Genomic DNA, 288,358 nt, shown 5'->3' on the forward strand with positions numbered 1-288,358 from the left:
CTTGCCACGTCACCTGTCACCAGATGTGGATTGCCACTTGCCACGTCGCCTGTCACCAGATGCAGATTGTGACTTGCCAAGTCACCTGCCACACGTTGCGGATTGTCACTTGCCACGTCACCTGCCACATGTTGTGAATTGTCACTTGCCACGTCATGGATTGTCACTTGCCACGTCACCTGCCACACGTTGTGGATTGTCACTTGCCACGTCATGGATTGTCACTTGCCACGTCACCTGCCACACATTGAGGATTGTCACTTTCCATGTCACCTGTCACCAGATGCAGATCATCACTTGCCACGTCACCTGCCAGCGGTTACAGATTGTCACTTGCTACGTCACGGATTGTCACTTGCCACGTCGCCTAACACATGTTGCGGATTGTCACTTGCTGGGTCACTTTCCTGTGTCCCAGAGTCAGGCAGCAGATTATAAGTCAGGCAGCAGAGAAATGATGACATCTCTCTGCTTCCCGCAGCTGCCTGCACAGAGAGGGCGGAACTGTACTGCAGGGATTCAGGGCGGGCGCCAGGCAGTGAGAGATGTCATCTCTCTGCTCCCCCGCCCACGGCTTCCCTCATTGGCCAGCCGTCTGTTCACCCACAAGCCGCCCAGCTGTTCGCCTGCTCTCCCTCCTACGGAACCGCCTGACAGCCTGTGGAGCCGCCCGCTCTCTAACCTGCACAGCCGCCCGGGAAGCCGCCCACTCTCTCACCTGCATTCTCGGGGGGGCTATTGCCACGTTGCCCCCCTGGATCCGCCCCTGTTCTTAAGGGTAATTTTGTTTAATTCCCTGTAGTCCACACATGGTCTCAGTGTCTTATCTTTCTTCTCGACGGCACCGGCAGGGGAAGAGGAAGGACGGATAAATCCCTTTTTAAGGTTTTCGTCAATATATTGTCTCAGGGTCTCAAGCTCAGTCTCGGAAAGGGGGAATATACGGCCAAAGGGAATAGTAGCTCCTGGCAGTAACTTGATGGGACAATCGTAAGGACGATGTGGTGGTAAGGTATCTGCTTTCTTCTTATCAAAGACGTCAAGAAATTCCAGGTAGACTGCAGGTATATTAGGATCCGGACTGGGTGTGGATTGTACAGTCAAGCAACTGGAAACGTCCTGGGATTCGGGGGCCAAACAATGTTGTTGGCAATAGGAAGATGTAAGAAATACCTCCTTCTTAGACCAATTAATCTGAGGATTGTGTGCTTGTAGCCATGGGATCCCTAGGATGACCGGGAACATAGGGGAACTTAAGACATCTAAGAAACTCCCGATGACCTGAATTGGTAACAGGAAGGATAGGTACGGTTTCCTGGGTGACATAACCCGAGCTCGGCATGGAGCCGTCAGCCAAATAGACTGTCAGTCTCTGTTTCTTATGGTTCAGCGGAATAGCAAGATTTTTAGCTAAGGTCAAGTCTAAAAAACAACTACACGCCCCAGAATCCAGTATTGATTGCAGGTGAACTTCTCTGCCTGCCACTAGCATTGTAACAGGGAGTGAGATATGAGAAGAGGAAGACTTGGCTACTTTAAGCTGAACCGGAGTGCAAAGGGTTAGTTTTCCTGGTCTTGTGGGGCAGTTGTGTGAAATGTCCTGATTCCCCGCAGTAGAAACAAAGTTTGGGGATGAAGTTTTACTTCAGAGGTTAATGCTGGACGGAACATGCTGATTTGTATGGGGGCCGGTGCAGACTGGTCTTGGGGCTGTGTCCGGGTAGAGCAAGAGGCCTGATCGTGTTCAACCTGACGTTCCCGTAAACGTCTGTCAAGTTGAACTGTTAACTGGATGAGATCTTCTAGTGTGGATGGAATCTGTAGCCTGGCTAGTTCATCTTTGAGGGCCTCAGACAACCCCATTCGATACTGGTACTTTAATGCTGCCTCATTCCAACCAGAATCTGTAGACCATGTGCGAAACTCTACCGTATAGTCTTCCGCAGGGCGCTGACCCTGAAGAAGGGAGTGTAGAGTTGCTTCGGCAGTAGCTACCCATAGAGGATCATCATATAGCCAGGCCATGACTTCAAAGAACTGGTCCACAGTGTTGATGATGGGGCTGCTTCATTCCAACAGGTCTATGGCTCACCACGTAGTAAGGAGATAGTGAAACCCACTTTGATTGTTTCACTGAAAAATGTCTGTGGTTGCAAGGCAAAGTATAAGTAACAGGAGTACTTAAAGGTCCTTTGATCACCACGGAAACATTTTGGTGCTGGGATCCATGGTTATGGAGGGGCCTTAAACCCGATAGTTGCCACTGGAGGTGGGCTTTGAACTGAGAGAGAGGGTGGCTCAGGTAGGTGCTGCAGACGTTCCTTCAACCGGAAGTATTCCTCCTGAAGCTGCTGGATGACTGGGATAAGAGCCGTGATCTGCTGGAGAACAGCCTTCATTGGGGAGTCACCTCAGTCGGCCTCTGACATGGCTGGATTATACTGTCAGGGTCTTGGTAGGAGGCCGAGATGCTGAGAGGGCTCCCCTTGTGGCCGAGTGCAGCACAACCCTGAAGATGACACAGGGATGCGGTGCTCACAGAAGCACGGGTTACCTGGAAGTAGAAGCTGGTGTTGGGAACTTGGTAGAACAAGGTCACTGGATGCAATGTGCTTAAGGTCCAGAAAGGGGCACCAATGGAAGTCCAACAGGAAATCAGAAGCCAAGCCAGGGGGTCAAACACCGCAAGACAGTCCAAGAACTGAATCAACAAATCCAGGTACAGGAGACAGAGGAATGCGGAGTCCGTTAATCAAGCCGGGGTCAGATGCAGGGAGCAGGCAGGAGGAGTCCAAAGCAAGCCGGTACGTACAGTCAGGAGGTTCAGAGGAGTAGATAAACAAGCCGGGTCGGTACACAGGAGGTCGGGAGAACAGAAAACTCAATCACAGGAAAACAGGAAGAGCTGATAAATATCCAGCGATGTGGCATTGTCAGTGGAACGTTTAAATAAACAAGGCGCCTTTATCACGTCGTGCGCGAACCATTACGTTCGTGCGTACGCACGATTGTGGCATTGTCACACACGCGCATTCGCCCGGCGCCAGGCGTTCGTCTAGAAACGGTATTGTACCTTCGTGTGCGCTGATGCACGTTAGCGTGACCTTGCCTGTGCTGGTTAGCTGACCTTGTGGAACTGTGCATGGGCATGCGCCTGTTTTCCTGACAGATATACATAAAGATAACAACATAGCACAATGCAGTATATGGTGTAAGCAAATTGTCCACCATGCCATATGATTGATTAAAATTGCAGAATTGTATGGTATGATCTAAACAAAAATATTGAACCGTCTATAAAAGACATGACTGGATCCAAAAAAGCTTTAACGCGTTTCGTGGATTCGCTCCATTTCCTCAGAAGCAGATGCATCAAATATCTGCGAAAAAGACCTAAATATACCAAGATGGTCTAATGTTGTACCTAAACATTGGGGCGGGATTAAGAGTGGGAGGAGGAGAGAGACTATTCATCCCTAAAATACTTACATATTGGCTAGAGTAGAAAGCATACAATACTGCAAACTGAGGGCTAATTGAAATATCTGTCCCGGGAGCTGTAGTTATAGAGGCCTGTGGAAAAATCGGCACACACATCTAGATACCCAAAAGGAAAAGAGTATCCATGTGATGGTCTGCATGAGCTCTAAATTCTATGAAATAAAAAAAAATGGGTATAATTATGGGTATATAATGATAATGCTATCAAAAGTGAGTAGAGCCCATGATGAATGTGGCATTGGAGAAACAATAAAGAAGTGTAAAATAAAGAATATGTCCAATGGAACATAACCTCAATGTGAAAAAAGGGGAAAAAAACATAGAACAAGTGTGTAAAGTATTGTATGGAACCCACCATACATATCACCAAAGTGGAAAAAAGAAATACAAAGAAGACTTGGTGCTGAAAGAACCTGAGAATAAAGAAACTCCCAAAGTGGTTCCCTTGTGTTTTTGCAAAGAGCCATGATCCAAAATCGAACGCGCAGTGTGCCGGAATGTGCTACCAAGAGGACTAGCTAACGCCAAATGGGGGTGTTATATGCACCCAGCGTGACCATGGGTCTTTCACAGTGTTACGCTGGTGTGATAGAGGAGGAGAGGCGTACTCGCTGGAGAGGCAGCCGCCACCCACAATGGTGCCAAGCACAACTCCTCACATGTCAGCCAAGATGACAAAACAAATGCGCCGGCGCCAAGATGCCCAAAGTGCAAGTCACGTACATAAGGCAAGGCATGGCACTGATGCACATAGGGAGACGTCCACCCGATTCTCCGCGTCCATCAGAGGGGAGGAGCGGGGGAGGGTGCCCAGTGCGCATCACAACTCCCGGACAATAGACAGCCGACAGATGCAGATCACATAGAGTTGAACAGGCTTCACCAAATATAGAGCAAGGTGCTAAACAAAATGTAAATATAAACTAAATATGTTCCATGAATCCTCTATGTAGGAATAGACCAAAGTAGGGTCTACCACAGGATACATAAGGACAATCAAATAATGGTCACAAAAGACTACATAGCAGCCACTCACATACCTCCATCCATAACAACATGTGAACTACAGGGGGGACTTTAAATGAAGTGTATAGCAACATACGCCTCCATCCCTATATCTATATGCAAGGAGAGGGGCTTGGGACTTTAGATGACGCACGTGGGGCACACCTAAATGTTAGTCAATGTAAAAAATGCATTACAGTTTGTACATACATGAGTATATGAATATACCAATAAAGTGTTGTGATTCATACATACATAAAGATAACAACATAGCACACTGCAGTATACGGTGTATGTTGATTGTCTTCTGTGTCATATGATCGATTAAAATTGCAGAATTGTATGGTATGATCTGAATAAAAAATATTGAACCGTCTATAAAAGACATGATTGCATCCAAAAAAGCTTGACGTGTTTTGTGGATTCGCTCCACTTCCTCAGGAACAGATGCATCAAATATCTGCAAAACGACCTAAATATACCAATAAATCTATTCTTCCAGTACAATAAAACAGATTTGTCACCTTTTTTTTTATATATGTAATTTTATTCAGGTTTTTCATAGTACAGCAATGCTGATGAAAAATAATAAATCATAACGAAATAAAATACAGACTGTGCTCAAAGATTATAGAAACAGAAATTGTAAATGTGTGTTGCAAAATAATAGGCAACATTCATGCGGCAATACGATAACATTGACTACGTAAAGGACTAGCATCTGATCCAATGTTTCGCCTACCATTGGATGTTACATAGTAGGTGAGGTTGAAAAAAGACACAAGTCCATCAAGTCCAATCTATGTGTGTGATTATGTGTCAGTATTACATTGTATATCCCTGTATGTTGCGGTCATTCAGGTGATTATCTAATAGTTTCTTGAAGCTATCAATGCTCCCCGCTGAGACCACCGCCTGTGGAAGGGAATTCCACATCCTTGCCGCTCTTACAGTAAAGAACCCTCTACGTAGTTTAAGGTTAAACCTCTTTTCTTCTAATTGTAATGAGTGGCCACGAGTCTTATTAAACTCTCTTCTGCGAAAAAGTTTTATCCCTATTGTGGGGTCACCAGTACAGTATTTGTAAATTGAAATCATATCCCCTCTCAAGCGTCTCTTCTCCAGAGAGAATAAGTTCAGTGCTTGCAACCTTTCCTCATAACTAAGATCCTCCAGACCCTTTATTAGCTTTGTTGCCCGCTCCATTTCCAGTACATCCTTCCTGAGGACTGGTGCCCAGAACTGGACAACATACTCCAGGTGCGGCCGGACCAGAGCCTTGTAGAGTGGGAGAATTATCGTTTTATCTCTTGCGTTGATCCCCCTTTTAATGCATGCCAATATTCTGTTTGTTTTATTAGCAGCAGCTTGGCATTGCATGCCATTGCTGAGCCTATCATCTACTAGGACCCCCAGGTCCTTTTCCATCCTAGATTCCCCCAGAGGTTCTCCCCCCAGTGTATAGATTGCATTCATATTTTTGCCACCCAAATGCATTATTTTACATTTTTCTACATTGAACCTCATTTGCCATGTAGTCGCCCACCCCATTAATTTGTTCAGGTCTTTTTTCAAGGTTTCCACATCCTGCGGAGAAGTTATTGCCCTGCTTAGCTTAGTATCGTCTGCAAATACAGAGATTGAACTGTTTATCCCATCCTCCAGGTCGTTTATAAACAAATTAAATAGGATTGGTCCCAGCACAGAACCCTGGGGAACCCCACTACCCACCCCTGACCATTCTGAGTACTCCCCATTTATCACCACCCTCTGAACTCGCCCTTGTAGCCAGTTTTCAATCCATGTACTCACCCTATGGTCCATGCCAACGGACCTTATTTTGTACAGTAAACGTTTATGGGGAACTGTGTCAAATGCTTTTGCAAAATCCAGATACACCATGTCTACGGGCCTTCCTTTATCTAGATGGCAACTCACCTTCTCATAGAAGGTTAATAGATTGGTTTGGCAAGAACGATTCTTCATGAATCCATGCTGATTACTGCTAATGATATCGCTCTTATTACTAAAATCTTGTATATAGTCCCTTATCATCCCCTCCAAGAGTTTACATACTATTGATGTTAGGCTAACTGGTCTGTAATTCCCAGGGATGTATTTTGGGCCCTTTTTAAATATTGGTGCTACATTGGATTTTCTCCAATCAGCTGGTACCATTCCAGTCAATAGACTGTCTGTAAAAATTAGGAACAACGGTCTGGCAATCACTTGACTGAATTCCCTAAGTACCCTCAGATGCAAGCCATCTGGTCCTGGTGATTTATTAATGTTAAGTTTCTCAAGTCTAATTTTAATTCTGTCCTCTGTTAACCATGGAGGTGCTTCCTGTGTTGTGTCATGAGGATAAACACTGCAGTTTTGGTTACTGAAGCCCCCCGATTCACTCGTGAAGACTGAGGAGAAGAATAAATTCAATACCTTCGCCATCCCCCCATACTTTGTAACCAGATGTCCTTCCTCATTCTTTATGGGGCCAATATGGTCTGTCCTCCCTTTTTTACTGTTTACATACTTAAAGAATTTCTTGGGATTTTTTTTTGCTCTCCTCCGCTATGTGTCTTTCATGTTCTATCTTAGTCGTCCTAATTGCACCCTTACATTTCTTGTTGCATTCTTTATAAAGTCTGAATGCTGAGGATGATCCCTCAACCTTGTATTTTTTAAAGGCCTTCTCCTTTGCTTTTATATGCATTTTTACATTGGAGTTAAGCCATCCAGGATTTTTGTTCGCTCTTTTAAATTTATTACCCAATGGGATACATTGGCTAATGCCCTTATTTAACATGCTCTTAAAGCAAACCCATCTCTCCTCCGTATTCTTTGTTCCTAATATTTTATCCCAATTTATGCCTTTTAGCAAGGTTTGTAGTTTAGGGAAGTTGGCTCTTTTGAAATTCAGTGTCTTTGTGTTCCCTTTATGTTTCCTATTTGTGTGATTTATACTGAAACTAATTGACCTGTGATCACTGTTACCTAAATTGCCCCGTATTTCCACATCCGTGATCAGGTCTGTATTGTTGGTAATCAGTAGATCCAGTAATGTTTTATTTCTAGTTGGTGCGTCTACTATCTGACCCATAAAATTGTCCTGCAAGACATTAAGGAACTGGTGATCCTTAAATAAATGCGCGGTTCCCTCCGCCCAGTCTATGTCTGGATAATTAAAATCGCCCATTATGATAACACTTCCCATCCTTGCTGCTAATCCAATTTGTGATAGGAGATCCGTCTCCACTTCCTCCCTCAGGTTAGGGGGCCTATAGCATACTCCCAGTATTATTTTCCCCTTAGCTTCATCCCTTTGGAGCTCTACCCATAAGGATTCCACCTCCTCTCTAGCTCCCTCAGTGATGTCATCTCTCACATTCGCTTGTACATTATTCTTGATATATAGGCATACCCCTCCCCCTTTTTTACCCTCTCTATCCTTGCGGTATAGGGTATACCCTTGAATGTTTGCCAGCCAATCATGAGAGCTGTTGAACCAGGTCTCTGAAATTCCCACAAAATCCAAATCGTCCTTGTACAACAGTATCTCTAGTTCACCCATCTTGTCCGCCATGCTCCTGGCATTGGTGAACATGCCACATAGTTTAGACTATGTGAGTTAAACAATATGGAGGTAACTGGTAAGCGTGGATGAAAGGGGTAACCTTGTCAAAAAACGCGTGCGTGGGATTAATAAAGATATCAGTATCAACCTTATAAAGACTTATAACTAGTGAATATAATACAAAAGTTTCAGGGAAAAATTAAAGAATAATGACAAGCCCATTAGAGGATGGGTGCAGATAGCACTCTGCAGGGGTAAGGGGGTTTACTGCCCATATTGGGTTTAGAGTAAAGTAAAGAGAGTAAAGCAGTTTGAGTCTGCCCAAGGAATTGGTAAGTTTCGCCTAGGCATACCATGCGCTGTGTTGGAAGGTGTCCATGAGTTATTGGATTTCCGTCAATTAGAGTGTTCAATAAATTATTTCTAATGGGTGAAGAAGCGTTTAGTGGGCCCAAAGTTCTGTAGCATAGTATCCAGCTTTTCCAGATAAAGGAGTGTTTTCAGCTCTTTCCTAACTGTGGAGAATGATGGGCTGTGGGTAGAGGTCCAGGCCGAAGGAGGACTATCCTGGCTGTTAGAAGGCAGAGATGCATCCATGGGTTCAGGGGTAGTGGTTTCCCAATGTTCAGGGAATTAGAAGCGATAGGAGAAGTACAGTTAAACAGACAGATTAACAGATCTTTTGGCAGTCTTATAGATGTAATGCCAAAGATGTATTGAGCAACTTGGTCCCAATAGTCCTGAATTGGTGTACATACAAGTCCAGAAACGGTGTAGTAGTGTTGGTCTGCTAGCTCCGTACCAGAGACAGACTGCCAGGAGACAATTGGAAGAGTCCGTCAGGGCTGGTATAAATGCCTTATGTGTATTTTTGAATTGGGTCTCCCTCAATTGTTCATTGACTGTGATCTTGCATATCAATTTGTCACTTTTAATTGAGTCTGCAAAGCACAGTTAACAGAGCAGACGAATCAATCTTCCTTCACTGCTCTAAACTATGAGTTGCTGGGTCAGCATAATATTTGCTCCATGCGCTGCAGACCCAGTTGAAGATGAAAAACAAAAATAAAGAAAACTAAGGTTTACATGCAAAAAATATAACCTTAAAAGAATAATTCAAATTGCAAACAATACAATAAAAGTACAAAAACATCCGATTTGTGAAAATGCAGCTAAAGTAAAAAAAGACAAATCCAAAAAAGAATAAAAAATACTCTAAGTATAATTTTAGCAAAATCAGTATTGGGGCATATAGGCTCTCATAAAAAGGTAACACTAAAATGGTTGCTAGAAACCCACTGGGGAGCTTCCCCCAACTTTTTTTTATTTCTGTAAGACTTGGCAAGAAATGTAAGCAATGGTGTCACTGGTGTCACTGGGCCAGGAAGATAAGAAAAGAAAAAACAACAGAACTTTTAACTCTCCCCTACTTTACTACAAAAACAGTCTTTGTTGCAGTCTGTGTCCTCCATGGATATATTTCCCATTACTCTCTGTCCCTTTGATCCTGGTAAAGGAAGTGAGGGGAACTTTCCTCAGTGAGGACACAAAAACTTTACATAGGCTCTAACCAGTTTTCTACAGCTGGAAGATACTTCATTGTATTATACATCTCACCGAGACTTGCTGTAGATATAAATGTGTTCCTACAAAATAATAGTATGGCTTTAACATGAATATGAAGTACAGTTTTGCGTGCCTAGTCACAAAAATGAATTTAAAGGAAGGACTAGCAATGTGTAGCAGCCACAAAATAATAACTTAAAGCAGTTTTCCAGCCTGGGAAAAAAAATAAATAAAAGTCAGCAGCTACAAATACTGTAGCTGCTAACTTTTAATATATGGAAACTTACCCATCCAGGGAACCCTTAGAAAGTAGCACAATTCTAGTCACAAAAATGAATTTACAGAAGGACTAGCAATGTGTTGCAGCCACAAAATAATAACTTGAAGCGGTTTTCCAGCCTGGGAAAAAAAATAAAAGTCATCAGCTACAAATACTGTAGTTGCTGACTTTTAATATATGGAAACTTACCTGTCCAAGGAGCCCGCGATGTCGGCACCTGATTTTTGGATCTCTCGGGTGCTGCCGCTGTCATTTGTGGTAAGGGAAACCGTCAGTGAAGCCTTTCAGCTTCACTACAGGCTCCCTACTGCGCATGTGCGAAGCTCGCGGTGCTTTCTAACTGCCCTGGCGGCAGAGGAAGGAGGGGGGAGGCCGAACTTCCGAGGTACGGCACCATGGCACTGTCTCCCGGAAGTGGGGAAGGGTACCTGTCAAAAACAGTGACCCGTTCCCCACTCCCCCCTGAAAGGTGCCAAATGTGGCACCGGAGGGGGGGAGGAAGCAGATCAGCAGAGCATTTATTTTTGGGTGGAACTCCGCTTTACTCTGCTTTAATGAACTGTATTTTTATCTAAGCTTAAGATGTGATAATAAAGGAGGATATGTTCATTTAATAAATACATACATTTCCTATATAGAATATTCATTAGAAAGTAGCACAATTTTAGGTCACTAGAAAACACACCATGTTATGTCTTACACATGGGAGAAAATGTTTTAATCACTAGCTGCCAAGGGGTTCTTTACCCTAAAACCAGTAAATATGTGAAACAGTTTTCCGCAGGGCATGGTTTCAACACAAATTGTTGATAATATGATAAAGGTTTAGATAGTTAAAAGCACAGAATATAAAAGGTACCTATGACTACAAAAAAAAAACATAGTAGAATGATGATCCAGGGATGAATGTCATTGCCATTAAGGGGTCACTTTTTTTCACTGTTAAAGCACTTTAGATTATGTTAACATTATAATGGTTTTTGCTTTTCTCTGGATCAAAAAGGGTTTTTGAAAATGCAGTTTTTTGTTGCTTTATTTCAATGGGCATATGTCTTTTTTTCAACCCATGTATCTGTGTTATCTGTAACATGTACATTCAGAGACCTGCCTTCCTCGACTGAATAACAGCCTCTCAAGTTGCTCTTGACCTTCCTTCAACTGTGACGTGGCCATTTAAACCAGTCACTCGGCACCTCCATTTCTTCCAGGGAGATGTATTTTGTGACTTAAGCATACAAGATTACTGCAGCCTTTTCAGGCTACTGTGTAGCTGGTTTCCCATGTGATAGGCTCCCTTCAGGATAGTTATTCTTTCATGCTGCCCCAGCTCTCTCATTGATCAGTGGAAAAGTTCAAGGCAGCCACTCATCAACTACAGCTTCAATACTGGATGCCAGACAAGGTCTGCAATAAATAATACCAATAACAAAGCATCATATTTTCTCTCTTTTCAGAAAACCAATGCTGACAGCCCAACTGTTGCCCTTTTTTATTAAGAAAATATATTTTCCTACAGTAAACTTTTAAAGTACACAAATGCATGGTAAAAATAAATATGAAATGCAGGCCTAATGCTCCACTTTGAAATGCATTGAAATCAACTGTCGAATGCACAAGCATCTAAGCTTTTAATTTGTTAGTGCCTACTGCAACTGAAAAACCCTCTTCTGATATTCAGCAGGAGTACTTAGTATCTGTTATTTTAACCTAAATGTATTGCAGATTTTTTTTAGTAATTGTTTCAAATCGTCAATGTTAGCCAACATACCAAATAACCTATTGCTGTAAGTAGACAGAACAAAATCTCAAATAGCAGTGTGATAAAAAATATACACCCTACAAGGGCCCCTTACAGATTATTGCTATTGATTTCTTTCTGAGAGACGTGGAAATTTTACCAGATGGGGTGTTAGGCAGTAAGTGTGTGGGTGCAAACGCGCTTTATTGCTTGTTGTCTAGAAATCACTGTAGACCTTCACAGTTCTTTTTTTTTTCTCTCTGACAGAAGAAAAAGCACATTTTCCCAGACTAGCCCTTAAAGGAAAGCTTCACGTGGTTCTGCAACTATCCCCTGTCTAGCGGAGTGTGCCTTTTGTGAGAATTAATTCATTAGCAGGAGAACATGTTCATTTTAGTAAATGAACACAGGCAATTATTTGTATAAGACCCAGCTTTTTTTGTAGTGAACCTACACTAAGACAGGTTCTTGGTATTTAACTTTTCCCTGCTTTTGAGGATAACATCCATCTTTGGAAGGCATTGTCTGTTGATGCTCTTAGAAGAAGCATTATACAAATCTAAGGCATGAAGGTTAATAAACGTGTAATGTGGTCATGTGGAGCTTTCAAATAAGACAGGAACTGGAATATAATGCAAAGCAACTGTGCGTGACCCTCTTGAGGATACACCCTTCTTTTTTCCTAAAAGCTGACCTTCTGTCACTTTTCTACTCCTTGCGTTTAGTAATTAGTTCTCCAACCTTTAAAGGAGATCTGTAAACCCACTGACCCCTGGAAGAAAAGGAAGACTTAACAACTCCAACATCCAGGTCCAATGTACCTCATCATTGTGTTTTATTATACAACACATGTATTTAGAATAGTGACAGAACCGATCCTAGCAAAATGAACTATGTATGGAAAATATTTACATGTAGTTTTAGAATTTTCATTCTGTCAACCAATCACTTTACAATTATTTTCCTTAATTTTCTACTTATCGTCTGAAAGCCTGAGTAGATTACGTTAAAACATTCTTAATCACATTTATATTTAAAAACTAGAATTCAGTAGTACATATTTTGAAATCTGCTTGCAACTTTTGTCTTTAATGTTTTTTTCCTGAACACTGTGTATAGAAATTGTGAAAAAAACTTTTAAACAGCACAATGGAGGTGTATTTTGTAGTGTACCCTATTTGTAGGTTGATTTAAGGCAACCGATTTTCTGTACCTGAAGGCTCTTGAGATGTAAATCTGGCTCTGCTCACTGGCCAGATAGATATGTGCATAAGATAGGTTAGGAAGGCAAAATTTGAGAAGCTTTGTTTTCTATTTATTTAGAATTGTGTGGGAACGGCTGCCAAATTTTAATAGCACAGGAAGTAGGGCTGGGGAAAAAATCGATTTAAATCTTGAATCGAGTTGAGAGGTCAAATCGATTCAAAATTTAAGCAAATCGATTTTTTTAGATTTTTTTTTCACTGCGCCGGTCCTGAGGAGTTGCGGGCAGGAGTTTTTAGGTGAAGCCGCAGCTTTGGCCTAGTCCGCGAGGCCTGACACCGCGGACTAGGCCGAAGCCTTGGCCTCACCTAAAAACTCCTGCCCGCAGCTCCTCAGGACCGGCGCGGTGTCCAAAAAAAAAAAAACTCGATTCGAATCGTGAATCAAGTTTTTTTTTTTTAAAAATCGCAGATTTTTTTTTTTTTTTTTTAGAAAATCGCCCAGCTCTAACAGGAAGTTAGGTTTGTAAGAGTTGTTCAATATTGCTGTACAATTATACATATGATGTCATTAAAAAAAGTCATCTGCTTCTGACAATTTTATTTGTCTGCAGCTACTGTCTAGTAATGCTAAATAATTCTACCCATTAATATCATTATATACAGATTTTGCAGTCTGTTAAAACTTTTTGGACTGTGTGATTTCCTTGCAACTATCCAAAGATGTAATTATTAAAGGCTCATAAAATAATATTGTAATCCAAAGAAGTATTTACAGTGTACTGTATACTTGTATAGGACTCCAGTAATATGTGCTGCATATACATCAAAGGGTGGTGCCCCAATTTTTTTTTAAACTTGTAACAGATGCCCAATTTAGAAGACTTCGGATTTTGATGAACTGCTAAAATAGAATGTCATGCAGCAATTGCTGTATGTACAACAAAGATGTCACTTGGTGCCAGATTGCCTGTGTATACTTGTGACTGGGTACCAAGATCTGAGGGCAAGTGACCAGGAGGGCAGGATTATTGTTGTCAACCTTGGGCTAATAGTAACTAGTCCTGGACCGGAAATGGGATCTAGTTTACCATCTACACTACATGACCAAAAGTATTGGGACACCTGCCTTTAAACGCATATGAACTTTAATGGCATCCCAGTCTTAGTCCGTAGGGTTCAACATTGAATTGGCCCACCCTTTGCAGCTATAACAGCTTCAACTGCTTCTGGGAGGGCTGTCAACAAGGTTTAGGAGTGTGTCTATGGGAATGTTTGGCCATTATTCCAGAAGCACATTTGTGAGGTCAGGCACTGATGTGGATGAGAAGGCCTGGCTCGCCGTCTTCACTCTTATTCATCCCTTGCTTTGTGCACTGGTCCAAATCATTTGGTGGAGAGGGGATTGTGGTGTGGGTTGTTTTTCAAGGGTTGGGCTTGGCCCCTTAGTTCCAGTAAAGGTAACTCTTAAGGCGTCAGCATACCAAGACATTTTGGACAATTTCATGCTCCCAACTTTGTGGGAACAGTTTGGGGACAGCCCCTTCCTCTTCGAACATGACTGCGCACCAGTGCACAAAGCAAGGTCCATAAAGACATGGATGAGCGAGTTTGGGGTGGAGGAATTTCACTGGCCTGCACAGAGTCCCGATCTCAACCCAATAGAACATCTTTGGGATTAATTAGAGCGGAGACTGCAAGCCAGACCCTCTCGTCCACATCAGTGACTGACCTCAGGAATGTGCTTCTGGAAGAATGGTCAAACATTCCCATAGACACACTCCTAAACCTTGTGGACAGCCTTCCCAGAAGAGTTGAAGCTGTTATATCTGTAAAGGGTGGGCCAACTCAATATTGAACCCTACGGACTAAGACTGGGATGTCATTAGAGTTCATGTGCGTGTAAAGGCAGGTGCTCCAATACTTTTGGTTATATAGTGTATATTAGTGGCCCAAGGCAGCTTCTCTTTTGCCTATATCCTTAAGATTTCCTTATTGACAGACTTGATTTAATGTAAACTTACCTTTCTAAAAACATTGTAGCTACTATTGCTGGCCTCCTTCTGTTAATGCTTATATTTTGGCTTTAATGTTGAACCTGTTACTTAAGTCAATGACTTGAAACAAGTCTACAGATAAGGAGTGCTAATTTTTTCCCAAAGTTTCACTGCATGCATGTCCCAGGTTAGTGACTTACATGTAAACAAATCAGTGGGTCAACAAAACAGCATCTAACCAACATTTTAACCACTTTAAGCCGTGCCTATTTTTCAGACTTGTTGTTTACAAGTTAAAGTAAATTTTTTTGCTAGAAAATTACTTAGAACCCCCAAACATTATATATATATATTTTTTCTAACACCCTAGAGAATAAAATGGCGGTCGTTGCAATACTTTCTGTCACACCGTATTTGTGTAGCAGTCTTACCAGCACACTTTTTTTTTTATATTGTGAAAGACGATGTTACACTGAGAAAATTGATATCCAACATGTCATGCTTCAAATTTGCGCCTGCTCGTGGAATGGCGATAAACTTTTATCCTTAAAAATCTAGATATGCGATTTTTAAAAAATTCAACAGGTTGCATGTTTTGAGTTACAGAGGAGGTCTAGGGCTAGAATTATTGCTCTCGCTCTAATGATCATGGTGATACCGCACATGTGTGGTTTGAACACCGTTTTCATATGCGGGCGCTACTCACCTATGTGTTCGCTTCTGCACGTGAGCTCAGTGGGACGGGGTGCTTTAAAAAAATATATATTTTTCTTCTTATTTATTTTACGTTTTATTTTTTATTTTTACACTGTTCTTTAAAAAAAAATAAAAATTGTGTCACTTTTATTCCTATTACAAGGAATGTAAACATCCCTTGTAATAGAAAAAAAAGCATGACAGGACCTAGGGCTGGGGAAAAAATCGTTTTAAATCTTGAATCGAGTTGAGAGGTCAAATCGATTCAAAATTTAAGCAAATCGATTTTTAAAAATTTTTTTTTCACCGCGCCGGTCCCGAGGAGCTGCGGGCAGGAGTTTTTAGGTGAGGCCGCAGCTTTGGCCTAGTCCGCGAGGCCGGACGCTGTGAACTAGACTGAAGCCGCGGCCTCGCCTAAAAATTGCCTGCAGCTCCCCAGAACCGGCGCTGACACCATGCCGGTCCTGAGGAGCCGCGGGCAGAAGTTTTTAGGTGAGGCCGCGGCTTCGGCCTAGTCCGCGAGGCCGGACACCGCAGATTTTTTTTTTTAAATCGCAGATTTTTTTTTTTAGAAAATCGCCCAGCTCTAACAGGACCTCTTAAATATAAGATCTGGGGTCAAAAAGACCTCAGATCTCATATTTACCCAAAAATGCAATAAAAAAAAAAGTAATTTGGGAAAAAAAAATGTCCCTTTAAGAGCTATGGGAGCAAGTGACATTTTGACGTCGCTTCCTCCCTGCAATTGTATGGAACCGAGCTAGGGCCATCTTCCCCTCACTCAGCTCCATACCTAAAACGGAAGAGGACACGATCACCTCAGCCGCAGCCGGCGGCTCTGGTAAGCGGCGGAAGGTACCGGAGAGCGGTAGGAGGGGGGCCTCTCTCCTGCCACCGATAAAAGTTATCTCACGGCGAATTATCTCGTGACCGCAGAGACTGCTTTTATCTGAAAGCGGACCGCCCACTGAAGAAGTGGATACCGGGGTTATGGCAGGTAGCTGCTGCCATAACAACGATACTCTACTTTAAAGTACCGATGTATAATGGCGGCGGGCGGTCCGTAAGTGGTTAAGAAGCAGGTCAGCAATTGCAACCAACATATTTCTCTTATGACAGGTTTATTTTAAAGGTTCATGGCATTTTCTTAAGGTTTTCATCTCTCATTACTCTTTAGGTCAGGGGTCCCCAAATTTTTTAAGCAAAGGGCCAGTTCATTGTCTGTCATACTGTTTGTGGGCCAGGACGTGGTAAATACTAGTAAAGAAAAGTCACAGCAATGGAGGTCAGTTGGAGTGAAAATGCCTCTGTATTGGTGGTATGTAGGAGTACAGAATGTCCTGGTGTCAGTGGTCAGTGGCCCTACATTGACGGTCAGTGAAAGCAAAAATACTCCTATGTCATTGGTCAGCAGAGTAATAAATGCCACTGTATCAGTGGTCAGTAGAGGTATTCCATTTTCGGGTGTCAGTGAGAATAGTTAAGGGCCCTACATCAGTGGTCAGTGGGAAAAATTGTGCTCCTGAGTCAGTGAGAAGAATGGTGCCCCTCAGACTTGAGGTTCAGTTTCACCACTACCATGAGTTCTGCAAATTAATGCAGAAATTCATTAGACTGAACTCTTTGTAACCAAAATGCACTGTCTAGCCTTTGAGCGTAAATTAGCTTGCTTAGAAGGGAAAATAAGTGGGCTTTTGGATATCTATGATAGGTAAAGCACAGGGAGTACGACTAACAAACTGCATAGAGATTGGGGTACGGCTTGTAGGCACTGCTAGTCCATTCAAAAGGTGCTCCTTTTCACAGCATCTCACTGCATGCTTTAAAAAAAAAATGCAAAAACCCCTGTTTCCCTAAATACTGCATACTCTCACCCCAGATTAACTGCAAACCCCTGCTGTGTCCTTATATACCCAGTTTTTCACACATATCAGAGTTTAGTCATGGCTTGGTAATAAATGGTCACCAAAAGTACAGTAGGTAAACGTGAGCAGGTAAAATAATTTAGAATGTGGAAAAGCACAAACAAGACAGGAGTCTTGCTAGACTAAAAATGTCAAGTGTATGATCTCAGACAAACTTCCAAAAAACTGACCAGCAGTAGTACTGTTTTGTGAATGGATGGAAGAGGGATTGGACACGAGGCAGCTGTTTTGCTACACTGAAAAAAAAAATGCATTGCCCCAGGGTCAATTCAAAAAAACTGACCAGCGGCAAGGTGGTAGTTCAATATATGCAGGAACAGCTGAAATTGTGCAAACACAAACAAAGCAGGTTTGTACAATAAAAATTCAGATACACTTGTGAAGAACAGTACATGAGCAGTTGAAATAGACAAATTTGGCAAAGAAAATATTACAGACTATTAAAGGAAATATTTATAATCTGGCATTTACAAAAACATTCACTGCAGGTGAATTCTCTTTTTGCAGTAAGGCTGGCAACCAATGGCCATAGGATTGTATGCTTCATTTTTTTCTGCTGCCTGCCCTTCCCCACTTGTCAGTGGTAAAAGACTCATAAGAAAAGGCAAGGGGGGGGGGGGGGGGGCTGGATTTATTGAAATGAGTCCCTAACCAAATGTAGCAGCCCCACCAAAACCAGCTGGTCCCCCCTTGTAGCATCCTTCCCAGCTGCAAATATTTTTTAGCCAGTGTGCATTTCTGTCTCTGCCCATGTTTTCTTGACTTAGGCAGCAAAGGCTTTAAAATATATTATAAATGTGAATAAAAAGTATTAAAAAAAATGTAATTTTAAAACTTTTTTTTTCACATAGCTTTTTGCTATTGCAAATGGATCCAATAATCCCCTATGTGATAGCCTATAGCTTGTGACAAGTTCCTTTTAATGAGAAATCAGTGGCCTATTAGATGCTTTTACAGCTAGTGCTTCAGGGAAATGACAGCTCTGAACCAGGAAGTGATGGAACACACTTTGCATTCGAGTTCATTCATTTAAGGTAAGATCAGTGATCAGATGTTAGCTGAGCTCCCTTTGAGCTCCCTTTGACCTACCCCTCAGCACCTGCCATGCCTGTCTTGGGCCCAAATGTGGGACTGCGCAGCCCAGGATACATGGTGGGGGTTGTGTGGGAAGGTAGTATGTTACAGGGCTGTGGAAGTGTATTGTATTATTATCTTGGTGGTGAGATATAGTGGCATTTCAGTGTAATTACAAAATGTTATTGAAATTTTTGCTAATGGTATAATCCAATTTCCCTGAATATTGGGTCTAATTAGTTTAGTCCTTAGATAGGCCCCTTCCTTCTTCATGTTCTCCCAGTAGGCTGTCAGCCTTGATAGCAGGCATAAGGCTGTATCTTTATACTCCAAATGACTGTCAAACAACTCATGTACTGCATTTTAAGAAGTAAAATTTGGATTAAACTGTCGTGCCTTATTGGAGAGTTGAGCTGTCCGTGGGGGGTGCTTATTCAGCAGATAACCATACTGGGCTGAAGGGACCAAGGTCTTAAGGATATGTCAATGCATAAAGTGGTGCTTGAAACAGAACAGATGCCATCATTTTAAAAAATCCATCATCTCAGCATGGATTCTTTTTGTAGCAAGAAACTCAAGGGCTGCAAGTACTAGTACATTTTTTATAGAAAGAACACCAACTCACCCTTCCTAGCCCTTCTGAACTAATTTACAGTAAAGGGCATATTTATAAGTCAAACAATTTGACATTCCGCAAACAGTATGTGTGGGTGAATCTTCCAGGTCTATGCCTTTTAAATGACAGTGATTGATTCACCACCAGAGAATGTTGGGTGAAAGTGATACCAAAGTATCGTTATTTTTCATTCAAAAATAACAAACATGTTATACTTACCTGCTCTGAAGTGGTTTTGAACAGAGCAGCCCAGATCCTCCTATTCTCCGGTCCCTTGCTGGCGCTCCTGGCCCCTCCCTCCTACTGAGTGCCTCCACAGCAAGCAGCTTGCTATGGGGCACCCGAGCCAAGACGCTGCTCTGTGTGCCCATTCAGACATGAAGCCGTGGCTTGGATCTGCCCCTCTCTCCTCATTGGCTCACTGACTTTGATTGACAGCAGTGGGAGCCACTGGCACAGCCAATGAGAAGGAAGAGTCCTGGACAGCCGAGACTCTCGTGCATCATCACTGGATTGAGATGGGGCTCAGGTAAGTATTCGGGGGGCTGAGGGGGGTTGTTGCACACAGAAGGTTTTTTATCTTGATGACAAGAATGCATAAAGATAAAAAATCTTCTGACTTTAGAACCACTTTAATGTTGCATTCATGATTTTTAAAAATACCCCCAAAAATCCGCTACCCCAGCTGCTTGCTTACATCATTAAAGCAAGCATGGCCAACATCTTGTTTTCATTGTCTCCAGGCTTCTCCATTGGCTGTACCTGCATAGTTAGTTCTTCCTGACTTGTATAGGACCATTCTCCAAGCTTCTCCAGTCTTGGAATACAGCCCTGTTCAAGTCCTTAAAGGCTCAGAGTGCAGGCCCAGCCAGCGATGAAAAGCTTTTCGTTCAGAGGGAATAAAAACAAAGTAGCAGCTGTGGCTGTCCTCTAAGGTAAATAAGCAATTGGAGTGGGGTTGGTGTTTAGTATAAATTAGTTTACACGGTCTAGGGAGAGTGAAGCCTTCTAAAATACTGATATGTTGACTTCAAGAAATGCAGTTATTTTGGTCATGAATTGCAGTTTTTTTTTAACCCTAATCTGATGCATTAGTCTTAGGAAAGCATCCTTTATTACAAATTTGTGGCAGAAAAAGGAAAGCTAAGCTCACTGGATGGACATGGGGGGCCATATTGCATTTAAACTCAGCGACGGCTCGTGGTTTCTTGTTTGGGGGATAGGCTAACAACCACCCTCCCGTGGCACCTTAAAGCCCCCCCGCTCACTGTCTTCCCGAAGATTCACTTACCCAATCTAGGCGGTGGGCATCGGGCAGCGGTTGACATCAAGGAGTGGTGGAGATCGGGGCATTGGCAGACTTCAGGCTGCGGCGTAAATGGGGGCATCGGTGGACATCAGGCTGCGGTGGGCATCAGGTAGCAGCTCCTGTGTTTCTCCTCCTCCGTCCTCCTCGCTTCCACCATGCGTCTCCTCCCCTCCTTCTAGGCATTCAATAGGATCACCTGTCCTTTCAGCCAATCGGTGATGGGTATCAGACCTGCTTCCCGATTGGCCGAGAGGAGGATCAGTGTTGCAACAGCGAATATTCATGCACCTGGCGTCCTGAAAGGGGCTGGGTGCATGGATAGCGAGGGCGGTGGCATGGATGAGGGGTGGCGCCTGTGCGCCCACAATAGACAGGCCACCCCTGTTTAAACTATAGCTAGAAGTGCTAGATAAATCGTTAGCTATTGAATGCCTAGTTTAAAATCTATACTAAATAAATTGTAGCGCTAAAAAACACATATATCATATGAACAGAATGTCTCTGTGAACATAAAATAATGTCCCAATGATGATGCGTAATCAAAGGAAAAAGTGATAATCCACAGTGAATGGGTGTAAACAGTATAACAGTTCCTTCTGCTTCCCGAATCTCAACTCAGATGTCATCAAACTCATGAATAGATGGGGTACGCTTACCGGAACTGTTGGATTCTACTGCCAATAGCATAGAATCAATCGAGCTGTGTGCCACCAAGGGCAGGTGTATGAAGTGGTCGAGGGCAGATGGAGCCTCTGCAAGGCCTGGATGTCACCTCTGGATACACGGGAAAGAAGCCAAAACTGGTTCCAAGGTTGAAGCTGTTTCTCAAATCCCGGAAGTATATGGAAAAAAAGAGGGATGCCTCCACATAGTGTAAATCAGGGTAATTTATTACTAAAAAACCGCAATACATAAAAGTGATCACAAATGTAAAAAAGGCAGTGTACAGGGTATAAAAACCGCCCTACGCGTTTCGATCAAAAGACCTTCAACAGGGGCATGTTTTAGTTTAAAATCTATCTTCATGGTATAATCATTTTCTTATCACGAAAAGGTAACAACTTCTTTTCTTTCCCATGTATTTCTATACGTATATGGTTTCAAGAAAATATAATTATCCATAAATAGATGAAAATTACTGAAAAAAGGTGAAGCGATACATTAGCATACCCAAAGGGTAATGCAATTAATTTAAGTCCAGAAAACACAAAGTTTCATGCTTGTCAGGTGTGCAAAAGAATGAGCCACAGTATACAACACAACTGCATCCAAATACTTGATATTTTTCAGTATAGAACTCTGTGTAACAATTCTGCCACATGAATAAGAAGGGTTTATCTTTATATAACATAGTGGCTGTCACTGAAATGAGGAAGACATCTAGCGTTATCTGAAGTGGCTCTATGGCCTCACAGAAGCCCAGCTGAGAACAAACAAACCATAGGTAGGTAGGTAGATATAAGATGGGCTGTTACATACTACAAGAGATTAGAGGTTACAGTTGAATCAAGGCAAGTCTCACAAGTCTCTATGTGTTGCCAATGGCACACAGACTCTATAAAATTGAACAATGGATAAAAGATCTGCCTAGCTTCAAAGTGCAGTCCCAATTGCATTTTACTTTGTGTGCTGTTAACAGTTAACAGTAAGTCTTTCTATAAATAATGTTTTTGTCAATGCTGTAAATGCACATACACTCATTACAATTTGATGCTGGTATAGTACCTTATGTCAGTCTTCCAAAAGATGTACTTATTCAGGATAGAGATTCCTAGAAAATTCAATTTGTATTTTCTGTTTGGAAATAATTGATCCATGAAAAGATCCATTAAAAACGGATCATACACATTACAATTTTCTTGTACAATATCCAATAATAATAATAATAATAATGTAGTAAAAAAATCTGCCTGACTGGACATAAATGAAATGGATTGTTTAGGTAAACTTTTGCTTACATAATTTTGGCAAATCTACAGAAGAAAAATTGTGCAATCAGGTTGTATCATGGGTGGAAAGATTAACGTATACCAACACACAGACACTTGTGTCTTATAATGAATAGTAAAAAATTGGGTCATATTTAAAAATTATTTGATACATTTCTTGGGAAAGATAATTAGCTACTTATAAATCAGAATGAACCATGTCCTATTGTATCATATCTCTATACTGTATCTTTATATATATCATGAACCATATTCATAGAAATTTTATTTTTCTTCTGAATTGAAAAGGCTCAACAAATGCAAATATCTTACAGGTTGTGGAAGTTTTTTAACGCATGCTAATAGGAAGAGTAAGCAGGGTGACAGATAAGCTCATCATTATGCTGTTTCTCCTTTCACTCTCCAGTCACAAGCTGAGGTGGGTCCAGGACAACCTAGGATCAGAAGAAGTTAATTAAAGGATGCTAGGCATTAGAATGAGAACATCTAGTGGCAGAAAAAAAAGTACTGTGGGGGAAATGTGTAGATTTTGCTATTTTATCTTTTTGTTTGATCCATAAGAGTATTTATTGGTAATAAAGGGCATAGAGTAACAGCATCAATGTATACAAAGACATGCACGTATGCTGTAAATATTCAAAGTAATAAGTAGGATAAGGACTCTTCAACATAGCAACATAGCATATACAGTACATTAGAAATACTGTATGTCTTACAGACGATTGGTAAACTAACAAGTCATTAAAGACAGATGGAATAAGAGACCTTATTACCTTAATGACCTTAATAGTGTTATGGAGGTGGCATCCTCCCTAAACAAGAAATTGCAAAAAATACCCTCAAAGTGACCCTGCCATGAGTAGAGTTGGGCCGAACGCCCCCCCCCTGGTTTGCGCCAGAACTCTCAAACGTTGCAAAAGTTCGGACCCGAACTCTGAACTCTATTAAAATCTATGGGACCTAAACTTGAAAAATCAAAAGTGCCCATTTTGAAGGCTTATATTGAAGGGAGGGAGCCCCCCTGCTCCAAAGCACCCCCCATATTGAGGATATGTGGCCTAATATAGTTCAGGAGGGAGGGGATCTCACTCGGTTTAATAAAAAAAAAAATTTCTATTGCCGGAAATGTTTTTTATTTCATTCAGCTGTCAGCGGGGAAGCCCTGTTGACAGCTGATGACTTTGGGCTAAACTTTTGCTTGGCTCAAACTGTTCGCCCAACTCTAGTCATGAGATGAGTATAGGGGCTTCCAGTGGTGGCTCTCTTTTGCAAATGCTAGATGTCTGGTTCTAGCTTGCTTCAATACTTTTGGGTCACAGAGAGGAACAAACATGAGAAAAATTAACATTCTAAAAGAAGAGGACAGTAGTGGCAGTCCCTAAACTTTTTTCATGACAGAGTCACTTTACATAAAATTTAATTACTTCTGCCCCCTCCGTGAGGTTTTTAGATTTTTTATGTGCATAATTATGTCTGTAAAAGTTGACTCTATCCTGCTAAGCATTAAAAAAACAAAGGCAATGCTTTTGGGGGGGACTTGCCTTTGTTGCAACACAGTGTTATTGTTTTATATAGTCTTCCATTCATTAATGTCATTTTACAGCTTTGTATTCAGTTTCTGCCTGTCCAATCCATTTTAATGTGATACTAATCTATCCTCATTTTTTGTGATTAATAAGTCACATGTATAAGTGGATCAAATGTCCTTTCTCACCTGTACTATTTATTTGACTTAGATATTAGGCATGTCACTATACACATGAAACTGCATTTGATGATTGGCTACCTTAACATGAATAGATTATAAACATTTGTTCTAATTATCATTGTGATATTGTCATGGCTGACTTTCAAAGATGATGACCTGAAAGGCCATGATATTATGACAGTACAGTTTGTCAATAATGAAAAATTGCTCCATTTTTATGTAGGACAAGGTTTTATGATCTCATATGAGGTTTAGCCATCTACATGCTAAAAAAGGTAAATTGAAAGCAAACTCAAAATGAAAATGAAGAAATCAGTATTTAAGTTACAATGTATTACGTTTTTAGGCCGTTCATTAAAATATATATTATTCAATAGATGAAAAAAATAGAAGACAAACCAAACATAGGTTGGATAAAATGTAAAAGGCCATACAGTATATACAAGAACATGTCACTTTATGTTGCACTTCATGTTTTAACTCCATTGTTAACCCTACACACACACCCACACACAGAGCAACTGCCACCACGTGTTTTAATGGAGACAAGAACCATTCATGACATCTGCAGTTTTAATTCTGATCTTTTAAAAGAAACGTCTGTAGCACTCGCTGCCACTTCCAAACAGGAATGTAACAGAGTTTACAATATGGTGGCTGTCTTCAAAGAGGCTATGTAGTTTTCTCTTAGGAGGTGTAATGGGTCTCATCAACATTCTGCACCTTGTAATATAGACATGTTTGGTGTCCCACTGAATGTTATTTTCATATACATTAAACATGTAACCATGTTTTGGTAATGGAACACCATCATAGGAATTATGGATGATGGATTGTGTACAGAATTTGGCTTTGGTAGGTCTACAACCAGACTCACAGATGTGTGTTTGCTTCTAGACTGTTTTACACCTCATTTATGACAGCCATTTAGGACTGTCAATGTGTCTTAGGCTGGGCTGGTTTTCTCTTGTCAAATACATTATCACCATGAATGCCTTTGTCACATACCTGATAGAGGCTGAGCTGATGAGAGGGCTTCTCCTACACCTCCTGTCCAACAACCCTTGGAGTTGTTGACAGGATGTAGCAGGACAAGGAGTGGCAAGGGTGTCTGCAGTAGGTCCCAACATAGTGGGTTGTCAGATAACAGTCTGGATACTGCTGAGATGCTGTGAATGCTTATCCTGGAACTTGTGTAGAATACTGGCACACAGAAGGATAACAGGAACTTACACATGCAGAAATCTAAGCCATAGTCAAGATGAGCCAGAGTAAGCAACAGCCGGGTAGCAGAGGTACCAATTCAGAAGGTAGGAGGAGGGTCAGAAGTCAGGCTGGAGTCAATTTTAGACAGGCAGCTGAAGTACAAAAACAGCAGGCAAAGAACAAATTCAGAATACAAGTCAAGTTTAGCAACAGGAAATCAGGATACAGCGGAGTCAGGAGGCAAATCAGGTCAAACACAGGATAACAGGATGTAGGTCTTCTCTTGAGTCACAGAAGCTGATGACCACTCAGAAATTATTTTTAGTTCTGCTGTGAATTAAATAGGGGCTTGTCAGACCTCATTATCATCATACCTTACCTCCTTAGGAGGAAAGGATTACACGTTCCTTTCCAACACCACCAACTTCTGCTGGCTTTGCTTGCTGGGGACAGTCTCTCTAGCAACATGGTTTGTTCAAATGAAAGAACTGTGATTGGTGATCACTGTAAAGCTGCAGCCATATAGGTATTATTGCATATTTGGGAGTTAAGCCAAGGTACTGTAGTTGCACACACATTTATTATATTAGCCAGCTATCCCTAAGAATTATATAACCTGCTACTTGGTGAAAGGGTGGGCCAGGCCATTAAAGCGGTAGTAAAGTCCCCATAAAAATGCTAAAAAAAGGTCCTCCTGCAGATTTAAGCCATAATGTACTAGTATGCACTGCATTATGACAGACTTACCTGCAAACAGAGCCCTCTAGCGCTGCGCTTTCACTGCTCCCCTGACGCTTCCATCTTTTCTTTTCCTTTCCTGGGTTTTGCAAACTCCGTCACCTGAATGGCCTGGTTGCGGTGATGTCACTCCCACGCATATGCGCTGGAGTCACATCGCAGCGGCACACGGAGCGGGCCGTAAATGTGGTCTGAGCTGTGCATACACAAGCTTAGATCACATTACCGCTAGTATACCTAGGGTCTCTTCTGTTATATAAACCCTGCCTGTCAGCAGATTTTTAAATTTTGACTTCACTTCCACTTTAAGAACTCCACCTTCTCGGTCTTTGGTCTTAGGGTGCCTCCTAAGAGGTCTTAATGTGCCTCCTAACCCAAAAAACATCAGAAAGACATGAGAGACGTCTAGTACTTGTAGACAACTCCACAAACGTCCTCAGCACTTGTCTCAAGGTCCCACTGAAATGAGTCACCACATCGTGGTGGAGCACTAACGGTAGGATTTCTAAGAACTGTATAATTTGAAGACACAGTGGTTGAAGGCTCTAAAAAGGACTATGCACACCTTTTAAAATTCACTATTTGTACATCAATTGATTTTTATGAACTTATGTTTAGTATATACTGTACTTATGTGATTATTGCTGGACTTATTTTGGGAGGTTGAGGTTGTTTGGTAGCGCCTTATTTTTTTATAGAGGTGGTAATATCCTTTTATGGGAGTATTTCATTGCAGCAGGGACTGGAGCACTTGTCAAGATAGAAGGAAAAATGGATGGGGCAAAATAACATCACATTCTTGAGGGAAAATCTGCTGTACTCTGCCAGAAAGTTGTCAATGGGAAGAAGGTTTACCTACCAACATGACAATGACCCAAAGCACACAGAAAAAAATGACTACACAGTGGTTGAAGGAGAAAAAGGTGAATGTCCTTGCATGGCTTAATCAGAGCCCAGACTTAAACCCCATTGAAAATCTGTGGAATGACTTGAAGACTGCAGTTCAAAAACGGTCACCATCAAATTAACTGAACTTGAGCAGTTGTGCAAAGAAGAGTGGGCAAATATTGCAACGTCTAGATGTGCAAGATACATATCCCAACAGACTAAAGGCTGTATATAAAGCAAAATGTGGTCCAACAAAATACTGACATAAGGGGGTTGATCCTTTATCCAACTTTTGAATTTTTAAAAAAAAATTCTGAAATGTTGGTGTTATATCCTTCACTCGGACGTTATAAGTTGCACTAGTAAATATAGCTGGATAAAAGAAAAACTGTGTCTGTCTTCATCTCAGGCTGCAAAGCATCAAAATTTGATTTATTTTAAAGGGGGGGGGGGTGATTCTTTTCTATACCCACTATGTGTGTGTGTGTATATATATATATATATATATATATATATATATATATATATATATATATATATATATACACAGTATCTCACAAAGTGAGTACACTCCTCACATTTTTGTAAATATTTTATTATATCTTATATCTGAAAGTTCATATAGAAATCAGGATTCTAAAAAGTGACAATGTGCATTAATGAAGACTGAAAATCAGTGTCAGAAGTGTGACCTCCACCATAAGACACTCTTTGCCGCTCACCTCAATAATGATAGGACCCCTAAGTCAACAAGGGTCAAAAAGGCTTTCCCTTATGGTCAAAATCCTGGAGAGTAGCGATAAACCTATTCAGAGTGCAAAGCACATGCATCACCACATCAGCTCATATACAGGGGATCGCAGCATAAGATCGGCAAAGAGTGTTGGCTCAAACTTGTCTTGCATACACACGGTCACACAAAGTTGTCGGAAAATCCGGTCATTCTGAACGCGGTGACCTAAAACACATACGTCGGGACTATAAACGGGGAAGTAGCCAATAGCTTTCATCTCTTTATTTATTCTGAGCATGCGTGGCACTTTGTGCGTCGGATTTGTGTACACACGATCGGAATTTCCGACAACGGATTTTGTTGTCGGAAAAAATTTATAGCCTGCTCTCAAACTTTGTGTGTCGGAAAATCCGATGGAAAATGTGTGATGGAGCCCACACACGGTCGGAATTTCGACAACAAGGTCCTATCACACATTTTCCGACAGAAAATCCGACCGTGTGTACGGGGCATTATACAAGCTGTACACTCACTACTTTACATTGTAGCAAAGTGTACTTTCTTCAGTGTTGTCATATGAAAAGATATAATAAAATATTTACAAAAATGCGAGGGGTATACTCACTTTTGTCAGATACTGTATATATACAATGCTCACCATAAATGAGTACACCCCTTTTAAAAAGATTCTAATCAATATCTCAATGAACAAAAGAACAATTTCCTAAATTTTGACAAAACTGAATCTTATAAAACATTTGTTTACCTAAAAGTAAGGATAATAATATAACTTAGATTACAACATTTTCAGTTTTACTCAAATTGGTTGATGCAAAAATAAATTTACTCCACAACAAAAACTACTACATCTAGTATTTTGTATGACTGTATGATTTGTATGGACAGGACCAAGTCTTCTAGGCATGGAATGAACAAGTTGGCAACATATTGCAAAATTTATCTTTTTCCATTCTTCAAGAACAATCTCTTTTAGAGCCTGGATGCTGGATGGAGAGTGATGCTCAACTTGTCTCTTCAGAATTCCCCATAGGTGTTTGATTGGGATCAGATCAGGAGACATACTTGGCCACTGAATCACTTTCACCCTGTTCTTCCTCAGAAATGTTTTGGATGATTGTCATGTTGGAAAAGTGCATGACAACCAAGGGCACTGAGTGATGGTAGCATCTTCTCTTTCAATATAGAGCAGAACATCTGTGAAATTATGATACCATCAATGAAATGTAGCTCCCCGACACCAGCAGCACTCATGCAGCTCCACAGAAGGACACTACCACCACCATGTTTCACTGTAGACACCATGCATTTTTCTTTGTACTCCCCACCTTTGTGACACTATACAGTTTTGAAGCCATCAGTTCCAAAAACATTTATCTTGTCTCCAGGGGCGGATCCAGGGGGGGGCAACGGGGCAATTGCCACCCCCAAGAAATCTGTTGCAGGCTGGGCGGGTGAACTCCGTGGGCGGCTCCAAAAGTGGCGGCTCCGAGAGCGGGCGGCTCCACCGCGGGCAGATAGGAGAGCGGGCGGCTCTGCGGGAGTGCCGGGCAGCTCCGTGTAAGGGCGGGCAGGCAGGCGGGAGAGAGAGCGGATTGGCCGGGCTGCCGGGTGGCTCCGTGTGTGGATGAGCGGGTGAGACTGAGGCTAGGTGTGTGTGTGGGGGTGGCTGGCCAATCAGGGAGCCGACGGGCAGGGGAGCAGAGAGATGACATCATCTCTCACCGCCCCCACATCTCTGCATTAACTTCCGCCCTCACTGTGCAGGTAGCGTGGGCAGCAGGGAGATTACATTATCTCTCTGCTGCCTGTCTCTGGGACAAGGAAACAAGAGACAAGCAAAACATCACCTTACCTGGCATGTGACAATCCACATCTGGTGGCAAGTGACAATCCTCATCTAGTGGCAGATGACGTGGCAAGTGACAATCTGCATTTAGTTGCAGATGACGTGGCAAGTGACAATCCGCATCTAGTGGCAGATGACGTGGCAAGTGACAATCTGCATCTAGTGGCAGATGACGTGGCAAGTGACAATCCGCAATGTATGGCATATGACGTGGCAAGTGACAATCCGCATCTAGTGGCAATTGACGTGGCAAGTGACAATCCGCAATGTGTGGCATATGACGTGGCAAGTGACAATCCGCATCTAGTGGCAATTGACGTGGCAAGTGACAATCCGCAATGTGTGGCATATGACATGACAATCCGCATCTAGTGGCAATTGACGTGGAAAATGACAATCCACAATGTGTGGCATATGATGTGGCAAGTGACAATCCGCATCTAGTGGCAATTGACGTGGCAAGTGACAATCTGCAATGTGTGGCATATGACGTGGCAAGTGACAATCTGCATCCAGTGGCAGGTGACGTGGCAAGTCACAATCCACAAGGTGTGGCAAGTGACAATCCGCATCTAGTGGCAGCTGATGTAGCAAGTGACAATCCACAAAATGTGGCAGGCGACGGTGGCAAGTGACATGCTCGGGGTTCCCACGGATTCTGCATTATGGTGAGTTGAATGATTTCATTTTATATTACAATGTATTAATAGAAATAATGCGCTTCAATCATCCTAACACCATAACAACCATGGTGCCGGGATGATTAAAGCACCAACAACAGTCATTTCCCCGATAAATTGTCCGCAAAAAAAACGTATTTTCTGGCAGTGCCCCTCCCAAGACAAGGCTCTCGATCCGCCCCTGCTTGTCTCATCACTCCAGAGTACAGAGTCCCAGTAGTCTTCTTCTTTTTCAGCATGGACCCTAGCAAATTCTAGACTGGCTTTTTTGTGCATGGATTTTAGGAGAGGCACCCATGCATGCCATTCCTCTGCAGTGTACGCTGTATTGTGTCAATGGAAATAATCACCCCAGTTTGGCTTTGTACATCTTTAGCTAACTGCAGTGAACTTACATGGCGATTTTCTTCAATCCTTCTCAATATTATTATTTATTATTATTCAGGATTTATATCGCGCCAACAGTTTACGTAGCGCTTTACAATATAAAAGGGAGACAATACAGTTATAATACAATAAAATATAAGAGGATTAAGAGGGCCCTGCTCAGAAGAGCTTACAATCTAATAGGGTATCAGAAGACACTCCTGTCGAGGTGCTAACTTCTGTGGACCACCTGGACCTCTCTATGAAATGGTTGTAGTTCCATCTTTGTTACATTTTTGTATCACTTTTGCTACAGTATTCTGACTGATAAGTAAAGCTTTACTGATATTCTTGTAGTCTTCACCTTTCTTTCAGGCCTTGTGACATTTCTTTTCCATGTGGTGCCATTGCTGACAGCATGAAATGGGAGGGGTTTTCTTTGTTAAGTAACGCCCTTTTATAATCAACTGTCTGCTGGGCACCTGTTTAATAAATAATACTGTAGTTGAATTCTTGTTAATTTTGATTTTGTTGTCTAAAATTTAGCTTTGCTCCTAAGACTTTCATTGGGGTTTATTCATTTTGCAACATGTCTTGAATGAATTTGTTAGGAAAAATACCTTTTTTGTGCATGCAAATTAACACATCTTGGTTGCAATCAATCTTGGTTGGTTGCAATCTTGGTTGGCCCACATTCGTGGGAGTGTTTTGTAGTATAGTGTCCCATAGAAAATGTTGATTCTGAAAGGAAAGTTAGGCTTCATGTACACGGGACGTTGTGTAACTGAATGATTTAAATTGACAGCTAGAAACCGGCGTCTAAAAATGTCAGTTTAGGGGCTTTTACATGCTGCGTATAGCTGCGTTTGTGTCTAGAAGTGTTTGTAAAAGTGTTTTTTTTTTTGTTAAAATGAAAAACAACTGTTAACGAAACGCTGCTAAATGCAAGTTACCGCATTTAGCAGCGTTTACAAGCTGTGACAGGCATTTGGTGTTTCAAATGCCTCTGAACATCCGTCTGAACCCATTTTTTTGTGTTCCAAAAAAGGCTTCTAAATTCAACTGCCTAGAAACAACTATAAATGACCCTGTGTACATGTACTGATAAGATAACATAGAGGGGCAGCTGAAAAAAATGCCCAACTTCTCCAAAATGCCCGTTTACCAGCAGCAGTGTATATGAGGCCTAAAGGTTTTCTGACAAATCTGTTGGGGTGCACTCATTTATGCTGAGCACTGTATAGGTTCTTTTGAAAGCTAGGACTACTTATTCCCATTTCCATCCGGGTTATCATGTAGATATTACAAAACATTGTGTTGATTCTAAATGTATGTATTCTGAATGCCATAACAGACAGTACTGAAGTGCATAGTTGATGGTTTGTATTATAAGGGCCACATTACATTATTAAGCAATTGAAAAGAATCAACTGTATTTCTTTTAATAGTGATATGTCGTCAAAGAATGGTCAGTTATATTTTATGCTATATCTTAGTGGAACAGTTCCCAGCAACTTATTGTTTCTTTGCTCAACAATTTCGTTTTTGGAACGTTTCCTGCTTGCGACACCATCGCTGATAGTACTCTCTTTTTATACTTTTTTTGTGTAGCTGTAAATCACTAATGATAAACGATTTGTAACAGTGTCACAATGAGGATGCTGTGCTGGAACACATGACACTAGTGATTCTGCAGCTACCAACAAATCAGTATAAATTGCTACTCCTAGCGATTTGTAGCAGTCACAGACCTGCTACAAATCTATTGTGTGACATGGCTCTAAAACCTGTGCTAGACTTACATTTGTGGTCTGAAATGTACAATATTGAGTGTTCTCCTTGATTTCATTATTCCCTCCTTTCCATCTAATTTAGTCTGAATACATATTTTATGTCTTCATTATTTATTTCAGTTGCTTCATCGCTTCCAATCTTTTCAGACTAAGTACACTCCATATTCTGAGCCAAATACTATCAACATAACAAATCCCTTGTCATTTCTCTGTCTTGCTTTAACTATGTGTGACATTCTAGACAATATCATGTTTTTTGGGGTAGATTAATCAAGTCTGGAATTCCTCAACTCAATTCCCATTCCCCAACCTGGAAGACCAGTCTTTGACTTTAGGAATATGCGATCAAGGCTGTCTATAAACCTTTTCAATATTTTCTTGAATGTAAGTAAGCCTCAAGTATCTCCCTGTGCTTCTGATAGCTAAGCTGCTTTTGTTAGACGTGCCATGGGTCTACCAGCATTGTCAACTGTATATACAAACTCTTCTATCATCCATCTGTATTCTCACCCAGGACTGCCTTGGGATGTTACTCTTACATAAACATGTAGTACTACTAATCTTGCCGATGTATACAATATTTTGATGTTATGTAGGTGGGTGTTAGGCTACATGACACCAAGGTTTGTATGCAATGTCTTCCAATTAGTTTATTGCACAACAGTGCATAGGAAAATTATGCCCCTCGCAATAATTATTTTAAACTCCAATATTATCCTAAAACATCATAAAAATGGGCATATTTATCAGATGGCACATGATTGCTTACAAGAAAAGTTGTTATTTACATCAGCACATAGAATTAGATCCAGTCATAAGTGTAATCTTGGATCAAATCTTATTTTATATATATATATATATACATGCCTTAAAGTGCTTTTTTATATAACATAGTTTTAGTTTTCATGTATATTGTCTACATCTGATTTACATCTAGACTTCAACAAATGTACAGAAAGTACTATATAACCTCACTTATGCTGAGGACATGCCAAAGACCCATTCTCCTTGTTGGTCTATAGGTTAATCTACTGTATATTGCAGACATGAGCACTTGAAGTTTGAAGATGCTCTGGCTCAATGCATAATTATATTTGGAAATACCTTACCTTGTTTATTGCTGTAAACCATGTTGTTATCATGGTTGCACTAAAAGGTTCATGAAATTCTATTATCTTAAATAGATTGGGTGACATTATAGCAAAGATATAAGTGGTTGGGCTGCCTCCAACAACAGAACTGCATAATGTGGATAGATCAAACATCTCAATATGCTTCAAGGACATTTAGAGTTGAAAAGTCTGGTAAGTTTGGATCTTAATATACACTACTAACAACTTTCATATTAAGAGTTTGGGAATAGGGTAATGTGGATAAACATATACAGTACATTTTAATGAAAAATAGAAGAATATTTGAGGTCACAAGAGGGTTCTATGCAACCATTTTATGAAAATTCTAGGTGTAGACTCTACGTATGTGGACAGACAAGGGAAGATCTTGGATATTTTAAGTAGACAGATAAATAGATAAGGATGATTATGAGGACAGAAGTGTTCTTGTTAATGTTTTTCTCATATAGCGATGAGCAAACTGAGCAAAGTTTGGTTTGCTGGACATTGGAAAAATACTCGGAAAAATCTGCAAACCCCGAACATAGCAAATGAACCCCACTAAAGTACAAAATACGTTTTTTTCGGACCTTTTTCAAGGCCAGTTTGCAAGCATTTGGTAAATAACATATTGGGATATGCATTAAACCTGCGCATGAAGAAAGGAACCTGTAGGATGTACTCCAGCAAAAATGACATCTAAAAATTATTGCTGCTAAATGACAGTTTCTTGTCCAGTATCTTTTTTTTTTTGCAAACCTAGCAGCCATGGGATCCCAGTTAATGTCATTGACCAAATATGGTCATGAGTATATATGGTCAATGACAGCCAACATCCCTGGCCAGTTTGTTAACATTCAGCAGTTAGGCAGGGAACTGTCATTAGCGGCAGGAGTGTGACTGGAGATCATTGTCGTGGCATGGATTGTCATGTCCTCACAGGTTTTTAGAGTGTCGCTCATTGTGATGGATCATGGATCAACATCACTGGATGATGAAAATCCATACCAGACCCTTTTCCCAGATAGGGGGGTCTGTATAAATTTTTAAGGGGGACCCCACACAAAGAAATGGTGTTTCCCCCCATGCCATTAAATTAATTATTTATGGCCGCAGCAGACCAAGGTTCAGGTGAGCGGGGAACTGGCCAAATTTAGTTTGTCAGATTTAACTCATGGATGACCCAAAACCTCAAGTTCCTCTCTGTTCTCATAATTAAAGAACTTAGGAGTGTTACATATATAACATTCAAAATGGCATGATATATTGTGAGGGTTCTGCCTCAAACAGTAAGCATTTGAATTCAGTCTACATTTCCTATTTGACTTATAATCTCTCACATGGGCCACAGCATACCTCCTGCCAAATGCTACAGCTGATTTTCTCTTTTTAGAAGGATGGAGCCATCTTTGTTCAGGCAATCCAGTCAGCATCTACTGTACATCCTGAATGCCTAAACACTGAATTGTAGCAGACTGCATTTTGTCTTAAATTTATGAAGAAAGATTATTTGTTTGCAAAATTTTATAACAGAAACTAAGAAAAACATGTTTTATTTCAAAATTAAATGTTATGTTACATCACTTCGCCCTGTGGCCCCCCCGAGCTGATGGGAGTGCCCGGCAGTCAGGATCACCACCGGGCTCGCTGCTGACACACAGTTTCCAGTTCTCTGAGGGGAGAAGAGACAGATCGTCTGTTCATACAGAGTATGAACAGTGATCTGTCATCTCCCCTACACAGTCCCCTCCCCTCTTCAGTTAGAACACACACTAGGTAACGCAATTAACCCCTTGATCGCCCCCTAGTGTTAACCCCTTCGCTGCCAGTGACATTTTTACAGTAATCAATGCATTTTTCTAGCACTGATCGCTGTATAAATGCCAATGGTCCCAAACATGTGTCAAAATTGTCCAATGTGTCTGCCATAATGTCGCAGTTCCAATAAAAATCGCAGATTGCCGCCATTACTAGTCAAAAAAAATATTAATAATAAAAATGCCATAAAATTATCCCCTATTTTGTAGACGCTATAACTTTTACGCAAACCAATCAGTATACGCTTATTGCGATTTTTTTTTACCAAAAATATGTAGAAGAATACATATCGGCCTAAACTGAGGAAAAAAATTGTTTTTTTCTATATTTTTGGGGGGATATTTATTATAGCAAAAAGTAAAAAATATTGCGTTTTTTTTCAAAATTGTCGCTTTTTTGCTTATAGCGCAAAAAATAAAAAACGCAGAGGTGATCAAATACCACCAAATGAAAGCTCCATTAGTGGGGAAAAAGACGTCAATTTTGTATGGGAGCCACGTCGCACGACCGCGCGAATGTCAGTTAAAGCGACGCAGTGCCGAATCACAAAAAGTGCTCTGGTCAAGAAGGGGGTAAAATCTTCCGGGGCTGAAGCAGTTAAGTATACAGCTCTCCCTTATGCCTCATGGCATTTGGCTTCATAAAATTATTTTGTTTATCTGCTTGAAATGTCTTTTTTGAGACTAGCAACATGTAGTTCACCTGTAAAACACTATTAAAGCAAAAATACATTTTCTGAGATGGAGTAAAGTTGGCCATACATGGATTGAAATTTTGTCAGTTCAGCAGGAACTGGACAAATTTTGATCCATCTTTTTTTGTTCCTGTTCTTGAGAAGTCAATCAATCAAACCAGCCGAACTTTGATTCATCTATGGCTGTTCCACTTATAAAAAGTCAGCCTATCGATAGCTTGACTTCTCATAAACCAGCTTGTTGGAGAATTTTGCTTCAAGCAGCGCATACAGCCTATCGGCTGTAGCACTTATGAGTGTATTTAATAATAATAATAATATTCTGACAGCAGGAGATTCCCATTGTCAGAATACAATAACACAACAGGAAGAATTCTCCCATTCACCTCAAATGTGTAACAAGAACTCACCGCTCCAGTTGGACAAATTAGTGCCTGATAGGAATGTCCAACCAAGTGTTAGCCCCGTCCCACCTCCATGGGTAAGTAGATAAAGGAAGAAATGGCTGCACATCGATTGAAATCCAAATTGTTGTTTATTGATCACTAAGATGACATCAAAGGACACCAACACACAGGTCTTGTAGACGCTTTTCACACAGTACAGTTGTGCTTAATCATGATTAAGCACAACTGTACTGTGTGAAACGCTTCTACAAGACCTGTGTGTTGGTGTCCTTTGATGTCATCTTAGTGATCAATAAATGACATTTTGGATTTCAATCGATGTGCAGCCATTTCTTCCTTTATCTACCTTGAATGTGTGGATGGGGGAATTGGATCAGTTTTACCAAGCTTATGGCAACAAATTTCTTCAACACAGTTTAAACCATGTATATATCATTCAGATTTGTTGTGAAATACGGAATACAATTAAACTTTATGAATCCCTCTGTTTATAATATTAACTGTGCCCTGTAATTATAGCTACAAGATTTGTGGCATAATCAAAGATTCAATTCATTATTTACATACTGTTCCTGGGTTGATGTAAGATAAGCAATGCACACAGCCTGCCAGGAACTCTATAAACACTGAATTAGCCTCATATCATTATAATTAAGGGTTATTTTCTGTTATCGCTTATAAATTATGCATACTCAGTATTGCTACTTTTGCAGAAAGTACAGAAGATTGATACAGTCATTGACTTTATTGCAGATTTCAAGAAATGCTGGAAATGATTGGTCTATTTGTTACCCTAAAAGGCTTCCTAGATGAAATAACAGACATATATATATATATATATATATATATATATATATATATATATATATATATATACTGCATTTCTAAAGCAGGCATTTGCTATCACGGTTGTAATCTGGCTGTTTTACACTGTAGGGAGAACTCTGGAACTCTGAAGACTGCCTAATGCAGAGATACGTTTTTCGGATCCTTACAACTGCAGTCTTTGTGAAGAGGTCAGTCATGCTAACAAAATATCCTTGACTCCTTGCTGTTTTCTTTCCTCTCTCTTACAGATTGTACACCCAAATATACTTTTGTACAGGTACAATAGGACTTGTCTAATGGAAGGTTAATTTTTTTTTGTATATGACCAATACTGCTAATTTTTATAAGTGTAAACTTTACTAGGGAGAAAATAGTATGTGTTTTTGACATCAGCATTACACTAAAGCGGAAGTAAACCCATAGATTTAAGAGTTTCCAAAAACAATTACATTTCTGGCACATGCTGGGAATGTAAGGGATCATTTACACTTGCTTCGGCTTCAACACACATTAACAGTTAGTTTACACTTGCTTCAAAACAAGGCTTTGTACAGGCTTTGTTAAAGCTCTCTGAACGCTGGTCAAAGCTCCTGTCACTAAATAAAATGGTAAGCTTACAGTCCTGTTTACACCTTGCTTTTGCTTGGCTTCAAAAATTATTCCCCATGTAGCTTCAGTGGTGCTTCAAAGCATCTTCAAAGCCTCCATAGAGGTCTATGGCAAAGCTCGCTTGAAGCCCCACAAAGCCCCACCAAAGGCTCATGGAAGCTCTACCAAAGCCTCATCAAAGCCCCACCAAAGGCTCATCGAAGCCCCACCAAAGGCTCATCGAAGCCCCACCAAAGCCTCATCGAAGCCTCATCGAAGCACCAAGCAAAAGCAAGGTGTAAATAGGACCGTAAGCCAACCATTTTATTTAGTGACAGGGGCTTTGACTGGCATTCAGAGAGCTTTAACAAAGCCTGTCCAAAGCCATGTTTTGAAGCAAGTGTCAACTAGCCCTACCTGTTACATTGGATGTGCTCTCAAACAAACTATCAAACCATCCAATGGCTGGTGTCATAACTGATCACATGTGCAGCATCATGGCAGTTGAAGATTAAATAGAGGTCAAGATGGCAGCTTCCTTGGCTGAAAATGATAGGAGGGCTTCTTCCACTTTAAGGGCTTGTTCAAACCACCATATTTTTTATTGCACGTGCACTGGTGCGCACTGAATTTGGCGATCCCGGTGCATCACACTGTGTACTTTTTCTTTTTTTTGTTGGAACCTTATTAACCGCTTGCCGACCAGCCGCCGCAGTTTTACTGCGGCAACATGGCATGGCTGCGCGAATCAACATCATGTTACGTCGCTTCTTATTGTGGCCACTAGGGGCACGCACCCACTGCTCGCCCCCCGGAGCCGATGAGAGCTTCCACGATCGCTCGTGACACGGCGAGAACCTGGGATCTCTGTGTGTAAACACAGAGATCCCCGTTCTCTGAGGGGAGAAGAGACTGATGGTGTGTTCATACAAAGTATGTACACCGATCTATCTCTTCCCCTAGCTAGTCCCATCCCCCCTTCAGTTAGAACACTTAACAGGGAACACAATTAACCCCTTGATCGCCCCCTAGTGTTAACGCCTTCACTGCCAGTGACATTTTTACAGTAATCAGTGCATTTTTATAGCACTGATCACTGTATAAATGCCAATGGTCCCAAAAATGTGTCAAAATTGTCCGATGTGTCCGCCATAATGTCGCAGTCATGATAAAAATCGCAGATCGCCGCCATTACTAGTAAAAAAATAATAATAAAAATCTTATAAATCTATCCCCTATTTTGTAGACGCTATTTTTTTTGCGCAAACCAATTAATATACGCTTATTGCGATTTTTATTACCAAAAATATGTAGAAGAATACATATCGTCCGAAACTGAGAAATAAATTTGCTTTTAAAAAAAAAATGGGGATATTTATTATAGCAAAAAGTACAAAATATTGTGTTTTTTTCAACATTGACGCTCTTTTTTTGTTTATAGCTCAAAAAATAAAAAATGCAGAGATGATCAAATACCACCAAAAGAAAGCTCTATTTGTGGGAAAAAAAGAACGTCAATTTTGTTTGGGTACACCGTCACACGACCGCGCAATTGTCAGTTAAAGTGACGCAGTGCCGAATCGCAAAAAATGGCCTGGTCATTCAGCAGCCATATCTTCCGGGGCTGAAGTGGTTAAAGTATCACAAGTCACATTTCATTTAGCTCTATTCACAGGCTGTGCTGTGATATGGTAGCTTGTGCTGCAAATCCACTGCAGTAAAACAAATTACTGCATGTAGTACTTTTTTCAATGCACACCTGTGCAATGCAGTAATATGAACTGACACCATAGAAAACAAGGCTAATTGCTTTGGGGTTGATTTACTAAAACTGGAGAGTGCAAAATCTGGTGCAGAGCTGCATGGTAGCCAATCAGCTTCTAACTTCAGCTTGTTCAGTACGGCCTGGTTCACACCTATACATTTTTTAGTGCATTTGCAGTTTTGCAGAAACACACTACAGTCTATTTAACATGGTTTTCTATGGATGTAGTTCACATCTATGCATTTTATGGAAAGGGCCAGGGAATTTTTTCTGATTTTGGTTCCATAGACTTCAATGGATCAAAAATGTATACAGAAAAATGCAAAATGCACCTGGAATATGCAAACTGCAACCCGCATAGGTGTGAACCACGCCTTAAGCTTTTACATAAAAGCATGGAAGCTGATTGGTTACTATGCACAGCTATACCAGATTTTGCATGCTCCAGTTTTTCTAAATCAACTCCTTTGTCTTTGAGTTGGGACTGCACTGGGCATTCTTGGTATGAAGGAGCATTAAAACAGATATGTAGTCATTGCATAAAGTTATATTTATACTTCAGATGCTCATTTATTTTGTGAAATATATTTAGAACATGTGAATTCCAATGCTTCTTTTATGAAACAACTTGTAGTTTTGCTTACTGAGTGGTCACTGTGTAAAATACTTTTGAGTAGGGATGAGCCAATGGTTCGGTCAGAATCTAGATTTGGACTAAACTTTGGTGTTCAGGCTTTCTCCAGAATGGGGAGCTGTCATTCAGCGAGCAGTATCATTGGGAACGATCATGCATGCCAGGACCATCAGGGTTTTAATTTTATCTGCATGTTCGCCCCTCCCTTCCTTTCCTAGCCAGCCAGGCTTCAAGCTTAGATTAAGGGTCTGGTATGCATTCTTGGATGAGGATTTTCCTTAAAGACTTCCTGGGGGACCCCACACATTTCTTTTGTGTGGGGTACCCCCTTAAAATCCATACAAGAAATGATCTAAAGGTGGGTAAACTTATTTATCAGTGAGTAACTGATCATGTATAGATTCCAATATGTAATTTATCCAAGTACTAAAAACTGACTTTAAGTTGTGCACTGAATCCACAAATCAAACAGAGTATGCAAGCTGGTTAGCATACTTAAATTTTTTCAACAGCATTGATCCTCTCTGTTTTCAAAATTAAAAAGAAAAAAACCCAACCAAAATGCTCTCCATTTCCCTAGAAGGGAACCTGCCAACCTGCATGATTACAGGCTACTGGGGACATCAAATTGTACATCTTTATGTCATATAGATGCTAACATAAGGGTTGATTTACAAAAGGCAAATAAGCTGTTCCCCTTTCAAGGGAAGTTTTCCCTTGGCTTAGTGAGTATGGTGAAAAGTCACTTTGCAAAATATACCCAATCACAAGCAAAGAAAACTGAAAAAACAGTATTTTTGTTTCTACATGAATGGATAATGAAGGTCAGCAGAGCTTCCCCTCATTTATTAAGCTAAGGGAAAATTCCCTTGCAAAGTGAACTGCCTATTCAGCTTTGTTAATCAACCCTATAGTCTCTGCCAAACCATTTTCTGTGTCTTCTACGCATAATATGCTCAACAATAACAAAAGAGAATACAAATTACTCTCTGAGTATTAGATGCAGCAGATATTTAGCACTTTAAACATACCCAGTTGTCAATCTGATATTTGCACGTTCCTGAATAAAAGGACAATATTTACAACTATCACATTTCCTATAGCCTCTGCATTTTTTTAATGCTTATATTTATTATATCTTCTCTATTGATTTTTTTTTGACCAAAGGGTCCTTTAGAGAAGGTACATGTCTATAAATGCTTGTTGTAAATTTCCCTATTAATTTTTTGTTTTATTTACTTAAAATGAATAAAAACAAAAGTTCTATGCTTACATATATTTCACACATTTATCATTAATGCTAGTCATGGTATTAGTATTACATTGTCGTTATATTTTCAAAACACATACTACAGTGTCAGTTATAAAAGCTAATAAAGCAGCATCCATTTAAAAAAAAAACAACCCCCCCATAATTTTAAGGATATGTTAAACATTAACTGTTTGCTGCATAATGGAAGCCTGTGTTGTATTATATGCCATAGCCAAAATATTGTGTTGTTCTAGTGTGGATCTGCCTTTAACTATTAGACGGCAGAAAACATATAGTTAATCACTAAAGAATGGAGTCCTTGTAATCAATAGAGTCCTCAAGCTCTATTGATTGAAATTGCCTGCTTATTTTGCAAAGATTTTTTAGTCTATTCAAAACAAAGACACCCTTGGGGACTATTAGGTAAATAGATGTTAAAGCCTTTTTTGCAGGCGAAAGTATTTAATTTTTGTTTGCATTCATAAACACTTTGCATTAAAGAAATATCTAAAAATGTGCAGCATGGGAATCATAGTGATTGAGTTGGGAAAAAACCTCAGTATGGCTTTTCTGTACTAGATTTTTATGGGAATATTGAATACTACTGCTAACAACACAGGCTATCTATCTGTCTATCTGTCTGTCTGTCTGTCTGTCTATCTATCTATCTATCTATCCACCCAATTATTCCCACCCAATTAGAGGACTCCAAACACCAGTTAACACAGTTAAAAAAGAGGAGGCCAAATGCTAAGTGTTTTAAACCAGTCACTGAACGTATTAGGTCAGTGTTTGCCTAACCCATAACTGTGCTTTTAAGCCATATGAATTTAAACATGCCTCAATAAACTATTAGTTCATGTAATAGCTTGTAGGAAACTACATTAACGTAGAGCATATTGACTTGATATTCATGATATTAATAAGTAAATAAAGATCAGCTCTTAATAAGAAAATAAAGATTAGCTACAAAAAATAAACTCATATATAATTAGCACTACTACTCACTTTAGTTAAGTACTAAAACATGTATTGGAGCAATAGTACGAAGAGAAAAAAAAAAGAGAATAAAAGACGAAAACAAGAAGATAATGAGAAGGGAAGGAAAAGTGAGAAGAAGGGCTAAAAGGGCAGAAAGACAAGAAAAAGTGTTGTAAATGAGTAGATCATTTACAACATAGAGGACTTAAAATCTGCAAATTTCTTTCATTCTGGATATTCAATAATAATAACATTTTCAGATTTCTCAGGACCCCCACACATATTGTAAAATAGCTTTGCTGTCTTCTTGGATTTGTTGAGAATTTAACAATGCCACATTTTATGAACTCTATTTTATTTATATAACCAATTATATATTTGGAGGTATTCCTATTCTGAGATTTTAAAATGCAAATTAGTATATATTTTAATCTTAGAAAAATGCTAATATACTTGTCTGGAATATATGTTGTGAGCAGTTATTTTTCGTGTATAAACTGTATGTTAAAAGTATATAAGTATTTATAAAGAAAAAAAAATCAAACTTCACAATGCAAAAATCAAATTTGGTGGTCTTTGCAAAAAATTCTAATAAGCATATTTATTTAGATTAAGATTATTTTTTTTTTTTTACTCTGGCCATGGAAGAACATTTTTTCGTACTTCATATGCTATGACATGCTTCTTTGTTGCAGAATAGTGTCAAGAAATTCCTACATGAGTTCCTTTCTTCAGCCTATTCTTTGATGGTCAAACATTCAAAATCTTCTTATAGATATACATTTTTTATAGGTCTCATTCTTCTTTAAAAGATTATTTTGGAGGGTATATTAGTTCTAGAAAGATTGCAATTTATTCTTATACATTTGGGATTTATCGATGCATAAAGAACAGAAGTGATCTTTGATGCTGCTCAACCTAAATGATAGATATTATATCACTGCTGAATGTGCCTGTGTATTTGCCTTGGATCTATGGTTTTGTCAGTATTGTGAAAGAGGAAAAAAATCAATGCTGCACTGAACCTCAGGCAGTCTAAGCCAACATGGTCAGCACGATGTGAGCAAGGGAAATGGCAGAGGGAAGAAATTGACTGCTCAGCAATAGTGTAGCACAGTAGCAGTGTAGACAATGCTCTGGGCTAAAAAAAACCTTGCAATTACCCATGGAAATCCAAAGCTTGGAGGGCATTTAGAACAAGTGGGAGTAATACTTGTGTCCTGCAGTTGGAATCCATACTGATTATTTCTTAGTATACATTGGTCTTTTTTACAATGCTTGAATCAGGGTGTTTTCTGGAGCTGACCTGTGGCTTTTGAGCATTATTAATTCTCTGTGATATATGCAATGAAAATAAAGAAGAGTCATGGAAGATATATATATTCTATGATTCACAATATGACTTTACACTCTTCTGTAAGTGGCCAAGTATTTTTTTATTAATTAGAAATTATTATATTACTATGGGGTACAGGCATGACGGGTCACTTATAAACGATTAGATGAACTCCATTGATAGGATGTGAATAATATTGACAACAGTAAATGTAGTGAATAGTGATAGGAGATGTTAATACAATTACTTAGATGTGGCTTTCACATATTCAAGAAAATTAGTGAAAAGTCCACACTGAATGGGGTTAGCAGGGATATGCACAGTCCGAGTGCAGGTCGTACATTAAAGTGTATGAAACACAACAATACATAACATAACATAACATAACATAACATAACATAACATAACATAACATAACATAACAATACACATATCTCATTTGCTGCTTTTGGTCTGTTATGTATACCATTTGGAGTGTTTTGTTATAGCTGTTTAATTAGTGCAATATCATACCAATACCAATGCTCATTTCACCCCTGTGAACTACAGAACACCTCCTCCAGTTGTCCTATTACACTTCCCATTCTAAGGTGACAATGCTGCCCTTTCATAGATACAGTATGATGCGTTAGCATAACAATAAATGAAAAAAAAAAGCCTGAAAAAAAAGAAAATGATTGCAGTCACTACATCTAAGCGCAGGTGAGTTACAATATGTTACATTTTTGTTCTTGAGTTTGGACATACTTTAATTCCATGTATGAAAAACATGTAAAGATTGGAGCAAGTGTATACATAGCTGTAGCCCAGTGCCAACAATTAGATGTGTCTTTATTTCAGTGTGGGTTAAAAAATGAACCAAATCTAATGCCCCGTACACACGAGCGGAATTTCCGTCAAAAAAAGTGTGATGGGAGCTTTTGGTCGGATATTTCAGCCGTGTGTATGCTCCATCCAACTTTTTCTGTCTGAATTTCTGCCAGCAAAAGATTGAGAGCTGGTTCTCTATTTTTCCGACGGAAAAAGTTCTTGACGGAAATTCCATTCGTCTGTATGCAATTCCAACGCGCAAAAAACCACGCATGCTCTGAAAAAATTAGACGCATGCACGGAAGCATTGAACTTCGTTTTTTCGGCTCGTTGTAGTGTTGTACGTCACCGCGTTCTTGACGGTTGAAAGTTCAGAGAATTGTGTGACCGTGTGTATGCAAGCCAAGCTTGAGCGGAATTCCGTTGGAATAATGCCTTAAATGTGCTGTAACCCAAGACAAGCTGGTAACTAACTGAAGAAGCTCAGTTAAACATGACTGTGTCCTTTATTTCAGTGGTTCTCAAACTTAGGGTGCACTCACACTAGCCCTTTCAACCAGCCCAAGGGAGATGTGAAATGCGAGTGCTCGGAAACCGTGCCTGGGATTGGTTAGGTGTACAGCGCCAGGACCACTTCGAAGTGGTGGTCCCAGACATGATTCGCTTGTGGTCCAGTATGGTTTGCATCAGTGCGTGATGCAATGTACTGAAAGCACGGATTACTGGTACAGTTAGCAAAGGAGAGAGCCCAAGAACACTTGTAAGTGGAGGAGTGGGGAAGGGTGAAAATCTAACTTAAGTATGTTTAAGTTTAACCTGCCTCTGTGTTAGTGCACCCTTAGTGAGACCAGGGCCTGGTAAAATTCTTCCAGATCTGTACAAACAGTAAGAAAAAAAGTTTATACTCATACATTATGACCCATGTCACACTATGATCCTGTCACTGGTGGGAACTTGCCAGCAACAGGATTGCTAAATAGAACATACCCTCTACTACATGCCACTCCCTTGCTGTCCAAAATGCAGTTGAAACTCTGACATCAGTGGCCACTGAGGAAATTATGTCACAAGGATAGAAGCAGGTAAGCGGCTTCATTTGTCTCCTGGCCTATTGATCCTTTCACTGGTCAGTTGTTTCTAGTGACAGAATGGTGAGTCTTACATGGGTCTTAAATAACACCACAACTGCATTTTATATAAGATAAGAGCAAATTTTCTAATGCAGCAAAATATTTTACTAGTAAATTGAATTTTAAATTGTGTAATCACATATAAATTATCACCTAATAGATCCACCCCTTCAATACCAGCACTATGCTCCATGAATTGAATCCCTCAGCAACTAGTAAATCAAAGCAGATCTCTTCCAAACCCCATGTCTTATAGTTCTCCCCCCTGAGCAGCATCCTGCATTACTCATTATAACTTTCCTGTTGCTGTTTTAAGATTGCAGCAAGTCCAGGAATGCTACCATGCAAGCTGCCACTAAGACAAGGGCGACCTTTCATCTACCCAGGGTTGTAGTTCCTACTGCATCCTGATCTTTAGCAGCTAGGAATGCCTGTGAAGTAGGTGGAGTCTACCTACGGAATGAGATATAAACAATGAGCACTGGCTTTGCAAAGTCTAAGATAGTAGCTGTCAAGCTGCAGCCTGTCAAAACGGAAAACACTTCAATAGTACCTACCAGGTGGGTACATATAAACCAACTGTCAAGCTGTAGTCCAGCTGTAAGGAGGTGGCAGTCTGGTGGTTGGAAAACACTGTTCTAATTTATTAGTGAAGAAAATTGGGAAGTTCTTCTAGGGTAAATACTACAACTACTGTATATAGCCCAGGAGAATGGTAAGTCCTTCTGAGGCTTCTGAGACAGGTGTTTTACTTTACATCTGGTTTCTTTTTTAGGGTTGGTTTTATATAGGCAATCCAACTTTAAAGTGCAACAATGTCCTGATTTTTAGCAGAAATTTACAGAATATTTCTTTTAATGGGTCTGTCAGGCACAAAAGAGATAAAAGAAGAATTTGGTAATAGCTGTTACCAGTAATAAGCTTGAAAATAAACTTCCACTCAGTGCCAAAGGGAGATGCAAGGCTGTGATAATAATATAGCAGTGCGTACATATAGGACCACATCTAGAATATGGGTTCCAGCTTTTAACACCCCATTAGGAACAGGACATAGAAGTTTTCAATAGTTATAACTAAATAATAAAAGGAATGAATTTTTATTTTAGTAAAACTTTGAAAACTGGATATTCTCATTTTGGAAATAAAAGATGTTTTAGAGGTGACTTGATTAAATATATCCAAGGCCACTATAAAGATCTGGAAAATGCACATTGTTATCTAAAGTACTGTACATAGGACATCGGGGTCATATGGAAGAAAAAAGATTGCCCCATAAATTTAGGAAGGAGCTCTTTACAGAAAGTGTGGTTAAAGTGATTGTAAAGGCTGAAGGTTTTTTTTTTTTTTTTTACCCGCATGCATTCTATGCATACAGTTAAAAAACCTTCAACTTGCTGCTCCCCCCACAGTCCCCCCCTAATATTCACCTGAGCCCCCTATTGATCCAGCAATATGCACAGGAGCCTTGGCTGTCCAGAAGTGGGAGCCGTTGGCTCCCACTGCTCTCAATCACAGCCAGAGAGGAAAGAGCCATGGCTCTATATGTCTCTATGTCTTATGGACGCATAGCATGTGGCTCAGCAGCGATCATGGACCAGTGCACCAATAGCCACTGGTTTGCTATTGAGGGCACTGGTCAAGGGGGAGGAGCTAGGAGCTCCTGCGGGGGGCCCGAGATAAAGAGGATCGGGGCTGCTCTGTGCAAAACCATTGGTAGGTAAGTATGACTTGTTTCTTATTTTGAAAAAAAATTAACCTTTAATATCACTTTAAGCAATATTTTGATACAGGATATTGATCCAGCCACCAAATAGGGGTCAAGAAGGAATTGTTTTTCATTCCTGTGGGTTCACTCTGTGAGTTCATTTGGAAATATATCTCCTGTATTAAAAACTGGTAAGTAAATTAATTTCCCAAATAATACTTTTCTATTACATGCAGTGCTTAATACAGTATATACAGTTTATATATAGAAAATATTTTTTTGTGAATTTGTTGCAACATTTCTTACCTGAAAATGCTGCCAAAAACTTCACTTCCAGGCTGACAACACAAAGTTACTGCCTTTCAATTAGCATTAGTGTTGTCAATCTGCCAAGTGAACTCCTTTAGTTAGCTGTTGGGCTGCCTATATGATAGACTTGAAAGGCAGCCCAATTGCCAATGGAAGCAGGTGTCTCTACAGGCTGAAAAAACTGCTGCTAGTGGATGTGAGACGGGATCTCCAAGTAAGAAACTTTGCAATAGATTCACAAAAATATTTGATTAACCACTTCAAAACTGGGCCAGTTCTGACATTTCTCACATACATGTAAAAATCAAGATTTTTTTTTTTTTTGCTAGAAAATTACTTAGAACCCCCAAACAATATATTTTCTGAAAGCAAAGTCCCTGTAGTATAAAAGGGTGTGTTCTGAAATTTTTTATGTAAGCTATTTGAGCAGCACTTTATCAAACACAAATTTTCAAGAAAAAAAATACACTTTAATGAATTTTAGTGAACACAAGCACAATATAATCCCTTTTAAAATACGATAGCCATTTCCATATGCATTCGCAGGAGGGAGATGGGGACAGGGGTGCTTTAATTTGTATTATTTAATTAATTAATTAATTAATTTTTTTCCCAACTTGTAAACAAGCAGACTGAAACCATACGTGACAAAATCCTTGTCATTTCCGGTTTCTGGTGTTACAGACTGGGAGGAACATCGGAAGTTCCTCCCCTCTCACTCTGTGCAGTGCATCTGATGAAACTGGTCACATCTATACTGGGCTCCCCAGTTTATTTTACATCATATTGTTTTCTAGGGTACACATTTATGTGGTCCAGTTTCCCATGTGTGGTTTGGACTTTTTAGGTGAGTCTAGGGATGGGTTATACCCATGTCTACTCATTACTCTCCCCCCACAGCCTGGATCCTGCATCTCTTTGGAGAGTGTTGGATATATCCTCTTCCCCTTTTTTCTTTTCTCTGGTTTCCATTGGCTACTCCCTGTATGTCATGTCTTTTCATTGGATATGTATGATGTGTGGCTTTTTTTACTTATGTACAATTATGGTATACAAACATGTTGCATTGTAAAAAAAAAGTCTTTTTATATACTGTAATTATTTTTTGTAGATTGATGCTGGTTGTATATGAAAAGACGCGGGTCCTGAGGAAGCAGGATTACTGTGAAACGTGTCGATCCATCGCGACGAATTGAAGTATAATATACATGCATCAATCAAATATGTTCATTGAAGATAACTACTAATGGCTGTCCTACTTTTAATATTATTTTAAATGTATGATAAAGATGTTGACATTTTAGGTATTTTTTTTCTGTATATTTTGTAAGTTGCACACTCAAAGTCCCTAAAAGTTTCCTCTCTCCCCATATGTTTGTTAGGAGAAAGTGTAAAGAAATACTTACTACTTCCAGGTGCAGAGGTCATGTAACTCATTTTACTCTCTGGTATGATGCAGGACTGGGTGCATGAGGTAAGGGCAGAGCCATAGCTCTGTTTGGTTACACATTTTCTGTACTATACCCTATCCCAAATCTTATACTTACCTGTCCTTAAACCAACTAGATATTACCTATGAAGTTGCTGAGCTGCTTGTCAGGATCTTCCAAGTTGGACCCTCTTGTGAGCACCAACTCTCCGTTGACAGTATATTACCAATTCAGTAAACCTTCAGGGCAAAGCACAGGTTCAAGTTAGACTGACTTTGTTTTTAAAATAAATGTGCAAAAAAGATAGAAAATATACCTCATCTGCACCTCTGGAACACTCCTAGAAACGTTGGATTCCTGGTCTCTTGATGGGCTCTGTGGTTCCCCTCACCAGCCCCTACATCACCTCCAGACTAAGTAGTGACATAGGGGGTGGTGGATCAAACCACTGAGCACAGCGAGGGGCCAATAATCTGACACACCTGGAAATGTCAGATGGTTGTTTCTTTTCTTTTTTTTTTTACAGGAGAGTATAGCATCGTGGGCAATGGGAAAAGTTAGTAATATCTAATATCTTCTATGCAGGAGAGAACTGATTTTACATATACACTCACCGACCACTTTATTAGGTACACCTTGCTAGTAATGGGTTGTACCCCCTTTTGACTTAATTCTTCATGGCATAGATTACACAAGGTATTGGAAACATTCTTTAGAGATTTGGTCCATATTGACATGATAGCATCACGCAGTTGCTGCAGATTTATTGGCTGCACATCTATGATGCAAATCTCCCGTTCCACCACATCCCAAAGGTGCTCTATTGGATTGAGATATGGTGACTGTGGAGGCCACTGGAGTACAGTACAGTCATGTTCAAGAAACCAGTTTGTGATAATTTGTGCTTTGTGACATGGTGCATTATCCTGCTGGAAGGAGCCATCAGAAGATGGGTACACTGTAGTCATAAAGAGATGGACATGGTCAGCAACAATACTCAGCTAGGCCGTGGCATTTTAAAAATGATGCTCAATTGGTACTAAGGGGCCCAAAGTGTGCCAAGAAAATATTCCCAACACATTACACACCACCACCAGCCTAAACGGTTGACACAAGGCAGGATGGATCCATGCTTTCATGTTGTTTACGCCAAATTCAGACCCTTCTATCTGAATATCACTGCTTAAGTCGAGACTCATCAGACCAGGCAATGTTTTTCCAATCTTCTATTGTCCAATTCTGGGGATCCTGTGCAAATTGTAGCCTCAGTTCCCTGTTCTTAGCTGACAGGAGTGGCACCCTGTGTGATCTTCTGCTGCTGTAGCTCATCTGCTTAAAGATGTGCTGTGCATTCAGAGATCATATTCTGCATACCTTGGTTGTAATGAGTGGTTATTTGAGTTACTGTTGCCTTTCTATCATTTTGAACCAGTCTGCCCATTCTCCTCTGACTTCTGACATCAACAAGGCATTTTTGTCCACACAACTGCCACTCACTGGATATTTTCTGTTTTTCAGACAATTCTCTGTAAACCCGAGAGAAGGTTGTGCGTGAAAATCCCAGTAGATCAGTTAATGTATATTTTGGTGATAGAGTCACTTTAAGATAAAAACACCTTATTTCTGTGTGTCATTTAAAAAAAGATAATGTGCAAGGGGTAGCCATAATTGACCTTAATATAAATATACAGACTACGGTATGCCATTCTACCTAATGAGGCTTATTTACTAAAGGAGTTGTGAATCTCTGCTCAAAAAACTGTGCAAAATTCATGTCAACTATTTAATCCTGTTTAGATAAAATAAATAGGAATGTATATTTCATGACTGGATAATTAAAGTTAATCTTCATACAATTTATTGAGTAAAGCTTCTTACTTCCTTTAGCAAATCAGCTTCAATGACTCTGTTTTGAGTGTAAAGCCCCATACATACGATCGGACTTTCCGACAACAAAACTGTGGAATTTTGTCAGAAGGGTGTTGGCTCAAACTTGTCTTGCATACACACGGTCACACAAATGTTGGCCAACAAGTACGAATGTAGTGACATACGCCGTGGTCTTTCAGCTCTTTAGCGCCGCCCTTTGGGCTCCTCCTGCTAATTTTGTGTTAGTAGAAGTTTGGTGAGTGTTGATTCGCGCTTTTCTTTTTGCGTTTTTCATTTCGTGCTTTTCAGTTTGTTTCTGAACGGCCGTTCATCAATCAGCCATGTTGCGGAATCGGAGGAGATAACATGTTATTTATTATTGGCCTTGGAGTTATTGCTTTGACACTATTTTTTTGGTTGAATAATTTGATTTGATTTGGTATTTTTTCTATATTTTTGGATGCATAGAATGCACTTTTTGGTTACGTTCTATTGGCAGATAGCATGTCTAATTTTATTTATTTATTTTTTTAAATGCACAATAAAAAAAAATGTGTAGAATAATACTTGGCTATGTGTTTTACTTCAAATGACAGTTTGGGAGTAGGCAGTTATATTTTAAAAAATACAATGTAAAATTGACAAGGGACACCAACATAGGTGTATCTTTGATTTTATAAACTACAGGATAATGGTGTTGTGGTAACTTGCCCAAATAAAAAAAAAAATAAATAAATAATAATAATATTATTCTTGATATCACTAGAAAAAAAAAGCCTTTGAAAATTCGTTTGCAATAACTCCATCAGTATCACCAGCAAAGCAGCTTCATTATTATCCAATTAAAGAAGAAGAGAATTGTGCGCTGCATTTGGAGATTTCATTATTTGGCACGTCACGAATGTTAATTCTCCATTATGAACGCAAGTTTACAAGACCGACCGCTTCTGCTTTCATGCGTGTTTGTACTTTTGTCTGACGGACTTGTGTACACACGATCGGAAAATCCGACAACACACATTTGTTGGCGGAAAATTTGAAGACATGCTAGCCAACATTTGTTGGGGGAAAGTCCGACAACAATTGTCCGATGGAGCATACACACGGTCGGAATTTCCGCCAACAGCCTGACATCACACATTTCCCCTCAGAAAATCTGATCGTGTGTACGGGCTTTAGTCTATCAGTCAACAGAGCGACTGAAAACAATGGAATTGCTGTGTGGCTAAGGCTGGCCATACATGTTTAATTGTCTTGTACAATTTTCCTTTTGGTTTACCTTAAACTATGTAGTTGAAGGGCCTGCCTAATTGGATACAATTGAAAGCTGTTTAGTTTTCACCTCATATTAGATGGTTTTTGGTAAATCTAAAGGAAAATTGTACAAGCAAATTGAACATGTATGGCCAGCCTAACTGTTTTCATTGCAGCTGCTGTACAAGGATGCTAATTACACTACTTGATATGTGCTGAGAATCTACAAACTTAAATATAAATGCAATCAAAATGTATAAAAAAAAGCTAAATAAGAAAAATGCAAAAATGATATAAAAACAATTAGAGAAAATCCTAATAGTAGATGGCTTTTTTTCTATGTAGTTGCACTAGAGTGCCACCTGAATTGCCACATTTTTTGTCACATATTCCAAAGAGATTTTTGTCGCCATATAAGCCACTTAGCATAGTACTGTCTTGGCACCCTGACCTTGCTGTAAGCAGTAGGTTTTCCAATTAAATTATTTCGAATATCTCTCTATTATAGTGGTGCTTTAGCAGGAAGCCCTGGTGACTGTCTCACATGGGGAGTCAGAATAACATGTAATAACAGAGGCAAAGGATACTCTTTTAAAATGAGATGAAAGCTTGGTATTTTTTTATTTATTTTTTTTTATATTTTTAATGGAGGGGTGGGAGCATGCATTGACCAATTGCAATGTCACCTGCAGTGAGCCATTAGCGTGCACAGCATCAGCCTTCTCTTTCTAAATGCTGAATCAAATTAATCCAACAAAAACAGATGACCTGTAAGCACTCTGCCTGCCTTACAGCAAAGTCAAATAGAAGAGACGGCACACTCTCTAACACCATACAGAGGCCAGAGCTTGATTATTGTCCTACCCATGCATCTCAAACCTACCATTTTCCCTCTTCAGTCCTTTCCAACACAGATTCCAGTGTCTCTGTGAGCAGCTCCGTCATAGAAGTGTTAGCCAGAGAGGGCTCAGCAGCTCCGCTACGTCTCACATTATTCTTTAAGAATCAATCAACTTTTCATTAGAATAATCATGTGTGGGACGGATCAAGTATTTATATAGTGTCTTCCCCCAACTGCTTTGGCAGAGACTCATGCTACAGATTTGTTTCCCTGCAAGTCTATCTATCTATCTATCTATCTATCTATCTATCTATCTATCTATCTATCTATCTATCTATTTTATTTTAGGTGGGCCAGCCAGCACTCTCCCTCTTAATGACCAGGCCATTTTTTGCGATACGGCACTGCGTTGCTTTAACTGACAATTGCGCAGTCGTGCACGCTGTACCCAAACAAATCCTTTTTTTTCCCCACGAACAGAACTTTCTTTTGGTGGTATTTGATCACCTCTGTAGTTTTTCTACAAACGCAAATAAATAATAATTAAAAAAAACGCAATAAGCGTATATTGATTGGTTTGCGCAAAGGTTATAGCAGCTACAAAATAAGGGATAGATTTATGGCATTTTTTGTATATATTTTTTTTTTTGTTAAACTAGCAATGGCGGTGATCAGCGATTTTTAGCAGGACTGCGACATTGCGGCGGACAGATCGGACACTTTTTACTAAAAAAATGCACTGTTCACTGTATAAATGGCACTGGCAGGGAAGGGGTTAACACTAGTGGTGATCAAGGGGTTAAATGTGTGCCCTGGGAGGTGTTTCTAACTGTGGGGGGGGAGGTGTACTGACTGGGAGTAGAGAGAAATCGCTGTTCCTAATCACTAAGAACAGACGATCACTCTGTACTTCCCGGTCAGAACGGGGATCTGTTTGTTTACATGGACAGATGCCCATTCTGGCTCTCTGAGGAGTGATCGCGGGTGGCTGGCAGACATCGCGGCCACCGGCCACGCGCATCAGCTCCCCTGCTATAGCTGTAAAACGGATCGACGTACAGCTACAGCGATTCGCGGGAACGAGCCGACCTACCGCAGTATAATGACGGCAGCTATTCGGCAAGTGATTAAACATTTTTTTAAAATATAAAAGTGCAAAAAAGTACATAAAGTACTATGAGGTTCACCGTGCAAACCAGTGAGCTAGAAGTAAAATAAAATGTTTATATAATATTTGTTAAATAAAAATCCAGATAATCACAATATGATAATTCCAAATGAATGTATCCAAATCCTTTTTAATCAAGAGAAGTGTTTTCCTTTTGATGAATCTTTAGCATCCTCAGGTCTCATTAACACTTGTGCAGCTTGTCATGCGACTTTGGACCCAAAACTGCATGACAAGTCGCACACCCATGTTTCCCAACGAGTACCATTCATATCTGTGTATAAAGTGGCAGCAATTTTTAAGTAGTTTCTGCGCTACTTTGGTCTGACTTTCATGTGACTTGAAGGCCATAGACTTCAATGTAAACCCTCAAAAAGTCGCACTATATACATGCGACTTGTGTGCGAATGTAAACCAAAGAATGGCAGCAATAAAAAATAAAGGTGAAACAACAATGTGTGGCGCTCATAAAATGTGCTGAAAATCCACATTGAGTCACAATAGGTGATGGTGACGCATAAAGTGACCAGAAAGAGAAAATATAAGGTGTGTGACCACCGAGATATTGTGGTTGGTAGGGGAGAAAAGCCTGAAAGGCTAATGTATCCCTGGAGGAGCTGAGCTGGGCCTGGACGTCCTGTTGGACCCTATTCTCTATCCAGGTACCGACTACGATCGTCTGCTAGGTTCCACTCATCAGCAATCTTCAGCAATCCTCATGGTATGGCAAGGAAACAAGAAAAAAACCTCCACATAGTGTAAATCCATTGCAAAAATTGAAAATGTATTGGTATAAAAAGTGCAAAAGATTATATCCAACAAATGGTAAAATGAGCGGTAAAAATTAGGTTAAATTGAACTGGACAGCGCAGTAAATGGTGGCTATGGTAGCAAAACGAACCCGACGCGTTTTGTCCTCTAGGACTTCTGCTGGGGTGTAAGCCTACCTGCCACCAACAGCGCTTTATATAGAAATGAATAAGAATCATAAAAACACCTGGTCAGAATGGTGTACGGCCTAACTTCTGGGTTCAGCGTCATTAGCAGTCTGCTGGCATGTGATCAATGGAAAGGCCAATCATGTGTGAGCAAAGTTGGTAGAGAGCCAAGCCTCTCTATCGTCTTCCAATTAACACTCACAAGTGTTCGTCAATGGGGATGGTCACATGATCACCACGTGACCTGACGTGGACGCGATGACGTGTTAACCACTCGGAGATTGCGTATCATCAGAGGTAGGAAGAAGAGACTAACTACAACGTGATTTGGAATGCAAACACGCTCCAAAGGCTCATGTGATCAAAAATGACTATGTGATGGGTGTATCTAAACCCTTAGCTGAATGTCAATATATGTAACGGCAATATTATAAATAACTGGCTGTCAAGTCGCACACCAAACCGGGAAAATGAACACTGATAACATCACATGCTTGCAACACGTCTATGTAACAATCACATGCGTATCTGCACGTACATGCAACTCCCGTGCATGCACACGCACGTGTAAATATGTCACAGAATTAAAATTAAAATAAAACTTGAATATTTGTAAAAATCTAGAAGAAACACATAGATGTATAAATGAGATACAGCAACTATAGAGGAGCAACATGACATTAACTGATAGAACAGTATCTAAAACATAATAGGTCTCTACAGTGATGGTCGATGATTGTATGGGCATTGTTGCATATGTCAAATCACCATAGGAGCTGATGAATAGAAGAAACAAAACAAGAAATGATATTCTTGAATATAAACAGAGACTAAAAAGCTCTCTTAATGATAAAGATAGCAATCTAGCATCTAGTCCCAATATGATGTAAAAGGTGGGAAAGATGTGAGAGATACATAGAAGAGTGATCCTCTAGTGTATGTTATACGGCATTTAAAGAATGATATGGATCTGGTGAAACATGTATAGATCTAATGAGAACTTGGCAAAGAATACATAAAAATAAAAATGAATAAAATATAATAGAAATATAGGTATGTTGGTATCGTAAGCATTAGACACCCTTAGGTGGACGGTATCGGTGCTTAGGATTGATTAATGAAGGCATTGATATCCCAATCGATGTTGAGTCCATGTGGTGTATAACATTTAATTTGGTGTATCCAAAAAGTTTCTAACTTGGAGACTCCTCTTATACAGGACTCCCCTCTCCAGTGGGGCACAAACTTTTCGATAATTTGGAATCTCGTCCCTAATGGATTTTGGTTATGGCAAAGTAGGTAATGTTTAGGTACGCTATGATTCGTGCGTCCTTTCTTTATAGCGGTAATGTGTTCATTAACTCTTATGGCAAAATTGCGTATTGCCCGACCTATGTATTGTTTTCCACAGGGACAGGTGATGAGATACACATTGTACTTGGTCGAACATGTGGCGAATTGTTTCATCTCATATTCTCTTCCAGTAGTGGACGATGTAAAGGTTTGCATTTTTCGCGCTTTACATACGTTATATTTACACACTGTACACTTACAACATGGAAAGAAACCTTTCATATTATGAAAGAAGGATGGAATCCTTGGAGGATCTGTTACATTCGGTGCAATCTGACCCTTGACTGATAGTGCGCCCTTATAAATCACTCCAGCTTGTTCAGGAAGTAAAGGGTCAAGTATTGAATCATTCTTTAGCACGTTCCAGATAAAAAATAAAGGAAAAAAAAACAACATGCCCCCCCATATATACCAGGCCCTTCAGGTCTGGTATGGATTTGAAGGGAAACCTGACGCCAAAACTTTTTTTTTTAAATGGCGTGGGGTCCCCCAAAATCCATACCAGACCCTTATCTGAGCATGATCCACTAACCATGTGTATTTAAAAAATAGGGCAAAAAGGTCCTATTGTGTGCTGGTGGCCACCACAAACATTACACATACATCATAGATTCATGCACTCACACTCATCAAATTAATGTCACTGAAGACCCGGGTCTGTGCAATTTTCATGGAATTCCAGAGCAAAAAAATTGGCTTCATGAATGATAGACATTCGGTCCTTCTAGGATAAAGTGCAAGTGCTAATGAAAAACAAGGGTCCCTTCAGATGTGAGCCAATGGCTGGTTAAGCATATATGTGTGTCAACCGACATGGAGAAAAGCAAGAGCGTCCTGATTGATTGGTGAACGATTGCAACTCCAAGGGGGGGGGGGGGCAACCTCACATAAAACGCATTGAAGATGGACGGAAGATGGCCATTAATAAGGTGCCTCCTATATGTAAGGGTACATTTTAGCTCACCGTCTGACGTCTGACGTCTTCAATGAAGCTTCTGACCCATGTGCAGGTGGCACACAGACCCTCACACATCAACAAGGATATTCCCGAAATTGGATGTGAACATCTTGATTGTCCCGATCGGATTTTGGACATCAGACGGAGCCTTTGTGGTGAACATTGACTTTGAGCGTCTCCTCTGACTGCCTAATTTACTAGGTATGAAACGTCAATACGTTTGAACCCTGTGACTCACCTTACATCTCGCTGGAGGATACCCGGAAGCAACAGCTCATGTCCATAACAAACCTACACGTCGCATGAACGTGTCCTCTACCCACACGAGTGCGGTCATCAGCAACTATCTTGGGCTTCATCACCTCTTCATTGAAGACGTCAGACGGTGAGCTAAAATGTACCCTTACATATAGGAGGCACCTTATTAATGGCCATCTTCCGTCCATCTTCAATGCGTTTTATGTGAGGTTGCCCCCCCCCCCCCCCCTTGGAGTTGCAATCGTTCACCAATCAATCAGGACGCTCTTGCTTTTCTCCATGTCGGTTGACACACATATATGCTTAACCAGCCATTGGCTCACATCTGAAGGGACCCTTGTTTTTCATTAGCACTTGCACTTTATCCTAGAAGGACCGAATGTCTATCATTCATGAAGCCAATTTTTTTGCTCTGGAATTCCATGAAAATTGCACAGACCCGGGTCTTCAGTGACATTAATTTGATGAGTGTGAGTGCATGAATCTATGATGTATGTGTAATGTTTGTGGTGGCCACCAGCACACAATAGGACCTTTTTGCCCTATTTTTTAAATACACATGGTTAGTGGATTATGTTTCTATTTAGTAAATTGACACAATAAAGTTTTCTTAGGTTCACAACAGTTTGTTCTTGAGCGGACCATCTTTTTTAGGAGGCCTTCTCCCGCCCCCTTTCCTTTTCTTCTTATATATGCTCTTATGGTCCATTGAACAACTATCTGATAGCTAGTTAGCTACACACCATTGAGTTAATTAACCAATGATTTGGGTGACGTTAGGGGTATATTAATTTGATTAATTGCTTCAGTGGGTGAAAAATCCCCTTTCCCCTACCTGTTTTCCCCAGAACCTATTCCTGGATGAATTAAGGTGTCCTCTCCCCCCCTTTTTTCCTTATCTGAGCATGCAGCCCGGCATGTCAGGAAAGGGGGGGAGCAAGTGAGCACCCCTCCTGAACCATACCAGGCCATAACATGGGGGGGTGCTTTAGGGTAGGGGGCATGAACGCGCTTTACATATGTTATATTTACACACTGTACACTTACGACATGGAAAGAAACCTTTCATATTATGAAAGAAGGATGGAATCCTTGGAGGATCTGTTACATTCGGTGCAATCTGACCCTTGACTGATAGTGCGCCCTTATAAATCACTCCAGCTCATTCAGGGAGTAAAGGGCCAAGTATTGAATCATTCTTTAGCACTTTCCTAATAAAAAATAAAGGAAAAAAAACAACATGCCCCCCCCCCCTTATCTGTACCAGGCCCTTCAGGTCTGGTATGGATTTGAAGGGAAACCTCACGCCAAAACTTTTTTTTTTAAATGGCGTGGGGTCCCCCAAAATCCATACCAGACCCTTATCTGAGCATGCAGCCCGGCATGTCAGGAAAGGGGGGGGAGCAAGTGAGCACCCCTTCTGAACCATACCAGGCCACAACATGGGGGGGTGCTTTAGGGTAGGGGGGATGAACGGTCGATGACATTGGGTGTGAACCTCTATTTTCTTTTTCTTTCGGGTCGGTGGTGGCAGCATCCATCGTGATGGATGCTGGATTTACTTCAGGGTACATTGTTTTTGTCTTTTGTTTTTTTTTAATAAAGGAATTATCAAAAACTGTCTGTGTTTTTATTTATTTTTGACACTTTTCTTTGAAAATGAATAGGGATACAATGTACCCCATACTCATTCACATGGGGGGTGGGATCTGGGGGCTCCCTCGTTAAAGGGGGCTTCCAGATTCTGATAAGCCCCCCTGCAGACCCCCACAACCACCGGCCAGGATTGTGGGGAAGAGGACCTTGTCCCCATCAACATGGGGACAAGGTGCTTTGGGGGAGCCCCCCTACACCAAAGCATTGCCCATGTTGAGGGCATGTGGCCTGGTATGATTCAGGATGGGGGGGGCACTCGCTCGTCCCCCGTTTCCTTACCTGCCGGGCTGCATGCTCAGATAAGGGTCTGGTATGGGTTTTGGGGGGACCCCAAGCCGTTTAAAAAAAAATGTTGGCATGTTTTTCATTTTTTTTAATGCCGGCAGTCTTTTGTTTACATTTAGCTGTCAATTTGGAAACCCACTGACAGCTGATGAGTCCTGGCCAGCTCCTTAACAACCAGGTATTCTTCACACAGAATTTGGATTGGTTAATACATTTTCGACCAATATAAATTAGAATCTTTCTGAAAATGTGGAATTCTTTAGTAAATGAACGAAACAAAACGATTTATTCCGTTCTGCACATGTCTATTGACTTTGTAGAGCAAAAATAATCACATTGGTCAAAGCCAAAGTTGTAACAAAGTCACACTCATCCAAAGTCACATCAAAGACGCATCAAGTGGCACTTTAAAGTTGCAATAGAAATCGCACAATTGTGTGAATGTGTGAATGAACTCTGGCTTCCTGAGTTAAAACAAAAAGTCTAAAGATTCACCAAAAGGAATACACTTCTCTTGATAAAAAGGATTTGGATACTTTCATTTGAAATTATTATATATTGATTATCTGGATTTGTATAACTATTATTGTATGAACATTTTATTTTGTTTACAGCTCACTGGTTTGCATTGTGTACTGTCTATCGATCGCCTACAGTCTGATTTTTTTCCCTAGCCCAGTCGTTTTGAGCTATAAGAGCTTTCTATAAATATAGGCCTGGTTCCATCCAACTATCATCCCTCAATATAGATATTTTATAATAAGATCAGCTTGGTGGGAAATTATAGTTTTAATTGTGCATATGTATGTGAGTACAGCCATGTTAACTCATTACATACACACTGATATGTTGTTCTTTATTTGTGTACCGTCATTTTTTTATTTTTTCAGTTTTTTCACAGTTTCTTAAAAATAAAATAAATAATGCAATGAAAGAGAATCCTCAGGAGCCTTTTAAATTCTGCTATACCTTTAAAAACTGCAAAAAATATTTTTTTTTTTCCTTTTTGTCAAAATGGAAAACATGCAGAAATTTTCACCAAAATTTTGGGAAACAAAAACTTTCAATCATAGTTATTCGCTACTGTTGGCACAGTGACAGTTTACAAGTCTGGGGTTGTCAGGGATTCTGCTTATGTTTGGGCATTACTTTGGCACATTGTCCAGCAAGGAAGGGACCTTAGTGGGACAATATCATGGAGTCCATTTAAAAGGTCACTGAGGCGGTGGTTGTACATGGCGGCATACATGGCCTGTGATGTGGAAGATGGCCTTGGAAGACATTTCGGAAGTAGGAAGTGAGTGTACTCAAGTTACAGTGTAACAGGTCAGAAAATCTGGGAATTATAGCAACACCAGAGACCATAGGTCAAGCACACATGCGTATGTGTATATAGAGCAGTAGGGCAATGGACAGTGTTGGTAGAGCAGTGGACGGTGTCAGTAGGGCAGAGGTTGGTGTCAGTAGAGCAGTGGACGGTGTCAGTAGGGCAGAGGTTGGTGTCAGTAGAGCAGTGGATGGTGTCAGTAGGGCAGAGGTTGGTGTCAGTAGAGCAGTGGATGGTGTCAGTAGGGCAGAGGTTGGTGTCAGTAGAGCAGTGGATGGTGTCAGTAGGGCAGAGGTTGGTGTCAGTAGAGCAGTGGATGGTGTCAGTAGGACAGAGGTTGGTGTCAGTAGAGCAGTGGACGATGTCAGTAGGGCAGAGGTTGGTGTCAGTAGAGCAGTGGACGATGTCAGTAGGGCAGAGGTTGGTGTCAGTAGAGCAGTGGACGGTGTCAGAAGGGCAGAGATTTTTTTTACAATAATTTATCATTGTTTTTTTATACAATTCTTTTTTTAGGATCCCCATTGGGGGGCTTTGGTCAAATATCAAGGGTCTAAACAGACTCCTGATGTCTCACTTTTGAGAAAGAGAAAGAGGCTGAGGACAGAGCTTTCCCAGTCCTTTTCTCTGCAGCCAGGCAGCAGGGGGAATTTGAACCAGCACAGGGTGATTAGGGTGTGCCCAAGCACACCTGGCACCCCCTGGGCGCACGCCTATGCCAGAGACAGTAGAAACTGTTCCCTGCAGTAGTCTGCAGTTACTTTATTTTATAGTGTTATGCCGCGTACACACGAGCGGAATGTCCGACAGAAAAAGTCAGACGGAAGCTTTTCATCGTCTATTCCGATCGTGTGTGTGCCTCATCTGACTTTTTTTTTTTCGAAAATTCTGACAGACCTAGAAATGGAACATGTTCTAAATATTTCCAGTGGAACCAATTCCTGTTGGGAAAACCGCTCGTCTGTATGCTGTTCCGACGGACCAAAAACAACGCATGCTCTGAAGCAAGTACGAGACGGAAGCTATTGGCTACTGACTATTGCACTTCCTTTTTCTAGTCCCGTCGTACATGTCGTATGTCACCTCGTTCTGGACAGTCGGACTTAGGTGTGACCGTGTGTATGCAAGAAAGCTTGAGCGGAATTCCATCGGAAAAACCTTCAGAGTTTATTCCGACGGCAAAACCGGTCATGTGTACAGGGCATAACAAGCATCAAGACTAGGACAGTGAAGCATAGCCAGAATAGACAGTGCGCCGAGTCAAACGTATGTAAATGTATGTAAACGTACCTGTAAATATCAAATTGTTTTTATTTTTTTTTATCTGGAGGCAGTAACTGCAGTAAGAATTGTTGCTGTTATTGTCTATCTCTGCTATGAAATACTAAAATCTGCTATAAGGAAAACATAGATATATAGCACAGCATATACGCTCACCTGACACTTTATTAGGTACACCTTGCTAGTACCGGGTTGGACCCTCTTTTGCCTTCAAAACTGCCTTAATTATTCGTGGCATAGATTCAAGAAGGTGTTGGAAACATTCCTTGGAGATTTTGCGATAGTGACTTGATAGCATCACGCAGTTGCTGCAGATTTGTTGGCTGCAAATCCATGATTCGAATCTCCTGTTCCACCACATCCCAAAGGTGCTCTACTGGATTGAGATTTGTTGACTGTGAAGGCCATTGGAGTGCAGTGACCTCATTGTCATGTTCAAGAAACCAGTGGTGAGATGATCTGAGCTTTGTGACATGGTGCATTATCCTGCTGAAAGTAGCCATCAGAAGATGGGTACACTGTAGTCATGAAGGGATGGACATGGTCAGCAACAATACTCAGATAGGACGTGGCATTTCAACGATGCTCAATTGGTACTAAGGGGCCCAAAGTGTGCCAAGAAAATATCCCCCACACCATTACACCACCAGCCAGAACCTTTGATACATAGCAGGATGGATCCATGCTTTCATGTTGTTTACACCAAATTCTGACCCCATCATCTGAATGTCGCAGCTGAAATCGAGACTCATCAGACCAGGCAATGTTTTTCCAATCTTCTATTGTCCAATTTTGGTGATCTTGTGCAAATTGTAACCTCAGTTTCCTGTTGTTTGTTGACAGGAGTGGCACCCGGTGTGGTCTGCTGCTGCTGTAGCCCATCTGCTTCAAGGTTTGTTGTGTTGTGCATTCAGAGATGGTATTCTGCATACCTTGGTTGTAACGAATGGTTATTTGAGTTACTGTTGCCTTTCTATGATATCAAACTACCCATTCTCCTCTGAACTCTGACATCAAAAAGGCTTTTTCGTCCTCAACTGCTGCTCTCTTTTTTGGACCATTCTCTGTAAACCCGAGAGATGGTTGTGCATGAAAATCCCAGTAAATCAGCAGTTTTTTAGATACTCAGACCAGCCCAGTTTGGCACCAACTAATGATTGGCTGGTTAGCACACTGTGTTACCAAGCAATTGAACAGGTGTACCTAATAAAATGGCCCGTGAGTGTATGTAAAAACCCCAAAACCAAATAAAAAATACGCTTAACAACTCAAAACATGTACTCACTGAATTTATATAATAGTCTCCCTTTCATATTCCACCCAATTCTCACTCTTGCTGCACAGTATTTAAATATGCTATTCTATTTTATCGTACCGTTTCGTAAATTACTTTCTTTAACGGATGTATTTTATACATCCGTCCTGAAAGTCCCTAATTGTGCTTTTGTTTAATATATACATTGTAGCCTTGAGAAAAGTAAAAATCACACTGCCCAAGACACACGCAGGAAGACTAATAAATCCTACCCACCTAATTTTAAGCCCCTAGGCAAAAAAGATCACAAAACGGATTTGTGTACTCAGGCTGTTTTGACAAAAATGATAAATTTGCTTTCAAGAATGAAAGATGTTATCCAAAAACTAACACAGCCATTTCAGACATAATGCCTTCCAGTTGAAACAACCTCATATTTCTGAGGCTTGTGATTGAAAGCCCAATAAATAAAATATTCCTAGGTCTAAAGGCCCGTACACACGATCTGACTTTTTGACAACAAACATGCAAATTAGATGTTTTAAGGCAACATCCGACCCTGTGCACGCTCCATCGGACAAACTTTTTAAAGTTTTCATCGGACTTTTGTTGGCTGTGCGAACGGACAAACTTTCCGGCAACAAAAGTCTGATGGAGCAAAGTCCGATCGTGTGTACACAAAACCATCGGACTTTTGTACGAACTACAGTACCTGCCCGCGAGAATGTTTCCAGCGCGATCCCATTGCGCTGGTTCTCGGCGGCAGGGTACTGTACATCTCACGCTGGCTGCAATAGGAAAAACACATTTTCCTATTGCAGCGAGCGTGAGAGGGAATTCCCCTCCTGGGATTTTGGCCTGGAGTTCCCCCTCATGATTCATACCAAACACCTGTCGGCAATGCTTGTCGCTCATCACGAAAGGAAATAACACATTCTTCCTTTCCCGATGAGCGAGCTGGCTCCCGCAACGGGGCTCGCAGTTGTCAAATCTCGCCGATATCAGCGGCGAGATTGACACAATATCGCGGTCACCTACTGTACAAACACGCATGCTCAGAACCAATGCAAAAGATCAGACAATACAGAAGTTGACCAAAGGGTGGCGGCAAAGAGCTGAAAAACCACGTGATTTGGTGAAAGTTGGATGAAAAAGTCCTGCCGTGTGTATGCTTAATTAGTTCACGGCCAATGCCCTTTGTACAAAAATCCACAGGAAAGTTTGTACAAAGTCCTATCGTGTGTATGAGGCTTAAGTAGTGATTTACTTTGCTGTGTACTTTAGCACTAGTTGGGTTAATAGATCCACGAATGCTTACAACATTTGAGGGATAAGTACACTTGTGCAGTCACTTTTTTGCCCCAAGTAAAGCTCCCTTGTCTTCACCTTCTCCTCATATGCATACTTACCTTGCACATACCCAAAGCCTTTGGGAGGCCTGTCTGCAGTGCAGTGGCCATATCTGTTCAAGGGCGTCCTACAGAATTCTATAGGGCAGGGGTCTCAAACTGGTTGCCCTCCAGCTGTTGCAAAACTACAAGCCCCATGCCTCTGCCTGTGGGAGCCATACTTGTAACTGTCAGCCTTGCAATGCCTTATGAGACTTGTAGTTTCGCAACACCTGGAGGGCCACCAGTTTGAGACCCCTGCTATAGGGCCTTCTCCTGAGACCCTATAGAGAATTTCATGAGAAGGCTTCATAAAACTCTCCAGAAAGCTACTGCACAGACATGGCCGGTGCACTGAAGATTGTCAGAAACATTTAAAGCGCTAGTAAACTAAATTTTTTCACTTGCACCTACGCATGCGCTTTGAAGGTCCAGCATACCATGCTGGACCTTCAGAACTCGCGCCGTAAATGAGGGCTCCCGTATGCATGCACCGCCGTCATCGCAGACCCGGTAACTCATATAGCTGGAGACCACGAACCAGGAAGGAAGACGGCGTGAAGATGGAAGCCATGTCAGCAGTGACAGCCCGCCACTGGAGGGCTTCGTTTTAGGGTAAGTCTTGCATTATGTGCTAGTATGCAATGCATTTTTGATTTTTTTTAGGATGCAGTTTACTACTGCTTTAAAGTTTACAGTGATTGTGATCATTTTTTTTAAATAACAAACTGTCGTAGGATGCATTGAAGTGAAAAAACACGAGGGTTTACAACCCCTTTAAATACACACGTACAGCCAACTTACTTTCACTTATGATTAATACCATTCGTCATGAAGATTTGACGAAGCAGCTAGTCAAACAACATTAGAATTCTACTATAGCTTGTGGGCGGAGCATTCGACCGGAAATGTACGATCGCGGTGTCGTACAGCTTAGCTTGCGTCGTTGAATCTTCTTAAAACATCTGACAGACACCATAAGCCTTCAATTGACAGATTCGAACTTAATTAATTCGGATTTTCATACAAATGCATTTTTTAATGAAACAAAATAAATAAAAACAAATTTCGAGAGTAACTAAATCAATTTATTTTTTGGACGAATCCGAAATTCTGAAACAAAATATTTCAGTGTCTATTACAGATCATTCCTGGAGCTCAGCTTTAAACCAACAGTAGAGGCTGCGTAAACAATTGTAATTATGCAGCTGGGGAGGTTATCTCAGCAGAAAGACAAACATAAATAAATAGACGTTTATTTAAAACGTCCACTTATCTTTTAAAGTGGTTCCAAGGGTCCTTTCACACGGGTGTTCTGTTTTCTTCATCAGTTCCGTCACATTTTTTTTGTTACAAAATCAGATGAAAAAATGGATGCAGACTTTATACATCCATTGTGTACATGGGTATTCTAACGAATTTCTAATTTTTGGAATGATAAGAATTCAAATCGGTCAAAAATTGATCGACTGATACGAATTCTACATAAAGAATAGCTAGTTGCTATGGAGCAAGCCGGCAAGCCGGCCATCGCTTCTTAACAACCGATGAGCCATCAGCTGTCAGTGGGGTTCACCGCTGACAGCTGAATTAAAAAAAAACAATTCTGGCAATAAAAAAATTGTGAAAGAAACAGCGTGGGAGTCCCACCCGATCCATACCAGGCCTTCCAAATCTGGTATAGGTTTTAGGGGAACCCCACGCCAAAATAGAAAAAAAAACTGACTGGTGCCTCCCCCAAAAATCTATACCAGACCCTTATCCAAGCATGCAGCCCGGCAGGCCAGGAAAGGGGGGGGGGGAATGAGTGAGTGCCCCCATTCCTAAACCATACCAGGCCACATGCCCTCAACATAGGTGAGTGCTTTGGGGCAGGGGGCTCTGCCCCTTACCCCAAAGCACCTTGTCACATGTTGATGGGGACAAGGGTCTCTTCCCCCCAACCCTGGGCGGTGGTTGTGGGAATCTGCGGGTGGGGGCTTATCCGAATCTGGAATCCCCCTTTAACAAGGGGGCCCCCAGATCTCACTCCCCCATGTGCATGAGTGTGAGGTACATAGTACCCCTACCGATTCACCAAAAAAGTGTAATAAGTGAATAAACACAGTACACAAGTTTTTGACAATTCATTTATTAAAAAATTAAAAATAAAAAACAATGTCCCCCGATCCATCATTAATCACACCACTCGCGGCCACCACCGGACCTGGAAAAAAGAAGGAACAAAAACCCCTCCAGGGTTTACACTATTTACATTCACAAGATTGATAATAAAACACATCTATATCATACATGTTTTATTCAAAGCATTCTTTATTTAGGGAGAGGATCCTAGGATTGCCATATGTGTCCTTAGCAGAAAATTTCATGGGGCTTTAAATAAGGTAGACTTTTTGCATACCTTTGGGTGATCTCTGGGTAGGCTTGGTAATTTTCTATTTAGCAAAATTAAAGTGGTTCTCAAGGCTGAAGGTTTTTTACCTTCATGTATTCTTTGCATGAAGGTAAAAAACCTTTTGTGTGCAGTAACCCCCCCCCCAGCTCCCCCAATCTTTACCAGAGCCCCCTCCAATCCAGTGATGTTCACAAAAGCCACGGCTTTCCTGGGACTCTTCCTCCTCATTGGCTGAGACGGCAGGGGGAGCTCATTGGCTCCCACTGCTGTCAATCACAACCACTGAGCCAATGAGGAGAGAGCGGGGAGGAGCATGGCCACGGCTCTATGTGTCTAATGGAAGCATAGAGCAGCGGCTTGGGAGTGAGCAGGCAGCGATGTCCCCAGGGCAAGCGGATTTCTCTGGGGGCACTGTTCAAAGGTGAGTAGCCAGGAATGCTGGCGGGCGAAAAACACTGCACAGTGCAGGTAAGTATAACATGTTTGTTTTTTTTTAAACAAAGCTTTAATACCACTTTAACAAGAGTATGCACATAAATTCTGGAAATGCTTCTGTAAATTTTGCATTAAAATTGCTACAGGATTCACATTTTGCGAACCACTCTTATTTTCATCATGGCATCCATCTTGTACAACTGACTACTTCAACAGATAGCTAAATCCTTATAGTTACCAATACTGTCATCATCTACATGGCCTGAATATGAGCCTGTTAAAATGTCTTACTTTGTAGGAACAAAGACAACTACATTTTCATAGGGTGAATTCCAGCTAAATTTTTATTTTTATTTTTTTTTAAAGAATAAAGCTTATTGAGTATTGCAACTTAAATCCACTTACAAGAAAAAAGAAAGTGAAAGGAATATATAGAGGTAAAAGGCATAACTCATCCCTACAGGGGTAGGGTTGCACTGATACCGATACTACTATCGGTATTGGCACAGATACCAAGCATTTGCAGGAGTATCAGTACTCGTGCAAATGCTCTGATGTTTGATCCGATACCCATTGTATCCTTAGCGTAGCGGGGGGGCGGGCAGTCTTACAGGTGATCGGTGTGGCGGTGCGGGCAGTTACAGGCACCGATTCCCCTGTATAGCCTTTCAATAGCTCACAGCCGCTTCTCCTTCTCTTCCTCCCGTGGCTGTCAGCTGCTTTATTGAAAGGCTATACAGGGGGGTCGGTGCCTATAACTGCCCGCACCGATCACTCCTGGCTGTCCCCTGTGTCCATCCCGACTCCCTGGTTCTTCCTCTGGCTTCTGGTGTCCTCCCTCACTCTGGGTCCTCCTTCGGCTCCCAGGCTCCTCGTGTCCTCCTTGTGATCTCCTCCCCGTCCCAGATCTGTCAGGATGGAGAGCGGAGGAAGGAGATGGTATTTACTGTATGTCATTTACCGGCTCCTTCCTTTTCTGAATGCATGGAGTCAATGATCACTGACTCTATCCATTTTTAACTGAGCATCGTAACCTGTATTTACGATGTTTCCGTTTATGAATGGTTCTGTCCATTCATCTTCATTGCACCATGAGGCTGCTGAGAAAGGGACTGGGGAATCTGTGTCCTTAGTCCCTTTCCCTGTCTCAAAGCCCCCCCAACAGGGCTGATAAATAAAAAAAAGAGAGAATAATAAATAATTAAAGGTTACATTGTAAAAATAATAAAATTATTTAAAAAAATAAATGGTAAAAAATGAATTAAAAAAAAAAAAAACCTACTTAAAAAAAGTATTGGTAATTGGTATGGGCGAGTACTTGGAAAAAAAGTATCGGTACTTGTTCTTGGTCTTAAAAAAGTGGTATCGGTGCAACCCTAGTTATAACAAATATCCTTCAAAGGCAAATACAGTACAAAGTACAATTATTAAGATATACGGATCAGTGGGGAATTAAATAGTACATAGAGAAAAACAGAAAGGAAAGTGGAAAACAGAAGGGGAGGGTGTCCATTCGTGGGTTGGCTTAGTAACACCAGTGTTATTGAAATAAGGACCATATGCAAGTCATAAGAAAGATTGAAGTTGTGAGGAGGTGGAAAAATCAATCAATGTGCACTACGTATCCAGGAAGTCCAGCTAAATGTGGTTTAGCTGAATCACCTGCCAGCCAAGAGCATCTAGGCCTGCCCCCTTATCGCAGCCACTCTCTCCTGTTCAGTTTTAGATTGAATTAGGTTGTTACTCGTTCCTTCCTATGTTCTCCATGGGAATTAAAGGATCATGAAGAAACTGACAGCCTTCTTTGGTTAAACCAAGTAACCTAAGTTGGACATTGCTGCAAGCAGATCTTACCACTGGCATTCCAGAGGCATTTTATCACTGCTCCGCTTACTGTCTTTAATTACCTTGGTTTAAATGGTGGAAGTACTATTATCTTTTTTGAGAGGAAATAGCTGTCACTTACAACTACACATTACTTAGTATGTGAACCTAAAGCGGAATTTCACTCTCTCAGTCAACTTTTTTTAATCCTTATGCTGCTACCCTTAGAAAATAGATAGGAAACTATATCATAATTACTCGTAAAGTTTTTTTTTTTACATTTCTTCAGTTACTTCCTGGTTTCCAGGCCTGGGCAAATGATGTCATACATCCCAGGAGTCTTCAGGAGGGGAGGAGGTGGTTTTCTCAGCTAAGCACACCATCCTGCCTGCATGCCTGAGCCAAGGGCATATGGATTCCAGGAAATAAATGCTGCTTAAATCACCTGCTCTTACTCAAGATGGCCATGGTAAGAAATGCTAGGGGGTGTTTTTTGAACCGATTTCTCAGTAAAATAAAGCATGGAGGCATGGATGTATATGTTAGTTTGCTTTGAATATTAAAAATGTACTAAATAGTGTTTTTCGTTTTGTGGTGTTTAAATGCAGTGTAGTGGCACTATAGACTACAATGAAGGCTTCTATAGGACACTTTAAAGGAGAAGTACAGACAAAGCTCCTTTGGCTGTACTTCTCCTACGGATTCGTTCTGCACTCCTATGACCCATTTTCAGCAGACAGCCAGCTTCAGTCGGTTGATTTCACAGAGGTGGTCCAGGCTTGGAAACATCGTGACCATATGCTCAGGATCGGCCCAAATGCCTGGACCGACACCCGGCTGAGCCTCTCAGCGAGTCACTGAGAGCCTGAGCCAGGCGCTTTTCCACAGCCCAGCACTCCAGCGAGCATGGGGTGGGGGGGAGCAGAGAGCCAGTGACTGACAGTCACCGGCTCTCTGCTCAGGGAGCTCTGAGAACCAAGCGATCGGCGGTGTTTGATCGCTCTGTTCTCAGTCTTAAAGTGTCGGAACGATGCTGCATCCACCTATGTAAGTTTGAATCTAAAAGAAAAAAAAAACATTCCCATGCTTCTCTTTTAACCACCTCAATATAGGGCACTTCTACCCCCTTCCTACCCAGACCAATTTTCATCTTTCAGCGCTCTCACAATTTGAATGACAATTACCCAGTCATGCAACACTGTACCCATATAAAATTTGCGTCCCTTTTTTTCACACAAATAGAGCATTCTTTTGGGGATATTTAGTCACTAGTGGGTTTTTTATTTTTTGTGCTATAAATAAAAAAAGACCGTAATTTTGTGAAAAAAATGCCTTTTTCTTTGTTTTTGTCATAATATTTTGCAAATTAGTAATTTTTCTTAATAAATTTTGGCCCAAACTTTTACTGCTACATAGCTTTGGTAAAAATAACCCAAATTAGTGTATATTATTTGATCTTTGTGAAAGTTATAGCGTCTACAAACTATGGTGCCAATCACTGAAAATTGATCACATCTGATCAGGCCTTCAGTACATCAGGCGTATCTCATTTCTTGAGACACTAACAAGTCAGGAAAGTACAAAAAAATATTAGGTTGTAATTTTTTTCCTTTTTTTTTTTTCTTTGAAAAATGAAGATTTTTTTACAAAATTATCATATTATGAGGTTATTTCTCACACACAGCATATGCATACAACAAATTACACCCCCAAAATACATTCTGCTACTCTTTCCGAGTATGGCAATACCACATGTGTGTGACTTTTACACAGCCTGGCCACATACAAAGGCCCAACATTATAGTAGCACCTTCAGGCGTTCAACGAGCATAAATGACACATCTCATTTCTCAACCACCTATTACACTTTTGAAGGCTCTGGAGCACCAGGACAATGGAATTGCTCACCAAATGACCCCATTTTGGGAAAAAAAACACCGCAACATATAATCTATGAGGCATAATGGGTTTTGAAGAGTTCATTTTTTCCAGAAGTTTTTGGAAAATGTGGAAAAAAAATGAAAACACATTTTTTTTACACAAAGCTGTCAATTTAAAAGATATTTCTAACACATAGCATGTATATAGCAAAAATTACACCTCAAAATACATTCTGCTACTCTTCCCAAGTATGGCGATACCACATGTGTGAGACTTTTACACAGCCTGGCCACATACAGAGGCCATACAACATACAGAGGCGTTCTAGAAGCATAAATTACACATCTCATTTAATTCCTACCTATCACACTTTTGAAGGTCCTTGAGCACCAGGACAGTGGAATTACCCAAAAAATGACCCAATTTTGGAAAGCAAACACCCCAACGGATATTCTATGAGGCGTGGGCTGCAGATAGGTACTCGGGTACTCTGATGGGCTGCAGATAGGTACTCGGGTACTCTGATGGGCTGGAGACAGGTACTCAGGTAACTTGATGAGCTGCAGACAGGTACGTGGGTACTCTGGTGGGCTGGTGACAGGTACTTGGGTACCCTGATGGGCTGGTGACAGGTACTCGGGTACTCTGATGGCCTGGTGACAGGTACTCGGGTATTCTGATGGCCTGGTGACAGGTACTTGGGTACTCTGATGGGCTACAGATAGGTACTTGGGTACTCAGATGGACTTTGACAGCTACTCAGGTACTCATATGAACTTCGACAGGTACTCGGGTGCTCAGATGAACTGTGACAGGTACTCAGATGGACTGTGACAGGTACTCGGGTACTCAGATGAACTGTGACAGGTACTCGGGTACTCAGATGAACTGTGACAGGTACTCGGGTATTCAGATGGACTGTGATAGGTACTCCGGTACTCAGATGGACTGTGACAGGTACTCAGGTACTCAAATGAACTGTGACAGGCTCTTAGATGGACTGTGACAGGTACTCAGGTACTCGGGTACTCAGATGAACTGTGACAGGTACTCAGACGAACTGTGACAGGTACTCAGATGAACTGTGACAAGTACTATGAGGGGTGATGACAGGTACTTTGATGGGTGGTGACAGGTACTTTGATGGGTGGTGACAGGTCCTCTTTATTGGGGGGGCAATCAGTGTGATTGGTGTACACTGTAAGTGGTAACGAGACTGCAATCTCCTTCTCACACCTGATCGGTGTGTGAGGAGGAGAACCCGGTAACATCCTATCGCGCGCATACGCCGTGCAAAGTGGGTCAGTATTATCTGTGATCAGCCGTGACTTCATCACGGCCGATTAGGTGGTAAACAGCCATGCCCAATGGCTGTTCACCCCCCTCGGTGGCGACATGCCGCCACCGAAGGTACAGGGCTGCATGCACACGATCGCATGCATGCCCTTTTTAAATGGACGGATGTCATATGACGCCCGCCCAGAACAAGAGCCGTGCTGCCTGCCCGACATATCACAGCCGGCGGGCAGCAAGCGGTTAAACAAGTCTAATATTCAGTTACTATATGATGCACAAGGCTCATAAAGTAAACAAAAAGCTTCCTATATATTCCCTGACTGGGCCAAGTTCTCCATCATTTGTGTCTCATATGCTTCCTCTCTCATATACTACAGCTCACAGTGGGAAAGTTTCAGCAACAGAGGCAGTGCTGCAAATTCAGAAAGCAGTGGACAGGACTTGGTGTGGCCAGGTACTGTCTGATAAGCTACAGGCTTGTGAATAAGCAGTGTTCTGATAGCCATACCCCCTGTAACTTTTTTAATCCCAGTATAATATAAGCACATACAGCCCACAAGAGAGTGGCAGCTCTGCTGTGAACCCAGGAACAGTGCAGCATTTTTGCTACACCATCATAGAATTCTGCATTAGGTGGACTTTACTGGCAGGATCAACAGGTATGTCATGTACCTGGTCAGTGAGCCTGACATGTACAGGAAGGCCTCTTGTACAGCTTCGGCTCTAGAGCCACTGGTAGTGAGATAGCAGCCACAGGAGCATGGTGAGGTATGAGTGCCTGTAATCAGTCCAGTAGTCTGTGTGGCAGCAGTCAGTGGGTAGGAGTGGCAATGGAGCAGGCTGGTAGTGGATGAGCTGGCACAATGCTTGGCTGGAGCCAGACTGTAGTAAGCGGCTGGAAGCAGGAAACAGATGGAAGCTTGCTGGACTGGAAGCTGTAACAGGCTGGATGGGCAAGGTGCAGGGTCAGACAAGCCAGGTCGGTAATCGTAGGGCAGATTAGACATAGACAGCAGACAGCAGAATAGTCAGGTAACAAACCAATTCAGCACCGGGAGATCAATCAAGCAGAAACTGGAGGCAGGAGCAGAATCCAAAGACAAGCCAGGGTCGGGGCAGGTAGCAGACAAACGCAGGTCAAAGGTAAGCCGGATCAAGATCAGAGGTCACGTGGAATCAAGAATAACACACAGATGCTGCAGACCAAATAGCAACAAGCCCATACTGAAGCCTGTTTAAATAGCCTGCTTGGAGCAAGCATTAGTGACAGATGCTCTCATAGATGCATAGATGCATGCGTGTGCCTTTGCCCATGACTATGCATCTGCCCGGTCATTTGCCGGTGTAGGCATATGTGTGCGCCAAGAGATACCATCAGCACCACAGACATGTCTTCCCTGACAAGGTATTTGTGATACTTTGCAGGAGGAAGAGAAAACTAAGTGCAAATGCGCTTATACCGTATTTATCGGCATATAACACACACTTTTTCCCCCTTAACCACTTGATTACAGGGCACTTAAAGCCCCCTCCTATCCAGACCAATTTTCAGCTTTCAGTGCTGACGCACTTTGAATGACAATTGCGTGGTCATACAACACTGTACCCAAATTAAATTTTTATCATTTTTTTCCCACAAATAGAGCTTTCTTTTGGTGGTATTTGATCACCTCTGCGGTTTTTTATTTTTTGTTTAAAAAAATGTAAAATGACAGAATTAAAAAAAAATAAATTATATTTTGCTATAAAATTTTAAAAAAGGTAATTTTTCTCCTTCATTGATGTACGCTGATGAGGTGGCACTGATGGGCACTGATGGGTGGAAGTGATGGGCACTGATGGGTGGCAGTGATGGGCACTGATGGGTAGCAATAATGGGCACTGATCGGTTACACTGATAAGCAGCACTGCTAGGTGGCACTGATTGGCACCACTGGTGGGCATTGATAGGTGGCACTTGTGGTCATTGATAGGTGACACTTGTAGGCATTGATAGGTGGCACTCATGGGCATTGATAGGTTGCACCGGTGGGCACTGTGGGCACTGTCAGGAGGCAATGGCAGGTGGCACTGGCAGGGGGTACTTGTGGCACATATGAGGCAGAATTGCCTCTTCCTAATTGGGACCTGATAAGCCGGTGATCGGCTGACAGTGCGAGGAGAAAAAAAAACGATCACAGAGCTTTTGTTTTGATCATGTGATCAGCTGTCATTGGCTGACAGCTGATCACAGGGTAAGGGGCCAGGACCGGCCCCTTACTCGGATCGGTGATCACCCAAGTCTCAGCGACTCGGTGATCACAGCGCGCTCTGCGTGAGCCCTGTAAGGCGCGTGCAGGGCGCATGCACAGGGGAGGCCGTCCTATGACGGCCTCCCGGAAATTCAGGTCTGCGCTGTAGCCGTCATTCGGCTAGAGCGCGGATGTCAAGTGGTTAAAATCAGGGAAAAATTGTGGGTGCTGCATGTTATACACTGATGCCTGCTGTCTCTGAGAGAAGAGGAGCGAGCGGCACTGAATTACATAGAGCCGCGATCTCCTGTGCACCCGGCGCTCCATCACTCACAGCTACGCCTCCTGGTCCAGCATTAGGCCACTGTTCTGTCTATCATATGAGCAGGGACAGGAGGCGTGGCTGTGAGTGACGGAGCGCCGGGTACACAGGAGATCGCGGCTCTGTGTAATTCAGTGGCACTCGCTCTTCCTCTTCCTTCGGAGACAGCAGAGATAATCCAACACTACCAAGGCTGCAATGATGGGAAAGGTGAGGCTGCAGGTGGGCACTGAACAGGCTGCATTGTTGGTCAATTTATAGGCTGCAGATGGGCACTGAACAGGCTCCATTGTGGGGCAATTTAATGGCTGCAGATGGGCACTGAGCAGGGTGCATTGATAGGCAATTTAGAGGCTGCAGATGGGCACTGAGCAGAGTGCATTGATGAGCTGTGACCCTAATTTTGCTTCAAAGTTCTAAATTCATTGGAGTGCGTGTTAAACGCCTGTGCATGTTATACGCCGATAAATACGGTAATTAAATATTGCATCACCTATTTTTAAGGGTACGCCATAGTTCTACTATACCCCTTCAACCCCGGAAGGTTTTACCCTCTTAATGACCAGTTCATTTTTTTCCCACAATTAGAGCTTTTTTTTGGTGGTATTTGCTCACCTTTGTGGTTTTTAATTTTGCGCTATAAACAAAAAAAGACCGACAATTTAGAAAAAAAAAAATATATATATATTTTTACGTTCTTTACTTTGCATATCCAAAAAAAATATATAAAAAAACAAATGTATTCATCAGTTTAGGCCAATATGTATTCTGCTACATATTTTTGGTAAAAAAATTGCAATAAGCATATATTGATTGGTTTGCACAAAAATGTTATAGCGTCTACAAACTATGGGAAAGATTTATGGACTTTTTAAAATGTTTTTACTGGTAATGGCGGCGATCTGCGATTTTTAGCGGGGCTGCGACATTGTGGCGGACAAATCTGACCCTAAGTGACACTTTTTGGGGACCAGTGACACTATTACATTGGTCAGTGCTAAAAAAAATGCACTGATCAATGTATAAATGACACTGGTAGGGAAGGGGTTAACAATAGGGGGCGATCAAGAGGTTAACTGTGTTCCCTGGGTGTGTTCTGTGTGGGGGCTGGGCTCACTGGAACACCACAGAGATCGCTGTTCCCGATCACTGGGAACAGTAGATCTCCTTGATGTCTCCTGTCAGAATGGGGATCCGCCTCATTTACATAGGCAGATCCCGTTCTGCCTCAGTGTACCGCGATCATGGGTCGCCGGAAGACATCGAGTCCACAGGACCCACGAGTGAGCTCCCGAGGCGTGCAGCGGGCATGTGTGCGCCCACAGTGTCACATGCATGGACCGCCATACGGGTACGGCAGTTTGTGCAATCAAACCGACCTGCCGCCATATATATACAGTGGCTGGTTAACCACTTGCCGACCTGCCACAAGGCATATACTTCGGTGGGGCGGCATTTGCAGGCACTGTAATGTACATGAATGTCATGTGTCTGCTCTAGAAGTGTGCTATGTGCCCCCATGACTCCCCCCCCATAATTGTGAATACTGGTATTTGGGGTCCTATGATCATGTGATCACTATACGATCACATGATCACAATGTCAACAAAGCTGAATTAATTCATAACAGCTGTGTTACCTATGCTGTGATTGGCCCACAGCTATCACATGGTACCTGGGCCAATCACAGCACCCTGCACCATGTGATTAGCTGTAGCCAATCACAGATCACTAGTGATCACAACTGTCATAAATGTAACTCCTTACCCCAACCTGTCCGATTATCTACAACTCTATTAACTTTTAGATGATCCCTGCAAGTCCTTCACTTCAGAGAAGCCTATCCTACCCAAACCTAACAACTGCATTTTCATTTTTTCCCTCAGTTCATCCCCCACAGTTATTACCTTCTGTTATACTTGACCCTCCCTTCTAGATTGTAAGCTCTAACGAGCAGGGCCCTCTGATCCCTCCTGTATTGATTTGCATTGTAAGTGTACTGTCTGCCCTCATGTTGTAAAGCGCTGTGCAAACTGTTGGTGCTATATAAATCCTGTATTAAAATAATAATAATAATTCATGATAGCTAAAAACATTGCTGTTTACAATGATCTTTAACCACTTCCCACCTGCCATATTGCAGAATGTTGGCCGGAAAGTGGTCATAGGACGTCCAGCAGGATAAGCCGCTAGCGTGCGCCTGCATGGGGACGCAGCATAGCGATCAGTGGTGTGGTGTGTCAGTCTGACACACCACATCTCCGATCTTGGTAAAGAGCCTATGACGTAGGCTCTTTACCACGTGATCAGCTGTGTCCAATCACAGCTGATCACAGTTTAAATAGGAAGACATGTTTATCGGCTTTTCCTCCACTTGCACTGACAAGGTGCGAGTAGAGGAGAGCCGATCGGTTGCTCTCCTGACAGGGGGGGTCTGCTCTGATAATCAGCGCACGGATTATCAGTGCATTGATTATCAGTGCAGACGCATCGAGGATGCCCACCCATGACCACCAGGGATGCCCACCCATGACCACCAGGTATGCCAATCAGTGCCCATTAGGGATGGCACTCTGTGCCCATCAGTGATGCCTGCCAGTGCCTCCTGATCAGTGCTGCCTATCAGTGCCGCCTATCAGTGCCCATCAGTGCCACCTATCAGTGCCCATCAGTGCCACCTATGAGTGTCCATCAGTGCCACCTATCCGTGTCCATCAGTGCCACCTATCAGTGCCCATCAGTGCCACCTATCTGTGCCCATCAGTGCTGCTTATCAGTGCCGCCTATCAGTGCCCATCAGTATTGCATATAAGAGCCTCATCATCAGTGCTCATCAGTGCCACCTCATCAGTGTCGCCTCATTAGTGCCAGTCAGTATTGCCTCATCAGTGCCCATCAGTGAAGGAGAAAACGTACTTATTTTTCAAAACTTTCGGTCTTATTATATTTGTAGTGCAAAAAATAAAACCCCAGTGGTGATCAAATACCACCAAAAGAAAGCTTTATTTGTGGGAAAAAAAATAAATAAAAATTACATTTGGTTAGAGTGTTGTATGACTGCGCAATTGTCGTTCAAAGTGTTACAGCGCTGAAAGCTGAAAATTGGTGTGGGCAGTAAGGGGGGAAAGTGCCCAATATCGAAGTGGTTAAAACAAAGTGTAAAAAAAAGAATCCCTGTTCACCCCACAGAGTAGTACAGTGTTACTATTGTGACACTGAACTACTCTGATTAAAGTATGTAAATTATTTTTTTTAAAATGTAAAAAAAAAGTTTAAAAAGTTGACTAAAAAGATGATTTACATTTTTTTTTTACTATACTGGTGACAGTATGTTAAAAAAAAAATTGCGAAAAAAAAAATTGTGGGGAGGAGGGGGAACTGTCTAATGTCCCCTTTTGTCTGTAAATACTGGCCATTTCTTCTGCCTTTTGGCAGAAGAAAGAGGCAAAGGGGGTGTGCAAGAAGGAAAAAAAACTAGCTTATCCTTGTTATGAACTTGTTATTTTGCCTAGAGGTGGCAAAGTCCTGGTTCTCTTTAAGGAAAAAGGTGCAGATAAAGAAGAGCAGTGAATATTACAGTGATTACTTTTCCATGTGTATTAGTGAGTTACTAGTTTTACTACTAACAATAGCTTATTTTCTTCTTGCCAGTTAGAAATGCTTCTGTGTGTTTAGAAGTAGCGTCACGTGTATTGGGAGCAAAATGACAAATGGATTGCTCATATTAATCCCAGGATTCTTAAAACTATATATAACCCCAGGACATTAATATACCGAATTATAGGAAGTCACAGTTTTATATTTTATTAGAAGAGATTTCAGCTGATCTGGTGTCTAGCGAAAAGAAATGACGTCACATGAGCGAGTTTGCATATTATTTTAGGTCTTGGCATCAATAGTTTTTAAAATGCTTTTCTATGAGAAGAAATATTTTGCTTTTAAGCTGCATCTCCAGGGCTAAGGGCTTGGATGGCTGAACTGATTACTAGAGAATGGCTATTGACTTTCAGACCAGGAGCACTCTAATTTGCTGAACAGCAGAGGTCCCATGAGCCTATTTCGGACAGGTCACATAATCAGCCTGAGCCAAAAAGCTCTTCTTGTCCAGCTGCACCCTCTCCCTCCAGGACCTGAAGACATGGTTAACTAGACACCTCTGCACTACAGGACCTGGAATTATGAATTGGAAAATTAAATATAATGAGGAAGGCCTTTAGGTGTAGTAGCCCTTATCTAATAGAAACAGAAATTTACACAACTAGGTCTGCCTTAAGGACTTCGGCATCCTACTAAGTTGCTCAAATATAAATTTTTAAAACTATTCTGTTTAACTGTGCACTGAAGCTTATAAAGTGCAATGGCAACAAAATTAAACCAGAAGTTAAAGAAATGATCAGCGTTCTCTCTAGGCTGTGTGATTACTTTTGGAGAAGATATAATATGTGACAACAGTGGGAAGATCCTAAGATTGCCCATTATATAAATCATGTCTCACCCTGTTCTTAGGATTCTTTAAGTACTCTACCAGTCAAAAGTTTTAGAACACCTCCATTTTTCCAGTTTTTATTAAAATTTACACAACTCTGAAAATAAAGAACAAATAAACAATTAGACGAAAGAAATCCTGGAATCATTTTCTCTAACAAAATGTAATTTACATTTTTAACACTAAAGTAGCCACTATTTGCAGAAACAACAGTCAAACATACTTGTGGCTTGGGATTGCAGGCTGCATGTCCCTACACCAATCATAAATGAAAGAATCAACACAAGACCAAAGTTTTGGCAAAATATTGGCTGTGGCACTTATTTTGGTTTAACATTATCACACCGATAATCAAAATCAAACCATGACATACAAGCTGCCCAGTCGTTAGGACTTGAGAAAAATTATTCAAATAATTTAATAAAACTCACCTTGATCAAGGGTGACAAAACCACAAAAATATCATAAAATGTGATGTGCTGCTGTATATATAAACATCTATGTGCAATTAAGAAATGTGAACTGTGTATCAATAAAAAACTATAGCACTGAATAAGTGTATCACCTACAATTAGCGGCCAATACATCGGTCTATAAAAGACGGCCGTGCATGTCACCTAGATACTCCTAAAGAAGTCATGTCATTATTGACTATACGCATTGGGAGGAGCCAGGTGACGAATAAAAGGAATAGCGGCAAGTTTGATCTGCTATATGCTGGACTTATTGTTGCTCATTTGAATGTGATGTACAAGTGATAGGTTTGTTAATGCAATATTTTACTTTTAATAAATCGGTTGCTTTTTAACATACTACACCACAGCAGTCTATTTGTGGTTTTAAGCCCTTATCTACAGAACTTGTTTACAAGCAGGTATGACTATTGGAACAAAGAGGAGATATTTAAAGGTGAAGATCACAGACCATCCCTAGACATCAGATCACCCCCAATATTGGGGAACAAGCATTATTAGACCTATCATATAGGTCTATGAATCAGGTACGGGTACATTCTAAACTCACTCTGTGGTGGGGCACTGAAAAAAAACAATTTTTATTTGCAGCACTGGGGACTTGAGTGCTTTATACCACAAATAAGTTACATGCACATAACCCTAAAGGATAAGGATAGCACTATTGTAGGAATTGGCATCACACTGAGTGAATTGTCAATTGACAGAACATTGGAAGGATTGTTTATTTAAGAGGATATCTGTTCAATTTTACCTTTGTTATATTTTGTTATTGATGTACAGTTCATAAGTCTTTATTGCATATAGCTGTTTATCTATATAGCAGCGCATCACGTTTTATGTTATTTATTATTTGGTAATGTAAGAAACACACATTTCCTGTGATTGCAGCAGCTGTTTTAATTCATTAGTTTATTAAACACAAGTTGTTGTAGCGGCTCATTGGTTTTCCACATATACACATAAACCACAAAAAGGTGCCAGCGACGGGTGGGAGGGTGGGGAGCAAAAGTCTAGTGTCCAGCCAACAGCAAGAATCTGAAGTCGCTCATCTGTTTATATACTGGTCCAAATGATATGCAAAAGGTTCTGGAATATCATATGCAGTCAATCAACCAGTAATCTTCATACCTGTACAGGTAAGCTCAAAATGTAAAGAGACAGTAACCTAAAAATTGCAACCTGCTGTAAAAGATTTTAAATGGGGGGACCACAGCCACAATCCCATGGAAATGGGCCCAGAATTGTGCCCGCTTTCTCCTATTCTTTCTACAACAGAAATCAATTATTGCTTGGAAAGTTCTTCCCAACACTATTGCAGAAGTTCCCACAACTGTGTTGCACTTGAAGGGTGCATTGCTTTCACCCTTTTGTAAAGTTCATCCCAAGCCATCCTAGCCGGGAGAAGAGAGTGATTATATTGCTAGCTGCTATAGCATTGATCGATCAACTTGGTACATTCAGCCTGCCCATTAACAGTTTGAATCTCACCCTGTTCCTGCTGAACCGGCCAATGTTCGAACCGCGTATAGCTGGCCTAACATTGGTAATCAATGCTCAGTGTGCACAATTACATTAATGGTCAGTGCTCAGCATGTATCCTAATATTGGTGGCCAGTGCTCAGTGTGTACCCTTACATTGTGTAAATATGTGTCAAGTGCTGACTGCGCTACCTCTAGTGATATCAGTGAAGAGACCACTTATTCTACACCAATCTAATAAATAAATAAATTAATTGACATATGATTCAAAAATATTTAGTGACAACACTTATGTATCTACCAGTAAGCTAGGCACCTTAATAAATAAATTATATAAATTATAGTCCAATTGTAAACATTAATAAATCAATTCACATCCAGTAGTGCTCGTGCATAAATCCTTGAGTGGACCATCCACTATAGTTGTGCTATTTCTGTGCTCTTAATTCCTCATACGTGATTCATGTGACTAAAATCCAGTGACAACACCACCACCTCATAAGTTGGCCACTCACCAGATATTAATATAAAAAAGCCTTTGGTTCATTATGGGATAACCATTCCACTTGCTGTGAATGTCAAGCTGACCCCAATGCAATAAAGCCAATAGATCCCTTTTCATGGAAAAGAACCTTCAAAACCAATCATAGCGCAATATGCTTATTGATGTTTATTAAACCATAAAGAGTACTAAAAACTCACATGGTTTTGGTGCCCATAAGCTGACACCAAGCTTTTCCAGCAGTTAGAGATGGATTGGGAAGGTATCGCCGCGTATTTTCTCCGCCGGCGTGCGGTGCAAGCCTCGTTCCTGTTTGGCTTGCTATTCAATCTTCGCTATCCTCCGACAGGAAATGACGTAGTGGTGTAGCATAAAATTTCCCACCAGCCTCTACGCGTTTCGCAATCAAAATGGCGTCATCAGGAAGAGCTTCCTGATGATGCAATTTTGACTGTGAAACGCGTAGAGGCTGCTGAGTCTCTTCACTAATATTGCTAGAGGTAGTGCAGTCAGCACTTGACACATATTTACACATTTTTTTCCACTTGTTGGAGAAATCCACTTTTTTGACTGCAGCAACCAGTTTTCTGTTATAAATTTAAGTTGGTTTTATATAGGTTGGCTCCGGTGTCACATATATATTCTAAATTTTGTACCCTTATATTGGTGGTAAGTGCTCAGCATGCACTCTTACCTTGGTGGTCAGTGCTTGGTATGTCCCCTTACATTGGTGGTCAATGTGTCTCCTTATATTAGTGGTCAGTAGCGATGAGCTTCAGGTTTGGGTCAAAACTAGTCGGCGCAGAGTCTCAGTGCTGACATCAAGCTGCTGTACAATTTGTATTTTTTCATTGTCATATTGTTTTAACTGGATAACTGGCTATGTTCTACAACTAACCTTTATTTAAACTACTACATGATCACTGGCATTCTGTTTGCTCCTTGGTGAGCTCTATCTGTTCCAGAACATGCTGTGTCTGCTGTACTTATTACAACTTAAGGTTTGGTGAGTGTGCATTTGATTAAGGTGGTGTTTTTTTTTTCAATGTTTTTCGTAACACTACAAGGATCTGATGGATGGTGGAAGGTCTTTTTTATTTGACTATCCACTCACCAGCCACTTTATTAGGTACACCAGTTCAATGCTTGGTAGCACAAATTGGTTTGGTAAGTAGCATAAAGAGAGATTTAAGTGGCTGATTAGGATGGTTCCACATCCGTTTAAGACAATATGTAAAAAAGAGACCTGAGAAAGTTGGGCTTTAATGGTACCAGAAAGGAATGACTACATAAATTGTATAAAAAATTATATTTTATTCCAAACCATTAAAAAAAAGAAAAAAAATGAATGCCAATATCCTGTGCTGTGGCCATATTAGTAAACCATCAGAGTGTACAACAGAGGGGTCGTACTGTTTACATATTAAGCTTTGCAGGTCCGACGTGGAGCGCGTTTCACCTAATGGCTTCCTCAGGGCCTTATCCTCTTCGTTGCAAAGGTAACAAAATGGCCTGGCCAAAAGAAAATGCACAGTAAGTTATGTGAATTATATACAGTATCATATAACATTTCAAACCTCTCTGTGTGAAAACACTTAAGAATCGCTTAGACAATGCAGCCTAGGGAGGATGCTGTCATACATGGAAACCTGAGATAGTAAAAAAGGGCGGCAGATGTAAATCAGTAATATGGGATGCTGTCATACACAATGTGACATGGGATAGTTGCACCGCCGGCAGATGTATATAAGTAGTAATTAAATACCGAGACCTGGTTTGGTGAGTGTGCATTAAATTAAGGTGGTGGCAATCAATGTTTTCGTAACACTACAAGGATCTGATGAATGGTGGAAGATCTTTTTTATTAGAATATGTATAGACGTTGATTTAGGAGAGACTTCACATTTGGCACATTTAACACTGTTTATTTATTTTTGTACATTTTTTTTATATTCACTAGCGCTGCATCATTTCATGAAGTGTTTAGGTTTGGGTATATCAAACTTTGTTTGCTAGTAGCTGTACGTGTTAACATGGTGCAGATTCATTTCAATACATTTATTTGGCCTGGTATGGTTCAGGCTGCATGCTGGGAGCAGGGTTTGGTTTGGATTTTGGGGATTAACACCATTTTGTTTATGTTTTTTGCATGGGGTACTCCTAAAAATCATACCAGATCCTCATCAAGGATAAAGTCTGGTATAAATTTGAGGGGGTGCAAGGAGTTTTTTTTCCTTGGGCTTTCCCTTAATGAAGGCAAGTGTAGTATCTGGATTGTTGTGGGCTTGTGTTTTTGTGAATGAACTCACTTTTATGCAGCCACTGTCACTCACATGAAAACAATCCAACAGCTTTATCGATTATCAGGTGGGTGGTAGGCAGTTTTGGGTTCAGTCAAGTTTGTGTTTTGCAGAGGAGGCATCAACAGGGCAGTGCAGTGCCCAAATACCTATATCCTTTTTTTCCCAAAAGCTTTCAAATGGCCTTGAAAAAGGCAAAAATAAAAAGATTCTACTCCCATAGACTTTAACAGGGTTTGAGTGCTATGTTCAGGCTTTAAACTGGGGGGCTCAGGTCTGGGTCTTGGGTGCTGGAAGGATCCCCCACAACACACAGATGGAAACCCTTCCTGGAAGCACAGGAGCAAGTGAGAGGACAGCATAAGCAGGTCAGCATGTCAGATCTCCTGAGAAGTCAGCCAGGTGGACTGGTGAGTGTCCAGTCTGCGAGGACATTGGAGAGAGATTGTCAGTCTGGGAGGACTGTGGAGAAGTTAGCCTGGAGGGCTAGTGAAAGGGGCAGCTGCAGCCAGGTGGGTTGGCAGTGCATGAAGATGTGGTGCTGGGATCAGTGACCACAGAGAGGAAGTGCTGAAAAAGTGTGAGCTGAGTCACCCTATCTTCAAGTATAGGGGCTGCAAGTCGCTGCCTGTAATGGGCCTTTGCTACCAAATTGCGACAAAGTGACAAAGCTGGAGTTCTGCAAGCAAGTGAGTGCTGGAGGAAGCAGTGGAGTGTACTGGACTGTTCTCTGACTCTGGAGTGACTGCGAAAATTTGGTGTGCCTGGTTATGCAGGGTGACAGATCTCATTCTACTTGCAGCTCTTTAGGGGGTGCGCTAAATTTGGGGGCTTCGTCCGGTATATTGCCCACGATAACCTGCACAGCCATTGCTCCTAGTAACCGGAGATTCATCGAGCCAGGGAAATGTGCTTTGCTTCCAGGACCACTGAGGGTTAAAACTAGTGAGACGGATGTATGTGCTCTGCCTATTTGTAACTGTGTGCTAAGAGTCAAGTGTCGTTGTCCATAGCAACCAGCGGGAGCTGCTGTCAAGTTAGTGCTGCACTGCATACCCAGTTGTCCCAAACCGTGGCTGGGATGGACACTTGTACTAGAGACCTGCTGTTCAGTGAGAACTGTGTCATGTGCTGTCACCCGTGGCAACCACAGCGAGCGATCGCACCCTAGGATTACAAGTGTGTGTTATGTCATTCACTAATGGCAACCAGAAGTGGGCGATAGCGCCCACGGATTACAAAATGTTCAGCGGTCTGCTTAAGGCTGGAAGAAGTGACTGTATGCTGCAATGTCCTGCTGAGAACAGTAAAATGCGCACCAATATGTCTGCTGTTGTCCATGGTGATCCGGGTAAGACAGCGGGTATCTGCAGGAGGGGTCTATCAGTTGCCTAACCACGGCTGATGTTAATGTCTGCCCCAGCCCTGCTAGCTACAGTCTGACGCGTGTTACAGACTTTGCTGTTGCTCTTGGCAACCTTAGTAGACGCTTGCTACCACCTGTTTCCAGTTGCTCGGGCACGGTTGGTGCCGAGCGGCATGTTCTAACATGTTCTGCAAGTGCCAGTGTGTGCAACATAATCATCAGTGTGCTGCCTGTGCCTGCAAACTTCAGTACAGCTAAGAAGGGGTTACAACAAAGCACGCAGGAATGGGCCTGCTTATCAGAGCTGCAAGCGGCAGCCAGTCTGGAGCCTTGGGAGCAGAGCCACGCCCCTGAGGAGACCCAGGAAGCCCTGCTGGCAGCAAGAGAGAGAAAGGAGCAAGATGGTGGAAGGTGCACGTGTGTACCCAGCGCTGACCTGGCTGTCTGACATGCAGGAGTTAACACCATCACCATCTGGATAATTGAGGGGACGGAGAGGATGTGTCTACTGTGTCCTGGTTGCGGAAGACCGACCCCGGTGTTAAGTGCCTGGATCCGGTGCTGGGACTTTTGACGAGCCGCTCTCTGGGCTAACACCAATTGAACAAGAGACACTTAACTACAATGTGGATCTGAGGTCAGGTCTCTGCACGAAACAGCCACGGAAGTCACAGAAGGCCATAGAGGGCCTTGAAGTATCACCTAAAGGTGGGATTGAGTGACTCCCCTGTGAAGAAAAGTAACATTGGAGAAGAAAGCGGGAGGTCTGCCTCGGCCTGCAGCCTGGTCGAGGGGAGCTGATCCCTGCAACTACTGCCCAGCAGGAGCTAAATGCTGTCCCTGAAATGCTGGCCACACCCGTATATCCTGTCAGCGCCACCTGGAAGGAGCCAGTGATGGAAGACAGCTTGTCTTCAGATGAGCCAGTGGGGAGTGGCAGTGATGGGTGCATAAACTGGGGGTCGCTCAGACTGCGGGCGAAATTTGGGCCCTTGGATAAAAAGTTTGCGGAGTGGTCATCACACAGTAGCTCGGAGGAGGAGTGAGAGTGGGGGCACTGTCAGGAGAAGTGTTGACTGGGGTGTTGGATGTACCAGACTCAGCTGAAGGGACCAGAGGAGTCGTACAGATCCCAGTGAGTCTAAGGCAGAATTCTACAACAGACCCTCTACCACCCAGACCAGAGCCACTGAGTACAGGCAGTGGGTAGCGAGGTCACTCAAAGCCTGTGTTCTTCCTGGGAAGGGAAAGCCAAGAGAACTGCCAAGGTTTTCCAGGTTCTGATGGGAGGTGCAGCGAAGAACAGCTGTGAAGTGGGGTCTGGACTATCCCTATGTCCCTCCAAACATCATGGACATAATCGTTGACTCTTGGGGAGAATGGGAGGATGACATGGTGCGGGAGTATATGCATGTCCCCAAGCCCTTGCAGGGACCACATTGTGACCAAGCTTGGACCCGGTTCCAGGACATTCGGCAGGAATGGCAGCCGGGGAGAACTATTTACAAAGTTATTTAAAGTTGGACAGCCCACCAGGAGCAACTCTGTTGCTGTCATGAGTAGGGATGGGCCGAACAGCAAAAAATTAGTTTAAACACAAGAACACCGTTAAAGTCTATGGGACATGAACATGAAAAATCAAAAGTGCTAATTTTAAAGGCTTATATGCATGGTATTGTCTTAAAAAGTGTTTGGGGACCTGGGTCCTGCCTCAGGGGACATGTATCAATGCAAAAATGTTTTTTTAAAAACTGACGTTTTTTCGGGAGCAGTGATTTTAAAAATGCTTAAAGTGAAACAATAAAAGTGTAATATTCCTTTAAATTTTGTACCTGGGGGGGTGTCTACAGTATGCCTATAAAGTAGCGCATGTTTCCCATGTTTAAAACAGTCTGACAGCAAAATGACATTTCTAAAGGAAAAAAAGTCATTTAAAACTACTCGCGGCTATAATGAATTGTCGGTCTGGCAATACACATAAAGGTTCATTGATAAAAACGGCATGTGATTCCCCCACAGGGGAACCCCAAACCAAAATTAAGAAAAAAAATGCGTGTGGGTCCCCTCAAATTCCATACCAGGCCCTTCAGGTCTGGTATGGATATTAAGGGGAACCCCGCGCCAAAATAAAAAAAATAGCGTGGGGGTCCCCCTCAAAATCCATATCAAAATCCATACCAGACCTGAAGGGTAACCACAAGGAGGGTTCCTCCTACCAGAGACTCTTGAAAAATGTGTTCTTTTTGTTTATTTCTGCCATGGGGCCTATACCCCCCTGCTAACAGAATGTACACATAGATAGTGAAGTTGGTGATAGGAATGTGTTTTTTTTCCTTGTTCTGTTCTGCAGGTATTGTTGTGAACAGCTGTTCATCCTTCTTCGTGATGGACTCAACCTTTTCCAGCTGGCTGGGAGGGCTTCCCTCTAGGGGGAGGTGCTCCAACTAAATTAAGTGCTTTATACTGTGTTTGAGTTAGCTGCAGGGACCTGTGGCTAGAATGTGTACATATACGGTTGATATATAGTGTTCATATGTGTTTTGACAAGAATTTTTTTTTTTGATTCTTGCTAAATTATTTGTACATAGCCCCTTCCAAGTTACATAGTTACATATTAGGTGAGGTCAAAAAAAGACACAAGTCCATTAAGTTCAACCTATGTGTGTGATTATATGTCAGTATTGCCTTGTATATCCCTGTATGTTGTGGTCGTTCAGGTGCTTATCTAATAGTTTCTTGAAACTATCGATGCTCCCCGCTGAGACCACCACCTGTGGAAGGGAATTCCACATCCTTGCCGCTCTTAAAGTAAAGAACCCTCTACGTAGTTTAAGGTTAAACCTCTTTTCTTCTAATTTTAATGAGTGGCCACGAGTCTTGTTAAACTCCCTTCCGCGAAAATTTTTTTATCCCTATTGCGGGGTCACCAGTATGGTATTTGTAAATTGAAATCATATCCCCTCTCAAGCGTCTCTTCTCCAAAGAGAATACGTTCAGTGCACGCAACCTTTCCTCATAACTAATATCCTCCAGACCCTTCATTAGCTTTGTTGCCCTTCTTTGTACTCACTCTATTTCCAGTATATCTTTTCTGAGGACTGGTGCCCAGAACTGGACAGCATACTCTGGGTGGGGTCGGACCAGAGTCTTATAGAGTGGGAGAATTATTGTTTTATCTCTGGAATTAATCCCCTTTTTAATGCATGCCAATATTCTGTTTGCTTTGTTAGCAGCAACTAGGCATTGCATGCCATTGTTGACCCCCAGGTCCTTTTCCATCCTAGATTCCCCCAGAGGTTCTCCCCCCAGTGTATAGATTACATTCATATTTTTGCCACCCAAATGCATTATTATACATTTTTCTGCACTGAAACTCATTTGCCATGTAGTTGCCCACCCCATTAATTTGTTCAGATCTTTTTGCAAGGTTTCCAAATCCTGCAGAGAAGTTATTGCCCTGCTTAGCTTAGTATCGTCTGCAAATAAAGAGATTGAACTGTTTACCCCATCCTCCATGTAATTTATGAACAAATTAAACAGGATTGGTCCCAGCACAGAACCCTGGGGAACCCCACTACCCACCCCTGACCATTCTGAGTATTCCCCATTTATCACCACCTTCTGAACTCGCCCTTGTAGCCAGTTTTCAATCCATGTACTCACCCTATGGTCCATGCCAACGGACCTTATTTTGTAAAGTAAACGTTTATGGGGAACTGTGTCAAATGCTTTTGCAAAATCCAGATACACCACGTCTACGGGCCTTCCTTTATCTAGATGGCAACTCACCTCCTCATAGAAGGTTAATAGATTGGTTTGGCAATTCTTCATGAATCCCTGCTGATTACTGCTATGATACTGTTCTCATTACTAAAATCTTGTATATAGTCCCTTTTCATCCACTCCAAGAGTTTACATACTATTGATGTCAGGCTAACTGGTCTGTAATTCCCAGGGATGTATTTTGGGCCCTTTTTAAATATTGGTGCTACATTGGCTTACCTTCGATCAGCTGGTATCATTTGTTTCCCCTTTTCCCCTCATTTGTATTTTTATGGGATGCCCTGGGGCCAGGAGCTATTTTTGTACTTTTTTCCCAGCCATGGGGACAGGCTGTTTTCTGGGGGGGGGGGGGTGTAGCTAGTGTGCTAGTGTAAATAGGCTTGGTTGTTAGTGTAAGTAAATTGGCTTGGCTGAGAGGCAGGCCTGGGTGTGAATCTGGGTCTGGATTTAGTGACTCAGGAAGACTTGATGACTCATCTGGCAGCTCTCTCTTGCCCCTGGTCTGGAAGTTGGTAGAAACTTCCAGACCGGAGGGTGGGAGTAAGGAGGGGCTGCCCTGCATATTTATGAGGTACTCGAGCAATCCCCAGCAAAAAGGGTCCTGGAAGGAGGAAGGACACCTCATAAATAGGTATGAGTCATGCCAGCAGGGGTAGTTGGATGGAAGATAGGGACGGAGTGCTGAGGAGGCTGTTGGAGGCCCTTTCAGGGCGCCCCCTAGTCTGGGGGGTGACCTCGGGTCTGGGGCTTGGGTGCTGGAAGGATCCCCTACAACACATGGAGGAAACCCTTCCTGGAGGCACAGGAGCAAGTGAGAACACAGCAGAAGCAGGTCAGGATGTCCGGGAGATCTCCTGAGAATTCAGACGGGTGGGCTGGTGAATGTTTAGTCAGGGAGGACTGTGGAGGGAGAGTGTCAGTCTGGGAGGACTTTGGAGAAGTTAGCCTGGAGGGCTATGTATAGGAGAGGTCGCCCCTGAAGTTTGTTTGAAGTCAAGTGGGCATTCCATAATTTTCCCATACCTATCCAAGTTTTAATCCCTCAAACGAAACAAAAAAACCCCAAAGTATTGGATTGCTCTTTGACTCTAGAGTGACTGTGAAAATTTGGTGTGCCTGGCTGTGCAGGGGGGGGGGATCCCATTCTACTTGTGGCTCCTTAGGGGGTGCACTTTTCTGACAGCAGTTTGTTTATTAGCCCTAAAAATAGCTAGCATTTAACATCAATATTCACTTCTAGTGAGACAAAACAGGGCAGATTCATATAGAACTATCTACTATAATGCAGCTATGTTCCTGGTTAAATCCACTTTCATTTCTCAAGTTATTAGAAATTAAATATTACAATAGAGGGGGTTGACTATAAAATTAAAATCATAGCTAAATGCAATAATTTAAAAGGGAACCACTACTGCCATCTCTTATAATGAACACTGGAAAACCTGCTCTGTTGGGCTATACATTCCTTAAATAAATATGTCATTTTTGGAGGTGCTTATTGTTTGAACTATTTTTATATTGTGGTCTCTGGCTTTAGCATATTATTTCCTGAAACTCCTTTCAGCTCCAGATCTTCTTGTGGTATCTCGAAAATATTGTATGTATGTCTGAAGAAGCAGTTAGCTTACAGTTCTGTTTACACCTTGCTTTTGCTTTGCTTCTCTTTAAAAATTATACCCCATGTCACTTTAGTGGTGTTTAAGTCGAAGCAAGTGTAAACGAGTCCCTATGGCTCGTTTACACTTGTTTAGACTTTAACACACATTAAAGCATCTACAGCTTCAACATGCTTTTTTGATGTGCTTTTGATGCTTCAGTGATGCTTCTGTGATGCTTTGGTGATGATCCTTTTTTGAAGCTTTAATGAAGCTTGACAAATGCCCTGTGTGTGTGTAGATTTTCTATTTGTTTTAAAGGGGCCCAGTAGAACCCCAGCTTATGAGTATCCCTACTGAGCAGATCTTCAGCTCATTAGTACCCTTATTCAGCAGCTCACCAGCTTATTAGTACCTTTGTTCAACAGACCGCCAGCTTATTAGTACCTTCATTCAGCAGACCCCCACTCAGTAGTAACCCCTAGATCTGGTTTGCTGATCCTCCTCGCTCTGGTCCCCACTCCACTCCCACTAAATTGCTCCAATGCTGATCACCACATGTGACATCTGCTAGTTTCTCCTGCTCTGGTCCCTTAGCTCTGCTGATCCTCTGCCACTCAGTCCTCTCTCTCTGGTCCCTGTTCACGTGTCATCTGCTAGTTGTTCCACTCTAGTCCAAATTCCGCTCTCCTTCCAGATGTGATGTCTACACCAGACACTTCCAGAATATATACACATGAACTGGCAGGTAAATGCTGTTGATGTCTTTCCAATTTGCATTTTGGTTTCCCAGTGTATCCAGCAATACCTCCAAAACAAAGCAAAGCTGAATAAAAACCTCTGCAAAGCTTCAGGTGGAGGCTTTGGAGATGTTTTTGTAGCACACCCCATGTAGGAGCTGTAGATGAACAGGGATCCCCTACTCCTGCACAACCGGGCAAATCGAATCTTTACAGGCACACAGAGTCCAAAAACAGTCCGTAGCGTTGCTTTAGTTGTTTATTAGAGGTTTAACAACTTGCCAGCTTCTGCTGCTTCACTCTTGTGGGATCTGACAGACCCCCTGTCAGATCAGTAACAGCCCATTACAAGCAGCAACTTGCAGTCCCTTAAGTGTAGCATGGATGTAATAAAGCAGCATGTAACCTTTTCCCCCTGCTTCTTCTGTGGCCACTGATCCCAGCATCACCTTTTCAGGCCCTGCCAGCCCACTTGGCTGTAGCTGCCTTTCACCAGCCCTCCTGGCTGCCTCTTTACCAGCCTACTCAGCACTACATCTCCATCTTCCATCCGACTCCCTTAGGGCTTTGGACGTGCCTTTTTAAAGCATTCTGAATGCCAATCAAAGCACCTGTCTCTAAATAAAATGGTTAGCTTACACTCCTGTTCACACATTGTGTTTGCTTTGCTTCACAAATTATACGCCATGTCGCTTTAGTGGTACTTCAAAGAGTCTTCAAAGTGTCCACAGAAGTCTATGACAAAGCTCGCTTACAGCACCTGCAGCTTTTGAAAAGGGTTTTATTCAGTTTTAGTTTTGCTTTGTTTTGAAGGGATTACAGGTATGAGATATCAACACACACTGCTTTGCTGCTGTACATCTATGTTAGGCGTTTGGCAAGCAGTTAAACTGGACATAAACAACCCACTATTTACTCTGTCCAAAGCTTGCCATACACAAATGAATTTGTATGAAAATTATCATCAATAGATTTGAAGACTTAACAAATGTAGATCAAAAGTACTTCAAAATGTTGCCCATTTTGAAGGTTTATATGCAAGTAATTGGGCACACAATGGTTATGGGGGTCCAGGTACTGCTCTGGGGGACATGTATCAATGAAAAAAAGTTTGTAAAAAATTTCATTTTTAAATGAGCAGTGATTTACTGATGCTTAAAGTGAAAACATCAAAATGAGAAATAACAATAATAATAAATAATAAAATAAAATTAAAATTAAAAATTCCTTAAAATATAGTGCCTAGGGGGTCCCCTTAGTCTGCCTGTAAAGTGGTGCATCTGTAGCGTGTATAGAACAATTTTTCAGCAATAATTACATTTGTAAAGCCAAAATAATGACATTTTCCATTAAAGTGGTTGTTAACCCTTACAGACCATTTTTTGCTACAGGTAAGCCTATAATATGGCTTACTTGCATCTACCCAGGATATCTCCTGCACGGTTTAGGAGATATCCCCTGTATTTGCATGTGCCAATGTCATCGCCACATGCACACTGAAGCAATGGCACATACGTGCCGTTTGCGTCAATAAGTGTGACATTACCGGGGGCTCACGTACACGGAAGTGACATCATTGCGGCTCCGGCTAATCACAGTGCCGGAGCTGCGATACGCAGAAGTAACCCCCGGGAGTGATGTCGCCAGCATTGGTGTTGTGTACGGGCACTGCAGCAAGGGCTTCGATCTCAGGTGAGTATTACATAATGAGCTAGTATGCTGTGCATACTAGCTCATTATGCCTTTGTCTTGAAGGTGTTAGTTTTTTTTTTCAAAATGGGTTTACAACCACTTTAAAGCTTTCTTTATTTTTTAAACAACGGCTTGGGGAGCCAGTCTGTATGATGAGGTCACAATTTAGTGCACTTGGAACAAGATTAGAGTTTTTCTGGATGAATTCTGGTGTCTCTTTCGCAGACTTTGGATAGAAGTAACAGGTGAGGAAAAATTGGGCTTTGGATGTTGGTAGTGCCTTCACACCATAACCCTATAGAGGTACTCTTGATGAAAGCAAGAATTGGCCTTGCTGTCAAAAATTGCAATGATATGCACCCGTCAAACAGGTGTGGAAAAATTGGTCTTTGGGTGTCGGTGGTCCCTTCACACCATAACCCTATAGAGGCACTCTTGATGAAAGCATGAATTGGCCTTGCTATCAAAAATTGCAATTATGTGCACCTGTCAAATAGGTGCTGAAAAATTGGTCTTTGGTTGTTGTTGGTGCCTTCACACGTAACCCTATAGATGTATTCGTGATGAAAACAAGAACTGGCCTTGCTGTCAAAAATTGCAATGATATGCACCTGTCAAACAGGTGCTGAAAAATTGGTCCTTGGGTGTTAATTGTGCCCATGAAATGTCCACCAAAAAATTTCTTCAAGATAAAAATCAACACCCAGAAAACTAGGCAGCCTAGACAGTCTTTCAGAGATCCGAGATGCAGAAAGCACCTAATCAGTGACATCAGGACTGATCAGGACTCATTCATTTTGATAAATGTCCACCAGTCTGTGGACAGACACGCTCTGTTATCTGTCCCAAAACCTCCGGCAGCACTGAATACCCATTTGGAAAACACATTGGATGTAGGGCAGCCCAGCAGCTCTATTGCATACTGGGCAAGTTTTGGCCAGTGGTCTATTCTCATGACCCAGTAACCCAGTGGCTCATCTCCATATCTGTTTTCACCCCTAGATAATCTCCCACCAATGCTGCCGGTGCTATGTGGAAACTGACAGCCCTGGGCACAGAGGACTAACATTTTTTCACTGAGGTAGCCCCCTTCTCCACTAATCCTCTCTTGACCAACAGAAGCCTCAAAATTATGTTTTCCACCAGACTGTAGCCTACCAGAGTCAGGAAAGGGAATACATAAACTCCTCCTTAAGGTTTTCTCAAGAGATTTCATCTTCTGCTTCCTTTGTGGGATCGGGGTGAGTTCTGAGACTCTCCCCTTGTTGTGGTGGTCAAGGAGGGTTGCCAACCAATAGTGATCCTTCTCCATGATGCCACGTATTCTTGGGTCCTTTCGCAGGCTTTGAAGAATGAGGGAGCCCATGCACAGCAAGTTTGTGGAGGCATGAGAAGCAGACTCCTTTGGGTCACTGAGGATTACAGTATCTGGAACTGCCTCCTCTCAGCCACGTACTACTCCCAAGGGTTCTGGGGATGTAAAACCATCTGTTAAGGGTTGACGTATTTCTTGCTCTGCTTCAATGCCTCCAAAGCTGCCACAATCCTCCTCCCTCTCCATTGTGTGTTCTGTAGCATAGGAAGAATTGTGTCTGCATAAAGCAGGCCTTGAGAGGAAAGGAAGTCCTCCTCTTCTTCCAGGTGCTCTGCCTCAAGTGCTCTGTCTACAATGCCACGCAGAGTCTGCTCCAGCAGGAACACAACAGGGATCATGTCACTGCTGCATGCATTGTCATGGCTTCTTTGTTACCTCCTCAAATGGTGGCAGTACAGTGCATGCATCCTTTATCAGCAGCCATTGGCATGGAGTAAAAAAGCCAAGCTGGCCTGAGTCTGTCCTTGGGCCATACTCACACAGGTACTCGTTGACAGCCCTCTGCTGCATGTGCAGCTGCTGCAGCATTGAAAAAAGTTGAGTTAAACCTGCTGTGCATGTCACAAATAAGGCGGTTTACGGGCAGGTGGAATTTCCGCAAAATTTCAACCAAACAAAGCACTGACCGCCTAAAATGGCTACAGACTCTTCTTGCCTGCTTTAGCAGATCTTCCAACCCTGGGTACCTATTTAGGAAATGCTGCACCACCAAATTGAGGACATGTACCAGGCATGGCACATGTGTCAGCTTTCCCTGTCTAAAGGGCGGACAGGAGGTTTGTGGTATTATCCGACACCACCGTTTCTGGCTCCAGCTGGCATGTCATGAACCACATTTGAGCCTGCCCCAGCAGAGCTGCAAGAATCCCTTTTTCGGTGTGGCTCCTGTCCCCTAGACAGACCAGCTGAAGCATTGCATGGCATCTTTTAGCCTGACTTATTAAATAGCCCCTTGAACGCTTAGGGGGTACTTGTGGTTCATGGGACAAATCAGCAGAGGAGAGCATGGAGGAGGAGGAGGAGGGGCGAAGCTGTCAAATCTCACGTCAGCACCACTAGCTGTATGAAGATGTGGTGGCACAACAAGATGCATTACTGTGCCCTGTCCTATAGACTTACCCAGTGTGCTGTGAACAAAATGTATCATCCACAGTAACATGAACCTTGCGGCTGATTGCCCTGCCCAACGATGCCACAACATTGCCTTCCAGGACACTCAAAACGCACACTAATTTTTTTGAAGTATGTTTTTTTTTCCCTAGGGCTGTATTGTCTATAAACCCATCAGGTACAGAGTTTTAGGAATTGTATATGATATTTTTACTGTTTTTACAAATATTTAAAATTTTGTTATATTTAAGAACAGATATGTGGGCATGTGTTGGGAGTATGCATGTGTGGTTATGTTGAGAAATGTTTTTTTTTTTAAATTGCTGTTGTAAAGAGTACATTGATAAATGTTATTGTATGATTACAATGACAATAAAGTAATATCTTATCTTATTTTATTTTAAGGACCTTAAAGGCTGGTATACACTGGTGGCAATTAGCCAGTTCAACAGAAACCGGCTGACCTGCCTGTGTGCATAGCAGCCTGTCCGACAGAAGCCAGTCTAAAGTCTAACAGCTTCTGTCAAAAACCAGCAGCCTGTCGGCATCCAATCAGCACTGGCAGCCAATGGCTTCCAGTTCTGACTGGTGTGACCTGATGAGGGAGCCGCCCCCCCCATAATAGCTCAGAGAGGGATTCACTCCTCACTTTTGTTTCATTCAGCTTGCAGGGTTGAATGCATAAAACTGTTTGTACCAAACATAACAGTCTCACTTTCACATTTTATTGGTGAAGGACAGTGACAACAATGCTATGGGTTGCCATAGTCTGCACACAGCTTTTTTTATTACACAACCTAAAGCTCATCTCAGAGCAAATACTAAACCCCCTCTATCCTATCCTACACATTTTTTTTGTTAACTTGTGAAGTAAGATATACTACTCACCTACGTTTCCCATTCAGATCCCTTGCCATTGCTTTTTCCAGTCTATGACAGCTACTAATCCAGTGCTGCAGATGTGCCCACAACTGCCAGACCCTAACAGTCCCCTAGCACTGATGTCTCTGCTAAAGACTCTTTTCTGGAGGAAGAGGAGTCTGAAAGGACCCTACTACTGGACAACCAATCGGAAGTGCCCACCCATGTCATGCAGCCGGTGATGTGAACACCTGAAGAAGCCCTTCCTCCTGTATAAAGAAAGCAGGATAAGACCTGGGACTGGAGCATAATGTGACTATGTCTTTAGGCCAGTAAAAAGGGCATTTAGGTTTTTTGTTTTGTAATGCTCGTGATCAGTTAGAGGGGGTGTGGGAGCCTGGGGATCAGTTTTAAAGAGCCTTTTTCTAATAAATGCTGATACAAGCAGAGTTTGGTCCCATTGTGACCCTACACACTTTGAGTGTTTTATGATGTCACATGAAACACACAGAAGCAAAACATTCCTTTACATGCATTTATTTCTCTTCTCAGGAGAATGTCTGGAGCAGTAATACATTTGCTGATTGAAAAACGCAACCCATAATTCACATTACTATATCACTATTTGTAATGTCTACAAGTCCATAAAACAAAAAGCGGTTTATATGTAACATAACATAACATTACATGTAACATAAATTGATGTGTAGTTGTATTAAATTATTTTAATGATTTCTGTCAGTAGATTTTATTTATGATAATCATTCTGCAAACTGCTAAAATAAGATTTGTTAACTGAAATATAAACATGTGTAGAAATTAAGCCTGTTTGACAGAAGCATCATCAGCTCAGTCCAGTAAAAACACGTATGAATACTTAAAGCAAGTTTCTTTAATCACTTCAGCCCCAGAAAATTCGGCTGCTGAATGACCGGGCCATTTTTTGCGATTTGGCACTGCGTCATTTTATCTGACAATTGCACGGTCGTGCGACGTTGTACCCAAACAAAATTGACGTCCTTTTTTCCCACAAATAGGGCTTTCTTTTGGTGGTATTTGATCACCTCTGTGGTTTTTATTTTTTGCGCTATAAACAAAAAAAGAGTTACAATTTTGAAAAAAAAAAAATATTATTTACTTTTTGCTATAATAATTATCCCCCAAAAATATATAAAAAAACAAATTTTTTCCTCAGTTTAGGCCGATATGTATTCTTCTACATATTTTTGGTAAAAAAAAATCACAAAAGGCGTATATTGATTGGTTTGCACAAAAGTTATAGGGTCTACAAAATAGGGGATCGTTTTATGGCATTTTTATTATTATTTTTTTTTATTAGTAATGGTGGCGATCTGCTAATTTTATCCTGACTGCGACATTATGGCAGACACATCGGACACTTTTGACACTGTTTTGGGACCATTGTCATTTATACAGCGATATGCTATAAAAATGCACTGATTACTGTGTAAATGACACTGGCAGTGAAGGGGTTAACCACTAGGGAGCGATGAAGGGGTTAAGTGTGTCCTAGGGAGTGATTCTAACTTTGGGGGGAGGGACTACCTAGGATATGATGGCAATCACTGCTCCCGATCACAGGGAGCAGTAGATCTCTGTGATTACACAAGGCAGAATGGGGAAACGCCTTGTTCTACCTCTCCACACCACAATCGCGGGCGGCCAGAGAACATCGAGTTCCCGGGACCCGCAGGCATGCTCCCGCTGCATGCGGTGGGCGCGCGCGAAAGGAAATGGTAAATGGAAAAGGCAAATTTAAAGGGACGCAAATTTATAGGGACGTACCTGTACGCCAATTTGCCTGCCTGTGCCATTCTGCCGACGTACATCTGTGTGCGGTGGTCAGCAAGCAGTTAAAATGAATGAATGTAACCTATTGTACTGTGCACTTTGAGTTTTTGGCTTCCTACCTGCATGCTTTCTCTGTAATCCTTTGTTTTCTTTTCAATGATGTCACCGACACATGCGCTGTTAGCCCTATTTTTCCGGCAAGCTATATGTGGCGGAAAAATGCTGGTTATATGCTGGGGCAGAGTCATTTCCTGATGTCGGCGTCAGCCCCGAGATCCCGTGACACTTCTTCCCCATTGAGAAGCTGGGCAGCAGCAGGATCGGCTCCTATTGGCTGTACACTGTTGCCATAGTAAACTGAACTGGAAACGAGGCTTGGCTGCGGGGAATAATGCACGTGCGAGATTATGGCCACGAAGACAGAGTGAGGGCAGAAATAAATTACTGCTGAGACGTAGAAGACAGGAGTTACAATGGCGACGGCTGCATACAAGCTGGAGCGTTCACAAAGAGTTTATTCTATCAAGTAAGAAGGTTCTCTTTGCATACTTTATGCGCTTAGATTATAAACCGTAACATGATGTTAACTATTGCTGATTTGAAGTGACATTATCTATGTTTACTACCGCTTTAATCAGTTTACATTAAATAGCATCAGTTTGCACATCTATGGTCTGTTCAGTTCAGCAATATTCAGCTCAGTTTGCATGAGTTTACACCTATTTTGTCATCCGTTTACATCCATTTTTCACACCTATTTTGGACATACATGAAAAATAACTAAAAATACATGCATTTTGCCAAAAACAGGCTTAAACAAAAAGTATTTAAACTGACAGCATCAGTTTACATACTTTTATGTTTTCCAAAACAGAAAAGAAATGCCAGACAATACCTCCTTATTAGCTGGGAACACGGTATTCGATATTGAAGTAAGCATGGCATATTGTGATGATTGCCCATTTGTTGTTGCCTGTGTTTCACCATAAATGACATTTTTTGCCTGTGTATTGTCACAATTATTCATTTGTTACCCCTCAGTTTTCACATTGATGTTTCTTGTAATGTCACAATTACTTTTTACTGCCCATGTATTGTCACAAATACCATTTGTTGCCTACGTAATGTCACAATTGTTTGTTTCTTGCCTATGTATTGTCATTATTGCCTGTTTATTTCCTACATATTGTAATGGTTGCCCTCTTTTCCACATATTGTAATGATTGCTTATTTGTTGCCAAAGTATTGTCACAATTGCCCCTTTTCTGCCCACAAATTGTAATGATTACCTGTTTGTTGCCAAAGAATTTTAAAGACATATTAATATTTAATCCCAAAAGTCACCCAGCCAAACTGCTATGGCCCTTGGGAATAGTTTACAATGTATAAAAATAAAATGCAGTGTATGTACTGAAATTATTTTATTTAATTTTACAGTTATTGTCTGTTTATTATCTATAAATACCTAAAACATTGTTATCATGTAAAACAGGATAGTAGGATCAAATATGCTCCATATATTATGATCATTTGCCCCTTATTGCTATAAGTTTTAAGTTTTGCAAACTTAAAAAGAGATACAAGTGGATGTAAACAAGCACACGTCTGTTTAAACCTGCTTGGCCCATAGAGATGTATTGTCCTTCCATCTGGAACCATCTCAAAAACTGACAGACAGATCCAGACAGAGCACTTACTGTTATGCCCCGCACACACGATCGGACATTGATTGGACATTCCGACAACAAAATCCATGGATTTTTTTCCAACGGATGTTGGCTCAAACTTGTTTTGCATACACACGGTCGCACAAAGTTGTCGGAATTTCCGATCGCCAAGAACTCAGTCACGTACACCTGGTATGACGAGACTAGAAAAGGGCAGGTCCGAACCAAGCGCGGCACCCTTTGGGCTCCTTTTGCTAATCTCGTGTTAGTAAAAGTTTGGTGAGAGACGATTCCCGCTTTTTCAGACTCGTGGTTTTCAGATCGTTTTCTGCTCTTCAGTTCGTGCAGTGAGTTACGCGTGACTCTGTCATTGTGTTCTTGTTCGTTCGTTACTGTTTTTCAGTTCGCTCTTCACAGGCCTTGCTGTTTTTCAGTGCGTTCTGTTACTTCGTTCTGAGCAGCCGACCGTTTTCTAGCCATGTTGCGTATACGTACTCCTCGTAGAGTTCGTGCTGTGCGGGGGCTTGGTGTTGGGGTCCTTACCTTGACACAAGCCCAGTCCATGAACAGGGTGGGGAGGAGTTCATGGACCAAGAATTGGTTGCTCCAGCGTGACCAGTTCGGTCACATGCCTTTGCTCCGTGAGATCCGTGAGAATAATCCTGATGATTTCAGGAACTTTCTCAGGATGACGGACCCCGTATTTCACCGTTTGTTGGCTTTGCTGACCCCCTATTCCAGCAGGCAGGATACCTGCATGAGGCAAGCCATCACTCCGGAGCAGAGGCTAGTCGCCACCCTGCGGTACTTGGCGACGGGGAGAAGCCTGCAGGACCTCAAGTTCTCGACAGGTATCTCCCCCCAGGCTCTGGGGATCGTTATCCCAGAGACCTGTTCTGCCATCATCCAGGTCCTGCAGAAGGAGTATATTAAGGTAAGATTTATCCTTTAACATCACATTTTATTGTATATAATGTTTGTTAATATATTGTATTTCTTTCCTCATTCCCTAATGACCATGATTGTAATATGCTGTGAATGTCCCCTTTGTCCTCATGCATGCTGGATTTTTATCTAATTTTTTTTGTCCTTCATACATATTTGCCTTCACTTACCTCCCCAGCATGCTCTCCTGGCCCTATATTCACCTCATGTAGTCACTTAACAATGTATTTTATCAGCTCCATAGTAGTGCTTTACCCTCAATACCCCCAAAAATGTTTTAAAATGTGATTGGTGCTTAAACTTCATGCAGAGTGCCAGAAGCTTTTTTTAATAGCTGAATTTCCAAATGTGCTCAAATGTGTACAGTGTGTATTTATCTCTTTGTATTATGACACTTCTTACCTGTCCAGTGGGCTGTCAATAGTGTAACTAAGGAGGGGCTGGCCAAAGTAACACACATTATTTAGGCATTCATCTCTCAATGCAGTGGAGATGGTTACCTGTCTAAGAGCTCCCCCCCTATAATGTTATAAATGGCCCATGGGGGGGGGGGGGAACTGATAGGTGTGCCTTATGCTTTGGTCTTTAAAAACTCCCTCAAATAAATGTTATCTTGATGTTGGCCAAGAATGTTTGTGTCTAATCTGCTTTCCCTGTTTATGTGCAAAATTACTAATTTTTTTTCTTGTTTGACTCCACAGTTTCCTTCCAACCCACAGGAATGGCAGACTGTGGCCTCCCACTTTAGCCAGCGGTGGGACTTTCCTAACTGCGGAGGGGCAATTGCTGGGAAACACGTCCACATCATCCCACCACCCAACTCAGGGTCATACTATTTCAACTATAAGGGGTTCAATAGTATTGTGATGTTGGCGGTGGTGTCGGCTACTTACGAGTTCCTGAATGTGGACGTGGGGAAGAATGGCCGGATGTCCGATGGTGGAAAAATCGCCCAGATGGAGTTCTACAGGCATCTCCAGAATGGCAGCTTGGACTTGCCACCTCCAGAAGACAATGTGGAAGGACTCCTGTGACAGACCTAGCCGGGAGAGAGACTTTTGGAGGGGACTGTATGCTAGCCTCTTGCCGATCGATCGTGGGCCCTTGCATTTGGGGCAATGGTGCTCTTTGTGAGCTGTATGCCTGGGGACCCTTGAGGTGGTATTACTGTGGATTCGGGTCCTGGTCCCCCAGGACACACAGACTCTGGGGACCCTGGATTTGCCATATTAGAAATAGTGGCTGATTCATAATGCTGGGACAGATACTGTTAGGAAGATGCTGATGTAAATTCCAGCACCTGTCTGTCTGTTGTCTGCTAAAATGTGTATTGTAAATAAGTCTCTAGTATGGGATCTAAGAGTCATTAGATCCCCATTGTTGTTTGTGTTTAATTAACTCTGCTATTGTGATAATGTTGATTGGATTTTCTGAACTACAAGACGGCCAGTCTGGCCTAAAGGTCATGTCTGAGTCATCTAGGCTGTCTAAAGGGATTAGTTAATTAGCTCATGTTAATTAGGTTAATTAGGTTACAGCAGTATTGTTAGAGTAATATGAGCAGGAGGTCTGCACCTCCTCTTTTATTGTATAAATAAGACTGTATTCCTGTCAATAGATTCCTGGTTGAACTTACATACAGCCTGCCTGGTGTTTGTTCTGAGCTATCACAACTGGGTTAGAACGGCACATAGCTGTAGTTCTAATCCAGGAGCATTGGATGACCGAGCAATCAGATGTTGCGATCTGCAATCTGATTCTATAGCAGCAGAAGAGTGTCGGGAGAGTGGAACCGAGCGAGCAAGGGGCTCGTTACAACTCCCATTCGTCTTTGTTGCGGATGAAGCGTTTGCGCTGGGGGACCATCTTATGCGGCCATTCCCGATGAGGACCCTCACCCCGGACCAGAGGGTTTTTAATTACCCGCTGGCCAGATCCAGAAGAGTGGTGGAGAACACGTTTGGAATCATGGCCAGCCGGTTCCGCCTAATTCTTACACCCATACACATGGCGGAGTATAAACTGAATCATATTATCCTGGCGTGCTGTGTTGTACACAACTTTTAGTGCAAAGTGGCTTTTTCCTTAGGAAATAACCCCCATTGTCACAGAAAACACCAATTACAGCACAACCAAAGTTTTGGAGCGTTGAAACAATAATCCACACATTCTTGATTATCAATCTTTTTAATACCAGCACAATCACATGTGCATTTGTAAAAGATTTTTAAAACAAACCAACATGTTTGTTGTATAACAATTTTTGGGGTCACATTAGAAAAAGTAGAAATGTCCATTTAAGATAAAACAGGCATGTTTAAAACTAACAAGATGGACACAAATCTTGAACATACAAAGTTCACATTTGGTAGAACTTGAAGGCAATATCATATAACTGTGTTTGATATTGCGTTCAGATGGGGTGAAGTCACCCCAGGAAAAGCCAAATTTTGAAGATGCACACAAATTGCCGAATGTCAACATGTGCTAGCTGCCATCACGGGGGATCAAGGGACGTGTTTTGTGGGGGCAACTCCTTCCTAACAGCTACTTTATTATTGAGGAAGGGGTTGCACCCACAAAACGCCTACATTGATCTCCCGTGATGGCAGATAGCACATGTTGACACACTGTGTGCATCTTCAAAATTTGGCTTTTCACAAATATGTCAAAAAATGTTAGAAATTTTTAGATCACAAAAAGCACAAAAAAAAAAAGGGATTTTGAGGGGTTTTTGAACTCTCCCTAAAACATCAATGATGTTCTTCATTTTTTTTGAACATCATTGATGTTTTTCAGGATGTTTTCCAAGTTTCTATTACACCCCATGATCTCCCCGATCAGGATCTGTGCACTTTTAGAGGTGAAATGTCCTGCATCCATAACATCACGATCACCTAAAAAGATAGAAACAAAAACACACCATGTATTATAAATTGCCGGCATTCATCTCTTACCCGAGCCTGTGGTCGCAGACACTCACCTGTTGTTGTGACTAGTTCCACCACGTCTCCTTCCTCCTCTTGTTGTCTTTGTGAGATTTCCCCTTCTTCTAGAGGTGGGGGGTCTGTGGTCTCCTCGGATGAGGGGTGTCCTCCGAGTCTTTTATCCCCTATGTTAAAAAAAATAGGTATACTTAGCACACAGATATTTCATGGCAGAAATAGAAATATGAAACATTGTTTGGAAGTTGGGTGCAATTGTCTCTTTTGACAGAGTTCCAAGATGAAGAAATATTTTTGTCCTTTGTCAAGCTTGAATACTTACCTGTTTTGTACAAGCTTCACAGATGGAGACACCCCTATAGTATACACTGGAGCACCTGTGTGGGCCCCCTAATAAAAAGGGTGTTCTTGTGTCCCACACTAGTGCTCCAGTGTCCAGATGTGTAAACTGCTGCTGAGTGTCCTCTCCTTACACAGAATCTAGTTTGCATTACATTCTAGTTACAAACCCATCTACACAACCAAATTATTTTAAGACAAGTAGTCCATAAAAAAAGTATTCAAATGCACATGGCCAAAACAATTGTGTTTTCTAGACCGAACGAACAATGTTTCATACAAACGAATAATGTGCCCATGAACATGAAAGTTGCCATTTTAAACTGGACAACAGTTAAGAAAAGCACATGGAGCAGCACAAACGTAATAAACATAAAGAATAGGAACACAGGACAACTACTTACTTTTTTGTAGCACTCTCCGGATCCTTCTGTACTGCTCGTGCTCCCTTAATTTCAGGTCCAACCACCGCTTCCTGAGTTGATCTTTTGATCGTCGTACTCCGAAATTCCGGTGCAGACTTTTGACCACTTTCGCCATGATCTTGGCTTTTCGGACATTGCGGTTGGGGTAAGGTCCATACTTCCCGTCATAGTCGGCCTTCTTCCGGATGTCGACCATCTCCACCATCTCCACAAAGGACATAGTTGATGCCTTAAATCGTCTCCTTCTGGATTGGGACGTTTCTGGGTCCGAACGAGAAGGGGCGGGGAATAGACTAGAAAGAACGTCCGGGGCCGGTGGAGTTTCACGCATGCGCAGTGTCTATAAAGCATAACACGCGTGTGTAGTACGTATGATCTGTGAGCGGAGGAAGGAGTAACGGAGGCGCCGATCGTGATAGCGAAGGTAAGATTTAACATTGGGCCTATACTGCTTCTAGAATGAGGCCTGTATTTGCACAAGTTTAGAAGACTTTAGGCTGACATTAGGGTTTGTCTTGTGTTGTGTCTTGCAGTTAAAATGGATATCTTGAAGGATCATGACTTTATGCCAATCTTCATAGATATGTTCAGGGAGCTGCCTTGTCTGTGGCAGATAAACCACCCTGATTGTAAGAACCAAACAAAGAGGAAGGCAGCAATTTGTGAAGACAGTGATCCCCACGGCAGACATCACCTATTTGAAGATCCTAATTGGTGGCCTGAGGAGCACTTATCTAAGGGAGCACAAGAAGGTCCAGGATTCCCAGAGATCAGGAGCTGCAGATGACATTTATGTCCCAAGGCTGTGGTACTATGACAGGCTGCATTTTCTGTCAGGTCAGACTGAACCCAGGCCAGCACTCTCCACTCTTCCTTCCACGCTTCCTTCCCCCCAGCTGAGGCTTCTGACGCCAAACCTGGGCCTTCCAGGCAGCAACATGTGGAGGAGTCCAGCTTGAGCCAGCTTGAGCCAATATTTTTCTAAATATTTCTGGTTGTCCAATCAATGATGTTAAATATATGTTAGTTTGGAGTACTAATTTATGATTGTGATTGATGAAACAAAAACTAAAACCATGTCCCTTTTTCATACACAGGGAAGTCTCAGCCAGGAGGTGGCCGGGCCAAGCAGGCTGCCCGATACCCAGGTCCCCCCCTTGTGCCTTATAAGAAAAAGTGGCAGGAAGAGGAGTAACCTGGAGGAGGCTGCAATAGGCCTCTTTTGGAAGGCTACTGAGGCCCTCAGAACACCCCACAGTGTGGAGGAGGATTTTGGTGGCATAACTGCATGCAAAATGATGCAGATGGAGGAGGGCCAACGACTCCTATGTGAGTTTTTAATTTTGGAAGCTCTAAATAAGGGGTTGAGGGGCCAACTCACATGTGCAACCCACATTTGTCACCTCACCCATAGTACTCCTCCTCCAGGTCCTCCTCCTCCAGGTCATACCACCTCCTGCCACATCTCCAACACCAGAGCCACAGCCGGGAAGGAAGCGTGGAAGGAAGACCAGAGAGTGATGACCCTGGGTTCAGTCTGGTCTGGCAAAAGATGCAGGCTCTTGTAGTACCACAGCATGGGGACACAGATGTCATCTGCTGCTTTCATGATCTCTGGGACTTCTGGGCCAGACTGCACTCCCTTAGATATGGACTCCTCAGGCCACCAATTTTGCAGGAAATTAATTGATGTCTGCCCTGGGGGTCAAAGGCTTCGCCAATTTATGATGTTTATCCAGCGTTGTCTCCCTCTTTGTTTGGTTCTGAGCCCTTAATAAAGGAATTTTTGGTTCAATTATACTCGCCTATGTGTGTTTTCCTTCAAAAAGGACAGTTTGTTTGTGAGGATTCAGGTACATTTGTAAACTACAATGTGAAATTAACAAGAGACACCAACACCAAGCAACCTCCTTGAGATTAAATAATACAAGATAATAATGGTGTTGTGGTAACTTGACACACAAAAGACACACAAGAATATTCTGAAGTAAAAAAAAAAAAAAAAATGAAAAAAATTATCAGCCTTGAAAAAACCACAAAACTAAAAAAAAAAAAAAAAAAAAAAAAAAAAAAGATTTTTGGTCAGATGTGACAAATCAAAATATATTGAGGGAATCCCGATAAATAATAAAAAAAGAAGTTTGTGAGAAGTCTGTGTGAATATGAGAAGCAAAACTACTTAATTCTTCTAGCATTATAAAGAAGAAGAGAGTGCGCTGTATTAAACTATTTTAAACATTGCAGCCTGTCGAAAGTGCTCTATCCATTCCGAACGCTAATTTTACCAGACCAAGCTGTTCCGTCTCGTAATTTCTTCTGAGCATGCGTGGCGCTTTGTGCATCGGAATTGTCCACAAACGGTCGGAATTGACGCGATCGGATTTTGTTGTTGGAAAATTTTATAGCCTGCTCTCAAACTTTGTGTGTCGGAAAATCCGATGGAAAAAGTCTGATGGAGCCCACACACGGTCGGAATTTCCGACAACGCGCTCCGATCGCACATTTTCGGTCGGAAAATCCGACCATGTGTACGGGGCATTAGTGTGTGTTTCTTTAATGTGAATGATTAGTGAAGAGAAAATTTGTTTGGGTTTGATTGCAAATGTTAATGCAAACCATATTAAAGTCAATAGAAGTCAAATCTGGAAAAACAATTCTTTCCATTTTCAAGGCTCATAGGTAAGGCATTATCAAAGGGCACGAGGAGCAGAATATTGCCACCGGGGAAATATACCAATGCAAAAGTAAAAAGGAAAACATGTTGTTTGTTAAGGGGCAGCCCTTTTAAAAAGGCTTAAAGGACATTAAAAATTCCCAATTTCTTTACCACTTGCGTCCCCAGTGTCATTTTAAAATGGCACTGGGATAGTCGCTATATGTACCAGTGCTTTTTTAAACTGGCATCTGGTCTCAGCAGCATCTGTGGGTCTCAGCAGGGGTACAGGCTGTCTGTGGCAGCTGGCATCCTGCACTAAGCCCATCAACTGAAAGCTCCTGTGCTTCTGATGCTTGAACGGATTGCTTTATAGGAGTGTGCTATAAAAGTAAAAGTAAACAGAATGCTTTTGCATTCTGTTTACATCAGAAGTTTAGTGATGTCACAAGTGGCCTGAGGCCACGCCAATGTTGTAGCTCTGTTCCTGTCATAGCTCTGTATCTCCTCTCCCTGTAAAAAGATTACTGCTATAGTGATCTTCTATTGTAGGCTTATTGCCCTATAACAACTAATAGCTGTGTGTGTCTGCTGGCATTCTAGCAACCGGGGACATCATCAAGTTCCTAGGATGATCATCATCCTCAGTTGCTATAAGGCAGACTGCTGCTTGTGTCCTAGCAACTAAAGCTATTACCTCCTCAGGGGTAAGCTGGGTGTAGAACTAATACCACAACTAAATGAGTGACTTTTGGCCACAGCTGGAGGTTTGTTATAGTGGGTGGATGAACACCTTATTTAGCTCACCCGTCCACTGAACGGGGAACACTAAAAGTTTGTGTGAATCGTTTATGGACTTTGTATTGTATGCCCTGTCAAAGATAAGAAGTCATCTGTGTTGGGTGATTTCAGAAAGAACACTTATCTATCTTAATCAATGATCTTTCCATCAATGTTATTAGCATATAGAATTTGCATATGATCTCCTATTCAGCAGTGAAACATTTTCTATACTTTTGTCCATGCACTGATATAAAGTGACATTCTGATGTTAGGTCTATGTGTTGTGAATTAAAAGTTTGTGGTCAGTGCTGAACCTTTTTCCCTTTTGTCAGAAGATTGATTAAAAGAAAATCTGAATACAGTAGATGAAAGGATTCTGGATCCATTTTCTTCAAGCTTGCTCTCCAGCATTTTATTAAGGGCCTCTTAACAGCTCAGGCACTAAGATTATTTTCATCTCTTCAACTCAAGAGTATCTTTTGATGGCAAGCTGAATCTTCAAATGTACAAGGATTAACGTAATCTTCTAGAACCTTTAATTCACACTGTCTACAAGACATCAGGAAACTCCAGTCTTTTCACAGATTCCAAATGCATTTAATACAAGATGGATTTCTAAGCAAGTCAACAAATATCAGTGCAGGAGCAAAAAGTGCTTAGCTCATTTTCACAGATCTTTTTTTTTTGCAACTCTTCAGATGTCTCCTAAGCAGAATCACCTTTTTTTCTGTTTTAAAGAAAAAAACTCAGAAATGTAGATGAACTCTTTCACACCTCTTTTACCCTTCTATGTTGGGTCATTCATTTGTTGAGAGGTTTTTTTGTCTCTTCATGTACGGTTCTTTGCATCCCTTACTATAGTAAATTTATTGCTTGTGTTTGGGTATTGGGTCTTTTGAATGCACCAGCTTCATTGGTTTTCTGCCAGAAATGTTATTCTGAAGATTAAGTTCCTGATGTGTGAACAAAAATGGGTCCCCCTCTAGCCTGGTAAATCAGTAACATTGCAATTTTTTTTTTTCTGGCCATTCCATTTTCTGACCATTTTCTGTCCATTTTATTGTATTTTAAGGTACATGAGTGCAGGGCCGGACTGGCCTACCGGGATACCGGGAAATTTCCCGGTAGGCCGGCTGCCCAGGGGCCGCTTTGAGCGGCGGCTGCAGTGCTCCCTGTACCCTCCCTTCCTCTGTCCGGCTCCTCCTCTTGTATGGCACGAAGCTCAGTCTGTGTGTGTAGTTGGTTCCTGATGGTTCCCGATGTGTGAACAAAAATGGGTACCCCTCTGGTCTGGTAAATCAGTAACATTGCAATTTTTTTCTGGCCATTCCATTCCATTTCCTGACCATTTTCTGCTCCCTGTACCCTCCCTCCCTCTGTCCAGCTCCTCCTCTTGTATGGCACGGAGCTCAGTCTGTGTGTGTAAGGCTGCGCTGAAACAAGGTCCCGCCCCACTAGACCGGCTCGTGTGATTAGTCTTCTAGTTGGGAAAATTATTGAATCACACGAGCTAGTCTAGGGGGGTGGGACCTTGTTACAGCACCACCTTACACACACAGACCCAGCTCCATCCGTGCCAAACATTGGCCACTGTGTGTGATCCAGGAAATGGTGAGGCTGCAATTGGTAGGCACAGAGAAAGCAATGGCTGGCACACAGAGGCTGCAATGGTGGGCACACAGAGGCTGCAATGGCTGGCACACAGAGGCTGCAATGGTGGGCACACAGAGGCTGCCATGGCTGGCACACAGAGGCTGAAATGGCTGGCACACAGAGGCTGCAATGGCTGGCACACAGAGGCTGAAATGGTGGGCACACATAGGCTGCAATGGCTGGCACACAGAGGCTGTAATAGCAGGCACACAGAGGCCGCAATGGTGGGAACATAGAGGCTGCAATGGCTGGCGCACAGAGGCTGCAATGGCTGGCACACAGAGGCTGCAATGGTGGGCACACAGAGGCTGCAATGGCTGGCACACAGAGGCTGCAATGGTGGGCACACAGAGGCTGCAATTGTGGGCACACAGAGGCTGCAATGGCTGACACACAGAGGCTGCAATAGTGGGCACACAGAGGCTGCACTGGTGGACACACAGAGGCTGCATTGGTGGGCATGGTGAGGCTGCATTGGTGGGCACAGTGAGGCTGCATTGATGGGCACAGCAAGGCTGCATTGATGGGCACAGCGAGGCTGCAATTATGGGCACAGTGAGCCTGCATTCATGGACACCATAAAGCTGCATTTGATGGGCACCATAAAGCTGCATTTGATGGGCACAGTGAGATCATGGGCACAGTGAGGCTGCATTTATGGGCACGGTGAGGCTGTATTTGATGGGCACTAATGAGGCTGCATTGATCTCTTGTACCATGTCTGCAGTCTCTGGCCATCTCTTGTACCTTGTATATATCTTGTATATCTATATATATATATATATATATATATATATATATATATATATATATATATATATATATATAGCCCTATGTGCTTTTATGTCTGATATATATATATATATATATATATATATATATATATATATATAATATATATATATAACACACTCTTCAAATGTGCTTTAAAATGCATGGTTTTCCCTTTCACGAACAAGGAAATAATGACGTTATGATGGTTTTGATGTTGGGCTGGTATAATAATGCTATGGGGCTGGAATGACATTTTTTCCAGGGCTGGTTTTTATCCCCAGTCCGGCCCTGCATGAGTGTTAATAAACAAATGACAGACTCTGTATCAGTTTGTAATTGGGGCAGTTAAAATACAAGTGGGATGGGAAAGGTTTGGCATGTATGAATGCATTTTTGTAAGAAAAGTTTAGTTTATATAAAAATACTTTTTTTGCACACAACAAGCTAAAAAACATATTAAAGTGAATGCTTATGGAAGATTAAAAAAAAAGATTAATTGATAAATTTATACATTTGCAACCGGTCATGACAACGTTGCTGGTGGCATAACATTATTTCAACAACCCAAATAACATAAGTTACAACTATCCTTTCAATTGCAATGTTAGTTAGCTAAACCTGGGTGAAGAAATACAAGAAATTTGCAAATTTGAGGTCCATGTAAACAAAAATTTACACTTTTCAGGGCCCTGAAGTATTTGTGAACACACTAATATAAAAAGTATTCTAAAGAAAATGGTATTTGTGGCTCTAATTGTATTTACTTTGTTAAACATACGCTACGCTCACCCTCTGACTCGATTCTACGCTCTCTAACTCACATTTTCAACCTCTCCCTCTCTTGTGGCATCTTCCCAAACTCTCTAAAACATGCGCTAGTCACCCCCATACTAAAAAAGCCCTCACTGGATCCCACCAATCTCAACAACTTACGTCCCATCTCCTTACTCTCCTTCTCCTCCAAACTTCTTGAAAGACTGGTCTACAACCGATTAAGCGACCATCTGACCATGAATAAACTTCTTGATCCCCTTCAGTCCGGTTTTCGACCTCAACACTCCACGGAAACTGCTCTCCTTAAACTCTCAAATGACCTACTAATGGCTAAAGCCAATGGACACTATTCTGTACTACTTCTCCTGGACCTCTCTGCTGCCTTTGACACAGTGGACCACCCCCTCCTCCTCAAAAAACTCCACTCCTTTGGTCTCCGTGACTGTACTCTTCGCTGGTTCTCATCCTACCTATCCCACCGCTCCTTCAGTGTCACTTACAACTCTACTTCCTCTTCTCCTCTTCCTTTTTCCGTCGGGGTCCCCCAAGGTTCTGTTCTCGGACCTCTCCTTTTCTCAATCTACACCACCTCCCTGGGTCAATTGATTGCCTCCCACGGCTTTAAATATCATCTCTACGCTGATGACACCCAAATCTATCTCTCCACCCCCCAGCTCTCTCCATCTGTCTCCTCACGCATTACCAACTTATTAGCAGACATATCAGCCTGGATGTCACATCACTTTCTCAAACTCAACCTATCCAAAACCGAGCTCATGATATTTCCTCCCTCAGGTGCCACTTCCCCTGATCTCCCTGTCAAGATCAACGGCTCAACTATCAATCCATCTCCCCACGCCAAGGTCCTAGGTGTAATCCTGGACTCTGAACTAACCTTTCGACCCCACATTCTATCACTATCCAAAGCTTGCCGCCTCTGTCTTCGCAACATCTCCAAGATACGCCCCTTCCTAACCAATGACACCACAAAGCTTCTAATCCACTCCCTGGTCATCTCCCGCCTTGACTACTGCAACTCCCTCCTCATTGGTTTACCTCTAAATAGGCTATCCCCACTTCAGTCCATCATGAACGCTGCGGCCAGGCTCATCCACCACACAAACCGCTCAGCGTCTGCTACACCCCTCTGCCAATCCCTCCATTGGCTGCCACTCAGTCACCGAATTAAATTCAAGATACTAACTATAACTTACAAAGCCATCCACAACCTGGCCCCTAGCTACATCTCTAACCTAGTCACAAAATACCAACCTAATCGTTCTCTTCGCTCCTCCCAAGACCTCCTGCTCTCAAACTCCCTTGTCACCTCATCCCATGCTCGCCTTCAGGACTTCTCCAGAGCCTCCCCCATCCTCTGGAATGCTCTTCCCCAATCCGTCCGATTTTCTCCTACCTTATCCACTTTCAGACGATCCCTGAAAACTCATCTCTTCAGAGAAGCCTATCTGGCCCCCACCTAACAACTGTACATTTATCTTCTCAATCAGCACATCACCCACAGCTATTACCTCTTGTATCTCTTAACCTTCCCTCTTAGATTGTAAGCTCTAAGTGAGCAGGGCCCTCTGATTCCTACTGTATCAAATTGTATTGTATTTGTACTGTCTACCCTCAAGTTGTAAAGCGCTACGTAAACTGTTGGCGCTATATAAATATTGTATAATAATAATAATAATAAACATATAAAAGTTATGTACTTTTTACTTAGATTTTAGTTGGCGGCCACAACCTCATTTATGTCCCTCTTCTTAATAGTGGGTGGGCAGTGTATAATGTCACATACAGAGGAGAAGTATGATCCCTGTTTATGTGCACTGTATGCCAGAAAGATGTCAATTCTGCAATCCACAGCATGGCTTCTTCTGGGAGTCAACGGGTGACCCTGCCCCCCTCTGACGCCACAAGGAAGCCCCCGTGGCGCCAGAGGGGGACGGGATCACCCGTATACATTTCTGGGTGTCACTGCCCTCAGTTATATAAGAACTGTCACAGAGAAGACGCGTCAGTCAGCGGGAGCCTCCCATGGAGGCGGATAGGTTACGGCTTTTTTTTTTTTCCGGTCCGTCGGGCGGCGTGATAGAAGATGAATGGACATGGCTGGACATTTTTATTTTTTTTGTTTTTAATAAAGGACTTGTCCCAAGCTGTCTCTTGGTCTTTTTTACCATTATTTACACTTTTTTTGTGAAATGGTAGGGGTACGATGTACCCCATTACCAATTCACAAGGGGAGGAGGCCGGGATCTGCGGGTCCCCTTGTTAAGGGGGCTTCCAGATTCCGATAAGCCCCCACACGCATACCCCCACAACCACTGGGCAAGGGTTATGGGGATGAATGAGGTCCTTGTCCCCATCAACATGGGCACAAGGTGCTTTGGGGTCAGACCCCAAAGCACCCTCCCTATGTTGAGGACATGTGGCCTGGTACGGTTCAGGAGGGGGGGCACTCTCTCATCCCCCCTCTTTTCCTGCGGCCTGCCAGATAAGGGTCTGGTATGGATTTTGGGGGGGACCCCTATGCCATTTTTTTAAATTTTGTCGCAGGGTTCTCCTTATAATCCATACCAGACCTGAAGGGTCTGGTATGGGTTTTGGGGGGGACCCCTACACCATTTTTTTTTTTTATTTGGCCCTTGATCTGCCTCGCCAGGTGTTTTACAGTTATCTGCAAATATGCCACTATGCCCTGACCATAGCACCTGACCTGCAATTCTTCCCCCCAACCCCTTTTGAAAATCTAATTCTGGCAGGCTCTGCCCAGAAGGGCCTAATCTCCGATCTCCGACTGAATGCCTACTCCCTAGAAACAAAAGGTAAACACACTTATATGACTAGGTGGGAGAAAGCCCACAATGAGGAAATCCCTATAGAACAATGGCAGGTAAGATGGTCTCAGGCGGCAAAGAGCTCACTCTGCACACTATGTAAAGAAAATGCGTATAAAATCCTCCTTTTCTGGTGCATGACTCCAGATGTGCTCCACACCATCTATCCCATTCTGATCGCTGTTGGCGATGCCAGGGAGATAAAGGCACCCTCCTCCACATTTATTGGAGCTGCCCACTAATTATCCCCTTCTGGAATGCGGTTTGTTGACCCGTCTTCTAGATACACCGGTTCCCATGACCCCCAAACTTTTCCTAATAGGCTTATCGCCACTAAAGATTCCCACACCCTACAAAAAACTAGAACGCCACATCCTCACAGCTGCACGCTGTCTTATCGCCCTAAAACTGGAAAAAACACCTCCCCACTCCTGAGGCCTTATACACTAGAATTAAAGATGTGGAGCTGATGGAGAAAAGGAGAGGGATAGAAAAAGAAGAAGGAAGAGGTCATTGTAGCAGCTCATTTACCTGGTCATGGTGGGTTCTCCCGAAGGTGCCACAGCTCCCAGACTTTGTCATGAGCATCCAGCCTGTCCTGCATCCTAGCCGTCATTTTCTCCATCAGCTCCTAGCTGACGGCTAGGATGCAGGACAGGCTGGATGCTCATGACAAAGTCTGGGAGCTGTGGCACCTTCAGGAGAACCCACCATGACCAGGTAAATGAGCTGCTACAATGACCTCTTCCTTCTCCTTTTCCTCTACCTTGAGTACCTTGTGACTCTCACTACCTTACATAGGTTGCTACATGTTATTACATGACACCATGATGCATATACAACAACTTCAGATATGTGACTGCTATTGAAAGAAGTTTCAAGTAAATGTCTGAAAGAATTGATGCATAATACGATCTGTATTTTTCAAGTTACGTATTCTTGTAATGCAAATGCAAATAATAATAATAAAATGTTATTTGTTAAAAAAAAAAAAAAAAATACCTTTCTTTTTCAATCGACAGCACTGTAACTTTCTGTAAATGCAATGCAATATGGCTACCTTGAGGTGTTCTTTACACATAATGTGTACAGAACGCCCCCCCCCCCCGAAACATCATTTCCTGCTTGTGTGATTGGCTTGCTGATTTTCCCAGAAGTCTGAACTAGGATACAAGTCAGATTTTAGGCACCCCCTGCAACAAAAATGTCTTTTTTGGTGAGATACTCCCAGTAGTAAATCACATCTAAAGGAATGCAGACCCTGCAGGTTTCCTCATTAGAGCCCTGCAGGTGCAGCAGCTCATTGATAATTAGGAAACCACTCCCATTAGATTCACTTACCACATTAGTACAGAGAAACACACAGGGACTTCTTTAGAAGAACAAAAGGTAGGAATGCAACAAAGTTTGTTAAAATCCTTTCAATGTACATTTTTCTCAACAAAAGTGGAGCTACTTTTTGAAGAAAAAAAGATCATTCAAGAACAAATGCAACAAAATGTATTTTATTCCTCAGAATATGGTAATCTACTTTTGTGCCATGTTGTAATTATACTAATGCAATTTCATTAACTGGTAGATATAGCACTAAACTATAAACAATATTCTGTACCATCCACAAACAAGCCACTTCAAATTAATAATGAAAAGCTGAAATACCTCACATCAATGTTGCTCCTTGTGCTCATTAGCCTGTGGCACCTCAAACCCATCAATAGATGTTCAACAACAAAACAACATGTTTAAAGCTTGGTAAAGAAGTCCAACGTACTATCTGTATTGACTTTCTTTTCTAATTATCACCCATAGGTGACAGATGATATAGTGCTAATGATCACACTCCTTAAATACTATCACTTTTACTCTTTCTAAGAAATCTACATTTCACATAGCAATAAGGGGCAAATTATATTAATATATTGAGCATATTTGATTCTACTATCCTGTTGTACACGAGAACAATGTTTTAGGTATTTGTGGATGATAAACGGACAATAACTGTAAAATATATTAAAATAAAATCAGTACATATACTGCATTTTATGGAAAATGTAATTATACCAGTGTTCATATACAAAAGTGCTGCAACTGATAAGGCCTGCTGTTTATAATAAAAATAAGTAATTCACTGTAGTGGAGAATGCATCCGGTGGAAAAAGATAAATAAACCAAACAAAAGGTTGCTTGTTTTGTAACACTGCAAAGATGAAAAGGAAAGGTCCATCCTAAAGAATGAGCACAGGTTAAAGTGAAAAACAGAGAAATATCGCCTTTGTGGAAGACTATGTCAATGGCCCATTTCACAATATTCTTTTGTTCACGCAAACATGTGGGTCATTTTTGTATATAACTCTTCCAAGATCATCCAGGAGATAGAAGATTTTATTCATTTACCAACCCAGAAAAAAATATAAACATGTCTCAATATAAAAACTAAACCTAAAAATATAAAACTTAAAAAAGAAAAAAAATCAGTTTGATAGTATACCTTACTTTTAATGATTAAGAAATAAAATGTTTTAATGACATTTGACAAATAACCATAGTCTGCATTGCCTAATAGATTGGTACTCTTGCTCTTGATGATAAGGAATTGTTCCAAAAAGAAATATGTGATATCATTTTTTTTAATCCAAACTAATGTTATTGAGTGATATTATGTTTTTCACGTAGCTTTGTATAAGTTCTGTGACATGGCAGATTAAACAAACCTAAAATAGATCAGTGTTTTTTTGCATGTGGCCAAGAGCTCTATTAAACAAGAACAGGCTCAGGCATCGAAATGTCAAACTGCAAAGCTATTTAAAGATTAAATCTTGGCTTTGTTCAAAAGGAGAAAACATATCTCCCAGCTCTGAGATCCTCCCCAGTAAACTTTACAACCAGCAAAACATATCTATAAAAACACACTTGGTGCTTTTCTGCAGTGTCTGCCCTCGATAAAATGCGAGAGTCATTCAAAAAGGGCATCATTTCCAATGAATCCTTAAAGTGTCACACAGAGTATTGATCGATCAGCCTTGCCGTCAGCATGACCGGGGCCTGCACACAGCTATCCCTGTGATCCTATTTTCATAGCTCAGACACCTTCTCTTCCAGGCAAATGGCGTCAGGGAATAACATGCTCGCTTTGGAAAGGAGACAAACGCTGAAGAGAAAGGCAGCAATGGAGCCAGACATAAGTGTCTTAAATAACCACTTTATTCTATTGAACTTACCACTGTCTTTTTTTATCCTTAAGTTATTTTCTTTTTGTGTTATTTATGATATGTATCTAATTATTTCAAAAGTAGAACATGTGCTATTGGTAAATGCGTATTTATATTTATTTAACATATCTGAAAACCACCTTGAAGGTTTATTCTGAAACAAAAACAACAAAAAAGAAAAAAGAAAAAACAAAAAAACAACAGACGACAGCTGAGATATTAAAGAAAAAGCAATACATAATACAAAGAGTTATTTTTATCGATATACTAATAGTTACATCTACTTTAAAGTAGATGTAAACCCTAACTGAATGACATTTAGTTTCTTAAACCACTGTGTTTTGGAAACAACGATTACATTTTTAAACATAAAACAACAGTTATAACCTTTTGTTATTCTTTTTTGCATCTCAGTGCAGCTAATCTTCTGCAATTTACCTGCGTCCACCTCCTATCTACATGCTTATACTTCTGAGAGGGCAGTAAGTATTTTCTTAGAGAACACTTTCTAATGGTGGGTGGCAACAGCATACCATGATGAGTATAATTTGTACCGCCACTTGTAGTGTCCATTAGGAATCTGAGGTTTCCCAGAACTACTACTTACTGAGTGTAAGTTTTTTGAATAAACATAGAAATTAATAATTGACAGTGATGTTTTATTGTACTATTGTCTATGAATATATATTACCTGTATCTATGTTTCTTTTACAGCAGCTCTAGTGCACCGACCTCTCTGTCAACAAAAACCCCCTGGAGAAGCTACCATGCGAAACACGTTGGGCTGTGTCTCTTTTCTCATACTTTGGTCCTGGGTGTTGTGATGATCCGGGGTGATTAAGCTCTAGTGGTGCATGAGAATTGAAGAAATCGTGTCAGTCCGACTGCATTTTACAGCAGCTCTAGTGCACCGACCTCTCTGTCAACAAAAACCCCCTGGAGAAGCTACCATGCGAAACACGTTGGGCTGTGTCTCTTTTCTCATACTTTGGTCCTGGGTGTTGTGATGATCTGGGGTGATTAAGCTCTAGTGGTGCATGAGAATTGAAGAAATCGTGTCAGTCCCGACTGCATTTTCAAGGGCATGGCAGCCCATTTTTATTCAAAAGAAACAGAAAGTTCAAAAATAAACAGCAGATTCCCTCGCAGGGGTATTCAGCATTACAGTCCTGCTTTAGAACAAACAGCATTCAGCCTTCCTGGCTAAAAACGCAGCACTCATGCTCAGGCCTTACACCTTAGGCCTTTGTCTGTCTTCCCCAGACCTGACGCTCAGCACCTCTGTGTTTGCAGCTGCATGCTGCACTGGCTCCCTCCTGACTCCTAGGCCAAAACTCCTTTCTGCCGGGCGGAGCTGTCTCCAAGGATGAGCACTGACCTCTATTCCTGGGATAATTATGAAGCCAGGACACAGGTGTGCAATTAGCAAGCCTACCAAAATCAAGCATACACTGCTCATATGCACCTGTGACATGGGGTCGCATCTCCACAGTGTTTATGATGGTTCATGCTTACACATATATGTGACTATGGAGGAAATTGTTCACCTTGTTGTAGGGTCTGTATACAGGTGTATACAGAGTTTGCTGTTTCATATTTTTGTTACACATGTCTTAAATTATATAAGACATTTTTATGTATTTAATAAAACCTTAGTATTTTTATATATCACTATGTCAGATATTATTCAGCATTTTTAAGTTCCATTACTCTATTCTCTTTTTTCCATTAGGAACCTGCTCGACACAGTGACAACACAGAAGTACTGAGAGAAGGGGACAGATCATTGTCACCCCCTAAAAGGAGGTGCTGAACAATAACTGAACAATAACTTTACTGGCAGGCTCAATAAGTATTATTTTAGTGAAAATTGCAGATTTAAAAATTACTTTTGAAATCGCATTAAAGGAGTTGTAAAATCTCAAGGTTTTTTTCCTTAATGCATTCTATGCGCAAACAAACACAGCCCCCACACACGCATAGGTGTGATCTGAGCCATAGACAGGAACTATATGCAAAATGGAGTTCTCTCCTTCCCCCCTCCCCCCCCCCTTCCCCTTCCCCCCCCCCCTTTTCTTCCCCTCCCCCCTTTCCCCTCCCCCCCTCCTCCCCTTCCCTTCCCTCCCCCTTCCTTTTCCTCCCCTTTTCCTACCTCCCCTCCCCTTCCCTCCCCCCCCTTCCCCTTCCTCTCCCCCCCATTCCTCCCTCCCCCCCCTTCCTCTTCCCCGTTCCCTCTCTTCCCTCCGCCTCCCCCCCCTCCCCTCCCGTTCCCTCTTTCTCCCCCCCCTTTCCCCCCCCTCCGCTTCCTTCGCTTCCTACACCAACCTTACCTGACTATATGCCTTACGATGTACTCTACAACCTACTTCATCTCCTTATGATTGATTTGTACGATGTTACATTCGTCCCCGCATTGCCTTCGCTCCGCCTGATCACTGCAGGACGGATACCCCCTTGGTAATTTAGGAACAACCTCTTCTTACCATTTTACTATATTGTTTAAATACAATTTTGCATGTAGACATAATGTATTGTTGCTTTCTTTACAAACTGTATTATTCATTACAGTATTCAATTCTGTGCTCCTGAAGAAGCGCATGCGGCGCGTAACATGTCGAGCCTATACAGAATCTGATTGCCACCATCACATAGCGTTTGGTTCAACGAAATGTACTGTAATTATATAGATCAATAAGTTGCATGTCTCTTGTTGGTTCTAAAGTTTCGCTTATCTTTATTACCTAAACCATCCAGCTGTGTATGGAGTGCATAATTTGTAAACTGTGTATGTTTTCTTATTTTATTCCCTATCCCCCCATTTTTTAAAAAATAATTTCGAAATAAAATAGAATTTTAATTACATATCATTTTCATTATTGTGCCTATAAAGTCTTGAGCCCACCAACATTCTCTTGTTCTCCTAGGAACTATATGCAGGTGCCCATCTTAAAAAGGAGGTCCAGGCTCCTTTAGAAAAAATAAAATTCAGCAGCTACAAATACTGTAGCTGCTGACTTTTAATATTAGGACACTTACCTGCCCAGGAATCCAGCGGTGTCTTCACCCCAGCCGGATTTTCTATCGGTTCTCGGGTGCTTGCTTGTAAGGGAAGCCTTGCGGCTTCACAGCCAGTTTCCTACCGCACAGTGTGCTGTGTTTTGTTAATGGCCCGGCAGCGGGGGGGAGGAGGATGGGTAAACCTGTTAGATTTCTTTTGTTCAGTCCAGAGGCAGAATAAAAAAAATCTATTAGCGTATGGCCAGTTTTAGTCTTTTCCATAAACAAGTAAAGGATTGCAAACTGCTCGTAATAGGCTGGAAAAATTCCCTGAGAAAAAAAAAGAGTGCTTCCAATCACTGTAGAAGCATATTATTATCCTCTTGCCACAGAGAAAAGAGCTAATAATTGCAAACAATGCTCAAACTCCGAAGCACTTTTTGCTTTTATTGTGTCATCTATGATCAGTCTTAGACATAGCTGCACTGTTTTCTAGATTCCATTATTTTGCAGCTGTCTGAATACTAAACTGTATTACCCAGAGTTCCTGGTTAGCAAAAATCAGAACAATCAGATTTATGGTTTTACCATATTTCCACAGTAGTACACTGCTACATTCATATTCTATTAGGAGATAAGTATCTGTTATTATACACACATTTATCAATAATAACCTAATGTTTCAAGTCAAACTCACAGTTCCATTTTATTTGATTGAGACTTGTGTAAAAGATTACCATATACTCATCATGTGAATGGGACTGGGAAAAGCTAAACCATACTCATTATATACAGCACCCTGACAGGCTTACTGTCAATAATAGAACTGCACAGAGATGATTTATCATATCCTGCCTGGTTGAACCAAGGGCATTGCAAGGTCCATCTACAGTGTATTGGGCAGAAGCACAGTGCATTGAGCATGGCTCTTAGTATGGTGAAGGCTTTATTCACAGCTCAGCAATTTTAAATGCATATCCCTTAGAATTTGGTCATTTATTTAACCTCTAGATCTGACAGGTCATGTCAAAGATGCACACATCATACAGAGCAATGACAGCACTGGCAGGAGAAAAAAAACGAAATAAATACTAATGAATGAATTGGTAGAAATTCATTTTACCCACAGTACATATCAGCTGTAACATTGTCTAGAAAATTGTACAATTAATAAAAAAAGCAATGTGTTGCAGCTACTGAACAGCACTTATAGATGAAAAGGAGTTATCTAGTGGCTAGTGTGCTAACTAAATTGTCCAAATGGGCTGTAAAAGATAACTTTTGCTACTTGTCAAGTTGGCACTGGCATGTACCAAAAACTACTCTCCTAGATTTCACTTAGTCATGTTGTAGAAACTGTTATACCAACAATTAAGCTGGTGTAATTCCTACTTTGTCCAGTAAGTGGTGTCTGGTTGCTGTGCGAATGAAGTGGGGACTCATGTTCCTCTGCAGCCTCCATAGGTGTCACAGGGAGAGCAGCTATCCAATTGGAATCTATAATCTCCAGTGAGCTTCCATGGCCATCTTGGTTGGGGCAATGCTAATAAATAGTGGTGCCCTGCTGGGTTTGGCACACATTTTGTGAGTGGATAAAGCAGGGATGGGAACCTGCTTGTTAAGGCCAGAGGTTTAGTGCCAGGGAAAGGTTCCATTATAGGGAGAGCAAGTATAGGGACACTGCTGTACAACACTCAAGCACCGGCCAGCAGAGCTGCTGCCGCCACCTTCAAACGAACCTCCCTAAACCACCAACTAAGTCCACTACCCTACCATCCAGCCACCACTCCAGCAGTTGTGGTCCAGGTAAATAAACCTTGACTATAATGTGCCTTAGTGTGTCTCTATAAGTCCATTTATGCTTAGTGGTGCCGCTTCAAACTGAGGAGTGAAGTGCTGCTAATGCTCAGTATTACAGGGATGCTGGAGTAAAATGTGACTCATTCAGTGAGAGGTGAAAATCAAAGCAAGAACCTGCCGCACACCTGTGCCGAACCTAGTAAGGGTGTGTACATGTAAAAGCCTCAGTCAATGCCACTCCTCAGACCACGCCTCTGACGTGTTTTGCCCCCCTCAACCATCGGGGCTTAATCATAGAGGCCGCTCAGGTGTGCAACGGTTTCTTGCTTTAGTGTGTCTGAAGATTTACTGCTGCATATCAGTGTTGGTGTTGTGTAACCTGCAGAAATAATTGCTGAAACCTCTAGTGTTACTGCAACTGTTGCTACAAGTATAACTGCATCTGATGCTGCAAGTGTCAAGACTGGTGAAACCAGCGGTGCTGCTATAAGTACTTTAGTAACTCTTCTGTATACTACTGTTACAAATATAGGAACTTTTATCTAGACTTGTGCACGATGGAAAATTTTGTTTAATATTCATTCGTAAAATACATATTCGTTCTGTTACGTTAATTTGTTTTCCGATAATTTGTTATTTCTGTAGAGTATAGATATGCATTATAATGAATCAATTTGTTTTATTGTTTCATTTTCTGATAATTCAGTATTTATGTATGTATATATAATTGTGATAACGATTAGTAATTCGGAAAGTCGTTTGACTTACTATGTTTGATTTACTCTTTGCCAGTAATTCAGCCCCCAACACAAAAGGAGTCAACTGATTGGGCTAGAAAACTGTAACTTGGATGGATCAATTCCTTTCCACTTGCTTAGTTGCTCACTAATATAATAAAAACTAATTGATACGATCAAATTGAGATCATTCATTATGCCATTACGAGTCAACCTGCTGTTTCATTAGACCTTTAACAAATTAACGAATCAAATTCATTTGTTATTTTTATTGTAATTTCTTTCGTATTAGTTGAAATGTATTATTTTTTTCTTTGGACATTTGAATGCTTTTGAATGTCTGAAAGATGCAACATTCGACTGAATTTCAATTTGCTATCAAACAAATCGCACATGCCTACTTTTAACTCTCTTCAGTCTTTATGTGTGTTGCTCCCTCTGCATTGGGTACCTTAGCTCCTGGCCCTGCCCACAAACAAATTTTCCAGATGGGCATGCAGTTTGTACATGAGCAAATAAGTGGGAGTTAACTTTTGTTTCCTGTGCAGACATTCCTTAATGTGCCAATGCTAAGAATCATACAAGTAAAAAGGCGCAAAGCACAGTTACCTTGAAAGTAAAACCGATTAGTCCAGAAACTGAAAACTGTAAAAATGCATGTGTAAGTTCATGCATATATACTGGGAGTATATACAAGAGGTCAGTCAGGGCGGCCACCAAAGGAACCAAAAGCAGGGTCCAGCAAGCTAAAACAACAACAAGGAGAGGGGCGCCTCTGAGTATAAATCATAAATACATTTTATTAAAACAACAATATCCACTCACATGGAAGTTGGAGAAGTTGCATTAGGGTCGGTTGGCTGGGCTGGAGAGATGCGGTGGAACTACAGGTCACAGCGGTTCCTGCAGGGCAATCCTCTTTGGACCTGGCATGCCCTGCAGGAACCGCTGTGACCTGAAGTTCCACCGCATCTCTCCAGCCCAGCCAACCGACCCTAATGCAACTTCTCCAACTTCCATGTGAGTGGATATTGTTGTTTTAATAAAATGTATTTATGATCAATGCTAAGAATCAGCAGAAGAAGATGAAAAAGATGGATGGGCTTGCTCACCTAGTAGCGGTACTACATGCTGTGTTCATCAGAAGAGCTAGTGTGTTGTCCATCTTGATGTTTGTGCAAAGTTTGCTTCTGTGCCTTCATCATCCTTGGAGAACATTCTAGTAAAGTGAATTAAACACCTTGGCTGGTTTACCTCCATGAATCCCGAAAAGACTTGGTTCCATTAGGCTATTAGGGTTTGTTTACATTTGCTTCAAAACATGGCATTAGACACGCTTTTTAAAGCACTCTGAATGCCAATCAAAGCACCCGTCACAAAAAAAAAGTGGTGAGCTTAAAGCCCTGTTCACACGTGTTTGCTTTGCTTCAAAAAATTTACCCCATGTTGCTTAAGTGGTGAATCAAAGCGTCTTCAAAGCCTCCATAGAAGTCTACGACAAAGCTCATTGGAAGCACCTGCAGCTTTTGAGAGGCTTTTATTCAGCTTTAGCTTCACTTTGTTTTGAAATGGCAGGTATGAGATATCAACAGACACACACCAAGCTTCATTAAAGCTTCAAAAAAAGCATCACTGAAGCATCATAGAAGCACCACCGAAGCATTATAAATAATCACAGAAGCATCACAGAAGCACCGCAGAAGCATCAAAAACACATAACAAAAGCATGTTGAAGCAGTAGGTGCTTTAATGTGTGTTGAAGTCAAAGCAAGTGTAAATGAGCCCTGCTTAATAAGCAATTTATTAAACTTGGACACAAAGATGGCTAGAGAGGTTGGATTTGTTTGACACAATTCCTACATAACAGCTCTATCTTTTAAGATCCACTAGCAGAAAAATGTATTTTTGAGATATTCACTTGTATTGAACATACCATTTTTGGGCGAGATATTGTATAAAACAATTGATAAGGAATAGGGTAGTCTTATAGCCAGGTAACATCATATAATGCAGATCTGCTGCTTCATAAAGCTAACAAGACTTTTTTGTGTTAAAAGAGGCATACATTAATGCAAAAGAGAAATACATTTGTTAATTTACAAAGAATTAGCAATACCTCATCTAGAGTATGCAGGTAAATGTTCTGGACACCAGGTAATAAAATGTATTTCCTTAAACACAAATATGTAGAAAAGAACTAAATGTATTAATTTATGAGTATGAAGGACCTTAACTTAGCAGGCAGGCAGCTAAAAAATGGTTTTAATATATATATTTATTATTTTATATGACAAAGCATTTGTATTTTAAGCTAACCATTCATTTGATATGCACTCCTCTGCTAGTCTACATCTTCACTCTTGTTCATGTTTAGCATTGTTACTTCCTGTATCAGTTTTGCTGTTTCATATGTTTGCATACCTCCCAACATTTTGAGATGGGAATGAGGGACACCTGCTAGCAAATGTATGTAGGCAGAGGACACACCCCCTGCCTCACCCCCTTAAAGAAGACCTAACTAAAAAAAGGGTTAATTAAATCCACAAGGGCTTTTTTACCACTACAATTCCTTTTATATTGGCTTTTAAATTTACAAATGCAGCAATTTAGAATTTGGATGAAAGATTTAGCACTGGGAAACACTTTTTGAAAGATAAAATGTGGAGGAAAGAGGGACAGAGGGACTTTGCTCCAAATCAGGGACAGTTGGGAGCTATGTGTTTGTTCCCTGTTCATTGAACAGATGTGATGATGCTCATTCATTTTCCATTTATAGGGTTGGGGAAGGGTGACATATAAAGTTAAACTGCTTAACCATGGAGATAAATTGCTTGATTAGTAACTCTGCGAGTTAACCTAAATCTAAATGTACAGTGCAGACCATATGAGTAAATCACAAAAAAACAAGAAACAAGTATGTGTTTTGACTGCGTATATTTACCTATTTGCCCATAGCTTTATTTAAAGGGGATAAAATTTGTATAAGTATAAGATTGGCTCGTATAGAAAGTATAAAGTTTTTTCTTTTCTTTTTTTTTTTTTTTTTAATCCAAGGACAAAAAGCCACCTTTCTAAATGGAAGTAAAGAAATCTGCAAAAGTTCTTTATTGTATAAGCTGAGAAAATGTTGAATAGTCCTCCATAAATATTTTTTCAACATTTAGTACCTCCAGGTAGGAGGTTCTTGAGAAAGGGGGTTTTACATCCCCAATACGTTGTTTTTTTTCTCCTCTGCTCTCTTTTCACCAGGGTCTGGCTCAGCTTTCATTTTCATTACACTATCAAGGGTACTGAGTTTCTGTATGTATTTCTGAACACCAGCTCTTATACGTTTTAAGTGTAGTTAATTGCACCCATATGCAGGCATGTTTTTTGGTATGAGAGCCTGCTCAGTGCCCGTCTGCAGCCTGCTCAGTGCCCATCTGCATCCTCTTCATTGACCATTAATGGCCATCTGCAGCCTCTCCATTGCAGCCTGATCAGTGCCCATCTGCAGCCTCACCATCTCAGCCTGATCAGTGCCCATCTGCAGCCTCACCATCGCAGCCTGCTCAGTGCTCATCTGCAGCCTCACCATTGCAGCCTGCTCAGTGCTCATCTGCAGCCTCACCATTGCAGCCTGCTCAGTGCCCATCTGTAGCGTCTCCATTGCAGCCTGCTCAGTGCCCATCTGCAGCCTCTCCATTGCAGCCTTATCAGTGCCCATCTGCAACCTCTCCATTGCAGCCTGCTCAGTGCCGATCTGCAGCCTCTCCATTGCAGCCTGCTCAGTGCCCATCTGCAGCCTCTCCATTACCCATTAATGCAGCCTGCTCAGTGCCCATCTGCAGCCTCTCCATTGCAGCCTGATCAGTGCCAGTTGGCAGCCTCACCATTGCAGCCTTCTCGGTGCCAAATAGTCCAGAAGAAGAACCACAAGTTTCAGAGCTTGGTTTGGAGAAGCCGTGTGAATGAATTAATCCAATTCACTAGCCACTATGTGAAAATCCCTCCACCAATCAGATGAATTGGGCGCTTACCAGAACGAGATGACTCCTGGAAACCAGGAAGTCACCAACGCTTGTCTCCACAGGAGAAAATGAGATGGATCACCATGCTCAAGTCAATGTCAGCAGCCCAATCGAGAATATAAAGTCAGCCAAAATCGAAGTGCTCTCTGCTTATAAATTCAATATATTTATTAAAAAAGAGAGAGATGCACTCACATGATGAGCAACGCAGATAAACTTGAGAAATTCCAATGACGGTAGCTGTGGATACCGCATCCTATGGGACTTCGTCAGCAGGGGCGGGCCTAATACATCACCTGAGCATTAAAATAGCTAATGGTCTCCATAGAGATCACGGGAAGCCGGAAGTAACTGCTTCTCATGGCAATGATTTTTCTGCAGGGGGGCACAAACAGAATAGTGCGGCTGAATCTCTCTATTCAAAGCAGAACATCAACTCACTTAATAGATGAAAGGATAAAAATAACTTCCATTTTTATCTGTGAAGCTAAAAAATATATAAAATAAAAGACAAAGAAAAAAGTATTCCTATAATTGATAAAATAGATGTCTGACACCCGCGGCCATCCTTTTGCAATTCATATACCCAAAATTACAAATTCATATACAAAACATTAAAACTCCCTATATAGCAGAAAATAAATAGAAATAAAAAAATAAAAAGCATTTATTTGTTAGAAGTGAAGAAATTAAGATCAAACTCAACATTTAACACTTCCAGAATCATAACCTTGGTTTCATAAATCCAGAAGGATTCTCTTTGGCTTAACTGATGGATAAAATTGCCCCCCCTCCAATGTTTATGAACTTTTTCCATCCCCCAAAATCACAAACATTTCGGATCTCTGTTATGAAAATTCCTGAAATGTTTGTATACACTATGAGATCTGAAACTTTGTGAATGAATGATGCAGCCTTGTGGGTAGAGCCCTGCATGCCCATGCTCTTTTCAAAAAGTGAGAGGTGGTATGGGGAACTTCTCCCCCTACTGCTGTCACCCAGAGGCAGCGGATCCCTGAGCCGCTGCAAGAGCAGGAACATGTTATGTGTTCCACCCTAAAAATGGACATGTAATATGTCTCCAAAAGGTGAACTTAAACTTTAACTTGGGCTGTGGGAAGGGTGTATACATTGTTTATACACTTTATACTAGAATGTGTCTTTTTTTCCTCATTTATGAACGTTCACCAATTTACAGTTCTAAAATTCTTTACTTTACTGATTCTTTAGACTTTAGGTATTCAGGCTCGTAGCATAATTATAACATTAAAAAAGCTTTCTCTGTGTTACTACTAAGCACTGTGTTTATTAACTGTTTATGACTATAACTTACTTATAGCCACATATTTCAGGTGTTTTCCGAAACCAAGAGACACACTTCGCCACAGGTATTGCATGCATACAGAATTTGGTATCTTGGATCATACTTGGTCTCTTGGTCTCGTTACACCTGAGATGAGTAACTAGCAGGATTTGGTCTGTTTTACACACAGGGTTCAAAAACATCCTTTAATTTTTAAAAGCAAGAAATAGAGAGCAAATATAAGTGAGTTATAGTCGCAAACATTTAATAAACACAGTAACTAGTAATAAGACAGGGAAAGCTTTCAATAATGCTATAGTCAAACTTGAAAACGTAATTCTGTACATGAGAAGTTTTACTTTTTATGTATAATAGAAGAATTTACTGTAACATTACCAGATGTTTGGACATGAAAATTATAATTTTTTTAATGTACCCCAAAGACAGATGGTAGGGTAAGATAGTCATGATATCTCAGCTGTTAATTATGACTGTCATTGGACACGCTATCAGTTCGTTGTCTATCCTGGGATTTGCTCAAATGATGCTTTCCATGGCACTTCACCTGCGGTAAAATCACTTTGAGCCTTGGCTATGAGGAAATCCCTGAAGTAACGTGCTCATTGTACAGCCTGCTAGAATGAAGACAATGGGCATCTTATTCAAGAAAGAAAAGTGTTGTAACTTCACATAAAAGCTGTCAGCCTCTCTGGTCCCCGGAGTGTCTTCTGACATAGCATCACTGACATAAGAGATGAAAGGGTAAAATGTTACTAGAAACACAGTGTTGTATTTCAAACATCTTCCATATCATAGTCAGATCATTTGTGCGCTATTATTGTGTCCTGTAAAGATTTGCAGCTGGGTATCTCACACCAGATTACTTCATGATCAGAGCATAACCAAGGCAGTAACATAACCCTGTAACACTGACATCAGTACTGCTACTGATTCATTTCAATAAAACAACCTCTTATTGAATACTGACTAATTTTTTGAACTGAACTTATGGAGGATATGCTAAAAAAAAAGACCTTGGCCTTAACTAGAAGTTTGGAGGTAGGTCACCTCAATGTAGAAGTTAATCTGGGGTCTTCACAAACAGGACTGCATTTATCATGTCTGAGTGAAGAACTGTCTTTGATAACATATTTTCATATTTTTGCTTTATGCACATTGATAAACAAAGTTTATTCTTTCTGCTTGAGGGATGTTTTAATTATGGGGACTCTTCTTAAAATGGAGCATATGTGGAAGCCATGAAATAAGTTCTATATAAGTTATATATATATATATATATATATATATATATATATATATATATATATATATATATACAGTGTCTCACAAAAGTGAGTACACCCTTCACATTTTTTGTAAATATTTTATTATATCTTTTCATGTGACAACACTGAAGAAATTACACTTTGCTACAATGTAAAGTAGTGAGTTGTACGCGTGTATAACAGTGTAAATTTGCTGTCCCCTCAAAATAACTCAACACATAACCATTGATGTCTAAAGCACTGGCAACAAAAGTGAGTACACCCCTAAGTGAAAATGTCCAAATTGGGCCCAATTAGCCATTTCCCCTCCCCGGTCTGATGTGACTCGTTAGTGTTACAAGGTCTCAGGTGTGAATGGGGAGCAGGTGTGTTAAATTTGGTGTTATTGCTCCCACTCTCCCATACTGGTCACTGGAAGTTCAACATGGCACCTCATGGCAAAGAACTCTTGGAGGATCTGAAAAAAATAATTGTTGCTCTACATAAAGATGGCCTAGGCTATAAGAAGATTGCCAAGACCCTGAAACTGAGCTGCAGCACAGTGGCCAAGACCATACAGCTGTTTAACAGGACAGGTTCCACTCAGAACAGGCCTCGCCTCGACCAAAGAAGTTGAGTGCACGTGCTCAGAGTCTTATCCAGAGGTTGTCTTTGGGAAATAGACGTATGAGTGCTGCCAGCATTGCTGCAGAGGTTAAAGGGGCTGGGGGTCAGCCTGTCAGTGCTCAGACCATATGCCGCACACTGCATCAAACTGGTCTGCATGGCTGTCATCCCAGAAGGAAGCCTCTTCTAAAGATGATGCACAGGAAAGCCCACAAACAGTTTGCTGAAGACAAGCAGACTAAGGACATGGATTACTGGAACCATGTCCTTTGGTCTGATGTGACCAGGATAAACATATTTGGTTCAGATGGTGTCAAGCGTGTGTGGTGGCAACCAGGTGAGGAGTACAAAGACAAGTGTGTCTTGCCTACAGTCACGCATGGTGGTGTGAGTGTCATGGTCTGGTGCTGCATGAGTGCTACCGGCACTGGGGAGCTACAGTTTATTGGGGGAACCATGAATGCCAAAATACTGTGACGTATTGAAGCAGAGCATGATCCTTTCAGAGAATGGGCCGCGGGGCAGTATTCCAACATGATAACGACCCCAAACACACCTCCAAGACGACCACTGCCTTGCTAAAGAAACTGAGGGTAAAGGTGATGGACTGGCCAAGCATGTCTCCAGACCTAAACCCTATTGAGTGTAGCAAGGTCCCCAGCCTCCTTCGGTCTAATGACTATAGGCCTCCAGGGCCAAAGACAGCTGACATCCTTCTGTATGTGGTGGGTTGTGAGGCATGGTGGGTGCAGAGTAGTTAAAATTATTGGGCGCCAGACACTTCTTGAATGCAAAAGAAAGTTTATTTCTCTTAACAAAGAGAGGGTTAGGGCCAGGACACCCTTAGGTAGTTGCAAGATTAATTGGCAGAACTCTGAGACTTCAATAGGAGGACAGCCACATCTGCATGTGCAGGAATGCTGTCTCATATGGCAACAGTCTTTAACAGTTCCTAACACAAAGCGCAACAGTTCTTTCACCTTCACTACAATCGCTCCTTGTAGTTCTTCAGCCCACTGAGCTCCCAGTCTCTCACTAGACCCACTGATTCACTGCCACTGAATCCCTTGAGCTCCTCCAATCCTCATGGTGGTGTCTTCCTCAAGCCTCACCCCGCCTCTCTGCTGGGTCCCTAGTTTAGCACTCAAGATACCTCTCAAGCTTCACCCCACTGGCCTGCTCGGCCCCTGGCTTGACACACAAGGCTGCTCTGAAGTTTCCCGATTGTTCACTGTCCTTGGTTGGTTAGAATTCTGCTCCGGTACTTGCTTCAGTTACTCACTGTGGTCTCTGGTAATAAGACGGATGGTCCCTTACTGGCGACAGCTTTCCCTTTACCTCCGACCACGACAGAATCTGCGGCCAGCAAAACCGTCACTTTTGGTTGGTCTGCAAGCCGCAGTCCGAACCCAGCGCTGCTCTCTTGCTTCTGGATAGGCCCTCAGACAGCCTAGCAGCCAGATGTGCCTGGGATAGGCCCAATCTCCAGCCTAGCAGCCCTGGCAATACAACACACGTCCACCCAGACAGCCGTCCAGGTGGCACAGAACTTAGATCACCTGACTCCACCCAAATATATAGGCTCTCCCAGCAGGCCAAGGGACCCAAGAAAAACACTGCCCATTGGCTGAGATGCCCCATATACCCATAATCTGACCTTGCGTTGCCTTTCTCGTATCTGGTACCACCAAGTACCCAGTCACCTAGTGGTAGAAGAGAAAAGTGCAACCAGGCTAAACTTAGTGAGAAATCAATTAATCTCTAGCACTTAGCCAAGATGACTATTCCTGGCAAGTACATTTCAAGGAGCAACCCTGACTAAACTGAGCATCTGTGGGGCATTGTCAAACGTAAGGTGGAGGAGCGCAAGGTCTCTAACATCCACCAGCTCAGTGATGTCTTCATAAAGGAGTGGAAGAGGACTCCAGAGACAACCTGTGAAGCTCTGGTGAACTCCAAGCCCAATGAGCCGAACATCCCCCGGTTTGGGTCGCTGAAGAACATGCGAATAGGCAAAATAATTTTTGAAAACAACATTAAAGTCTATGGGACAGGAACATGAAAAATCGAAAGTGCTCATTTTAAAGGCGAATACGCACGTTATTGCCATAGAAAGTGTATGGGGACCCGGGTCACAGGGGTGATGACGGGTGATGAAAAGCCCAGGTTGGCTATCGGCGGAGGGCATGTGTAGGCGCATACACCGACATGTTTCACCCACTTGTGACGTGGGTTTCTTAAAAAAAAAAAAATGTTCTCTACTAATTGTTCTAATAAAGTTATATCAGGTTAAACCGCAGTTTGTTCCTTTTCCTTAATTGAAGGCAAGGACACCTTGGGTCATTTTTCCACTCCCCTTTTATTTTGACTACTTCTCCTGTTTTGATAAAGAACTCCACCCTATTAGGTGAGTCGGTAACCTGCCACCTGCATTGACCAAAGATATTGGTCATCAGGACCCCGCCAATTGCTTTTTTTATTGCGATTTGGAATCTGGAAGCCCCCTATGTAAATGAGTATCAGGTACATTGTTCCCCTACCCATCTCCAAAAGTGTCAAAAAGTAAAAAACACAAAAGACAGTTTTTGACAATTCCTTTATTAAAAAAGAAAAAAAAAGTGCCCCGAGACGTCTATCCTTCTTCAATAACGGCGCAGACAGACCTGAAAAATAGGAAAAAAAGAAGCTCCGCCTTGATGAGAGGCGTCCCGTCGACTGCTGTCTTTTCATGGTGACAGCTGTTATAAAGGCAAGGGCCTACCTTACAACCGATTCATATTGGCTCAAACCTTTCATACTTGTCACAGTCCGATTTGAACCTAGTCACGTTGGCAGCACAATGGTTCACTTCAGGACACATTGCACACCAACTCGTATTGGTCGTGTCATTTACCCTACCTACCGATTCGCATCTGTTCACATCCTACCCTCAGACCGATTTGCATTGGTCCACAGCGTTACCCTGGTTATGTCATTACCCTAACTACTGTACTACCCCACAACCAATTTGCATCAGTTCCATTCTTTTCATACTGACCATAGTCCGATTAGAATCTAGTTGCATCAGCATCGCAACGATTCGCATCGGATGCACTGCTCACTGATTCTTATCGGATTGTTTGGCCTACTCTACAACATAGTTACATATAGTTACATAGTAGGTGAGGTTGAAAAAAGACACAAGTCCATCAAGTCCAACCTATGTGTGTGATTATATGTCAGTATTACATTGTATATCCCTGTATGTTGCGGTCGTTCAGGTGCTTATCTAATAGTTTTTTGAAACTATCAATGCTCCCCACTGAGACCACCGCCTGTGGAAGGGAATTCCACATCCATGCCACTCTTGCAGTGAAGAACCCTCTACGTAGTTTAAGGTTAAACCTCTTTTCTTCTAATTTTAATGAGTGGCCACGTGTCTTGTTAAACTCCCTTCCCAAAAAGTTTTATCCCTATTGTGGGGTCACCAGTACGGTATTTGTAAATTGAAATCATATTCCCTCTCAAGCGTCTCTTCTCCAGAGAGAATAAGTTCAGTGCTCCAAACCTTTCTTCATATCTAATATCCTTCAGTCCCCTTATTAGCTTTGTTGCCCTTCTTTGTACTCGCTCCATTTCCAGTACATTCTTCCTGAGGACTGGTGCCCAGAACTGGACAGCATACTCCAGATGCGACCAGACCAGCGTCTTGTAGAGTGGGAGAATTATCAATTTATCTCTTGAGTTAATCCCCTTTTTAAGGCATGCCAATATTCTTTTTGCTTTGTTAGCAGCAGCTTGGCATTGCATGCCATTGCTGAGCCTATCATCTACTATGACCCCCAGACCCTTTTCCATCCTAGATTCCCCCAGAGGTTCTCCCCCCAGTGTATATTATGCATTCATATTTTTGCCACCCAAATGCATTATTTTACATTTTTCTACATTAAACCTCATTTGCCATGTAGTTGCCCACCCCATTAATTTGTTCAGATCTTTTTGCAAGGTTTCCACATCCTGCTGAGAAGTTATTGCCCTGCTTAGCTTAGTATCATCCACAAATACAGAGATTGAACTGTTTACCCCATCCTCCAGGTCATTTATGAACAAATTAAATAGAATTGGTCCCAGCACAGAATCCTGTGGGACCCCACTACCCACCCCTGACCATTCCAAGTACTCCACATTTATCACCACCCTCTGAACTCGCCCTTGTAGCCAGTTTTCAATCCATGTACTCACCCTATGGTCCATGCCAACTGACCTTATTTTGTACAGTAAACGTTTATGGGGAGCTGTGTCAAATGCTTTTGCAAAATCCATATATACCACATCTACGGGCCTTCCTTTATCTAGATGGCAACTCACCTCATAGAAGGTTAATTGATTGGTTTGGCAAGAACGATACTTCATGAATCCATGCTGATTACTGCTAATGATACCGCTCTCATTACTAAAATCTTATATATAGTCCCTTATCATCCCCTCCAAGAGCTTGCATACTATTGATGTTAGGCTAGCTGGTCTGTAATTCCCAGGGATGTATTTTGGGCCCTTTTTAAATATTGGTGCTACATTGGCTTTTCTCCAATCAGCTGGCAACATTCCAGTCAGTAGACTGCCAGTAAAAATTAGGAACAATGGTCTGGCAATTACTTGACTGAGTACCCTCGGGTGCAAGCCATCTGGTCTTGGTGATTTATTAATGTTAAGTTTCCCAAGTCTAATTTTAATGCTGTCCTCTGTTAACCATGGAGGTGCTTCCTGTGATGTGTCATGAGGATAAACACTGCAGTTTTGGTTACTGAAGCCCCTCGATTCCCTTGTGAAGACTGAGGAGAAGAATAAATTCAATACCTTCGCCATCTCCCCATCCTTTGTAACCAGATGTCCTTCCTCATTCTTTATGGGGCCAATATGGTCTGTCCTCACTTTTTTACTGTTTACATACTTAAAGAATTTTTTTTACTCTCCTCCACTATGTGTCTTTCATGTTCTATCTTTGCCACCTTAATTGCACCCTTACATTTCTTGCTGCATTCTTTATAAAGTCTTAATGCTGATAATGATCCCTCAACCCAGTATTTTTTGAAGGCCTTCTGCTTTGCTTTTATATGCATTTTTACATTGGAGTTAAGCCATCCAGGACTTTTGTTCACTCTTTTAAATTTATTACCCAATAGGATGCATTGGCTAATGCCCTTATTTAAAATGCTCTTAAAGCAAACCCTCCGTGTTCTTTGTTCCTAAGATTTTATCCCAATTTATGCCTTCTAGCAAGGTTCATAGTTTAGGGAAGTTGGCTCTTTTTAAATTCAGTGTCTTTGTACAACGATTCGTATCGGGTCAAATCTTCGTACCTGTCGATTAGAGTCTAGCCATGTCAGCAGTGCCATGATTCGTATCGGATTCATTTTTCTCACACTCTCCACTACAGCTACATCCAGTTAGGCTCACAGTTCATTCCCACTCTTCACCTGACAGTAAAACCACCTTTCTTGCAATCGCTGCAAGCACACCTCCAGCAGCACGGACTCTTGCAATCGCTGCAAACACGTCTCTAGCAGCACAATCATCTTGCAATCATGCAAGCACATACACAGCAATGAAATCTTTTTACAGTCGCCATACTACACATCTTCCAGAGAGACCCTCTTGCAATTGCTGCAAGCTCGCTTCCAAACACAGCCTCTTGCAATCACTGCAAGCACGCATGCATCCATCCAAACTGAACCTCTTGCAATTGCTGCAAGCACGCATCCAAACACAACCTCTTGCAATCGCTGCAAGCACGCATCCAAAACACAATTTCTTGCAATCGCTGCAAGCATGCATCCAAACACATCCTCTTGCATTTGCTGCAAGCATGCATCCAAACACAGCCTCTTGCAAATGCTGCAAAGCACACATCCAAGCAAAGCCTCTTCAAATCACTGCAAGCATGCATCCAAACACAGCCTCTTGCAATCGCTGCAAGCATGCATCTATTCCAAACACAACCTCTTGCAATTGCTGCAAGCACGCATCCAAACACAGCCTCTTGCTATCTCTGCAAGCACGCATCCAAACACAGCCTCTTGCAATTAATGCAAAGCACACATCCAAGCACAGCCTCTTCAAATCGCTGCAAACACGCATCCAAACACAGCCTCTTGCAATCGCTGCCAGCACGCATCCAAACACAACCTCTTGCAATCGCTGCAAGCATGCATCCAAACACAGCCTCTTGCAATCACTGCAAGAACGCATCCAAACACAGCCTCTTGCAATTGCTGCAAGCACGCATCCAAACACTACCTTTTGCAATTGCTGCAAGCATGCATCCAAACACAGCCTCTTGCAATCGCTGCACGAACGCATCCAAACACAGCCTCTTGCAATTGCTGCAAGCACGCATCCAAAACACAACCTCTTGCAATCGCTGCAAGCATGCATTCCAAACACAGCCTCTTGCAATCGCTGCAAGCAGGCATCCAAACACTACCTCTTTCAATCTCTGCAAGAACAGGCCCAGTGGCACACAATCAGTCACACATCATCTTTTAGTGGCACTTAATTAGCCACTCGTCTCCAGTGACATTTTCATACGAGCCACTCATCGTTTTCTCTGTCATTTCTCCCTTAGGTCAGTCTAGTTCAGCTTCCACCCTGCACCAGGTTGTTGTTTCCTAAAAAAAAAAAAACTAATATATATATACACATAGGAATTGCATCTTCGCCAAGGCCAGTTGCATGACAGGGGTGGGACAGCTCATTTTCGGTATAAAGAATATATACATATCACACTTATGTCACCTCACCTCAGGTTTTTCCGGTCAACCGAGTCTGATCCTTACCAGGTCTTCGTTACTAGGTTGTCAGTCAGGTGTGTAGTTCACGGACCCCTCTGTCATATTATCTTGCAGCACCCTTTCACTATACGTTTACTTCACATACAGTGTGCAAGGGTTAAAGTGTGTAACTCACAGCAGTCAATCAAAATTCACTTTACTGAAGACAGACTAGTACAATCTAATAGGTTGCTATAGGGTACATTATTTTATACTTTGCACTGCTTTAATTTATGCCCCCAGTAGTTGCACAAATGAGCGCATGCACCAACAAAAAGTGGCCTCTGAATTCATTCAATTCACAATTTTTTTTTTGTTTGCAAATAATTGAACCATATCAGTGGTAATTAGTTCTTGTTTGCACCAGATCATATAAGCTACTATAAAAAAGAAAATTTGATGCTTTCTAATCATAAAGATTATATTTATTCAGCCTCCTATTTTCAACACGCTGAAATGTTTCAAAGATTTCAGTACTTAGTGCTTTCCAAATGAAATGTTGAAATTGATTGGATGTCAAAGATGACACGTGCGTTGACATGTCAAAGATCTCTTCATTTTCAGCTTCTTATGCAAGCAAAACATTTGTAGTTGGTTAATGTCAATATACTTCACAGCAGGAAATTATGCATTTAAGACATGAGCCCAAGAAAACAGTCATTTATATTTTAAATCCTACCTGTATGAAGGCATTTCCGATTTATTATATTTTGCAGAGGCAGCGTAAACCACTAACAAGTTGCAAATCCAGAGGGACTGCCATCATTCTGTGAATAATCTATTGGATGAAGAGGTTACAGGAGATATTGAAGTGGACCTTTCAGTGAATGTATAAGTCTGCATAAATACATACCTGGAATGTCACAATATACAGCAATAGTTTATTTTTTGAAATTTTTACCTGTTATCAAAAGCAATCATTGATATCAAGGAAAGTGGCTTTGCCTTGACTGAAAGGATCACTTTGTAGCAAGTGGAGAGGCTGCAGCAGGGGGCTGATCTGTGTCACATACTTGTGATCACACCAGGAAATGCACAGACATAAGAACTTACATGATTATGTCATCTCTGAGCCAGCATCTTAGCCTAGGTAGTAGACTCTGGCCCTGGATGATTGCTGAACAAAGATATTTCTGTCCTTCTGCATCATCAGGATGAGTACAGTCACCTCTGTGAGAGGTGAGAATTAACTTGAAGTGTTACATATACTGTGAATATAACTTAGAATGAATGCACTTGAGGAAAAATATATCTGATGCTAGGTCCACTTGTGAGGGGTCAAAAGACACACCGTAGAAACAAGAAACATAAATCAGCTTTTTTTTCTTCTGTTTGATGGTCTAGATGGTTAATAGTAGCTAAGAATATAAAACAAACAGCATAATTTCCTCAATACCAGGGCCAAAAAAAAAAGGGGGGGGGGGGGGCAGAAGGGGCTTGTACTCTGGGTGCAGTATTGATGTGGAAATTGGGGACAGGCTGGCTGCTTTGGCGGTCTGTTCATCAGAGTCTCACCTACAGGAGTGATTGCAGCATCATTCCTGCCAGAAGGAGCTGGGGCCTTAATAGCTACTGGAGGAAGTATTAGGCTCTCTTCTCTCACCACCAGCTTTGGGTGGAAGAGAACTACTGAGAACATACCTCCAACTCAGCACGGCGCAACTGGGGAATGAGAGCAGACATGACACATGACATATTACATGACCCGAGATAGGAAGAAGGAAAAACTGCCATCATTCCCAGCGGATGCCATGCTGAGAAGGAGTTCTGAACTGAGTTAGTACACAGGGTAGAGGAACAGCTCAGGCCCAGAGTGACCTCCTCTCTTTTCCTCCACCCCCATGAGTGCCTACCTTAGAGCCCCTCAGTCCCACTCATCCCCAGAGCCCCCATATCTTTTTAGTTCCATGCACCCTAAAGAGGCCACCTTCCCTCCTTCATCCCTCTGACACAGATGCCGAAGCAGTCCTCTTCAGACTGACACCAGTGATGCAGGGACATTTTTCCCTACCAAAACTGAGCGCCATTTTTCTTTTGGCAACACCGTTAATGCAGGGATTTTTTTTTCCTTCCAGTTATATCACTTATGCAGAAACATTTTTTCCTTCCAGTGACACCACCAACCCAGGGACATTTTCCTTTCAAGTGACACCACCTACACAGGGAAGTTTTTTCCTTCCGGAGACACCACCGACGCAGGGACATTTTTTCCTTTCTGTGACACCACTGATGCAGGGACATTTTCGCCTTCCAGTGAGACCACAAATGCAGGGACATACCTTGCTTCCAGTGACATCAACGACACAAGGACATTTTTCCTTTCTGTGACACCACCAATGCAGGAACATTTTTTTACTTCCTGTCACCACACCAATGCAGGGACATTTTTTTCTTTCCAATGATACCACTGATGAAGGGGCATTTTTTCCTTTCAGTGATACCTCTTATGCAGAGACATTTTTTCTCTTCCAGTGGCACCACCTGCACAGTGACATTTTTCTATCCAGTGACATCACTGATGCAGGGACACTTTTCCTTCCATTGACACCACCACAGCTGAGACATTTTTGCCTTTCAAAAGGGATTAAGATTCCCGCACTCACAGATCAAGGCTTGCAGCCTCCCCTTGCTCACCCCCGCAGGGATGAGATAGAAAGTGAAGATATGTGTGGGTAGGGGCAAGTGGCGCTACCTATATGGGTACGTATCTTTTATGTATTAGCTATATAGCTCAAAATTAATTATGTGCTCTCCTAGTAGTGATTAAGTGTGCTTGGGCAAACCCGTGTAATAAAGTATATATATGCCCAATGGGATAATTATCCCGTAACAAGAAAACCAGTTTACCACCAAAGTGTATATGTATATACAAATGTGACAGAAAATATCATCAGTACCATTAATTGTAAATAATAAATAAATATGACTGCACACAACTCTCTCCTATTCTATAAAGGATTAACCTTATTTTACAATTCGTTCTTATACTTCCTACAGTGGCTAATATAGAGTCTATTATCCGTCCACATCCAGTGCTATCCACTGGTTACATATTGCCACTAAATATCCATTGTGCACAATTAACGTGACCAACCAATATATATATATATATAAATAAAAAAATGTGTATATAAAGTGATCCGTTGTTTCAAAAATATACCAGTTGTAACACAGTTGTAATATATAAAAAATTGTGGATAAAAATCAATATTATGAAAGTTCTATCTTGAAGATATTTCATTCAAAAAATTCCTGCGTGAAGTGACTGTGGTGATGACAGTTGAAATTCAGTGACTTAGGTGCTCCCCCTCAAGGGTCCCCACTCACCCGCTCCCTGCACCCCTGCAGGGGTAAAAAGCATCTGGTATCCTCGATACTTTCTTGGAATCCGATGTAGTTGTCCAATGGGGTTATCCTTAGGGGGCTTCCACTCCAGGTGTAACTGTCCTTCAGGTTTAGGCTTTATCCTTGTGTGTGTGGGTCTGTGACTGGAGACATAGCTGCTGTCCTGCTTGTGTGAATGGCCTTTCAATTACACCACTGAATTAGTGGCAGGTTTTTGCTTCACAACTGTTATCCCCATATTTGTTCACTGATTTTAAACTTTTTAGTTCACTGTGGTGTACCGCAACTGCATGCATTGCTATTAGCCCAATTCATCCTCCTCTCTACCCAGGGGGAGGGCTCAGTTTGCCATTTCCCCCCTGGCACTGGCTGACCTTTTCTTGGTGCTGGATACACCAAATGCAAAAGTGCATTATCATTCATATGTGCCTAGGACAGCTTGATTTTTAAATACCCATGCATGCAGGGCCATAGATAATTTTTTTTCCTGGGGGGGTTCAGGTCTTTCAAACTTAAAGGCATCATTTACACTTTTATGTTGGGGAAGTACGGTAAAAACATGTGACAGCAGAGTGGGGCTATGAGACTTTGCAAGGCAACGCAGCAAAAATGATCCCCATTCAACCAAATGGAATGCAATGCACATAGTTGTGGTGCGGTAGTGTACTCATTAGTAGAGTGAGCTCCTCCTAAGCTCCCTAGTTTTTTTTCCTTCAGCCCGCTGGGTTGAACTAAAAAAAGCTTACTGTGTGAACCAGGCTTTAGATCTCATTCATATGTTCTAAATGGCCATGGAATGGCAAATATACCATGAATACCTACAGCCAGGATCCCAGATGTTCCCATTTTTGTCAGCTGCTCAGCCTGTTCACCTGAGTGATGGGCTGAAAGGAGGCACTGCTGTTAACATCTATCTGCATATCCAGTGGCCCCCATGTTTAAAGTGGAGTTCCACCCACTTTTACAACTCTTCAGCATCCCTCGCTAAACTGTGCACTGTAAACGAATTGGATATTTTTTTTTTTCTCAGCACCTACTGTATATCTGCTGTATTCAATTTTCACTTCCTCCTCCCTGGCCGTGGCCCATCGCATCATTTCCTGTTTGCAATGCCTTCTGGGAAGGGGCGGCAACTTCATCTGACACTACCATTGCTATGGAAACCTGACCTGAAACCTATTACACTGCTTGTGCTGCACTGAGCATGTGCGAGATCTGCAAGATTGAGGTCCAGGAAGAAATACAGTCTGGCTTCAGATGCTCACACTTAAGATGGCCACGGCCTTCTGTAAGTTTATAAAATAACAAACTACTGCTATAAACTAACAAAACAGACCTTAGTTTACAGATTAACTTTACTAGAACACATTAAGCTTGTGTATTATAGGGGTATTTTTCTTTAAAAAGTATAATTTCGGCCGGAACACCACTTTAAGCTCCAGGGGACAAAGCAAAACACATTGGGGTGTGGCCTGGTGGAAACCCAGGCTGAGGTCTCTCCCATAACTACTACATTACCATAGGACTCCGTGGATGTGTGGCACCAGGGATTTTTTTTTCTCTCTTCCCTTCAGTGACTACAGGAGCTGGGATGAGCTCCATTCCTCGTCGGCACTCCTGCAGCACATTCGGTATCATCTACATTACTCCCCATGTTGATAAAGCCTGAGCGACACACTAACAAACCGTGGGTCACAGTGGTTACCTGCTGTTAGGGACAAATTTCTGACCCTGGATGCAGAGAGATTTTATCCAAGGGCAAAAATGTATCCCTACCTGCAGGTAACCACTGGATGTGCAGATACAAGTGGATACATGTTTACAACAGCAGACAGCTTTGGCTCTTTTCCAGAGGCGTACCTAGAGCATTTGGCACTGTGGGGCGGATCTAATATCTGGCACCCCGCCCCCATGTTAAAATGTAAAAACACCCCACTGTGCCCCTTGCATACCTCTGCATCCTTCAATATCTCTTTGTTACTACTGTGTACCCCCTCTCCACAACTGCACCCTTGGACCCCTTTACATTACACAGCACCCTGCACCTCTGGACCCCTTTACATTACACATCCCCCTGCACCTCTGGACCCCTTTACATTACATAGCCCCCTGCACCTTTGGACCCCTTTACATTACACATCCCCCTGCACCTCTGGACCACTTTACATTACACAGCCCCCCTGCACCTCTGGACCCCTTTACATTACATATCCCCCTGCACCTCTGGACCCCCTTACATTACACAGCCCCCTGCACCTCTGGACACCTTTACATTACACAGCGCCCTGCACCTCTGGACCCCTTTACATTACACAGCCCCCTGCACCCCTGGACCCCCTTACATTACACAGCCCACTGCACCTCTTGACCCCTTTACATTACACAGCACCCTGCACCTCTGGACACCTTTACATTACACAGCACCCTGCACCTCTGGACCCCTTTACATTACACAGCACCCTGCGCCTCTGGACCCCTTTACATTACACAGCACCCAGCACCTCTGGACTCCTTTACATTACACAGCCCCCCTGCACCTCTGTACCACTGTACATTACACAGCACCATGCATCTCGGGACCCCTTTACATTATACTGCCCCCCACAGCTCTGGACCCCCTGCATGTTACACAGACCCCCCTACAATGCAGACCCCCCTCTTCAGTGCAGACCCCCCTTCAGTGCAGACCCCCCTCTTCAGTGCAGACAACCCCCTTCATTGCAGACCCCCTCAGTGCAAACCCCCCTTCAGTGCAGACACCTCCCCTTCCGTGCAGACCCCCCTCAGTGCAGACCCCCCTCAGTGCAGACCCCCCCAGTGCAAACCCCCTCAGTGCAGACACCCCCCCTCAGTGCAAACCCCCCCTCAGTGCAGACCCCCCAGTGCAGACACCCCCTTCAGTGCAGTCCCCCCTCAGTGCAACCCCCCTCAGTGCAGATCCCCCTCAGTGCAAACCCCCCTAAGTGCAGACACCCTCTTCTGGCAGACCCCCCCTCAGTGCAAACCCCCCTCCCCATTCAGTACCTCAGATCAGCATGACAGCACATGCACAGGAGGTCCCCTCCCCCTCTGTACACATAACCAGTGAGGAGGGGGAGGCGGCTTCACTCGGCTGTGCCCGTGTGACTTCAGGTGTTCTATCGAGAAGTGCAGAACACCGGTGACTGGGATCGCTCAGACAGCCCGCTGCCACAAGAGGAGGGGATAGATGGTGCAGCGCTGTCACCCCACACTCCCCCTTCCCCTTTGTATCACCACTGCCTCTCCCTGCTGCTCTTATCTGCCACTGCCTAAAGCCACCCCGTGGCGCTGTCACCGCTTCAGTCACAGGGGGCACCGGCCTGACACCCCCCAGTGTGTGCCACCCAGGGCGGTCCGCCCCCCGCCCCCCACTTGGTATGCCACTGCTCTTTTCAGCTCATCACTCAGTTGTACAGGCTGAGCAGATATTAGAACTAAGGATGAGCTGAACACCCCCTGATTTGGTTCGCACCAGAACATCCGAACAGGCAAAAAATTCGGAAGAACACAGGAACACCATTAAAGTCTATGGGACACGAACATGAAAAATCAAAAGTGTTCATTTTAAAGGCTTTTATGCAAGTTATTGTCATAAAAAGTATTTGGAGACCCGGGTCCTGCCCCAGGGGACACGTATCAATGCAAAAAAAGTTTTAAAAATGTCAGTTTTTTCAGGAGCAGTGATTTTATTAATGCTTAAAGTGAAACAATAAAAATGAAATATTCCTTTAAATATTGTGCCTGGGGGGTGTCTATAGTATGCCTGTAAAGTGTCACAGTTTTCCCATGTTTAGAACAATACCACAGCAAAATGACATTTCTAAAGGAAAAAGGTCATTTAAAACTGTTCGCGGCTATAATGAATTGTCAGGTCTCAGCAATAGGGGTAAGGTGTAGGTGTTCCGGAGGCTTTCGAATGTGCCCTGAACACCGCATATTGTTCGGCTTTCGCCGAACACCCGGACAACTAAAGTTCGGCCTGAACTTAGGCTCGGGCTGAACCGTTCGCCCATCCCTAATTAGAACATCTGATCCCGGGTGCAGGTGTTTGCAGTATACTTGCTGCACCATAGTCACGTAGGATATATGAATGAGACCCAAGACTGGATTTTAGCTAACCTTACTGTGCAAGTTGAGCAGGTGCAAGGGGCAACATATTGTGGTGTCCAGTAAATTCAGTGATTATTTAAACGTTAAAAAAATGTATCCTAAGAAATTTAATGAAATGTTTTAAGAGATGAAAAAATTTTAAATATTGTGCACTGCCTACCACAGGATGGTGCCCTTTGCACCTGGTCAATATGGTTGGCTTTTATTCAGTCTTAAACTGTAGCAAACCCAGCTTTTGAACTTGTACCTGCAAGTAAGCCTATAATAACGCTTATCTGTAGGTATAGTGAATATTTCCTAAACTTGTAGTGTTTAGGAGATAATCCCATGGAAAGCAGCCAGTGATGTCACTGGTGCATGCGCTCTAAAGGGACGGCATACTGCTTGGTTGTACTTCTCCTGGGGAGGAGTACAGTTTGTTCTGCACTGTGGTGACCCATTTTTAGCCGACAGCCAGCTATAGCCCACAGTCAGCTGACATCGCTCAGCAGGTCCACGCTGTGGAAAGATCCTAACTTTAAAGTCAGGATTCACCCAGATGCCTGGACCAGCAGCTCATTCAGCCTCTCAGTGAGTCGCAGAGACCCTGATCCAGCCACTCCTGCCCCCTCCACAGCCTGGCATTCCAGTGAGCTTGGGGGGGGGGGGGGTAGAGCCAGGGACTGACAGTCACCACTCTTTGCTCACTGAAGGCTGAGAACTGAGTAATCAGCGGTCTTTGATCCCTCTGTTGTTGGGCTTAGAAGCAGCTGGGGACAGATGCAACATTGGATCGATGCTCCACCCACCTAGGTAAGTATAATTTAAAAAAAAACATCTCTTTTAAAGGAAAAAAAATCCCCCTCTCCCTCCTAAGAACCCTCTTTCCCCAAGTAAAGATTCCCACTGTAAAATATCTCCCTCCCTCAAATATCCCCCCAAAAATTAAACCCCCCTTCTCTAAACCGACCCACCAAAGCAAAAATATTACCCTCAGTCAATACCCTCTCCCTAGCAAAGACTTCTAATTATGAAGAAAATCTCCCTTCATCCAATCAAACTCCCTCCCAGAAGCAAATCCCTGCCATTAACCACCCCTGTAAACTTCTCTACAAGAACCCCCCTCCCTTCTCCAAAAGTAAAACCACCTCCCTTAGCTTAACCCCTCACCAAAAGAATGAGACTGGAATTCTTACTTCCTCCTTCCAAAACAGGAAATGTATGCCTCCCCACTTACCAGACCTCAGATTCAGCATGGCACAGAAGTAGGAAAACTTCTGCATCCCCAGTCTCCCTTTGGCTGTGTCATATGTTACCTCGAGGACGAGTCTAGGAGTTCCCTCAACTGTGCGCTGTCAATTGCCAGCATCTAAGACCCGCCGTAATTTCATGCTTTTCAGGGGGACCCTTTATTAAACTGAGGGGATGGGGCACAATAGAAGGGGGGCTGGCTGCTGCACTCCGAAACTCTAATTGCTTCTACTGTGCTGATGCTGAGGCTAAACAGCAGGGACACTGTCTGGGCATTTTGCCAGGATGCTCTGGGGGGGTTTGAACACCCCTGACCCCCCCCCCTTATCTACACCCCTGCATGCATGGGTTTTTAATGCATGTGTCTTTTGGAAGCACTTAATAGAATTTAGTTCTTAATCAAGGAAGCAGGTCTTTCAAGTTTTATTTTCCATAGGGATGCACAGGATGAGGTTTTGGGCTAACCAAAATAATAGCAGGCAATTTGTAATGTCTTTACTAAAAATTTTTGTTTAATAGGTTAAATTGTCTCAATTTAAAAGAAACGTGTCATGACTAAAATTTGGGAACTGCCATTGTGGATCTGCTTTTGAAGGTATAAGACCAAAGGGCTTGTGTTGACTAACTTTGGATTTGTGCAAATTGCATCAGTTTGACATTTGAGAAGAATCTGAGATCATGTATAATTCATTGACAAGTGCATTTGACCTACAGTTGACATTCTTTTGACCTACATTTGACCTGCCTGGGTTTTGCTGTCCCATAGGTTAGTGTGGAAATGCAAAACCCACTTACAGTGAACAAAAGCCCATCGACACAAATCCTTTACCCTGGCCCCCCTACTTATTTTCTTATTTTGTCACTGCCTCAGAAAATACATTCAGCCAGAGCAGTATCAGGACACCTCACCTGCATATATGTCCCAGATCATTATATAAGTGTGTATGCAAATGGCTAGTAATGGCATCAAGTCCCCACCCTGCTTCTTCTCCTACCAGAACAACAAACCACTTGCTTGAGGTTTTAAGCCTTTACCGTTTTGTGCCCATCTCCATGCCAGAGGCCCCCTGATGACAATCCCGGCCTTTGACCTTTATATCCTGAAGGAAGGATAATCCACACAAAAAGTTAGGATTGCTGTACTTTACTGATGTTATTTTCAGATGGCAAGTACAGTCACATCACATAAACATACTTCCGGGGTTACTTGACAGCATTTTGTCAATCACATAAAGTGGATGAACCTCAGCAGTCACATATGAAAGCAGCATGCAGTACATTTTAGTAAGCCATACTCCTCACTTTTTCTCTTCTCCCGGGGTCATCAGTACTCACTCATAGGGTCTTGTATTGCCTTAGGCTGTCTGTGTCAAGCTCACTGCTCCTTGTAGTTAGTCTTTCTGCGACAGGATCACTGCAGTAACCTTGCCTTGGGTACACTTCTCCCAGGTCCTCCAGGAGAAAGACCTCACTCCAGGGGACCACTGGCCTGGCCTAAAGGCCTTTTACAACCCACCCTAGCCTCCTCCATCATAACAGTCAGGATGTCTAAAGCCAGCTCTTCTGACTACAGGTCTATTTCTCCCTGTCCTCCAGCCCTGTCCAGAGCCTTCAATTGCAGAATACATTTTCCTGATGATGGGGTCTCTGGCTCCTATGCCCAGGGCTGGTGCTACCTTTAGGCAAACTAGGCAGCCGCCTAGGGCGCACTGCTGCCTAGGGTGCCTGGCCACTGGTGTTCCTACCCTCTTCTCTCTGCAACAACCGACTAAGTCTCAGCATCAGCAGGCAGCCGCCGCTCTGTTTGCACATAGTGTCAGAGGTGCAGCTGCGGTGGAGGACTGTGTCTGTGTCCTGATTCCCGAATGAATGGAAGCAAGAAAACATTTCTTGATGGGCACTGGTAGGCTGCATTGATGGCCGCTGGTGAGGCTGCATTTGATGGGCGCTGGTGAGGCTGCATTGATGGGCGCTGGTGAGGCTGCATTGATGGGCACTGGTAGGCTGCATTGATGGGTGCTGGTAGGCTGCATTGATGGGTGCTGGTAGGCTGCATTGATGGGCGCTGATGGTCTGAATTTGATGGGCGCTTCATTAAAAAGGTAGGGTGTGCATGGGCAGGGCAAAGGGGGTGGAGTCAGGGGTGGAGGCGGGGGGGGCGGCAAAATTAGGTTTAGCCTAGGGTGTCAAAAATCCTTGCACCAGCCCTGCCTATGTCCCAACTGCACTTAGGCTCCTTCCAACCTGACTTATATATGGGCATTTCCTCACCCATGACATCATTATAGGAGGGCTCTAACTAAAAAGGACCTAGCACCGAATTACACTATTTTTGTTGCCAGCACTATTCCGGGACAGAGCCACCTACTATCAGACTAGCTGCCACTACACCTAGTAGCAGACTAGCTGCCACTAGGAGGTTTGGGTAGTACATGTACATTCCAGCATATTGGTAGATATTAGTTGAAGTTTAATCTGCTTATATTTTTGCTGCCCCCAGTTCCTTTTCCTGCCCCCACCCTCATCAACACACATATTAATGTTTTAAATAAAGATTATTTGTTTCCAAAACATATCTTATTTCAGACCCAGTGATCATCACTGGGTCTCTGTGCTTGTCTAAGAAGATAAAAGCAGGCGGGAGGGACTAACAGGGTGCTGTATATCGTTTCTTGAAAACAGCAAAGCACCCTGCTTCAGTACTCGTCTCAAGAGTCCTCAGCCCAAAGTCAAGCAGTGGACTGGCTCTTGGGAGAAAGTATGCAAACATCAAAACTTGGTGGGTGTCAGTCTGGAGGAGTGGGTGTTTCTAGGCAGGCTGTATTTGCATGCAGACCACCCTAGGTAATGCCCACATGAGATGCTGAGCCTGAACGATTGAATGAACTAAAATTCAATAAACGAAAAGATTGAGAGTGAGACAGCCAGGTTGGAGAGGAAAGAGTTAGATGATGTTAAATGTCATTCAACAAGGAAATGAGGCAAGCCCTATCTTACTTACTGCAGCTTTGAATGCACACTATGAAAAGCTCACAGCGTGCAGTAAAATCAGGATAAACAATTTCTGTACAGAAGAGATGCCTGGCAGATGCCAGACTCCAGGTAAGGCTGGAGTTCAACTTTAACCACTTAAGGTCCACCCTATAGCAGTTTTACAGCTACAGGGCGACACCTCTGCGCTGGATCACGTATGTATGCGTGATCTGGCATTTCCAGGTAGGGGGGGCACACGCAGACTCGATGTCTGCCAGCACCCATTGATCATTCTGCAGAAAGGCAGAACGGCAGTCTGCCTATGTAAACAAGACATATCGCCGTTCTAACAGGAGGGAAGTGATGACATTTGTGTCCCTGCAAAGCAGGGACACAAATTTCCCCTAGTACAAGCACCCCACACAGTATTGTAAAACACCAGCTGGGCACACAGTTAACCCTTTTATCGCCCCTGATGTTAACTCCTTCCTAGCCAGTGTCATTAGTACAGTGACAGTGCATATTTTTACAGTGTTGCACGCTACTTTAATTGTCAGTTAACCGGTTCAATACAGGGCATTTTCACCCCCTTCCTTCCCAGACCAATTTTTAGTTTCCAGCGCTGTCGCACTTTAAACGACAATTGCGCGGTCGTGTGACGCTGTACCCAAACAAAATTGACGTCCTTTTTTCCCCACAAATAGAGCTTTCTTTTGGTGGTATTTGATCACCTCTGCGGTTTTTATTTTTTGCGCTATAAACAAAAGAAGAGCGAAAAAACACAATATTTTATACTTTTTGCAATAAATATCACAATTCTTTAAAAAAAAACAAATTTTTTCCTCAGTTTCGGCCGATACGTATTCTTCTACAAATGTTTGGTAAAAAAAAATTGCAATAAGCCTATATTGATTGGTTTGCGCAAAAGTTATAGCGTCTACAAAATACGGGATAGATTTATGGCATTTAAAAAAAAAAAAAGTTATTTATTTATTTTTTTACTAGTATTGGCGGCTATCTGCGATTTTTTTTGTGACTGCGACATTATGGCGGACACGTAGGACACTTTTGACACATTTTTGGGACCATTCACATTTATACAGCGGTCAATGCTATAAAATTGCATTGATTTCTGTATAAATGTGACAGGCAGGGAAGGGGTTAACCACTAGGGAGACACGAGGGGTTAAATGTGTTTCCTAGGGGAGTGATTCTAACTGTGGGGGGAGGGGACTCACAAGGGGAGGAGACCGATCGGTGTTCCTCTGTACTGGGAACACACCATCGGTCTCCTCTCACCTGACAGGATGTGGATCTGTGTGTTTGCACACACAGATCCACGGTCCTGCTCGGTTAATGGGCAATCGCGGGTGCTCGGCGGACATCGTGGCCGCTGCGCACACGCACTGGGTCCCGAGCAACGCACGCGCCCCCAAGATGGCCGGGAAGCCCAGGACGTCATATGACGGCCACCCAGGATGGGAAATCCCATCTGCGGCCGTCATTTTACTATACGCGGGTATTGAAGTGATTAAAGTAAAGTAAAAATGGCCTGTTCATGAAGGGGGGTAAATTTTCCAGAGGTCAAGTGGTTAAGGACTAGATTTTTCATTGCTTTTGAAAAGCTCTCACATTTTTGTCACTACAATTGACACTTTGAGTTTTGGGGGATTCAAAAACTTGCCACACCTGTGCTCCAGATCCAATATGTGTTTTAAGGCAGGTGCAGTCTACTTTTTCCACTGCAGGTGGAGAGGAAGCCAAGAGGAACAGGGTTCCTCTATGATTTCCTGGGTCACTGGGGAAGCTATCCTATTGGATGCTGCTGCCCCATGTGTCTCTGGTAGCAATCTTGGGTCAGGCAGAGCCTATTTAAGGCCCTGGCTCCCAGGTTTGGCACACATTTCAGGTGTGGGCAGTGTAAGGAAAGGTACCCCATCTGTTAGGGACAGACAGTGTTAGTGGTAGGGAAAGATTCATGATGAGGAGGGAAAGAGTAGGGTCTATGACTTCTCTGGACATCTTCCTGACTGGGCACGAGATGGCAGGCCGCATTCTGCCCTCTTTACAGGCACTGTCAGTCTGGCTGAGCATCACTCCATTCACATTGCTGAAAACTGTGAGTGCCCCCCCCGGGTTGTGAACTGTTTCTACATACTTCAATACAAGTTCTTTATTGCACCAGTCAGTGTGAATTATTGCCACTGCACCACGCTGCACACCGCCTACATGTTGATCCATAGTATGCCCTGGAGCTTACACTATATACACTATATTTTTTAAAATCTTTGACAGACAGCTCTAATGTCAATGAGCAACTTTTATGCAAAAAGAAAACAATTTAATTATTTCTGAGATTTGTAACAATATAATATATATATATATATATATATATATATATATATATATATATATATATATATATATATATATATGTGTCTGTATATATATATATATATATATATATAATATCAATATAAATAATTGTCTACACTAGTAAACTACATTTGATTCTTTAGTAAATAAATGTTTTTTTTTTTTAAAGTAAAAGACTTCTGCAAACAAAGCTTTTGGCAGATGGTAATAATAGTTACAGTATTTGTCTGAGAACTATTGCCTGTGACAACCCACTGAATGACTTTCTACTTCTATGTGTAGAAAGTGGGGTGGATTTACTAAAGGCCAATAAACAGTTCACTTGCAAGGAAATTTTCACTTAGCTTATTGAATGTGGTTAAAATTGCCTATGCAAAAAATACCCACTCACATGCAAGGAAAATAAAAATAAAATGTATTTTTGCTTACATATGATTGGAACATGAAAGTCAGCAGAGATTCACCCCTTTCACTAAGCTAAAGCCCTGTACACACGGGCAGAATGTCCGACATTTTGCCTGTGTGTGTGTCACTCTGTCTGTTCAGCCCACTTCTGTCGGACGTGCATGCTGGAAAACCAGCAGCCTTCCGACTACCAATCAGCGCTCTCTGCCAATGGCAGAGAGCGCTGATTGGAGTGTTCTGGCGGGAGGGCCCCCCCTGTCAGAACACAACAGCTTAGTCTGGGATATCACTGAACTAACCTTGCATGATTAGTACAGTGTCTCTGATCCGGAGATGTCAGTTTTTGTTTCCGGGTTGCACGAAAAAAAAACTGCGTGTACCCAGCTTTAGGGAAAAATCCCCTTTGCAAAGTAAAAAATCCTTTACAAACTGAACCACCAATTTGCATCAAAAGTCTTGTCTTGTAACAGACACATGTAGCGCTGGTAGATTTTTAATCTACCGCTTATAGGTAAATTTAAAGGCTCATCTGTGCTATACATTGTTCAGGTTTAATCTAAGGTTAGTTTAGCCTCTGTTCCAGCTTGGCTGTGTTGTGTGCAGTTCCACATTGGGCCTGTGGGTGTCGTTGTCATCGTGGGTCAATGTTGGAAAGCAACAAGCTGAAGTGTATGAGTGCTCTTCTGTCCCGGAGATAACTCAGCGGAGGTGGTCCTCCAAGTTGCATTCTGGGAGAGGGTATTTATGGGGCAGACGCCATGTTTCGGGGAGCTTTTTGCCTCATAGCCCTCCTGGCCTAGAGGTATATGTCAGTGAGTGCTATCTCGTAACCCTCCGGCTTGGAGGGTTACGCCGCTGCAGCCGGGGGGGTAGGTCCAGAAGTCTGTCTGGGGCCTGCTACTGCTGGGATGGTCCTGTGCTGTATGTCCTGCGGGAAGAAGCCGGACAATTGAGAAGAATCCAGGGGAGGTCCCGTCTTGGAAGGGACTATGCGGAGCGCTGGTCTGGAGAGGGGTCTGGTGACTCAATTGGAGGACGCATCCTAAATTACCCTACCACACAAGTACTGCCTGGTCGGCTTAAAGGTTCTAGTACTGTGTTTGCTGTTCATCGAAAACTACTACATCCTGTGGCAGAGGATCGTATGAGTTTGTCCCACCAAAGTCTGTGGCAGAGACTTTTTGTTCGTGCTGCGTTCCGGTTGCGAGGTCAGTGAGAGAAACCTATCCAGGCGGGCAAAGATTTAATCCTAAACTGAGGATACATTCACCTTAAAGATTTAAAATCCTTGACGCTACACCAAGAAAAGGTATTTGAACACCCCTGCAACTCTCCTTCTACCTCTTTCCTGCTACTTCTTCCAGTTATCCCCATTAAAGCATTGAAAAAGTACTTAAGTGACTGGTGCCTACATTGCCTCGCAGTAAGCTCAACGGAGACCCCTAGATCCGATGTTGGTGAAATTACAGGTAACAAGGTGACGGTAACAGCCCGCATTAAATTAGCAGCTCCACCGTGAGTTAGTGCTACATGTGGGTGCATCGTCTGGGATTGTTAGCCGTCAACCTCCCGCAACCCTGAGAAGTATTTCACTTGGAGTTTATGTTAAAAGAGGTTTCTGGACTTTGTCACTTTTTCCAGGAAGAGAAGGGGTTAAATTGCAGGACTTTATTTCTGACTGCGTAGGCTGTGGGTGAGAAGTTAGAGCCCTGGAGCTACGTGATCAGAAGAACAAGTGGGAGGAGCCTAATATACTTGTTACCGTGTGGGACGCGTGTGTGTGTGTTGGCGCCAAGGGAGAAGAGAGGCCTCGTGATCGTGTCGAGAGGATCGGAGTGCAGCCATGTCTTCTTTTCCATTGGTACCGCCAATTGTAGGGTCCAAGATGTTCCCTACGAGTACCACTGCGGGTGCTATGCTGGTCGGAACCCTGCTTACAGATACTGGCATTCGTTTGAAGCCGCAGGGGAGGTTCGTACTATATTCAGTAAGAGCCCTTGCACACTGGGGCGGTTTGCAGGCGCTATTGCGCTAATAATAGCGCCTGCAAACCACCCCGAAAGTGCCGCTACTTTCATTCCAGTGTGCAAGCCCCGAGGGCTTGCACACTGGAGCGATGCGCTGGCAGGACGGTAAAAAAAGTCCTGCTAGCAGCATCTTCGGAGCGGTGAAGGAGCGGTGTGTATACCGCTCCTTTACCGCTCCTGCCCATTGAAATCAATGGGATGGCGCGGCTATACCGCCGGCAAAGCGCCTCTGCAGAGGCGCTTTGCGGTGGTATTTAACCCTTTCTCGGCCGCTAGCGGGGGTAAAACCGCCCCGCTAGCGACCGCATACCGACGGTAAAACGCCGCTAATAATAGCGGCGTTTTACCGCCGACGCCGCCCCCCGCCCCAGTGTGCAAGGGCTCTCAGAGATATTGAAGGGCTGGGCATGCTTTGCCACAAGTGTGAAGGACTGGCCATACATATCCGTCCATTTGTCCGATGTTTGCAATATTGAATATTTGTTCACTGTGGAGCAACCTACCATGTCGCCCCATGCTTATCGTGTGGATTGGGCGACAGATATTGCCACAGCGGAGACTGTTGCCATTGCTGCTGGAGAGCAACAGACCGTGATCTCGTCTGCTACCAAGAGTGTTTCCGAGGGAGATGTCGCTGTTACCATTTCATCAGCGGACATCACCTTTATTTCTACTTCTACCACACCTATCCCCGTTGCACCTGTCCAGAGGAAGGTGGGATATGTGAAGGCTTCCTGTGGCCGTGGTCGAGGCCTACCCCAGAGACTACCCGAACCAGAGCCAGAGAAATACATGGATCCAGAGAAGTCCACGTCAGGAACGGGTGAGAGATCAAAGGGGAACATATCTGGGACTCTTTGTAAATATTTGCCTGCAGAAGAGTTGAGAGACTCGGAGATAGATTCTATGTCAAATCTCTCCGGTGATGATGATTTGTTTGAGACAATGTCACAGGAACTATTGTGGGCCCAAGGTGAAGATGTTGCTTCTACCCTGACTTTCTCAGAATGGATAGCTCTAGATTCTGGGAAGACATCACTTTGTGTGGAGCCGCACAGTACTACCAAAGAGACATTGTGTCAGGAAAAGCCTTCTTGCAAGCGTTCCAGCAATAGAAAGTTTAAAAGAATGTCTGTGCACAGAAGCGCTATCCGGCGCACGCGCATGCGCAATAGCGCCAATAGCGGCACACGGGCGTGCGCAGGAGTGCGCGTGCTCCCTTTGACAGCACTTGGTGCCAAAGATGGGCTATTTAAAGGGGACTGTTCCATTGCTGCCTTGCTATCCAGTCTACAGCGTTCCTGAAGACCCCTACTGCCTTGTTACCCGTATTCTGTACTTGCAACCTGCTACCTGTTGGACTGTTCTTGACTACCCTGTTTGCTGCCTGCCCTGATCTCGGCTCTGGACTTTGACTATTCTCCTGGATTTACCTTCTGTACCTGATCTGCCTGCCTGTGTTTGACCCGGCCTGCCTGTTCCCTGCTGTCTGCACCCTGCTGCTGGACTACAAGACACCTCTGGGCTGTCTACATCCTGCTGCTGGACTACAAGTCACCTCCCTGCTGTCTGCAACCTGCTGCTGGACTACAAGACACCTCCGGGCTGTCTACATCCTGCTGCTGGACTACAAGTCACCTCCCTGCTGTCTGCATCCTGCTGCTGGACTACAAGACACCTCCCTGCTGTCTATATCCTGCTGCTGGACTACCAGTCACCTCCCTGCTGTCTACATCCTGCTTCGGGACTACAAGACACATCCCTGCTGTCTGCATCCTGCCATTGGACTACAGGACACCTCCCAGCTGACTACCAGATCCAGCCCTCTGCTCCAGCTTTCCAGTCAGGCACTTGTGCCCCTTCGCACTCTCGAGCCCCTGTCATCACTACCAGGGGTTCCCGAGTTGGAGGTATATGAGAGGCCGTTCCCTGCATTCTGGGATCTACCTACCAGGTACGTGACAGTACCGGACAGCCCACGCAGGGGACGTCACCCATGGAGGACTTATGCCGTCATCTAGCTGGACTCACGCAAGCTGTCAAGGACTTACAAGACAGTTATAAACAACAAGAAGAGCGTGTCCAAGTTCTCTTCACCCCAGCTCCAGGTCCACCCACTGCTCCTTCAGTGGTCATGTTGCCTCCTGAACCCTAAGTGCCCACACCAGAAAGGTTCTCCGGGGACCGCAGCAAGTATAGGGCATTCCGTAATGCCTGTGAACTTTTCTTTGCATTGCAACCCAGGACTTTTTCCTTGGAAACCACTAAGGTGGGGTTCGTCATTTCTTTCCTACTGGGCGAACCCCAGGCATGGGCCCATCGCCTTTTGGAGCAGAAGAATAATTGCCTCAACCGTTTGGATACTTTCTTCCAAGCCATGGCTCTCCTATATGAAGATCCACAACAAACAGCTACTGCAGAAGCAGCACTATTCTCACTTCAGCAGGGCCGTAGGGCGGCGGAGGACTATGCATCTGAATTCAGATGTTGGCGTTCCGACACAAACTGGAACAACGCTGCCCTACGTTACCAGTTTCGCATGGGACTTTCTGAACCATTAAAAGATGAATTGGCCCGGGTTGGCATTCCGGCCACACTTGAAGAACTTATCAACCTGTCGATCCAAATTGACAGGCGCCTAAGAGAACGTAGGGCAGAACGTGCAGCTGGTCCCTCTCGCCCAGTGTGGATGTTACCATGTGTGCCAAATCCTCCTGCACACAACCCTACCAATACTTCTGAACCAATGCAACTTGGCCTGATCCGTCCTTCACTCACCCCTGAAGAGCGACAACGCCGGCGGGCTAACAACCTCTGCCTTCATTGCGGGGAATCTGGACACTACGTGAGGACTTGTCCTGCAAAGACCTGTAAGCACACTACCTTCTCCTCTACTTCCTTATCTGCTGTGTTTAACAATACCACTCACTTGGCTGTTCCCATTTCTCTACAGCTTCCAGGAGAGAACATCCAGGCAACCGCTATAATTGATTCCGGAGCCTGTAGCGGATTTATGGACTTATCTTTTGCTCACAAGTTCCAGATCCCTCTACGACCCAGAGCACAGGGACTGTCTGTACACCTGGCTGACGGATCGGCTATTAAATATGGGCCTGTAACACAAGAGACAGTTCCTTTAGACACCACCATTTCCGGCAACCACCGGGAAGTACTCCGTCTTGACATCATTGAGTCACCCTTGTTTCCCATCATACTGGGTATGCCCTGGCTCAAAGCTCACAATCCACGAATTGACTGGTCTACTGGAAACATCAGTTTTCCCTCTCCTTACTGCCGTCAGCACTGCCTACAGGGATCTACTGACGTTCCATCTTCCCTGCTGTGTCTGGAAACCGATGCTGAAACCTGCCAAACCGTTCCAGAAGCGTACCATTATTTCCTGGATTTGTTCAGTCGGAAAGGGGCAGAGACACTTCCCCCACACAGACCCTATGACTGCCCAATTGAACTTCTTCCCGGGGCAGAGGTCCCCTTTGGGAGAATTTTTCCCTTAACCGAACTGGAGCTTGGTACGCTTAAAACTTACATCGACGAGAATCTGGAAAAAGGGTTCATACGGCCTTCCACCTCTCCGGCTGGAGCAGGAATCTTCTTCGTGGAGAAAAAAGATCATTCCCTACGCCCTTGCGTAGACTACCGGGACCTTAATAAAATTACAATCAGAAACCGGTACCCCCTACTTTTGGTACCCAAACTATTTCAGAGGTTTGGAACTGCATCTATATTCACCAAACTTGATCTTCGGGGAGCATACAACTTAGTCCGGATCCGGAGCGGGGACGAATGGAAGACTGCCTTCCGCACCCGCTTCGGACACTTTGAATACCTGGTGATGCCCTTTGGGTTATGTAATGCTCCTGCCACTTTCCAGCATTTCGTGAATGATATTTTTAGAGACTACCTTGATCTGTTCATCATAGTATATCTGGACGACATCCTGATCTTCTCCTCTTCCCTGTCTATCCACCGAGAGCATGTCAAGAAAGTTCTAACCCGGCTCCGCCAACATGGCCTATACGCCAAACCCAAAAAGTGCGAATTTGAACGCCAAAGCATTCAGTTTCTGGGTCTGATCATCTCCATAGATGGTATCAAGATGGATCCACAGAAGGTCTCTGCCATCTTGGATTGGCCGGCTCCGACGGACAAGAAAGGAGTACAGCGCTTTGTGGGATTTGCTAATTTCTATTGCAAATTCATCAAGGGATTTTCCTCCATCATCACCCCCATCACAAGACTAACTCGGCAAGGCACCCGGTTCCAATGGTCCCCTGAGGCTCAAGCTGCTTTTACTTCCTTGAAAGACCAAGTTGTGTCAGCCTCCGTTCTGAAGCACCCCGATCCAGCTTTACCCTACATATTGGAAATAGATGCTTCTGAGATAGCAGTAGGAGCGGTACTTTCGCAGAGACAAGGCTCCAAGGCTTTATTGCATTCAGTGGCGTTCTTCTCCCACAGGTTAACCGAAGCCGAAAGGAATTACGATGTTGGGGACAGGGAGCTACTAGCAATCAAGGCCGCACTTGAGGAATGGCGCTACCTCCTGGAGGGAGCGGCCCATCCTATTCTGGTGTACACCGACCACAAGAATCTGGAGTACCTGAAGGTTGCCAAAAGATTGAAACCACGCCAGGCCAGATGGGCACTCTTCTTCACCAGGTTTACTTTTCACATTACTTATAGACCGGGATCAAAAAATACCAAACCAGATGCGCTGTCCCGGATGTTCAGTGAACCTGAAGCTCCTTCTCCCCCAGACACCATTCTTGCTCCTGGGAACTTTCTGATGCTCCAAGGAGATCTGCTGTCTCAAATCAGACAGGCATCTTCAACAGCTCCCCTTCCAGCAGATGTCATTCTACAGTCCAGAAAGGAATTATTATGGCACAAGGATAAGATCTTTGTGCCCCAACAAACACGGGTTTCTGTTCTTAAATCCTGTCAAGACCACAAATTAGCCGGCCACTTCGGGATACACAAGACCTCCGAACTTCTCCAACGCACATTTTGGTGGCCTCAGCTACGGGAGTATTGTAAACATTATGTGGAATCATGCATTACCTGCATCCAAAACAAGGGCAGCAAGACCAAGCCTTGTGGGTTGCTAAGACCTCTTCCTGTTCCAGAAAGACCATTGAGGATGATCTCCATGGATTTTATCGTTGAATTACCACCATCCGAGGGCTACACCACTATTTTCGTAGTGGTTGACAGACTTTCCAAGATGGCTCACTTTTTGCCCATGAAGGGTACCCCCTCTGCTTCCGAGACTGCGGGGATCTTTATTAGAGAAATTGTAAGGTGGTATACCTGCAAACATCGTATCGGATCGAGGGGTGCAATTTACATCCAAGTTCTGGAGAGCTCTATGTAGATCCCTGAATGCTGACCTCTCCTTCTCTTCTGCTTACCATCCCCAGACTAATGGTCAGACTGAACGAACAAACCAGACCTTGGAACAATACTTACGGTGCTATTCTTGTTTTTCCCAAGATGACTGGGTTCCCCTATTACCTCTGGCTGAGTACGCTTACAAAAATTCTGTTCGCTCTGCAACTAATCAGTCTCCATTTTTTGCGAACTATGGTTTTCATCCCTTGTTCTTGTCCAACAACATTCCAGAGTGTTCGGTACCGGCTGTCCAGGAAACCTTGAGTTTTTTCAGTGCAAACAACAGGCTACTCCAAGAGACCATGCCAAAGACTCAGGAACGGAACAAGGTGACATTTGATAAAAAGAGGAGAGGGGAGCTTGATCTGAAGATAGGATATCAAGTCTGGCTGTCTATCCTGAATCTGAAGTTGGCATGCCCTTCCAGGAAACTGGGCCCTAAGTTTGTGGGTCCCTTCCCAGTGGTAAGAAAGATCAATGATGTGGCCTATGAATTAAAATTACCGGAGTCATTTCGTATTCATCCAGTCTTTCATGTGGCCCTCCTTAAACCTTCAGTTCCAGATCCCTTCCTTAACACTGGTCCTCCTGAACCTGTGCTCATTGATGGTGAAGAGAAGTTTGAGGTGGAATCAATCATAGATTGCCGGAAAAGACGCAACCAAATTCAGTATCTGGTCAAATGGAAAGGGTACGGTCCTGAGGATAACTCTTGGGAACCAGAGACTAATATCCACGCCAAAAGACTAATTCTAGCCTTTAAGAGATCCCATCCTAGTAAAATGGCCCAGTTGGGCATTCAGAGGCTGCCCATTGGAGGGGGGCAATGTCCGGAAAAGCCTTCTTGCAAGCGTTCCAGCAATAGAAAGTTTAAAAGAATGCCTGTGCAAAGAAGCGCTATCCGGCGCACGCGCATGCGCAATAGCACCAATAGCGGCACACGGGCGCGCGCAGGAGCGCGCGTGCGCTCCCTGTGACAGCACTTGGCGCCAAAGATGGGCTATTTAAAGGGGACTGTTCCATTGCTGCCTTGCTGTCCGGTTTACAGCGTTCCTGAAGACCCCTACTGCCTTGTTACCCGTATTCTGTACTTGCTACCTGCTACCTGTTGGACTGTTCTTGACTACCCTGTTTGCTGCCTGCCCTGATCTCGGCTCTGGACTTTGACTATTCTCCTGGATTTACGAGAGGCCGTTCCCTGCATTCCGGGCTCTACCTACCAGGTACGTGACACATTGCTTAAAGTTGATAGTTTGTTGAAGTTTGAACCGACACCCGTTGGATCTATGGTGAGTAAATCACTGAACTCTTGTGTGCCTCCTGGCCTGGGGAAAAAATAGAACTTTGCCTTAACTTGCCCGCTTACAGAGAGTGCTCACCAAACGAGTTGCCACAGAATATGGTCTGAATTTCCCTATGTTACTCAGGAGATTATGCAGAAAATTGGGACCAACCGGGGACAATGGTACCATGAAGCTGTTTGGGACTATTTGTCGGTGCCAAAACCTTTCCGGAAGGCTGGGTATTCTGTTGCCATGGATGAACGTTTCAATGGATGTTTGCTACACTGGAACTATGGCCGGCACATCTATGCTGACAAGGTGGTCATTTGCAGACCCGGAAAAGATGACATTGTGTATTTTATCACTACGGTAGATAAACTGGGAAGGAAACTGACATTGCCAGATCCCTGGTTTTATTGGTGATTATGCAAAAGAACTTTGGGGTATATAGTTAGATAGTGTCAATGTTTAGAGATCTCCATGGTCAAGAAATTATATTCATCCCAGCGTCTTCAGATTTAAAGATTTTTGCTGATTGGATTTTCTTTATTGGAAAGATACAGTCTGCTCAGAGATAGGGATGGACATTTCAAGTCGGGTTTTGCGTTAGTCCATATAAAAATAGAAAAAAAAAGGAAAGAAAGTCTGTGGGAAGAGAGTGTCATTCTTCTGCTGGAATGAGGCTTTGCTCCTAGTTTGTCTAGTGACGATACTGTGTATTTTTGTGTGTCTAACTTCCTTTTTTTTTTAGGATCTCCTCCTGTTTTTTCAGCTAAATAGATAGTGAGGGTTTGTGACATGTCTTATGTGAGTATGTTATTGTATAAATGTTAAAACTGTAATATTTCTATACTGTCTTTTCCTCTTTTCCATCCAAGTTCTAAGTTCAAATACCTACTCTCAGGCTTGGGAGTTATATTTTGGCAGACGTTGGGGACAACGTCTATTATAGTGGGGGGAGTATGTAGCGCTGGTAGATTTTTAATCTACCGCTTATAGGTAAATTTAATGGATCATCTGTGCTATACATTGTTCAGGTTTAATCTAAGGTTAGTTTAGCCTCTGTTCCAGCTTGGCTGTGTTGTGTGCAGTTCCACATTGCGCCTGTGGGTGTCGTTGTCATCGTGGGTCAATGTTGGAAAGCAACAAGCTGAAGTGTATGAGTGCTCTTCTGTCCCGGATATAACTCCGCGGAGGTGGTCCTCCAAGTTGCATTCTGGGAGAGGGTATTTATGGGGCAGGCGCCATGTTTTGGGGAGCTTTTTGCCTCGTGGCCCTCCTGGCCTAGAGGTATGTGTCAGTGAGTGCTATCTCATAGGCCTCGGCTTGGAGTGTTACGCCGCTGCAGCCAGGCGGGTAGGCCCAGAAGTCTACCTGGGGCCTGCTACTGCTGGGATGGTCCTGTGCTGTCTGTCCTGTGGGAAGAAGCCGGACAATTAAGAAGAATCCAGGGGAGGACCCATCTTGGAAGGGACTATGCGGAGCACTGGTCTGGAGAGGGGCCTGGTGACTCAATTGGAGGACGCATCCTAAATTACCTTACCACACAAGTACTTCCGGGTCGGCTTAAAGGTTCTGGTACTGTGTTTGCTGTTCATCAAAAACTACTACATCCTGTGGCAGAGGATCGTATGAGTTTGTCCCACCAAAGTCTGTGGCAGAGACTTTTTGTTCGTGCTGCGTTCCGGTTGCTAGGTCAGTGAGAGAAACCTATCCGGGCGGGCAAAGATTTAATCCTAAACTGAGGATACATATTCATCCTAAAGATTTACAATCCTTGACGCTACACCAAGAAAAGGTATTTCAACACCCCTGCAACTCTCCTTCTACCTCTTTCCTGTTACTTCTTCCAGTTATCCCCATTAAAGCATTGAAGTACTTAAGTGACTGGTGCCTACATTGCCTCGCAGTAAGCTCAACGGAGACCCCTAGATCCGATGTTGGTGAAATTACAGGTAACAAGGTGACGGTAATAGCCCGCTTTAAATTAGCAGCTCCACCGTGAGTTAGTGCTACACACATAAAAGAGGGGCAAAGACATTTGTAAAAATAGTGTAGTTAAGTTGGAGCTGTAGAATGGTTCTGCAAAGTAAATGCAATTTATCCTCCTGATTTACAACATTGTCTTCCACCCCAAACTGAATTGGTTCCTCCATTATACTGCATGTACACATTAATAGATCTGTAAATGCTGATCATGGGTACTTGGTGTATAAATTAAACATTTTAATAGTAATATATACAGACAACATAAAAATGATAAAACCTAAAATAACAAAGTAAAGCCTTTCCAATGGACCATACAAGAGTTCATTTGCTATTTATTAAAGCACTTAAGATTGGTAATTCAAGATTTGACCAGCATAATTCTCCGTCAAATAGAGTGCATTGAAATCCTCTAGACACTTAAAGCGGGCACAAAATAACTTATTTATATGTCCTCTGAAAAAGCCAAATGGGTGAAGCGCAGATGGGTCAGTGAAGTGATGGAGGAGGTAGTAGTAGGAGTGAACAGTGTGCTTCAATAAAAAGAGGTGGGAGTAAGGAGAAAGAAGCCTCTCTTCCATCTGGAGCCTGGCACATTCACTGCCAGCAAATTGGGCTCCCGCATGGTCTAATTTCTATTTCACCACAGACTGCAAGCACGGCTGGGATAAAAAGAAGAAAAAAAATCTATGCAGGAGGCTGCAAGAGCACATAGAGTCTGTTCTGAGCTCCTTCCACAGGCAGACAGAGATCAATAAATCAATAGAAAATGTTCGTTGGCTGTAAAATGGGTAGAGAAGCCAATGTCAAGCTGCTTTAAGATGGATGGACAGTAGGCTTGCAGTCTGCAGTAAGGCCAGAGGTGACTATCACCTTGAGTTGAGATTGGCGACCAACAGCCTAACAGTCTTTTGAACCCTGAGTTTATGATTAAGGAGCAAAGCAGAGATAAAAGACAATATAAATGTGTGTGCATGTATATATCTATATATAAATATCTATACACTGTATATCTATATATATAGATGTATATATAGTTATTTATATACAGTATCAGTAATACAATACCATCTCTGCTCTGCTTGTTCTGATTCACTGGTAGTTTGGACGCCAGGGCTAGGCAGCTGTCCTTCCTTTGCCTGCTGAGCTACCTCATTGAAGGGAAGGCTACAGGAGATCGAATCAAAAATGACTAGATGCCTTGTGGCAGCAAGCATCGATTGAAAGGAGTGGGGAGTTTCTGCCAGACAGTTGGAGTTTTTCGTTAATACAAAAGGCTTTAACATAATACACTTAACATTTTCATTTATCACATTTTTTTCCTTTTTTCCTTTACAGAACAGGGGAGGAAGTGGGTGCATCCTACGTTATGTAGAAATAAAAATATTGTCTTGAAGATGCGGTAATCCAGTGCATCTCTATGTATCTGTCCTTTGTTTAGCTTCTCTGGTTCAATCACTCTTCTTCCTAATGATCTTCTGTGTAGTGTAAATCCAGCAGTCAACAGACAAGCACAGATATCTGTATGCTTCCCTGTGGCTGTTTCCCATTGCTCATGACAAAGTTCTGCCTCAGCAATAGCAAACACATTTTATTCTTTACTCTAAAAATCGCAGGACATTTACATGCAACTGATGTCCTCCACTGAAGCCCCCACAGCACTCTTCCAGATAAGAAGAAATATTCTTCTGAAATGATACGCTTGTACTAGAGTATGATTCAGTATATCCTTTTATGCGTTGTAACTGAGCAGACAAAATACAATAATCAGCTTAATTGTCCATATACTATGGGTCTAAACACACATACGTTTTTTGATATTGACATGGACAGACATGACATCCGTTTTTGCTAATTAATTTTTATAGAAAAGATAGTTCACTCTCCTTAAAAGCTTTTAAAACTGATAGTAGCAACAGTATTTCAATCATGAGAGATGTATTGCTCAACGCCAAATCATCATTCATAAAGGAATCATTTCTTGATCCGGTTTTAGGAAGTTATGGCAATTTGTATTGGACTCATGAATTACGTTCAAAGCTAACATAGTAATGGAGATTAAAAAACACAGAGTTCTAAATATTGGAATAAAGGAAAAAAATTAATGTTGCCCTTCAACCAAAAAAGAACAATAGTGTCTCGTTGTTTGCTACACAAGCAGTAGCTTGAGGTCCACACTTGTGTCAGAGGAATAACAGAAACTTTGTTTGCCAGTACCGGCATTTCCCTGTACGCCTACGTGGCAGAATGGCTAATAGGCGTATGCGGGTACGCGATTCAGCAGACTGCGTCACGGCGTAACGGCGCACATAGAGGTGCAAGTCAGCGGACGGCGAAACGGCGAAACGGCGTAAGCACGTACGCACGTACGCATCTTAGCCGCACACGTGGGTTCCCCTATTAGCCCTATAAAAGGCAGCCCAGCTCTCTGGCTTATTGCTGGTTTGTCATTTCAGCTTCTGTGTTCCTGTTCCTTGTTCTACTATTGACTCCTGCCTGTTGTGACCCGGATTTCCTTGACCATCCTTGAACTTCTCCTGCACCTTGACCTCGGCTTGCTTAACGGATTCCTCTTCAGTCTGCTCCAGTGTTTGACCCTCGGCTTCTCTTTAAAGACTTCGCTACTGCCTGCTCCAGTGTTTGACCCCCGGCCTGTCTTGGACTCTCCTATTGATTGATTCCTGTGTATGACCTTGGCTTGTTTAAACGGACTTCCTTCCTACCGGCTTGCTGTGTTTGACCCCCTGGCTTCTCTACATACTTGTTCCAGTTATCTACTTCAGGTCCAAGGTGTTGGAGCCCCAGTCTGATTCCTCTGCTGATCACCGTCCGGGTGTACCCTGCACGGACTACTACCAGACAGAAGTTCAACACGCAGGCTCCTACTAGTGCCTGGCGACCCGTGCCTCTCTGTGCCCGATACCCTCTGTGCCACCTCCAGGGGTATAGCGCACTCAGCTGCAAGGGGAGCCGCTCTCAGCATCTCGGCCCTGGTGAGTACCCTGACAGTACAAACCAGCCATGTCAGAGGCCGACAGAGCTGGTTCTCCCCTTGAGGCACTCTGCCAGCAGGTGACAGCTCTTACTCAGGCTGTCCAAAGACTCCAAGATGGCTACTTCCAAATTGAGGGCCGTCTCCAGCACCTGATGTCTGCTCCAGCTCCTTCAGATGCAGCCTCAGCCAGCGGGGTGGCCTCTCCCCAAGGTCAAGTCACTCCAGCATCTTCAGTTGTAACGACTCTCCCTGAACCCAGAGTCCCCACTCCGGAACGTTTTTCTGGAAACCGGAAGAAATTTAGAGCTTTCAAAAATGCTTGCCTACTGTATCTAGCTCTTCAACCCAGGATTTTCCATGCAAAATCCATAAAAGTGGGATTCGTTATTTCACTACTATCTGAAGAACCACAATCTTGGGCTCATAATCTTCTTGAACAGAAGAGTCCTTTATTAGACTCAGTTGAAACTTTCTTTGCTGCTATGGCTCAGTTATATGATGACCCGCAACGCACAGCTACTGCTGAATCTATTCTGCACACCCTTACCCAAGGAAAAAGACCAGTAGAGGATTACACCGTGGAATTTCGAAAATGGTCTGGAGACACTACCTGGAATGAGGCCGCCCTTAAATACCAGTACCGTCAGGGCCTCTCCGAAACACTTAAAGAGGAATTGGCACGAGTGGATACCCCTGACTCTTTGGAAGATCTGATCCAACTCGCCACTAAGCTCGACAGACGCCTGCGGGAGCGTCGCTCTGAACGCTTCCAGTCTTCCCGGCCTACCTGGATGTTACCCCGGGTTCCTCCAGTTCCTGTGCCTATCGCGGGTCCCTCAGCTTCTGCTGACAGTGAGCCCATGCAACTGGGACTGGTCCGGTCCCCACTCACTCCTGATGAGAGACTGCGACGGCGTCAAGCCAATCTTTGCCTCTACTGCGGAGAAGCTGGCCATTTCCTTCGTAACTGCCCTGTGAGACCCAGTAAGTACCGCTTACGGCATGCTATGAACTTTCAAGTTGCTGACTCAACCCAGTCTCACCTTATCCTACCGGTCTCATTACAGGTGGCGGAAGAGGGAATTCGACTGCTGGCTATCGTTGACTCCGGAGCATGCAGCTGTTTCCTGGATGCATCTCTTGCCCAAAGTCTGCACATCCCTCTTCAAGATAAAAAACAGCTCCTTCAGATTTACCTGGCAGACGGGTCTCTACCCAACTCAGGACCCATCACTCAAGAAACCAAGCCCATTCTTGTCTCTACAGACTCTGGTCATCAGGAATTTCTTTGCTTCAACATCATCAACTCACCCATATTTCCCATTATCTTGGGGTTCCCGTGGCTAATGGCACACGACCCTCAGATCCTTTGGAGTAAAAAAGAAATTCTCTTCTCTTCAGCATACTGCTCCCAGCATTGTTTTGTGCCAACCTCCAATAAGACTGTCCCCTGTTTGACCTTACAACCAGTGCCAGATACGCTTACACATGTCCCTGCAGCATATCACGAATTCCTGGACGTTTTTGATAAAAAGAAGGCCGATAGTTTACCACCTCATCGGCATTATGATTGCCCCATCGATCTGTTGCCCGGCTCCGAGATTCCGTTTGGCCGAATTTTTCCCTTGTCGGAGACCGAGTTGGAAGCTCTCCGCCTATACATTGATGAAAACCTTGAAAAAGGATTTATTCGTCCTTCTTCCTCCCCAGCAGGGGCTGGTATCTTTTTTGTCGAGAAAAAGGATGGATCTCTCAGACCATGCATAGACTATAGAGAACTTAATAAAATCACCATCAAAAATCGATACCCACTTCCCCTCATTCCTGAACTGTTCCAGCGGTTTCGATCTGCCCAAATATTTACCAAATTGGATTTACGAGGGGCATACAATCTTGTTCGGATACGTGCTGGGGACGAATGGAAGACAGCCTTCAGGTCCAGATTCGGTCACTTTGAGTATCTGGTGATGCCGTTTGGGCTCTGCAATGCCCCAGCTACATTCCAGCATCTAGTCAATGATATTTTCCGGGAATTCCTAGATAACTTTGTCATTGTCTATCTTGACGATATTTTGATTTTCTCTACCACTTTAGAATTACCGTATTTATCGGCGTATAACACGCACTGGCGTATAACACGCACCTCAATTTAGGAGGGAATTTTAAGGAAAAAAAACTTTTAGGAGGGAAGTTGAAGGGAAAAAAACTTACATTTAAATGCCCATCATTGCAGCCTTCTCAGTGCAGCCTTGCCCCAGTCCAGCCTTGCCCAGTGCAGCCTTGTCAGTGCAGCCTTGCCAGTGCAGCCTTGCCAGTGCAGCCATGTCAGTGCAGCCTTGCTAGTGCAGCCATGTCAGTGCAGCCATGTCAGTGCAGCCTTGCTAGTGCAGCCATGTCAGTGCAGCCATGTCAGTGCAGCCTTGCTAGTGCAGCCATGTCAGTGCAGCCATGTCAGTGCAGCCTTGCTAGTGCAGCCATGTCAGTGCAGCCATGTCAGTGCAGCCTTGCTAGTGCAGCCATGTCAGTGCAGCCATGTCAGTGCAGCCATGTCAGTGCAGCCTTTCCCAGTGTCCAGTCCAGCCTTGCCCCAGTCCAGCCTTGCCCCAGTGCAGTCTTGCTGAAGCCTGTGAGCTTCAAAATCGCCGACCGCGATTTGAAAATGGCGCCGCCGGCGCCGAAATACACAGAGCCGGTCCTCGGCTCTTCTCGGCGGCTCTCGTTTACTTTCGGTTCCACTCGGACGGTGAGCGGAGCTATCCGAAACTAGCCAAGTATACTCGGCTAGGTTCGGGCGGTGCTCGAGTGAAACCGAAAGCGGCCGAGAAGAGCCGAGGACCGGCACTGTGTATTTCGGCGCCGGCGGCGCCATTTTCAAATCGCGGTCAGCGATTTTTTAGTTCTGACAGGTCAGGATCGCAGGGGATCGGCGTATAACACTCACCCGCGATTTTCCCCTGATTTTAAGGGGAAAAAAGTGCGTGTTATACGCCGATAAATACGGTACATCGAGACCATGTCAAGAAAGTCCTCTCAGTTCTCAGAAAACACGGCCTGTTCCTAAAAGGAGAGAAGTGTGAATTTGAAAAGACTACCATCCAGTTCCTTGGCTTCATCATCACTACTGAAGGGGTAGCCATGGATCCACAAAAAGTTAAAGCCATCCAGGAGTGGCCGGCCCCCTCAGACAAAAAAGGAGTCCAGCGATTTATCGGCTTTGCCAATTTTTATCGCAGGTTTATTAGGGGGTTCTCCTCAATTATCTCTCCCATCACTCAATTAACTCATCAACAAATCAAATTCCGATGGTCCCAGGAAGCTCAAGATGCCTTTGCCAAACTAAAGAATCTATTCACGTCAGCTCCCATACTTCAGCATCCGGATCCCACTCCACCTTATGTACTTGAAGTTGATGCCTCAGAATCCGCCACAGGAGCCATCTTGTCTCAGAGAAGTGGTATTAAGGCACTTCTCCATCCAGTAGCCTTTGCCTCCCGCAAACTAAGTCCTCCAGAGAAAAATTATAATGTTGGAGACCGGGAATTATTAGCCATAAAAACTGCCCTTGAGGAATGGAGATACTTACTGGAGGGTGCGGCCCGGCCCATCATGATCTTCACGGACCACAAGAACCTGGAGTATCTCCGAACAGCCAAACGTCTTAGGCACCGACAAGCCCGATGGGCATTATTCTTCTCCAGGTTCAATTTCCATATCTCCATATTCCATATCGACCTGGGTCAAAAAATGGGAAGGCGGACGCACTTTCCCGTATGTTTCCAGAGGCCAATGAGTCAACAGAACCTGAAACCATCCTATCCTCTCACAATTTTCTTCATCTCATTCAACCTAACCTTCAATCTGCTATTGAACAGGCCTCTAGGCAATGCACGGAATCCGAGATATCCTCCTTAGAAAAAAGAGATGGTTTGCTGTGGGCCCAGGACAAGGTTTTTGTCCCCTCCTCTGTAAGGCTTAGAATTTTACAGACTTTCCATGATCACAAAATGGCAGGATATTTCGGAGTACGGAAGACTTCTGAATTAGTTCACCGCTCTTTCTGGTGGCCGGGTTGGAGGCAAGGTTGTAAAAAGTACGTTCAATCCTGCATTACCTGCCAACGCAGCAAAGGGTCAAACACTAAAGCTTGGGGCCTCCTTAGACCCCTATCTATCCCTGAAAGACCTTGGAGTGAGGTTTCTTTGGACTTCATTGTTGATCTACCTCCCTCTGAAAATTTTTCCACCATCTTAGTAGTGGTGGATCGCCTCTCAAAGATGGCACACTTTCTACCGATGATTGGTACCCCTTCTGCTTTGGCTACAGCAAATGTTTTTATTAAAGAAATAATAAGACTCCATGGCGTTCCCCACAACATCACCTCTGATAGAGGAATTCAATTTACCTCAAAATTCTGGAAAGACCTTTGTAAATCCCTGGAAATCAAAACCTCCTTTTCTTCAGCATACCATCCCCAAAGCAATGGCCAAACAGAAAGGACAAATCAGACCTTGGAGCAATATCTCCGTAGTTTCTGCTCTAGCTCTCAGGATAATTGGTCAACCCTTCTCCCCTGTGCGGAGTTCGCCTATAATAATGCCACACACTCTGCCACCAATCAGACGCCTTTTTGGGCCAACTATGGGTTCCACCCATCTTTTCTGCCAAACTCCATTCCAGAAGTCACAACCCCCGCAGTTCAAGATCGAGTAAATCTCATCCAATCTAATTTTTTACAGATCCAAAAGGCCATGAAGGAAGCTCAAGATAGCTATAAAGAATATTACAACAAAGGGAGAAGAAACAATCCGGAATTTAAGGTTGGGGATAAGGTTTGGCTATCTGCTGTCAATCTTAGATTACCCTGTCCCTCATGTAAACTTGGCCCAAAATTCATTGGTCCTTTTGAAGTAAAAAGGCTAATTAATCCTGTGGCCTTCAAACTAACCTTACCCAGTACTCTTAGAATCCATCCAGTGTTCCATGCATCCCTACTAAAACCAGTAGTTCCCAATTCTTTTTCAGGAAGGGAGGAACCTCCACCTCCACCAGTGGAGGTAGAGGGTGAAGAAGAATTTGAGGTGGAAGCAATTATGGACTGTAGAAAGAGGGGTAGGCAGACTCAGTATCTGGTGAAATGGAAAGGGTACCCACCGGAAGATAACTCCTGGGAACCTGACAGTAATATACACGCACCTCGTTTGGTTCAGAATTTTCACAGACGACACCCAGGGATATTAGCCATGTTGGGCATCTGGAGGCTGCCCCTCGGGGGGGGGCACTGTCAGAGGAATAACAGAAACTTTGTTTGCCAGTACCGGCATTTCCCTGTACGCCTACGTGGCAGAATGGCTAATAGGTGTATGCGGGTACGCGATTCAGCAGACCGCGTCACGGCGTAACGGCGCACATAGACGTGCAAGTCAGCGGACGGCGAAACGGCGAAACGGCATAAGCACGTACGCACGTACGCATCTTAGCCGCACACGTGGGTTCCCCTATTAGCCCTATAAAAGGCAGCCCAGCTCTCTGGCTTATTGCTGGTTTGTCATTTCAGCTTCTGTGTTCCTGTTCCTTGTTCTACTATTGACTCCTGCCTGTTGTAACCCGGATTTCCTTGACCATCCTTGAACTTCTCCTGCACCTTGACCTCGGCTTGCTTAACGGATTCCTCTTCAGTCTGCTCCAGTGTTTGACCCTCGGCTTCTCTTTAAAGACTTCGCTACTGCCTGCTCCAGTGTTTGACCCCCGGCCTGTCTTGGACTCTCCTATTGATTGATTCCTGTGTATGACCTTGGCTTGTTTAAACGGACTTCCTTCCTACCGGCTTGCTGTGTTTGACCCCCTGGCTTCTCTACATACTTGTTCCAGTTATCTACTTCAGGTCCAAGGTGTTGGAGCCCCAGTCTGATTCCTCTGCTGATCACCGTCCGGGTGTACCCTGCACGGACTACTACCAGACAGAAGTTCAACACGCAGGCTCCTACTAGTGCCTGGCGACCCGTGCCTCTCTGTGCCCGATACCCTCTGTGCCACCTCCAGGGGTATAACGCACTCAGCTGCAAGGGGAGCCGCTTTCAGCATCTCGGCCCTGGTGAGTACCCTGACAACTTGTGCGTTGTAGGAATGCACACTAAAACACATGTATTACCATGTGTTGTATATATAGACTGGTGTTGCACACCTCTAACAGTATACATGTGCATCAACAAAATATAAACAATCCATAACCTGCAATATATATCATAGTAACAATAAATCACATATAAAGTGCATAGCATATAGGGCATCCCGGACCGGAAGTGATGTCAGAGACCTGCATGCTGCTTAGACTTTTATACAACAAGGCATTTTTAACATTGATTTTGATGTAAGAGTATCAGGGCTGGGCTCAGCCCTTACTTATCTGAGCTGGCCGCTCAGCTGTCGGCTAATTGCCAGCTCCTATCTCTCCACAGTTACTCAGCTGTTGATATCCTGCTCGTCAGTCTTGCCTACTTAAGCCGTCCAGTCCAGAGGATCTCTGCCTTCGCCTTGGTCAACATCACAGAAACTCCTGCGAACCTGTTCAAGACTTGCTGACATCCCTTCTGGCTCCAGATCCTGCATGCTGTTCAACTACATTGATCCCTGACTTCTAGCTCGCCTGACTATCTGTTCAGCTATGAGTAAGCACTAACGCTAGTGTGAAACGTCAGCTCTTTTTTGTCTGCTATGATCTTTTGAATTTGATGTGCATCTTTCAATAAACAAGGCTTTATATGAGTCCAGAATTCGTTCATGTTCATCGCTATCTGTTCCGGTTACTGAACTTTGGCTATGTTTTGACTATGTTTGTTGTTTTTACGCAGAGGTAAACATTTGTTCATTACTGTGTGTTGCCACAATGCACCTACATTGCAATTTTCTGTGGTGCTTTGCATGTTTTTCACCCCTTGTTTTGCATTGATAGCCCATTCAATACGCATAAGCTACCTTTAATCTTCAAAAGTTGGGTCAGTAAAATGAACAACCAGTGTACAGAACACACGTTAACGCATGTCGTAATGCTTGTTAATTACACATTTCGGTTACTTACCATTTGAGTCATCTTTTTTCTCCATCAAAGGATTATTAATTCTGTTCTGCTAATCTTTTGATACTGACAAAGACAGCACAGTCACATAAGTTATTTTACTTTTAGCCATTAAAGTGTATGTAAACCCAAAATCTATTTCTCATTTCTCGTGATGAGCGAACAGAGCAGAGTTAAAGTCGCTAGAAGTTTGCAGAACAATTGAATATTTTCACAAACCCTGAACATGGCACCTGAACCCCTTTGAAGTCTATGGGAGCGGAATCCTATTATTATTTTTTTTCTGGCTTTTTTCAAGGCCAATTTGCAAGCTGTTGAGAAACAATAGCCATGGGTAGTTGGCAACTGCTATGGGGGACTTGGTGTTTGTGTCAGCAGGTTGTGGGGCATCGTTAATTGTGACTGGCGATGGACTTACATCCCTGGATGACGTGATTGATGTTGGATCTACATCTTGAACATTATTTGGGTATTTTTTAAATAAAGTACTTTTTAAATGTCTGTGTTTTTTTTCACTGTTATTTTATTTTTATTTTTTTGTGACCAGGGACTCACATACACCCCCCTCAGAGATTCGAACATCCACTGGGCCAGGTATGTGGGAACAAGACAGATAGTCATGCCACAAAAGATATTTGAATGTAAACAAAGGGGCCAGGGATGCTGTCTGTCATCACTGACCAAATATGGTCATAATGACCATATCTGGTCAATGGCATCACCCAGGATGTCTACCCAGCAGATTGCTTACAATTTGAAACAACTGGCAGCTTAATTGGTTGTTATGAGTGCAGGTCGCCGCTGCCTCCTACCAACCAATGCTGGGGGGGCAGCCCTAAGCAGGAAGTTTTCATTTAGTGACAGTATTGATACCATCAGTAAATTAATAACTTCTGGCTGCAGAAGATGGAGGTTCAGGTGGGGAAACTGACCAAATCTGGGCATTTTGTTTGTCTTTTCGGCAAACAGAGACAGCTTGTGTTCAGGTCAAACTCAAGGTTAACCTGAACTTAAAGCGTATTCCTATATCTCAATATGTTAGGCATTATGTCTCACTGCATATCATTTTCTTAAGCAAAAACATTTTTTTGTGAGTCTATTGTAAAGTTGGTTACCTGGAGATCCTGCCTATCAGGTTTATCACATCGAGAACCTAACAGTCAACTCAAGGAGCATGCTCTGCAAGCTGACCACACTGCTGCTAACTAACTTGCAGGATCTCCAGTAACTCCAGAAACTTCATAACAGAGTTATAAAAAAACTATTGGCTTAAGAAAATTGCATACAGTGATTCATAATACCAGATATACTGTAAATAGCTTTTTAGATTACATCCACTTTAAAGTGATTCTATTGGAAAGTATTTTTTAATAAAATAATAACAAATATGTTATACTTACCTGCTCTGTGCAATGGTTCTGCACAAAGCAGTCCTGATCCTCTTCTTTTTGGGTTCCCTGCTGGTGGTCCTGGCTCTTCCCCACTGCTTAGGTAATAGCAAGCCCCCTGCTATGTGGGCACTCGAGCAGGCCCCCTCTCGAGCCCCAATCTGTTTGTCCATTCACACACAGAGTGTGGCTTGCCCCCCCTTTTATCTTCATTGGCTCACTGCCTGTGATTGACAGCAGCAGGAGCCAATGGCTCCCACTGCTGTGAGCCAGTGAGGAAAGAGAGACCCTGGAGAGCCTCTGCTCTCATGCACATTGCTCGATCAAGATGGGGCTCAGGTAAGTATAAGTGGGGGTTGGGGTGAAGCTGCACCCAAAAGGTTTTTTAAAGGATAGGTTCACCTTCAGGAACATGTTACATGTTCCCCTTGATGTACAGGCAGACAGTTTAAACTGACAGTCTGTAGGAGTCATGCATGGCATTCACAATCTGCTGATCACGGGTGCAATGCTTTCCAGGCTCATACAAAAAAAAAAGTAAATACATATTTTTTACCCGCAAAAAATTTACATTTATTATTTTTTATAAAAAAGTTAACTTAACCTTTAATGCATAGAATGCATTTAGACAAAAAACCTTAAACCTTTGGAACCAGTTTAAGCAATATTGCTTCATCAAATACTCACCCCTAACCTGTGAATGGACATGGAAGGAGCAGCAGCATTTATGAAATCACCCTTGTACTTTCTTCACCTAGCTGCATGTTCACTGAATAAAGGTTGGTGTACAAAGGATTTGTATTTTGCTTTGGATGTTTCCATGTAGGTTCTTATTTGTCCAAGTCTATAGTTAGTAATAGTCACATTCAACTGATCTTGTTCGGTTGCAGGGCTTATCCAAGCCACCTTTTCGCTTCTTGCTTTGGACTAAATTGGACTTGCTTTGGACTAAATTAACAATTGAATTGCATAAACAGGAACTTCCACCAATAACCTGGGAGCACAGTTGGATAATAGTGACCAAACTGCCATGGTCAAGTTCGCTGGCCCTTCCTTTCTGATGTGCAGGAAGAGGGAAGGGGGGGCAGATCCCATGACCCTAGTAGATTTATAAAATAGTAACACAAGATGAAGCGCAGACTGTTGACTTGGCACTAAATTCAATATACAGTATGCCAAAACCCAACAAGAAAGAAAGAACTGACTTTATAGGTTGGCACATATAAACCCAAAATAAAGGAGGTGAGTACTAGAATATTATATATAAAAATACATACATTTATTCATAATCCAAAAAATTGTTAAAACAACTATATTCCTAATGGGATAGCAATTGACCTATACAGATCTAGTCCAAAAGTGTATATACAACATATCTACATGCAACATAAAAAGCAAATTTCCAAAATTGTATTGGGCAAAATTGTATTGATCTCTAGGCATTTTGCCAACAAAATGGCCTCTTCAGGAGATCCTACTTATATTGGAAAACAGATTACAATTACTTACATAACTCGGTTATAATTCCTATCTATAGATACCATATCAAGTACTCACACATATATGGTTAAAAAGTTTAGAGATGCTCAGTCCAAGTAGAGGAATCCAGGATACCCCAGAAACATGGGAACAGTGTGTCAGGGCTAACACAACTGTCAGGGGAACTCCCAAGGGCAGTCCATAACCTAATAAATTATAGTAATTTCATTAATGAAAATTCTATGTTCCCATAAAATAAAAAAAAAACATCAATTTTTCAGTGCCTCTCTAGTGAACTTTGAATGTTAGTTTCTCTACAATGCCTATAAGTACAGAGATGAATGATGACTTGTTTTAAAGTGCTATCAAATAAATACAGCAACTAGGCTGATGTTTAAAGGACAGAACATTTACTTTAATTACCTTAATCACTTCAATATAAAAAATTGTAAATAAGTAAGTTTTCTCCTTCACTGATGGGCACTGATGAGGCTGCACTGATGGGCACTGATGAGGTGGCACTGAGGAGGAGGCACTAATATGCAGCACTGATGGGCACTGATAGGCCACACTGATATGCAGCACTAATGGGCACTGATGGGCAGCCTATATGGGCACTGATAGGCGACAATGATGGGCACTGATAGGCTGCACTGATGGGCACTGATAGGCAGCACTGAAATGCATCACTGATGGGCACTGATTGGCATCACTGGTGGGCATCACTGGTGGACATTGCTGATGATGCTGCACTGATAATCACTGCACTGATTATCAGTGCAGATCCCCCTGTCAGGAGAGCTGCTTATCAGCTCTCCTCTACTCACGTGCTGTCAGCGTGAATAGAGGAATGTGATGACTGGCACTTCCTAGTTCCTAGTTACACTATGGTCAGCTGTGATTGAACACATAGGCTCTTAACTGTATAAGGAGAGGTGGTGTGTCTGAGAGACACACCGCACCACCGATCGCCTCACTTCACACCCCCGAAAATTTGGAAAAAAACGTTTTTCTTTGCTTTTGTTACAAAATATTGTAAACAATTTTGTTTTCTAAGTTTGTAAATAAGTTTGTTTTCTTCTTCACTGATGGGCACTGATGAGGCTGCACTGACAGGCACTGATGAGGTGGCACTGATGGGCCCTGATGAGGCGGCACTAATATGCAGCACTGATTGGCACTGATAGGCGGCACTGATATGCAGCACTGATAGGCTGCACTGATATGCAGCAATGATGGGCCCTGACAGGGTGCACTAATGGGCACTGATAGGCAGCAATGGTGGGCACTGATAGGTGGCACTGATGTGCACTGATAGGCAGCATTAATGGGCACTGATAGGCAACACTGATGAGGAGCCACTGACAGGCATCACTGATGGGCACTGAAAGGCATCACTGATGGGTAGGGATGAGCCGAACACCCCCCTGTTCGGTTCGCACCAGAACATGCGAACAGGCAAAAAATTTGTTCGAACACGCGAACACCGTTAAAGTCTATGGGACACGAACATGAATAATCAAAAGTGCTAATTTTAAAGGCTTATATGCAAGTTATTGTCATAAAAAGTGTTTGGGGACCTGGGTCCTGCCCCAGGGGACATGGATCAATGCAAAAAAAAGTTTTAAAAACGGCCCTTTTTCGGGAGCAGTGATTTTAATAATGCTTAAAGTCAAACAATAAAAGTGTAATATCCCTTTAAATTTCGTACCTGGGGGGTGTCTATAGTATGCCTGTAAAGGGGCGCATGTTTCCCATGTTTAGAACAGTTTGACAGCAAAATGACATTTCAAAGGAAAAAAAGTCATTTAAAACTACTCGCGGCTATTAATGCATTGCCGGTCCGACAATACACATCATTGATAAAAACAGCATGGGAATTCCCCACAGGGGAACCCCGAACCAAAATTAAAAAAAAAAAAATGATGTGGGGGTCCCCCTAAATTCCATACCAGGCCCTTCAGGTCTGGTATGGATATTAAGGGGAACCCCGGCCAAAATTTTTTAAAAAATGGCTTGGGGTCCCCCTCAAAATCTATACCAGAACCTTCAGGTCTGGTATGGATTTTAAGGGGAAACCTGCGCCAAAATAAAAAAAAAAATGGCATGGGGGTCCCCCTAAAAATCCATACCAGACCTTTATCCGAGCACGCAACCTGGCAGGCCGCAGGAAAAGAGGGGGGGACGAGATAGCGCCCCCCCTCCTGAACCGTACCAGGCCACATACCCTCAACATTGGGAGGGTGCTTTGGGGTAGCCCCCCAAAACACCTTGTCCTCATGTTAATGAGGACAAGGGCCTCATCCCCACAACCCTGGCCGGTGGTTGTGGGGGTCTGCGGGTGGGGGGCTTATCGGAATCTGGAAGCTCCCTTTAACAAGGGGACCTTCAGATCCCGGCCCTCCCCCTGTATGAAATGGTAAGGGGGTACAAATGTACCCCTACCATTTCACTAAAATACTGTCAAAAATGTTAAAAATGACAAGAGACAGTTTTTGACAATTCCTTTATTTAAATGCTTCTTCTTTCTTCTATCTTCGTTCGGTTTCTTCCACCATCTTCTTCTTCTGGTTCTTCTGGAAAGAAGAAGCATTTAAATAAAGGAATTGTCAAAAACTGTCTCTTGTCATTTTTAACATTTTTGACAGTTTTTTAGTGAAATGGTAGGGGTACCCCTTACCATTTCACACAGGGGGGAGGGCCGGGATCTGGGGGTCCCCTTGTTAAAGGGGGCTTCCAGATTCCGATAAGCCCCCCGCCCGCAGACCCCCACAACCACCGGCCAGGGTTGTGGGGATGAGGCCCTTGTCCTCATCAACATGGGGACAAGGTGTTTTGGGAGGCCACCCCAAAGCACCCTCCCAATGTTGAGGGCATGTGGCCTGGTACGGTTCAGGGGGGGCGCTCTCTCGTCCCCCCCCTCTTTTCCTGTGGCCTGCTAAGTTGCGTGCTCGGATAAGGGTCTGGATTTTTGGGGGGACCCCACGCCGTTTTTTAAAAAAAATTTGGCGCGGGTTTCCCCTTAAAATCCATACCAGACCTGAAGGGCCTGGTATGGAATTTAGGGTGACCCCCCACGTAATTTTTTTTCTTTTTAATCTTGGTTCGGGGTTCCCCTTAATATCCATACCAGACCTGAAGGGCCTGGTATGGAATTTAGGGTGACCCCCCACGTCATTTATTTTTTTTTTAATTTTGGTTCGGGGTTCCCCTGTGGGGAATTCCCATGCCGTTTTTATCAATAAAATTTTATGTGTATTGTCGGACCGGCAATTCATTAATAGCCGCGAGTAGTTTAAATTAATTTTTTTCCTTTAAAATGTCATTTTGCTGTCTGACTGTTCTAAACACGGAAAACATGCGCCCCTTTACAGGCATACTATAGACACAGGTACGAAATTTAAAGGGATATTACACTTTTATTGTTTCACTTTAAGCATTATTAAATTCACTGCTCCTGAAAAAACGGCCATTTTAAAACTTTTTTTTGCATTGATCCATGTCCCCTGGGGCAGGACCCAGGTCCACAAACACTTTTTATGACAATACCATGAATATAAGCCTTTAAAATTATCACTTTTGATTTCTCCCTCAGACTTTTAAAGGGTGTTCCGCAGCATTCGAATTTGCCGCGAACACCCCAAATTGTTCGCTGTTCGGCAAACTTGCGAACAGCCGATGTTCGAGTCGAACATGAGTTCGACTCGAACTCGAAGCTCATCCCTACTGATGGGCACTAATTGGCATCACTGGTGGGTACCAATTGGCATCCCGGGTGGGCATCACTGATGGGCACGCACTGATAATCACTGCACTTGATAACAGTGCAGATCCCCGCTGTCAGGAGAGCTGAATAGAGGAATGGCACCTTACAGATGAAGTCACGCCCATTTAATGTAACGCGTATAGGAGAAAGAGTCGCAGTGGTGACATCATCCCGCGAGTGTCATGTTGTTCATTGCATCCTTAGCCCACACTGCTGAAGTGCTTTTTTTTGTGAGTATACCATATGTTGTTCCTACTTGGTCAAACAAACCTTGGGCAAACAGAAAGCACTAGATGGTGTTTTTTTATCCTATGTTGTACCGGAGTCACCTGAGGTAGGTCTGAGACTGGTTAAGCCTGTAAAGAGAGAGAGGGTGAAATGGAACGATTAGGAGCTCCATGCCGATTCATTGATTACCACCAGAGGGGATCTGCTTTATCTGACCTGCTGGTAAAACAGGGGTCAGATTTTAAGGTGAGCCGCTAGGATATCGGGGTGGAGGAGAGCACCAGCACTTTCAATTTGTTGTGCACTATTTGGTGAAGTCTTCAATTTTTAAGGAACTGAAGACTTTTTTTCATCACTTTGGACTTTCACGTTTATCATTTATATGCAATTGAATTGATATAATTTTATGTGTCATTAGCGCAGCACTGTTCTATTTATTTGATCGGTAATAGCAGCAATTTGGTGGAGGTGTAATGTTACATCTTATTTTGCACTGAAATTGTATTTTTGCACATTGTATTTTGCACATTTTTTTGCAGGTGAAATAAGTTCAGTATTAATTTTATTATTTGCACACATATACAGTGCCTTGCAAAAGTATTCACCCCCTTGGCTTTTTACCTATTTTGTTACATTACAGCCTTTAGGTCAATGTTTTTTTTTTATCTGAATTATATGTGATGGATCAGAACACAATAGTCTAAGTTGGTGAAGTAAAATTAGAAAAATATATACATAAAACTATTTTTCAGAAATAAAAAAATGATAATTGGCATGTGCGTATGTATTCACCCCCTTTGTTATGAAGCCCATAAAAAGCTCTGGTGCAACCAATTACCTTCAGAAGTTACATAATTAATAAAATGATGTCCACCCGTGTGCAATCTAAGTGTCACGTGATCTGTCATTACATATACACACCTTTTTGAAAGGCCCCAGAGGCTGCAACAGCTAAGCAAGACCAAACACTGCCATGAAGACCAAGGAACTCTTCAAACAAGTAAGGGACAATGTTGTTGAGAAGTAAAAGTCAGGGTTAGGTTATAAAAAAATATCCAAATCTTTGATGATCCCTAGAAGCACCATGAAATCTATCATAACCAAATGGAAAGAACATGGCACAACAGCAAACCATGCCAAGAGACGGCCGTACACCAAACTCACAGGCCGGGCAAGGAGGGCATTAATCAGAGAGACAGCACAGTGAAACACAAGGTAACCCTGGAGGAGCTGCAGAGTTCCACAGCAGAGACTGGAGTATCTGTACATAGGATGGCAATAAGCCATATTCTCCATAGAGTTGGGCTTTATGGCAGAGTGGCCAGAAGAAAGACATTACTTTCAGCAAAAAACAAAAAGGCATGTTTTGAGTTTGTGAAAAGGCATGTGGGAGACTCCCAAAATGTATGGAGAAAGGTGCTCTGGTCTGATGAGACTAAAATTGAACTTTTTGGCCATTAAAGAAAACTCTATGTCTGGCGAAAAACCCAACACATCACATTACCCAAAGAACACCATCCCCACAGTGAAACATGGTGGTGGCAGCATCATGCTGTGTTGATGTTTTTCAGCAGTCAGGACTGGGAAACTGGTCAGAGTTGAGGGAAAGATGGATGGTGTTAAATACAGGGATATTCTTCAGCAAAACCTGTACCACTATGTGTGCGATTTGAGGCTAGGACGGAGGTTCACCTTCCAACAGGACAATGACCCCAGACACACTGCTAAAGCAACACTTGAGTAGTTTAAGGGGAAACATGTAAATGTGTTGGAATGGCCTAGTTAAAGCCCAGACCTGGTGGTCAGAGTTAAAGATTGCTGTTCACAAGCACAAACCATCCAATTTGAAAGAGCTGGAGCAGTTTTGCAAGGGGGAATGGGCAAAAATCCCAGTGGTAAGATGTGGCAAGCTCATAGAGACTTATCCAAAGCGACTTGGAGCTGTGATAGCTGCAAAAGGTGGCTCTACAAAGTATTGACTTTAGGGGGGTGAATAGTTATGCACATTGACTTTTTCTGTTATTTTGTCCTATTTGTTGTTTGCTTCACAATAATAATAAAAAAAAATCTTCAAAGTTGTGGGCATGTTCTGTAAATTAAATGATGCAAATTCTCAAACAATCCATGTTAATTCCAGGTTGTGAGGCAACAAAACACGAAAAGTGCCAAGGGAGGTGAATACTTTTGCAATCATTGGCAGCGCAGCACTCTTTTGGTATTTATTGTTTGTTAATGTGAAGTGGACACATTTTCTGTGTTAGCAGCAGCCAGGTGGGGGCATATTTTGCAAATTTCCACATACAGTGGGGACGGAAAGTATTCAGACCCCCTTCAATTTTTCACTCTTTGTTATATTGCAGCCATTTTTTAAAATCATTTAAGTTCATTTTTTCCTCATTAATGTACACACAGCACTCCAAATTGACAGAAAAACACAGAATAGTTGACATTTTTGCAGATTTATTAAAAAGAAAAACTGAAATATCACATGGTCCTAAGTATTCAGACCCTTTGCTCAGTATTTAGTAGAAGCACCCTTTTGATCTAATACAGCCGTGAGTCTTTTCGGGAAAGATGCAACAAGTTTTTCACACCTGGATTTGGGGATCCTCTGCCATTACTCCTTGCAGATCCTCTCCAGTTCTGTCAGGTTGGATGGTAAACGTTGGTGGACAGCCATTTATAGGTCTCTCCAGAGATGCTCAATTGAGTTAAAGTCAGGACTCTGGCTGGGCCATTCAAGAACAGTCACGGAGTTGTTGTGAAGCCACTCCTTTGTTATTTTAGCTGTGTGCTTAGGGTCATTGTCTTGTTGGAAGGTAAACCTTCGGCCCAGTCTGAGGTCCTGAGCACTCTGGAGAAGATTTTCGTCCAGGATATCCCTATACTTGGCCGCATTCATCTTTCCCTTGATTGCAACCAGTCATCCTGTCCCTGCAGCTGAAAAACATCCCCACAGCATGATGCTGCCACCACCATGTTTCACTGTTGGGACTGTATTGGACAGGTGATGAGCAGTGCCTGGTTTTCTCCACACATACCGCTTAGAATTAAGGACAAAAAGTTCTATCTTGGTCTCATCAGACTAGAGAATCTTATTTCTCACCATCTTGGAGTCCTTCAGGTGTTTTTTAGCAAACTCCATGCGGGCTTTCATGTGTCTTGCACTGAGGAGAGGCTTCTGTTGGGCCACTCTGCCATAAAGCCCCAACTGGTGGAGGGCTGCAGTGATAGTTGACTTTCTACAACTTTCTCCCATCTCCCGACTGCATCTCTGGAGCTCAGCCACAGTGATCTTTGGGTTCTTCTTTACCTCTCTCACCAAGGCTCTTCTCCCCCGATAGCTCAGTTTGGCCGGACGGCCAGCTCTAGGAAGGGTTCTGGTTGTCCCAAACATCTTCCATTTAAGGATTATGGAGGCCACTGTGTTCTTAGGAACCTTAAGTGCAGCAGAAATTTTTTTGTAACCTTGGCCAGATCTGTGCATTGCCACAATTCTTTCTCTGAGCTCTTCAGGCAGTTCTTTTCACCTCATGATTCTCATTTGCTCTGACATGCACTGTGAGCTGTAAGGTCTTATATAGACAGGTGTATGGCTTTCCTAATCAAGTCCAATCAGTATAATCAAACACAGCTGGACTCAAATGAAGGTGTAGAACCATCTCAAGGATGATCAGAAGATATGGACAGCACCTGAGTTAAATATATGAGTGTCACAGCAAAGGGTCTGAATACTTAGGAACATGTGATATTTCAGTTTTTCTTTTTTAATAAATCTGCAAAAATGTCAACAATTCTGTGTTTTTCTGTCAATATGGGGTGCTGTGTGTACATTAAAGAGGAAAAAAATGAACTTAAATGATTTTAGCAAATGGCTGCAATATAACAAAGAGTGAAAAATTTAAGGGGGTCTGAATACTTTCCATCCCCACTGTATGTTGTTATTTTGCACATTTTTTTTACAGGTTTATCAATATTTGTTGTCACCAATTTTAATATTTGCGCTGATAGAAACTCAGTTTAACACTGATGAGGATCCACTGACAGGCATAACTGATGGTCACTGAAAGGCATCACTGATGGGCACTGATTGGCATCATTGGTGGGCACTGATTGGCATCACGGGTGGGCATCACTGATGAGCATCGCTAATGGGGCTGCACTGATAAGCACTGCACTGATTATCTGTGCACATCCCCGCTGTCAGGAGAGCTGCTTATCGGCTCTCCTCTGCTCACCCACTGTCAGCGCGAATAGAGTAATGCCGATAACTGGCACTTCCTAGTTGCACTGTGATCAACTGTGATTGGACACAAGGTTCTTTACCATGATCAGAGATGCCATGTGTCACCCGGGGGCGTGCACAAGTGGCCTATTCTGAAGGATGCCATATGACGTCCAGTCAGAATGGGAAAGCCACCGCCCAACCATCATTTTGCTGTTGGCCGGGAGGGATGTGGTTAAAGTTAAGTTCCAGGTATGATATTAATTGCATAGTTACATTGGTCCAGCTTGGTATGCTTATCTCATAATCGAGGAATCACTGTGGAAGCTGACAATCACTGTAGTAATTGTCGCTACTACAGTGATCACCACAATCTTCCAGGTCTTGTGCCAAGCAGTTACCCTACTGCACACTGACCACTGGGGTCACTCATTTTAGTACTGCCACCATTTACAGAACACCTTGATTTTCTTACAGTGAATACAAAAAATTATCTGGATGAGGTTGAGAGGAGTGACATCACAATCTCCATCTTGTTCAGCCAGAGGATCAAATTAAGTATGCAGCTAAGATTATAACTGAATTTATTAGGCCAAGTGTAGCCTAAATGAAGAGAGGATTAACAGGTGTGCTCAAACAAATAATCAAAAAGGCAATAACGATACTTTGAAAGATAGGGTTAAACACCCGCAGTATTCTCACTAACAGTAATTAACATAAACTGAATTACTTTTACCTATCAACAGTATATAAAGATGGTCCTAACTTGCTGTGACAGTCCCTATTTTATCACACTGGCCAGTGATGAAAAAAAAGCATTGGCTGGCAAAGTTGAAGGCCTTGAAGACACCACAACAATTCAAGACAACAGATTAACTTGTGCAATGCTGGTCTCTTACCAGCCCCCGACTCCCTCTTCTGGGTCCCTATACATGTACTCTGATTCAGTTCAAGGCCTCAGACAGAAATATGAGTTGCTGTGATTTCTCTCTTTTAATCCTGCTGAGACAGTCCATCCTTTCCTTCCTTACAAGTGGTGAAATTGCTCAGTAGTACAGTCTGATCCCACCAGGCATCCAAATTACACCTCACACCTTCCCAGGGAGAAAGATCCATCCTGTGTCTTGCGCAATGAGCAGTCTCTTTGAGATCTTACCTGATTATGGTCAGATATGGCAGGGATATGTTTAGTCAGCAACAGCAGCTCAGTCTTTTCCCCCCACACACCTGCTTGCTTCAAAACTAAGGCTGTTGCCAAAACGTGTCAACTGTTTTGCTTGTCACTTCATGAAACCAACCATTAAAATCGCTATATGGACTACAGAGTTGATGCCTCAATCCTTTTACTTGTTTCCAGACAGCCCTCTACTCTTTCTCTCAGCAGCCTGTGGACCCTCCTCTACTTGCTTGCAGCCAATCCCCATCTTCCAGGCTCAACGTAGACCCAGCCAAGATGGCTGCCCCCTGCACTGGAGACACTCCATAGACAAGCATTACAAAGTGGTCTCCTTAAAGATGCCTTAAAGTCCACCCAGAAGTTCTTTAGTTTTATATATTAGTGCTGTCTGTTCAATTGGATGCCAGGAGTACTGGGGCACAGAGATCCACCACTGTTTGGCCTTGTCTAGAATTATAGCTTTATACTTACTCCTAATGTCCTGGGCTCCCATTCCAGCTGCTTCTGGTGATGTGCATAGAATAGAGTGCTGTATTCTGTGATGTTTCCCCTTCCATATGAATGAGTTAAGAGTCCATTGGAGTATGGGAAGTTGACTGAGTAGCAATGTGTCTGGAATGGCATGGAATAAGTACAAGATATGTGAAATAAGGAACTTCAATCAAGACTCTAAAGCGCTGCCAGGGACAGTAATGGGTTAGAGATTATTACATTGTCTGCATATAGGCCAATTTTGTGCATGAGGCTACCAATTTTCAAACCCAAGATTATAGGATGAGCCCTAATAGCTTCTGCTAGTGGTTCCATCACTAGAGCTAAAACAAGGGGCGATAGGGGCATCCTTGCCAAGTGCTATTAGTGATGTTAAAGGGTGTTGATAACATGCTCAATGCCTATACTCTAGCAGTTTGGGAAGGCATTCTATGGTACTCGGCCCATTGAATGAAGTCGATAAATCTCCTAGTACGATCAGAGGCCTACTTGCAAGGCACAAAGCCTACCTAGACAGGATGCACCAGATCGGGAATGGATTGAGAAAGACGAGTAGCTAAGATTTTTTTAGTATAAATTCAGGTCAGTGTTTATCAGTAAAATAGGTCTTTAATTCGTGGGGTCGTCATGTGATTTACCTAGTTTTGGGATGGTGACTATCAGGGCCTCTAAGGGTTCTCTGGGTATCTCTCCTGTGGACACAAAGCATTTGAAGGATTTACATGAATGTGGAGTGAGAAGGGAGGTGAAAGATTTGTAATATTCGTTACAAAAACCATCCAGTCCGGGGGCTTTAAGTACAGGGAGCGTGGCTATTGCCTGCAATATTTCTTTTTCTGAGAAAGGTCTATTGAGATCTGCCAGCTGATCAGAGGTAATTGCAGGGGGGTGGATTGAATCCAAAAATTGTTGTATCAAGTCAGGTTTAGGGGTAGGTTCTGTACCAGATGAGCTTAGATAATACGATTTGGAATAAATTTCGCTAAAGCAGTCAGCAATATCTCAGGTCATTAGGACAAGATTTGTTGGAAAGTTCTACTTTGCGAATGCGATCAAGAAGGTGTTTAACTTTCTCTGCTTGTAATCTTTTCTCATGGGCACCAATTTAAATGAAAAGGCCTCTAATATAATATTGCTGCACATTCCAGAGGGTAGTGTCATTTGAATTCCATTGAGTAGTGTCATTCGAAATTGAACTAGTATTTAGGTGAAAACAAGTCTCCATCTCAGACTTGATCTGTTCCTGGTATGTAGAATGAACAAGAAGAGATACATTTATGCACCAAAGAGTGTTCTGTTTATTTATTTGTAGAATTAAAAGAGATGGTGATAGTGACAGGCGTGTGGTCTGACCATGTAACAAGACCTGTAGTAGCTCAAGAAATAAATTGTAGGGTGTTTTTATGTGTCAGGAACAGATCAATCCTAGAGAAAGTTTTTTCGGCAGACGAGTAAAAGGTACAGTCCTTTTCTGATCCATGCAGACGCCATGGCTCGTATAAGTCCTCGGATTGAAGGAGAGAGAACAATGCAGTAAGACACTTTCTGGAGCTGCTAGAAGAATCCAAAACCAGATCAGCTATGTAGTTAAAGTCACTGCATAGAATAATATGGTCTTTTGGAAAGTGTTGTAGCTTTCCCAAAATATGTTTGTAGAAGCATTTTTGATGTGTATTTGGGGCGTAATTATTGACAATTACCACGGGGGGGGGGGGTTAAAGGAGGCTGAAAGTATGAGATATTGGCCAGAGGGGTCAGCCTCAACTCGATGCATTTAAAAGGCAAAAGAATCACATATAGCAATCAGGACTCACCTTTTTGTTAGCATTATCAAAAATTGGTGTGGAAAAAGTTTATGATGACATGAAGGGGCTTTGTTTTGCGCAAAGTGTGTTTCTTGCACACAAACAATGTCAGTCTTCTGATAAAGTACTTCCTTCCAGAGTCTCAACCTCTTGAAGGGGCTGTTAAGTCCCTTAGCATTAATAGTAGTGATATGGGGAATAAAGATAAGCAGTGAGAGCACCGGACAGAGAAGGACCATTACAATCACTGCACATTAATAGCAAGGGGCTTTTTGAATATGAACGATTAGTGAAATACCTGAGTAAGAACCAAAAAAAAAAAATTATAAACATTTTCCATACATAGCAAAAGCATAATAATAGAAAACCTAGTGTGCTTGGCACACAATCTACCTGGGAGGGGTGATAACACATTTGAGGGAGCTACACTCTCAGGGTGTTAGAGATGAACACTGAGTGGACATCATAATGAGCCTGCAAGGTTGAAAGGGATGCCACACGGCTTAAAGGAGGAGAGTCCCATATTATTTGTGGCCCTCTACATCCCATTGAGTTGTGTTATTGCCTAAACCCCTCCTTCAGAGATATGATAGTGACCTGTTGGGTATGAAACGTAACCAGGAGCTTGGTTGGAAAGCCCCATCTATAAAGGATGTTGCAATCTCTTAACAGTGTGGTGACAGGTGCAAATCCCTTCCTTTTCCTGGGAGATCGCTGCAGAGAGGTCTTGAAAGAGGGAGATGCTGGTGTATGGTGAAGGCAGGGTATGTGTGTTGTTCCGGCAGCCATAAGGAGATTATATCTAATATGGTAAAAGTGTATGCATGCTAAAAGGTCCCTAGGGAAGTCGGGCAGGTGCTGAGACTTAAGGATTCTGTGTGCTCTGATAATGAGTAGATCACGTGGAGTCAGCTCAGGGATCAGTTTGAGAACGAGTGGTTGAAGGTAAGGTAAGTCCTTAGCTTTAACAGATTCTGGTATGCCCCTGAATTTATTGCAAGATTACAAGATTAAATGGGTGTCACAGTGATGTTTTGAAATATTACAGACCTATCACCAGGTACAATGACACCATAGCCCATGTGATTGCCTCCCAAGCGCTGGTCACTTGAAACTTGGATCATGACAGCAGTTATCAGCTACAGTCCAGATAACACTAATAAGATGTTATAATATATATGATCATTAGGAGAGCAGTAGGTGTGTATCTCCTGAAGCCTATGCTGTGTAACATCTCTATCTGATTCTTGCATTAATAATCACATTCAAAGACAGACACAGACAGACACAGACACAGACTGATTAGCTGTGGGATATTTCATAGTACTGCCATTTATTTTTACCTAAGGCTTTATGTTTGTAAAGGACAGGAAGGAGGGTGGTTCAATATTACCAGCCAGATAGTTAGTCCATTATAGCAATATATGGCTGACAAATGCACACACTTTTTGATATGGTATACTGTCTGGGGTCACTCTATTCCGACTTTCCCTGGGGACTCTTCCCATTACTCAAATGAATGCACAAACTAGACAGTGGCATGTGCATTTTGTTATCATCTCAATATATATTTTTACAATTTAACTGGAGTGTATTTTTATTGAAAATAATATTTTATTTATTTTTCTAGGCATATTTAGTAGTGGCTATAGATAAGCATTCTGAATTTGTACTAATGTATACTGTTGGTACTGGTAGAGTACTGTTGGAGGGGAATGTGTTATTTGAAGGTATATATACTGCTGGGGCTGAGATGATTTGTAGCTATACTTCTCCACTCTCTACTTTATGTTACTTTCTGAATATACAATACATTATTGCAGTATAATGTTTCTAAAATCTATGTTTGGCTAACAGAAATGCTGTCTTACAATATGATCACATAACAAATAGTATCCCATTTCATATTAGCAATAATAAATTACTAAAATGACCAGTGCCTTGTGCTAGTCATAGATAAGTTTATTTTTCTTTGTTCAACCAGCATGTTGTGAGAAAAAACTGATTTGATTCCCCATTCACAAATTTGAGGTGAACAGAGGAATCCCCCCCCCCCCACTGTGTCATTATATTCTGGGAGCAGGGAGACTTCCCCACCATCAGAATACATGCTGTAGATCAGTGCTGCAGTCTATAGCCTGATCGAGCAAACAGAAGTTGGTCGGTAGATTGACTTCTGTTTGGTAAATTGACTTCTGTTCAACCACAGTGGCCCTACATGGATCGAAATGTAGCCAGTCCCTGCTAAACTGGGTGAATTTTGATCCATATATGGCCAGCTTTAGTCTGGTCCTCAATAGATAAATATTGTTTTCTCTAAGAAGAAGTATATTCTGGGGCTGTCATATTTGGGTACTCTAAAACTGCATAGAAAAATTACTCATTGGTGTCATCTGTCCCGTCACTGCTTCTGAAATCTCTGACTTCATACTGGCAGTAAATGTAGAGACAGCTGTGCAAACTGTGCCAGGAAAAAAGGAGATTGCTGAAATTGTACATGACCACAGGGTTCTAGACTTTTTTGGACTGACCTTTGCATTGGTTTACTGAACACTTATATTTATTTATGATTGGTCTGATTGGTCTGAGTACATGAGATGTATGAGCCAATGTTAGAGTCAAAAAATTGTTTACACTTCATTTATAAATACCTGGAAAAACACTTAGATGAATTCTAAGTGGTGGGTGACAAAACCCTCATTTAGCATCACTCTGGCAACCACAAACACAACAAAGCATTTTTACTGTCTACAAAATACCTAATTTACCCTCCTCTCGTTGTGATGAGTATGATACACTCCACTTCAATTAAAGGCAGCTAAAACAACTAAGTGATGGATATAGAGGATAGTTGGAGGCTTCTTAGGTTTGTTGACTTGACAAGGAAGCCTTCTAATGCCCCGTACACACGGTCGGATTTTCCGATGGAAAATGTGTGATAGGACCTTGTTGTCGGAAATTCTGACCGTGTGTAGGCTCCATCACACATTTTCCATCGGATTTTCCGACACACAAAGTTAGAGAGCAGAATATAAAATTTTCCGACAACAAAATCCGTTGTCGGAAATTCCGATCGTGTGTACACAAATCCGACGGACAAAGTGCCACGCATGCTCAGAATAAATAAAGAGATGAAAGCTATTGGCCACTGCCCCGTTTATAGTCCCGACGTACGTGTTTTACATCACCGCGTTTAGAACGATCGGATTTTCCAACAACTTTGTGTGACCGTGTGTATGCAAGACAAGTTTGAGCCAACATCCGTCGGAAAAAATCCTAGGATTTCGTTGTCGGAATGTCCGAACAAAGTCCGACCGTGTGTATGGGGCATTACATTTCAACTTGTCCAGAAAAAAGCCTATGCTGTCAATTGGTTCCAGTAAGTGTAAAAAAAAACTGTGTAGCTTTGTAAAATGTTCATAATTTTTTGTGACATACATGTAAACTATTTAGGACCCCCAGTTAGCAACTTTCACATCCTGCATTGTTGCAAGGACGTGAAAACAATTGGACAGAAATGGAAATCGACAGTTTTCAATATGGAAGGATGTGGCGATTACTAACTGGGAGTTTTTGACTAGGCTTCCAGGGAGGAATAAAACCTTGTGGTTATCTTAACCTTAATAAAGATCATGCTTTGTTTTGCAGTACTCATTATGATTAAACACATTGGTTCAACCAGTGGCGGCTGGTGAAGTTTTAGGATGGGGGGGCCAGGCCCAGCCCTTCCTTTTTGACCCCTCCCACTTGGTGACAATGGGCGTGGTTTCAGCTAAATAGTGGGCGTGGCTCTAAGGTGGCGTGGTTAGTGTCTGAGTTGAACGAGGGATAGAGGGAGAGAGGGATGGAGGGACAGCAGGCCCAGATCCTACACAACATTAGAAATATGTGTATTCTAGAAAGTTTAACAATCAGCAGATAAAGATACTCCAAACACCTGGTTTTAGCACTTCAATCATCCCGGCACCATGGTTGTTATGGTGTCAGGATGATTGAAACGCATTATTTCTATTATTACATTGTAATATAAAATGAAATCATTCAACTCACCATAATGCAGAATCAGTGGGAGCCACGAGTGTGTCACTAGCCACGTCGCTTGCCACCAGATGCCATCAGGTGTCCCCAGCGGAGTCCCTCCTTACATCAGGTGACCCCAGCGGAGTCCCTCCTTACATGCAGCCTGTGTCACATAAAATGCAGCCTGTGTCACTACCAAATTGCAGCAGCATGTGTCACCACCAAATTGCAGCAGCCTGTGTCACCACCAAATTGCAGCAGCATGTGTCACCACCAAATTGCAGCAGCACATGTCGCCGCCTGTCAGAGAAGATCCCAGAACAGAATTAATGTCAGGCACTCTGTTGTGCAGGCGCGCACGGGTGCGCGTCGGTGCGCGCACACGGTGTTTGGCGCCAACCACCCTATTTAGTGTGCTGGCACACTTTGCTCGGTGCTGTCCGATCTGCAGCTCCCAGTTCCTGTGTTTCCTGTTTACCTTTCTGAAAGTTGATCTCCTTGTTACCCGACTTGTCTATTGAATTCCTCTCTGCTATCTGTCTGCATCTGACCCCGGCTTGCCTTTGACCTTGAGTCTGCCTGCTCCCTTGTACCACGCTGACCACCTGCTGCCGACCCTGCCTGTGACTTGGACTTTGAACCTGCCTGCTTTCTTGTACCGTGCTGACCGCCTGCTGCCAACTCTGCCTGTGACCGGACCTGCCTACTTGCTTCTGCTCTGCACCGACTGACTGTGCTCCAGCTTACCAAGTACCTCCAGTCCACTTGCACCAGGATCCTGGGCCTTAACTCCACAAGTTACCTGCCAGGCTGTCATACCATTCTGCGCTCCCGTGCCTTCTGTTTATGCTACCAGGGCCGGGAACCAGATACGTAAGGGAGGCCTTCCCCTGCTGTATCGGCTTCGTCAGTCAGGTACGTGAAAGTCTGACAGTATCGGACAGCCATATCCGAGCCCGAGCAGGGGGCCTCTCCCATGGAGGAACTGTGCAAACACCTGGCAGGTCTTACACAAGCTGCGAAGAGCCTTCAAGAAGGTTATACTAGGCTGGAGGAACGAGTCCAGGTGTTTTCCTCACCTGCTAACCCTCAAGTTGCTTCCGCTGCTGGACTCTCATCTGCACCCTCTGTGGTCATGCTACCCCCTGAGCCTAGGGTCCCTATACCAGAAAGATTTGCTGGTGAGCGTAGTAAATACCGATCTTTCTGCAATGCCAGCAAACTTTACTTCGCTTTGCAACCACGTACCTTTTCTTTGGAAGTGACCAAGGTGGGCTTTGTGATTTCTCTTCTGTCTGGTGAACCACAGACCTGGGCCCACCGTCTTCTGGAGCAAAAATCAACGTTCCTGGATAGCCTGGATACCTTCTTTGCCGCTATGTCTCAGCTATATGAGGACCCTCAGTTAAAAGCCACCGCTGAATCCGCCTTGCATGCCTTACAACAAGAGCGTAGGCCCGCAGAAGATTATGTCCTGGAATTCAGGCGGTGGAGTTTGGATACGGATTGGAATGACGCCGCCCTGCGTTACCAATTTCGTATGGGCTTATCCGACTCACTTAAAGATGAACTAGCACGGGCTGGAATACCCCAAACGTTAGATGACCTTATCAACCTGTCTATTCAATTTGATCGGTGCCTAAGGGAGCGCCGCTCTGAGAGATCTGCCAACCAATTCTGTCCTGCCTGGGTCCTTCCCAAGGTCCCTAGTGCTACCAGCTGTGGGCCAAAGCCCTCATGTACCACCTACCTCGATCCTCGATACCTCTGAACCGATGCAGCTCGGTCTTCTCCGCCCATCCCTCACTCCAGAAGAGCGGCAGCGCCGATGTGTCAACAATTTGTGTATGTACTGCCGAGAATCGGGTTCACTACATGAGATCTTGCTCTAACAAGACACGTAAGTCCCTTTCAACCTCTTCTAAGTTTGCACCTGCCTTGCCTAATCCTGCTAACCAAAAGAATAAATGCAGCGCTAAAGCAAAAAAGTTAAACATAAATATGTGATATACAGCACCTAGAAGTATGCATGATAACATATATATGAGAAACAAACAAATCTGGAGACAGAAATAGGTATGAGGTTAAACCTCTGAAACATCCGTATAGGATGTATATCTAAAAAACTGTCTATATAGGTGAGTCCATATCTCTAGACAAAATATATATATATATTAATAGTCCACAGATTAGCGTGAGTAGTCATACATGTGAAAGTCCATAAGATATCAAGTGAATTCAAAAATGTTGTACACCTAAAGTGTAAAGAAATGTATAATAATCAAGTGTTGATAGTAGATCTACCACCGTGATTGAAAATGTGGGGGGCTTACCAGAAGGAGTGGACACAGATGGGTATACACTCACTGTGTCAGTAAAGCTTGTATGGTTGTAGATCTCTGAAGATGGAATGGGAGTAGTAGAAATACTTGTAGAAGGTGTACACGATAAAGGCAAATCCAATCAGGTATCACCGGCGTGTAAGGAAAAAACATGAAAGTACATAGCGTAATACTGCGTGGATAGCCTTGAGGCAAATGTTAGCACAAATAGTTGCATATAAACAGATCCATGAGTTGACCAATAAAGGTGGAAGGTTTTAAGCACCCAGAAGTGTAAATGACAAAATATTCAAGTGGTAATAGTAGGTCCACCACCATAGGTAAAAGTGGGGGGCTTACCAGAACAAATGGACATGGATGGGTATACACCCACTGTGTCTATTGAGCTTGTATAACTGTAGATCCCTGGAAACAGGATGAAGGTAGCCAAGGTACTTGTGGAGAGTAGATATGGTGAAGACAAATCACGTATCCACGATAACTGGTCCGGGCCCCTCCAGCCGCGGCCCGGGTCCAGCTCCCACAAGGGAGGGAGGTGGACCCGGGCCGCGGCTGGAGGGGCCCGGACCAGTTATTGTGGATACGTGATTTGTCTTCACCATATATACTCTCCACAAGTACCTTGGCTACCTTCATCCTGTTACCAGGGATCTACAGTTATACAAGCTCAATAGACACAGTGGGTGTATACCCATCCGTGTCCATTTGTTCTGGTAAGCCCCCCACTTTTACCTATGGTGGTGGACCTACTATTACCACTTGAATATTTTGTCATTTACACTTCTGGGTGCTTAAAACCTTCCACCTTTATTGGTCAACTCATGGATCTGTTTATATGCAACTATTTGTGCTAACATTTGCCTCAAGGCTATCCACGCAGTATTACGCTATGTACTTTCATGTTTTTTCCTTACACAAGGGAGGGAGGTGGACCCGGGCCGCGGCTGGAGGGGCCCGGACCAGTTATTGTGGATACGTGTTTTGTCTTCACCATATATACTCTCCACAAGTACCTTGGCTACCTTCATCCTGTTTCCAGGGATCTACAGTTATACAAGCTCAATAGACACAGTGGGTGTATACCCATCCGTGTCCATTTGTTCTGGTAAGCCCCCCACTTTTACCTATGGTGGTGGACCTACTATTACCACTTGAATATTTTGTCATTTACACTTCTGGGTGCTTAAAACCTTCCACCTTTATTGGTCAACTCATGGATCTGTTTATATGCAACTATTTGTGCTAACATTTGCCTCAAGGCTATCCACGCAGTATTACACTATGTACTTTCATGTTTTTTCCTTACACGCCGGTGATACCTGATTGGATTTGCCTTTATCGTGTACACCTTCTACAAGTATTTCTACTACTCCCATTCCATCTTCAGAGATCTAAAACCATACAAGCTTTACTGACACAGTGAGTGTATACCCATCTGTGTCCACTCCTTCTGGTAAGCGCCCCCACATTTTCAATCACGGTGGTAGATCTACTATCAACACTTGATTATTATACATTTCTTTACACTTTAGGTGTACAACATTTTTGAATTCACTTGATATCTTATGGACTTTCACATGTATGACTACTCACGCTAATCTGTGGACTATTAATATATATATATATTTTGTCTAGAGATATGGACTCACCTATATAGACAGTTTTTTAGGTATACATCCTATACGGATGTTTCAGAGGTTTAACCTCTTACCTATTTCTGTCTCCAGATTTGTTTGTTTCTCATATATATGCTATCATGCGTACTTCTAGGTACTGTATATCACATATTTATGTTTAACTTTTTTGCTTTAGCGCTGCATTTATTCTTTTTGTTATATATCACAGGTTAGATCACTTGTTTATGCTAGCTGCTTCTCTTGTTTCCTTGACAGCGCAGTATTTATACATACACTGTTTATAATCCTGCTAACCACCTGGCTCTCTGCATTATTCTACAGCTTCCAGGACAGGATCTTCCAGTCCCGGTCATAATTGACTCTCGAGCATGCAGCTGCTTCATTGACCTAACTTTTGCTGCTCACCACCGCATCCCTCTCCAACCGAAGTCACAGGGACTTGCTGTTCACCTTGCTGATGGTTCCACCCTTAGCTCTGGTCCTGTCACCCAGGAAACTATCCCTCTGCTGGCCATCATGAGCACTCATCATCGGGAATTTCTTCGTTTGGACGCCATCTCTTCACCACTTTTCCCTATTATTCTGGGGATGCCTTGGTTACAGGCCTATAATCCTAGCATTGACTGGGTCTCTGGGGAAATCAAGTTCCTCTCCAGTTACTGCCAACAGCACTGTCTGCACAGTACTCCTGTGAAATCCACTCAACTCCTGTGTCTGGACATTGACACTGAATCGCAGCAGGCGATTCCCACTCCTTATCGGGACTTTTCTGATGTCTTTAGTAAAAAGGGGGCAGAGACCCTTCCTCCTCATAGACCTTATGATTGTCCGATAGAACTTCTACCTGGATCTGAAGTTCCCTTTGGAAGAATTTTTCCACTAACAGAGCAGGAGCTGGACACCCTTAAGGTCTATATTGATGAGAATCTAAAGAGAGGTTTTATCCGTCCATCCACTTCACCGGCCGGGGCCGGCATCTTCTTCGTCGAGAAGAAGGATCACTCTCTACGGCCTTTTATCGACTATAGGGAGTTAAGTAAAATACCCATCAAGAACCGTTACCCTTTACCTCTCGTGCCTGAACTTTTCCAAAGACTGGGTTCTGCAATAATCTTTACCAAACTAGATCTCCGCGGTGCCTACAACTTAATCCGCATTAGAGAGGGAGATGAATGGAAAATTGCCTTCCGTACCCGGTTAGGGCACTTTGAATACCTTGTCATGCCCTTTGGTCTGTGCAACGCACCAGGGACATTTCAATACTTTGTTAATGATATCTTCCATGACCTTCTGGACTTATATGTTATAGCGTACCTAGACGACATTTTGATCTTTTCCTCCTCAGTCATTGAGAATCGCAGGCATGTCCGAAATGTATTAACCCAGCTCAGGCAGCATGGACTTTATGCCAAGTTGGAAAAATGCGAGTTTGAACTCCAGTGCATCCAGTTCCTTGGTCTAATCATTTCTGTCAATGGCATTAAGATGGATCCTCAAAAAGTGGCAGCTATCCTGGACTGGCCCGCTCCCTCTGATAAGAAAGGAGTCCAACGCTTCATTGGCTTTGCCAACTTTTACCGGAAGTTCATAAGGGGCTTTTCTGCAATAATTGCCCCATCACTGAACTGACCAGGCAAGGAAACTGATTCAGTTGGTCCCCTCAGGCGCAATCCGCCTTTGAAAAGCTTAACCACTTGCCGACCGCCTAACGTAGATATACGTCGGCAGAATGGCACGGGCAGGCAGAATCACGTACCTGTACGTGATCTGCCTCCCGCGGGCAGGGGGTCCGATCGGACCCCCCCCCCGGTGCCAGCGGCAGTCGGCATTTGACTGGGAGCGTTGGGAGGCGAGGGGGAGACCATCCGATCGTGGCCCCCCCTCGCGATCGCTCCCAGCCAATCGGAATCCTCCCCTGCCTGTGTGTAGTTTCACACAGGCAGAGGATGTGATGTCATCTCTCCTCGGCTTGGCAGTTTCCGTTCCAGCGCCGAGGAGAGAAGACATGTAAGTGCACAACACTACACACAACACAGTAGAACATGCCAGGCATACTTTACACCCCCGATCCCCCCCCGATCGCCCCCCGATCCCCCCCCAATCACCCCCCCTGTCACAAACTGACACCAAGCAGTATTTTTTTTTTTTCTGATTACTGCATGGTGTCAGTTTGTGACAGTTACAGTGTTAGGGCAGTGAGTGGTAGCCCCCTTTAGGTCTAGGATACCCCCCTAACCCCCCCTAATAAAGTTTTAACCCCTTGATCACCCCCTGTCACCAGTGTCACTAAGCGATCATTTTTCTGATCGCTGTATTAGTGTCGCTGGTGACGCTAGTTAGGGAGGTAAATATTTAGGTTCGCCGTCAGCGTTTTATAGCGTCAGGGACCCCCATATACTATCTAATAAATGTTTTAACCCCTTGATTGCCCCCTAGTTAACCCTTTCACCACTGATCACCGTATAAGTGTTACGGGTGACGCTGGTTAGTTCGTTTATTTTTTATAGTGTCAGGGCACCCGCCGTTTATTACCGAATAAAGGTTTAGCCCCCTGATCGCCCGGCGGTGATATGCGTCGCCCCAGGCAGCGTCAGATTAGCGCCAGTACCGCTAACACCCACTCACGCAGCATACGCCTCCCTTAGTGGTATAGTATCTGTACGGATCAATATCTGATCCGATCAGATCTATACTAGCGTCCCCAGCAGTTTAGGGTTCCCAAAAACGCAGTGTTAGCGGGATCAGCCCAGATACCCGCTAGCACCTGCGTTTTTCCCCTCCGCCCGGCCCAGCCCAGCCCACCCAAGTGCAGTATCGATCGATCACTGTCACTTACAAAACACTAAACAAATAACTGCAGCGTTCGCAGAGTCAGGCCTGATCCCTGCGATCGCTAACAGTTTTCTTGGTAGCGTTTTGGTGAACTGGCAAGCACCAGCCCCAGGCAGCGTCAGGTTAGCGCCAGTACCGCTAACACCCAAGCACGCACCGTACACCTCCCTTAGTGGTATAGTATCTGAACGGATCAATATCTGATCCGATCAGATCTATACTAGCGTCCCCAGCAGTTTAGGGTTCCCAAACACGCAGTGTTAGCGGGATCAGCCCAGATACCTGCTAGCACCTGCGTTTTGCCCCTCCGCCCGGCCCAGCCCAGCCCACCCAAGTGCAGTATCAATCGATCACTGTCACTTACAAAACACTAAACGCATAACTGCAGCGTTCGCAGAGTCAGGCCTGATCCCTGCGATCGCTAACAGTTTTTTTGGTAGCGTTTTGGCGAACTGACAAGCACCAGCCCCAGGCAGCGTCAGGTTAGCGCCAGTACCACTAACACCCACGCACGCACCGTACACCTCCCTTGGTGGTATAGTATCTAATCAGATCAATATCTGATCTGATCAGATCTATACTAGCGTCCCCAGCAGTTTAGGGTTCCCACAAACGCAGTGTTAGCGGGATCAGCCCAGATACCTGCTAGCACCTGCGTTTTTCCCCTCCGCCCGGCCCAGCCCAGCCCACCCAAGTGCAGTATCGCTCGATCACTGTCACTTACAAAACACTAAACAAATAACTGCAGCGTTCGCAGAGTCAGGCCTGATCCCTGCGATCGCTAACAGTTTTCTTGGTAACGTTTTGGTGAACTGGCAAGCACCAGCCCCAGGCAGCGTCAGGTTAGCGCCAGTACCGCTAACACCCATGCACCGTACATCTCCCTTAGTGGTATAGTATCTGAACGGATCAATATCTGATCCGATCAGATCTATACTAGCGTCCCCAGCAGTTTAGGGTTCCCACAAACGCAGTGTTAGCGGGATCAGCCCAGATACCTGCTAGCACCTGCGTTTTGCCCCTCCACCCGGCCCAGCCCAGCCCACCCAAGTGCAGTATCGATCGATCACTGACACTTACAAAACACTAAACGCATAACTGCAGCGTTCGCAGAGTCAGGCCTGATCCCTGCGATCGCTAACAGTTTTTTTTGTAGCGTTTTGGTGAACTGGCGAACACCAGCGGCCTAGTACACCCCGGTCGTAGTCAAACCCGCACTGCAGTAACACTTGGTGACGTGGTGAGTCCCATAAGTGCAGTTCAAGCTGGTGAGGTGGCAAGCACAAGTAGTGTCCCGCTGCCACCAAAAAGACAAACACAGGCCCGTCGTGCCCATAATGCCCTTCCTGCTGCATTCGCCAATCCTAATTGGGAACCCACCGCTTCTGCAGCGCCCGTACTTCCCCCATTCACATCCCCAACCAAATGCAGTCGGCTGCATGAGAGGCATTTTTATGTCCTCCCGAGTACCCCTACCCAACGAACCCCCCTAAAAAAGATGTCGTGTCTGCAGCAAGCGCGAATATAGGCGTGACACCCTCTATTATTGTCCCTCCTGTCCTGACAATCCTGGTCTTTGCATTGGTGAATGTTTTGAACGCTACCATTCACTAGTTGAGTATTAGCGTAGGGTACAGCATTGCACAGACTAGGCACACTTTCACAGGGTCTCCCAAGATGCCATCGCATTTTGAGAGACCCGAACCTGGAACCGGTTACAGTTATAAAAGTTAGTTACAAAAAAAAGTGTAAAAAAAAAAAAAAAACACAAACAAAAATATAAAATAAAAAATAATAGTTGTCGTTTTATTGTTCTTTCTCTCTCTATTCTCTCTCTATTGTTCTGCTCTTTTTTACTGTATTCTATTCTGCAATGTTTTATTGTTATTATGTTTTATCATGTTTGCTTTTCAGGTATGCAATTTTTTATACTTTACCGTTTACTGTGCTTTATTGTTAACCATTTTTTTGTCTTCAGGTACGCCATTCACGACTTTGAGTGGTTATACCAGAATGATGCCTGCAGGTTTAGGTATCATCTTGGTGTCATTCTTTTCAGCCAGCGGTCGGCTTTCATGTAAAAGCAATCCTAGCGGCTAATTAGCCTCTAGACTGCTTTTACAAGCAGTGGGAGGGAATGCCCCCCCCCCAACGTCTTCCGTGTTTTTCTCTGGCTCTCCTGTCTCAACAGGGAACCTGAGAATGCAGCCGGTGATTCAGCCAGCTGACCATAGAGCTGATCAGAGACCAGAGTGGCTCCAAACATCTCTATGGCCTAAGAAACCGGAAGCTACGAGCATTTCATGACTTAGATTTCGCCGGATGTAAACAGCGCCATTGGGAAATTGGGAAAGCATTTTATCACACCGATCTTGATGTGGTCAGATGATTTGAGGGCAGAGGAGAAATCTAGGGTCTAATAGACCCCAATTTTTTCAAAAAAGAGTACCTGTCACTACCTATTGCTATGATAGGGGATATTTACATTCCCTGAGATAACAATAAAAATGATTTAAAAAAAAAAAAAATGAAAGGAACAGTTTTAAAATAAGATAAAAAAAATAATAATAATAAAGAAAAAAAAAAAAAAAGCACCCCTGTCCCCCCTGCTCTCGCGCTAAGGCGAACGCAAGCGTCGGTCTGGCGTCAAATGTAAACAGCAATTGCACCATGCATGTGAGGTATCACCGCGAACGTCAGATCGAGGGCAGTAATTTTAGCAGTAGACCTCCTCTGTAAATCTAAAGTGGTAACCTGTAAAGGCTTTTAAAGGCTTTTAAAAATGTATTTAGTTTGTCGCCACTGCACGTTTGTGCGCAATTTTAAAGCATGTCATGTTTGGTATCCATGTACTCGGCCTAAGATCATCTTTTTTATTTCATCAAACATTTGGGCAATATAGTGTGTTTTAGTGCATTAAAATTTAAAAAAGTGTGTTTTTTCCCCAAAAAATGCGGTTGAAAAATCGCTGCGCAAATACTGTGTGAAAAAAAAAAATGAAACACCCACCATTTTAATCTGTAGGGCATTTGCTTTAAAAAAAATATATAATGTTTGGGGGTTCAAAGTAATTTTCTTGCAAAAAAAATTATTTTTTTATGTAATCAAAAAGTGTCAGAAAGGGCTTTGTCTTCAAGTGGTTAGAAGAGTGGGTGATGTGTGACATAAGCTTCTAAATGTTGTGCATAAAATGCCAGGACAGTTCAAAACCCCCCCAAATGACCCCATTTTGGAAAGTAGACACCCCAAGCTATTTGCTGAGAGGCATGTCGAGTCCATGGAATATTTTATATTGTGACACAAGTTGCGGGAAAGAGACAATTTTTTATTTTTTTTATTTTTTTTTGCGCAAAGTTGTCACTAAATGATATATTGCTCAAACATGCCATGGGAATATGTGAAATTACCCTCCAAAATGCATTCTGTTGCTTCTCCTGAGTACGGGGATACCACATGTGTGAGACTTTTTGGGAGCCTAGCCGCGTACGGGACCCCAAAAACCAAGCACCGCCTTCAGGCTTTCTAAGGCCGTAAATTTTTGTTTTCACTCTTCACTGCCTATCACAGTTTCGGAGGCCATGGAATGCCCAGGTGGCAAAAAAACCCCCCAAATGACCCCATTTTGGAAAGTAGACACCCCAAGCTATTTGATGAGAGGTATAGTGAGTATTTTGCAGACCTCACTTTTTGTCACAAAGTTTTGAAAATTGAAAAAAGAAAAAAAAAAAAGTTTTTTCTCGTCTTTCTTTATTTTCAAAAACAAATGAGAGCTGCAAAATACTCACCATGCCTCTCAGCAAATAGCTTGGGGTGTCTACTTTCCAAAATGGGGTCATTTGGGGGGGGTTTGTGCCACCTGGGCATTCCATGGCCTCCGAAACTGTGATAGGCAGTGAAGAGTGGAATCAAAAATTTACACCCTTAGAAATCCTGAAGGCGGTGATTGGTTTTCGGGGCCCCGTACGCGGCTAGGCTCCCAAAAAGTCCCACACATGTGGTATCCCCGTACTCAGGAGAAGTAGCTAAATGTATTTTGGGGTGCAATTCCACATATACCCATGGCCTGTGTGAGCAATATATCATTTAGTGACAACTTTGTGCAAAAAAAAAATGTGTCACTTTCCCGCAACTTGTGTCAAAATATAAAACATTCCATGGACTCAACATGCCTCAAAGCAAATAGCTTGGGGTGTCTACTTTCCAAAATGGGGTCATTTGGGGGGGTTTTATGCCATCTGGGCATTTTATGGCCTTCAAAACTGTGATAGGTAGTGAGGAGTAAAATCAAAAATGTACGCCCTTAGAAATCCTGAAGGCAGTGATTGGTTTTCGGGGCCCCGTACGCGGCTAGGCTCCCAAAAAGTCCCACACATGTGGTATCCCCATACTCAGGAGAAGCAGCTAAATGTATTTTGGGGTGCAATTCCACATATGCCCATGGCCTGTGTGAGCAATATATCATTTAGTGACAACTTTTTGTAATTTTTTTTTTTTTTTTTTTGTCATTATTCAATCACTTGGGACAAAAAAAAAGAATATTCAATGGGCTCAACATGCCTCTCAGCAATTTCCTTGGGGTGTCTACTTTCCAAAATGGGGTCATTTGGGGGGTTTTGTACTGCCCTGCCATTTTAGCACCTCAAGAAACGACATAGGCAGTCATAAATTAAAGGCTGTGTAAATTCCAGAAAATGTACCCTAGTTTGTAGGCGCTATAACTTTTGCGCAAACCAATAAATATACACTTATTGACATTTTTTTTACCAAAGACATGTGGCCGAATACATTTTGGCCTAAATGCATGACTAAAATTGAGTTTATTGGATTTTTTTTAGAACAAAAAGTAGAAAATATCATTTTTTTCAAAATTTTCGGTCTTTTTCCGTGTAGAGCGCAAAAAATAAAAACAGCAGAGGTGATCAAATACCATCAAAAGAAAGCTCTATTTGTGGGAAGAAAAGGACGCAAATTTCGTTTGGGTACAGCATTGCATGACCGCACAATTAGCAGTTAAAGCGACGCAGTGCCGAATTGTAAAAAGTGCTCTGGTCAGGAAGGGGGTAAAACCTTCCGGGGCTGAAGTGGTTAAGGAACTATTTACCTCCACCTCCATTCTGAAACATCCAGATCCTGCCTTACCATTTGTCCTTGAAGTGGATGCATCAGAGTTCGCAGTAGGGGCAGTACTTTCTCAGTGGCAAGGTGCCAAAGCTCTCCTCTATCCAGTAGCCTTTTTCTCACGGAAGCTCTCCACTGCGGAGAAAAATTATGATGTGGGTGATCGGGAGCTTTTGGCCATTAAGGCCGCACTAGAAGAGTGGCGCTACCTATTGGAGGGTGCTGCAAATCCCATTCTGGTCTACACTACCACAAAAACCTGGAGTACCTGAGAACAACCAAGAGATTGAGACCACGGCAGGCAAGGTGGGCCCTGTTTTTCTCCAGATTCCAGTTCCACATTACGTACAGGCCTGGCTGCAAGAACATCAAACCGGATGCATTATCCCGCATGTTCCATGACTCCGGGGAATCCTTGCCTCCAGACACCATTCTCCCTGCTGGAAATTTTCTGCTACTTCAAGGGGATCTCATATCCCAAATAAGACAAGCCTCCAGGAGTTGGTCTCCATCTGCGGAAGTCAATGTAAGCATGCAAGATGGCTTGTTCCGACACAAGGACAAAATCATGGTTCCAGAAAATCTGAGGGTGGCAGTACTGGAACTCTGCCATGACCATAAGTTGGCCGGGCATTTTGGTATTCTGAAAACAACAGAGCTGGTACAACGTACTTTTTGGTGCCCTCAGCTGGCAAACAATTGCAAGAGCTATGTGGATTCATGCACCACCTGTGCTCGAAACAAGAGTAGCCGAACGAAGGCCTGGGGCCTACTAAGACCCTTAGTCGTTCCAGAAAGGCCCTGGAAGATGATTTCAATGGATTTCATCGTAGAGCTCCCTCTGGCAGAGGGTTTCTCCACCATCTTCGTCATTGTGGATAGACTGTCTAAAATGGCTCATTTTCTGTCCATGAAAGGCACACCTTCAGCATTGGAAACAGCAAAGATCTTCATCAAGGAAATAGTGAGACTACATGGAGTGCCATCAAGTATAGTATCGGATCGAGGTGTGCAGTTCACTTCCAGGTTTTGGAAGGCTCTCTGTGGTTCACTTGAGATTTAATTGGCGTTCTCGTCTGCCTACCATCCCCAGACGAATGGGCAGACAGAGAGAACCAGTCAGACTCTAGAACAATATCTCCGCTGCTTTTCTGCCTTCTCACAGGACGATTGGGTCTCTCTTCTGCCTATTGCTGAGTTTGCCTACAACAACTCTGTGCACTCTGCCATTAAACAAACGCCATTCTTTGCTAACTATGGCTTTCACCCGTCCTTCCTGACCGGTTCATTACCCGAGTGTGCGATTCCCGCAGTATCCAAAACAATGAATGTTTCATTACCAACAATAAGTTACTCCGAGAAACCATGGCTAAAACCCAGGAATACAATAAAAGGATGTTTGACAGGAAGAAGCGAGGAGAACTCATTTTAGAACCTGGCAACCAGGTTTGGCTGTCTACCGTTAACTTAAAAATGGCCTGCCCCTCAAGGAAGTTGGGTCCCAAATTCATGGGTTCTTTTGCGGTCAAGAGGAAGATCAATGATGTGACCTATGAGCTTGACTTACCCAATACACTGAAGGTCCACCCAGTCTTCCACGTATCTTTGCTTAAACCTGTTACTCCCAATTCCTTTTCAGGTCATAATACCAGCCCGCCTGAACCTGTAATCATCAACAATGAGGAAGGATTTGAGGTGGAAGCAATCCTGGACTGCAGGAAGAGACACAACCAAGTCCAATACTTAATCAAGTGGAGGGGGTACGGACCAGAAGATAATTCCTGGGAACCGGAAAGCAACCTGCATGCTGAAGAACTTTTAAGGGATTTTTGGAGTGCCCACGCTATTAGACTGGCCCGGATGGGCATCCGGAGGCTGCCCTTAAGGAGGGGGCACTGTCAGAGAAGATTCCAGAACAGAATTAATGTCAGGCACTCTGTTGTGCACCAGTTCGCGCTGGTCCGCACACTTTGGCACACTTTGCTCAGTGCTGTCCGATCTGTAGCTCCTAGTTCCTGTGTTTCCTGTTTACCTGTCTGAAAGTTGATCTCCTTGTTACCCGGCTTGTCTATTGGATTCCTCTCTGCTATCTGCCTGCATCTGACCCCGGCTTGCCTTTGACCTTGAATCTGCCTGCTCCCTTGTACCACGCTGACCGCCTGCTGCCGACCCTGCCTGTGACCTGGACTTTGAACCTGCCTGCTCCCTTGTACCATGCCGACCGCCTGCTGCCAACTCTGCCTGTGACCGGACCTGCCTACTTGCTCCTGCTCTGCACTGACTGAATGTGCTCCAGCTTACCAAGCACCTCCAGTCCACTTGCACCAGGATCCTGGGCCTTAACTCCACAAGTTACCCGCCAGGCTGTCATACCATTCTGCGCTCCCGTGCCTTCTGTTTATACTACCAGGGGCCGGGAACCAGATACATAAGGGAGGCCTTCCCCTGCCGTATCGTGTTCGTCAGTCAGGTACGTGAAAGTCTGACACCACCAAATTGCAGCAGCACGTGTCACCACCAAATTGCAGCAGCATGTGTCACCAAATTGCAGCAGCATGTGTCACCAAATTGCAGCAGTATGTGTCACCAAATTGCAGCAGCAGGTGTCATAAAATTACAACAGTGTCCCCAAATTGCAGCAGTATGTGTCCCCAAATTGCAGCAGTGTCACCAAATTGCAGCAGTATGTGTCCCCAAATTGCAGCAGTGTCACCAAATTGCAGCAGTATGTGTCCCCAAATTGCAGCAGCATGTGTCCCCAAATTGCAGCAGTGTGTGTCCCCAAATTGCAGCAGTATGTGTCCCCAAATTGCAGCAGCATGTGTCACCACCAAACCCCCCTCCCCCCGTTACTTGCTATGTGTTGTCCTCTCCAGCGGTGTCTCCTGTGGAGAGCTCTGTTGTTCTCATACTTCCTGTTTCCTAGAGAGAGAGAGAAGCAGGAAGTGACATCATACTCAGATGTCAATCAAACCGCCCGGCCTTGGTAATAGATACTAGGGCCAGGCGGAAGCTACTCGACGCTTCACAAAGCGCCGCAAAGTCGGGCTAAACGCCTGCAAATGCAGGGCCACGTCTGCAATCTCGTGATTGCATAGACGTGGCGCTTCCCATAAGTGCACTGTGTCCGGCGTCGCACTGTGTCCGGCGTCCGAACACAGTGCACTTAAGGATCGTTTTTTGTATTTTCTTTTTTTTAAGGGCCAGCTTTAAAATTTTTTTTTTTTTGACATTTTTTTTGACTGCCTGGAGGGGGGGGGGGGGGTGGGGGCAGCGCCCAGGCGCCCCCTATGGACGGGCCGCCACTGGGTTCAACCATGACATACCCTCTTCCCTGCCATGCACTTCCATTTTTCATGGTGTTGGCTGGCTTCTGTCATCTCTATACCTAAATGTAAGAAGAATGCTGCTCTGTGTATAAACCCAGTAAACCTAGCTGCAACTCAAAGTGAAATACACACAAGTAAAGATAGATAAAAAAGGGAGCTGCGCTCTCAAATGATGTATTAATCCAAATATGATAACAAATAAATATAAATGAATGAGTGTAAAAAATAATAATGATAAGTCCCAAAACAATGAATCCTGTGACATATATAAAGTCCTCCAGTATCAAACAAAATTTGTGAAAAATTGACTCAATAAATGATCAATAAAGAAAAATTGATATATACATGTATAAAAAAATATATTGTGATTAATATGCCAAAAAATATATCAACAGTCCTAGAGCCCTCAATAAGAGAATAAGTGATTGTGGCAACACAATATAGTGAAGTCCTCCGTGACTTCACATCGTGCTTGCATGGGCGTTTTTGTACTATTGCTTGCCGGCCGGCTAATTTTTATCTAAATAAAATACCACCCGGTTTTACAAATGGTGATTCCTTTCTATTTTCTTTTTGGATCGTTATGAACACTTACATCAAATTGATTCTAGTGGCTGGCTGCTGAATACATCTACAGTATCCAGGAATGCCTGGTTAATCGGCTATTGGAGGTGCTGGGAGGATTAACCCTTTCGATGCCAGAGCTGTTTTTGCTTTTTTTTTTGCACACATGTTTAAAAAATCATTCTAGGCCTGAAGGTTACACAAAACGCCCCGACACATGAGTTTACGTTCATGCGTGTGTATATGTGGAGGTGGGGGGCCTTTTGGGGGGGGATTTTATGTGCTTAAGTGTAACTTTATTTTTTGATCACTTTTTTTTTTCATCACATAGGGGACAAAACAGTCCCCTATGTGATGATTTTTTGGTGACAGGTTCTCTTTATTGAGATATGCAGGGTCTAAAAGACCTTGCATGTCTCCCCTGTATTTCACATGTATTTCACAATGCAGAGCGCAATACAAAACAACAGACAAAGCGAGCCGGGGACACGGGGGAACGTGACCTGGAAGTGACGTCAGAAACGTCGCTTTCCGGGTCACTGCAAGAAGCGGAGGAGAGCGGACATGTATCTGCTCTTCTCCTTCCCCTCTATATGTCAGCACCTGCCATGACTGTCCCGGGCCCGCTGATGGGCAAGCGGAGCCCGGTAAGCATGGCGGGAGCACGCAATCGGGGGGCGCCGGTACCGGGGGTGTGTGAGAGCGATCGGGCGGCAGCGGCGCTGCCCAAATGCTCTCATCTGACAGGCAGAAGGCTGCCTGTCAGTTTCACACACAATCTTGATGTCTGCAGCCACCGGATTGTGTGCAATTTCCCCCGCCGTTAGGTCGTACGGACCTGGCGGTGAAAGGGTTAAAGGCCCTGGCTGAGTAAGTGCAGCTGGTAAGCTTGCGCTCTATGTGGTGGTGGATTCACGTTGTCTCTCAAAAGTCACGGAGGACTTCACTATATTGTGTTGCTACAATCACTTATTCTCTTATTGAGGACTCTAGGACTGTTGGTATATTTTTTGGCATATTCATCACAATATATTTTTTATGTATATATCAATTTTTCTTTTTTGATCTTTTTTTTGAGTCAATTGTTCACAAATTTTGTCCGATACTGGAAGACTTTATATATATCACAGGATTCATTGTTTTGGGACTTATTATTATTTTTTCCACTCATTCATTTATATTTGTTTGTTATCATATTTGGATTAATACATCATTTGAGAGTGCAGCTCCCTTTTTTTATCTATCTCTATACCCAAGTTGTGAACCTTACTCAAATCTTACTCAAATCCTTTTCACAATCTTTTCATGTGGATGTGCAAAGACATCCTGTACATCTCAAGAGTGGGGGACACACATTGTTATCTTCACATTGGGTGCTGAAGAACCTTTTTGTGTCACTGTATATACTAGCTAGGTTGTATTGCACTTAAATTACTTACCACATCATAGAAAGAAAATATCCTCTTTTCTCCTCTGAATTGTATAATAAATTTGTATGGCTATGAAATATGCAACACATGTAACACACAGTATATGAAGTATTGTTTATATTGCACACTGTACTTGCAGTAAATAGAGCTTTCAGTGGCAGATAGAGCTATAACAAATAAAGATGTTTGGCAATATTTTATATAATGTTCTGTTGGTCCAGGGTGAGCAGTCAGGTTCCTGGTATATATAAAAAGAGAGAAGGGATAATAAAAACAAGAGGAACTGTGCCTTAAGCCAACAATGTCCAAACAACTGGGAGACTTGGCATTTTAAGATTTTATTGTGAAATGGATTTTCCACAGTAAAACAAACTGCAAAAACGGAGTCCCATTTATTGGTTTCCTATATTTATGTTACCTTCCTTACTCTTTGCATGGATTACTGTTTATATATATATATATATATACACTTCTGGCACTTTTTGTGTAACATTCAGTATCTTTTGCTAGAAATGTACTTAGAACCCCCCAAACACTATATATATATTTTTTTTTTTAAAGCAAAGGCCCTAGAGCATAAATTGGTGGGTTTTGAAATGCTTTATGTCACACGGTATTTCCGCAGCATTTTTTCAAACACAATTTTTTTGGGGAAAAAAATACACTTTTTTTTCAATTTTAATGCAACAAAACACAATACATAACTCGATTTTTTTAAAATATAAAAGATGAAGTTATGCTGAGTAAATAGATACCACACATGCCTTGCTTTACAATTGCGCATGCCAATGTACAAACGACAAACATTGTAAATTTTCCTATCCATAGGCTATGCTTCAAAAGCCTTTACAGGTTAGCACTTTAGATTTACGGAGGAGGTCTGCTGCTAGAATTACTGCCCATTAACTGATATCTGTAGTTATAACTCACATGTGTGGGACGATCGCTGTTTGTTTGCGTGTGGAAGCAAAGCATGTGTTTTCGCCTTTGCACGCAAGCAACAAAATGTTTTATTTATTTATTTATTTATTTACACTGTTGCTTTAAAAAAAAAATGTAAACACTTTTATTACTGTCACAAGGAATGTACATATCCTTGTGACAGCAATACGCATGTGATAGGTCCTCTTTATGGAGAGATTACTATCACAAAAGAGCTGGAGGCATCACCCCGGTATAACCACCAAAAGTCCAGCGACGTACGGATTCCTGGACGGGAAGTGCTTAATGGAGAACTCCAGGATAATCCAATGAAGGTTATGGAACGGATCAGTGAATACTTCAAAACGAATTGATGTTTAAATTAAATATCTGTTCATGGGTGATCTATGTATATTGCAGGGATTTACCAAACTTTGTTGCAGATTCCTACCTTTTGTTTTTCTGAAGAAATAGCTTGTCCGTGTCCATGTGTAAAGTGAATGTGAATGGGAGTGACTTTACAATTATTAATCAGCTGCTGCACATGCAGGGTAATAATGAGGAAAGTGTCAGGGTCTGCATCCCTTTAAATGTGAATTCCCTTATGGAGTATCTCACCAAAAATGACATATTTGTTGCAGGGGATGCCCAAAATTTGACTTGCATCTTAGTACAGGTTTCTGGAAAAATCAGTAAGCCAATCACACAAGCAGGAAATTACATTTTTGGGGGACGTTCTGTACACCATCTGTGTACAGAACACCTCTAGTTTGCCATATTGCATTAATCACAAGAAATTGTGTCATGCTGCCAGACAACCTGTCTTTATCAATTAGTGTCTAAGCAGTTCAAATTATATATCCTGATTAGCAAAAGTGATAAAGTCCAAATAAGGGTTACACCCATACAAGTCTAGCATAAACAGAAAAAAAATGTTCACTAATAAGTGAAAAACTAATTTAGAAGTGAAAAGGCGAAAGGGATCTACACTCTACAAGAAATGTGCTTCAGCCATCGCATGTAGAAGCTTACCTGACATATGAAGTCTGATAGAGTTTTAAATGACAGATCCCGCCTGGGTGGATGGATGGTTCTAGCCTTCCTTTTCACATCTGATTACACCTGAAGCCTCTCTTATTATTTGCCTCATATGGTCACAGGATTGCTTCTACACACCAGATTGCCTCAGTATCACAGCCACATATCAGGGTAAAAGATAAGGAAATCTCATACTAAATTATAGTTAAAACAGACTTTAATATAAAAACCAAATGGGTACTCACAGAGCATTAAACATCAAAAGCATATCACACCAGCTCGCCGACTCCTCCAGCAGGTGTGATGAAGTCAATGCTACACTCTGCCCTACGCACGTTTATTCCGACAGGACGTCTTCCAGCAGCAATGTTTTTGGTGGACTTTTATGGGTTAACCCTTATTTTGACTTTTTCACTTTTGCTAATCAGGATTTATAATTTGAACTGCTTAGACACTAATTAATAAAAACACGGGTTGTTTGGCAGCGCAACACTTTTTCTTGTGATAATTGTTTTTAGATATCTGGATGTGTAGATATCAGTGAGTGCTGCTGTCATGTTAATTCCTTTGTATTTACTTTGTTTTTATTTATTTATTATTTGGTTTGTGTTGGGTGAGTGCATACAATTTTTAGTGCGGGTTGCATTTGTTTTCATATTTTTGCCATATTGCATTGCATTTTACAGAAAATTACAGTACTGCACATTGAAAATGAAAGCAAATTTTTAATAATATTCAATTACAATATGACTTGTGTAGCAATGGTATATTTTATAGTATTATTTTTTTTTTTTTGGTATTTTTTTCCCATGAAATTGGAGTTACCCTTTATGAGAACATAACCTCACCGTATTCACTAATCTAAGTAAATATTAACTTAGCAAAATGAACATTCTCTATTTTCTAAATCAGTCCCATAGACTTTCATTGTTATGTTGAGCAATAGAGTATAAACCGTGTACAGCACTGCAAGGTCAGAAACAGAAACAAAGTTATAGAGATGTAGGTGCTAACAGGTCAGGTGGCTTAAATATGATATAAAAGGTCCATGAATAAGAACATCATGTAACAGTCCATATGTAAGAAGCTAACAGTTAATGCACTTCAGCAGCTCTTCTAAGGAGCAGAAGAAAGACCCCTATAGGAACAGGGAAAACAAACAGAGAAGCACCTATAAGTATGAACCGTTTAGCAAGTTGAATGCATTACAATATGCCAAATGGCAACGTAGATAGGTATCAGGCTCATCAACAAAGAGTATTCTGGGAACAGAGTGCGGATCCGCACTGAGGAGCCGCCAGTGTCCGCTGCTCAACCACGGGGTGTTGGAGGAAGTCGGCCGAATGCTTTCAAGATGGTGGTGGAGCGCACATGTGACACATGGCGTCACCAGAATGTGGGCTGCGACATGTTTCAGAGCATGTATCCCACTCTGTTCCCAGAATACTCTTTGTTGATGAGCCTGATACCTACTTATGTTTGTAAGTTGCCATTCGGCATTTTATCATGTAATAAACCTGCTAAATGGTTTGCATTTAGAGGAGCTTCTCTATTTGTTTTCCCAATACTTTAATACATTTCTACCTTAAGCACAAATACAACCAAAATTGCTTGTCCAGGACAGAAAATGATGGAGCATCTCATCAGTTGGGGGCAGAGGCTGCATCAACGCTCTTTTTCAGATTAGAAGTTAGTCAATTCGGTTATTACTGTCTGTGTCTTTTTATTCCTGCCACAATTGCTCCCCTTATTTCCTCTCCTGTTGTCACAGGAATTGAGAGAATATCTCCCCAACAAGGTCATGAAAACTTTACAGAAATATTTACGCTTCTGAGTTCTGTATGATAGAAATATAAGTTTTGGCATGAGTTTAAAAACCACTGAAAAATTACACATTTACTTTAAGAATTATTTAGTTGTACACTTAAACATAATTTTCCTGATATTTCGGTGAAGGCAAAATCGGTAATTGTGCTGTGAAATGAAATTTGGTTAAATCTCTTGCTTATCCCTAGCTATAGCCTGCTATTGTCTACTCTAAATTATTGGTTGAATCAACAGGTTTGCAAGGCTGTCAAATATAAAAGTAAATGGGACTATGGATAAAATACAGTTTTTACCCTGCGTGACACGAAGAAATAAAGATGCACTGTTGCCATTTGTGTGTTAAAATATATTTCAGTGCAGTCGTGTTTTTCTTTTTTCTTTTTTTGCGTGTTGTAATAACAGCTTTTAACAGAAGAGTCAATGCCATGGGTTTACACTAACTGTCAATGCAAAGGTCTGAATTATTTCAGTTCTAAGCTTCCTTAACAAAAACCATTACCTCACAAGGACTTTACGGCCTTATGTCGAATTCTGGTGGAAATAAATAGAAACTGTTTATTCTCAGTTTCATTCTACACTGAGCAAAATTGTAAACGCAACACTTTTGTGTTTGCCCCTGTTTATTAGGGATGAGCTGAACACCCCCCTGTTCGGTTCGCAGCAGAACATGCAAACAGCCAAAAAATTTGTTCGAACACGCGAACACCGTTAAAGTCTATGGGACACGAATGTGAAAATCAAAAGTGCTAATTTTAAGGATTAATATGCAAGTTATTGTCATAAAAAGTGTTTGGGGACCTGGGTCCTGCCCCAGGGGACATGTATCAATGCAAAAAAAGTTTTAAAAACGGCCGTTTTTTCGGGAGCAGTGATTTTAATAATGCTTAAAGTAAAAACAATAAAAGTGAAATATTCATTTAAATTTCGTACCTGGGAGGTGTCTATAGTATGCCTGTAAAGTGGTGCATGTTTCCCGTGTTTACAACACTCCGAGAGCAACTAAAGGAAAAGAAAGTCATTTAAAAGTACTAACGGTAGCGCCGGCAGCTATAATGAATTGTTGGGTCTCATGAAAGTCATGAAAGTCATTAAAAAAAAATGGCCTGGGGTTCCCCCACAGTGCTTTACCAGGCCCTTTGGGTCTGGTATGAACATTAAGGGGAACCCCAAACCAAAATAAAAAAAATGCGTCGGGGTCCCCAAAATTCCATATCAGGCCCTTCAGGTCTGGTATGGATATTAAGGGGAACCCCGCACCAAAATTAAAAAAAAATGATGTGGGGGTCCCCCTAAAAATCCATACCAGACCTATCCGAGCACGCAACCTGGCAGGCCACAGGAAAAGAGGGCACATGCCACATGCCCTCAACATGGGGAGGATGTCCCCATGTTGATGGGGACAAGGGCCTCATCCCCACAACCCTTGCCCTGTGGTTGTGGGGGTCTGCGGGCGGGGGCTTATCGGAATCTGGAAGCCCCCTTTAACAAGGGAACCCCCAGATCCTGGCCCCCTGTGTGAAATGGTAATGGGGTACAAATGTACCCCTACTATTTCACAAAAAAGTTTCAAAAATGTTAAAAACGACAGGAGACGGTTTTTGACAATTCCTTTATTAATGTCTTATTCTTTCCCCGCTTCTTCTTCCATCTTCTTCTGGTCTTCATTCAGTTTTCTTCCTCCATCTTTTCTTCCCTTGCTTCTTCCTCTTCTTCCTCTGATCCTCTGCTTCTTCCTTCGGTCTTCTCGCATGCATCTTCCTCCGGCGTCTTCTTCCCCGCTTCATTCTCCAGACGATCCGCATCCATGGGAGGTTCCCGTTGTGTAACGCTCCTGTTCTTCTGACAGTTTCTTATATAATCATCCAGAGAACGAAGTGGGGAAGAAGACGCCGGAGGAAGATGCAGACGAGAAGACCGAAGGAAGAAGCAGAGGAAGAAGCGGGGGAAGAACAAGATGGAGGAAGAAAACCAAATGAAGACCAGAAGAACATGGAAGAAGAAGCGGGGAAAGAAGAGGCTTGCATATTAACCTTTAAAATTAACACTTTTGATTTCTCCCATAGACTTTTAAAGGGTGTTCCGCGGCTTTTGAATTTGCCGCGAACACCCCAAATTGTTCGCTATTCGTCGAATGGGCGAACAGCCAATGTTCGAGTCGAACTCATGTTCGACCCAAACAGACAGCCCATCCCTACTGTTTATCATGAGCTGAACTCAAAGATCTCTGACTTTTTCAATGTACACAAAAGACCTATTTCTCTCAAATATTGTTCACAAATCTGTCTAAATCTGTGTTAGTGAGCACTTCTCCTTTGCCGAGATAATCCATCCACCTCACAGGTGTGGCATATCAAGATGCTGATTAAACAGCATGATTATTGCACAGGTGTGCCTTAGGCTGGCCACAATCAAAAGGCCACTCTAAAATGTGCAATTTTATCACACAGCACAATGCCGCAGATATCACAAGTTTTGAGGGAGCGTGCAATTGGCATGCTGATGGCAGGAATGTCCACCAGAGCTGTTGCCCTTGAATTGAATGTTCATTTCTCTACCATAAGCTGTCTCCAAAGGCATTTCAGAGAATTTGGCAGTACAGCTGCAGCTGCTCTTGTCACTGTTGGCTGCAGTTGAAAGGTCGGTTCTGTGAAGTGAGAACTCAGTGAAGGATCAGCTGGCCTCTGCTCTACTCCTGGTCCTTGAAGAAGAGGAGCCATGCCCACCCAGAGAAGGGTTACCTGGCTCACTTCTTCTTCATGCATGCTGCATGCACAAACTTTGCTGGGATGGTTTGCTCAGCCCATACAGAGGCAGCATCCTCTGCCACTAACACTTATGCCCCGTACACACGGTCGGATTTTCCGACGGAAAATGTGTGATAGGACCTTGTTGTCGGAAATTCCGACCATGTGTAGGCTCCATCACACATTTTTCCATCGGATTTTCCGACACTCAAAGTTTGAGAGCAGGATATAAAATTTTCCGACAACAAAATCCGTTGTCGGAAATTCCGATGGTGTGTACACAAATCCGACGGACAAAGTGCCACGCATGCTCAGAATAAATAAAGAGATGAAAGCTATTGGCCACTGCCCCGTTTATAGTCCCGACGTACGTGTTTTACGTCACCGCGTTCAGAACGATCGGATTTTCCGACAACTTTGTGTGACCATGTGTATGCAAGACAAGTTTGAGCCAACATCCGTCGGAAAAAATCCATGGATTTTGTTGTCGGAATGTCCGAACAAAGTCCGACCGTGTGTACGGGGCATTACACTTTCAGCAGTTCTCTCATGGCTGCCAGAAGTACAGATGGGAGATGAAGTTCCGGACTGCCCGTTCCGCTTAAAGGGAGAACAACACAGGAAGCAGGAGCGCTGCACTGGCAGGAGGGAGAAGGGGAGCCCTCTCCTCCTCACTCTCAATGCTGGACTGACAGAAGTAGTGATGTCACTGTCACTACTCCTGTCAGTGGCTGTTCCCCTCTCTACCTGGCACCCTGAGCACATGCCACCATGCCCCCCCTCTAGTTTTGGCCCTGATTCCAACAGCTCCCCAATTCTGGCTTTCAGACAACCACCCAACCATAATCTAATCAGCAGCAAACTTAATTCTGCTTATAAAGTCACAAATAAAGGAACCAAGCCCTGCAACAAAAAAACGCTGCAAACTGTGCAGCCAAGTCAATTCATTAAAACGTGTCACGCACACAAAATGGATCTTTAGTATTACGGGATCATACAGCTGTACCTCCAGTAATGTTATTTACCTCATCCAATGCAAAAATATTGATGACAATAGTATCATTAGTGGTAACCAACATGAATTTTTGAAGGACAGTTCTTGCCTGACCAACTTTTTAACATTCTGTGAGGAGGTGAGCTGTAATTTGTAACAAGGAAGAAACACTTAATTTGCAAATTTAGATAATTTGGCATTGATGATATTGTATTTACCTGGATAGAAAACTGGTTGCACATCTAGAGGGTGGTGATTTTCTGAATGGTCTAGAGTTGTGTGTGGTGTACTCCAGGAATCTCCTCCTGGGACCAGTTCTGTTGAACTTGTTTATAAATGATATAGAGGTTGAAATAAGTTGTTCATTCTCAGTGTTTACCGATGATACAAAGCTAAGCAGGGCAACTACTGCACAGGATATAGTAGCAACCTTACAAGAAGACCTAGTTAAGATAGAGGGGTGGGCAGTGATATGGCAGATGAGGTTTAATATTGAAAAATGTAAAAGTAATGTACTTGGGAGTTAAAAATATGCATGCAAGTTACTTGCTAAGTGGAGAACCTCTGGGCGAATCAAGAATTGAAAAATCACCTGGGGTCCTAGTGGATCACGGGCTCAGCAAGCTGCAGCAAGCAAGGCTAGCAGACTTTTAGCATGCATTAAAAAGAGTATTTATTTAGGAGTGGAAACTATAATGTAAGGCCATAGTAAAGTTGTTACTCTCTTGCAACCATATTCCCCAGTTATCTCTTAATTTAAAGCTGAACTCCAACCTTAGGTTCAGTCTGGCACAGTTTTACAGGTTGTCTGCAGGCTGGTCGGTAAGCTAAGCTTGTTTTTTTCCTTGGATTTATCCTTGGCCTTGTTTATAACAGTTGTACAGGCTCCTGTCCTGTACATCACTGGGTCTAAAATAAGGTATGTGATACAAAAAAGGATTTATTTTAACATTTTATTAGCATGTGGATACGAAGAGAAAGGATGAACCCAAGAGGCAAACTATTAACAGATTAAACTTCAGCTTTACACAAACCCCAACTAATGGAACTGCAACGCCACAACATTATGTATCAATGGGGCTTCCCCTTTTCAGTCAGATTTAACTACCAAGGTACAATTTACAGAAGCAGATCAGCAGATGAACTACAACAAACCCTTTTAAAATTAAATCTGACAGAACCCACAAGCAGCAACACTCCCACACGCAGAAGAATGGCATCATCTTCACCTTCAGGCAGCACCCAGAAAATTTCAGAACAAAATGGGAATCATCATTCTCACAAAAGAGGCCGTTATGCCACATCATCCATGGACCAAGAAGATTCAATGGACTGACATCCTAATTCCTGATATCTCTTCATTTATTATACTAAAGAGATGGTTCTCTATAAAAAAAACCTATATTTATAACTGAATGTAACTGCATTCTGATAGTCACACACTGTGTGGGATCATGTTACATTCCAGTTATATTTCTTATTACTTCTGATTCATATAGCCTTAGAATATATAAGTGAAATAAGGAAATTCTTGTTCAGTTATATATTATCAGGTAATAACAATAGATTTATTACTTTTTAGGACAAATATGTTCAATAACCCAGAAGTAATGGAAGCTTTTTCTTTCTTTTCTTAAAACAAATATATTATTACCTAACTAGTTCCTAGAATTATGTTTTTGTTTATTCTAATCTGAAGCAATACAACCTAAATTTTATGAGTTAACATATCTAAACAGTTACATATGAATAAAATATGTAATTGTTTACTCTAAAAGGGTTAAAATCCCAAAATAATTTAAACTATCTTCATCAATACCAAAGTTATTAACAGTACCTTTCTAACTGAATTATTTAGCCTAGGGCAAGACTAACCATATACAACCACCCTGGAATAAATAATTTCAACAAAAACTATATTCTGCACTCCAATTAATGAAACATCATTTTGATGTCTTTTGACATAGCACTTCTCTCCTGTAAGCGGAAGATCCGTGTACCCCCATTAGCCCTCCTCATTCTCCCAACCATATTATGTGGGAGTGTGACGAAGGCACTTATTCCCCTGAGAGAGATATTTATTCTCTTTCACGGGTAAATTGTGATTACTTGCAAAAAATAATTTATACAATGTATCATCTAATCTCATATGTTTTTTGTTTACTCTTTACTCCAGAATTCACTGGTTTCTTTTCTATCTATTCATCTCTTCAGTCCACACAGGTTGATCTGCGCAGTCAGCTCTGCATAACAAAAAGTAAGTCAAAACTATTTTATCTATTGCCATGGAACCACTGAATATACTTTCCCTGAATGTTCAGGGAATAAATGTCCCTCAAAAAAGGACCAAAGCCTTCCGTACTTTCCATAACAAGAAGGCTCACATAGTATGCCTCCAAGAAACACACTTCACCAAACATTCTACTCCAAAATATATTTCTCCTTTTTATCAACAAATTTACACGGCTTCTGCCTGTACCAAGCAAAGGGGAACTCTAATTGCATTTCACCGATCCACACCATTCACCTTATCATCAGAAATTAAAGACCCAGAAGGTAGATACCTGATACTCATGGGTTATATAATGGATACAGCAATCACGGTGATTTCCTACTACGCTCCTAACAAACAACCTACACCATTCCTCTCACATATATTACAAGTGATTAATACACACAAAATAGGAACAGTAATAATGTGTGGGGAATCGAACCAGGTCCTCCTCCCATTTCTAGATAAATCACCTTTTACACCATCCAAAATAACCTCTAGATTACCTTTTTCTCAACTTCTTTCCAAATACAATCTGGTAGAATCGTGGAGAGAAAGTAACCCAATGAAAAAGAAATTCACTTATTTCTCGCACCCTCATCAAACCTTCACCAGAATAGATCATATTTTTCTAACAATAGGAATGATACCAGAAATTATTGCATCAGATATAATTCCGATTCCGTGGTCTGACCATAATGCAGTATACACTACTATAGCCTCAGCCATACCAAAAGCGCATGACCCAACGTGGTACTTACCGGACATAATGCTCAAACACCCACTACATCAGATGGCCATTGAACAAGCTTTAAAGGAATACATATCAATTAATAATACAACAGACATCTCCCCAATAACACTGTGGGAAGCTCATAAGCCTGTCTTGCGTGGTACAATACAAAGACAAATGGCACTATTTAAACGGGAACGCAAAAATCTAGCAAAAAAACTAGAACTCAATTTTAATGCAGCCTACATATCATTTCAAGATAATCCATCTCAGAGTACAAAATCTCATCTGGAAAAATCTAGATTGGAAAACGATCTATTTCTCACTGAGTCAGTTGATAAATCCCTCAAACGCTCCAAACACAATTTCTACATGAATACAAACAAACCAGGTACATATTTGGCTCGGGCATTAAATTCAACTAACAAATCTTTCAAACCAATACGTTTGAAATTATCAAAAAATGTTTACACTTGTAATCCAGTTAAAATAGTCCATAAATTTCACTCACATCTCGCAACTTTATACAAGACAAACAATGAATTTAATCCTACAGAGGCTGAATCCTTCTTCTCAAAAATAACCTTACCTGAGTTATCTCAGGATCAAAAAACCAGTTTGGATGAGCCTATAACTATAGATGAAGTTGCTAACGCCATGAAAGACCTAAAACTTAACAAAAGACCAGGCCCAGACGGCTACTCGGCTTTATACTATAAAACATTCTCAGAAATACTCTCTCCCATTCTCACTGAAACTTTTAACAAACTTCTAGATGGACATTCTTTTCGGCAAGAAACACTAATGGCAATTGTTTGTATGATCCCAAAACCCCTTTCTGATGATACTTCCTGTGTGAATTATCGGCCTATCTCTCTGTTAAACCTCGATATTAAATTATTAGCAAAAATAATAGCAAAACGCCTCAATAGCATTATAGGAAAATTAATACATAGAGATCAAGTAGGCTTCATGCCAAATAGACAGGCAGGCGATAATATACGCAGGGCAGTGTTATTGGCACATATTGCTAAAAAACGGAAAATCCCTTTATGTTTTCTATCTCTCGATATTAAGAGGGCATTTGACACAGTATCCTGGCAATATATGCAATATTTATTACAAAAATGGGGTTTTGGACCCCACTTTTTAACATGGATCAAAGCATTATATAATAAACCCAAAGCCTATATAAAATATGCTGGATACAAATCTGAAGCCTTTAATATCGAAAGAGGTACCTGACAGGGTTGCCCATTATCTCCCTTATTATTTGCCCTTATACTCGAACCCATGGCCCAATACATCAGAACAAACCAAACTATAACTGGCATTGAAGTAGGAGGTATTACACACAAATTATGTATATTTGCAGACGATATATTACTTTTTCTATCATCACCACAGGTCTCTGGTCCTAACTTAATACCAGCTCTTGATGGATTTGCAGCCCTATCCGGCCTTATGATTAATCCTAAGAAATGCCTAGTGCTTAATATTTCACTCACAAACATGGAATTGATCCCGGCTAGGGCTGCACTCCCATTCACATAGGCAGAAAAATCAATCCCATATCTTGGAATTCATTTAACAGCATCTCATTCTGACTTATTCTCAACCGATTATCCTCCTGTATTAAGACAGATGACAAATCTAATAAAACAATGGTCGCAACTTCCTTTATCCTGGATAGGGAAGATTAATGCAATCAAAATGACTATTCTACCCAAATTGCTTTATCTATTCAGAGTCCTCCCTATTCCAATTCCTTCCTATTTTTTGAGAATAGTACAAAAAAGAGCAACTTCGTTTATATGGGGCGCTTCTAAACCATGTATACCTATACACACACTACATCTTCCCAAAAATAAAGGAGGCCTGGGATACCCTAATTTTACTAACTACTACAGAGCAGCACATTTGGCCAGTCTGTCCAAATACCATGCAAAACAGGAAATCCCATTATGGGTATTTATAGAGGCTTCAGAAAATGACCCTCTGTTAATATCAAATTTATTATGGCTTGATCCTAAAGACCGCTTTAAAATTCATAATCCCATAACTAAACACTTCTTATCTCTCTGGGATAAACTAAAAACCAAATATCAGTTACAATCTCCACACAATCCTCTCCTTTCTTTTATCAGAAATCCGGCCTTTTATCCGGCATGGATCTACCCAAATTCTTTTAAAGCTTGGACAACATCAGGCATTCAGACACTAAATGACTTCATAGCATCTAAATCATTCCTTTCATTCCCATCGCTTAAAGAAAAATATGATCTACCAAACTCTGAGATATTCAGATATCTCCAAATCAAAAATTTCTATACACCATTCCTAAAGGGGGATACACCATTATCCCAATTATCCATTTTTGAATCAATCTGTACAAAAGATCCATTTGCTAAAGGTACAATTTCATCACTTTATAATCAATTATATGGAGTAGCAAATCTTAATAGACCCTCTTATGTTCAGAGGTGGGAGGAGGACCTGGGACGAACTTTAGAAGACACGGACTGGTCTAACATATGGCTCACATCTAAGTCATCTTCACCCAACATCTTAGCACTGGAGACAAATTATAAAGTCCTAACTCGCTGGTACCTTGTACCCGCTAGAGTGGCAAAATATTCACCTAATACCTCAGCTCTTTGTTTTCGAGGATGCCCAGAAATAGGCACATATTTACACATATGGTGGACGTGCCCAGTAATCCAAACCTTCTGGAAGGAAGTCTTCGTGATTGCATCTAAAATATTTAAAAAAATAATACAACCAGATCCATATTTAACTTTACTTAATCTAAAACCGGAATGGTTAACACTCTCTCAATTCAAACTTATGATCCAACTAATAACGGCTGCAAAACAAACAGTGGCTAAGGCATGGAAATCTCCTACATTGGTACTAGCAGAAACAATTCACAGAATGAATAATACAATGTCCCATGCTAAGATGGTAGCCATCGATCAAAATCAAATTCCAAAATTTGAAAAACTTTGGCATCCTTGGATAAAACAACAGTTCCTGTCAAACTTCAATGACTCTGTCCTGTTGCCATGGTAACAGATTAAATGACTTACAGAGACACCCATTCTAAGGCTTCAAAGAGAACTAAAAAGAATAATAAACTGACGAGCGGGACAACCTTGTGGACCATACCTCTACCTTTCAACCCTTTTTCTTCTTTCTCTTTCCTTTTCTCCACCTTACGATTAAAGCTCATTATCAGAATTTTTTTGACCTATATACACTCTACTTGTAAACAATATGTATAGTAGGTATAAATCATTTAAATACCTACAAAAGTAACTAAGGAAATTATATATATCTTTAATTTAGGTTTACGTGAACCCAATGTTTAATATTTGAAATTTCATGATATTTACCTATATAAACCCTACTGTAAAACAATGAGCTTACTTTATAGATCCTTGTAAACTTACTTTATGTATCTTTATAACATTGTATACTCAATAAACTTCTTTTGACAAGGAAACTTCAGCTTTACACTTTAGAAAATACATCAAAGGCATGTGACATTATTTGACTTTACAACGACCATAGCATTTAGCTGGCACTTGTAATTCTGGTATAAAACAAAATGTAAACATTAACTTTCAGAGGAGTTGGTTTTTAATGTTTTGTTCTAGTCAGTTAGTTTATTTGAAAAAGTAAAGTATGTGTTTCCTGTCATATTTTACATGTTTATATTATTTTTCAGGCAATTAAAAAAAAAAAAAACAACACTGCAGTACCGATAGTGACCATTTTCATGCCATCCATTTAAAAGTCAGTATGGAACTGTATGTGGATTTACAGGTCATATATCAAAATATACATCAGTATTGATTCCAGCTCATGAAATCAATAGAGTTTTATGTCTTATGAGTTATGCATGACTTTAGTTGCATTTAGGTTAGCAATATATTGTTAATTTAGCTCACAATTTCATTATCATCATTCATATGTTGCTAATTATGTTTAATTCACAAAGTATAACACCAAAGCCTGAAAGTCCCTTGCATAAGTAAACCTCAACAAACTATTGTTTTCTATGTAATTTTGTGGGAATGCATTGCATTATAAGTCCATTTGTAATTAGCTGCTATGAGCAAGGTTTTTGATTTTCTGTTGCTCCATAACCTATACCACAGTCAGAAAAATGACACTGCCACTTACTAGAGTGATGCAGCTCACGGAAACTTGGCTGTGATGTATTAGCTCAGTTACCATGATGGACTGCACTCTAGCTGACTGACTGAGAATTATGGGAGATATTGGTTAAGAGATGCTTTTGGAGTACCCTTGCCTGAAACAAAGAACCCATGAAGGGAAATGTTCAATGACAGTAGCAGGAAACATGGAATTATGAATTCATAATGCATTGGTGTAAAAATATTAAATCTGAACTCCAGACTAAGCCAGCTAAGTACACAGATGAAATACATACAGTATATGAGAACTGTTTATTTGCCAAAGGATTTATATTCCTGTCCATCCATTTCTAAGAACTACATTGCTCTGGCATACTGCACATCCCTGTTTGGTGGGGCAGGAGACTTAATATTTGTATGCTGCAGTTCCGTTTTCACAGTCTCCCCCCACCACCATTCTATGACTGGACAGTGAAAACAGAAGCATCAAACTGATATTCTCTGTCACTCTGCTCTATCCTCCTATTAACTTGCTTCTTGTGCTGCTATGCACCTGACCAGCTGCTTCTGCTTTTTTCTCCTCCCCTTCTCTGAGCCCTTCTTTACAGGAAATACAATAGGCTGATGCCAATACAAATTTAGGTACTTACACTGCTTGCATTAAAAATAATATGCTTTACTTGTTTGATGATTACAGCATTAATTTGTGCTTTATACCGTATTTCTGCCCGGATTTCAGTTTTAAGAATATCATATTTTCTAATTTTTTTGCTTATGATTAGAAGGAGGTCATGTTAACCGACAAATCAGATTTCAGTTTAGTGTAAAAGGTACATTAAATAAAACAACTGGCTTCTAACTATTACGTTTCACCTAAATTTTAGTTTTAAATGGAATATATAGGGTCCAACCTTTTAATATTTCCTCCCCCATGTGCCTCTTCCCCTGATTTCTCTGTCAAAATCAACAGCATAACTATCAACCCGTTCCCACACACCAAAGTTCTAGGTGTAATCTTGGACTCTGAAGTATCCTTTCAGCTCCACATCCATTCACTGTCCAAAGTTTGTCGCCTCAACCTCTCCAAAATACGCCCCTTCCTAACCAATGACTCCACAAAACTTCTAATCCACTCCCTGGTTATCTCTCGCCTCGACTACTGCAACTCCCTCCTCATTGGCATACCCTTACATAGACTATCCCCCCTTCAGTCCATCATGAATGCTACTGCTGGGCTCATCCACCTCATCCACCTTAAAAAAACACTACCTCTCTCTGTTAATCCCTCCACTGGCTTCCACTCACCCAACAAAATAAATTCAAAATACTAACGACAACTTATAAAGCCATCCACAACTCTGCCCCCAGCTACATCACTAACCTAGTCTCAAAATACCAACCAAATTGTTCTCTTCAGTTCTCCCAAGACCTCCTGCTCTCTAGTTCTCTTGTCATCTCCTCTCATGCTCACACCATGCAGGACTTCTCCAGAGCCTCTTCCGTCCTCTGAAACTCCATATCCCAATCTGTCCGACTATCTCCTACTCTGTCCACTTTCAGATGATCCCTGATAACTCATCTCTTCAGAAAGAGAAATACAAGAAAAGCACCGCTCTGAGCTGCGAAGCCAAAGGTAGGATAATTAATAACGGCAAACCCACTCCAGGTGCTCTGGCTCAGATGTCCTTCTTACATCCATAGACGATAGTTCAAGAACATAGACAGAGAGGCCGGCAACTCTGGAAATTCCATCTAAAGTCTTTATTGCAACATGACCATGTTAAAAGTAACAGCTAACGCATTTCGACACAAGCCTTGTTCACAGCACAGTTAGAATGAAAAAACACAACATATATATATATATATATATATATATATATATATACACAAAAGACAAAAAGATACTGTAGACCACTCCCACAAATTAGATGATGTAATCAATTGAAGTAAACGAGAGACACTGCTGCAGGTGTACAATCCCTGGGGAGTGAAAGTTTACAAAACATATCATGACGTAGTCAGAATCACTTGGTAAGCAATATGGATCAATATAAGAAAACAAAATGAATTGAAATAAACAAAGTAAACTATTTAAAACAAAAAAATACCACAAGACTACACAGTTAACGAAGGAAGAGATCAACATCATATTTGAATTCATACTACATGGCATCCTGATCTGAAGGTTAAAAATCCACCAGACTTCTCTTTCGAGAAGCCTGCACTGTAAATCTCCTCCACGGGGTGGACTTTTAACCTTTTCCAGACCATAAAAGACAATACTTTTAACATAATCATATTGCAATAAAGACTTCAGATGGAATCTTCAGAGTTGCCGGCCTTTCTCTCTATGTTCTTGAACTATCATCTTTTCAGAAAGCCTATCCAGCCCCCACCTAACAACTGTAAATTTATTTTCTCCATCAGCCTATCCCCCACAGTTAATAACTTTTGTATCTCTTGACCCTCCCTCTTAGATTGTAAGCTCTAACGAGCAGGTCCCTCTGATTCCCACTGTATTAAACTATATTGTAATTGTACTGTTTGCCTTTATGTTGTAAAATGCTGCGCAAACTGTCAGCGCTATACAAATCCTGTAAAATATTCCAAAATGATTACGATTAGCTACAATCATGTATGGCAATGGTCTTATATGGTGATATATGGGTATGCCAGAGAACATAGGGACTCTTTTGTTTTCGGAAAAACAGCTAGACGGAACATGCTACTGTCCTATGGCTTTTTAGTAAATCTTAATGCAAATCATCCAAGGGGAATCAAAATGATGCGGGTATAAGGTGTGGCCACCTAGAAGTACCTGAACATAACTACAGTAGTCTCCAAAATTTTCCTGTCATGACTAAATCGTAGGCCATTCTGGCAGGTAAAGATTCATCACTTCATCATAGCACTAAAGCTGGACTGCGCTTTCCTACATGCCACACATTCATATCGGCCAAGTGAGGCTGCCCATCAAAATGGTAGGCTAACAGGAATTTGTGGAGGTGGCAATAAGCTGTAATTTTAACACTACTTGGAAGTTTCAGAGCTTTGCATTTCAAGATGGCCTATAATTGGTTATGACAGGAACCTTTTGAAGATTGCTGAAGGTGTCTGCATTACCCACTTCACTTCCTCCAGACAGAGATACTTTTAACATCTCCTGCTTCATTTACAGTATATGTCAGTTGAAAGGGCAGCATCCCAGTTTTTTTTTCTTGTTTGGTGAACTGTGCTCAGTGTAGGTTGAGAACTACTGTATAGTACCTGGCCTTAATGGGTTATTGAGACTATTTACTGCTGATGGACCACTACATCTAGTGAATGTTTTCTTAAAACCCAGTGGAAAAGTGACTTCAGTCTCATTGCAGTGCTGATCAAGACTTCTTGGTATGGGTGATAAAGTTGCAAGAATGTTTATAAACTCTTTACAATTGCTTGAATTTCTGTACAAAGGACTCCTTAAATACATTCATCTAAATCAGAGATCTCCAAACTAAAGCCCTCCAGCTGTTACGGAACTACTTGTCCCATGAGGAATTTTAAAACTCTGACATTCACAGATATGACTAGGCATGATGATAATTGTAGTTCCTAAACAACTGGAGGGCCGTAGTTTGGAGACCCCTGATCTAAATCATAGAAAATAAACACATTCTTCTTTAACAAACAATGCACACAAAATTTTTCATTGTTACTGATTTAACCACTTCCGGAACGCCGCACGCCATATATACGTCCTCACTTTGAGGATGGATATCGTTGTTATGGCAGCAGCTAGCTGCCATAACCCTGGTATCGCCACGTTCGCCCCCCCGCCGCGATCAGGTCCCCTCTACCACTTACCGGAGCCGTTGACAGCGGCGGAGGCAATCGGATCCTTACCTTGGCTGTGCATGGAGACAAGTGAGGGGAAGATGGCCCACCCATCTCCATGACACTGCAGGGTGGAAGCGACGTCATTTTTTAAATGACAACATTTTTTTTTTTTCTTATTGCATTTTAGTGTAAATATGAGATCTGAGGTCTTTTTGACCCCAGATCTCATATTTAAGAGGTCCTGTCATGCTTTTTCTATAACAAGGGATGTTTACATTCCTTGTAATAGGAATAAAAGTGACACTTTTTTTTTTAAACAGCATAAAAATAAAAAATAAATGGTAAAATAAATAAGTAAAAAAAATAAATTTTTAAATGTGCCCCATCCCGCTGAGCTTGAGTGCAGAAGCGAACGCATACGTGAGTAGCGCCCACATATGAAAACGGTGTTCAAACCACACATGTGAGGTATCGCTGCGATTGGTAGAGCAAGAGCAATAATTCTAACCCTAGACCTCCTCTGTAACACAAAACATGCACCCTGTAGAATTTTTTAAATGTCGCCTATGGAGATTTTTAAGGGTAAAAGTTTGTGGCCATTCCAAGAGCGGGCGCAATTTTGAAGCATGACATGTTGGGTATCAATTTACTCAGCATAACATTATCTTTCACAATATAAAAAAAATTGGGCTAACGTTACTATTGTGTTATTTTTTAATTAAAAAAACTGTATTTTTTCAAAACAAAGTGCGCTTGTAAGACCGCTGCGCAAATACGGCGTGACAGAACGTATTGCAATGACCGCCATTTTATTCTCTAGGGTGTTAGAAAAAAAATTATAATGTTTGGGGGTTCTAAGTAATTTTCTAGAAAAAAAAACTGTTTTTAACTTGTAAACAACACATCTAAAAAAGAGGCCTGGTCCTTACGTGGTTAATCAGTCAAAATTGTCGATGGAAAAATATTGCAAACCTCTAGGATAAACACACCTTAAAACTAGCGGTTTTCCAGTCAGTGAAGAGATATTGGAACTATATTCAAAAATAATGCTGGCATGTGTGGGACATGATAGTGTCTCAGTCCCAATATATATATATATATAGGGACTTTATGAGACACAAGCCAAAAAGTGTAAAATATACAAAATGATTTAAACATTTAAACATATTTGATTCACACTGTTAAAATTGTTCTGATAAACATAAGAACAAACACATATGCATAATTATCCATAGTTACATAGATCAACGCATGGCTGATAATCCAAGATGTAGATGCTTATGTAATACATTTCTCAATTTCTCGACGTGTTTCGTGAGACAGTGAGTTAGGATACCACAAACGACAAGCCGGATCTTGCCTGAACAAGGCACCCTCCGGGCAAGAGATTGCAGCAACCACATAGGGACAAAAAATAAAAAAACAAAGAAATAAGGGTATCACCAACATTGTCTCTATAAAGACATACAGAGTACATATAAATAACGAATCAAGTAATAAATACATTAAGAAACATAATTAAATATCAAAGTAACAAGATTTAGTCTGAAAATTATACAGGTAAAAAGGGCTTAAATAAGGTGGCATCATTCAAACCCAGGGCTGAGGTAGCCCTGAGTGAATGAATCTACCTCATCATTCTCTGCAAAATACGCCTGTCCCAATCCCCCCCCCCCCATGGGTCCTGTGGGATATGTTTCAGAGCTAGAAATTGTACCTTCAAGGGACAGTATAAATGCTCATGGGCTCATGTCTCCCTATTGGGGAATAAAGGTCACCAATTTCAATTGCATAAACATGGTCATGTATCCGTCTCCAAAATTCTCTGAAGGTTTTCCCCTACATAAAAAGCCCCACATTCACACATCATGAGATATACTATCCCCTGGGTCTGACAGTTGATGAATTTCTTTGGAACAAATGTTTTACCATTAGGCAAGATAACATTTTTGGTAGTATTCAAATAATTGCAGTAGGGACAGATCCCACATTTGAAGGTACCTCACAATGGATTGGTTCTAATACTAGATCCAGGGAAGTGACTATGTACCAACTTGTCCTTTAATGAGGAGGCTCATCTGTTTAAAAAAGCAGTTGTCTAAAGAAATCAATAGCTCAACTGAGGTTTCAATCAGAAAAGGCAAGACTTGATGGACTGCTGTGTTAAAAAAAAAAAATATATATATATATATATATATATATATATATATATATATATATATATTTTGTAAAAATTATTAGACTTATCAAGAACAAGTAAATAAATTTGACCAGAACCATTATAGAGGTGCTCTATGGAATGTGCGTGTAAACATTTTACATAAGAATAAAAACAGTGCAACAAATACTAATGTGACAAGCACCACCGTTGCTCACTAAGGAATACAGTTTAATGTCTATGTGCCAAGCAATTCCATATGCCAAAAGACCCATAGACTGTGCTCTCAGAACAAAAAAGACATCATACATGTACACAGGGTTGCCAACCTCCCATAGCATTTTTTACTGACAAAACATGGACATTTTACTGGGGGATCACATTTTTTACTGGCAACCTGAGAAACTACAGAACTCCTATTGAAAACTAACAAAGTGAATATTTGTGAAGTATAAACATGATATGGAAACACTGACAATACCTATAACAAAGTAATTTGCTTGATTTACACTTCAAAAGTCAACACAGCATGAAATTATCAGCCCCTGATATTTACTGGCAGTTGTAAAAAAATCACTGATTTTTACAAACTGTCAGTAAATTTACTAGTGGTTGGCAACCCTGCATGTACAATTATCACCAGCACTACCATTGCAAAAAGCATTGTATGAAATTGTGCACATATACTTGTCCATGACCACAGCATGCACTCTGATATCAGTATAAACTTCCTGCTGTTCTTGCTACCATCAATATTGGTAGTTAGATAGACACAAAAAATAGGGAAAATGATGTTTTTATTTTCCCCCAGCCACCATTTAGTCAGCATACATTTGGACTCCGGCACTTACACTATCACAGCAAACCACATTTTTGTGCACTGTAGCCTGTGTCTGCATATCAGTGCTCATTGCTTGACATGCTTGGTGCATAGCCTAAAGCCTTGTACACATGATCGAATTTTCCGCAGACAAAACCTCTGACTTTTGTCCAAAGGCGCGTGCCTGGATTTTCTTTTGCATACAAACGGTAAGGAATTGTCAGCCAACAAACACTTACGTACTGACGTACTATGTAGTTTTTCAGCTCTTTGGGCTCCTTTTGCTAATTTCATGTTAGTAGAAGTTTAGTGAGTGTTGATTCACGCTTTTCATTTCACACTTTTCATTTAGCGCTTTTCATTTTGCGCTTTTCAGTTTGCGCTTTTCATTTTGTGCTTTTCAGTTAGTTTCTGAACGGCCGTTCGTCAACCAGACATGTTGCGGAATCGGAGGAGACAACGTGTTATTTATTATTGGCCTTGGAGTTATTGCTTTGACCCAAGTCCCAGGAACAGGAGGAGGAGGAGTTCTTGGACCAAAAAACGGTTGCTTTATTAATCGTGACCAATTATGTCATATGCCTTTGCTGCGGGAGCTCCAGGAGAATAATCCAGATGATTTTCCCCTGCTTTCACCAACTCTTGGCATTGCTGACCCCCTATATTAAGAAGTAGGACACATGCATGAGGCTTTTATTTAATTTTTTGGTTGAATAATAATGATTTGATTTGGTATATTTTCTATAATTTTGGATGCATAGAATGTACTTTTTGGTTAAGTTATATTGGCAGATAGCATGTCTAATTGTATTTGTTTTCTTTTTTTTAATGCATGATAAAAAATGGTCTAGAATAATACTTGGCTATGTGTTTTACTTCAAAAGACAGTTTGGGAGTAGGCAGTTACATTTAAAAAAATACAATGTAAAATTGACAAGGGACACAAACATAGTTGTATCTTTGATCTTAAAAACTATGGGATAATGGTGTTGTCGTAACTTGCCCAAATAATAAAAAAAAACATAATAATATTATTCTTGATATCACAAGAAAAAAAAAGCCTTTGAAAATGTGTTTGCAATAACTCCATCAGTATCACCAGCAAAGCAGCTTCATTATTATCCCATTAAAGAAGAAGAGAATTGTGCGTTGCATTTTTAGAATTCATAATTTGCCGCATCACGAATGTTAATTCTCCATTACGAGCACTAGTTTACAAGACTGACCGCTTCTGGCTCGTCCTTTGTTCTGAGCATGCACGTTTGTACTTTGGACTTTTGTCCGACGGACTTGTGTACACACGCTCAGAAAATCCAACTTGTCTGCGGAAAATTTTAAAACCTGGACAACATTTGTCCATTGAAAATCCGACAACAATTGTCCGATGGAGCATACAAACGGTCGGATTTTCCGCCAAAAGCCTGTCATTACACAACTCCCGTTGGAAAATCTGATCGTGTGTACGAGGCTTAAGACTCTCTGGTTGAAAATCTTCACATAATAAAGTTATGAATATTCACTTTAATTATCCAATCATGTACAAATGGAATAGGTAGACAGGAGTTTGTACACGAGCCCCTGGAACAGAACCTAGAAGCATGCAGTTTTTCCAGAACAACTATCTTTTGTGGGGATCCTTTCCCTAATTGCTGCCAAAAGCACTTCAGTTCCAGCAATGTGGGCCTTTGTTCCTGAAGCTTGGATCCCTCTGGCTGTTTGTTACCAGAGTTACGCTGAAGGTCATATTACTCAAGCTATAGCTCTGTGGGAGATCATTTAGATATTTAAAACTTAAAGTGGATGTAAAGCTGATTAATGAAATTTAACCTAAGCACATACAGTATATCTGTAGTGTTTACTTATCTCTCTTGAAAACCCTATGTCCCATGTCTTTCTGCTGCTCCATTCTTCTGTTAGCAGCATAACTTCTGACAAGTTCTCCAACAACTGAGACAAAACCAGCCTGACATTTGTGTCAGGTGTGTGCTATAAATAGATTAGCAGAGAGCTTGTCTATTCACAGCACAGCTCTGCATATTCATTCCTTCTTCTGCCTATGTGGAGTGGAGGTGTGTCCCTTTCCTCCAATCAGCTGTCAAACAGTGTATGCCAAGACTTCACTCCCTTTGCTGAACAGGAAGAAAAAAATCTCTAACATGATGTGCACCTTCTAAAGAATATAGCAAGCTGAAGACAGCAGATATACATGTAAAATGTATGTAGGGAGATTTGTTTCATCTCTGTGTATCATCTGAGGCCATTCACTTCACTGGGCATAGGAAAGGGTTATAACTTATATTAAAGTCTTATTATAATAATTGTTATAATTTCTAATGAATGCGTGTGTTCCCGAGTGATCTCGTTGTGAACCGGCCCTAAACTTAAATTTATATTTTAACAACTGGAATCAATTAATAAATTAGCTGCAAGATGAGCCTAGTAAGTGTCTCCTGACTCAGATTTAACGAGAAACAGACGGCTTGTCAAAAAAAAGCCGTGCAAACCAACGCACGTGAAGCAATGTAAATTCAGCCTCAGTGAGTGGGGTCAATTTTGTGTAGATCAAAATGCTGTTCTTTGATCTGCCAGTAAAATAACTAAAATCTATAGATATAAATCAAATTATATTATAATAATGATAGTGTTACTATGTATTTGTAAATGAAGATTGAAAATACCTCACATAGGTTTTATTCGACAGGACCCGCCCGCTGGAAGTGGCACAGAGTGGGACCCACTTATCAAACTGACAGCTGGTCCTGACATTTTTACTGAGCAGAATGGCTGTGGCTACAGAGTTAGCCCAGAATGTATGTAGATAAGGTTTTCTGAGCATACTACATACACTCAAGGTCTTCACTTACATAACTGTTCTGCATTTTTTGTGGTTCCAGCAACAATAGCTATGTAGTGCATGGACTTCTTCAATAAATCTACCAACTTGTCACTCATCTCTGCTTGCTTTGCTTCATAATATTACTGACAGTGTGTTTAAGCCTAGTAGATGGCTCTGTCTGCTGTGTGTCAGTATCATTTTGATGGCACATTGGTTATGGCTTACTGTACGTATGCTGTGAATATGCAGAGCCGTGCTGAGACAAAATGCTGTTTGTGTAGCCTAGCAGATAATACAAAATACCTGCATACAAAGAATTTACCTGTTAAAATATGTCTTTCTACCCTTCGCATGTAAAACACCATGGTTGTGTTTAAAGGAGTATGTGTTTACTTATAGTACATTCAGCATAATAATAGGGTGCAAAGTGGCACAAGTAGCTGACCACACCAGAGTCTACTTGGTAAATATTGGCTTTTATAAAAGAACAAACTTTACATAGATAGAGAGACACTCTGTGGGATTATTCTGGGGTGTTCCATCGTTCAATTTTTAATTGCATGCTACTTGCAATCATATATGGACACTCTTCAGGCACAAAAGGTGTGCTGACAACTAGGGGTCTATTCTTAAATGTTTTTACACAATATTCAAACATCCTTTATCTAACATTATTTTTTTTCTAATTAGGATCAATTGCAAAACAAAAAAAATGTGAATCTTGGGTGAAATTTCTGTGAATCTTGTATGGAAACATTTATAAATAGACCCCTTAGTAACATTTAGGAACCTTGTAATGCCTGCTGTTCTAGGCTTTTATAGATTGAATTTGTTTTTTCGGTGTTGGTTTTACTTTAACAGAGAGGCATGAGACTATGCAGAGCAAGGGTCAGACACAGTTTGAGACACATAACACAACAACAGCAGTAGTGAAAGGTTCAGAAAACAACACATTTTGTAGTTCCACAAGCACTGCTTCATACAGTCTGCTATACAGACAACTTTTCCCCTTAGATATTGGGGATTATATACTAAGGCTGGAGAGTGCAAAATCAGTCTCACTTCTGCATAGAAACCAATCAGCTTCCAGGTTTTATTGCTAAAGCTTAATTGAACAAGCTGAGGTTAGAAGCTGATTGGTTTCTATGCAGAATTGAGACTGATTTTGCACTCTCCAGCTTTAGTAAAAAAAAAAAAAAAAAACAATATCTAAATCAGGTATCCATTTTCAGATTACAAAAGGAAACCATATCAAAGGGACCATCAGTATATTGCAACAGGTATATGCTCCAACAACAGCAAAGCAAATACAAATACTTGAAGTGGATGAAATTCGAGCTGGGCTCCATTCTTCTGTTATCAGATTGATAACTTCTGACAAGATCTCCATCAACTGAGATAAAAGCAGCCTGAATTTTGTGTTGGGGAGGATGCTATAAATACATTAGCAGAGTGCTGAACTATTCAACGGACAGTTCTGAAAGTCTCTACCTATGAGGAGAGGGGGTGTGTGCCTTTCTTTCTATTAGCTGTATTGGCTGTATGCCCAGGCTTCACTGCAGTGCTGAACAGAAAGAGAAATTCTCCTAACACAATCTGAACTTTCTAAAGAATATATACAGCTGAAGATAGCAGGTATACATGTAAAGCTTATGTAGGGAGATTTGTTTAATCTCTGTGTATAATCTGAGGCTGTTCACTTAACTGGGTATATGTGAGGGTTTACATCCACTTTAAAGTGGAACTAAACCCTCCTGTTCTTTTCAGCTAAGGAAGCTGCCATCTTAGCCTCTGTTTGATCTGAAACTGTGGCTGCACATGTGATCAGTTATGACACCAGCCAGTTGATGGTTTTACAGTTTGGTTGAGAGCAAAAGCAATCGTGACAAGTTAGCATTCCTGGAATTCCGGGAATATAAATGTTTTTTAAACCATTAAATCAATGGGTTTAGTTCTGCTTTAAGTAAAGTGATTGTTAATGCTTTTTTAAAAAAGAAATAACAAACAGGTCTATACTTACCTGCTCTGTGCAATGGAATTGCACAACGTGGCCCAGAACCTCCTCTTTTTGGGCCCCCTGCCCGCTCTCCTGGTTCCACCTCTCTGGTCAGTGCCCCCATAAAGAGTGCCTCTCTGTCTGCATCTATAGACACAGACAGAGAAACTCAGCCCTGCCCCCTGCTCCCTCATCACTGGCTTTAATTGACAGCAACGGGAGCCAATTAATCCCACTGCCTCAACAAAGTCTGTGAGGCAAGAAAGTGAGGAGAGAGAAGAGCTGCAGACGTGCACAGCACTGGATCGAATCAGGGCTCAGGTAAGTAAAAGGGGTGTGAGGGAGGGATAATGATGCCTAAAAATGTTTTACCTTAATGCAAGGAATGTATTAGCTTAAAAAACGTTTAGGCTTTATAAACACTTTAACGTATATCTAAAGGTAAAACATTTTTTTCATTTTCGAGCAAGGGAGTGTTAAAACTAATATGCAAAAAAGTAACAAGCGTAATTGCATTGAAAGTGCAAACAAAAGCTTTATATTGGTCATATTTTACACTAAAACTGCTTTCACACTAAAAGCACCAGTCGTTAGCAGTAAAGCGCCGCTCATTTTAATGGCGCTTAACCCTGTTTTAAGCGGCACTTTTGTGCCACTTTTCAGCCGCTTGTGGGGCACTTTTAACCCTAAAAAAGGGTTAAAAGTGCCCCGCACTTTTAACCCTTTAAAAACTCCCATGTTGCGATGCTTCTGAGGCACTTCAGGTGCCTCAGAAGCTCTGCCCATTCATTACAATGGGCAGGGGCATTTTGGGAGCGCTGTATTCCGAACGTCCTGTAAGCGCACTGCCCGGGTGTGAAAGCACCCATTGTAATGAATGGGAGGCAGTTTTCATACGCTTTATAGGTGCTATTTCTAACGCTTAAACGCCTGAAAACTGCCTCAGTGTGAAAGGGGTCTTAAAGTTAAAACTAATGGCAGTTTTTCTCCTTTTGCTATCGGTGTCTCATTAGGTAGATTTCCCTTAACTTCTGTGTAGAGTCAACAGTTAGTGAGTCCAGCGTAAGGGAAATCTCTGCTTAGGCAGTTGTCACCAGAATAAGTATCCTCACTAGATTTTCCCTCTATTCCTGTTCTAATGGCAACACAGAATTTTGCATTTACCCTCACCTTAGTTCTTGGTAACATTGGTTGTCAGTACAATTAGAGAAAGTGACACCATTCTATCCAAGTTTAAAATAATTGTAAATGCTAAATTTTTTTAAATTAAAATAACAAACAAGTCATGCTTACCTGCTCTGTGCAATGGAGGCACTTGTGCGTGCTCCCTCCCAGCCCCACAATGTTCCATACTCATTGGCTGTGATTGACAGCTGTGTCTGAGCCAATGAGGAGGGAGACAGTGGAGAGAGCCTCTGCACATTGCTGGATCAAGATTGGGCTTAGGTAAGTATAAGAGGGTGGGGGCTGGAGGGAGAATCTGCACACAGAGAATGCATTAAGTTAAATCACCTTCTGCCTCTTTAATTTAGGAAAAATGTTTTGCCTTTAGTCATGCTTTAGTTAGGTAACTCTCCAGGCTCATGTCAAATGTAATATACACTAACCAATGTATTCCTATTAATATGAATCTGTACAAGGCATTATATGGTGTGATCAGTGGATGTAAGTTCAGTTACTGTAATATTTCACCACCTAATGTGATAACTGTATACATGAGCAGCATGCATTGTTTACTAAGAACAACCTGCTCATATTAAAAAGGCCAACAAACCTTGTAAACATGCTGTAAATTCACCACTTAAGAAAATTACATTTTTCTAGGCCAGAAGGCTAAATATTTGCATTTTTTAAAGAAAATGCATTTTGAAACATTAAGTAGGATGACTTCATGAAGCATTTTCCTTTAATGTTTTTACATTTTTTTTATCATTACTCATGTTATTTAAAAAAAAAAAATAGTATGTGTTCATTAATAGATCCTTTTCTTTTTTTAGGGTTTTTTTTACCCTAAAATCTTTAAAATGCTCAGCAAAAATATTTATGATGATCATATTCACAGTCTTTCTACACTTGTGTGATTTTCCTAGATCTAGCTTGCATACAGCATTAAGAACTTGCTGTACATATATCTAGCTGGTTCAGAGAGCAGCAGATGTATAAAATAATTAAGAAGCTTTGATAGAGAATTAAAAGAATAACATATATCATGTAATGCTATAAACTCACTTACCCACATTTTATTTCCTACTGTTAAAGAATCTTCTCCGTGATGCTACGAAAACATGATTTGCGATCCAATAAAGCAAAATCCTAATTTTCTGTCTTTTATCTTTTTACCCTTCTTTCGTACACCTCTTTGGCCTTGTCAAAACATATCGTTTAGTTAGAGACTAAAAATATTTTTCTATCGATTGAGGCTATTGATTTTTTTTAATCTGTACTTTGGCTTAGAGAGTTTGGGTGAAAGGTGAAAGTTCGCCAGCTTAGTCCAACGTTTTATCTGGACAGCCACAGAATGTATTGGCAGAAGATTTGATTTACCATCCTAGTCAGAGCAACCCTGTTCTGTGCAGCTTCTGCAGGCTATGTACAAGTTAATTCCAATCATGGTTCTTGTTGACAACATCCAGATTGGTGTGTTGTCTCAATTTCCTCAATGTTTGTCCGAGGACTGCATACATTTCCAGCCTCTCACATAAGCATGGGGAAAATATCTACACTAAGTGAACTATGTCATCTAAATTATATTCCTGCAGAGCTTTCAGATTGCAAAAGCACTCTTCCCTTCAACACTCTTTATCCCTGATCTTGCATACATTAAGGACTCATCAGTCTGCAAATCTAATTCAGAACAGCTGACAAAGGCAGAATATTTTGCGAAATATGCACTATATGTACAATGACTATTATTTTACCTATAGTAAACCTATCATTTTTTTTATATAGAAATGGATGTAAACCGAATAATAATAATAATAATAAGAATGATTTTATCAAACTCCTTTTTTTTTACTTTAATAATATTTCAACTTTTTCATTTAACGGAGCAGTCATATTTGCTTATTACCTACACATGGGATTGCACTCCGCACCCTTTCCCCCACCATCTCCAAATACAACAAACATTTAATAATGAAACACCAAACTCAAATATTGGCATAAATTGGCTGTGGCACTTTTATTGGTTTTCAAATAAATGCATAACTTTTCATAACCATATTACAATACTAAATCAAAAAAATATATCATTCACAAAATTGCTTAGCCTTAATGACTCAAACAAATTACATTTCATCAACTTTATAATAACAAGTCCCCTTAGATGCTAGGTGACGTACCACATGAAGTGCACATGACAGGAGGGAGGGTGGGTAGCTCTTCCTAAACCGAACCCTTGACCAGCAGCAAGATTCCTGGGACAGTGAGGCCCACTGCTTCCAGAAAATTTCATCAAATCTTATTGGCCCATTCCTACCTGTCCACAGGTGAGCAGGAATATTTAAAGGGCCATTGTCCCTTAAATTGCATTGCATATTGAATCAATGCTAAATGGTTTAAATAACAGGGGAAGGTGTGCCCAAAGCAATTTTGCCCCCCTTTTTTCATCGGATTTTACTCCGCACCCCCCCCCATCTCCAAACACAACAAATATTTAATAATGAAACACCACACTCAAATATTGGCATACATTGGCTGCAGCACTTTTATTGGTTTACAATTCTAAATCAAATCACATTTATCATTCACAAAAATACTTAGCCTTAAAGACTCAAGCAAATTACATTTCATCAACTTTATAATAACAAGTCTCCACAAAGCCGGGGCTTAGCCCATTTAATGGCCAAAGCACCCCCTCTGCAACCCCCAGTTGAAAAACTCCAGGCCTGCATCAGAAAGATGGACCAAATCCTCCCGATACAGGCCCAGAAAACCACCCTCCAAATCGAAATGGCGAATGGATAACGCCCCTACAAGAGGCATGAACTTCTCAATGGAGTCATTCAGCCTCTTCCTAATTTTTTTAAAATTCTCAAACTTGGGGTGTGATAACCATAGTAGCCTGGGAATGATGTCTGAAAAAAGAATTGTTGTGTTTGGGGATGACATCTTCAACTGATGCAGGTCATGTTTGACCTTGTAGATCAAATCCAAGGTCTTCGTACCCACATCATTCCCACCAAGGTGAATATTCAGCACCGAAGGTGATCGCAACACTAAATATAACTGAGAAATATAATAGTATAAATTCGACCATTGCAAACCTCTTACTCCTTTCCACAGAATGGTGCAAGTTTCAGGATTGAGATTTAAGTTAGCAGTATAGTAACAATGGGACGCCCGTTTATGCGCCCAGAAAATGTCTGATTATCCAAACACAAATTCTCTGACCTAAAAAATTTAAAGCAAAAGGTTAGGGCAGACATAAATATGATAACGCTTAGATTCCCATGTTCCCAGCCTCCTGATTAAGGACTCATCAAACCCAAGCCTGGCTGCTTCCGTTGCAGCCCCAATACAAAAGGAATGGGGTGTGAAACGGAATTCCTGCAAACCTAGTCTTTGAATACATTTCTTTAACACTGAAAAAAATTGAAATTTGGTTACAGGAAAAGCATCGTCTTGATGGAAAAAACGACCTGAACTAAAAGGCCTTTAGGCCAAGAAATTATCAATTACCGCAACCGGGCAAATGGCTGGGTCCGAACAGGAGAATAACGTAAGCCAAGTGGCCTTGCCCAACTGATCAGTTTTGGATTTGGCAATAATTATTTTAACCGAGGAATCCATGACCAGCACATGATGGAACAACAAACGTGAACTGCCTTTCTTATTACTAGGTACCATTTCTGATAACCATAGGACACCAAAAAATGCTATGATGTACAAAGCTCTAAAAAGAAGAGCTTCATAGGAGTAATAGCAGACTGCTGACACAACGGAGGTCATTTTTTTTTATGGATCTAGAGGAAAGGCAGTTAACTGTGAAAACTACCCCTTTACTATCCGATTGAATGACAGTGCGCTTATTATTGAAAAATTCACCCCAGATTTCTAGCATCACAATAACTAGAACAAGTTCCAGTAGAACAATGTTCTTAATGGCTTTACTACATATCCAAGAGGAAGGCCACCTGGCACAGCACCAATGGCTATGCAAAACCTCTTGAACCTGCCGCATCTGAAAACAGTTTGAAATCAGCTGCCCGTATGAAATCCTCTTGGATGAAAGACCTCCCATTATATGTATCCAAAAATTGCGACCAAATTAACAAATATGCTTAAAGGTCATTATTCCTGATATTGCTAAATAAAGCCTCCTAGAAAAAATTCTGCCGACTGGCATAATGCGACATGCAAAAGCTAAAACCCCCAATAACGACTGAAGTACCTTCAGCAAAACTTTCCTTTTCTTAATCAAAAAATAAATCAAAGTTTTCGCCTTATCTATCTTCTCTATGGGTGAACTAAATTCTGACAAATTCATGTCTATGTGAATTCCTAGGAATTGCAAAGAAGTGGAAGGAAAAACGGTGTTTTTCCCTGCCAAGGGAATCCCAAAATGGTGCATAATAAGTGAAAATGGTTTCAAAGAGTAAAAACAAACTAGGTAATCTGCCAGCCCAATTAAAAAATCGCCTAAATAGTGGACAACATTGTCAAAACCCGATTCAAAACTAACCACCCAGTGTAAAAATTTAGAACATTTCTCAAAATAAGAACAGGGAGAGTTATCTAGCTATAGGCCTTGAATCTACTAAGGTGACACTTTTGAGCAGTGAGAATTTAATGACCTTAAGTGTCTTTTTCTTATTGTTCTGTGGTACTCCTTATTTTTTAACCTTGTTTATTCGCATTTTGTAACTATAAATATTTTTATGTGATTTATTATATATATTTATAAAAAATGTAGAGCATCGATGTTTGTGCTCAATATTGATTTATCTAGGTAAGCTAGCTTAATGGTCAAACGTGATAGGCTTGAATTCAGCTTACAGCTAGTCTTACAGACAGTGTTTATGGCTGTATACTGATGTGTTTTAGAGATTTGCATGCCTATAGAAGTGTCTGTGCGAGCGTGGGTATGTAAATCCTGTTGTGGTATTTTTGAAGCTCGTTTTTAATATTTTTAATGATTGAACAAACTGTGCAGAACTTTTTTGACCCTCTCCCCCTCCTGGAAGCAGCCGTAAGTATTGACAATGACTGGCGACGTGCACCCGCCGCTCTCTATGTCGTACTGTGATTGGCTGGATGGGGTGGATGGGGGTATTTAAGCTTAAGAGACAGTCGCGTAGCCACGCCCTCTGTCGAAGTCAGGATATGACGAAACGCGTCAGGGCGTGGCTTACGCGACGTAGGAAGTGACGTGTGCGCTCCACCTGAGCCTACTGCACAACTAGGAAGTGAATCGCGGTTCCTATCTGGCGGCGCTGACGGTTCATGGTGAAGTAAAACACGCTCCTACTACCTGCTTCTATGATTGCCTATTGATTTTATGATTTGATGTACGTGTATATATTGAAGGGGAGTTTTATGTGTGGTGGAAGGGGTTTAATCAATAAACAGGATTACGCTATTATGCTTCTCTTCTTGTTTTTGATGCATTATGAGCCCTGAACATCCCTGATCCCTTATGAGTGATGTCAACTCCAGTTTGCTGATTTGGATCATTCTGAATGTTTTATTATTTTCCAACTCTGGTGAGTTTAACCCCCTAGGGGGAGTGTGTCTACACTGGGTGGAATCCTGAGTGATCGGTGGAAGGTGCACGTTAAGAATTCTTTTTATTATCAACTGATGACCTGGTTGAAGTACACCCTGAACTCTGCATCACTTATTTCTTCAAGGGACTTTTTCTTTAAGGATGTTCCTATAATGGATTTCCTTATGCATGTGTAGTTGGCCACGTGTCTATTGGATGATAGTTCAACAGTAGCGCTGTTTTAGTGTGTCATTATAGTCTATTTTTAGATTTTTTGAAACATTATATCTGTATGTGATCTTTTGTGTTTAAACAGCTGCTCTCTGTGTTTAGGTTATATTCCCCCCTTTCTACAAAGTGGGTGCTATTTATTATTATTCATTTATGAAATTTTACTTACATGCTTGTTAGCAGCTCTGCGACTTGCATCGCTACCTGGCGCTGAGTGGGGTTTCTGTAGGCCTGGTGAAACGCCTCTTTTGTACTTTTGTTTTTTATTTTCTTAGCAGCCATGGATGCGTTGCAGTTTCTTAGCAGCAGAACAATTGACATTAGTACTGTTTTTGCAATCAATGAGCAGGTTACTGCACAGTCTAATATTAATGGGGTCCTCACTGCCTTGGGTAATGCACTAGAAAAACAAGTCCGCACTTGGTGGGACATATGTGCATTTGAGCAGTATATTAAGGAGAAAATTATAGTGAGGAGCTTGAGATGGGAGGTAGCCCCCCAAGATGGTCTTGATGACCCAGAATCCATGCAGGAATGGTATGAGTTCTTTACTGGTATGGGCTTTAAGCTACAGGACTTGGTTCTGGCTCGGAAACGTAAGAAAATGGCCATTTTGGAGGGTAAAATTAATGAATTTCGCTTGCAACTAGATCCTGTAAAGGACTCCCAGCAAGTAATAGAGTTTAATACTCGTATTAAGAAAAAACTGGAAAAGATTGACAGAGATACACAGAAGAAGAAGGCCAAAAAGTTCCATAGAGATCTTAGGGACTTTAGGTCTGGGTCTGTGTATCTCTGGCAACAATCTAAAATACCTACTAATGCTGTTAGCAGTACAGCTGGGGCATGTACCGATGACCCAGGTGATCACGGGGATAAACCGGATACGGATATCTACGCAGGTCCTAATAGGAAAGATCAAGGGCCAAATCGCCCCGCTGGTGTTTGTACCACCCCTAGTAGGGGTAATACAGGTTATGGTAAAAAGAATGATGGGAGGAATGGGCTTAACCAACCTTACTATCATACACCTTCCAATAACCAGTATCAGGTTCCCGTTAATAATAGATTTGACCCGCTGAGAGGGAATGGTGATAGAACTGGATATCAATCTCCCCGTCCTTTTTTAGGGAGGGGGAGAAACTGGCAGAAACGAGGCCGGGGGGACTCGCATCAGAGGGGGAGGCCTCCGGGTCGGGGACGGCCAAGACAAGACCACCGCAACTTTCAGTGGAGGGAATATCCGCGAAGAGAGGAGGTTCATCCTCATTACCCCAACCAGTGGAGAGACGAACAAGGGGGTGCAGAGCAGGAAGAAGGGCCCAGAAAAAGAAGGAGAGGGCAGGATTAGGAGGCATTTTTAATTTAAGTAAGGTGACTTTATCTCATAAAGAAACCAACATTTTAAATCTAGGGTTGAAATGTGGTCTAAATAGACCCATCAATAAGTTTGATGTTTTTATTGACGTACATAGGTACATGAGGAAAGTCAATATTAAAAAATATTTTTTAAATAAGGGCCCTCGGCCAGTTGTTACGAATAACTCAGGACCTATTGATAGTGGACTTAGAAATAAGTCCCTGTTTAACCCCCTTAATAGCGCCAGCCAACACATGGAGGTGTTTAAAGGGTTGGTGGTGCGTGATCTAGAGCAGCTTATGCCTAAAAAGAATGTTAATCCCCAACATATTATCGATGGGATTGCTTCATTGGAGAAAAGGAAGGAAATAGTGATCAGGCCGGCTGATAAAGGGGGGGGGGGTAGTTATTTTGAATAAGGACTTTTATGTGAATCAGCTCACTGAAATGTTAAACGATGATGTAACATATGCCAAATTAACAAAGGACCCTACTGCCCAATATGAAAAGGATTTGAGGAATTTGGTAGAAATGGGTTATTCAACTGGGGTTCTGTCTAACAAAGAAAGAAGATATTTGGTGCCGAGTGACAGCAGAATCCCCATAATATACACCCTGCCCAAGATACACAAGGATCTTAATAAACCTCCAGGGAGGCCGATAGTTAATGGGATTGGGTCCATCACGTCTCGGATGGGCCAATACCTTGACCACTTTCTTCAGGAAAGTGTGGTACGCACGAAGGCGTATCTGAGGGACACTAAAAGTCTCCTACAGATCCTTCAGCAGGTAGATCTAACAGGCAAGCAAGAGTTATATTTGGTAACGGCGGATGTGGCGTCACTCTATTCAATCATACAACATGATGACGCCCTCTTAGCCCTTAATTGGGCTCTCTGTCAGCGTGATGACCTGCCACACAACCAAAAAGTTTTCATCAGAAATGCGCTTGACTTTTGTTTAAGCCATAACTTTTTTTGGTTTGATGGGTGTTTTTTTTCCCAACGTAGAGGTGTTGCCATGGGGGCAAAATTTGCCCCAAGTATAGCAAATTTGTTTATGGGGGAATGGGAGGACAAAACGATATTTTCTGCCGCCCGTACCCAGCTTTTGCTATACAAGAGGTATATTGATGACCTGTTTTTTATTTGGGAAGGGTCCAGCACAAGTTTACAGGAATTTTTAAATGAGCTCAACTCTAACAGTAACAACATTAGACTTACCAGCGATTTTAGTCAGAGTAACATACATTTTTTAGATGTCACCATTTTTAGGCAAGGCAATAGATTGGGGACTAAAGTTTACTTCAAGCCCACAGACTCTAACAGCTACCTACCAATGATAAGTGGACATCACCCTAAATGGTTAAAGAATATACCTAAGGGGCAATTCATGAGAGTGAAAAGGAACTGTACAGAGGATGCTGATTTTTTGATTCAGGCCCAGGTTATTAAGAAAAAATTTATGGAAAAGGGATATGTGGAGGGATCACTCGACTCCACTATCCAAGAATTAGCTATGCAATCCAGGGATGCCTGCTTAGAAGATCGGCCAAGAACCCAAAATACTGATAATCATGAATGGAGCTTTATTTCGGGCTTTCACGCTCAGTACAGGGAGGTGGAAGATATTTTTAATGCCCATTGGCACGTGTTATGTATGGACAAGACGTTAGGTCCAGTTTTGCCCTCTAGGCCTAAGTTCGTATACAGGAGGTCCAACAGTTTTGCGGACAAGATAGTACATAAAATACTTGATCCTCCCTCTAGGCCTCCTACCTTTTGGGATAAAAAAGGATTTTTTAGTTGTAGGAGATGCCGTGCATGCAGGGAAGTGGACAGACCATTGAGGGCGTTAGAAAGCTTTATGTCCACTACAAATGGTAAGGAATTCACTATAAATGAATTCATCACATGTAATACAGCCTTCGTGGTGTATGCTATACAATGTCCCTGTGGTCTGATCTATATAGGACGGACTAAAAGGCTGCTGAGGGTTAGAATAGCAGAACATATAGCTAATATTAAAAATGGTTTTAAAGATCATAATCTATCACTCCATTTTAAATTAAAGCATAACCAAGATCCATCGGGCCTTAAATTTTGGGGTGTGGATCATTTGAAACCTAAATGGAGAGGGTCTAATTTGGTCCGAGACCTCTCTAAGAGAGAGACCCAATGGATCTTCTTGGTAGACACACTATCACCAAGGGGGTTAAACGTTGATCTTGATATCAATTGCTTTATAAGTGACTATTGATGTCTATGATCAACGTCTTTCTCATTGGATCACTCCTAGGTATGATATTAGGATTTTGGGGTATTTTTGTTTTGTCATGCGACTTCTGTCCTATTATGTGATTTTGGCTTTGAGTTTGGCCTGTCTTTACGTTGTGTGTTATTCTGTTATAAAGTTTCGGTTGCTATTATTATGTTGAGTACTGATTTCAATGGATCTTGATATTAATCGCCTTACAAGCGATTATCAATATCTGTGATAGGGGCTTTTTTGATTTATGATTATTCCTGGTGTTTCCTTGGAGACTCTGGGACCTTCTCTCCTGCCATGCGACTCTAGCTGTGCAGCTGACCTGTATTGGTATATTTTGGTATTTTATATATTTTTTTGCTCTGTTTAGACTTTTATGAACATGCTGAGTATTGTTACCTGTATTTCTATCTGTATTTTTATTTTCAGTGTTTTTTACTTTGTTTTGCTCCCCTTTTTTGGAGTTCGGTCTCTTCCAATTATGTCTCCCATTTGATAGTCATCTAGATTAGTATCTAGCTATAGGCCTTGAATCTACTAAGGTGACACTTTTGAGCAGTGAGAATTTAATGACCTTAAGTGTCTTTTTCTTATTGTTCTGTGGTACTCCTTATTTTTTAACCTTGTTTATTCGCATTTTGTAACTATAAATATTTTTATGTGATTTATTATATATATTTATAAAAAATGTAGAGCATCGATGTTTGTGCTCAATATTGATTTATCTAGGTAAGCTAGCTTAATGGTCAAACGTGATAGGCTTGAATTCAGCTTACAGCTAGTCTTACAGACAGTGTTTATGGCTGTATACTGATGTGTTTTAGAGATTTGCATGCCTATAGAAGTGTCTGTGCGAGCGTGGGTATGTAAATCCTGTTGTGGTATTTTTGAAGCTCGTTTTTAATATTTTTAATGATTGAACAAACTGTGCAGAACTTTTTTGACCCTCTCCCCCTCCTGGAAGCAGCCGTAAGTATTGACAATGACTGGCGACGTGCACCCGCCGCTCTCTATGTCGTACTGTGATTGGCTGGATGGGGTGGATGGGGGTATTTAAGCTTAAGAGACAGTCGCGTAGCCACGCCCTCTGTCGAAGTCAGGATATGACGAAACGCGTCAGGGCGTGGCTTACGCGACGTAGGAAGTGACGTGTGCGCTCCACCTGAGCCTACTGCACAACTAGGAAGTGAATCGCGGTTCCTATCTGGCGGCGCTGACGGTTCATGGTGAAGTAAAACACGCTCCTACTACCTGCTTCTATGATTGCCTATTGATTTTATGATTTGATGTACGTGTATATATTGAAGGGGAGTTTTATGTGTGGTGGAAGGGGTTTAATCAATAAACAGGATTACGCTATTATGCTTCTCTTCTTGTTTTTGATGCATTATGAGCCCTGAACATCCCTGATCCCTTATGAGTGATGTCAACTCCAGTTTGCTGATTTGGATCATTCTGAATGTTTTATTATTTTCCAACTCTGGTGAGTTTAACCCCCTAGGGGGAGTGTGTCTACACTGGGTGGAATCCTGAGTGATCGGTGGAAGGTGCACGTTAAGAATTCTTTTTATTATCAACTGATGACCTGGTTGAAGTACACCCTGAACTCTGCATCACTTATTTCTTCAAGGGACTTTTTCTTTAAGGATGTTCCTATAATGGATTTCCTTATGCATGTGTAGTTGGCCACGTGTCTATTGGATGATAGTTCAACATTAGCGCTGTTTTAGTGTGTCATTATAGTCTATTTTTAGATTTTTTGAAACATTATATCTGTATGAAATCAAAGTTTTCGCCTTATCTATCTTCTCTATGGGTGAACTAAATTCTGACAAATTCATGTCTATGTGAATTCCTAGGAATTGCAAAGAAGTGGAAGGAAAAACGGTGTTTTTCCCTGCCAAGGGAATCCCAAAATGGTGCATAATAAGTGAAAATGGTTTCAAAGAGTAAAAACAAACTAGGTAATCTGCCAGCCCAATTAAAAAATCGCCTAAATAGTGGACAACATTGTCAAAACCCGATTCAAAACTAACCACCCAGTGTAAAAATTTAGAACATTTCTCAAAATAAGAACAGAACAGGGAACAACCCATTGACAAACACATATCGTAAAAGAAAAATTTCTTGAAGAAAAAACCTAAACCTGCCATTAAAGCCCCATGGCCAAAGGACCTGATTTTGACTAGAGCTTCCTCAAATGAGGAATAAGAAACTGAGGTGAACGAATGATCAATTTCATCATTAAGGGAGGATATGATAGATGATGGATGATTGAAAACAAATTTGGTTCCTTTTTAGGAACCACTCCTAGCGGTGAAATACGCATGTTTTGAAAGGAGGAAAGGGAAAAGGGCCCGCAATGCGACCATCCGAGATTTCCTTCCTCACTTTTTTCCTAACCACTTCTGGGTACAGCTGATTTTAAATTGTCAACTACCTTACAACCTAATCCAGGAAATGTAGGCAGCGAAAAAATCCATAGGTAAAGGCCCTCAATTAGGAACTGTTCTATCCCCTGATCTTGGTAACGTTCCAACCACTGAAGCATATTTGTTAGCCTCACTGGTGTGAACACTTTTGGCTTGAAGATACTAGAAGAACTAAAGAGTGGACTTTATAGGCACACAGGTAGACTTTCTAAAAATGATAAAGTTAATTTAATGAGTACAAAATTCATATAAGACAAACAAAAAATACAAGTAAAGTCATATAAATTTTTTTGTAAAATTAATGATGTATATCCCATGCAGAACCTTAACCCCATTTCACACAATACTTAGAACTAGTAGTGTGACCAGCAATATGGAAATTGGAATTCCCGTAGTGGTAATTCTGTTGGAGATATAAACAAGCAAGCTTGTGGGTGAGGTTATGGATCCGGGTATATTCAATCTTTCAGTTGCTCGACATGTTGCACGTGGAAGCACGCTTCCTCAGGAGCATATGAAATTCTATTAAATATATATGAAAAAACGAGTGTAAATATATATACAATTTAACCTCATGTAAATAGTACGAACATACTTGCAGTTAATGAATATAAAAGTTGCTCCAAACAGACCATTTGGTCAGATGTGCGAGGGGGGGGAGAGGGGGGAAAAGAGGAGGGGAAAGGGATTTGGAAGGGGGGGAAGGGGGAAAGGGTGGAAAAAGAGGGAGAGACAGAAAGGGACATTGGGCATCCGATGGCAGAAGGGGCAGAGCGGGGTATGTATATATATAACCTTTCTCTTTTTTAGAATTAATATTCAGGGTGTGCAGTTGCTCTATATGTGTCAAATCATGCTATATATGCATTCCTCCATCCAAGATTGTCCCATGCAGAAACAGGATCGTCAAGGTCAGTCAGTACTTGCTGCATCCGCCATAAGACCTCGGTATCCATAGCTACGGGCGTAGATGGGTAAAACACACTGTAATGCCCTGTACACACGGTCAGATTTTCTGATGGAAAATGTGTGATAGGACCTTGTTATCGGAAATTCCGACCGTGTGTAGGCTCCATCACACATTTTCCATCGGATTTTCTGACACACAAAGTTTCAGAGCAGGCTATAAAATTTTCCGACAACAAAATCCGTTGTCGGAAATTCCGATCGTGTGTACACAAATCCGACGCACAAAGTGCCACGCATGCTCAGAATAAATAAAGAGATGAAAGCTATTGGCTACTGCTCCGTTTATCTGCCCTGTTTATAGTCCAGACGTATGTGTTTTACGTCACCGCGTTCAGAATGATCGGATTTTCCGACAACTTTGTATGACCGTGTGTATGCAAGACAAGTTTGAGCCAACATCCGTCGGAAAAAATCCTAGGATTTTGTTGTCGCAATGTCCAATAAATGTCCGACCGTGTGTAAGGGGCATTACTCTGCCACATTGCAGACTCTTCAGCCAGGATTTCAGAGTTGTCAGCTGGTATTTCCTGATAGTCCCAGGAAAAGAGAGCCAGACCTGCTACTGAGCAGAATCTAGCAGCTGTCTGTAGATGATCTCCAGCTCCCATTCCTGATTGGCTAGAAACTCCAAATCTTCCAGTGCCCAGAGAACTTCGAGTCATTCAGCGTCCGTTCTCTGTATTCCAACATTTCCTCCAAACTCTGCTCCAAATCGCTCCCAAAGTGAGGATCCTCGGACAGCCTCTCTAATAACAGCCCCAGCCTGCCGTAGCCAAAGCCTTCTGTTGGGGTGTCATCCGCTGTCCAAGGGCACACTTGGGCTACATACCAGCGGAGGGCTCTGTAGCTCTCATCCAACCGCATCTCTGCCTGGACCAGCCTGGTTAACTTAGCTTTCCATTCTTTGTGCGGTTGTTCCCCCAAAAAGACCATTCGCACTTTGTACTGCGACCAGTATCTTTCCTGGAAGGAGGAGAGAATTTTTCCCTGGTGTAGCTGCTCACAGGCTAGTACTTCTATCCAGAGTTCCCAGAAGACAGAATCATACCATTCCAGGAGGACCTGCTCTGACACTGTTCCTCTGTGCTGTATCCGCATTTCTCGCAACCTCCTTCCGAATTCTTCTTTCATGGCGGCTGGTATCTGTACCTCTCTTCTCCTGCTATCCGGACCCTGGATCCAGGTGAAGGTTTGGATGTCCCAGACTGCAGCATCCCACTGCTTGCCACCAATGTAATCCAATCGCTTCCCACCCTCCACTTGAGTGCATCCGTCATATACTGCTTCCTCCAGTCTGAAGATAGATATCAGATATTATAGCCGCATATTGCAACCAAGAACTAGGCAGGACTTGTTTGGCTGCAAAGCTGGAACACATTTATTTGAACGAACTAACACAGAATGTATACACCACAGGAGGACATCCCCCTCCTGATCATATTACCCAAACAATACAAACTGTACACAGGATAATAATTAGAACAACAGACATATAGTAAAAAACATTATGTTAATTAGCCACCTGGATGACTCAGTGCCCAACCAGACAGAAACAATAGGTGAACGGGAATTCACACCTAGACAATGCTTTGATTAATCAGGATCTCACCACAGGTCAGACTTGCTGTCACCGAGCTTCAAACAGTACAATACACATTATCATAAGTATAAACACAGAACACCTGCAGACAATAGCAGGAGACCTACTTTCAATAGACACATTATGGCAGGAGGGCCCCGAGACAGATGGCTTGCCGATGACATTAACATCACCTATGAGTCCCAAGCTGGCAGACACCCTCATGGCCTTTTTAATAATGGCCTTTTGCATTACATAGCAGAAAATCTTCCTAAATGCTTGTAGCTCCCTCACATGCCAGGGCGAATAGTCAGTAGGTGAGAAGCTAGCATTCAGTCCCCTCTAAAAGCCTCTGCCCCGGGTGAGTCTATCACAGAGATGTCCTGCAAAAGAGAATGGGCGAAACTGCCCAAAAACTGCCCAAAAATATTTGTGCCAAGCTTGTAGCATCATACTCAAATAAACTTGAGGCTGTAATTGGTGCCAAAGGTGCTTCAACAAATTATTGAGCAAAGGCTGTGAATACTTACGTACATGGGATTTTTTTTATATTTAAAAATTTGCAAAGATTTCAAACAAACTTCTTTTACGTTGTGATTATAGGGTATTGTCTGTAGAATTTTGAGGAAAATAATTAATTTAATGCATTTTGGAATAAGGCTGTAACATAACAAAATGTGTAAAAAGTGCTGTGAATACTTTCCGGATGCACTGTATATTGCACATTTGCATCGGTCCCTACCCTCAAGGAGCTTACTATCTAAGGTCCCTAAATCACACGCATACTAGGGTAAATTTTTGACAGGCTCCAATTAACCTACCAGCATGTCTTTGGAGTGTAGGAGGAAACTGGAGTACCTGGAGGAAACCCATGCAGGCACAGGGAGAACATGCAAACTCTAGACAGGTAGTGTCATGGTGGGGATTCGAGCTTGTCACCCTAGCCTAACCACATAGCCACTGTGCTGCACCGAGGAACCTCTTAATTGGAAGCCCATTAAACAGAGGTTTCTGATCATCAGAAGAGCATCAAAGTAAATATGTACTTTTTCATGTATAGTACATAGCTAACCAACATACTGTATGTTCTTCTTTCACTGAGGGCACATAAATATTTACAGTATGTAACTATTTTTGTTGTATGTTTTGAGTTTTTAGGTATTTCTAAAAATCTAAATGTTTTTTTTTTTTTGGATCGAGTAGGGAATGTTTTTGTGACATTTGCATCTCACTAAAAAAATTCCCTTCACTTTCTGTACTGTAGACACAAGAGGAAACCGGATAATATTTTTCCATAGTTAGAAAAACCCTGTGTTAGGCCCGATTCACACTGATGCGAGTTCATAACGAATGCGATGCGTCAAAAACACTTTAAATTCGCATGTCATCCCTAAAGTCATTGTTTTCAATGACGGTCGTTCACATACATGCGTTGCGATCCCTCTACGAATGCGATGCGATAAAAAAAAGGGTCTTGTGCGAGTTTACTGCATTGCGTTGCGAATTTAGTCTCCATATACATCAATGTAAATCGTTCTTGAATAGCATTGATGGTTGATGTGCAAATTCCACCACACTACTTTCCACAAAAACCAGGAAGTACACAAGAAGTTAACACCTCTTTTTTTTTTTTTTTTTACATTATGATTCCATTGGCTAGAATATCAATTGCAGCTATGTCCAACTCCTGAAATTCGCAGTAAAATCGCTGTAAATTTGCTGTAAATTCACACCTCACACAGGACAAAAAACGGAACAAATTCACAGCGCAGCAGTGTAAACCGAGCCTTAGACATACATTCAGGGCCGGATTAAGAACATCATGGGCCTGGTGCTGAGGATTATGGTGGGGATTTTTATAAAAAAAAAAAAAAAAAATTTAAATTGCAAACAATTTTTTGTTATAACAAATTAAAATTAAATAGAGAGAGGAAGGATGAGAGAGCAATCAACAAACACATTCACCCACATAGTCCCTTCTCAAGCTAGCACATACCATCAAAGATGAAAATCTCCTGCAGGGCTCCGCTGTGTCACAGCCACAAGGCATGGTGAAAAGTGGCTGTAAGAGACACCAGCAACAGGCGTCCCTTTGTATGCCTGTCCCGCTCGTGATGTCAGAACGGCGCAGCCGGAAGTGACGCACATTGGCCGTAAGCCACTGCGCATGTGATTGACACCAGAGCTGCTGCGCCATAGCCATTAGATGGCTTCTATGTGTACTGCATCATGTAGTTGGGATTAGGCTGCCCTGCTGCCATTTAAGGGCTGTGGCACAGCAGCTCTGGTGTCAAGCACATGCGCAGTGGCTTACGGCCGGGTCGCTGTACGTCACTTCCGGCTGCACTGCTCTGACGTCAGGACCAGGGCAGGCATACAAAGGGATACCTGTTGCTGGTGTCTCATACAGCCACTTTTCACCATGCCTTGTGGCTGTGACACAGCGGAGCCCTGCAGGAGATGTTCATATTAGATGGTATGTGCTAGCTTGAGAAAGAACTATGTAGGGGGATTGTGTTTGTTGATCAAAAACATATTTCTGATCAATTTCCTGAATGTTTGCTACCTCTCCAAATAGATTCTATATGGAAAGAAAAACAGATAAATAATGGAGATGTGTGAATAGTGGGGGATCCCCTACATTTCCAGAATTGTCATAAAAGTTTTCCAAAATATCCCGAATGGATTATTTTCCTTGCTGGCTATGCAATTACAGCCCCCCCCCCCCCCCCTTTAGAGACCATTATAGTGACAGGATTAATGTTGCATATACTGCTGCTTTTATTAAACACCTTCTATGCATCCCCATTTTTTTTACATATACAGACTAGCTGGGAATTCATCTGATGAGATATCCCAGCATCTTTGGCTGTGCTGTGGACTTTGTACCTTGTTTACTTTTTTGACTACAGTAATGTAAGTTATCTCTCTCACATATACATATACAAGTTGTTAAACTATACACATACTACCTGTATAGATAACACTATTCTAATGTTACGCCTTTTCATATAGTCCCAAAAGCCCTTCTGTGGGCTTGGACCTATGGCAATTGGTACAATGTGGTCCAGGGAAGCTAAGCCGAAAATGTATACCATTAATAACCACTTCAGCCCCGGACCATTTGGCTGCCCAAAGACCAGAGTGTTTTTTGCGATTCGGCACTGCGTCGTTTTAACTGACAATTGCGCGGTCGTGAGACGTGGCTCCCACAAAATTGATGTCCTTTTTTCCCCCACAAATAGAGCTTTCTTTTGGTGGTATTTGATCACCTCTGCTGTTTTTATTTTTTGCACTATAAACAAAAAAAGAGCGCCAATTTTGAAAAAAATGCAATATTTTTTACTTTTTGCTATAATAAATATCCCCAAAAAATATATAAAAAAAACATTTTTTCCCTCAGTTTAGGCTGATACGTATTCTTCTACATATTTTTGGTAAAAAAAAATCGCAATAAGCGTTTATTGATTGGTTTGCGCAGAAGTTATAGCGTCTACAAAATAGGGAATAGTTTTATGGAATTTTTATTAATATATATTTTTTTTATTAGTAATGGCGGCGATCTGCGATTTTTATTGTGACTATGACATTATGGCGGACACATCGAACACTTTTGGCGCTATTTTGGGACCATTCACATTTATACAGCTATCAGTGCGATTAAAAATGCACTGATTATTGTGTAAATGTGACTGGCAGTGAAGGGGCTAACTACTAGGGGGCGCTGCAGGGGTTAAATGTGTCCTAGGGAGTGATTCTAACTGTGGGGGGGAGGGGCGTGTGACATGACACTGATCACCGCTCCTGATCACAGGGAGCTGTGATCAGTATCAGTGTCACTAGGCAGAATGGGGAAATGCTTGTTTACATCAGCTTTTCCCCATTCTTCCTCTCCGTAAAACGATCGTGGGTATCCCCGCAGACATCGAGTCCGCGGGACCCGAGACCACACTCACGGAGCTCGCGGCAGGGTCACCCACACGGCACGTGACCACACGGCAGCAAATTTAAAGAGACATACCTGTACGCCCATTTGCCTGTCCGTGCCATTCTGCCGACGTAAATGCGGCGGTAGGCAAGCGGTTAAAGTATTATTGTATTAACAATACTGTGTATTATAATTATATGTTAGAAACTTAATTGTGATTCTCTATTCATAGAATATGCCCTAAGCTCCTGAAGAAGCGTTTTTGAGTATGCGTAACATGTAGAGCTGAGCCAAACCATGACACGCCGCCTTTCCTAAATCACGTTATTACATCAAATCCTTGGAGAGTGTGACCTTTGGGTTTCTCACTACTAAGTATTTTAGTTTCTACGATACATAGATGAGGTGTTCTTTTGCTTCAAGGCACAATTGTGGATAGTCAATGTTTTTAAAATTGGCTCATATGTTTCTGTAAATAAATAATACATTTATATACAGTACTTTTTTTTTAACAAAACTATGTAGTTAGTATTGTGCCTATAAAGTCCATCATCCAAAAACCTCTTTTTCTGGGGGCTGTATAGCCATCCATCCTTTTCACTGTGTGGGGGTGCGGACCCCCCACTGGACCCCCCCCCCATGTGGTTTCCGGGAGCCCAGGACCACATCCAGCTGCTTCAGGGTGATGAGTGGGAGGAAACTGATCCTCGATTTCCTCTTCACTGACTGGAAGCGACAATGGTTTTTCACTTCTGGATTTGGAACTTCAATTCACTGACTGGTATAGCCAGGAGAGCATCTCATCAAGCAGATCTCTGCTCAGTTAGATGCTCTGGAGGGCAGGGGAGACATTGGGGTCTATTGGTCCTCTAATATTTTCATTAAACGTGCCTGTCACCTGCTCATTGCTATCACAGGGGGTTTTGTTAACTCCTTGTGATAGCGATAAAGTTAAATCAAAAAATAAATAAATAAGTAAAAAAATTAAAATAAAACTATAGTTAAATTTATCAAACTGGCTTTTGCACAAAAATGCTAATGCGTGTTGCCCCTCTCACACCCACAGATTCAAATGCATCCAAGGGTGTCCACATGTACATAAATTGCATCACATATTACATAGTTACATAGTTACATAGTAGGTGAAGTTGAAAAAAGACACAAGTCCATCAAGTCCAACCTATGTGTGTGATTATATTTCAGTATTACATTGTATATCCCTACATGTTGCGGTCGTTCAGGTGCTTATCTAAAAGTTTCTTGAAACTATTGATGCTCCCTGCTGAGACCACCGCCTGTGGAAGGGAATTCCACATCCTTGACGCTCTTACAGTAAAGAACCCTCTACGTAGTTTAAAGTTAAACCTCTTTTCTTCTAATTTAATGAGTGGCCATGAGTCTTGTTAACCACTTAAGGACCGTGTCACGCCGATATACGTCGGCAGAATGACACGGCTGGGCATATCAATGTACGGGTACGTTGCTTTTAAGACATGGCATTGTGGGCGCTCGCCCGCCGCGAGCTCCATGAGTGTGACCGCGGGTCCCGTGGACTCGATGTCTGTCAGGAGTCCCGCGGTCATCTCATGGAGTGAAAGAACGGGGAAATGCTGATGTAAACAAGCATTTCCCCGTTCTGCCTGTGATCGGAAGCAGTGATCAGTGTCGTGTCACGTGTATCCCACCCCCCCCACAGTTAGAACACATCCCCCTACTGGTTAACTTCTTCACTGCCAGTGTCATTTTTACAGTAATCAGTGCAATGTATAGCACTGATCGCTGTATAAATGACAATGGTCCCAAAATGGCGTTAAAAGTGTGTCTGCCATAATGTCACAGTCAAAAAAAATTATTAATAAAAATGCCATAACACTATGCCCTATTTTGTAGACGCTATAACTTTTGCGCAAACCAATCAATAAACGCTTATTGCGATTTTTTTTTACCAAAAATATGTAGAAGAATACATATTGGCCTAAACTGAGGAAAAAAATCGTTTTTTTATATATTTTTTGGGGATATTTATTATAGCAAAAAGTAAAAATTAGTGCTTTTTTTTCAAAATTGTCGCTTTTTTTTGTTTATAGCACAAAAAATAAAAACCGCAGAGGTGATCAATACCACCAAAGGAAAGCTCTATTTGTAGGGAAAAAAGGATGTCAATTTTGTTTGGGAGCCACGTCGCACCACCGCGCAATTGTCAGTTAAAGCGACGCAGTGCTGAATCGCAAAAAGTGCTCTGGTCTTTGGACAGCCAAATGGTCTGGGGCTAAAGTGGTTAAACTCCCTTCTTCAAAAAAGTTGTACCCCTATTGTGGGGTCACCTGTATGGTATTTGTAAATTGAAAGCATATCCCCTCTCAAGCGTCTCTTCTCCAGAGAGAAAAAGTTCAGTGCTCGCAACCTTTCCTCATAACTAATATCCTCCAGACCCTTTATTAGCTTAGTTGCCCTTCTTTGTACTCGCTCCATTTCCAGTACATCCTTCCTGAGGACTGGTGCCCAGAACTGGACAGCATACTCTAGGTGCAGCTGGACCAGAGTCTTGTAGAGCGGGAGAATTATCGTTTTATCTCTGGAATTAATCCCCTTTTTTATGCATGCCAATATTCTGTTTGCTTTTTTAGCAGCAGCTTGGCATTGCATGCCATTACTGAGCCTATCATCTACTAGGACCCCCAGGTCCTTTTCCATCCTAGATTCCCCCAGAGGTTCTCCCCCCCCAGTGTATAGATTGCATTCATATTTTTGCCACCCAAATGTATTATTTTACATTTTTCTACATTGAACCTCATTTGCCATGTAGTATTATGCCCTGTACACACGATTGGACATTGATCGGACATTCCGACAACAAAATCCATGGATTTTTTCCGACGGATGTTGGGTCAAACTTGTCTTGCATACACACGGTCGCACAAAGTTGTCGGAAAATCTGATCCTTCTGAACGCAGTGACGTAAAAACCCCTACGTCGAGACTATAAACAGGGCAGTAGCCAATAGCTTTCGTCTCTTAATTTATTCTGAGAATGCGTGGCACTTTGTGTGTCGGAATTGTCCACACACACAATTTACACGAACGGATTTTGTTGTTGCAAAATTGTATAGCCTGCTCTCAAACTTTGTGTGTCGGAAATTCGATGGAAAAAGTCTGATGGAGCCCACACACGGTTGGAATTTCCGACAACAAGCTCTGATCGCACATTTTCCATCGGAAAATCCGACCGTGTGTACAGGGCATAAGAGGTATCACTGTGAACGTCAGAGTGAGAGTGATAATTTTTGCACCAGAGCTCACAGTTAAGTCTATAGAAATGAGCTATAAAGGCTATAAATCGACTATGGAAATAGTTTTTTGCGATATCATGGGCGCACCCGATTTTAACACTTAGCATGCTTGTTATCTATTTACTCTTCACAACCCCATTATTTATATTTTACCAAAAATTGGGTATTATATTGTGTGTTTGCACTAAAATAAATGGTATTATATTTTTCCTGAAAATTTGCGTTTGAACAGTTGCGTTAATATCGCACAACAAAATTGTAACTATCAGCATTTTATTCTACAAGGCCTCTGCTTTCAGAAAATATATGTTCTGGGGATTTAAGTAATTTTATGGCCAAAAATGCAGATTTACACATGTGCAAATGGCGAAAAAAAGATTGCTCTAGTGCCGAAGTGATTAAAGTATCTGTACTTAAACGTTTTATCTGGGACTCCAGCAGACACAAACTGAACTTGTCCACCCTGAAACATCCTAAGGATTTGGGAGGTCTGGCGCTGCCAGATTTTAATTTATACTAATTGACTACACATGTCTCTTGTTTTCCACTGGGGCACTGCTGAAAAACCCTGGTTTATGCACCGTATGCATCCTGACAGTACAACCCCTACCAGAGACCCTCTTGCATTGTCAGTTGAGGGTTTAAAGGTTACAAAGGCCAACCTTATGTTGACTCAGTGTCTTAAACTATGGGATATAGATATGCCCAAACTAGGGGTGTCCATCTGTACTATGAAACGCTGTCCAATCAACTTTGTTGCATTCATCCAGCGGCTTCTGTCTTTTGTCACATCATCAATAAACACCAATGACCCAATGCCACTGGAAGCCATGCATGCCCATGCCATCACACTGTCTCCACCATGTGTGCTTTGGATCATGAGCTGATGCAGTCATTCACCACTGTTGTCTTCTGTGGACATCCAGGCCTTTTTATGTTGCGTTCTTGTTTCCTCAGAATGTACCAAACTGTTGGTTTGGCTACTCCTAATGTTGCTGCTATCTCTCTGATGGATTTGTTTAGTTTTTGAAGCCTCCTTGAGGGTAGGGACCGATATGAATGTGCACTGTATGTGTGGAGCACTGCGTAACATTGATGGCACTATATGGGTACCTTAAAATAAATAATAATATAATAGATGAGCATCTTAATCAGGCACAATTTACAGGGATAGGGACAATTGTAGACACTCACTCAGGTTGAACTGGATGGACTGGTGTCTTTATTCAACCTTACTAACTATGTGTGTTCATAGACACACACAGCGTGGCTCAGCAACACCCTCTGCTCCTTCCTCACAAGTTTTGACTGACAGCAGCAGGAGCCAATGGGTGTAGCCTGTGGGAGCAGGAAGAGGGGAGAGAAGAAATGCAGCTGGGCACAACACGTGATCAATAGAAGACTCTGGTAAGTGTTTGGAGAAAGGGGGAAATAGTTAGTGGGGTGTTTTTTTACCTTAATGCAGTGAATGAATTAAGGTAAAAAACACCTAGATTTTATAACCACTTTAAACATTTCTCTGTGCCCCTTTTTGTATGAGGCATTGTTTACTGCCCCAAAGCTGAGGGCCAATCTGAGAAGCAAACCTTACAACAATGAAAAGCAGAGATTATTAAAAAAAGCCCCTATATAGAAAACTGATCTACACTGAGCAAAATCATAAACGCAATACTTTTGTGTTTGCCCCTATTGAGCTGAACTTAAAGATCTACGACTTTTTCTATGTACACAAAAGGCCTATTTCTAGGTGTCAGAGGGGGCGGGGTCACCCAGGTACATCACCGGGTGGCCCCGCCCTCAGTTATATAAGAACTGTTATCAGCAAAGAAGCATCACACGGTGGGAGCCTCCCATAGTGGAGGATCGATTGCAGATTTTTTTTTCTTTTTTCTTTACCCCGTTACCATTTCACACCGAGGGGAGGCCAGGATCTGGGGGTCCCCTTGTTAAAGGGGGCTTCCAGATTCCGATAAGCCCCCCCACCCGCAGACCTCCACAACCACCGGTCGGAATTTCCGACAACAAGGTCCTATACATATTTTCCGTCGGAAAATCGGACCGTGTGTACAGGGCATTAGTGTGTCGGAAATTCCTATGGAAAATGTGTGATGGAGCCTACACACGGTTGGAATTTCCAACAACAAGGTCCTATCACACATTTTCCATCGGAAAATCCTATTGTGTGTACAGGGCATTAGTCTTATTTTCCACATTAGTGAGGTAAATATTTGTTTCCTGTCACAAGATCACATCAATCTTTTGGTTATGGTAGTATTGAAATATTTTTTGTCTTTTAATCTGGGAGTTCAATCTCTGTGTATTATGGGATACTATTCGTAGGGGTGACGTCAGTTTATCAGCTTCAGCCATGGAGCAGATGGAGGGGGAGCTCAAGCGACACACAGCTACTTACCCGTGAGCCTCGTGGAAGAGGTATATAGGATTTGTCCTGGTGTCTGGAATTCAAGTCAGGTAGGGAAAGGATGCAATATTTTCCGGAAGGACATCTGGAAGAAAGACCAGCATGAGCAACAGAAAGAGAGGAGAAAAGTAACAATGGTGAGAAGATATAGCAAACTTCAGAAGGGAGGTGAGGCAAGGCCCCAATGCTTCCTTTAACAAAATTAAAGAGGAGCTCCACCTTAAACAAAAAATATTAAAAGCCAGCAGCTACAAATACTGCAGCTGCTGACTTTTAATAAATGGACACTTACCTGTCCCATGGTCCAGCGATGTTGGCAACCAAAGCCGATCGATTGCTCGTCTCTCGGCTGCCCCCACCGCCATCCTCGGTTAGGGAATCAAGAAGTGAAGCGTTGCGGCTTCACTGCCCGGTTCCCTACTGCGCATGCGCGAGACGCGCTGCGCGTCTATACAGGTCCCCATTGTGTTGTGGGAACTGTGTGTTTCCCACAACACAACGGGGGGAGGGGGGGGGCGGGCATTTGCGGCTAGCTGCGGCTAGCTTTTCCCGAAAGTGGGTGCAGATACCTGTATTATAGAGGTATCTGCACCCCCTCCCCCCTGAAAGGTGCCAATTGAGGCACCGGAGGGGGGGGGATCCGATGAGCGGAAGTTCCACTTTAGAGTGGAACTCCGCTTTAAAGAGTCTTCTTCTGCCAGAAAAGAAGCAACCCTGTCCAGGGGAGAGTGGTAATCCATTTCTCCTGTACAGGCAGAGGCACCAATAGGCTGCCCCGACAGCAGCGCCTTTGTATTACAACGTATATGAAATAAAATAACTAAACAATAGCAATTTATGATAGTAACGCAACCAGTTTAATTGAAATAAAACTGCCTATCAAGGTGTGTAACCTGTTCGGACCCGTATGGAGTCCTATGGGATAGAGGGAGGAAAGGCTAACATGTGGGTGGTCAGAAGGGGATCAGCGGTGCTATGGAAAGAAGGTATAGTGGTATAATTTGGACATGGGGTCCTGTTAATCTTGTTACCGGTGTAGTTTCAATTGTGCGGTCCTTCCTGCTGAAATTAGCTAGGACATACCCCACAATTAAAATAATAATATAAAAAATAAAAAAATAAATTTAAAAAGGGGGGAATCCCCCCCCCCACTACCGCACCGTATCTGATACACTACATTTAAAGTATCATGTTTTAAAATATCTAGAACCAGTGTAGAACCCAAACAAACCTTTCCCCAAAATCTCTCCCTACCCTCAAAAAGTGGGAAAAATTTAAAAAGAGAAGGGGTGCAACAAGTGCTCCAAAGAGACCCAGCTGGGACCATGCCACACCGGAGTGATCAGGCTCGTGGGCGTCTGTCGTTTAGAGAATCCAACGGCAGGTCCAGGTGGAGGAGAAGACGGGGTCTGAGTAATGAGTCCCAGATGAAAGAGAAGTTTTTCTCCCTCCTGAAGCTTGGAGAAGGTATACAACTTGTTCTTATAGGAAAACTTGAGATTGAATGGGAATAGCCACCAATATTTTATATCCTTTTATATCCTTTTGAGCGAGCACTGAGAGGAGCAGTTTAAGCGATCTCCTTTTTTGGATGATAGAAGGGGATACATCTGCAAACATTTGAATAGAATGATCCTGGATCTTGAGATTTGCGATAGAGCGTGCTGCTGTGAACTTCTTCCTTAACCGCATAATAATGTGGTTTCACCACAATATCTCTTGGGAGTACGTCTGAATGGGGGGGTCCCAGAGTTCTATGAGCCCTGTCCAACTCCAATTTGCAGGGGTGAATATCGGGGATAAGGCTCTGAATGAGAGAGCGAACCGCAGCATGCACATCTGTGACTTTTTCCGGCAGACCTCTGATCCTGAAGTTATATTTGCAAGATCTATTCCCGAGGTTGTCTATTTTAGACATGGTCGTCTTGAGCTGGTCTTGAAGGTCCTGTATACGATCAGTGTTTTGATTCGCTCTGGCGATCGTGGTGTGCAGGTGTGATTCGATTGTTTCTATGCGGGATCCCAAGGTTTGGATTTCCGCTTTAATGTCTCCTGTAATTTTGGCAGCTGTTTGAGAAAGTCCAATGCTCAGCATGTCTGAGAATCTGGAGAACAAGTCCACTAAGTTATTAGGCATATCAGGCCGGAGGGCATGGTGATCCTCCCTTAACTCTGGGAGAATGGAGCTTTCTTCCATAGGGGATAATAAAAAGTCCTCCATGGTGTTCCCTATCAATGATTCAGTGGATGCAGGGGATGCAGCTCCTATTAGGTGAATGCTCTCTAGTGCCCCTGGGAGAGGACTAAGGTATATGGATTCTAGGCCTGTTCCATGTGGGAAGTCACCCTGATTATCCCGTGCCAGAGACTGGGTCATGGCCGCCATCTTGGTTCCCTGAGGAGAATCCACAGCGGGAGAGATTTGTGCCTTTGGGGGCCTATTAACCGTTCCTGTGTATCGGATGTGGTACCCGCTCTTGTCACCTCTCTGGGGCTGCTTGATGAGCTGGTGATGGGACTGGTTGCATGCCTGTGTGGGCACTTGTGTTGGAGCAGAGTGGCGCTCCCGGACTATGTGGCCATCTTAGGAGCCCCCACCGTGCGTGCGACCAAGGTGCATGTCTTTTTTCAGCATAGATGTTTTTACTTTATGCCCATTACAATACTATTAAAAAACATTTTGAATAAAAAAAAACCTACAGGGCTGCAAACCCTTTCCTGCATAGGGGTTGATTTACTAAAGGCTGTTCACCTTGCATGGAAAACTCCATGAATGAGGTGAAGCTCTGCTGACTTCCATCATCCAATCATGTACAAGCAAAAATACCATTTCTTTAATTTTCCTTGAACTTGGTTGTGTTTTCTTTGCTAAGTGAATTTTCACTACATTCACTAAACTAAAGCCCCATACACACTATTAGATTTTCTGCAGATTGTTGTCTTCAGATTTACCAAAACCATATAATATGAGGTCAAACCTTAAGAGCTTCAATTTGTATGCAATCAGGCAGGCCCTTACACTACATGGTTTTCATAAATCTGAAGACAAAAATCTGCAGAAAATCTAATAGTGTGGGATGGGACCAGAACGTGAAGAGACAAAGCCACTCCCAGTATGCTGTCTTTGCTGTGCTGCCTGCCAGAGTCACCCTAAGCAACCTAAGCAAGTTGACGTCTGATCGAAGAGGCAACTAAATCAGTGTTACGGGACTGGTAAGCGGGCCTTGCGGCCAATATTTACTACCACTGCTAGGGAATAAAGTCACTAGGAGCTACTTAACCAGTGACCCCATAGCTCTAATACTGCCTGCAGCCTTACTGACGGCCTCAACGCACGCCAATGAGCTCCAATGGAACTTAGAACTAAGGACTGCCCCTAGTTGTAACTACCTTGAAGCTCTATCTGCTGGCCTGTTTAACCACTTCAATACAGGGCACTTATACACCTTCCTGCCCAGACCAATTTTCAGCTTTCAGTGCTGTCGCAGTTTGAATGACAATTGCGTGGTCATACAACACTGTACCCAAACTAAATTTTTATCATTTTGTTCCCACAAATAGAGCTCTCTTTTAGTGGTATTTGATCACCTCTGTGGTTTTTATTTTTTGCTAAACAAATAAAAAAAATTTTGAAAAAAATAAAAGTTTTGCTTTTGTTTCTGTTAAAAAATTTTGTAAATAAGTAAGTTTTCTCTTTCACTGATGGGCACTGATAAGGCGGCCCTGAGAGGCACTGATAAGGCAGCACCGATGAGTTGGCACCAATGAACGGGCACTGACGGGCACTGATGATGGGCACTGATATGCGGCACTGATGGGCACTGGTAGGCAGCACTGATGGGTGGCACTGATATGCAGCACTGATGGGCATTGATAGGCGGCACTGTTGGGCACTCATGGGTGGCACTGGTGGGCACTGATGGGCACTGATAGGAGACACTGATGGGCACTGAAAGGCTGCAATGATGGGTTCTTATGGGTGGCACTGATAGGCGGCACTGATGGGCACTAATAGGCGGCACTGCTGGGCACTGATGAGCATTGATATGTGGCACTGATACGCGGCACTGATAGGCATCCCTGGTGGCACTGGCAGTGGTAGGCATTATGAGTGGGCACTGATTGGCAGTTGACTGGGCATTGATTGGCAGCTGCCTGGGCACAGATTAGTATTTCCCTGGGGGTCTAGGGGGCATAGCTGGTGGTCCAGTGTGGATGGCCATCCTGGTGGTCCTGGGTGGCTTCCCTGGTGGTCCTGGGTGGGATCCGAGAGGGGGCTGTGCTGATAAACAATCAGCACAGACCCCCCCTGTCAGGAGAGCAGCTGATCGTCTCTCCTCTACTCATGTCTGTCAGATGCGAGTGAGGAAAAGCCAATCACCGGCTCTTCCTATTTACATCGTGATCAGCCATGATTGGACACGGCTGATCACGTGGTAAAGAGTCTCCGTCAGAGACTCTTTACCTAGATCGGAGTTGCGGTGTGTCAGACTGACACACTGTAACAACGATCGCCGCGATGCGCGCCCCTGGGGGCTCGCAGCGGCTTAATATCCTGAGGACGTCATATGACGCCCAGTCAGGATTTTGAAACCACTTTGCAGCCGTCATTTTGCTATATGGAGGGCGGCAAGTGGTTAAAGGGGTACTACACCTCTGTCTATTCGTTTGAGTGCACTCAAAACCTAGTGGGGATTTATAAATACCCTTGTTGCATTTAAAGTTTATATGCATTGTTTATTGCTAACCTGCCTGCTGAGTGTGTTCAATTTGGTTTAACTGTTACTTACGCTATAATAGTCAATCAATAGATTAAGCGTATTTATCACTAAACAGGTGTGTGTGTGTGTGTGTGTGTGTGTGTGTGTGTATTTATTACCATATCCCACAGCCAGGCAAAAGGTATTTCTCACTTGTGCTTTAAATTGTACTTGCAGTACTTTTATTCAACCAGGTGTACCAGGGAGGCTGAGGTTGTTCTTGGAGTCGAGGCGCAGAACAGAGAACCCAAAATTTAACCAGCGGCTCCTTCGGGGGTGGCGCTACAAGTGTGTATGGGGCTTTAGGGTAAATTCCCTTGCAAAATAAAAATTCCGTGGATTTATACAATAGTGCTTTCCTTGGGTAAGATTAGGAAAAAAGTAGGCTGGAGTGGAACAAAGCAAACCCTTAGTTAAATGTAAAATACAGCACTGGATAAATTACCCCTAGGATCTACTTTCTAACCTCTAAATAAATAGCGTATAGGTAATATTTTTAACATGTGCTATTCTAATGTCTTGGCATCTCAGGACCTCTCAGAAGAACATGTAGCCAGTATGTCGGATATGTAGCTCCCGGAAAACTAAAATGTGTTTTATTGTTTAGCCTAGGTTCACATTGATGCGATTTGGTATGCGATTTGACATGTCAAATCGCATGCCAAATCGGCGGCTATTGCCAGCATCGTCATCCTATGCATTAAGGTGAAAAAACACCCAGCACCCCCGTTTTACTTGCCTGAGCTTGAACCCACCGGGGACACGATGTCTCTCTGCCCGGGGTTCTCGGATCTTGATTGGATACATTTATAGCAGCGCAGCCATTGGCTCCCGCTGCTGTAAATCAAATCCAATGACGCGGGCTCAGGGGGCGGGCTGAGTCATACATTCGGCGGCTATGGACACTGAATGCTGGACTCGTGGAGCGTGCCCACAAGGTAACCCCCTCGGGAGATCGCTTTCCCTACAGGGTTATCTGATGCGGGGAGGAGCCACGAGAGCCGCCGGGAACCCCAGAAGAGCAGGTTCGGGGCCACTCCGTACAAAAAGAGCTGCACAGTGGAGGTAAGTATGATATGTTTGTTATTTAAAAAAAAAAAAAAAAAAACTAACCCTTACAATCACTTTGATTTCTAAATTCAAGCAATCCGAAAAGAAATGACAAATATTTTCTTTTAATTTTACATACACGGTAGTTGAAATCCTGCTATTTTGCCTTACTTTGCCTTGGCCATAAATTGACAGCATATTTAAAGAACATTGTCAAGTCCCTCCTTTTATTTTAGATTTGCAATGTGGGTTTCCATATTTTGTGTGAATTGTAGACTGTAAAAGTAAAATCGATGTACTATTGACTACTGCGGATGATCACAATCATTTTGCCCTTTGTGGATGGTGAAATCCATGCTGCAATTACAGAGACGGGGTGGTAGGAAAAGAGCTTCAATTGGGCTTTCAGCTCCACATTAATCCAAAACTCACCATTTTAATGCAGATATAGATTGCTGCAAGTCAATAACTGACTCCTTGAATTGTGAAGTAGCTGTTCCATAGAATATTGGCAGACCTGGCTGTTACAATAACAAGTATTTTGATATTTTAAAGAGCGTCTACTTGTTGAGTGTCATTGATAGTAGAGAGTGGAGGTAATTTGCATTCTGAACATGGTCTGTTTCATGTTTCACATGAGTTTAGATGCCTTAATAATGACAATGTTCATAAGGTGCTAGAAACTCATTATTCAGAAGCTGGTATATCCTAAACAGACTTTATGCCATTCAACAGGTTAACCAACACAGTGTGCAGGTCAAAATAATTTTGGGAGGAAACAGCTTAGAATAATTATATTTTATTTATTTTTATTACTTTATTACAGGTATTTACAGTATATAGCGCTGCTGATTTATATATCCAGAAACCCAAATGAACCTAAATTTCACTGAGGATTTCTGTTTTTTTACTTTGATTGAGAATTATGTTAGGTATTTTCAGACACAAAGGAAATACATGGGATTATTGTGACCTGGATATATAGTGTTTATAATGTTGCCCCCCTGCATCCTGCCTAATAAAAGCAAAAGATTTCAATCAACATTTTTGCATGCTGTACCCATTTCCCCTCATCATGAAGTTCTGAGGGTTTTGACAATTTTGGTACAAATGTAACAAGAACAATTGATTACTGCTTGTAACTCTTTTTTTTATCTGCACTAACATCCCAATTTTGGGAGCAGGCTTTTGGGGTGTACCCCCTTCTTCAAGGTCCAAAAAGTACTAATACACAAAGTTTTAGCACAATGTTAAGTAAGGCATTCTCAGAAGAAAGAAAAAAAGCACAGCATACACAGCAATAGTAATTAAACTTGGGTAGTAAGGCCTCCTTCACACGGGCACCGTCAGTTTAGCCACGTTAAAAACGTATCAGTTCCTTCATCCATCTTCCGTTCCGTTAATCTCCATTTTCATCCGTCTTCTGTTCCGTTAATATCCATTTTCATCCGTTAATGTACACGTTTCCATCCGTTTTCTCATCCCTTTTTTTTTTATCTGTTTTTTTGTTTTGATCCGTTTACAGCAGTTTCTGTGCCTTTAAGGAAATTACACAGAAAGCATTGCTCCTCCCATGCTGCATTGCAGTTTTCAGTGAGTGACTTGTCCTTGCTGTGTCCTTCCTTTGTCCTTGTGTGTGCTATCTGCATTAAACAGGCTGTTTGGGAGTCATGGTGGACCAATTTGGTTTCACAAGCTTAGAGATTTCATCCCATAGTTGTTTCTTACTCTGTCACTGTGGTCCCGACAGGTTGAGTCCCACAAGCCTGGTCTTTCGTGCACCAGGTTTATAAGCTCCTCATGGGAGACATCTCTTGCCATGTTTCTCCTTGGGCATTTACTGGGGATGTACTGGGGATGTACTTCCTATGTCCAACTACTGCCTAGGCCATAGGTTGAGTTCACAGATAAACAAAGAAAAATTATTTCTTCAAAACGGATCTTAACTGATCGGACATTGACGGACTTTTGTGAGATGCTGTATATTGATATGTATATATAATGTGTGTGTGTGTATATATATATATATATATATATATATATATATATATATATATATATATATATAGTGTAGGGGGACAGATATTTTATTAACTAGGTGGGCAGTCTCCCCCAGGAAGGTCCATGTACTGAGCAGTGATAATTTACCACTGCTTAATAAACGGACACCTTGAGTGTTTCAATGAATTTCTGGTACTGTAATCTCGTTATGTCTCACGAGAATCCAGTATTAGGGGGTGTTATCCACTGTTTGAAGCATTTGTAGATCGATTCACTCCTCCAAAGAAGAAACAATCTACACCGCTTCGGAAACTGGCACTCAGAACAGAACGATCTCCTCTGTGAATGTCGGAGAATGGAGCAGTGAATATTCTTCATAAACGGACACCTAAGTATCATAGGAATTGTCCATTTTAAATCAATTAAAAAACATTGGTCAGAACAGGAAATAGCCTAATAATATTTGATTTTTTGTGCCCCATTCGCACAGAACAAATGTACATGCATTTTCACTAAGCAAATTGCTATGCAAATATTCTATATATACATCCCTAAGTGTTTAAACAACTACTGTACTTTTAAAAGAATTATTAGTATTAATATGAGTAGAATTATTAAAAGAAATCCATGCTACAATATATTTTCAGGATTATTACCTCCTAAAATCTAAGGAAAATAAAATGAGAAAATAAAATGAGCATAAAAGTGTTTTTTCCCCCATGGTGAGCTTTGTGCTTTTATCTTTTCAGTATAAATAAACGTCAACTCTACTTTTTTCTCCTTTTCTTTCTCCACTTTAATTCATCAAACTCCTAATATTTTATAGCACTTAACACACTCTTGTAAGGTGGAGTAACTATTTTCCTTTTATTATATAAATTAGACTTTGTCACTCATGTTTGCATTCTGCATCAGTGACCTATGAAACTGAGAATGTTTTTACGGTTTTCTTAAATGACCACTCATTGAGAAACACGGAGTTCCCTGCTGCTATAAGTGCATAGAAGCTCACGTAGAATATGCAAACACAACTGCCCCTCTCCCAGGTTTCACGGACAGAGCATGATATGCGTTCTAACATATATTTATTCCCTTTCATTGAATTGGATTTCAAACTGGTATTTTGTCCAACAAATTTCAGGGTATCGTTTTTTTTTTGTAATCTTTTATATGACTGTTTATGTATTTCGGAAATTGCTGTTTTCTAGTAAATAACAATGCCATGGAAAGAAAAAGACAAAAATATATAACTATAGAAGCATGAAAAAACCTTGCAGGTAGTGTAGCACAAAGACTGCTGTATCTTGATGTATAAGAAACTTCAAACCAACACTAGACTACAAGTAAGTGACCCATTTTTCCTGCTCCTTGCAAGCTAGCCAACCAGTAACTGCGAGGCGACAATGGTATAAATTGATTCCTTCTATTCTGGAGCTTGCCATTGTGTGTAAGACACAAGTGAGGAAGTAGCTTACCTGTTAGCTACTTCTTTCTACTGAAAGAACTATACAAATACAAGATGTTATTATATCTATTATATCAATTTAGGTGAAAGTGCTTTCTGAATGGAACACATGCTGAATTATATATACTCTTCTGAGTGAAGTGCTCATTTAAAACAGCAATCAAAACAGAGGTCTTTATTTCCCAGGACCATTTGATGTTATAGCTTTTTGTGAGGCCCTCTTTATTTCTATTACTCAAAAGAGATTTTTCAAGAGTTGTGTGATTGTTTTAATATGAATTTAGCCTTCATGTTGAACTACTGTCTTGAGATTTATGTTTTTTAATAAATACTTTACTAAGACACCTGCTTTGGTGTATCTTTTTATTAACCTTTGCTCACTACTCATTCTTGTGATAGATATTGTCAACAAAGCATTCTACTGTATTTTAAGATATTTTCAGCTTATTAGCTTCACTGACTTTAAATGAATCTGTGCTGTAGAAAAGTTGTTAAACTCAACCACCACACCTTAATGTGAACTTGTGCCCAGAATAAACACTCTAAAGTATTTATATATTCCGAATAAACATTTAAATCACTTTAAAACAAGCCCTCATCCACCTCTGTAACTTTAAGCATGGTGGAGGAATTCATCTTCAATATTTCCTGACCAGCCACCGCAGTTAAACTGCGGCAGGTTGGCTCCCCTGCGCGAATCAGCGTACATGTATGGCGGTCCGTGCACTATCTTTTGCGGGCGCATGCCCACTGCATGCCGCGGGAACTCGCCACTCGCGATCGCGGGAAATAGAGGCAGAACAGGAAACTGGCAGTGTAAACAAGGCAGGTCCCCGTTCTGACAGGGGAGGAGAGAGAGATCAGCTGTTCCTAGTGATCAGGAACAGCGATCTCTCGCTTCTCCCAGTCACACCGTCCCCCATTGAGTTAGAAACACCTCCCTAGGGAACATTTAACCCCTTGATCGCCCCCTAGTGTTAACCCCTTCCCTGCCAGTGCTATTTATACAGTGTCATTGGTCACCAAAAAGTGTCACTTAGGGTCAGATTTGTCTGCCGCAATGTCGTAGTCCCGCTAAAAATCGCAGATCGCCACCATTACTAGTAAAAACAATTAAAAAAAAAAAAAGTCTCTAAATCTTTCCCCTGTTTTGTAAACACTATAACTTTTGCGCAAACCAAAAATATGTAGCAGAATATATATTGGCCTAAACTGATGAATAAATTCGTTTTTTTATATTTTTTTTGGATATGTATTATAGCAAAAATTAAAAACTATTCTTTTTTTTTAAATTGTCGCGTTTTTTTGTTTATAACGCAAAAAATAAAAAACTCAGAGGTGATCAAATACCACCAAAAGGAAAGCTCTATTTGTCGGGAGAAAAGGATGTCAATTCTGTTTGGGTACAATGTCACATGCCCACGCAATTGTCAGTTAAAGTGAGGCAGTGCTGCATCGCAAAAAATGGCCTGGTCATTAAGAGGGTGAATCGTTCCGGGGCTAAACCGAAGCACTGAAATTTTAACTTCCTCCATATTACTTTCTATTGCTGCAGAATCTTTGCATCCTGCCAACCCTCTAAGGTAAACACACAGGAGGTGTTTCTAAGCTGTTAGAAACTGACTAAAATACAACTTTAGAATCTTTCTTATGATTCTTGAAAATTACTTACTTCACAGTACAAGCAGCTAGAAAGGTTAATGTGTATTTTTTAATGCAAGGTATTCCCTAAAATTCTCTAAAATTGGCCTATACCCAAAAACCAGTGCTACCCTATTATAAATCAACCCAGATAGCAAGTAATTGTGCTGCAGGTTTGAAAATGACTTGCTAAGCATTTAAACGGGAACGCAAAAATCTAGCAAAAAAACTAGAACTCAATTTTAATGCAGCCTACATATCATTTCAAGATAATCCATCCCAGAGTACAAAGTCTCATCTGGAAAAATCCAGATTGGAATACGATCTATTTCTCACTGAGTCAGTTGATAAATCCCTCAAACGCTCCAAACACAATTTCTACATGAATACAAACAAACCAGGTACATATTTGGCCCGGGCATTAAATTCAACTAACAAATCTTTCAAACCAATACGTTTGAAATTATCAAAAAATGTTTACACTTGTAATCCAGTTAAAATAGTCCATAAATTTCACTCACATCTCGCAACTTTATACAAGACAAACAATGAATTTAATCCTACAGAGGCTGAATCCTTCTTCTCAAAAATAACCTTACCTGAGTTATCTCAGAATCAAAAAAGCAGTTTGGATGAGCCTATAACTATAGATGAAGTTGCTAACGCCATAAAAGACCTAAAACTTAACAAAAGACCAGGCCCAGACGGCTACTCGGCTTTATACTATAAAACATTCTCAGAAATACTCTCTCCCATTCTCACTGAAACTTTTAACAAACTTCTAGATGGACATTCTTTTCGGCAAGAAACACTAACGGCAATTGTTTGTATGATCCCAAAACCCCTTTCTGATGATACTTCCTGTGTGAATTATCGGCCTATCTCTCTGTTAAACCTCGATATTAAATTATTAGCAAAAATAATAGCAAAATGCCTCAATAGCATTATAGGAAAATTAATACATAGAGATCAAGTAGGCTTCATGCCAAATAGACAGGCAGGCGATAATATACGCAGGGCAGTGTTATTGGCACATATTGCTAAAAAACGGAAAATCCCTTTATGTTTTCTATCTCTCGATATTAAGAGGGCATTTGACACAGTTTCCTGGCAATATATGCAATATTCATTACAAAAATGGGGTTTTGGACCCCACTTTTTAACATGGATCAAAGCATTATATAATAAACCCAAAGCCTATATAAAATATGCTGGATACAAATCTGAAGCCTTTAATATCGAAAGAGGTACCCGACAGGGTTGCCCATTATCTCCCTTATTATTTGCCCTTATACTCGAACCCATGGCCCAATACATCAGAACAAACCAAACTATAACTGGCATTGAAGTAGGAGGTATTACACACAAATTATGTATATTTGCAGACGATATATTACTGTTTCTATCATCACCATAGGTCTCTGGTCCTAACTTAATACCAGCTCTTGATGGATTTGCAGCCCTATCTGGCCTTATGATTAATCCTAAGAAATGCCTAGTGCTTAATATTTCACTCACAAACATGGAATTGATCCCGGCTAGGGCTGCACTCCCATTCACATGGGCATAAAAATCAATCCCATATCTTGGAATTCATTTAACAGCATCTCATTCTGACTTATTCTCAACCAATTATCCTCCTGTATTAAGACAGATCACAAATCTAATAAAACAATGGTCGCAACTTCCTTTATCCTGGATAGGGAAGATTAATGCAATCAAAATGACTATTCTACCCAAATTGCTTTATCTATTCAGAGTCCTCCCTATTCCAATTCCTTCCTATTTTTTGAGAATAATACAAAAAAGAGCAACTTCGTTTATATGGGGCTCTTCTAAACCACGTATACCTATACACACACTACATCTTCCCAAAAATAAAGGAGGCCTGGGATACCCTAATTTTACTAACTACTACAGAGCAGCACATTTGGCCAGTCTGTCCAAATACCATGCAAAACAGGAAATCCCATTATGGGTATTTATAGAGGCTTCAGAAAATGACCCTCTATTAATATCAAATTTATTATGGCTTGATCCTAAAGACCGCTTTAAAATTCATAATCCCATAACTAAACACTTCTTATCTCTCTGGGATAAACTAAAAACCAAATATCAGTTACAATCTCCACACAATCCTCTCCTTTCTTTTATCAGAAATCCGGCCTTTTATCCGGCATGGATCTACCCAAATTCTTTTAAAGCTTGGACAACATCAGGCATTCAGACACTAAATGACTTCATAGCATCTAAATCATTCCTTTCATTCCCATTGCTTAGAGAAAAATATGATCTACCAAACTCTGAGATATTTAGATATCTCCAAATCAAAAATTTCTATACACCATTCCTAAAGGGGGATACACCATTATCCCAATTATCCATTTTTAAATCAATCTGTACAAAAGATCCATTTGCTAAAGGTACAATTTCGTCACTTTATAATCAATTATATGGAGTAGCAAATCTTAATAGACCCTCTTACGTTCAGAGGTGGGAGGAGGACCTGGGACGAACTTTAGAAGACACGGACTGGTCTAACATATGGCTCACATCAAAGTCATCTTCACCCAACATCTTAGCACTGGAGACAAATTATAAAGTCCTAACTCGCTGGTACCTTGTACCCGCTAGAGTGGCAAAATATTCACCTAATACCTCAGCTCTTTGTTTTCGAGGATGCCCAGAAATAGGCACATATTTACACATATGGTGGACGTGCCCAGTAATCCAAACCTTCTGGAAGGAAGTCTTTGTGATCGCATCTAAAATATTTAAAAAAATAATACAACCAGATCCATATTTAACCTTACTTAATCTAAAACCGGAATGGTTAACACTCTCTCAATTCAAACTTATGATCCAACTAATAACGGCTGCAAAACAAACAGTGGCCAAGGCATGGAAATCTCCTACATTGGTACTAGCAGAAACAATTCACAGAATGAATAATACAATGTCCCATGCTAAGATGGTAGCCATCGATCAAAATCAAATTCCAAAATTTGAAAAACTTTGGCATCCTTGGATAAAACAACAGTTCCTGTCAAACTTCAATGACTCTGTTCTGTTGCCATGGTAACAGATTAAATGACTTACAGAGACACCCATTCTAAGGCTTCAAAGAGAACTAAAAAGAATAATAAACTGACGAGCGGGACAACCTTGTGGACCATACCTCTACCTTTCAACCCTTTTTCTTCTTTCTCTTTCCTTTTCTCCACCTTACGATTAAAGCTCATTATCAGAATTTATTTCACCTATATACACTCTACTTGTAAACAATATGTATAGTAGGTATAAATCATTTAAATACCTACAAAAGTAACTAAGGAAATGATATATATCTTTAATTTAGGTTTACGTGAACCCAATGTTTAATATTTGAAATTTCATGATATTTACCTATATAAACCCTACTGTAAAACGATGAGCTTACTTTATAGATCCTTGTAAACTTACTTTATATATCTTTATAACATTGTATACTCAATAAACTTCTTTTGACAAGGAAAATGACTTGCTAAGCTATTGCTAGACTTGCCAGGCTTCACAAGTTTGTTGTACAATTGCAGCAAGTCCGCATTGCAAAACTCCAGATCAACTTGCAAACATTCTGCAAGTCTGCTGCAAGTTCTGGTTCATTTATGTTGTGTAATAGTCATCCCACCACAGGGGTCACTGTGGCTGTATTTTCATCATTGCTCCCTGTTGTGTGTAAGGTTTTTCTTTAATTGGTGCTGGGGCAGCCATAGAATCACTTTGGGATAGGTGTGCAGAGAGGTGACCGGTAACCATGAGATCTGATATAGAGTTCAGGGAGGTAGAAATCAAGGAATGACTAACCCTAATATCCCATTGGTGTAGCACAATTTGGAATGTTTTTATTTTTCTATGTTTATATGCTGAGATTTAGCAGAAAATGTGTGTATTTAACAAGACGTGGAAATAGAAACCTCAAAGACCCGGTGCAAGAAACCTTGTAGTTCCATCACGGTATATAGGACTACAAATCCCAGCAATATGGCAACAATGCGGAATACCACCAGCTATAGTGGGTGTATATGGAGAACCATGCATTGTATATAGAGAGCTGACTGCACTGTACTGTATACAGGGAGACCCATTCATTGTGCTGTATACAGAGAGACCCATGCATTGTACTGTATACAGAGAGACCCATGCATTGTAATGTATACGGAGAGATCCCTTTCTTGGGAAATAGGAAAATGTGGATACTTTTGTCAGCATCTATACCAGGCTCACCTCACTCTACAGAGGTCTCAGGTCACATGACCTTTCTGGTCTAGGCGTACCTTATATCCCTGACAGTAAAGCAGAGAGGTGAGCGGAGAGTTCCCCCACTATTTGGTTCTCTATTGTGCTGTATTGGGTTTGTCCTATAAATGGCTAGATTTGCCTCCTACATGTCTACCATTTCCCTCTTACGTTCTGTTGATGTCTTCTGTAGCTTTATTTCTGGCTGGCTATTCTCTGAAATCTCTGTATTTATGCATCTGTTGCCCCTCGATCTGAAAGCACAACGATTTCCAACATGGGATGCCCTGTGTATTTGTGTATATGTAATAATAATAATAAAAAATGGTGCACTAATTCAAGGAGGTATGCAGCCAAAATAGACAAATGTGCAGGAATGACTATTCCTAATTAAAAAAAAAAAAAAAAAAAGCAGTAATATGTGATAATATGTGAAACAGTGATAAAGTGCACTAATTCAAGAAGCTATGCAGCAAAAATAAACAAATATGCATGAATGACTATCCCACATTTAAAAACAAAAAATGCAGTAATATACGATAATAGGTGAAACAGTGATGAAATGCGCTAATTCAAGAGGATGAGCAGCAAAAATAGACAAATATGCATGAATACCTATCCATAATTAAAAAAAACACAAAACAAAATTTGCAGTAATATGCGATAATATGTGAAACAGTGAAAAAGTGCGCTAATTCAAGAAGCTAAACAGCAAAAATAGACAAATATGCATAAATGACTATCCCTAATTAAAAACAAAACATACAATAATATGCGATAATATGTGAAACAGTGATAAAAGTGCTTGAATCAAAAGCCGATATTTTATTATTTTTTTATGTAAAATCAGATGAATTTGATAGTAATTTCATGCATATTTGTTTATTTTTGCTGCAAAGCTTCTTGAATTAGTGCACTTTATTATTGTTTCACAGCATTATCGCATATTACTGCTTTTTTTATTATTTTTTTAAAATTAGGGATAGTCATTCCTGCATATTTGTCTATTTTTGCTGCATATCTTCTTGAATTAACGCACCATTTTTTATTGTTATTATTACATATACACAGGGCATCCCATGATGGGAATCGTGTTTTCAGATCGAGGGGCAACAGATGCATAGATACAGATTGCAGAGAATAGCCAGCCAGGAATAGAGCTACAGAAGACGTTAATAGAATGTAAGAGGGAAATGGTAGACATTGCACACAATGTAGGAGGCAAATCTAGCCATTTATAGACCAAGCCCAATACAGCACAATAGAGAAACCAGTAGTGGGGAACCCTCCACTCATCTCTCTGCTTTACTGTCATTGTCATGTAACCTAATACTTCTGTAGAGTGAGGTGAGCCAGGTATTGATGGTGACAAAAGTATCCACCTTTTCCTATTTCCAATGAAAGGGATCTCTCTGTATACAATACAATACATAGATCTCTCTGTATACAGCACAATGAAGGGGTCTCCCTTTATACAGTACAGTACATGGATCTCTTTACAACACAGCACAGTGCGGTCAGCTCTCTATATACACCCCATATAGCTGGTGATATTCTGCATTGTAGCCATTCTGCTGGGATTTGTAGTCCTCTATACAGTGGTGGAACTACCAGGTTTCTTGCACCGGGTCTTTGAGGTTTCTATTTCCACCTCTCGTTAAATACACACATTTTCTGCTAAATCTTAGCATATAAACAAGGAAAAATAAAACATTCCAAATTGTGCTACACCAATGAGATATTAGGGTCAGTCACTCCTTGATAACTACCTCCCTGAACTCTATATCAGATCTCATGGTTACCACTCACCTCTCTGCACACTACTCCCAAAGTGATTATATGGCTGCCCCAGCATCAATTAAAGAAAAACCTTACCTAACCTCACAGCAGGGAGCAATGATGAAAATATAGCCACAGTGATCCCTGTGGTGGGATGACTATTACACAACATAACCGAACCAGAACTTGCAGCAGACTTGCAGAATGTTTGCAAAGAAAGTTGATCTGGAGTCATGCAATGCGGACTTGCTGCATTTGTGCAACAAACTTGTGAAGCCTGCAAGTCTAGCAATAGCGCAGCAAGTCATTTTCAAACTTGCAGCACAATTAGTTGCTAACTGGGTTGTTTCATAGAAACAAATACTTTTTGTATGATAGATGAATTATTGTATGCAATGACATAGGGTTTATCATTATATATGATTGTTGGATTGAATGTATTTCACATGTGTACAGATAGGGATTAGGTTAATAGCAGTGGGCTCACTATCACCAGATTGTGGGATTATAGGTTTGCGCTGCTTGCTTCTTTTTTCTTGCCAAAAATGGAGACTTGCATAACTCTTGCTGTAGACTTGCAGAGCTCTTGCTGTAGACTTGCGAGGCTTTTGCTGTAAACTTGCGGGGCTCTTGCTGTAGAATTGCAGAGCTCTTGCTGTAGACTTGCGACTCTCTTGCTGTAAACTTGCGGGGCTCTTGCTGTAAACTTGTAGAATTGCATGTATGTAGGAGTATAAAGAGGACCTGTCATGGCTTCATACATTATATATGGTGGAATATCCGCGCTAAACCCTCTAACATATGTGCATATACTTATATTTAAAAATATATGTGGTGTTTATACATTTATTTATATTATTTTGGTTGTGCATCTAAATTTGTTACACATGGCTCTATACATGTATAAAAGGCCCTGTGCATGGCTGGTGGCCACGATGTCAGCCGGCCACCCACAATCGCTCCACAGAGAGCCAGAATGGGGATCTGTCAATGTAAACAGACAGATCCCCATTTGAACAGGGGAGGAGAGACAAATCTGCTGTTCCTAGTGATTAGGAACAGAGATCTCTCTCCTCCTCCAGTCAGTTCCATCCCCCCCAGTTAGAAACACCTCCCAGGGAATACATTTAACCCCTTCCCTGCCAGTGACATTTACACAGTAATCAGTGCATTTTTATAGCACAGATTGCTGTATAAATGTCACTGGTCCCAAAAATGTGTCAAAAGTGTCCGATCTGTCCACCGCAATGTCACAGTCTCACTAAAAATCGCAAGATCACCACCATTACTAGTAAAAAAAATAATAATAAAAATGTGCCACGCATGCTCAGAATAAATTCTGAGATGGAACTGCTCGGTCTGGTAAAATTAGCGTTGGATATAGCAATTTCGTCACGCTGCAATGCTTTAAATTGTTTAATGCAGCGCACTCTCTTCTTCTTTATAATGCTAGAAGAATGAAGTTGTTTTGCTGCTCATAGTCACACAGAGTTCTCACAAACGTATTTCTTTATTATTTCTCGTGATTTCATCAATATAATATTTTTATTTGTCACATCTCCCGAAAGAATAATATATTTTGGATGTGTGTCAAGTTACCACAACACCATTTTTATCTTGTATTATTTAATCTCAAGGAGGTTGCTTGGTGTTGGTGTCTCTTGTTAATTTCACATTGTATTTTTGAAATGTACCTGCCTCCTCACAAACAAACTGTCCTTTTAGAAGTAAAACACACATAGGCGAGTATAATAAAACAAACCAAAAATTTATTAAGGGGTCATAACCAAAGAAAGAGGGAGGCAACGCTGGAGAAACAGCAGAAATTGGTGAAGCCTTTGGCCCCCAGGGCATACATCAATTATTTTCTTGCAAAATTGGTGGCCTGAGGAGTCCTTATATAAGGGAGTTCAATCTGGTCCAGAAGTCCCAGAGAATCATGAGCAGCAGCAGATGACATGTATGTCCCCAGGCTGTGGTCATACAAGAGCCTGCATCTTTTGTCAGACCAGACTGAACCCAGGCCATCACTCTCTGGTCTTCCTTCCATGCTTCCTTCCACACTGTGTCTGTGGTGTTGGAATTGTGGCAGGAGGAGGAGGAGGATGATGATGCAACTCACTCAGGTGGGTATTGGGTGTAATTTCGCCCCTCAACCCCTTATTTAAGGTTTGATAAATGAGTTCCTCACACATGAGGCGTTGCCCCTCCTGCATGCCCTGCAGTTTGGTGGCAGCCATGCAGGCAAAGGCCTCTTCACGAGTGGGGGCTGGCTCTGAGGGACGCAGAAGCCTCCTGAATCAGCCTGAGTGCTGAATCCTCCACGTTACTCCCCTTCCTGGGTCTTTTGTTTGGAAGGCGGAGGGGAGGGACCTGTGATCTGTCAGGTTCCTACTGGGCCCGGGCTTCTCCTGGCTGCCACTAACCCTCGCCTCCTCCTGGCTGCCACATTCCACAGCCTCCTCCCGTGTGCCACATTCCACAGCCTCCTCCTGGATAAGGTCTTCCTGTGTATGAATAAGGGACATAGTTTTAGTTTTTTCTTCATCAATCACGCACAATTTTCAGCTCATGACTGTTGCAAATTGAATGTTAACAAACATAACAGATTATCATTCTGAGCCCAGCATTTTTCATTCTTGTCCCAATTATTTTTGACCACTACTGTCTATTTATATGTAAAACACTTTATTAAATCTGCAATTAGTGATCAATAATAACATCTAGTAAACATAATTTATTTATTGACCAGAAATCTGTAGAAGAATGCTATACCTGGCTCCAGCTGGGCTCTTCCTCTTCTTCCTGGCTGGAAGTCCCAGGTTGGACATCGGAAGCCTCAGCTGGGGTGGAAGATAGGGTGGAAGGAAGAGTGGAAGGAAGGGTTGAGAGGGATTCCCTGACTTCAGTCTGGTCTAACAGAAAACAAAGTCTCTCATAGTACCACAGCCTGGGGACATAAATGTCATCTGCTACAGCTCCTGATCTCTGGGAATCCTGGACCTTCTTGTGCTCCCTAAGATAAGTGCTCCTCAGGTTACCAATTTTGGCTTTTAAATAGGGGATGGCTGCTGTGGGGACTACCGGCTTCACCAACTCCAGCAGTTTCTCCAGGGCTGCCTGCCTCTTTTGTTTATGATTATACTGCGGGTGTTTGATCTGCCACAGACAGGGCAGCTCCCTGTATTTGTCTATGAACAGGGGGAGGAAATTGTGGTCATTGAAGCCATCCATTTTATCTGCAATACACAAGACAAACCCTAATGTCAGGCAAAGTCTCCTAATCTTGTCCCAATATAGGCCTCAATCTAGAAGCAGTATAGGGCCAAGTTTAAATGTTAGCTTCGTTATGACGATCGGCGCCTCGATACTCCTTCCTCCACTCACAGATCGTATGTACTACGCACACATGTTACGCTTTATATACACTGCGCATGCGTGAAACTCCGCCCACCCCTGATGTTCTTTCCAGTCTATTCCCCACCCCTTCTCAATCGGCGCAGTGGGGGAAGAGCACATGGCGGAGACAGATCAGGTGCGTGCTAATTACACCAATGAGGAGGAGGAAAGCCCAGAGCCAGAAACATCTCGATCCCGGAGGAGACGATTTAAGGCCTTTGTGGAGATGTTGGAGATGGTGGACATCTTGAAAAGGGCCAACTATGACGGGAAGTATGGACCTTACCCCAACCCCAATGTCAGAAAGGCCAAGATCATGGAGAAAGTTATGAAGAGCCTGCACCGAAATTTTGGGGTACAGTGATCCAAGGATCAACTCAGGAAGCGGTGGTCGGACCTCAAATTAAGGGATCACGATCAGTATAGAAGGATCAGGAGAGTGCTGCAAAAGTAAGTAGTTGTCCTGTGTTCCTATTCGTTATTTTTATAACGTTCGTGCAGCTCCATGTGCTTTTCTTTACTGTTGTATAGTTTAAAATGTCAACTTTCATGTTCACAGGCACATTATTCGTTCGTAGAAAACACCATGTTTTGCCAGATGCATTTCAATACATTTTTTCTGGCCTACTTCTCTCAAAATAATTTTGTTGTCTAGATGGGTTTGTAACTAGAATGAAATGCAAACTAGATTCTGTGTAAGGAGAGGACACTCAGCAGCTGTTTACACATCTGCTGAGTGGCCAGGACGGAGCTGTCAGCAAGGAGAAAGAGTTGGATGAGTACACCGCACCGCACTCCATACCAAGCGATCGGCTTTTTTATGCTAATACCTGAATAGGATGGTGCACTCACGCACCCACACCATGTGAGTACCCCTAGGTGGGGAGTGTTTATTTATAAAATAAAAATCCTTTGCTATGTTGCAATGTTGCGCTATTGAGTCTCTTTTCTTTTGCATATGATTTATGATGTTATTTGAGAACATTGGAGACCTACACCGTGCCTCATTGTACACCAGTATTGATCACGAGGGTGCCTTGAATGCTGTAGAATGGGCCTTGAAGAAAGAAAACTCAGCGGATGAGGGTTTTATTACATTTTTTTTTAAATGTTTAGATTTTTGTTTACGGCACGATTTCTTTTGGTATGGTAATAAATTTTACCTGCAGAGTAAAGGTGTCGCTATGGGCGCTAAATTCGCCCCTAGTGTGGCGAACCTTTATATGGCCAAATGGGAAGAGGAGGGGATTTTTAGCAATGATTGTGGTAATATTTTACTATACAAGAGGTTTATTGATGACCTTTTGGTTATTTGGAAAGGCAATATGGAAACATTGATGGAGTTATTGGACCCCATGAATGTTAATGACCGCAACATCTCTCTTACCTGGGACGTTAATAGAGAATGCATACACTTTTTGGATCTGGAAATTTTTAGTACCAATGAGGGCATTATTACCAAATCCTTTTTTAAGACCACAGACCGCAATTCTTATATACCGACCACTAGTTGTCATTACAAACCTTGGCCGAACAACATACCTAGAGGACAATTCACAAGGATGCGGAGAAATTGCACGAGGGCTGAGGATTATGAGCTTCAATCCGGCAGGTTAAGTAATATGTTTTTGGATAAGGGGTACCATAAGGAATTTCTGGTGAGAGAAAAGATTGAAGTTGGATGTCTAAACAGGGATGATTTATTAAGGGATAAGACCAGGACCATGGGAAGTGATGGGAATGATGGCATGAGTGTTGTTCTGGATTACTCCTTACAGAGCAACAAAGTAAGAAGGATTATATGCAGATATTGGAACATACTCAAGCAAGATATTCTTAAGGATATACTTCCGGAAAAACCTAAAAATGGTTTCAAAAGAGCACCTAATTTACGAGATAAGCTAGTACACAACGTAGTTGAACCACCCCTCCCAAAACCAAAAATGTTTTGGGATCTTAAAAGTTTCTATGGCTGTGGTAGATGCTACAGCTGTATTAGGGTTCCGGACAATAATAAAAGGGTAAAGGATTTTTCTGATCCAAGAACTAATCAATATTATATTATTAGAGACTTTATATCCTGCGATACAATTGGGGTTGTCTATGCGTTGAAATGCCCATGCAATTTGATTTATGTAGGGCGTACTACTAGGGCTCTGAAAGACCGTTTAGAAGAACACATGAGATACATACGTAAGGGGTCAGATAAACATCATCTATATGTACATTTTAAAAAAATGCATAACCAAAGCACAGCTGGTATGAAATTTTGGGGAATAGAAGCACCCAAACGCCATTGGAGAGGCTCTAATTTCGTTAGAGAAATTAGTAAACGAGAATCCTGGTGGATACACCAGCTTGGCTCTCTGTTGCCTGGTGGACTAAATAGAGAATTTGATCTAAAATGCTTTCTTAGTAATTTTTAATATTTTTAATTTGCCATGGAGTCCCACTCACGCTCTTTTACTCTTATTGATTTTGGCAGGGTCTGTTTCTACTTTGGGACGTATTTGGCTATATGTTTTCAGACTAGTATTAGGTGGATATGCATTATATAGGGGCCTCATTAATATTAAACATATGTCCCCATATATTTTTCTGTTGCAGTATGACGTCTTTTCATTTTTATCCATTTTTATTTTACTGTTGTTACTCCCCCACAGTAATTTTAGATGTAATATATTTTATTAGTAGGTTTGGGATTTCTTTTATACTTTTTAAAATATTTTTTATTCAGATTTTTAGGCACATATTATGGTTTTATAGGAACTGGCCATTATGTGTGAGCTTAATTAAACTAATAATATTAAATAAACGTGAACTTGCTATAATTATTTAAATATATAGAGTAGGTTCCCTAACGGGATAACGTATTTAATTATAAGGCAGGATTGATCATCTTAGTTTTAATTATGAAAGATTAATGTATATATACATGTATTTTTAGTTGAAAGAAAGGTGTAGAAATTGCGCCAACTCCTAAATGTGAAGAAAGCAGCCAACACAGCAATATGACCGTTGCAAATGAGAATTAAAAATAAAAAAGTGTGGCGCTAGTGCAAAATGAGGCTCCTGTTGCTAAACAGGTAGATATAGTTATTTGAGGAGGAATGAAAAACACTTTCAGTGTAAATAGGTGAAGTGAAGAAAAGTTGTTTTGTGAAACATCCAAAGCTATTTATATGTGTAGAGAAATAGGGTACTCAGTGATAACCTATAGGTTGAATAGGAAACAATTCTGCATATGAAACCATATTCCAAAGGAAAAACAAAGCAAGTACATATCAATGCAAGGTATCTCGATGGACTGAGTATGTTGTTTAACAAAACTGAAATACAATAGAAATGGGAGCCAAGGCGAAGGACATCGGAAATCCCTGAGGGAGGGCAAACATAAATGGGAGCACAAAAGTCTCTCAAATGACAAGATGGGGCTGTCCCACTCAGTCCCACAGACCACAGGGTGCAAACCGTCTTCTCAAGAGGTAGGTAAAGGTTGTTGGGAGGGGTCCTGATAACTACGCTGAATCTCAACTCATGTGGATGATTCCAACCAGGAGAAGGGAAAAAGCAAAAGGATGCCCTTACCAGATCAGGTGGACTCACAGGCCGATGCGTTTCGCCTCCAAAGGCTTCTGCTGGGGTCTGCTTTCATACCCCAGCAGAAGCCTTTGGAGGCGAAACGCGTCGGGTTCATATGATTATACCCCACCACTACCCACTGCGCTACTTTTATACTTCTCTATGCCGGTTTTTATATTGAGCCTAGTTTTTACTGCCCCCCGTTTGTAAAAATATTTTTTTTGGGAGTACACTCCTCAAATAAAGTGCTCTTATGCTTTTTTACAAATCACGGATTCACACTATGTGGAAGTTTTTTTCTTTTTTTCTTGCTTATTTGCACATTTGACGGACCTCTGAGGAAACGGTCACTCGGCGATCGAAACCGTACCCTGGGGACCCCAGACTCCAAGTTGGTTCTTCAATTGAGGACTGCTGACAAGATGTTCCACAAGTCTTCCCACAAATCTTCACTCCATACCGTCTGACGGTACATGCTCGTTTGACTCACCGCCACGGCCTGTGAGTCCACCTGATCTGGTAAGGGCATCCTTTTGCTTTTTCCCTTCTCCTGGTTGGAATCATCCACATGAGTTGAGATTCAGCGTAGTTATCAGGACCCCTCCCAACAACCTTTACCTACCTCTTGAGAAGACGGTTTGCACCCTGTGGTCTGTGGGACTGAGTGGGACAGCCCCATCTTGTCATTTGAGAGACTTTTGTGCTCCCATTTATGTTTGCCCTCCCTCAGGGATTTCCGATGTCCTTCGCCTTGGCTCCCATTTCTATTGTATTTCAGTTTTGTTAAACAACATACTCAGTCCATCGAGATACCTTGCATTGATATGTACTTGCTTTGTTTTTCCTTTGGAATATGGTTTCATATGCAGAATTGTTTCCTATTCAACCTATAGGTTATCACTGAGTACCCTATTTCTCTACACATATAAATAGCTTTGGATGTTTCACAAAACAACTTTTCTTCACTTCACCTATTTACACTGAAAGTGTTTTTCATTCCTCCTCAAATAACTATATCTACCTGTTTAGCAACAGGAGCCTCATTTTGCACTAGCGCCACACTTTTTTATTTTTAATGTATTTTTAGTTGTTTGCTTTGTCTCAACATATGTAGTAAGCAATTATGTTGGATCATTGGTATTTGTTGCTATATTCGTGTATGAGGTGCATTGCGGTGTTCTCTGGAATTGGCAGCTCCGCTCTGGGGTATATTAGAGTATATATAGTATCGCCTCTCATAGGTTTTGAGTATGCTATTCATTGAGCTTTTTAGCTGGGTGTTTTTGTTCCCTTGATGGTCAGATATGAAGCGGACTGTTGATCATAGGGGTTAGATTACTAATAAGGGATAAGTATGGCTGTAGCCTTTTGCTAGATTTGTCTGCGGTCTAAGGGAAAATGGCCGCCGTTACTATATCTTGAGCATAGAGCGTCCGTCCAATCAGATCCCCCTGATGAAGGCACGTGATCCCTGTGCCGAACACGCGTAAAAAAAAAAGGGGAGGGGCCAGGACGGAGCTGTCAGCAAGGAGAAAGAGTTGGATGAGTACACCGCACCGCACGCCATACCAAGCGATCGGCTTTTTTATGCTAATACCTGAATAGGACGGTGCACTCACGCACCCACACCATGTGAGTACCCCTAGGTGGGGAGTGTTTATTTATAAAATAAAAATCCTTTGCTATGTTGCGCTATGGAGTCTCTTTTCTTTTGCATATGATTTATGACGTTATTTGAGAACATTGGAGACCTACACCGTTATATCCCATGGAGCCCAGGAGTGGCTCCAAAGCGTGTTTTGACAGAGTTTAATTACTGTGTCACACACTTCAAGGTGAGCGCATATGCTTTTGGGGGCACTGGAGAACACTAAGGCATGCTATATTGTTATACACCTTTTGGATGAGCAGGATAGATGGATATCACTGATTATGGACACTTCTTTTTATGCACTTTATATTTAAATCTTTATGAACTTTAAGGACTTCTTTTTTCACTTTATTTGAGGAGCGATTGCATTTTTATTTCCTGTTTTAAACACTTTGATTTTTTTTTTTTTTGAAAAATGTTTATTGGGTTTTACAGCATACAATAGTATACAACTGAGTGTAACAATGGTTATCAAGCATTTACAATCAGAATCTTCAGATAACAAAAAATTCTCATATCAATTAAAATAAAGAAAGAAAAAGAAAAAGGGGGGGAGGGTAGAGAGAGGGGAGGTCACGGAAATTCACGTTTGCCATCTTATCAACACTATTGAGCATAGCTTCACTCGGAACATAAAATCTTAACATCTAAATACCTTCAGGAGTGGAGGCAGCGTCTGTACATACCTGGCTGGGCATGAGATATATTGGTCAGGGAATATTAAATAACCTGAGTAATCTTACTATACACAAAAATAGAAAGTAATAAATGTGGAAGAGTGGATGCTAAGGAGCAAAATGGATTTGTGGGTATCCTACGGCGGCTTAAAAGTAAAGGAATCCGTGGTGGGGGGTATTTTAAGGCAACCAAGTGAGTTGGTGAGATCTCTTGTTAAGTACCATTTCGTGTAGCAGAATGGGTGCATTATATCCATTAGTGCCTGTGGAGCAAATGTAGCTTTGATGTACTTTCTCCATCTCTTAAAAAAACGGGAAGTCGATTGAAAATTAAGGGTGATGGTATCCAGTCTCTCCAGATGGAAGAGTGAGGCCAAGGCCTTTTTAAACACTGGTAGAGTAGGTGGAGTCGCTGAGATCCAGTGAGACATAATAGTCCTGCGAGCCACTAGAAGACAAAGGTGAGCCCATTGTGGAACATTTTGTGAAACCCTCGTTGGTGATGAGGGTGAAGAAGGTATGCTAAACAGGCAGAAGAGACAGTCCTTAGTCAACTGGATTTTGTGGACCTCGTTGATGTATGTTATCACCTTATCCCAATAAGCATCAATCTTGGTACAGTCCCAGAGCCTATGTAACAAGGTGGGCGAGGTAAGATACACCAGGAACATTGCGCTTGGGTGGGGTCCGCTTTGTTAAAACGAAATGGAAAATAGGCCCTGTGAATAATCTTGAATTGCGTTTCCCTCCATGTTTCGGAAGTGGTAAGATTGCGGATAGATTTGTATCCCTCAAGGATCTTTTCTGGCAGTGTCTTGTCTCCCAATATGTGTGACCATTTTTTAAAAGGTTTGAGACCATATTTCCGTGTTTGATGTTGTATGAGACAGCAGTAAATATTGGAGATGGAGTAATTATTGCTTTTGAGAAGAGTATCAATGCAGGATGTTTCGACTGGATTGGAGTTAGGACCAGAACATGATTTGAGATAATTAATAAGTTGGTGATGGAAAAAACATGAGTTGGTGGTAGTGAATATTCCCACATCAGGGTTTGAAAGGGTTTAAATTCTCCAGGCTTGTTGAGATAAAAAGACGAGACAGTAGTAAGACCTTTAAGTTTCCATTGGCCAAAAGCTTTATGGATGATAGATGGAAGGAACATAGGGTTGCCTTGGATTTTGAGGTAGTTGGAGATGCTGAATGGCAGTTTAAGTAGCTTTCTTACTTCTCTCCAGGCAATGACCGTATCCTTAATAAGTACACTAGTTTTGAGGTGGGGGGTAGAGCATTGGGATTGGAGTGGAGGATGGCCGAAAGGTCATATGGGTACACCATAGCCTCTTCTAGGGACAGGTTAGAATATTTAGAACCTCCTGTTAACCAATCTAGGCCCTGTCTAAGTAAACATGCCAGGTTGTAAAAACGCATGTTGGGCAGTCCCGCCCCGCCCTCGCCCTTCGGGAGACATAGTTTCTGCAGCGCTATGCGGGGTTTCTTGCGAGACCATATGAAAGCAGTTAGGGCTTTCTGAAGTTTTTGGATATCTAAGTGTTTTATTAAAAGAGTTATGGTCTGCATTGAGTAAAGTAAGCGTGCAAAAGATACCATTTTAAAGAGGTGGCATCTCCCAAACAGCGAGAGAGGTAGGGTCCCCCAAGCCTCCAGCTCCTTTACAATTTTAGTTATTAAAGGGGGGTAGTTCAGTGAATATAGAGAGGATGGTTCACGCCCTATTTTGATGCCTAAGTATGTGATATGTTGGTTGGCTATGGCTAGGGGGATAAGTGTTTCCATTTAATGGAGAGATGGGGTTGTAATGGTAGGATCTCACTCTTGTCAAAATTAATTCTGAATCCCGAGCAAAGTCGGGATTCAGTCGGGAAGTCTGTGAAAAGTTGTTTTAGTCTGTCAAAGTCTGCTATAGGGTCGGTGGAGAATAAT

The sequence above is a fragment of the Aquarana catesbeiana genome, linkage group LG03, assembly GCF_042186555.1.
Source record: "Aquarana catesbeiana isolate 2022-GZ linkage group LG03, ASM4218655v1, whole genome shotgun sequence".
Taxonomy (NCBI): domain Eukaryota; kingdom Metazoa; phylum Chordata; class Amphibia; order Anura; family Ranidae; genus Aquarana; species Aquarana catesbeiana.